General features: G+C 40.8%; 2 protein-coding genes across 4 annotated transcripts; one reads left to right on the forward strand and one right to left on the reverse strand.

Moving 5' to 3' along the window:
* The first annotated feature begins 4,130 nt into the window (after positions 1-4,130).
* On the forward strand, positions 4,131-235,712 carry MCPH1 (microcephalin 1). Of its 2 annotated transcripts, XM_084623433.1 has the most exons (15): positions 4,131-4,319; positions 9,005-9,096; positions 16,089-16,207; positions 20,878-20,962; positions 21,487-21,601; positions 22,032-22,172; positions 27,404-27,490; positions 36,320-37,654; positions 46,517-46,626; positions 63,403-63,440; positions 66,970-67,132; positions 96,660-96,737; positions 102,019-102,291; positions 230,605-230,842; positions 235,240-235,712. In XM_084623433.1, the coding sequence occupies exons 1-15, from the start codon at positions 4,301-4,303 to the stop codon at positions 235,293-235,295; spliced, it is 2,949 nt and encodes a 982-aa protein (XP_084479559.1). In that variant the 5' UTR covers positions 4,131-4,300; the 3' UTR covers positions 235,296-235,712. The 2 variants fall into 2 exon arrangements, with proteins under 2 accessions (XP_084479559.1, XP_084479560.1); XM_084623434.1 differs by lacking the exon at positions 102,019-102,291 and having other exon boundaries at positions 4,135-4,319.
* ANGPT2 (angiopoietin 2) lies at positions 109,856-181,681 on the reverse strand. 2 transcript variants are annotated; one of them, XM_084623436.1, is made up of 9 exons: positions 181,042-181,681; positions 159,435-159,590; positions 149,744-149,865; positions 142,362-142,594; positions 139,319-139,446; positions 125,328-125,429; positions 124,594-124,760; positions 112,062-112,192; positions 109,856-110,450 (listed from the first exon to the last, which is right to left on the reverse strand). In XM_084623436.1, the coding sequence occupies exons 1-9, from the start codon at positions 181,327-181,329 to the stop codon at positions 110,290-110,292; spliced, it is 1,488 nt and encodes a 495-aa protein (XP_084479562.1). In that variant the 5' UTR covers positions 181,330-181,681; the 3' UTR covers positions 109,856-110,289. The 2 variants fall into 2 exon arrangements, with proteins under 2 accessions (XP_084479562.1, XP_084479561.1); XM_084623435.1 differs by having other exon boundaries at positions 139,319-139,449.
* Positions 235,713-269,487: the final 33,775 nt, after the last annotated feature.

The following is a 269,487-nucleotide window of genomic DNA, read 5'->3' on the forward strand; positions in this document are numbered from 1 at the left end:
GGCTGGGTGGTTCTGCTGCCTCCTACACAAACCCCTCCCCCCCCATACAAGTACTGAAGTGCAATCTCTTTATCTTGAAAGTGTAACTTAAAAATTACATTTTTTTTTGTGGTCACATAGCTGCACTCAAAAACAAAACAGTGTAAAACTTTAGCGCCCACAAGTCCACTCAGTCCTACTCCTTATTCTGCCAATCGCTAACACAAGCAAGTTTGTTTACATTGTTTACATTGACAGGAGATAATGCTACCTGCTTCTTATTTACAATGTCACCTGAAAGTGAGAACAGGCATTCATATGGCACTTTTGTAGCCGGCATTGCAAGGTATTTACATACCAGATATGCTAAACATTCATATTCCCTTTCCATGCTTTGGCCACCATTCCAGAGGACATGCTTCCATGCTGATGATGTTCGTTAAAAAAATAATGCGTCAATTAAGTTTGTGACTGTACTCCTTGGGGGGAGAATTGTATGTTTCCTGTTCTGTTTTACCTTCATGCTGCATATATTTCATATTATAGCAGTCTTGGATGATGACCTAGCACATGTTCGCTTTAAGAACACTTTCACAGCAGATCTGACAAAACACAAAGAAGGTTCACATGTGAGATTTCTAAAAATAGCTACAGCATTCGACCCAAGGTTTAAGAATCTGAAGTTCCTTCCAAATTCTGAGAGGGACGAGGTGTGGAGCATGCTTTTAGAAGTCTTAAAAGAGCAACGCTTTGATGAGGAAACTACAGAACCCAAACCACCAAAAAAGAAAATCAACCTTTTGCTGATGGCATCAGACTCAGGGCTTGTCTACAGTGGCAATTTACATTGCTGCAACTTTCTTGCTCAGGGGTGTGAAAAACACCCCCCACCCCCGCAGCGCAGCAAGTTTCAGCGCAGTAAAGCACCAGTGTAAACAGTGCACCAGCGCTGGGAGCCATGTGCTGAGCACACTGTTAGTTTATATAAGTTATATAATCAGTGTATACAAAGTATACACTGAGGGCTGAGAGAGCTCTCTCCTAGCACTGTGCCGTGACTACACAAGCCATGTTAAAGTGCTTTAGCTTAGCCAGTGTAGACTAGCCCACAGATGATGAAAATGAACACGTGTCAGTCCACACTGCTTTGGATTGTTATCAAGTAGAACCCATCATCAGCATGGAAGCATGTCCTCTGGAATGGTGGTTGAAGCATGAAGGGACATATGAATCTTTAGCGCATCTGGCATGTAAATATATTGCAACGGTAGCTACAACAGTGCCATCCAAATGCCTGCTCTCACATTCAGAGGACATTGTAAACAAGAAACAGGCAGCATTATTTCCAGCAAATTGTAACCAACCTTGTTTGTCTGAGTGATTGGCTGACCAAGAAGTAGGACTGAGTGGACTTGTAGACTCTAAAGTTTTCCATTGTTTTATTTTTAATGCAGGTTTTTTTGTACATAATTCTACATTTTGTAAGATCAATTTTCATGATAAAGAGATTGCACTACAGTACTTGTATGAGGTCAATTGAAGAATACAATTATTTTGTTTACAGTGCAAATATTTGTAATAAAAATAAATGTGAAGTGAGCACTGTACACTTTGCACGCCATGTTGTAATTTAAATTAATGTATTTGAAAAGGTAGTAAACATTCAAAAATATTTAAAATAAATGGTATTCTATTGTCGTTTAACAGTGCAATTAATCATGCGATTAATCACAAATTTTTTTAATTGCTTGACAGCCCTAGTTTTGGGGGGTTTTTTTTTTTTTTTTTTTTTTTTTTACATTGTAGAATGGGATCATCTTTTTTTCTCACCTGAATGATAACGTAGTAAATATTTAATAGAGTTCATTGCTTATATTCTCTTGGGTTTTGGAATTGTACTTTGTATACACTGATTATATAACTTGCATATATCAAAATTAATTCACCACTCATTTCTTGGTGGCTCTAATAAATTGTATATTTTAGAGAGGCCCAAAATGGAGGCACCTTGGTATGACACAGGAATCATCCAAATTTTGGTATTGCAAAAGTCAATGGCAAAATTCTCAATAATTTCAGGTTTCAGAGTAGCAGCTGAGTTAGTCTGTATCCGCAAAAAGAAAAAGAGGACTTGTGGCACATTAGAGACTAACAAATTTATTTGAGCATAAGCTTTCGTGAGCTACAGCTCACTTCATCGGATGCATTCAGTGGAAAATCTTATGCTCAAATTTGTTAGTCTCTAAGGTGCCACAAGTCCTCCTTTTCTTTTTTCAATAATTTCAGTGACAGCAGAACTGGGCCCAAATTCTCTGAATAAGGTCTAGACTTGACCTTAGGACTTGAGCTTTGATCAAATATTCTTAACAAAATGCAAAATCATGGAGTTCAAGTAGTTTTCTTTTTGTAATGTTACCTACTTGAAAATGAACCATTTCTTCCAAAATTATGGCCTAGGTACACATTTTATCTAACCACTCCCATATTGCTATGAAAATAACCTGTTTGTTGAGTGAAGGTAGCTTTGCATCAAAAAACATGCAAGACTAACATTTTTATGTGAAACAGCTATTTAACCGAAACCTGCACTTATTGCCCTACCTAGTTGGATGGTAGAATTTCGCAAAATTTCATTTTGCAGGTTTTCACCTCTGCCTGTCACAAAAAGTCCAGAGTGATGATGTTGTTGGATGGAGGGATAGATATCACTAGATCAAATGTCAAAAAATTTCATGATAAAGTTTGTGAATGTGTGTGTGTCCCCCCCCATAACACTGGCCTCAGTGGGGAATGTGTGTGTGTATTCATAACACTGCATGCAGTAGGGAATATGTGTGCGTTTGTGTGTTAGTCCCCACAACACTGCACGCAGGGGGCGAATGTGTGTTCTCATAATATTGCACTCAGTAGGGAATAAGAAAAGGAGTACTTGTGGCACCTTAGAGACTAACCGATTTATTTGAGCATGAGCTTTCGTGAGCTACAGCTCACTTCATCGGATGCATACCGTGGAAACTGCAGCAGACTTTATATACACACAGAGAATATGAAACAATACCTCCTCCCAGCCCACTGTCCTGCTGGTAATAGCTTATCGAAAGTGATCATCAGGTTGGGCCATTTCCAGCACAAATCCAGGTTTTCTCACATCCCTCCCACCCCCATACACACACAAACTCACTCTCCTGCTGGTAATAGCTCATCCAAACTGACCACTCTCCAAGTTTAAATCCAAGTTAAACCAGAACATCTGGGGGGGGGGTAGGAAAAAACAAGGGGAAATAGGTGTAAAGAGTGTAAAGTGTAAAGAGTTGTCACTTTGGATGGGCTATCACCAGCAGGAGAGTGAATTTGTGTGGGGGGGTGGAGGGTGAGAAAACCTGGATTTGTGCTGGAAATGGCCCACCTGATGATCACTTTAGATAAGCTATTACCAGCTGGACAGTGGGGTGGGAGGAGGTATTGGTTCATATTCTCTGTGTATATATAATGTCTTCTGCAGTTTCCACAACATGCATCCGATGAAGTGAGCTGTAGCTCAGGAAAGCTCATGCTGAAATAAATGGGTTAGTCTCTAAGGTGCCACAAGTACTCCTTTTCTTTTTGCGAAGACAGACGAACACGGCTGCTACTCTGAAACCTGTCAGTAGGGAATGCATGTGTGTGGCCCGAGATAGGTGGGGTGCTGAGAAACGTGCCGGGGGCGGCAGTGGTGAGGCCAGCTCCGCGCACGGGGGCAGGCAGGGCTCCCGGGGGCAGAGACGGCCGCCAACCCTGCGTGGAGGGGGGTTTGGGCCAGCGGCTTGGGCCAGCTCTGCAGGGGGAAGGGGGGCCGCTATCACCCTATCACAGCGCTGCATTCACTGGGGAATGCCTGCGCGCGTCCCCAAAACGGGACACTCCGTGGGGAACGTGTGTGTGTGTGTCCGTCCCCGTGTCCCCGTCACGCTGCGTACTCCGCGCTGTGTGTGTGTTTCCCCAGCACGCCGCACGCGGTGATGGCTCTGGGAGACGATCGTGCAAGGGCCGTTTTCAGTATTTTGCATCACCCCCTGGGGCGACACAGCTACAAACGCAGCACTGACCACGCCCTCCCCCCAGGTCATCACGCGGCTCTGAACAACCCGCCGCCCTTTTCCGCCAGCCGCAAGAGCAGGTCTCTCTGGGGCCGGGGCCGGGGGGCCGGGAGGGGCGAGGCGAGCGCAGTGCGCAGGCGCTGTCGGCTGGGCCGGGGCGGAAGCGGTTTGAACTGCGGCGGGAGCCGGCCGAGCTGATCCGGTCGTCGCGTAGCACAGAGCGCGACCGGCCCTGAGCGGGCAACATGGAGCCTGTCCTGGAAGGTACCGAGCCGCCCCTCGGGGCCCGTCCGCCAGCGTGTGCGGGGAGGTAGCAGCTGCTCCACGAGGGGGTGTAGCTGGAGGAGGAGGAGGAGGGGGGGGGAGAGTCAGCAGCTCCAGGAGGAGGAAGAGGAGGGAGGTAGCTGGAGGGGGGGGGGGAGTCAGCAGCTCCAGGAGGAGGAAGAGGAGGGAGGTAGCTGGAGGGGGGGGGGGAGTCAGCAGCTCCAGGAGGAGGAGGAGGAGGGGGGTAGCTGGAGGGGGGGGGAGTCAGCAGCTCCAGGAGGAGGGGGGGTAGCTGGATGGGGGGGAGTCAGCAGCTCCAGGAGGAGGAAGAGGAGGAGGAGGGGGGGTAGCTGGAGGGGGTGGGGGAGTCAGCAGCTCCAGGAGGAGGGGGGGGTAGCTGGAGGGGGTGGGGGAGTCAGCAGCTCCAGGAGGAGGGGGGGGTAGCTGGAGGGGGTGGGGGAGTCAGCAGCTCCAGGAGGAGGGGGGGGGTAGCTGGAGGGGGTGGGGGAGTCAGCAGCTCCAGGAGGGGGGGGGGTAGCTGGAGGGGGTGGGGGAGTCAGCAGCTCCAGGAGGAGGGGGGGGGTAGCTGGAGGGGGTGGGGGAGTCAGCAGCTCCAGGAGGAGGGGGGGGTAGCTGGAGGGGGTGGGGGAGTCAGCAGCTCCAGGAGGAGGGGGGGGGTAGCTGGAGGGGGTGGGGGAGTCAGCAGCTCCAGGAGGAGGAGGGGGGGTAGCTGGAGGGGGTGGGGGAGTCAGCAGCTCCAGGAGGAGGGGGGGGGGTAGCTGGAGGGGGTGGGGGAGTCAGCAGCTCCAGGAGGAGGGGGGGGGGTAGCTGGAGGGGGTGGGGGAGTCAGCAGCTCCAGGAGGAGGGGGGGGGTAGCTGGAGGGGGTGGGGGAGTCAGCAGCTCCAGGAGGAGGAGGGGGGGTAGCTGGAGGGGGTGGGGGAGTCAGCAGCTCCGGGGGGGGTAGCTGGAGGGGGTAGGGGAGTCAGCAGCTCCGGGGGGGGGTAGCTGGAGGGGGTGGGGGAGTCAGCAGCTCCAGGAGGAGGGGGGTGGGGGAGTCAGCAGCTCCAGGAGGAGGGGGGGGTAGCTGGAGGGGGTGGGGGAGTCAGCAGCTCCAGGAGGAGGGGGGGGTAGCTGGAGGGGGTGGGGGAGTCAGCAGCTCCAGGGGGGGCGGGGGGGGGAAGAGGTTATTGGTTCCCTTTATATTCCCCATTTTCTGTCCGTATTTTCAGGGCTTGTTGTTTAGCTTTTTGGTCTCTGTCATCAACAGAAGTTGGTCCATTAAAATATTACCTCACCCACCTTGTCTTAGCTAGGACTTTACTTGGATTTAGGTAACTTAAGAACACACCTTTTCTCCTAGTGAAGATGCATCCTCTGTGGCACTCATTTGAATTGTTTCTTTCGTCCTACCAGTTTCCCTGTCATTTTCAGTTTCTTCTTGTCCTGGCCAACAAGACAGCTGGGCCTTGTTAACATCTGAAAATCTTGTAACCATTCTCTATCAGCAGTGTAGCTGTGATTGCCTGAAGCAGTAGTGTAGATGGGATGGGGGTGTTTTTACCATCAGATTATGAAAACCTGTTAGGGTTGCTAATTTTCTAATCACACAAAACCGAATACCCTAGCCCCGCCCCTTCCCTGAGGCCACACACCCTGTTCACTCCATTCTGTCTCTATCGCCCTCACTCACTTTCACTGGGCTGGGGAAGGGTGTTGTGCCTCGGAAGTGACCAGTTAGTCCGGCTCCTAGCTGGAGGCACGGTAGGTGGCTCTGCAAGTGGCTCTCACCGACAGGCACTGCCCCCACAGCTCCCATTGGCCGTGGTTCCTGGCCAATGGGAGTGCGGAGCCAGTGTTTGGGGCAGGGTCAGTGTGTGGAGACCTTTGGGGCCCCCCGCCTAGGAGCTAGACCTGCTGGCTGCTTCTGGGGTGCAACGCAGAGCAAGGACGGGTAGAGACTAGCCACAGCACCGCTGACTAGACTTTTAACAGCCCCCTCGACAGTGCTGACTGGAGCCGCCAGGGTCCCTTTTCGACTGGGTGTTCCAGTCGTAAACTGGACACCTGGTCACCCTAAAAGCTGCTGTACCGTTTTCATGATTTGGAGAAAATCCCTGAGTTGTGCTACATTAACACACCATTGCAGGTACTGGTGCAACTGTACTGTTGTTGGAAAATTGATACATTTTGATACAGTAAGTTCAGGGTGGGAGTTGTTACTCCTGCAACTGCTCTCTGAGCTGTGTTTGTGGTGACTGGAAGGCACTTCTGGCCTGGTGTAGGTAGGGGAAGGGAAACTGCTACAGTGCTGTGAGCACCACATCCCATGTAAGAGTCCCTTAGGCCTTATTTACATGAGCAAAAATAAAAACTCAATTTCAGGAGCTGCCTGCAATGGTGAAGCTACACTGTTAGTAGCGGTAAAACAATAAGCACTAGTATAAAAACACTAGAACATTGTCTAACAATGAACATTGTCTACTGAGTAAGTCTTCATTAAATAGTAATAAAAATTCTAAAACCCTGTCTATACTAGCAGCGGCACCACTTCTAAATACATGTGCTAAATTTGCTTGTATAGACATGCTCAGAGATAGTGCCATGACAGTAGAAGCTGAAGTACGCCTGGAAGCATAAGGAATAAAAGTATATGGGATTTGTTGTCACCTCCCTAAAATAGAACGTTCACTAGCCAGTTGGGGGCCAATTAGCCTGAGTTTCCAATCCTGACAGCATCTGGCCCATAATGGATGCCACATGTGACAAACATGTCCTTGCTGGATGCCACTGTTGTGGCAGATGATGCAACCACTTCCTTTTCTTCAGTATTAGCAAGTGGCTGGTTATATTTCAGAATAATTCTTGAGTTTAGTTTGGAACAATTTAGATAAAACGTGTTGCTTATCATTATGCTCAACTTGTGGAGCAAGCCTGAGAAAAGGAGGCCAAGGAGAAACTCTTGATGTTATACCAATAAAATAAAAACCAGCAGGATCTTCTTAAAGGGGAAAAGGCAAAATGCCACATTTATTGTGAATACAGAAAGAATCATAGTAAGCAGTTAGTTATAGCTATAACATTCCATTCAATTTCATATTTATTCACACATACACACACAGGTTCTGCAAGGTTGTTATCATAGTTACCAGCCTTAGAGTTGCTCATGCCAAGCCCCTGGCCAGGTGGCCTGGACATGAGGAGGGAGCAGGGCCTTGTCAGATGCTCATCTGATGCTCCTGGAAGTTGGTTTGCAGAATCAGACCCCAAAGTTCTCACTTTTTAGAGTCTCTTTTTATAGGAATTTCTTCCTGTGCCAGTCTATGGGAATTGCTTCATCATGCTGTTGCTGAATCAATCAGCAGATGGAACATTCCTGACGTCTCCGTGCTGCCAGATGTTATCTTGTTCTTTGGTTCTCCTATTCTTGAGGCTGTTGGGTGGATTCCAGTCTGCCCTCCGGGGGTCCTCTGATTATTTCCACTTGACGCCTTCTTCAGCCGATGGACACTGGATTCTTAGGCTGGCACTTCCCTGATCGTTCATTTATTATCCACACCAAGCATCCATCCACATACATCCTCTATCTCTATTTTAATCACAATTGATAACAAAGCGAGATGAATACAACAAAAGGGTAGGGAGTCTCTGGGTGCTGTTTCTGTTGTTACAGAGTATTGCTTTGAGTCTCTCTCTGTGTGAGTAGTTGTTGTTACAAAGAATTGCTTTGAGAACAGACTGTCTTAGAATGTACTAACACAATTAGCAGCTTGCAAGTTTCACACATAGAGGGAGAGAAACAGTACCAAAAACCAAGAGACCTCTTAATTAGTAATACCCTGGAATTTAAACTATGGGGAATCAAACTCATTTGTGATTTTAATACAGAACTACTTTAATATGATCCAACATTGACACCTTAATTTTTTGGAGACTAAGGATGGTCCCTTGGTAAGGGTGCTAGTCTGGGACCTGGATTCAATTCGCTACTGCTCTGCAGACTACACGTGTAACATTGGGCAAGTCTCTCAAGTTCTCTGTGCCTCACCTTCCCATCAATAAAATGGATGTAATAGTATTTTCCTACCTCATAGGGATGCTGTGAGGATAAATACATTTTAAAAAAAAAAAGAGACTGAGGTGCTCAGATACCATGTTATTGGGGGACCGTATATAAATACCTAAGAACATAAGTTTAAAAAAGAGAGAGGTTGTCAGGAAATAAATGCTGGATACCGTCCTGTTTTAAGCCGCATATTTAATATCCATTTGAACTTTGTGATTGTCTTTTTGGCAAGTCAGATAAAAGTATCTGGGTCATTTGGAAGGCCAGATTTAGTTGTACTTTCATGCTCTTACCAGGCTGAACTGGCCAACCATGGCAGTATATTCACCAATTTGTCAGTTTCAGTTTTACTAAAATTCTAGCAGCCCTTCTAAACAAGTCTTTTTAAAAAAACAAAACAAAAAAAAACCCCTTCTGTTGCTGATGCATGGTGTTAAGTTTATTAAGCACATGTAATTGCTGGTGATAAGCTTACACACACTGACACTTCTTGCAGAGTAAGTTACTACTCAGTACAAGTAAGGGTGGCAGAATCTGGTCTTAAAAGAGACTTGAACAAGTTTTTTTTTCAATATACAAACAGACAAAAGCACATGCTAATACACAGCTTTTGTTCCCCAGGTGTTTCAGCATATGTAGAAGTATGGTCATCCAACAGAACGGAGAATTATTCAAAAACATTTGCACAACAACTTCTGGATATGGGAGCAAAAGTAAGGAAATTATTTTCTTTCTTGCAAAGTTCCCTCTCAGACTGTTGCTTTCATATTCTACTTGTCTGTCTCCTTGTATGTATGGGTTAATCTAGGAGGGATGTTGTAAGAGTTGATACTGCTACCATCACTCAAATTCAGAATGTGAATGGCAGATGGGAAATGTGTTAAACCCTATTATATAGTAGTATACCAAAAAACACTTTGTTGTGAAGCAGTTAGACTTGCTAAACACCACATACTTGACACAAACCCACAAAAGCAAGGAAAAGAAAAGCTAAGCTGCTTAGCAGGACATATCCAGTACTCTCACCCACTTTGTCATTGCTACAATTATCATAAATCCCAAACCATGCACCACAATCGTACCTTTCACCTTGTTAAATCACTATCCTGCCAACATCCCTACTAGTGTGGCTCTGCTCTGAAGAGTGACTGTAAAAATAGTATTGGGGGATTCTGTGTATGTGTTTCAGTGGTGAATATCTCTAATGTGCTTGGTTTTCAAGTGTAAAAATGTTTAACTCCATTTTGAGCTATGCTGAGCTTGAGCTGGAGGCTAGACATCCATGAGGATGTGTCAGAGGGACAGGCTGAGATTTTAGTTTGAATGGAAAGAGACAGGCCTGGATTAGAAAGGGAAATCTACTGTTTACTCATGTTAGCCTAGCAAAGCCCAGATGTGTGGGTTCCGCATCAAAGAGAGTGCGCTCAGTACTATCTTTCATGTGAATCAGACAAATGGTTTATTAAATTACAATTAGACACCTGTGCAAGTCTATTAAAGGGGTTGGCATATGTGTCATTGACAGCATGGGCTATGGAATCTCTGTTAACTGGTGATGATGTGAAAGAAGGAAATATCCCAGCTTGACTCTAAGCTGATGGAACCTTACCTATGACTTCTCTGTTTCAGTCGGCCTACAAAAGGGAGTTCAGGAAAGCTGGCAGTTTCTCAGAGACAACATTAAAGGCACAATAGCAATCTGTCATGATGTGTATTGAGCTGTGACACTAAGGGCAAGTCTACACTGCAAAATTAAGTCGACTTAAGTTATGTTGATGTACAGCCATCACAGTAATTAAATTGCATTTTCATGTCCCCACTACTTTTGTTGGTGGTGCTCATCCTCACTAGGAGCACTTCCACCGATTTAACTGACACTGTGGGGCACTGTGGAGCATTGGGGCTGACAGCCGGAACAGTCAATGCAGTGTCTATACTAACTCTGCGTTGACCTGACTATGTTGACCTAACTCAGTAGTGTAGACCAGACCTGAAGAAGAGCTTTGCGAAACCTTGTCTGTCTCACCAACAAAAGTTGGTCCAATAAAAGATATTACCTCATTTTGTTGACTCAGACAGTTTTCCAATTTGTCAGGGTTGGTTTGAATTCTAATTTTGTCCTCCAAAGCGCTGGCAGCCCCTCCCAGCTTGATGTCATCTGCATGGTGTTGTTCAGGTCATTAAAGAAAATAGTACAGGACCTAGGATAGACCACTGTTGTATTAATTTATATGGAATAAATGGGCCCAAAGAAGTTAACATCACCCTGAAACTGTCCAATGTTGAACAGTTTTTAAAAAAGTTCAGGGTTTAGTATACAGAGACTTCAGCCTGTTTAGCACCACGAGAAACACACTTTTTTAACTTTAGTTTAAAAAAAAAAAACAGAAAAAGGAAAAACAGTTCAAGAATTTGAAATATAAAGTGTTAAGGCTTTCATTTTACCCATATCCAGTGTTCCCTTTCGTTTAGCTATAGAGAATTTTTAAAATGCTGTCAAACAAGTTTTTCCTTTATAGGTGCCATTAAAGATTATAACTGTCCTTTTTGTGCAAAGGAGCAAAAGTTGGTTGAGGTGGCCTGAAACTGTTGTTGCTGTTGCAGCTTGATTCCGTTTTTTAGAAGACAAAACGACAAACGAAGGCAGAGGAAAGAACAGCAAAAATAGCAAATGCAGCTTGTGCCTCCGAAATTGGCTTTCACTTGCAATCTTGCTGCTGGAAAAACACAGACACCACGGTGGTCTTATTAGCTCAGAGGCCTGGCAAACTTTTACCAGAATTAAGCTCTTTAGGGCACTGCATTTAACTTAGGCTGATGGTCTGTAATTGTCCGTGTCCTGTTCGTACCTCTCTCTAACCATAGGTTTTATGTTTGTCCTTCTCCAATCCTCTGAGACGTCACCCATAGTACATGGGTTTTTGAAGATAATAGCTAGTCGTTCTCAGATTGCTTCACCTAGTTCCTTAAATGTCCTCGAGTGAATTCCATCATGCTGATTTGAATACATCTGGTGATATGTTTATAATATAGAGACTATACCAGTATAGCTACATCGCCATAGCTATTCTGGAATTACTGTATATGTAGATGCAGTCTACACCAAAGGAAGAATTATTTTCCATTAGTAGAGGGACACTACCTTCCCGAATGATGGTAGTTACATCGACAGAAGCATTCTTCTGTTCACATGACTGCATTTACGCTGGGAGTTAGGCTGGCATAACTATATCAGTCAGGGGTGTAGATTTTTCACACTCATGGTCAATATAGTTACGTTGGTCTGCACTTAAAAGTCAGGTCAGGCCTAACTTGTCTAAATATTCTTTATCCTGTTCTTTCCTTATTCTGACTTGTGTTCCTTCCCCCTTGCTAATATTAATTGTGTTTTAAATATCTGGTCACAATTCACCGATTTAGTGAAGACTGAAGCAAAATAGGATTAAACACATCAGTCTTCTTGATGTCCATACATTATTAGCTCTCCTTCCGTACTAAGCACTCACCTTTGTCTTTTTCTTGCTCCCGATGTATGTATGAAACCTCTTCTTATTTCCATTTGTATCCCCTTCTAGGAGTAACTCATTTTGTGTCTTAAGCTTTCTGATTTTGTCCTGACATGCTTGTGCTATCCTTTTTTCATTTGTCCTTAGCAATTTGTCCATATTTTCACTTTATGTAGGATTCCTTTTTGATTTTCAGATCTTTAAAGAGTTCCTGATGAAACCATATTGGGCTTGTTGTTCTTCCTAACTTTCCTTCACATCTTGATAGTTTGCTGTTGTGCCTTTAATGTTGTCTCTCTGAGAAACTGCCACCTGTCCTGAGATTTTCCCTTACATTTTCTTCCCACCAAATCTTGCCTACCACTTCTATGAGTTTTAGTCTGCCTTTTTGAAGCCACCCCTGAGACCAATCAGTCAGAGCACATTGTGCCCCACTTTTTGCATCCCTCATAGAATCATAGAATATCAGGGTTGGAAGGGACCTCAGGAGGTCATCTAGTCCAACCACCTGCTTAAAGCAGGACCAATCCCCAACTAAATCATCCCAGCTAGGGCTTTGTCAAGCCTGACCTTAAAAACTTCAAAGGACGGAGATTCCACCACCTCCCAACGTAACGTATTCCAGTGTTTCACCACCCTCTAGTGAAAAAGTTTTTCCTAATATCCAACCTAAACCTCCCCCACTGCAACTTGAGACCATTACTCCTTGTTCTGTCATCTGCTACCACTGAGGACAGTCTAGATCCATCCTCTTCGGAGCCCCCTTTCAGGTAGTTGAAAGCAGCTATCAAATCCCCCCTCATTCTTCTCTTCTGCAGACTAAATAATCCCAGTTCCCTCAGCCTCTCCTCATAAGTCATGTGTTCCAGTCCCCTAATCATTTTTGTTGCCCTCCGCTGGACTCTTTCCAATTTTTCCACATCCTCCTTGTAGTGTGGGGCCCAAAACTGGACACAGTACTCCAGATGAGGCCTCACCAGTGTCGAATATAGGGGAACGATCACATCCCTCGATCTGCTGTCAATGCCCCTACTTATACATCCCAAAATGCCATTGGCCTTCTTGGCAACAATGGCACACTGCTGACTCATATCCAGCTTTTCATCCACTGTCACCCCTACGTCCTTTTCTGCAGAACTGCTGCCTAGCCATTCGGTCCCTAGTCTGTAGCAGTGCAGTGGATTCTTCTGTCCTAAGTGCAGGACTCTGTACTTGTCCTTGTTGAACCTCATCAGATTTCTTTTGGCCCAATCCTCCAATTTGTCTAGGTCCCTCTGTGTGCTATCCCTACCCTCCAGCGTATCTACCTCTCCTCCCAGTTTACGTCATCTGCAAACTTGCTGAGGGTGCAATCCACACCATCCTCCAGATCATTAATGAAGATCTTTAATAAAACCGGCCCGAGGACCGACCCTTGGGGCACTCCACTTGATACCGGCTGCCAACTAGACATGGAGCCATTGATCACTACCCGCTGAGCCCGACAATCTAGCCAGGTTTCTATCCACCTTATCGTCCATTCATCCAGCCCATACTTCTTTAACTTGCTGGCAAGAATACTGTGGGAGACCGTGTCAAAAGCTTTGCTAAAGTCAAGGAACAACACATCTACTGCTTTCCCCTCATCCACAGAGCCAGTTATCTCGTCATAGAAGGCAGTTAGATTAGTCAGGCATGACTTGCCCTTGGTGAATCCATGCTGACTCTTCCTGATCATGTTCCTCTAAGTGCTTCAGAATTGATTCCTCGAGGACCTGCTCCATGATTTTTCCAGGGAGTGAGGTGAGGCTGCCTGGCCTGTAGTTCCCCGGATCCTCCTCCTTCACTTTTTTAAAGATGGGCACTATGTTAGCCTTTTTCCAGTCGTCCTGGACTTCGCCCGATCTCCATGAGTTTTCAAAGATAATGGCCAATGGGTCTGCAATCACATCCGCCAACTCCTTTAGCACTCTCGGATGCAACGCATCCGGCCCCATGGACTTGTGCTCGTCCACCTTCTCTGTTGCATCAAAGATAACTACTTGTCTTAACTTTCAAGGCCCTTCTTGACCTATGCCCACCTTACTTATCTTTCTTTTACTATGAAGATATTGGCACCACCTCTGTTTGACCCATGATGCCAGCCTCTCTTGCCCACTTGTTAAATTTTCAAACAAGCACCTTCATGCTTTCTACTATGCTGTCTCTCATGGTTGGGAGGAGTCCCAAAGTTACCTCCTTCAAATTCTTCTTTGCCATGATGCCTGTGAAAAAGTTGACAATGATTAGAGACCATTGGAGTGCTCAGACCACTTCCTATCATGCAGATCAATGTCTCATTGTGCGGAGTACAAAGAAACCATCTGTATGTCTGTATCCATCAGTTGTCTCTAGTCTTATACTTAGATTGTAAGCTTTCGGGAGCAGGGACCATCTTTGTTCTGTTTGTACCATGCCTAGCACCGTGGGGATGTCGTCCATTATGAGTGCTCCTAGGTCTGTGGTAATATAATAATTTGTCACAAAAAAGCAAATATGACTCTCAATGAACTCGAAGTAGATCTGTTGAATAAAGTGGTGTTGTTTCATGTGGAACAGGCTATAATTACACTGAGGTCTTGAAAATTCTGAGCTGCTGATTTTCAAGGTTCTCTGACAGTGGACGACAGCACAAGTAGCAAAATGCAGTTTGAAATTCTTCTGAACCCTTCTTTTTGATCCATCTATTAATGATACTTTTGATATCGCTCACTCTGACAGCCAGGAGTAAATTTGCACATCAGATTTCTTAGTCATTTGTGGAGGTAACTTATATATAAAAAAATTTTTTAAACACCTGTATTCTTCATCATTTGCAAAACACATTCTTAACTTTTAGCAAAGTCTTTAATTGCGTTTTAGGATGAGTGTCCCTGGTGCACGGTGAAGTTGGTTGACAGATGCTCAATCTCTACACATCCCAAGAAGCTCTTTCAGTTTCAAGTCCAACACTATAATTTGTGCATAGGTCAGTTCAGCTTTCCCAATATGAGTTGTCTTTTGACAGACTGGTATCCGTTTGAACCCCACCAAAAGATTTCAAGATGCTAGTAATCTTCCAGCATCCTTTATTAGCGTGATTAATTGTGGTGCCACACATATGGATGGAACCTTAAACAGAGTATCTGCCTCAGAGAATTAAGATGATAGGAACTATAAAAGATCAAAGAGGATGAGGTGAGGAGATCGTGCAACCTCTTGAGTAATGCATGTGCTTCGAGGGCTACATGGATATTTTTGGTTTGGTTAAGATAATATTTTACAAGCCTGTCAAAAGCAAATTTTAAATAACTTAGATGAAGGAAGGGTGGAACATTAGAATTCTGTTCAAATTGTTTCACCAGTCACCATCTTTCTAAACACTGGGCTTGTATTCACTACAAAATTTTACCATGTTTATATGTTTATGAAGGTTTAGTTAGGTGAAACTATGATCATGATTTAGTGGTCAGTGTAATACAGTTCCTCAGGGCTTAATTGTGATTAGTCAATATGATGATGAAAGTGACTTGTGCTGTTACACACTGACCACATAGTTGTTCTCAGTATCTTGTCAGCTAACTTGATTCTTCCCAGCTGTGATTAGTTTTGTAGTGTAGACCAGCCACTGTGAGGGCCATTTCAAAAGTACAAATAAAGTATATATGGATGAAAATCAGTTAGAGAGAGGTAACATTAGAACCCTTCAGCCTTGTGCATACTTATTATCATTTTGGATGATGCTGACTAGTTTCTGGGTCTACCTCTTGTGATACCTGATGCACGAAGTCATATTTAGGGCTTCTTAAATGAGGCAACCTTTCCAAGGCATTTGGAGGGTTGAAAATAAAGGTACAGCAGGCAGCTAAAAAGTGGTGGCCTAGAACAAACCTCTGTTTGAAATCATGAGTCCATTTTATCCTACCTTACATGGTGGAATTCTTGCTTTGAGGTGTTAAAAGCTCTTCTTTAGTAAAGTACTGGTTTGACTAACGAATTAGCTTGTTTTTGGGTGTTTCTTGCTGAGAAAGGAAAGATCAAAACAATCTTTGACAATACACACTTTAAAATTTGTACAGTAACTTTTATGAAGTCCCTGGATTACTACTTGCAATAAAAGTGGACTATTTTATGTAATTTCATGAGGATTTGCTGATCAGTGAACTGAAATTACTAATACTTCTCTTTGTATAATCCTGTAGGTTTCAAAAACTTTTAACAAGCAAGTGACTCATGTAGTCTTCAAAGAAGGACATTTGGCTACGTGGCGAAAGGCACAGAAGACTGGAGTAAAACTAGTTTCTGTACTCTGGGTGGAAAAGTGAGTAGTACTGGATATTAAAAATGTGACTTTTTCTAAGGGGAAGAGGGAATCTAAACAAGCACTATGTTTTTAAGAACTGCAAGAAAGTACAATATATGTTTTTTATATATTTAAAATAACCTTCACAACTATGGCTAACTGGCCATTTTGAGAGGTCATACTGTAGTGATGTACATTTGGTATTTCTATTTTAAGGCATGTTGGTTCCCTAAAGAGGATGAGCGTGGTTCTATTTTGAAAAGAGAAATGACTGTAAACCTGATTTTACAATATATTCTCTAATAGTCATACAACCCTCTCTTCTCAGAGACCTGTGCCAAAACTACTTTGGACAGATGGGCAACGGAGGTAATGCAGAATAAATGCACAGTAGAGTTTCTCCTTTTTCCTAGGAAACAGCTTCTAGTATGCTACCCCTTGCCCCCTCAAACAATCAGAGTAAACTGCCCAGCTTCTACAAATCAGCTCCATATAGAATGTGCCCGCATAGGAGAAAGAATGAGGGCCATATTTAATCTGGTTCCTATGAGATCTGGCAGGGATAGATTGGTTCTGTGTTTGGAAGTTTCTCAGCAGCCACTTGAAAAAGTTCAAATTTGATGTTGACCCAGACAGCCATATCATAGGGAGGTTTTCTGTCATCCACAAGCCTCTGAGTGTCATAGACAATTTTGTCCAGCACAGAAGAAAATTATTTTATTTATGAATGCCAGCACTTAAATACAGAGCTTTGCCATTCCAGTTAGTCACAGCATCTTGAGGTTTTTGTCAAAATCCTTCTGGTGCATGTGATTACTTTCTAAACACACAATTCAAATATTTTCTCAAAAAATGTAATCCAGGGGCTATTGCTGTGGATGCAGTGTCTTAGGGTTGTTTACGTTATCCGCTGGATCTACGGGCAGCGATCAATCCAGCTGGGGGTCGATTGGCCGCCAAATGCTCTCCCGTTGACTCCGGTACTCCAGCAGGGCGAGCGGCACAGGCGAAGTCGACGGGAGAGTGTCAGCTGTCGACTTACCGCGGTAAGTAGATCTAAGTACATCAACTTCAGTTACGTTATTCACGTAGCTGAAGTTGCGTAACTTAAATCGATTTTGTGTTAGACCTAGTCAGAGGATCTTCTACATATGTTTCCACCTTTTGCTCTCTTCGAATAATCCAGAGAATGACGTGGGAGCAGAGCAACCATGGGGGTTCCAATGTTAAGAGCGTAAGTTCTGTTTTATATAGGTTCTTAAACTACACTCATCACTGTGGTATCTGAGCATCTTCCAGTTGTCCATTAAGCAATGTGATAAACCTCTGTCACATATTTATCCTTTCACCTCCCTAGGGGGAGGAGAGTATACAATGGAGTGTTTTGTTCTGGATTTTTTAAATAAATATTACTAAGGCTGCAGGTTCGTCACGGGTTCCGTGACTTTCTGGGACTTCCATGACTTTTGCAGTGGCCATTGCAGCTGGCCTGGGGGCTGCCTGAGCAGCTTGGGTGGACCCCAGGCCAGCCGCACTGGCTACTGCTGGGGCAGTCTTGGGCCACCTCAGTCCCCCGTCTCCTTGCATCAGCAGCAGGAGGTTGGGTGTAAGAGGGGGCTCAGGGCTGGGCATTGGAGAGTGGGAGGAGGTGAGGGCTCTGGGCAGCGCTTACCTTGGGCTCCCCGGAAGTGGCAACATTCCTAGGTGGAGGTGCGGGCAGGTGGCTCTGCACGCTGCCTCTGCCTGCAGGCACCGCCCCCGCAGCTCCCATTGGCCGTGGTTCACGGTGAACCAATGAACAGTCAACCATGAACCAATTTATTTGAGCATAAGCTTTCGTGAGCTACAGCTCACTTCATTGGATGCGATGAAGTGAGCTGTAGCTCATGAAAGCTTATGCTCAAATAAATTGGTTAGTCTGTAAGGTGCCACAAGTCCTTCTTTTCTTTTTGTGAATACAGACTAACACGGCTGTTACTCTGAAACCTGTTCATGACCTGTCCATGACTCTTACTAAAAATACCCGTGACTAAAACGTAGCCTCATAGATTACACATGCTGCTATTAGTTTGTTAGACAAGGCAGATCAAATAAATGAGCCTGATACTTGCAGAAGGTGGTGAGGTTTGTCATAGTCCTTATTTCCTGTGAGGGGTTCATTCGCAGACTTTAACCAACCCCCAATGAAGCTCCGTCCCCTCAGCCAGAGGGGAGCACTAAGTATTCCATACTTTTGGAACTCATGCATCTGAGTAAACCCCTTGTGGTTGCTCTGCTCAAACAGGGCTTTATATTATAAAGACCAGTCCATGGCCTAGAATAAAATACCATGTCATCTATAGCCAGGAAAATGGAATTAAGCTACCTGGTTGTTGAGAGGAAACAGCTAAAGAGCGAAGAGGCTATGGTGATTGATCACATTCCTGTCATTCAAAAGGAAAACAGCCAATTGTCTATTTAGTTAGGTGAATAAAGTTCAAACACTGATGCAGAATATATCTCCCAGGTCAATTGGAATTCCATAAATACTGGAAACCTAAGTGCTGAGTATGGGAAAAACTCAATTATTTCTCAACCCTGACAGCAAGAGTTTCCTGAGAATAGCATCCCTACAGGTGCCTCAGACAATGTATAGAATACCTCCATGAGAACCTAATTTGGTATTAGAGGCTTTTTACAAAACCACAGTTTGAGCTCCAACCTCATGTGTCTCTAGGGCTCGTGTTGCATCAGTCTGAATTTTATTTGAAAAGCTTTTTGGGGCAAGGGTAATCTCTATTTGTATCTGAGCTCAATATAATGCCACCACTTTACTTACAAGTCTATTAGAGAAATACTGTTAAAATAATGTTAAATTTGCAAGGCTAAGCACTGAAAAGTCAGAAAATGCCAAAAAGTAAAGAGAACTCAAAAGCAGAAGAGCAGAAATTATTCTTTGTGGAATATGTAGATCTGAAAGGTGTTTTTGTTTCATGTGTTAAGCAGAAAAACACTTATTTTTGCTTTAGAAATCCAGGTCTTGTCTATCTGTAAACATTATCTCACCAGTTTTTATGGAATATTTCATCAGAGATGCTATGCAATTCAACCTGATTGGTACTGATTTCTGCTTAGATTATTGAAAGTTGTGGGTGTGTTTAACACACACGTTCATCTTAGATCCCAAATTAAGTTTGGAGGAAAGGTGTTCAGATGTTACAGGGAACTGAAATTTCTAAATTCAATGTGTCTCTTTAAAAACTATACTGATGTAGCATTAAGGCTCCAGATTTCTACACGGAATGCTAGGAAATGCAAATCAATGTTCTCAGAAATGTGTAACTCGTTCACATTGCATATATTAAAAGGTGCTTTTATTAACAGTTTAACTGATCTTATGCAAATTGGACAAATGTTTTCATTTTCTGACTTCTGTTTAAATTTTCTCTGCCTCAGTGCTGTTAATATAACTTTTTTTCACATTTAAGATAGTCTAGTTATGTTCCATTGGTGGTAGCATCTGGGATTTAATAATAGCCAGTTGTTTAAAGCTCATTGATTATCATGTTTTTTGAAATCGCTTTTGCTTGATCTTTCAGAAAACCCCAGTAAATTCAGATTAATTTACTAAAATCTAACTATTTGAAACTGCACGTTTTGCATAAAACAGATCTGTGGCCTTGAAGAAATTTGTTCGTATATTTTCTACTCCAAAACTTAGAATTACTCAAATCATGCTGTATTGTAGTTCTGAAAATGTGTACTTTATAAATGTAAGATCACTAGGTGTCACTAGAATCACATATTTGAATTACTCTATCAGAAATTCCTAGTGCAGTGTTAATGATTCATAATTTTTTTTCCATAGTCAATTCTATTATTTATTGAGAGATTGTAGAGTAATGAAACTCTTACTGTTTCTGGTCAAAATTTCTTTTTTTAGCTTTTTGTTTTATGTAGTGTATTCTATATTAGTACCCAAAATGGTGTCCCAACTTCCCTCAAATTATTCAAAACTACAGATGGATAGGACCCCAGCTAACAAAGATTTTAGTCCTAATATTCTCAGATCAAACTACCAGCAGGAAAAATGGAAGAAACCTAGCTGACTGGCTTGAGGCAGCATGTTTGCCAAAGTCAGCTGGATGAGTAACAATGGACCTTGTCAGGGGCTTGTTCCTTCACAGAATTTCTTGTGTGGAGTGAGGAAACTGGGAGAAGACTGGTTGAGGAATGATTAAAAGTGAAAGTTAAGATGGGATAGGGCCTCTTTCTCATCTGCCTGATGGCAAACCCTTCCTTTTCAAACTATTGCTTACCCATGAGATTTTTGTGGACCCTGATTTGAGAGAATAGACTCTCGGGAAGGAAATTAAGTCCTTAATTTATAGGCACTTCAAAAGAAGTTCACTGCCTGATCAAAGGAGACCTTTAGTTCCCAGATGCAGGTCAAGGCCACTGGCATGATGGAGAGCTAAGTCATGCCAGATGGACTTTGTAAGGAGCTCTCTGCCTGCTGGGCAAACTAAGGAGTCAGAGAAACAGTTTTTGGGTTTTCCACTTCCCCTCAGGTATTCTTTCTTGGTCTGTTCTTTGTTAATTTAGATATTTGTTGTGGCTAATCGGTATGGCCTTTTTACCATTTTTAAATTAAATTCTATTTCTAAACAAAGTAAATGTATTAACTACTTATTTATTATATTGTACAGATGCAGAGAAGCTGGTGCCCATGTTGATGAATCATTATTTCCTGCAATATATACTAATGAAGGGTTACCCCTTCTAATTAAAAAAGTGAGTGTGTAATTTTAAAATGCCACCCAAGTACAAGGCCACCCGACTCCCTGAGTCTGAGCTTGGACAGCTAGCATGAGCAGCTGCCTATGCTGTAACATACATGCACTGCTATTTCTAGCATTCTAACTGAAGCAGAGATAGTTTGCCTGCCTGCCTGCGCTGGGACTCTTATCTCCCAGATGCAGTGTAGACATATGCTTAGGCACTTTAGAAAATGTTAATCCAAGTCTAAAATATTCCATATTTTCAAATGCTTATTAAAATGTCCACAGTGGTTTTGTCTAATTTCTTATTGGTCATTCTGATAACTCGGAAATCATTTTTTCCTTAATCCATACTGAAACTCTCATTGAAATTTCCCCCTAAATTTTATAGTCTATCCATGGCTGGCTAAATGGGATTTACTCGGAGTCATAAATGATGTAGAATGATCATATAATACATATAGTATTACATGATAAAATTGAGAAATGTTAAGTACAAGTTAATTATGAGAGATTTATGCTGTGTTAATCTTGTAGCACAAATGCATGCAGCCCAAAGACTTCATTGAAAAAACACCAGAAAATGATAAAAGACTACAAAAAAAATTGGACCTGATGGCTAAAGAACTAGATATACAAAAAACAGCAACCGGTGAGTTAATACATAGTTCTGGTTAGATGGTAAAAATTAAACTCTGCGCCAAAAAGAAATGTCAAAATATCTTTGTTTTAAGTTTCAAGAGAACACATAAGATATAGCTTATTTTTCTTTTATCACTTTATAATTGAAGTTAACATAGTTATTTATAATATGAATTCTCATTAAGAAAAGCTACTATATGTATTTGCATGCTTTGATATTAAAGAATAATTTACTTTTTAGTAATTTAAAAAGTAGTATTGGACTTTTTTTTAAGGAGTTGTTTGGAATTCAGCATTATTAAACTTATGGTACTGACAGCATTATAGAAATGCAGTTTTTAAGTAACTTTGAATTAAAAAATACAACTTAGTACTTTTAAAATTTATGCTCTGTTCAAATAATGAAGCCTCATATTTGCAAATTACAATTACTTTTTTAGAAACCGATATACCTGTTTTATTATTTGAGGATGATGGTTCACTTGCATATAGCCCAACAAATAAGATTAAAGATCAATGCAGTGCAATGGAAAAGAGAATAAAGGACATGAAGGAAAAAAGGGAAAATCTCTCCCCTACCGGTAAGGAGTTAAGCCTTATGAATTAATTAAAAAGCATAAATGGTTGCATCTTTCTCGCTGAATTATGTTGATGCTACCCCTGGACACATTCCAGGACTGTGTAATTTTCTTTTGATTTGATAAATGATGTTGCTGTGAAACATCTGCTTATCCTGGCTTAAACTGAAAATGCATGATTAGAAATATATAAATATTTAAACCAAATAGAGGACTCTTGGTCCGACAACCAGTAGTCATGCGATTTTTATGTTGAAATCATTGAAGTCAAGCAGGGTTAAGTCATTGCTTGGATAAGGGATTTCCAAGGAACCCATAGGTGCTAGTAATCCATTAGAATGAGGGCTCTGCCCTCTGAGTGTTGAACTATTGACATAGCATAGTGTTGGGAGATGCTGTCTTTCAGAGAATATGTAAAACCAAATTCTTGACTGCTTGTAGTCTTTAAAGAACCTTTGACACCTCTTGCAAAAGTGGGGGTGCTGGTGAAATAATATCTTAATTACCTTCCTCCTGCAGTTAAAATTGTTTACAATATTTCTTGTAATCTAAACTGTTGATTATTGCTTTGTGCTCCATTTCAACCCAGAATTAGTAGTTCAGTGGTAGATGAAGTCATCCTAGTTTCTAGAGTAGCTTAAGTGTTTTTTTTTTTTCCCCAAAAACTTTGGGTACTTCAAGATGATGATCATAAAGTAGAATTGAAGATGAGATGATATACCCCCTCCCCTCCTCCACCCCTCCACAAATGAACCTCATTGTTTTTTACCCCTTACCCAGTGAAATCTGAAGTGAGCAACTGGTGGAACCCACAAATATCAGGATCGTTGCTCTCTGGAATTCCTTGCACCCTCTTTTGCCAGAGATAAAAATTGCATGGGCAGCATAGGTAACTCTGGATGGCAGCATGGATCTAAGCATGGTGGAGAGTAGTGGTACAATGCTCACAGTCCTATGGCCAGGTCTGCACTAAAAGGTTACGTCGACTCAGTTACGTCGCTACACCTAACCCCCAGTGTAGACAGCGCTAGGTCAATGGAAGAATTCTTTTATCGACTTAACAATCACCTCTCAGGGCTGGGGTGAGGGGTGGAGTCCTTACGGTGATGGGAGAATCCCTCCCATTGCTGTAGTGAGTGTCTACACTGAAGCGCTACAGTGGTATAGTGGAAGTGCTGTCACTGTGCTAGTGTAGGGGTTTAAATATAGACATAGACTAATACTCCAGTTTCATAAAATATCCCATGGTCAACCTCCTGGACTCTTCCTGTTTTGGGGGTTGAAAACAGGTAGAAAATTGAGCTTTTTCCTTTGCACTCTGTCTTCAGAGTGTGTCGTTTAGGATCCGCAGATGTGTTAGTACGAATACCTGTCTACAGTTCACCAACAGAACTTTGTTGCTCCACCTGTTTAAAGAATTGTATTCTGCACTCCTATTGCTACATGTTCCCTGGTCTAGTCCCCTTCTAGACAGTCACCAGTCTGTTGTAAGTGGACCCAAATGCTGGGTCCCATGTGTTTTTAAGCCACCTGGGTCTGGGCTGAGTCTAATCTGTTTCTAGTTTTGGACTCCAAGGTACACTCCTAGGGTGAGATCTTTTTGTCTGAGCCCATCCTTGGGACTCCACAGTCCAGCTACCCAAAACACTGGAACCAGTGTCTCAAACCGCGTGAGCTCCTATTTGCTTGCACACCCTCCTGCAGAGTTTGTCTTAAGGCTTAACTGTTAGCCACAGCTTTCAGGGTCATTGTGGCAGAAAGGCAAGGAACATAGGCTTAGCAATGAAAGTTTTTTAACCACAGTCACTTTACTCTGAAAAAGCACTAGGGTTACAGATCTTTGCAAAATGACAGAATACCTGAGATGCACAACTCCTCCTGCCCAGTCTAATCTCAACCCGTCTGAGAGTGTGAGGTCTTGTCAGCATTTCAGGCTAGGTAGAGTCCCTCCTGCCTGACCGTTACTTTTGGCATGTGGCGATGAATGATCTATTTCAAAGAGAAACTCTTCTTAAATAGTCTTTACCACTTTGCCTTGTTCTCTCTCTGGGCTCCTGTGTAGAGAATCAGTTGTTCCATGGAGAACTGGTAGTTGAAAGACAACCGTTCAATGGCCCTAAATTTTTTATTTTTTTGTTTGGCTTGGGGGCTTCTCAGATTGTTCTCCAATGTGGTGTCTCACACCTTTATGGGCAGCCGATTGGAATATCTCATAATAGCCTGGCCTTGGACCAGGTTAGTCATGTGTTCAGCAAGTAATACCAAATGGATGTCCTAATACAACATGGAGCTTTTTGAAAACCTGACCTATGAGGAAAGGTTAAAAAACAAAAACTGGGCATATTTAGTCTTGAGAAAAGAAGACTGAGGGGGGACCTGCTAAGTTAAGTGCTTCTATAAAGAGGATGGTGAACAAATGTTCTTCATGTCCACTGAAAGTAGGACAGGATGTAATAGACTTAATCTTCAGCACTAGAGGTTTAGGCTAAATAAGAAAAACTTTCTAACTATAAGGGCAGTTAAGCACTGGAATAGGCTTCCAGGGGAGGTTGTGGAATCCCGATCATTGGAGGTTTTTAAAAACAGATTAGACAAACATCTATCAGGCATGGATGGGCTGGATGAATGCACTATAAGGTGGGTAGAAAGTTGGCTAGACTGTCGGGCTCAACGGGTAGTGATCAATGGCTCCATGTCTAGTTGGCAGCCGGTGTCACGTGGAGTGCCCCAGGGGTCGGTCCTGGGGCCGGTTTTGTTCAATATCTTCATAAATGATCTGGAGGATGGTGTGGATTGCACTCTCAGCAAATTTGTGGATGATACTAAACTGGGAGGAGTGGTAGATACGTTGGAGGGCAGGGATAGGATACAGAGGGACCTAGACAAATTGGAGGATTGGGCCAAAAGAAATCTGATGAGGTTCAATAAGGATAACTGCAGGGTCCTGCACTTAGGACGGAAGAACCCAATGCACAGCTACAGACTAGGGACCGAATGGCTAGGCAGCAGTTCTGCGGAAAAGGACCTAGGGGTGACAGTGGACGAGAAGCTGGATATGAGTCAGCAGTGTGCCCTTGTTGCCAAGAAGGCCAATGGCATTTTGGGATGTATAAGTAGGGGCATAGCGAGCAGATTGAGGGACGTGATCGTCCCCCTCTATTCGACATTGGTGAGGCCTCATCTGGAGTACTGTGTCCAGTTTTGGGCCCCACACTACAAGAAGGATGTGGATAAATTGGAGAGAGTCCAGCGAAGGGCAACAAAAATGATTAGGGGTCTGGAACACATGAGTTATGAGGAGAGGCTGAGGGCACTGGGATTGTTTAGTCTGCAGAAGAGAAGAATGAGGGGGGATTTGATAGCTGCTTTCAACTACCTGAGAGGTAGTTCCAGAGAGGATGGTTCTAGACTATTCTCAGTGGTAGCTGATGACAGAACAAGGAGTAATGGTCTCAAGTTGCAGTGGGGGAGGTTTAGGTTGGATATTAGGAAAAACTTTTTCACTAGGAGGGTGGTGAAACACTGGAATGCGTTGCCTAGGGAGGTGGTGGAATCTCCTTCCTTAGAAGTTTTTAAGGTCAGGCTTGACAAAGCCCTGGCTGGGATGATTTAATTGGGGATGGGTCCTGCTTTTGAGCAGGGGGTTGGACTAGATGACCTCCTGAGATCCCTTCCAACTCTGATATTCTATGATTCTATGGTCCTGCCACAGTGCAGGGGCTGGACTTTAACTTCTCAAGGTCCCTTTCAGCCCTACGTTTCTATAATACTTCATAATAACCAGCCACATACCACTCTGTCACACTCCAGTCATGAGCAGCAACTTGGTAAATTTAACATTTTTGTTCCTGCTACTAAAAACATTCCCACTAACCACAGAAATACTGGAAATTCTTAAAGATTCTTCCCACTCCCTAGTGCTATTATTTTAATATTCCCTAATATGTCTATTTAAATACTATCTGACATTTCATACTATAACTGAAATCCGTGATTGTCAGATAACATAAACTGCAGTGGTTCTGTTGATATGCATAGTAGAATTATGCAAATAACGCTTTGTGAGAGTGAAATCTTATTTAATCACATTTCTTGACTCAAATGTTTTTTTAGATTTAAAAATATATATTTCATACCAGAAACATGCTATTTTGCAGTATCTGTTTTTGTTTTGAAGTATGTTTTATGGGAATAAATTTGTTTAAAACAAATTGAATATTAAAATATTGGTTTTTGTAATAGTATAGTCCTGGTTTTGAACAAAATTCCACAAAAATGGACCTTTTTGAAAATTCAAACTAAACCAGCTTTTTCCTTTTTTTTAAAATTTTTATTCATATACTTAATGTCAGGTCACTGTAAAAGGGAGAGCTCATGATAGATAAAAATCATATGCAATCTAAATGTTACTAATTTACTATACAAAGTAGCATTGGGTGGTCTGATTTGAAATAACTGATTTAAATATTTTTTTTAAGAAACAGGTTTAAATTGGCTTGTGGCTATATTAAGCTGTGCAAATTTGTGCTATTTGTAATATTAAAATTTACAATGAACTGAAGTATAAACACTGTATTTGCAAATGGCACAACTGGTATTTGAATTTACAGAACTATCTGCAGAATTCAAAACAATGAAGATTAAGGCCTCGATCCAGCAAACATTTAAGCACATCCATAACTTTACTCACATAAATAGTCCTACTGATTTCAATGGGATCATTCAAGTGCTTGAAATTTTAGTAGGTGCACGAGTGTTTGCGGCGTTAAGGGCTAAAGTTGTATTTTCCCTTAGTGGCATAATTTCTCTTTTCACTTCAAATTAAATTCCCTTCACTGTTAACAATACAAAGCTATTTAGACTTTCAGTACTTTAACAAAGCACTTGGGAACTTGTTTATACCCACAGGCCAAAATGTTCAGAAATAGGAGCCTAAAGTTAGGCTTCTAAACCCATACTTAGACACCTAAAGATATTTAGAGAGGGACTGAGATAGCCGGGTCGAAGCATTTTAGCTTTCTTGACTTATGGAAGTTCAATATATCAGAAAATGGTATTGGTTGCAAATATATCACAGGCCTGTTTGCTTATAATTTTGTATGTGCGTGTTTTGCCTCACAGTAAGGATGTTAATGATGTCTTGGATTTGTCTCTTAGCATAGATGAGCATTTTAAATTTGAAACTTTCCTAGGGGAAAAAAAGTGTAATAAAGTATTCATAAATTATATTTTAGCTTCACAAATGTCTACACTTAATTCAACACAACCTGGATATGGAGAGTCTCTTGGTGTCACCAGTTCTGCAAGTGCATTGCTGCCAGGTAAATAATGTAATTTTAAGTTCTGTGAAATATATTTTTTTAAAATTTTAAATGTACTAAGTAAAAAAAATTATTCTAGATAATTTGTATTATAGTGTAGTGTGACATACTCAGGTTTTGACTTCAATGAGACAACCTTTCTTATATAGCACTTTTTATTAGCATATCTCAGTGTTTCACAATCCTTAATGTGTTGTGAGGATAAATATCCCTGCGAGATTTGGGAAAACATGCTTATATTTGAATACAAGTGGTAAAAGTAAGCAAAAAGTTCTCCCCTTGATTTGAAAAGCATGTAAAGTGTAAGAACTGTAAGGAAAGAGCATGAGGAACAACATGAGGTAAATACCCATCCTTGTTCTTGTGGCTTACTGTCTTGGTTCGCTATTGGTTATCTTTTCTTTTAGTAGTGCTATATAAACTTTTGTGTGTGTAGTTCAGACAGTCTGATGCTGGAAGCAAAAGGAGAACTTGAAGACAAGGCCGTTGTGGAGAAACTAAATGAATCCTTTGCATCAGTCTTCACTCAGAGAATGTGCAGAAGATTCCCACTGCTGAGACATTCTTTTTAGGTGACAAATGTGTGGAACTGTTCCAGATTTAGGTGTCTTAATTTTTTACAAGCTGATAAATTAAACAGTAATAAATCACTAAGCCCAAGGGTTCTGAAGAAACTCAAATATGAAATTGCAGAACTAGTAACTGTGGTATGTAACCTATCACTTAAATCAGCCTCTGTACCAGATGACTGGAGGATACCTAATGTAATGCTGATTTAAAAAAAAAAAAAAAAAAAAAGATTCTAGAGGCGAGCCTTTCAATTAGGGCTGTCAAACTGTTAAAAAAATTGTGATTAATCACAAGATTAAAAAAATAATCACAATTAATTGCGGTTTTAATCACACTGTTAAATGGTATTCTATTGTTTTTAAATATTTTTGGATTTTTTTTTACATTTTCAAATATTGATTTCAATCAAAATACAGAATACAAAGTGTACAGTGCAAATATTTGCAATGTAAAAAAGAAACAAGAAATAGTATTTTTCAGTTCACCTCATACAATACTCTAGTGCAGTCTCTTTACATAAAAGTGCAACTTACAAATGTAGATTTCTTTTTTGTATTACATAACTGCACTCAAAAACAAAACAATGTATAACTTTAGAGCCTACAAGTCCACTCAGTCCTACTTCTTGGTCAGCCAACCGTTAAGACAAACAATTTTGGTTACGTTTACGGGAGATAATGCTGCCTGCTTCTTATTTACAATGTCACCTGAAAGTGAGAGCAGGGGTTCACATAACACTATTGTAGCTGGTGTTGCAAAGTATTTACGTGCCAGATATGCTAAACATTCATATGCGCCTTCGTGCTTCGGCCACCATTCCAGAGGACATGCTTCCATGCTGATGACTGGTTCTGCTCAATAACTGTCCAACATAGTATTGACTGACGCACATTCATTTTCATCATCTGAGTCTGACGCCACCAACAGGTGGTTCATTTTCTTTTTTGGTGGTTCAGGTTCTGTAGTTTCCAAATCAGAGTGTTGCTCTTTTAAGACTTCTGACATGTTCCATGCCTCATCCTTCTCACGTTTTGAAAGGCACTTCAGAGTCTTAAATGCTGGATTGAGTGCTATAGCTATCTTTAGAAATCTCATATTGGTACCTTCTTTGTGTTTTGTCAAATCTGCAGTGAAAATGTTCTTAAATCGAATAACATATGCTTAGTTGTCATCCGAGACTGCCATACCACAAAATATATGGCAGAATGCAAGTGAAACCATGGAGCAGGAGACATAAAATTCTCCCTCAAGGAGTTCTGTCACAAATTTAATTAACACGTTATTTTTTTAACGAGTGTCATCAGCATGTAGGCATATCTTCTGGAATGGTGGCTGAAGCATGAAGGCGCATATGAATGTTTAGCATATCTGGCACATAAATACCTTGCAACGCAGGGTACAAAAATGCCATGTAAACTTCTGTTCTCGCTTTCAGGTGACATTGTAAATAAGAAGCAGGCAACAGTATCTCTTGTAAATGTAAACAAACTTGTTTGTCTTAGCAATTGGCTGAACATGAAGTAGGACTGAGTGGACTTGCAGGTTCTAAAGTTTGACATTGTGGTGTTTTTGAGTGCAGTTATGTAACAAACAAAAAAATCTACATTTGTAACTTGCACTCATGTAAAGAGATTGCATTATAGTACTTGTATGAGGTGAATGGAAAAATACTAGTTTTGTTTTTTACAGTGCAAATATTTGTAATAAAATATAATCTGAGCACTGTAGACTTTGTGATCTGTGTTGTAATTGAAATCAATATATTTGAAAAAGTAGAAAAACATCAAATTTTTTATTATAAACAATAATAAAAAGCAATTTAAATGTAAGTGTGATTAAAACTGTGATTAATCATGATTAATTTTTTACTCGAGTTTGTTTTGAGTTAATCGCTTGAGTCAACTGTGATGAATGGACAGCCCTATGGGCAATTATAGGCCAGTAAACATAACTTCATTACCATGCAAACTGGTTGAAACTATATAGTAAATAACAGAATTACCAGACACAGATGAACATGGTGTGTAGGGAAAAAGTCAATAGGGCTTTCTAAAAGGAAATCATGCCTTACCAATCTATTAGAATTCTTTGAGGTATTCACCAAGCATGTGGACAAGGGTGATTCAGTTGATATTGTGTACTTGGACTTTTTCTGAAAGCCTTTAACAAGGTCCCTCACCAAAGGCTCTTAAGCAAAGTAAGTACTGCTGGGATAAGAGGGAAGGTCCTCTCATGGATCAGTAACTGGTTAAAAGACAGAAAACAAAGAGTAGGAATAAAGGGTCAGTTTTTTCAGAATTGAGAAAGGTAAATAAAGTGTGTGACTGGTTTCCCCCTAGGATGCCACTTGAAACTAGGATACCACTAAGCCCCCCTGACCTAACAGCCTAGGTTCCCTTTACACTGTACTGCTGTGCCCAGCCTGCCAAGCCCTCTCTCAGCCTGTAATTTTACCAGCACACATGCAGGTAGGGACACACCCAGCTGCAGTTACACAGAGATGCTGTGATCAGCTGTGCGTGGGGAAGCTTCAGCTAAGGAACTTTCCAGATACTCAGATACACCTCATTCCCCCTTTCCCCCCCGGGTGTAAACCCAAAATTTTACCTTCTTACGCTGCACAGAGGACTGTGCAGAGTAAGCTCATGAAATTCACCCCCTCCCTCAATGTGGAGAGGAAATATCCAACAGCTTTCTGCCCTGATTTATGATTTCCCCACACACACTGGTTTTAGACAAAGCAAAATCAAGTTTATTAACTACAAAAGATAGATTTTAAGTGATTATAAGGGATAGCAATATTAAAACAGATTACCTAGCTAATAAACACAAACTAAGCTTAATATACTTCATAGATCAGATATGAATAGCAAATTCTCACTCTAAATGAAGATACCAGCCTGTTTCAGATTCTAAAGGGGCAAGCTGCACTAACTTACAGCTTGGAATCTCCAGATGTTTCATTCACAGGTTAAAAATCCCTTCAGCCTGCGTCCAGCACTTCCCTCAGTTCAGTCTTTCTGTTCCTTAGGTGTTTTCAAGAGTCTTCTGGGTTGGGGAGTCAGTAAAGAACCCCCATGATGTCACTCCCCTTCCTTATATAGCTTTTGCATATCACAGGAACCCTTTGTTTCAAAGCTTGGTTCCCACATCTGTCAGTTGAAAAACACTGGTATCCCAAGATGGAGTCCAGCACCAGGTGACTGGGCACATGGCCCTGTAGTGTTACAGTAGCCATAACTTGGAGTCTGTTTGTAGCGTCCCCAGGTTCAGGAAGATAAGCTTCTTCTAAGGCCTGTTGTTTTCCTAATGGCTCATTAACCTGAATGGGCCCTTCTTAACCAGCCATCTAGACTGAGAGTCTTTTGTCTAGTGGGCGTTACCCAGGTGTAGATATATTTGTAACACAGATACATAGTCAATATTTCTAACTTCAGATACAAAAATGACACGTGCATACAAATAGGATAATCATTCAGTAAATGATAACCTTTCCAGTGATATCTCTGTCATGGAGTCACTGGGCAATGCTCTGGAACTACTCCATACGAAGCCAGTCAGGACTCTGGGGAAGCCGCCTCTCTCTGAGCAGACTGTCTCCAGGGCAAGAAGCTTACACAACTTTGGCCTTCCTGGGACTGACCTTGGAGCATTTAGCATCCTCTCTTTACACAGTGTGTTTCCTGCAGTGAGTCCGCACCAGTGGGGCTCCTGGGGAAGCCAGAGGGCCCTGCACCCCAATTCCGCAGTCAGACATGACTCTTAGCCAGCCAGAAGGTTTATGAGAAGACAGGTGTACATGGTCTAAAACAGAGCTTGTAGGTACAGAGAACAGGACCCCTCAGTCAGGTCCATCTCGTGGGGTAGGGAGGCCATTTCCCCATCTGGGCCTCCCTCCATTTTCCCAGCCAGCTCCAAACTGAAACTCTCCAGCCCCTCCCCCAGCCTTTGTCTCTTTTCCGGGCCAGGAGGCCACCTGATCTTTGTTCTCCAATACCTTCAGTGGCACCTTGCAGAGGAGGGGGCCAGGCCATCAGTGGCCAGGAGACAGGGCATCAGCCATTCTCTGTGCAGACAGCATCACACTGGCTCTGCAACAATCACCCAGGTTATCCCATCACCTAGATACTTAAGAACTGCATAGGGGAAACTGAGGCACTCACACAGCATTCAGAGAAAACATTAAGAACATTCCCACTTCGTCACAACCTCACATGACCTATCTTGCATAAAATACATCATAATTATGCCAGTATCATATCATATATCTATATCTATATATATAAAATAATGTATCTCTGAGGAATATGGGGTTCAGTGTCACAAAACAATCTGTAGTAGGACTAGTGCTATTCAACATAGTCACAAATGATCTGGAAAAGTGGATGAATCGTGAGGTGACAACGTTTGCAGATAACAGTATTACTCAAGATAGTTAAATAGAGGACTGTGGGAAGGTACAAAGAGCTCTCGCTATACTAGGTCACTGGGCAACAAAATGGGAGATCAAATTCAATGTTGATAACTGGAAAGTAATGCACGTTTGAAAAAATAATCCCAAGTACACAGACAAAATGATGGGATTTGAATGAGCTGTTACCACTCAAGAAGGAAATCTTGGAGTTATCATGGATAGTTCTTGGAAAACATCTGCTCAGTGTGCAGTGGCAGTCAGAAGAGCTAACAATGTTAGGAACAATTAGGAAAGGGAGAGAAAATAAGAAAATCATAATGTCACTCTGTAAATCCATGGTATGCCCACACCTTGAATATTATGTGCAGTTCTGGTCACCCCATCTCAAAAATATATGTAATAATTTGAAAAAGTACAGAGAAGAGCAACAAAAATGATTACGGGTCTCGAACAGCTTTTATAGGAGAGATTAAAAAGACTGGGATGGTTCAATTTAGAAAAAGACGACTATGGGGGGATATGATAGAGGTCTATGAAATCATGAATAGTGCGGAGAAAGTGAATAAGGAACTGATATTTACTAAACACAAAAAACAAGTGTTATTTACTCAGTAACACAATAACCAGGGTTCAGCCAGTGAAATTAATAGGCATCAGGTTTAAAACAAACATAAGGAAGTAATTCTTTACACAATGCACAACCTGTGGAGCTTGTTGCCAAGGAATGTTGTGAAGGGTATAATTCGGTTCAAAAAGGAAATAGATAAGTTCAAGAAGGATAGGTCCATCAATGGCTATTAGCCAGATGGTGAGGGACACAAGCCCATGCTCTGGGCGTCTCCAACCCTCCAACTGCCAGAAGCTGGAACTGTGACAGGGGACCATTCAATAATTGTCCTGTTCATTCCCTCTGAAACATCTGGCACTGGCCACTGTTGGAAGACAGGATACTGGGCTAAATGAACAATTGATCTGACCAGTGTGGCCATTCTTATGTTCTTACAAAACTTCCACACATACTGTAATGAACATATGGAATATTTTACTGAAGGCCATATAAACCAAAGTATGCAGCAATCTATTGCAGTAATAAAATGACAATATGTTTTTACATTTTCTTGCTCATGTTTTATGGTTACAGGTTAATCAGCGGCAGTATCGTAATCAGGGCTGCTGCTTAAGAAGCTAGATGCTTGCTTTGTATGATGTGCAGTATAGGGGATGACTTGCTGAGAGCTGCTCAGCTTTCTTTCATGCTCATCTGCCTATTAATCTTGTTGCTGGCACATGTAACTATGGCCTCATGCTTATTTTTTGTATTTGATGCAGCTTCTATGTTGGAGGCAAGAGCAAAGAACTAGATTTAGGTTGTAGCAATTGATCAAAGTAGAAAGTAAGATCTGCATAGCCATAAGAATTGTCATAATGGTAGATAGTTCAGTTGCCTGTCTAGTGTCTTACTCCTGACACTAGGCTGTACCATATGCTTCTTGCAGATGTTGTGCCTGTCACTAATGTACCATGTGGGTATTCTATAATTAATAAGAAAGCAGAGGGTTATAGGTATGTAAGAGTGGATCTGCTCCTGCGAATACAGCATGTGTTGGATTATTGTCATGATATGTCCTTCTGTGGCTTTGCTTTCAGTTATAAACATAGCAGTGTCTGGAGAGCAGTATTGATATTCCCATAAAAGAAGAAGCTGCCCTCTCTCTTTCCCCCGTAGCCTATGATCACCATCTTTTTGTCTGTACTGTAGGTTCCTTCAGGAATCTGTTGCAACACTAAAGCCACAACCAGCACACTTTTGACAAAGTGTGGCAAAGAAAAAGGAGAGATTAATTATAGTGTAGAAAGACTGCCATAATCCCCTGAAAAATTCAGATTTCTATTTAGTTACATAACTGCAATAATAATTTCATCAGTACCTCCTTTAGAAAATGTTTAAAATTCAAATGCTTTAGTAGAATGAGCTGCAGTATGTAGATTTTTAGTTTGGTAGTGGTTAAAGTGATAATACAAATAATTTCCTCATTGTTTAAGGAAGAAGCTTCAGATGCTGTTTTAACTCAAATTAACTTAATGTGGTGGGTTGGCCCCGCCCCCCCCCTTCTGGGATGCCACCTCATGTACTGGGATTTCACTGAGCCTCTTCTGCTCAACCAGCCTGGGTTTGCTCTTCCTGATTTGCTGAATTAGGTTCTCTGGCCTCTTGCAGTGTGTGTGTGTGTGTGTGTGTGTGTGTGTGCGCGCACACACACACATGTAGGGTCACACCCTGCTGCAGACACAGACTGAAATCAGCTGTGCGTGAGAGGGCTCCCCCAGCACTCACGTGCACACACCTTTTGGGAGATAAACGGTCTTGCACCGTAAAAAAAAAAAATCTGCACAGCGCAAGCTCATGAAAATCCGCCCTCTTTCTCGCTGTGAAGAGAGATGTGCATGACTTCTTCCCCATTCCGGTTAGAAATTACATAATCTGGGTTTAATAATAAACAAAATAAGTTTAACTACAAAAGGTAGATTTTAAGTGGTTAAAGTGATAGCAAACAGAACAAAGCAGATTACCGTAGTAAATAAACAAAAGCCACAAACTGAGTTTAACACACTAGATAGGTGAGATACAAATTAGCAAATTCTCACCCTGAGTGATAAACAGGCTAGCAGATTCTTAAAGCACAAGTTGCCTTGGCTTTCCCAGGTTTCCATACACCGGCTAAAGATCTTGGCCTGGGACCATCATTTCTCACAGCTCAGTCTTTGTTCTTCAGGTGTTTTCAGGTGTGGTATTTTTGGGAGAGTCAGGACCCCCATGTTGTCATTTGTCCCTCTTTTATACCTTCCCCCCCACTTGCTGGAAAGCTTTTTTGCTGTGACCTGGGTCAAACAGTTCTCCTTGTGTAGAGCTATCTCTGAGGGGTTTCTGTTGCACACAGTTGCTGGAGTAATCCTTTTGCTTGTGTGCATTTAAAGCCACTAACATTGTTTGGCCTCATTCAGTGTAGCACATTTGAAATATAGAGACATGGTCAATATTCCCAGCTTCAGATACAAAAATGATACATGCATACAAATTGGATAAACATATTCGGTAAATTATAACCTTTCTAATATCTTACAAGACCCATCTTGCATAAAGTATATCTTAATTATACCATATACATATCAATAACATATTTCTATGAAGAATATGGAAGTGTAACGTCACACTTAATTTTAGACATGAACTGAAGTCCTCTCTTTTATCTAGTATGTGCCCTTTTGTTAATGTCGGTTAAGCACAAATATGGATTTCACTTTCAGTTGCTGTCTTAGGTGTCTGATATGTCATGTGAAGTTTCAGCTCTCGTCTCCTCCAACTCAGTTAATCAGGATAATAGCCATATCATACTTAAATCAAGACAGCTAATAGACTTGTGCAATACCTATAAAACTTACTGTAATTCTTGTAGGAGAGCATTTCATTATAAACATAACTATTGCAATAAATGAGTATGTGTTTCAAAAAATGTAAGTATTGATATAGGGGCCTCAGGTTTCTCAGAGCTGTTCTAGAATAATCAAAACTCTTCTAGTCTGTATCTGAGCATTGGTTTGCTAGAGTTCTGAAAAGGTTCTTTAAAATTATCACATTCTTCCACCAAACACTTTATAAAGTGAATATTGTAAGAGGAAAAGTACAGAAATGCATTTTTTCAATATTTAAGTGAAAATCTTAGCTGTGTGAATGTTAAGTGGCTAAATCTTTGGACAATTATTTTAGTAACTTCCCACATACTTCACTAACTTTTCTACTGTTCCATTTTGTTAGTGTTTATACTGCTGTTGTTAATGTCTTGCAGAAGAACACATCAGTGATTCTTTAAACTTGAGTTTTGATGACATTTGGGGAAACTGTAAATACAAAAATCAGAAACCAGCATCAGCTGAAAGTGATATTTACGTTTCAACACCTGCATCAGAGCATTCTCTGTTTTCAAGCAGTGACCAAGGGAATTTAACTCCAAAATCATCTAACAGAAAACATTTAAGCAAAAAACTAATTTTGCAACGCCCTCTTGAAGATAAACTGTTTGCTAAAAGGAGAAAATCTAAAGTCTCCCCTGACCTAAATCAGTGTGGTGAAGATACTCTGACTTCTGCATCGGTTTCAACCAAAAGTTCTTTTCTCCAGGAAAAAGACTTGAGTCACATCACTCTTTCCCAAAAAATTGTCCAATTGGAAGCTGCTGCAGTTACCACAGATAATCAGTCTGATTCATTAGTGAGCAATGAAGATTCTATTAATATGCATTTGGGTGACATAAATATTCCTGTTGACACAAGGGATTGTAGTCTCCGATACAAAATAAGGGGAAAACCAAAAAGAGAAAAATATAATATGAAATTGACCACATTGGCGTTATGTAAGAGAGGGTCTGAAAATGAGTTTCTTCTAGCGATGACCACACGTAACAAGTCATCAGACATAGAGGAAGCTTCATATGAAGACTTTTTTTCACCTTCTAATTTGAAGAAAAGTGAAATGCACGTAAGACACTTTCCTTTGCAAGTTCAGCAGAATTCGCCAAGTGCTCCTGAAGTGAGTTGCAAAAGAGACTTTTTAAGCCACAAACAGGATAGATTGTTTGAAGGGTCAGATAAACAGTGCATTGCTCTTTCCAATAAAAGGAAAAGAACTGTTGAGACAAGTGGTGTTTCAACAGAGAGTGACTGCAAGCTAACTGAATGTTCAGAAAGTACAGTAAATGTGACCTTAAACTGCATGTCAGGTGGAGTAAACACTGAGACTGCAGAAGCCCTGGGTTCTAGCCCTCTGAATCAACTGCATCAAAATGTTCAGAAAATAACCTGCAGAACTAGCGTGAATAGCTGCCCTCAAGCTACTGGTAAGTTGCTCTATTCAAGTGAAAATTCAAAGATGCAGCATGATGATGCATTAAAAATGCTTGTGCAACTAAATTCTGAAATGGACTACCATGTTGAGGGAAAACAATGGCTTTCAGAAACTGGACTACCAGAAGAAAATACTGTATTGATGACATCAGATTCTTTAAAAAGTGACAAAATGGGTGCAGTGAAGCCAAAAGAACACCCACTTACTTTTCCAGACTCTGCAAATACAGAAAAGTCAACAGGAGAAAAGAAGGAAATCCTGCTCAAAAAATGCAGTCCAAGTATGTGAACTTCTTTTTCCTGGTATTTGGCACACTATAAAAACCCTGTGCCATTTTTCTTGTGTATCCTAAGAAACAGTATTATCACGGTTAATTATACTGTGATTTTACAAATTGTCCATATTGTATAGTACTTAATTTGGAGTGTATATACCTTTTAATCCACCAGTGGAAAAACTCCCTTTAAATAAAATTGTGGTAAAAATCAGCAGGGGGAGATGCCCGTAAAAATATAAGTTGAAAACTTGCATTCCAGTAACTCATGCCATCGGTGTGGATGGAAGTGCATGAGTGAGTCCAAGAGATATGGATGGATGGATTCAACTTAGAATTTGTTTTTCAGTATGTTGCAAGCTTAATTTTTAAGTCATCAGATTTTTTTATTATTGGATAATCATTTAAGCTGGTTTAAAAATTACTAGAATCATTCTGGTATTAGAATATACTAGTATGATACAATACCATAGGAATTTCCCTGCAAAAAATTACTGCCTGTTGTGGGTACACTATTTTTAAAATTTGATATTTTTGACTTTTGAATATGGGGAAAACTTTTTCATATAAGGTTAATTTCATTTTGTAAATTTAGTTAGACATTTGTAAAAGAGTGCTAGAATGTCTAAATTTTATTATTAAAAACTTCATGCAAAGTTTTAGTGCATAGCAAACATAGCTGATTATGAATCATGGAATAAAAGCCCAAGTTGACAGAGAACCTTAAATATAGCTGTATGTATGGTATCTCTACACCTCAGGCTACTGGTTTGGCTTAATTAATAAAATAAGTACCAATATTTTTAGGTCTGAAGTACCCCACAATTGTATAGCTTAAAAAAAATAGCTTTTGTCGCAAGTTTAAACCTAAATGATTATGGAGATCTATTTTTTGTGCCAGGTACCCAAGCTTAGAAAATGGTCATCAAATTAATACCTTTCCTTTGTTCTTTTTACAAGATAAGCATAAGGACATCAAAGGTGCTTCTTCCAATTGTGTGGTTTTAAAGTTAGATATCTACATCAATTGCTTTGATTAACTTATAAATTCTAGCTCCAGATACAAAAATGAGCATGTCTTTGGGGGCACTCTGCTTTAATTCCCAAAGAAGAACTTTCAAACTTTGGCAAACTTGAAAATACAATCAATTTACTGAGCCTTCTGCTGCTGTTTGAAAATCTGTTTTTTGGTTAAGAACTTTCATTACTCAAGTTCTGCTTGATCTAATGATGTTATCTGACATTTACAATTGTTACTGTTTTCTTTGGTGGTGCTTCTGATGTCACATGTTCAGCCTTGTGACTTCACTGCAGGATCAAATAGAGCCTGAGTTTGGGGAGCCCTTGTTTAAAATCATTTGAAAGGGAAGGAGCAATAATAAAAAGAATAAGATTTGAATTTGTTTAAATATAAAGTTATGTGAAACACAAGTCCCACTTAAACTTTTAGAGTAGTTAATGTGGTGAATTTTCAGACTGAATCAGCGTGGTTATTAAATATTGATGTCTTGTAAATAAAGCCTTCATTTTTATTTTGGATTGATTGTGAATTCCCTTCTAACGCAAGAGAATTTATTTGTTACTGTTTGTTGAAATAGTAAAAAATTTGTTTTTGTTCCTATGTTCCAGGTAATTGTTTGAAAGTGTTACATGCAAATGTTAATTAGAGCTAGCAGAGAGGAAACTGCTGTGTTTTTTAAAATGCTGAAAAAAATCTCTGATAAAATAAATCTTTGACCTTTCTCCTGAAACATGTAGACAAAAAGTAATCCAATATCCATGATGACAGAACTGATCTCCTTTCTGCATAAAAGATTTGTCCCTTGAAAAAAATTTTTTTTGCTCTGGATACACTTATGCTAGAGTTTGAAACTTGGAGGAAAAAAAGATTTGAAATATTTCTCTTTCCTTTGGTTATTGGCAAAATTCCCATTGACCTCAATGAGAGAATACTTATTTGCAATGGATCCTCAATTCTGCCTTTGCCGGAGCATGTTGTTTTCCACCATCAAGACTTGTGTGAGCAGTTGATAAAATTTTTATGTGCAAACCATTTGTGAGTGCACAGGCAAGTGAAATCTGGGGTCTGACAATTCAAGTCCCCTGATCTGACTTTGCAAACTGTGCACAATTTCCTAAGCAGTTCACTTTTATAAGGCGCTGTTCCCACTGTTGTCTGTGTCTCTTCCTGAGCTGTGCAGGAATAAGAAAAGCTACGGTTAACATCTTACAGTGCTTTGTGATCAGTGACATTTGCACTGAACACAAGGGAGAGAATCGGTGGTTTCCTCATCTGTGAATAAGAGTTAATGGAGATGCAGCAGTGTACACTATTTTCAGTGACCATTAATATACCATGAGATAAGGGAAGCCTAATGGATTTGCTAATTATCGAATTATGTAAAACTTACTTAATTAAACTATACATTTTATAGTAATACAATTTCCATCAGTCTGGTTGTGATTTATTTTTTGATAGGGATAGTGATTAGATAATTTGGTGTTGTACTGTGGTCTAGAATGATCTATTTAATTCCTATAGCTACTTACCTAAAAACCCCAGCAATAAATGATAGGTGAGGCAAGGAATGGAACATTAATAGATTTTAAGAAAGATTAAACATTCTTCAATTGTTCAGATGACACTTGAACATAGGATTCTTTCATATTCTTTTTAGTCTTTCTGAATTAAAACTTGGGACTTGAGTGATTTTTTTTTTTAAGATGCTTTATAGTGAATATAGAAACAGTACATTCTCTTACGTGGCAAAAACTGTAATTTGCTCTGGTCCCCTATAGTCTTGTGGATGGAGCACAAGGCTGAAGAATCAGGAGTCCTGAAATCTCTTCATCGCTGCTATTTGCTTGTGGTGACAATGGGCAACTTTAGCCCCATTTTTTTGGATGGGAGCTCTGGGGGCAGGTGAGGGGGGTGTGATGGGAGCTCTGGGGGCGGGTGAGGGGACTGTCTTGAAGTTAACAGGAGTTTTGCCACAGATTTCAGTTGGGCCAGGCTTTCATCCTGGGTGTTCAGCACTGCTGATATTTGAGACATACAAATTTGAAAATGCTAGCCTTAATTTCTTTACTTCATTTTTCCACCTCTGTAAAGACACAGACACTTTAAGGCTGGGAGTGCGTGTGTGTGGTTATTACAGCTTGTCACGGGGCGTCAGGTTGAGGCAGACAATTTAAGAGTAGCTATGGCTCAAATGGCAAGAGTAACTAGGGTGTTCTCTGTCTTTAGGGCAGCTTGGCCTAGTGGCCAGAGTCCATAAGGCCACCATTGCTCCCAGGGCAGTGTGGCTTAGTGCCCAGAGTCCTTGGAGCTGCCCTTGGGCAGTCATGTCCACCCTACACGTGCCTGCACCCAGCGGTAAATGTGGGGCAGGATAGGGGGCTCCCGGCTCACCCTACCCCACCAGATCCCGACCCAGGACCTTATGAAACCCAGTCAGGCTTGTTTCCCATTTCAATCTTCGTATTCCCTGGGCTGCCTCCTACCCTTGATTCCGGCTCCATCAGGTCCTTTGGAGGTAGTGACCTCCTGTCGCTCTGTTCCTCTCTAGCTGAGGGGAGTTCCGGCTCAGATGCTGTGTCTTCAGCCTTGGCAGTCTGGAGCTCCAGCAGTTCTCTGGCAGGAGCCTGTAGCATACGTCCACACTTGTCCTCAGTCAGTCCAGCCTGGGCAGGGCTGCTACCTTTTATATCCTGCTTCCAGCTAGAGCATGCCCAGGAGGGGCAAGGGGCATGGCCTCTTCAGCCCACAATGTGTTGTCAATCCCAGGTGGGGCAGTGCAAGGTAGAGATACCCCATCCCACAGCTACATATTATATTTCTTAAGGTTTTTAATCTTCTACTTTTAAATAAATATTTTATATAGGCCTGTCAAGCAATTAAAAAATTAATCGCTATTAATCTCTCAAAAAAATTAATCACGCGATTAAACAATTATAGAATACCATTTATTTCAATATTTTTGATGTTTTCTACATTTTCAAATCTATTGATTTCAATTACAACACAGAATACAAAATGTACACTGCTCACTTTATATTCTTATTACAAATATTTTCACAGTAAAAAACAAAAGAAATAGTATTTTTCAGTTCATCTAATACACATATTGTAGTGCAATCTCTTTATCATGAAAGTTGAATTTACATATGTAGAATTATGTACAAAAAAGCCTGTATTCAAAAATAAAACAATGTAAAACTTTAGAGCCTACAAGTCCACTCAGTCCTACTTCAGCTAATTGCTCAGACAAATGTTTGGTTACAATTTGCAGGAGATAATGTTGCCCGCTTTTTGTTTACAGTGTCACCTGAAAGTGAGAACAGGAGATTGCATGGCACTGTTGTAGCCGGTATCACAAGATATTTACATGCCAGGTGCGCTAATGATTCATATGTTCCTTCATGCTTTGGCTACCATTCCAGAGGACATGCGTCCATGTTGATGATGAGTTTTGCTTGGTAACGATCCAAAGTAGAACAGACCGACATATGTTCATTTTCATCATCTGAGTCAGATGCCACCAGCAGGTTGATTTTTCTTTTTTCTTTTTTTTTTTTTGGTGGTTTGGGTTCTGTAGTTTCCTCATCGTAGTGTTACTCTTTTAAGACTTCTGAAAGCATGCTCCACACCCCATCCCTCTCAGATTTTGGAAGGCACTTCAGATTCTTAAACCTTGGCTTGAGTGCTGTAGCTATTTTTAGAAATCTCACATTGGTACCTTCTTTGTATTTTGTCAAATCTGCTGTGAAAATGTTCTTAAAATGAACAATATGTACTGGGTCATCATCCGAGACGGCTATAACAGGAAATATATGGTAGCGTGCGGGTAAAACCGAACAGGAGACATACAATTCTCCCCTCAAGGAGTTCAGTCAAAAATTTTATTGCACTATTTTTTTTAACGAGCATTGTCGGCATGGATGCATATCCCCTGGAATGGTGGCCGAAGCATGAAGGGGCGTACGAATGTTTAGCATATCTGGCACGTAAATACCTTGCAACGCCGGCTACAAAAGTGCCATGCAAATGCCTGTTCTCATTCTCAAGTGATGTAAATAAAAAGCAGGCAGCAGTATCTCCTGTAAATGTAAACAAGCTTGTTTGTCTTCGCGAGTGGCTGAACAAGAAGTAGGACTGAGTGGACTTTTGTAGGCTCTAAAGTTTTACATTGTTTTGTTTTTGAGTGCAGTTATGTAACAAAATTTACATTTGTAAGTTACACTTTCACAATAAAGAGATTTCACTACAGTACTTATATGAGGTGAATTGAAAAATACTGTTTCTTCTGTATCATTTTACAGTCCAAATATTTTTAATAAAAAATTAATAAGTGAGAACTGTACACTGTGTTCTGTGTTGTAGTAGGTTTCAGAGTAGCAAACATGTTAGTCTGTATTTGCAAAAAGAAAAGGAGTACTAGTGGCACCTTAGAGACTAATAAATTGGTTAGTCTCTAAGGTGCCACTAGTACTCCTTTTCTTTTTGTGTTGTAATAGAAATCCATACATTTGAAAATGTGGAAAAACATCCACAAATATTTAATAAATTTCAATCGGTATTCTATTGTTTCACAGGGCGATTAATCGCGATTAATTTTTTAAATGGTGATTAATTTTTTTGAGTTAATCGTGTGAGTTAAGTGCAACTAATCAACAGCACTAGTTTTATAGTTTTCTATACATAGAATCATGAATATCAGGGTTGGAAGGGACCTCAGGAGGTCATCTAGTCCAACCCCTTGCTTATCCCAGCCAGGGCTTTGTCAAGCCTGATCTTAAAAATATCTAAGGAAGGAGATTCCACCACCTCCCTAGATAACGCATTCCAGTATTTCACCACCCTCCTAGTGAAAAAGTTTTTCCTAATATCCACCCTAAACCTCCCCCACTGCAACTTGAGACCATTACTCCTTGTTCTGTCATCAGCTACCACTGAGAACGGTCTAGATCCATCCTCTTTGGAACCCCCTTTCAGCTAGTTGAAAGCAGCTATCAAATCCCCCCTCATTCTTCTCTTCTGCAGACTAAACAATCCCAGTTCCCTCAGCCTCTCCTCATAAGTCATGTGTTTCAGTTCCCTAATCATTTTTGTTGCCCTCTGCTGGACTCTTTCCAATTTTTCCACATCCTTCTTGTAGTGTGGGGCCCAAAACTGGACACAATACTCCAGATGAGGCCTCACCAATGTCAAATACAGGGGAACGATCACGTCTCTCAATCTGCTGGAAATGCCTCTACTTATGCCATTGGCCTTGTTGGCAACAAGGGCACACTGTTGACTCATATCCAGCTTCTCGTCCACTGTAACCCCAAGGTCCTTTTCTGCAGAACTGCTGCCTAGCCATTCGGTCCCTAGTCTGTAGCGGTGTATGGGATTCTTCCGTCCTAAGTGCAGGATTCTGCACTTGTCCTTGTTGAACCTCATCAGATTTCTTTTGGCCCAATCCTCTTATTTGTCTAGGGCCCTCTGTATCCTATCCCTACCCTCCAGTGTATCTACCTCTCCTCCCAGTGGAGTGTCATCTGCAAACTTGCTGAGGGTGCAATCCACACCATCCTCCAGATCATTAATGAAGATACTGAACAAAACCGGCCCGAGGACCGACTTTTGGGGCACTCCACTTGATACCGGCTGCCAACTAGATATGGAGCCATTGATCACTACCCGTTGAGCCCGACAATCTAGCCAGGTTTCTATGCACCTTATCGTCCATTCATCCAGCCCATACTTCTATAACTTGCTGGCAAGAATACTGTGGGAAACCGTGTCAAAAGCTTTGCTAAAGTCAAGGAACAACACGTCCACTGCTTTCCCCTCATCCACAGAGCCAGTTATCTCGTCATAGAAGGCAGGTAGATTAGTCAGGCATGACTTTCCCTTGGTGAATCCATGCTGACTCTTCCTGATCACATTCCTCTCCTCTAAGTGCTTCAGAATTGATTCCTTGAGGACCTGCTCCATGATTTTTCCAGGGACTGAGGTGAGGCTGACTGGCCTGTAGTTCCCCGGATCCTCCTCCTTCCCTTTTTTAAAGATGGGCACTACATTAGCCTTTTTCCAGTCGTCCGGGACTTCCCCTGATCGCCATGAGTTTTCAAAGATAATGGCCAATGGCTTTGCAATCATATCCGCCAACTCCTTTAGCACTCTCAGATGCAGCGCATCCGGCCCCATGGACTTGTGCTCGTCCAGCTTTTCTAAATAGTCCCGAACTACTTCTTTCTTCACAGAGGGCTGGTCACCTCCTCCCCATGCTCTGCTGTCCAGTGCAGCAGCCTGGGAGCTGACCTTGTTCCTTGCCTGAATCCTGGTCTATGATTGGGGCCCATAGGCACAAATGTAATTCAAATAAAATATATATATAATAAACCAATAATGCTAAAGCTATGTAATGCTACTCTGCATTTAAAAGGACACTTAAATTTTAATTCCAGCACTGCAGAGTAATATTTACATAATAAAATTTCTCACTAATTCATGAAGGCATATACCTTAATATTACATTTCAGGTAAAATCCTTTCATATGGAAAAGCTAAAATTGGGATTTAATTTAAATTAATCAGCTTTTTTCTGTTCTATGAGAACCAGAATGTGACACTCTAAAACCAAGTGAAACTTACTCATAACTTAGATGATAAAATTAAAATAGTAAGGCACAGACATTAAATAGAAGAAATGGTAGAACACTTAACTAGATTAAAACTGAAAAAATTTAAACACTAATAATGGATAAATGACACTTTTTTTGTTCTTAAATTACTTGCCATATTTTTGTCCTTTTAAGAAGTCATTTTTTAAAATGCTTGATAGAGAATTTGAAAGTTTTAGATTTTACTAATGAAGATTTTTAAAAAAAAAATCATTTGTACGATTCATTTTGCTTGGTCAAGTTTTAAATGCAGTTATATTCATGAATATTGATTTAGTACACTTTTGTATTTTATCCCCTAAAACAAATAGAAAATCAGCTTATTTTGGGGGAGTTGAATTTCGAATACCTGGGGCACTAAACTTTCTTTAACAAGACATTTAACATTTTGAAATGAAAAATTGTGCAATGGTTTAGACTAGACTCTAGAAAATTAAATTGGCAATAATGACCTAGTTAAATCTTCAGTAATTAAACCTGCATTTATGAAAAGATTGATCAAAGAGTAAATATCTTAATCAGGCAAATTATCTTCTCAAAAGTGGTTTTGACAGCCCTGGAGACTGAAAGTTATTAAATCACAGAACAGATACAGCACAGGCAATGACAGTGCATGGTTCCTTTTGGCAGCCTCCCTATCAATGTGCTGTCTTCTTCTGGAGGGCCATATTTAGAGTAGTAGCTAGGCTCCATGCCCATTTAGTCCTCTTCCTGATGACAAGGTGCCAATTGCGTTTGTGGGTATGATTTGAAAATAGGTCTGAGACCGCCAATTTATTTTAAGTAGGCTAATGTACATTGACATATAAGGCAAAATTCAAACATCTGTGCTTTATAATCCCCAAATTTAGGTTTTGTGTGGATACAAAGAAATTCTGAATACTTTTCTAAATAAAAATGCCTTTGTGTGTTTTGAAAATCCAGATACTGTATCATTGTACCACTGTGCATGAGACTAGAAATTGAGAGGCTAAACCAGAGACATAGGAGGGTAAATGCACTGTCATAGTTCGAGTGAAATAGAAAAGTAAACACGACAAATGTTAATATGCAAATTATATTTTGAAAAGATTTCAATCATATTTGGTGGTACTTGGGTGAAAAGCTTTCCAAAACCTTTTTTTAGAATTTTTTTTTACCAGATTGCACCTTGCTTTCCCTGCTAGGTTCTAAACTTGTAATGCACTTGGTTTTTAGGTATTGAAAATAAAACTTCAGTATGTGAGGCTACAGATGGCTCTTGTGAAGTTTTTAATGAAAAGAGTAAGCCCAGTGGGGAATCAAAGAAAACTGGGAGAATCAAAAAGGTCAGTCTTCGTAGACACAATGGCAAGACCATTTTTTATATGTAATATATAATTTTAACATCTTTAAAAGATAACTGTCCTCAGTATGCAATGCAAAATGATCTATTGAATTTTGTCATTTTTTTGTTTATATTTTGGGTGAATATTGAATAGGAAGGCCTAGACGGCCTACTCTAGTGAGGCTTGACTATGTATGAACTACATCATATGATTGTCAGTGTATTAGAATATGACTTGGAAACATGCCTTAAGTTTTTCTTTATTAGAGAACTACTAATTGTGATATTTTTAGCAGTTGTATTGTGAAGCATCCATTTAAACAAAGTGGGTTTCACTTCTATGTGATGTATAGTACTAAACAATTTATGGTTCAAGCAGGACTTGAATGTAAAACTTGGAAGATGAAGCATCGCTATAGAACTACTGTCACTTAATCCTTCTAGTTTTTCACTTTTTAAAAACCTTGTTCTTGGTAAATGTAAAATTGATTAGCAGCAAATATAACTGGTAAAAGTAAATTAACACACTATGTACCAAATGGAAGAATGAAGATAAAGATGGCTGAAGTTTCTTGCAGACAAAATCACCCAGAGAGAATGCAGAGAGATGAAGTATAAATCAGCTAAAGTAGGATAGAAAGCTAGCTCATGTGTTTCAATGAATGTCTGTCTAAAGAATTTCAGAGATCTGCTGATCAAAAGATCTGTTTTCCTTCTACATTGAAATATTAAGTAGGTGCAATTATTAGAGAGCTTCCAAATTAAATGCCACTCTTGGTAGCAACTTGCTGGACTAGATAGACCAATGGTTGCTTTGGGTTGAAATTATGACTTTATTTCCTGCCTTTATGCTACTTGATTCTTTTAACTGTTCACATACAGATTCTCTTTAAAAAGAAAGAACAGACTTGCTGAAATCGCAGCTGTTGCTATATTTTAAGATTTCTGGTCCACTATTTTGAAGAATTTAGTCAGAACCATCTCATGATTTGCCACAAAAATATGACACTGTATTGCACCCCCAGAAAATATCACCATTCAATCTTTGTTAGGACTACTTACAATAGCAGTGATTGAGATTTTGTATCAGATTTGTTGTTACTGATTCATTCATCTTTAGTCTGTGTAAATTATTTACTACCACAAGTGTATACAATAGTTCCAATTTTATCTCATTGCTCTTATCTATTTTGGGAACCTTGTTTATCTTAACTTTTTTTTTGCTTGCTTAGTATTAAGCATATTACATAATGCAATATACAAGCAGTATAGCAGAATCCATCTCATCACAATACAAATTCAAAGGCTCTTTCAAAAGTTCATAAATTGCTATTGCTTCCAGTCTAATTGAACCCAAGAGTGGTTCTGCAGAATTCCAGTTGTATAAGGCTGTGTTTGATCTTGCTATTGTAGTTACAGGTACTCATTTTGAAATGTGATCTGCTCAAGTTATTATTTAACCTGTAAAAAACAGTCTGGGAAACAATATAATCTATAGTTAATTTTTCTTCAAAAGTTTTGTTTAGAATCAGGACTCCCATAAGAAGTATTTTGAATGATAATTGATTTTAATACATTCTCACAAGTGAAAAGGTTGTCATTATATTAACTGGGATTGAAGAATTGTGTCTCCAGCCCTCGCTCCTTCTCCATTAGTGTTGAACATCAATGATGCCTGTACTGTCTAGGTGAGATGTAGATCTCTGCAAAGTGCAGTATCTGTTGCTCCTTCCCACCCAGAACTCGAGAAGCCTGGGAGCTTCACCTATGAAAGCACCTGATGGAGAAGGCTATGAGGCCCCTCTCTGATCCGGGTCAGGGAGACCTCCCTATACATCAGCCTCAACTGACCAACAGCGCCCACCAAGTATGTGCCAACATCTAAGCCCCAAGACTCTTCTAGAGCTCCCCATGAGACTAGAGGGCACTCTCATGGGCATAAGGACAGATCCTCTTTGAGGACTGTCCATAAGAAACATGCTTCCCCCCGCACCCCCAAGCCACTTCAGGTCGGGTGGGACGTTACATTTTGACCTTAAAGAACTGGCTCCAGTGAAGACTCCCAGATTAGAAGGTAAAGCACGTAAAAAGAAAGATCAATCAGTCACCTTGGTACGAAAGCAAGAGGATAGGCGTTGGCTCATTCAGTCTGAGTGCTGGTCTGGACCCATCATCAGTAGAGCTTTGATCATCTAAAGACGGTCCAGCTGCCACAGGTGCACCAGGTTCTTCAGACTTGACTGCTGCACTCCCTATACTCCTGGAGAAATTCTATGCCAATAAATCTTAAAATTCTGCACACAATATTTCAAAGTTCTGCATATTTTATTTGTCAAAATAACAATATAATCATGCCTCCCCCATGCAGATCCTGGCAGCAGTCTTCCCTTGCCGCTTCAGAGAAGCAACCATGGTACCGGGATCGGTGAGCGGAGCAGACTCTGACACTGGGGGAGAGCAGCAGGTGTCCACTGCAAAGAAGGCAGTCCCAGCCTCTTCCCCAATGGTACAATTGTTGCCAGATGAGGCAGTTGCAGGGCCTGGGCGGGCTAGCTCACCCGATGACTTCAAGGAGCACCAAGCAATGCTGTGAAGGATGGCCTTGAATTTGGGCTTGGAGGTGGAAGAAATGGTGGAGCAATTGGACAACCTATTCAATGTGTTTACGTCATCAACCCCCTCACAGGTCGCATATCCTGTGCACAAAGGGGTTCTAAAGACAGCCAAGGCCTCTGGCAAACCCCATCCTCTATCCCCCCAACTTCCAAGTGGGCCTAAAAGAAATATTTTGTGCCTGCTAAAGGGTTTGAATATTTGTATACCTACCTGCCCCTGAGATCGCTGGTTCTGTGGCCAATGAAAGGAGCAGGCGAGTTCCACTCCCAAAAATAAAGATGGCAAGAGGTTGGACCTTTTCAGAAGGAAAGTTTATTCGATGGTCAGCCTTCAATTTAGTGTGTCTAACCATCAAGCCCCACTGGGCAGATACAACTTTAATTTTGTTGGACTCCCTAAACAAGTTTAAAGACTCCCTGCCTGAGGACCTGGGCCAGAGGTTTGCCACCATTTTGGAGGAGGATACCACTGTGGCGAGGAGCTCCCTCCGGATGGCCTGGGATGCAGCCAATTTGGCAGCATTTCAAAAATGGGTCTTTGGCCCCCTTTCATTTCTGAATTAAGAAATAGCAGGAGTAGAACCCTTTTCCCCTCATGTCCCGAGGGACCTCCTCCGCTTCCAGCCATAGGTGGTTTTCCACTTCTTGAATGAGGAGTTGCTCGTGGGAAGTGTCCCTGAAGAGGACACTGGGAAAGGAGGGAAGGCCGAAAATTACAGGGTGTTGCCCAGAGATGATATGTCAAGCACCCAGCAGTTTGAGGTTACTCGCAACCAAGCAGACCGGAAGGTGGCTGAGGAATCACTAGGGTGCTGGATTCTGAGGCATGCTTGGGCGTCATCCTTGAGCGCACCCTCAAAACTAGTGCTCTGATCCCCTTGGTCTTTTGAGGAGCTCAGCTGGACAGGTGAACGGGAAGTAGGGGGCAACGGTGACAGCTGAATGCCATGACTTCATCTCTTTTCTTAGAGGAGCCCTGCCGGGGAGGCCAAGGCCTAGAAGATGGGGGTGGCCTGAACTGTCTCCTCGCTGATTGCAGTGTATGCAAACCTAGTGAGTGGAGGGTAGCTTGAGTGTCCTTGAGTCCATGCAGCCTCGCAGCCATTTGCTCCAAGAAGAGCCCACTCCCATCAAAGGGAAGATCCTGGATGGAGGACTGCATTTCCTGGGACAGACCCGAAGATTGAAGCCAGGAACTCAGCCCCATCACCCTTTGTGGCCCTGTCGCTGATTGTGGTTTCCAGTGCCTTGGACCTTGGCTGGGGGGCCCACCAGAGCAATCTCAGCACTCAAGGCTGTTGGTCCCAAGACAATCGTTTGGCCTTCCAGGCTTTTCTGCCTTACCTGAAGGGCAAGGTGGTGCAGGTCCTGATGGACAAGGCCAGAATGTTTTACATTAGCAGGTAAGGCAGAGTCCGGTCGTCAGCTCTTCGTCAAGAAGCTCTCTGTCTGAGATTTCTGTGTGCAGCATGCCATTCATCTCATGGCTGCACACTTCCCCGGAGCCAGGAAAATGGTGGCAGATTGCCACAGCACGACCTTCTCATTTCGCCACGAGTGATCTCTCCAACCAGAGGTGGTCAGCGTGATCTTCCGAAGGTGGGGGACTCCCTGGATGGACTTGTTCACTTCTTGGCAGAACAGAAAGTGCTACATATTCTTCTTGATTTGGGGGATTGATGGGGCTCCCTATCAGACGCCTTTTTGCTCCCATAGTTGTGGGCTCTAATGTACGCCTTCCCAAGGGTGCCATTAATCCATAAGTTCCTTGTGAAGGTCAAACAGGACAAGGCGAAGGTTGTCCTAATAACCCCGGTTTGGCCTCATCAACGCTGGTTCGGCCATGCTGCTGGACCTCTCTGTGGCCACCCCACTGCGACTGCCACTCTGGATGGATCTACTGTTTCGGAACCACAGCACTCCTTTGCACCCGAACTTGGCAGTGCTGCACCTGATGGCTTGGCTGCTGCATGGCTAAACGAACAAGAGTAGCCCCAATCCCATATCCTGTAGGGCTGGGTGGGGCCCTGGACTCTGTGGGGCCGGCTTAGCCAGCAGTCCCAATCCCAGACCCCCACCGGGCTGGGCAGCCTGGACCCCGCTGTGCAGGGCAGCCAGCAACCCAGTCCCCACCGTGCAGCCCGGCGGTCTTTAGCACACAGTTGGGCCGTAGCTGTGTGTTAATTGGGCCATGGGTTGAGAACCGCGGGACTAGATGATCTCAGTGGATCCTTCTGGCCTTATCTGTGAATCTATAAATTTCAGAAATACTATAGGTATAGTATATAGCAGGGGCTCTCAACCTTTTTCTTTTTGAGTCCACCCCCCCACTCTCCAACATGCTATAAAAACTCCCCGGCCCACCTGTGCCACAGTAACTGGTTTTCTGCATATAAAAGCCAAGGCCAGCGTTAAAGGGTAGCAAGCAGGGCAGTTGCTTGGGGCTGTGTGTGCCAGAGGCGCCCCTGCTAAACTACATTGCTCAGGCTTTGGCTGCAGCCCTGGGTGGTGGGCCTCCGGGCCCTGGACTTCAGCCCCGTGCGGTGGGCTTTCAGCTTTCTGCCTGGGCCCCAGGGAGTTTAATGCTGGCCCTGCTTGATGGCCTCCCTCAAACCTGCTTGTGGCCCCCTACGGGGCCCCGGAGCCCTGGTTGAGAATCACTGGTAAATAGAGTATCCCATTCCCAGCAAATTTCCTGTATACAATCGTCTTACCACTGTTTACCACTTTCAGATATTAATACACTTGTTTGCTTTTTTACCATCTATCCCAGGGTGTCTTACACCTTCTACAGAGGGGGCAAATTCCTTACTTTGTCTCCTGGACCATAAATATAAACTTACAGGCTACATTAGTATCCTTAATTTACAGTAGAACTCACACTGATAATCAATCAGTGGAGGCTTGCACAAAGGTAAAATATAGCTTCTATGGCAAACAACTGAAAGTTTAGTTACTGTTGTTGGGTACCTAATTGTTATTTTGAGGTTGTCATTATCATGCCAGAAAACCAAAGCAATTCAGTGGGCTGCAGCTGCCTTGTTGATGAGTCAGTATAAAACTGAATCTGTTCCCCTTTTGGCATGAAAATCACCAAGAGGAAAAGCCACTGCTGATGAGATCCTCCCATTTGGGATATTTAACTTTTGGAAAATGACTTTTGCAAGCTAACTGATATCTGGCATAATTCTGTATGTCGGAAACAGTCTAGTTTACGGAACTGCATTTTAAATTATATCCATACAGCTCTTGAAGATCGTTGTAAATCTCTCTGAACAACAGATTTCCTTTTTCCATTTCATTAGCAATTGACATAATTTTTTGTATTTGTATCTTTTATTAAGTGAATTAGTTTGTATGTTTATGTCTTTATACATTTAAATTAACCACTTCTTTATGGATGCATACTGTAGGTTGAAGAGAATCTGTTAAGATTTATTTTACCTCTTTTGTATATTAGACTTATTTAAATAGTTGTGCCTTTCTTCATTACAGAAAACATAAAACGTGCTTGAAGCTGCAGATTCATTAGCTTTGAAATCAGTGGCAGTTTTGCCTCAGTGCAAACTGCAACATTTGACTGATAGCTTTTTAACACAAGGTGTGCTGCCATTGTTGGGGATGGGTGAAGAAATATTAATATTCATGGAGGTGCAAATGCCAACAAAGACAGACACTGACCTTTAAAGCTGAAACTGTTGACACGCACAAACTGTGGCTTTAAGTAACTTCATTGGCACTTATGTCAGCTTTTAAATTTTATTTTTTATATTTAAAAAGCAAATTCCTATAGTGGTGGTGGTGTATTAACTGAAAACCAACAAACTATCAAGTTAAACAACAAGCCAGTTGGGGAGGCAAGCAGATTCATCTGTCAAGGGACCAGGAAACTAAACCTCCTACATTTACAATTAGAGTAATGGATGCAGGTGGTTTTTTTCTGTATGTGTCCAGTCATAGTTGTGCTAACTTTTTAATTGAAATTGTTGCTGTAGGAGATAAAACTTCTGTGACAGGTTTGGTCACAGAGACCCCCTTGGGACTGTCACCTGACGTGCTGGAATAGCCTCTGAGCTCATTTTCCCTGCCTGCTTGGGACTCCAGAACCCTGCCCTGTTGAGCCAGACACGCTATCTCCAGCACCCAGACACCCAGTTCCCAATGGGATCCAAACCCCAAATAAATCCATTTTACTCTGTATAAAGCTTATACAGGGTAAACTCATAAATTGTCCGCCCTCTATAAACTTGTTAGAGAGAGATGCACAGCTGTTTGCTCCCCCAGGTATTAATCACTTATTCTGGGTTAATTAATAAACAAAAGTAATTTTATTAAGTATAAAAAGTAGGATTTAAGTGGTTTCACGTAATAACAGACAGAACAAAGTAAGTCACCAAGGAAAATAAAGCAAAAACACGCAAGTCTAAGCCTAATACATTAAGAAACTGAATACAGGTAAATCTCGCCCTCAGAGATGTTCCAATAAGCTTCTTTCACAGACTAGACTCCTTCCTAGTCTGGACCCAATCCTTTCCCTGGTACAGTCCTTGTTAGTTCCAGCTCAATGGTAACTAGGGGATTTCTCATGACTGCAGCCCCCTTTGTTCTGTTCCACCCCCTTTTATAGCTTTGGCACAAGGGGGGAATCTTTAGTCTCCCTGGGTCCTCACCCCTCCTTCTAAATGGAAAAGCACCAGGTTTAAGATGGATTCCAGCATCAGGTGACATGTTCACATGTCCTGTGAGACTCCAGCTCCCATTCTTCCAAGGCTGGCCCACACTACCCAGGAAGGTTTGCAAGTAAACAGAGGTCATTTACAGGTCATTGATTCTGAAGCACCCTTCATGACTTCCACTTAATGGATTTACATCAGTAATACAAGTTTATATCTTATTTTCTTAACTTCAGACATAGATATAATACATGCAAGCAAATAGGATAAACACACTCAGTAGATCATAAGCTTTGTAATGATACCTTACAAGAGACCTTTTGCATAAAGCATATTCCAGTTAAATTATATTCACACTCATAAGCATATTTCCATAAAACATTATGGATTGCAATGTCACAACTGCTCCGAATTAACTTTGAAAAAACTTTTTTCACATTGCTCAATGTTTTAATAAAAAGTAAAGTGTGCAAGATCTGCCTCCAGATCATTTGGAGAGATGAGCATACATTAGTCAGTATTTGGTATTTTTACAGGATTAAAATTAGATTCAGAGCAGTTTTAAAAATGTTTGACCTCTACTGTGTCTCTTTTCCAAACTTTCTCTTTTTTTTATTTCATCCTCTTTTTCTCCTTTTTTCCAATAGTAGTCCATGGTGTATATTTTTCCAAATTGTCATCTTTATGTGTTTCTTGTTTTCTACTCTCTCCCTTCGCCTGTTATCTTTGGCATTCTCTGTTGTCTTCTTTCTTCTGCCTCTAAAATCTCCCTCTCCTGAACTTTTCTGACTTAAACAATTTAATCTCTCCCTGTCTAACTCTTCTTACATAAGAACAGCCATACTAGGTCAGACCAAAGGTCCATCTAGCCCAGTATACTGGGGGGACGGCGGGGGTGTTGAAGGTGGGATATTGGGATTCCTGCCAGAATGCTGACTCTAGGGTCTGCAGGGGGTTTCCTCTTTCTTGTTCATCTCATGTCTTTAATTTGAAGCCATTCTCCCTGCCTTTGTAAAAGTATCTGGCTGTTGGAAAGGAGAGAAGATTTTCTCCTTCCCACTCCAAATTTCCCTGGCTTTTATGAGGGTGTGGAGCCTCTGTCGCTACTCGAGTCTCCTGGGTACTGTGATGGGAATTTTATGGTGCTGGTCTACCTTTCCATCTTTCTAGGAGGGAGGGATGCTACTCTGCTCTCACCCTTCTTTGTTTGTGGGTTGGCTGTCTAAGGGAATAACTCCAGTGCCTGTATTTGCTGTTAATCATAGCCAGGCAATTGTGTATTCTGAAACTGCAGAACTTGCCATGGAATTCTCCCCTTGCTGTAGAATTGTGCTCCGGGATTTGTTTTCATTTTAAAAGAACAGTTGTTTTTAGTCGTCGTTGTTGCAAAGGGAACACGGAAAATCTGAGCAGACTGTAAACTATTGCAGTGATGCCACCCACAGTGTGAAGACAGTCTGAAATAATAGCTCTTTGGCACTCCCTCAATCACAGGGAGGCCCCTTGGACTTTGCTGTTCTGTGGCCATGGAATTTCATTCTTCCAAGGTGCAACAGAATCAATATTTTTGCAGTGAAATTTGCCATTTTGTTGCAGCCAACACCTGACATTTAGTTTTGTCTCCCTGTCTTGTCAGCACCTGTCTGTCACTTCCACTGATCTCTAGTGTCCCATGAGGAGTTAATTAAATTACAGTGCATATACCTTTAACTGCTGCATGGAGCTAGGAAGAAGAGCCAAGAATCTAAGTCTGGTATTCAGTTTGCAGGCAGGGGACAGAAAACCCAGAAATGTAGGCTGGCAAGCTGGGCAATTTTAGAGGTCCAGCAAGTAGAGCAGGGTTGTTTGGAGAGTATAGCAACAACAATTCCTTAACTTTAAAAACCACTGTGAATAACTGATGAATGTTGTCAGTGGGTGTTATCAATTGTGAGACAGTCATGCATTTATGTGTGGGAAGGTGAGGGATTGGGAATGAAAGGTGTTTCATGGTGATGCAATAAATGCCCTGGATTTTGATGTCCTTGTGCTCTGAAATATGGGACCCTGATCATAGTTTTCCTAAGCTACACAGAGTGAAATTGACCTGATTCTTGCCCGTTTCATTGCAATCCACATGGTTCTGTGTTATGGACCTGGTTATTGAAGTACCTGATTTCTAAAATGCAACAGTGAACACTGAAAGTATGTCCCTTAGTTCTGAGCCACTGGCAGAGGCCTGGGAGCTGGTAAGGCAAGCACATGACCTAGAAGAGATGGAGTAGGGCATCCCTAAACAAATGGAATATTGTTCTTTCACTCTGTTTTGCTTTTAACTGGACTTGACAAATCCAAACTAGTTATCTAGTGTGTGATCACCACTAGGAATGATTCCCCGGCCAAACCCTTGGCAGGATGAATATCTGAGTAACCTGTTTGAGCACCAAATATGGAAAGTTCAGTTTTTACCTGGCTTTCTCATCTGGTTGAGTAGATGAAAAGCACTTGTGGTCCTATTTCCTTTGTCACTGAAATAATTTCACTCTCTGTTATGGTTTTCTCCAGGTTTAGTGGTACAGCCAGTAGGGGAATATTTGGACAAAGTAGTGCATATTAAATAGGTGGCATATGTTGCTTGGACAAATTCTACTTGGCCTGTGAGGATGAGACACCTAACTTCCTCAGACCTTACGTCCAGAACTTAGCCAGGAACAAATGTAAAATATTATTGTTCCAAGTAAATTTTTATCATGGATGCATTTTGTTTAGCAGTAAGAGAACAAATTTGGAGGTTGGGTGTGTCTCTTTGCAGAATAGGTCAGTTAACATACAGGAAATATCACATTGTTTTTAAGTATTGGCAGGATTTATAAATGCTGTTTCCTTTGAGAGGTATTGAAATACATGTTTTATATTTCATGTGACTTGGAAAAAATATGCTTGTTGGCAGACTCTAAAATGAAATATTTAATGCAACTGTATTTATGAGAAAGACTTAAAGAAAAAGCAGAAATCATGTAAAGGTCCTATAGGTGTCTAATTTATAACACAGCATGCCTTCCAGACTTTGTGTCATTTGGGAAAAATGTGTTCTGTTTTAGAATACAAATGTGAAGGTCTTTAGGAATCACAGATGAATGATAAATAAAAAGGGTCGGTTTGCCTACTGCCACCTTTTCCAGTGTTTTATTAACAATAATTCTGGTATAAAAGTGCATTAGAAACTCAGTGATGCTCCCCAGATGGTTTTTTTTACCATTTAGAAAAGAAACTGCTAATTCAGAACATGTTTTATGATAAAAGCACAATGTAAAATAAACCAGACACAAATAGTGTAGATAGTGTATATAAAGGGGGAAAAGGGAGTAAAAGCAATTAATTTAAAAAATGTAGAACTAAAAATTAAAACACATAGTTTGGCTCAGTTTTCTACTGGCCAGCCATATTAAAACACATTGATTGTCCTATTGAAGCAATAGGACACATCTGCTTAATAGATGACACCTAGCTTACAGAAATGTGCACTTCTGAATGAAGAGGGAATAACTGTTCATTGGGAGTGAAATTCACCCCAGTTCGTAGTTTGCATATGGACTTCTGGGTGAATTTGGTGTTTCTTAAGCCTCATGGTAGACATTTTAAAAGAGAAGCTACTGACGGAGCATTCACACAGGCTAGTCGCTGTATCCATTTTGCGTGCTCCAGAGGCTCTCTGATGGCCCCACAAGGCTGTCTTTAAAGGGAGTGGTGTCAGGACAGGCTGAAGGATCCACAGTTGTGTGGACCCAGCAGTTTTTACACCCTGAGAATGTGCTCTGTAGGCTGCAGCCAATATCTCAGTTTATAGGCTTGAGAAGCAGCTGCATGAGGGCTGTACTAGAACTCTGTGTATTGACCTTCAGTTAAGCAGCTTTTGTGGTAGATTTGAGGTAACATATCTTTGAATGCAAGTTCAGCAAAGTTGGGAACCTGACTGTTAATACTAGTATATTCCAAAGTATTGAGTTCGTGCTGAGGCAACCCACAGTAATATAAGTACATAGGATGAGATTTGCCACCCAGGCGGAGGGAATTGGATGGGAAACTGTAGTCTTTTAAAGCCATCTTTGTGGTCTCCCAGACCATGGCTTCTGGGGGCTGGAGAGGCCTCAGTGTAACTTAGTCCCTAAGTTACAGCAGCCTCTCTGAAAAAAGAAAAGGAGTACTTGTGGCACCTTAGAGACTAACCAATTTATTAGAGCATAAGCTTTCGTGAGCTACAGCTCACTTCCTCAGATGCATATCGTGGAAACTGCAGCAGGCTTTATATATACACAGAGAATATGAAACAATACCTATTCCCACCCCACTGTCCTGCTGGTAATAGCTTATCTAAAGTGATCATCAGGTGGGCCATTTCCAGCACAAATCCAGGTTTTCTCACCCTCCACCCCCCCTGTGCTATGTGCCACAGTGCTGCCTGGGATCTCTGCAGTGTGGCATGCTGGGGCCTTACCCTCCATAAGCCTCTGTTACCCTAACCCCTGCCCCAATACACCCACTATGGCTACCTTTTGCAGTCCCTGTGCTGGGGCAATCCTTTCATAGCTAGATATGGGGCTTTTTGGGACTTCTTTACATGGCTCTAGCCCTTGCCCTGGGTGTAGAGTGGCCACAGTGGATCTGACTCCTAGTGTTTTACAGATATATAATCTAACTATTGATTGCACCAGTATTTTTGCTATCCACCATATTCTCCTAATGCCTTCCGTGACATTGCCCACAGGAAATATGCCCCATGCTGGTAGTAAACAGGACCATATCACCTGGATCCAGGTTGATATGGACTTTATTGGAGGGATGTATTTGAGTGCCTAATATGAAAATGAAAAGTCCAGAAGCTGGATTTATTTTTTTAGGAAATTGTATTAAGCTGATGAAGTTTCCAAGAGCTATTGACACTAACAGCTTATGTGAATTTGGCAAAAATAAAATGGAAAATCTTTTGGCTAAAAAAAAATGAAATTTAATTATCTTAGATATGTACATTAAAAATCTTCTTTCCAGTCATTAGGATAGCAATAAGTACAGACATAATCAGCAGGTGCTACCATTAGCAAGTTAAGTGTTTGGTAAGATGCATTGTACGTTTCTAGTTAAGGTGCAGCAGGACTGAGTTAATAGCTTTTCACATTGGCTAATCTTCAGCTATCACTCATATTTATCACCACCATTTCAGCACACCACCTCACTCTTTACACTGTTTTTTTTTTGTTTACTTTGTTATTCCTCTATGCTTGACTGTTTAATTTCTTTTGTATTCTATAATTGTTTACTTTTGAACTATTATATGCCTGTGTAATTTACAGCAGTGTTTCCTAAATCTCAGGTATAATAAATATAAATCTTTTCAAAAATATTTTTCATAACTGTGGCTAGCGCTTGTCTGTTTTCAACACAAATATTTTTTTTGGTCCTGTTTCTGTATATGTGTAGAATCATAGAAGCATAAAGTCAGATGCAAGGGTCAATCTAGTCTAATCTCTTTCCAAGTTGCAGGTTTTGTTGAATCTAAACCATCCAAGATGGATGGCTATTCAGCCTCTTTTTGAAAACCTGCAATGAAAGAGCTTCCATGACTTCCCTAGGCAGTGTGTTTCATTGTCTTACTTTTCTTACAGTTAGAATTTTTTTTATGTACTCTAAATCTCCTATGTTGTAGTTTGAACCCATTGCCTCTTGTTCTGTGCTCTGTGGCAAGAGAACAACTTTTCTTTATCTTTTTAATGGCAGCCTCTCGAGTATTTGAAGACCACTATCATGTCCTCCCTTAATCTCCTCTTTCCAAAGTAAACATACCTAGTTCCTTCAACCTTTGCTCATTTGGCTTGCATTCCATCCCTTTTATCAATTTTGTTGCTTGCCTCTGGATCTTTTCTAGTTTCTCTAAATTGGTGACCGAAATTGGACACAGTACTTTAGCTGAAGCCTAACCAGCATCATGTAGAGCGACACTATCCCCTCCCGTGACTTGTATGCTATGCCTCTGTTAATGCAACGCAAAATTGCATTTTTTTTTAAATTTTGTTTTGCATCAGCATCGTATTGTTGACTCATGCTGAGGTTGTGATCCTCTACAACTCCCAGATCCTTCTCAGCAGTTATCCCCCATTCTGTATTTGTGCATTTGGTTTTTCTTCCCTAAGTGTAACACCTTACATTTGTCTTTGTTGAATTTCATTTTGTCATCTGTAGCCCAGTTCTCCAATTTATCAAGATCCCTCTGAATTTTAGCTCTATCCTCCAAAGTGTTTGCAGCGCCTCCCTCTCCAGTTTTGTCTCATCTGCAGATTTGATCAGTATGCTCTCTATTCCTACATCCAGATAATTAATAAAAATGTTAAATAACACCAGATCCAGAACTGATCCCTGTGGAACCCCACTTGAGACCTCCTTCCAAATTGCCATCATTTACTCCTAAGGGCATTCTGTGCCAAAAAATTAAAAATTCTGCAAGTTTTATTTGTCAATAAATAAATGCAGAGGCTCCAGCATGGCAGTGGGGAGCACAGGCCACTGGCTGTAGGAAGGTGGGAGATTACCCTGCGGCAACCCCACCCTGGGGACACAGACTCAGTGTGAGGCTGCACCCGACCCTGACACAGCACAAGGCCTAGGCCTGTCCCAGAAACACCCTGAGGCCCTGCCCCTCTACACCAGGTGTGGGGCAGGCAGACTCAACCAGGCAGGATCCAAGTGTGGAAGGGGCTCAGTGTGGTGGGATCCAAGTGCAGGGCGAGAGGATTCTGTGTGGGACAGTTTGGGTGTAGGCAGTTCAGTGGGGGGGATCTGGATGCACAGAGGCTCGTTGCGGGGGTTCCATGTGCAGGGGCAATGGGACTCTGCAGGGGCTTGCAGGTGAAAGTGGTTCGGGCTTCCGCGGAGGGGTCTGGGTGCTGGGGGAGTGGGGCTTGTTGGAATGGTGGTCTGGGTGCATCTATTTGGGGGTCTGGCTGGGGGTCTGCATGTGGGGGCACAGGGTGGTGTAGGGGGCTGGGGCTCATCAGGGTGGGGGTTTGAGTGCAGGGAGCTCAGTGGGGGGTGGTCTGGGTACAGGGGTTGGGGTCTGAAGGCAGGAAGTCTGAGTGAAGGGGGGCTCCAGATGCAGGGTTGAGGTTCAGTGGGGTGAGGTTCAGGTATGGAGGGCTAGGAGAGTTCTGTGTGTATGGGGTGAGCCCATCTGGGTATGGGAGGTCCAGATGCACGGGGCTCGGGTGGATGCGGGAGCAGCTCCCCGCACAGTGACCCCTCTCCCCACAGCTGAGGAGCGATGGGGGCAGGAAGCAGGGGAGATGCTGAGCTTCCTGCAGCTGGAGGAGGTTTCTGGAGGTGGGTCTGATACAGCCCCAGCCACTCTTTGCAGGGGAAGAGGAAGTCCCATCCTCTCCTGCCTCCAGCTGAGCCAATCCCAGCTCAGGGTAGGAGCCACCTCTCTGCCAGCTGCCTGAAATGGTGTAACTGCGCTGCTAGGGTGTGGTGCGTGACTGCTCTTGCAACTTCCCTTTGCATCCCTGTCAGTGGTGCAGAATTCCCCCAGGAGTAATCGTTCCATGAACAGTGACTCTTTGTTTGAGGTTGTGTAACAAATTATGTGGCCATTCAATGGTAGTTCCATCAAGCCCATGTTTCTCCAGCTTGTTTATCAGAATGTCATGTAGGACTGTATCAAAAGCATTGCTGAAGTCCAAATATATTATGTCCACCACATTCCTCCTATCTACCAAAACAATTACATTGTCAAAGAAGGAAATCAAGCTGGTTTGGCGTGATTTGTTCTTGGTAAATCCATGCTGGCTGCTAGTGATCGCCCCTTCAGTTATTGGCAAATTGAATGTACCGATATATACATTTCTAAAAATTCTATTTCTGTGTTAGTGTATTTATTTCTCAAAAGCTGAACTGTGGTTAGTCTCTCTTCTTTGGAATTTCCTTTAAGTTTTTATTGTCTATTTCAAACTCTGAAAACTGTCTTTTAATGGCTTTTCTGTGTCCTTGTCGCATTTCTTTTAAAAATAATATATTTAATTAACGCAGGATAGGAACAAAGCATTTAAGCAAAAGGAAAAATGTGAATGTATTTACAACATTGATAGTTATAACTCACTGTATAATCTGAAGCCAAATTGTTTATTTAAAGCCCATTCACATCAAAGAATGAAAATGCATTCTTGCTGCAAAGTAAAAGCCATTAGTCTAGTAAAATAATTCCAAGGAACTCTCCTCTTCTTATAGTGGATGAATTACTTAACTATACAATGGAGAACTATTCTGCACTGGTAGGGGAATTTATACTGTGGGTCTGTTCTTTCTCTAATTGTGATTCATTAATAAGTAAGATGCAGCGAGGCTTTCAGTCACCTCTTGAGCCTGTGCTACAAGCCTTAAGCTGATTTACAGTATCTTAAGCATTCTCAACTATGTACATGATTCAAAGGAAAGTAGTTGTGGGGAGGGGTCAGCAAACTTGGGGTTGTGGAATGGCATGGGGAAATATTAGAGGAGACACTGTTGGTCTCCTGTGGATCAATAGATTTGCAGGAAAAATTCTAGAACACAGATTTATTTAAAACAATATGAATCAGACAAATATTTTCAAACAGACCTTACAAACTGTTTTGTTACTGTGGGTAGTATATGTAATATAGTACTAAGCAGATCTGCTTGCCTTCAGTTTTTGGAAAACTTATTTTAGGTATATCTGTTTCTTGGGTAGACAGGTTGATGCTATATGCTTCAGAAAGATGAATAAGTACTTTGCCACAATTTTCTATGTTAAATAAAAGCATAGACTTGCTAAGAGAATGAATATATTCTGTATCTTGGTAATATACCTAATTTTCTTCTAATGATTGGTTACCAGCTTGAAGGTATAACTCAAAGTATGGTAGCTGTACAATGGCATTGGACTGAAGTTTTTATAAACCAATTTGAAGTATTAATCATTATCACCAGCTGAAACTAGTATTACAGAACCATCTTGTTTGCACCGTCTCTTGCCCAGGCACCACATTGGTGGTTTTACTCTTGTATCTTAACAAATGGTTGTCACAAGGGGGTTCCAAGGATCTGTCCCTCCTTTTATAATAGATTCTACGTTTTCCCCCAAGAAATAATTTTTTGTCCATATAAGTGATTGTTAACATATTTGGATGGGCCCATTGGAGCATTTGTTTATGCTTCAGAGAAGGGCAGATGGCAGAAAGTTTTTGTGCAGTTTTTAGCGGTTGCCTTCCCTGATGCCGAAGTGCATCACTTGTGATATGCCTGAACATCACTGTCCTTGGAATCATGTGACATGTAATCTGTTCAGAGCTCTTATTTCCAGCAACATGCAGCAGGCCTGCGAACTAGTGTCTTAATCCTGATTTACTTTGTGTCTTTAGTGGAATCTCTTACAACTTAGTTTCTGTGGGAAAAAGTTTTTTTCATATTTTTGACTGTTTTCTTGTTCTTCCTTTTCAAAATCTCTAGCCAACAAGAACATTAGTCATGACAAGCATGTCCTCTGAGTAAGTACTAGATATTTTTGTGATTTTCTATTCTGTGTAAATTTTGAACTTGTTTTCAGCCTTGGCTTTCACATACTGTATTAAATTTATTTGTAGGTTATCCATGAAATATATTTCCTTCTGTTGACTGGCATGCATATGCTTAAATATATGGTGTTAATCTGTAGACTAGAGCATGGGTTCTCAACCTGGGATACGCGTACTCTTGGGGTACGCAGAGGTCTTCCAAGGGGTACATCAGCTCATCTGTATATTTGCCTAGTTTTACAGCAGGCAACAAAAAAAGTACTAGCGAGGCCAGTACAAACTAAAGTGTCACACAGACAGTGGCTTGTTTATGCTGTTCTATATAATATACTATACACTCAAATGTAAGTACAGTATTTATATTCCAGTTGATATATATTAGAATTATATGGTAAAAATGAGAAAATAAGCAATTTTTCAGTAGTGTGTTGTGACGCTTTTGTATTTTTAGGTGTGATTTTGTAAGCAAGTAATTTTTAAGTGAGGTGAAACTTGGGGTACAATAGGCAAATCAGACTCCTGAACGGGGTACAATACTCTGGAAAGGTTGCGAGCCACTGAACTAGAGCACATGTTATACTTGTGCTACTCAGCACTTAACGGTAATAAAACTACAGTGAAAACTTCAATTTGAAATAAATTGGGAGTTTTGGGAAGGAAATGGAGGATTATACAGTAAATAGCATGGACTATTTACCTGTGTCTTTGGTTTTGTCATTATATATTTGAATTGTTTTTGTAAAGAACATCATAACTGCCTGAAACATCAATTTAAATGTTTTATTTTACATAAATAGCTGCTAAAGTAGTATTTCTTTTAGGGTTTTTTAGACACTTGGTTACAAAGGTTGGATATTAGGAAAAACTTTTTCACTAGGAGGGTGGTGAAACACTGGAATACGTTACCTAGGGAGGTGGTAGAATCTCCTTCCTTAGAGGTTTTTAAGGTCAGGCTTGACAGAGCTCTGGCTGGGATGATTTAGTTGGGGATTGGTCCTGCTTTAAGCAGGGGGTTGGACTAGATGACCTCCTGAGGTCCCTTCCAACCCTGATATTCTATGATAAAGCATTAAAAGCCAGATGCCACTGCATATTTGTGGAAGAGTTAGTATTTTTCTGGCATACTCTTTTTATTCTCCTTAAACTCCTACAAAATAAAGATCATCCGACAAAAACAAAGTCCTATATCTTATGCTAAATTCCTTTAGGAAAAAAAAAAGAGTTATTTGTACCACCCGCATGTCTGTTTCAGGTTTGAAAACATTTGATAATCCATGATGGTTATATAAAGATGAATACTTTAAAAATGCACTTTTCTAAAGCATTTCTTTAAAGATAGCTTCTAACCGTGTTTCTGTCAATTTTTCCACTTTCATTATAAAATAATAGTTCAGGAAGCAGAAAAACTTAAAATATATTTTTAGTTTTATCTTCTTAATGCTTCATGAAACTCGACACATAACACCCATCCATTTTAGATCATCAGTGCACTTCACAAGCCTTATATTTAATTGCACAACGTGACATCCCCTATAAGGTTGGTAAATATGATCACCGTGTTACAGATGAGACAGATGAAGCACAGGGAGGTTGTGATTTGTCCAAAAACACAGAAAAAGTCTTGGCAGAGCTGGAAAAATAACGCAGGTCTCGTGGCCATATTGCAAAACCATCCTTTCTCACATTAAATGTAATCTTCTTGCACGGATCCTCCTTTTATATATATTACTAAATCTGCTTAATATTTGAGTATTATTGCGCTCACTTAGTTTATGTTATGGTATGTTATATGGCTAATGGTAACCAACTTTGTCCCTCAAAAGTCTGCTTTCTACTTTGAGCTGACTGCATTCAGAGTATAGAGAGCACATTATAGGTTGTGTTCCCCAGTATATGGGTGGGGCAGACTACCTCTGGAAAGAGAAGGAAATGCATCCCTCTAGAGAGAGAGAGAGAAACCATTGGCCAAGAGCCTGTTCTGTCTGAGTAGGAGCCAGGGCTACAGAAATGGGTCAGTGGAATTTAAGTAAATATAGGGTGTGAGATGAGTGGTGTCTTGACATTGTTTTCCTCTTATAAGAGCATAGCATCACCCGCTGGCCGGCAGCAATACCTAGCCATATTGTGCTTCATGGAATTGCAAACCCATAAATCTGCATGTAGTAGGTTTGTAGTTTATTGAAATGCGAATTGGCTAGTTTCTATTTAAACTATGATCTTAGAGCTATTTCAGTTCAGATTCATATTGTAAGACCTTTCCTCTCATTCCAGAGCATATCTCATATAGCTACCAAAAAGAGCCAAGATAAACTGCGTGTGTAAAACCTACTCCCTGAGCATATAGTCCAGGTAGGGTCAGCATCCCTGTGGGTTCAAAGTTGCCATGCCCATCAAACACAATATCTGTCTAAAACACTCTTTGCAGGATAAAGGAAGCATAAATATATCCAGTGACAAATAAGACTAAGATGATCACAAATGAGGGGCTAAACTTAGGCTCCTAAGTATATATTCAGGCAGTTAAATAAGTTAAAAACAGTTCTGCGCTTGGCATCTCCTTCAGTGGGAAGTCAATTTGCTAAGCTATTTGTTTTCTTTAAATCTCATTTTAAAAGCTTTTGCTGTCTCTCTGAAGAATCCTTTTAGGATCTTCTTAGAGTTCTGTGCACTCTTTGTTTTAGCCAGTTTATTTTGGGAGCTTTTTTTACTGAGTTACTTTCTGCAGAGAGAAATGTGGATGGAATGAAAAAAATGCCCCACAAGCTATAAGAGATGTCCTGAACATGCTTTCAAGATGGCATTGATTGACTCATGAGCTCTGCCTATTTTTCCTGAGAAGATCAGTATTGCACTAGATGGGTAAATCTGCTCCAGGCTGTTTCTTAATTACTTGATCTTGAGTAGAGGTGTTTCTGAGCTTCCTCTCAAGCTCCCAGAAGTCAGGTGTGTGGGCAGAAAAGACATTGGAATCAAGCTTTTTGTTACAGCACTGCAGCAGTAAATAGTTCTCATACATCATCTTTCCTCAAGGGATACCAAGATCTCAGTGGTCACATGATGATGTATTTGTGTACTTCAATGTTCATATCATAGATAATATACTTAGAACTCTAGTTACAGGTGGACATTCAGTATTTTACATGGGAATTGTATCTGGTGGCAACAATTTGTAGTACTAGTGAGCTTCATGCTCTGGTGATTGAACCAACATACAGTAATTTTTCTGATGGTTTTGAGGTGTCTACACAGTAGGGACAAAACTTTAAAATTAGGTATTTGAGTTTGAGACACCTAGTTTAATATTTAGGCTAAATGTTGCCTGATGTTTGGAGGTGGTTGACAACTGGAATTTCCCAGTGAAATCTGTTAAGCAAAAGTTTTGTCTGAATTTTTACATTACTTTTTATACAGTAACTATTAAGGTGTATACATAAAACATTTAATATTGAGTTCTATTGATTGTGGATTCCCCGCCCCCCCCCCCCCTTCTGTGTTTTGGCAGGAAGCAGTGTGCAATAATTCAGGTGGTGAATAAACTGGGAGGCTTTTTGTTTTCGGATGATGTATGTGAAACGACTACTCATGTGGTTACAGGGAGTCCTCGTCGCACCTTGAATGTAATGCTGGGAATTGCCCGGGGCTGCTGGATTGTGTGTTACGAATGGGTAAGAGAGAGATCTGAATTTCACAATAAAGTAAATCAAGTTTGTTTGTTCAGCATTAGCTAAGATATAACATCCCTATAAAAAACTTGCCATAAGCAATAGCATCTTCATTATTCTTTTGCATTAAATAGAATACTGTTCTGAAACATGTACAGTCAAACCTCGCAATAATACGATAACGCGAATTCGGATATAACACAATCATAAGTTGGCTCCCCTTTAAGGCCGTAATACTGTTCGCGTTTTGCTGGAATACTTTTTTTATGACATTTATAAATAAACTGTGTTCTTCCATTATGGATATTCCAGTTTGCAAACACAAGTCATTTTCTGCCCAAGAGGAATTGTATGCCTTGGATCAACTAAAGAAGGGCAAACAATAAACTCAGCTTGCTAGAGATCTAGGAATTAGCAAGTCCACTCTGCGAGGGTGGAAAAAAGAAGAAAAGCTCCGTAGCCTACCCTGCATTCTTGAAGAGGAAACTGGTTTACAGCGTAAAAAGGTCAAGTTTGCTAGTGACGAAAGCCTAGATTCAGCCTTGTACCAATGGTTTGTCCAGGCTCACTCAGAAGGAGTTCCCATTTCTGGCTCTATTCTGAAAGCTCAAGCAGAGAAATTTTGATCGCCTTATCAATGGAAATGAATCCAAATTTAAGGTGAGTAACGGCTGGCTGGACAGATTCAAGAAAAGGCACACTATAAGCCAAGTTCTTGTTTCTGGGGAAATCCGCTCAGCTGTTAAAGAGGCTGCTGATTCCTACCCAACTGAGCTTAAAAAGTTGCTGGAGGAAGGTTGCTACACAGCCGATCAAGTTTACAACTGTGACAAGACTGGTTTATGCTTTAAGATGTTACTCGATCGCACCCTCGCAACCAGGACTAATAGTCACAAATGAGAAGGCTTTAAGCAGAGGAAGGACCGAGTCACTCTCTTGTTTTGCGTCAACAAGTCTGGCAGCCACAAAGTCAGACCTCTGATGATCGGAAAAGCTGGGTCTCCCAGATTTTTCATCATGTTAATATGAAGGCCCTTCCCTTTGAATACACCAACAGCAAGAATACATGGATAAATAGCTCCATATTTCAAGACTGGTTCCATAAAACTTTCGTGCCAGCAGTTTGGGCTCATTTGCAAAAACTCAAGCAGGAGCCAAAAAGCTCTCCTTCTGCTGGATAATTGCCCTGCCCACCCCCCAGCGGAAAATCTTGTAAGTCGTGACGGCAAGATTAAAGTCTCTTATCTCCCGAAGAACACTACATCAGAAATCCAGCCACTGGACCAAGGCATCATATCAGTATTTAAGCAAAACTATCGTTGCACAATGATCAAGCGGATGGTAGCAGATAACTCCTCCATTGACACGTCACTGGCATCACACAACTTGAAAGAAGTCTGTCACCTTGGCGGGAAAGCCAGAGTTGCTATCTCTGCACGTTGGATTGAACGATGCTGGATAAAGGGTCTTGGTCCAGCTTTTCTGTCATCTACACACAATGATGGTAATGATGACGAGCCTGAATTTACAAGGTTCATTGAAGACGACATTTAGCCGAAGAAGCACTCGGAGAATATGAGCACAGTCGTCATGATATCCTCAACTCGTTTTCAGAAGATGACATCTGCCCCATATATGAACACATCTCAGATGGCAAAATTGTTGCAAATGTCAGTGGGAAGAATGAAGCTGCACCACCAGAGCCTGAAACCAGTGGCGCTAATGATGACTACGATGACCATGATGGCACCTCAACTTCCCCACCAAAAGTGTCAGAGGCAGTAAAGCACCTAGAAGCTAGTTTGAGGTCGCTGGAAATTCAAGACTTGGACAGCGTCACAATCCTCCAACTCAGAAGCATTCTTGACTTTGCTAGAAGCCAACGGTCCACGGCAAATAAGCAGACCGCACTAGATAGCTTTTTTAAGAAGTGATGAAATTTAAAATTATGGACTCATGCAAGCAGATTGACTTTGCACTCTGTGCAATGATTAGTTTAGTAGATTTCACAGGTTTCTTTCATGTACATGTAATTAAATTACTACTTTTGTGTTTAAAACACGCTAGGATAACCGTTGTTTTTTTTACAAGACTTTAAATGACGGGCTTGAAATGGTAAATTTTTGTGACCCTGCTATGAAGCGACCCCACATTTATCGTGATCGAATTTTTTGTACCCCAATTATTGCATTATAGCAGGGTTTCACTGTAGCTCTATTTTTGCAAATATTGAATACACAAGGATTATCATAAGGTTTTTTTTAGTATTTCTAAAGTGTTATTGAAACATCTGTTAAGGGAATCTATTTTTAGATAAAACAGTTTCTTCCTTTTTATGATCTACAAAAAGGAAGACGAAGATTGGAAAATGTGCTTTATGAAAACCTTGTATACAAACAACTATGTAGTCTAAGGGTGTGCATAATGATTGCTTTGAATATGCGCTCTTGGTCAATTTCTTGTATTCTTATATATATTTAAAATGTAATAGTTTTTATTGTTTCAAGTATATCAATCATGTTGTTGCCTTATAACCAAGAACAGAGGACCAATGTCATAGGGCCAGATTTCTAAAGGTAATTAGGCACCTAAAGCAGCAGATATGTACCCAGGCACCTTTGAAAATCCCACTAAGTTCCTAACTTCCATGAAATCAATGGGAGTTAGGTGCGTAGGTGTTTGAAAATCCTACTAGGCCAGTGGCTCTCAACGTTTCCAGACTACTGTACCCCATTCAGGAATCTGATTTGTCTTGCATACCCCAAGTTTCACCTCGCTTGAAAACTACTTGCTTACAAAATCAGACCTAAAAATACAGAAGTGTCTCAGCACTCTTACTAAAAAATTACTTACTTTCTCATTTTTACCATATAATTCTAAAATAAATCAATTGGAATATAAATATTGTACACCTCTACCCCGATATAACGCGTTCCTCGGGAGCCAAAAAAATCTTACTGTCTTATAGGTGAGACTGGGTTATATCTGGGTAGGGAGAGGAACCACTCTCTGCCCTGGCTCACCTCCACTCCACCTCTACCTCCTCCCCTGAGCACGCCACCACCACTCCGCTTCTCTCCCCCTCCCTCCCTCCCTCCTTCCATCCATCCCTCCCTCCCTCCCAGGCTTGCTGCGCCAATCAGCTGATTGGCATGGCAAGCCTGAGAGGGAGAAGAAGCCAAGCTGTGGCTCTCTCATGGGAGGAGGTGGAGGTGGAACGGAGGCAAGCTGGGGGGAGGCGGGCAGCAAGTAAGGGGTTGGGGTGCAGAGGAACTGCTTGGGGTAACCTGAATTCGGATATAATGAGGTAAAGCAGCCCTGCTCCCCGGAGCGCTGCTTTACCATGTTATATCCAAATTTGCGTTATATTGGACCGCATTATATCGGGGTAGAGGTGTACCTACATTTAGTGTATAGTATATAGAGCGATATAAACAAGTCCATTGTCTGTTTGAAATTTTAATTTGTTCTGACTTTACTAGTGCTTTTTATGTAGCCTATTGTAAAACTAGGCAAATATCTATATGAGTTGATGTACCCCGTGGAAGACTTCTGTGTACCCCCCGGGTACGTGTACCCCGGGTTGAGAACCACTGCACTAGGCAACTAGCTGATATTTTAAGTGCCTAATACTTTAAAAAATCTGGCCCATAATCATAGGTGCTGGAACTTGGGGTGCTGCCACATGACTGATTTGAAGTTGTTTCCATTACCTACTGGGTTTACAGTTTTGGTTCTGCGGGGTGTAAGCATCACCCACTATAAAAAATTGTTCCAGCACCCCTACCCATAGTCTTGTATAATTTAATACATAAAGATATCTTAACAGTATATCTCTATAGGGTGCAGTTTTCATGAAAGGATGCAATGAACATGAAAATTATATATTTCCATCTGAAAATTGCTTCAAATAACTAAGATTATAAACAAATCTTAGTGATTTTTCCTGTTCTTTGTGTAGTTGACAATATTTACGTAGAATCAATTTCTCTGTTTTGTCGAATGTCAGTTGCACATCTCATGTAATATTCTATGTCGAGCTCCAACAGAGCATTAACTAGGAACAAAGCCAAAAGTATTGCTTGATTAGGAATAATCCACGTAGGATCATATTAAGCTCAACACTTTTACCCTTTGGGCCAACTTTATCCATACTATAATGCCAGTGAAGTGAATGGAATAGATTAGGGATTAATTTGTTCATTTAAGTATTATTGGACCAAATCTTTAAGCTGTCTTCACTCACTTTTTTTTTTACTGAGTTGATGTGTGGGCAACACGCTCACTGAAGTAAGTAGGAGTTGTGGATGAGTAGGATATAGGCAAGTGCGATAGATGCTATGGAGTCATGGAATATATATGCAAAGACTATTGTATTAAGTTTGTTATATGTATCTTTGTGGGCTTGCTTGTGATTGTATTCCTGACTAATGGGTCAGATAACAGATGCTTCCTGCAGGAACTAATCTCCAATACTTAAACAATGCAGGTAACAAGTCTTTTTGAAGTTTTGCCCCTTTGGGAAAATAGCACACAGATGGGTTTGACGCTTAGTTCAAAGGCTTTGGCAGACAAAGGACTTGAAAATAGATCTGGAGAGAGCGTCATGGACACAATCTGAAAACTGACATGCATAAAACTCAGTGCAGCAGAAATAGACCTTGACGGAGGATCTGAATTATTTTAGAACCTGCTAGTGTCTGCAGGTGGTAGGTGAGTGACCACCGTGTAAGCTAGCCTGTGTATGAGCTGTTTGTTGTTTTTAAGATACATTTACTCTAATATTTTTGTTCTGAATAAATAGTACTTTGTTTCTGAAAGCTGCCAGGACACTGGTTAACTCTGCCATTGCCCTAGAGAGAATAATGAACAGAGTTCAACAGAGCTCAACTGAGTTCACATCTGCTGAGGTGAACACAATGAATTGCAGGAGTCTGCAGCCTGAGACTGTGGTCTGAAGTGAGAGAATCATGGGATTCTATCCTGAGAAAGGTGTCAGGCCTTCAGCTGCCCCCTAGCTTGGGTGGCTTCCAGGAAGCCACAAGAGGGTCAGAGGTACAGGTAACTCAGGAATTTAAACTGCAAGGATAACAGGCATTAGTTTAATATTAATCACTAATTTATTTAATATTTAGATTCCTTTAACTGTGAATATTATAATATCATTTTGCTTTAACTGTCATCCAATCACTAAAAAAAAGATTTTGGAGTCTGCAGAACTGCAGACGTTAAGTGCCAGTGGTCACTAGGAACTCTCCATATCAAAGGGTTCATAAACACTGTTTTCTAATGGATCTGAATAAAGTATTCCATCTGTCACTAAGACCCTGAAATGAATTATTTCAAAAAAGGAAAAGCCTAATTAAGGGCACCTGTTATCTGACAGGTCCTTTTTGTCTCATTTCTAATTTTGTCATCAACATCAATTTACCATTATTTCACCCAAATTATTCATGACTCAACACCCTTATCAGAGGAGAGGAGATAGTTGAAGCCATACATATTTATATGAAAGTTCATCTGTCTTCCATGACCACAAGGAATACTGTAGAAAATTAGTTAGAGGAAATTCAGTAATGCAGAACATAGTCTGTCTTTTCCAATAATGCTAAAATAATGAATCCATAAAATGCTTTAACTTAAATCTTAATATTACTACTCTCAGTGGTAGAACATTTCAGATTGGACACTGGAAATAATTTATCATTTAGTTTTAGTATATAGAGTTGCTTTAAAAAGAGAATTAATTATAGAGACTTAGTAGTGATATTTAGGTTGCCTAATACTTTGCATTAAAAGGTTCTTTTGACCTTTTTGAGAAGCTTTAACATCTCCATTGTTTGCCACAGGCCTTTGAAAATCAGCAATGGAATTGAGGTTCGGCAAAGGAAGTGCCTTTTCTTTGGGAATTCCATACAAAAAATCTAGGTTAAAAAAACATTATTTAGGTTTCAAAATCAAACACACAAATGTTGGGGAATGCCAGATTTACAGTTGGCGAAGCAACCTTAATTCAATCCCCTTGTGCACATGTATTGAGATACATTCTTTGATTACATGAGGGCATACTATTTTTCCCCTACAGGTGGATTTTTTTTTTTGGTATGTAATTTAGAGAATAGATGCAGCATGGTACATTTTCCATATTATCCCACCAAAGTGCTTCAACCAGGTTTTGGAGGTTCAATTGATAGTCTAGACTCACTAACTTACTTAATCATTGATTACTAGTAAAAATGCCAATGATACTGATGCTTTGTGTGATATGGATTGTTCCCCAATAGGAACTGAAACCACAAACTTACTTTACATAGATCAGTGTTGTTTTGTTTCAAATTCTAGAATATAATTATAGAATATAATTCTCTTTGCCAGAAGCTGAGAATGGGGATGGATCACTTGATGATTATCTGTTCTGTTCATTCCCTCTCGAGCACCTGGCATTGGCCACTGTCGGAAGACAGGATACTGGGCTAGATGGACCTTTGGTCTGACCCAGTATGGTCATTCTTAAATTCTTAGGTTCAGTAAATGACTTCTGGTCATTTAAGTATGTTCCATAACGACAGATGCTTAGACAACATCATCATTTCCTCATACATCACTCTGAACGCAAGACATGTCATTAATCAGCATGACCATGTGGGCTTTTGTGTGTTACTGTTTAACAATGCTATAATACAACATGACAGTAATAAAGGAGTAAATATTAAGTAATAAATGAAGCTGTACAAACTAATGAATGGCATAACTAGTGCTTAAGCAGTGAATTTTTTTCTGGGGCAAAACTCTTTTGACATGAAAAACATGCACTAAAATCCCTTCCATGCTAGGTTGGGAAGATTTCAGGAACAAGAAGTACTGAAGTGCCAAAGGTTTTATGCAACAGATGGATTATATTTGCTGTAATCATAATCAAAGAAATTATCTCAGGCCAGATACTCAGATACAGGAAACACACTTGAAATAAGTGTTGCTTTAACATACTTTGTAAGTTAAATCTTCTACTATACTTGAAAATATTATGAACTTTTCTCTTTTAGTATAATTTAAACACTTCAAATATATTCTGTAATTCTGCAACTTTCTTTAGCTTCTTATACATAAAAACATAAATTATTGTACAACGAATTTTACGTTATTGCTCGCAGGTCAAAAGAAACTAGTTAACTCAAAGATGCTAATATATTTAATTGTCCCTTTTCATTTTGTACTGTCAAAGTTACTTGGACTAATGTCCCTACGTCAGTTGTCTTTACAGAAAATATTTGGAAGTAGCTTATTTTGTTGTATTTTCTGAGTGCTGTTTTGAAAACTTATTGGATGAAATCCTGGTTCTGTTAAAGTTAGTGGCAAAACTCCCATTGACTTAGTAGAGACAGGATCTTGCCCACTGTGTTTATGAAAACTCTGAATGTTTCAGTGACAGAGAAGTTATTTACCTCTGTGACCTGTTCATGGACTCTGTATCTAGTTTCCTACTTTAACAGAAAATTAGATACTGTGACTTTGCACTCCAGTCCAAAACCATGATAGACAGATGAGCTATAATCCATTTTATATTCAGATGAACAAAATTAGTGTCTAAACTAAATTGTGTAACTACTGTAAGGATTGATTTAGGGTTTAACTGTAAAATTGGATTTCATTTTGAAAACCAATTACCCAAACCTAACTAATCTTTTAGATTTATCTATTAATCTAGTTGATTGGTTGGTGTTTACTCTTGGTCAAAATATCTTTGTGGTTACAGCATTGACATGCTGCACACGTTGTAGTTCATGGTACATCTGTTCCTGCTGTTCCTATCTGTAGAGGAACCAATTCTCATTTAATATATCTGAAATGTCTAAGGAAGTGCTGTGTGAAATACTACAATTTTCTCAGCTCAGCTGAATTTGAATTGCCAAACATTTTTCAAGCGATATATCTCAGACTAATGATGTCAAATGAAGCTGTAAATCTAAAGCTAACTGATATCTTAATGTTTATGTTTTAAGTGATATTAAATAAGAATGGCTTCCTTATTAGATGTTATCCTTTGTTCTACTTTGAGACATTACAATCTCTTGTCTGAAAAAAATTACAGCATATGTTGAGGCTAAATACAATACTGCATTATTACATATTTGGCATGATTTTTAAAAGAATAGACCATGCAAATTATACGACACAGTAATGACTTCTTTATTTTGGCATTTAACACATTAACTTTGGGTGCTACAGATCATAATTGCTAACTGTACTAAAAAAACAGTGTTGCAGTATCCAACGTCCAAATATTTTTTTTAAAGGTAAACATTATTTCTTTGGATTTCTGTAATAACAGACAAGTGTTCTAGGCTCCCTTCCCACTTACCAACAAGAATAAAATATAATTAAATAGCAGTTTATCCTCTCCAACATGCAGAAAAATTGACTTGCCCAACAATATACAATTTTCCTCTTGCATTGCAGGTCTCATCCCACCCTCTGTAGCAATCCGTGCAAACAGTTGTGGCATGTTCCGAAAGTCAGCAGCTCCTTCAGACTGAGAACTGCACATATTATACTTGATGATTAAGAGCCTGCAAAAGTTCATTTAAAAAACACAAAAGCTATTTTTAGTAACAGAAAATGGGCAAAAGAGCTCCTAAAACTGCCTTACTATAAAAAGTATTGCTGCTCTTTGAGTGGTAGTTTGTATTGTGTTCCACGGAGGGTTTTTGCAGAGAATTTGAAAATCATGTCCATTGGTCCGCTCATGCGCCTGACTCTCTTCCGAGGCAATAAAGCACAGGGCAGACTGACCACATCTCCAGTTACTTCTAACCGCTGCATGGTCCAGGTTGGAGCCTTCTGTGTCCTCATCTGACACAGTTCTAAAAAGCATAGTTGTAAATAGTTTTTGCAGTTTTAACTGTAGTTTTACTAGTTTTATTGCTTTCCTAGTTTTACTAGTTAGTAGTTTTAATGTCACTTTCAAGTAGACTTCAGGGATTTTCGTCCCCTCGCCTAGCCCTCGTGTCAGTACTGGACTATGCCCAGAACTTCAGGCTCAACATTTGCTGCTCCTGCCCCTATACCAATGCTGTCTCTACTGCCTGGGAGAAGCTCACATCACGGCCAGGTGCAGTATTTCCCAGCCATGCCTGAGAAGGCCAGGCACTTTGTCTCCAGAAGTATCTTATGGAAGTGGCCATGAAACTGCATTCAGTCTCAGGACAGGGAACCCTCCATGTATATTGGACTGATTCAGCGAGGAGTGTGCCTCCCCCTACTGCATCTGATTCTGGTGTTGGTAGAACCAACCCCACTGACCCCATGGTGGGGCCTAGTCAGGAGATTAGGAAGAACTCTCATAAGCATGATACTTAGTCTTCCTCAAAGTCCAGCAAAATGAATGTTCCCTCCACCAGCATGACCCAAGGGGATGGAACACATTCCAAGTCCAACAGGCACAAGAAGATCCGTAAACAATGGGATCCAGCACTTTCAGGGGATTAACCATTAACATTATTGGCTAAATACAATTTCCTGAATTACACTGTCACAATGGGATCATGTCTGCTTCTAGGCCCATGTCGAAGAAGGGAAACTCATAGTGAGAATTACCCTCCAGTCTGCAGTAGATGCAGCTGATACCTTTTCCAGACCCATGGCTACAACTATTATGGTGTGGAGGGCATCTTGGCTTCAAGTTTATAGTTTTCCTAGGGAGGATTAGAACACCATCAAGTACCTCCCCTTTGATGAATCCCATCTCTTCAACCAGAAGACAGCTGAATCGTTACATACCCTGAAAGACTGCAGGGCTACTCTTGGTTCATTCCTGCCCCGAAATGAAAGTTTCACCACCTGTTGTCCATCCACTGGTACAGGTCTCCCTAATTTTACCAACAGAGACCTTACAAACCCCCTTGCAAACATCAAAAGGTGCAGAGGTCTCGCTTCCTGACCCTCCCTTCACAGGCCTTCGTGTCTCAAACCTAACCCCAAGAGGTATTTTTGATGCAGTTCAAGAGCCACCAACCACTGAGCCTAACACCTTATGACCTTCCCACTCCCTTTGGGGGTTGTTTAGCATTCTTTTTCCATGCTTGGAGTGCAAAAACAAAGGAAAAATGGGTGTGAATGTCCTCTCTCATGGCTATACCATTGAATTTGTAATGCTACATCCTCAAAAATAAATAAATAAATCACTCTCCGTCCCCCTTCAGGGACCACTCTTGGGCAAGAATACTGTCATGAAAGGTGAACACTTTATTACAATGAGGAGCAATAGAATGCATTCCTCTAGAATATCAAGGAACTGAGTTCTACTCAATTTACTTCCTCAGACCCAAGTAAAAGGGAGATTGGAGAGCAATCCTCGATCTCTGCCACCTCGGTCACTTAATCTGCAAATTCAGGTTTCACATAGTCATCCTTGCAGAGATAACTCTAGCCTTAGAAAAAGGCATGTGGTTCATGGCTCTCGATATGAAGGATGCTTACTTCCATGTTGATATTCACCCCGCTGATAGATGTTTTCTCAGGTTTATGGTGGGTGCTAACCATTTCCAATACAGGGTACTTTCCTTCAGGATAGCTACCACTGCCAGTGTCTTCATCAAAGTATTTTCAGTAGTAGCAGCTCGTGTCGGATGTTAGTCTCCTTGTTTTCCTACCCTTGATGAGTCGCTCCTAACTGCCAGGTCCCATCAGGAAGCTCACGTGTCAATCTCTCTGTTACTTAGCCTCCTTTCTTCACTGGGAGTCAGCTTCAACATCGAGAATCATGAACAACCCCTATGTACCAGCCAGGCCTTGCTTGTCTCTTCTGGGCCACATGGCTTCGTGCACTTAGGTGACCCCCTTCCCGAGGCTTCACCTCCGCTGCCTTCAGACATGGCTTCGTTCCATGTACTTTTCGAATTGTCATCTGTGATAGACCCAGGCCAGTTGGGTACAACAAAGTAGTAGAAGGCAGATATACTGGCCACTGGATTAGCAGTTTTCTGTTCTCTGACTGACCAGAGCAGGGGCTGCTCCAAGCTAATGAGACCACCTGACTCCAATTAACCTGCAAAGAGTCAGGTGAGGCCATTAAGGTAATGTGAACACCTAATTAAGTCCCTTCTGTTACTATAAAAGGGCTCACTCCAGTCAGGCTGAAGAGAGCCAGGGAGCCAGAGGAGAGGAAGTGCGGCTAAAGGGCTGGTTAATGAAGACACCCTTAAGCCATCAGTAAGGGAGCCCTAAGGTAAGGGTGAAGAAGAGAGAAGCGGAAGAGCTGTGGGGAAGTGGCCCAGGGAAATGTAGCAACTCTGGCAGTGAAAGGTTGGCTGCCAACAGCTGCTACCATTAGGGTGCCTGGGCCAGAACCTAGGGTAGAGGGAGGGCCTGGGTTCCCCCAACCTGCCACCTCAGACACATCTCCTGGGAGGGGAAGACAGGCCTCTGTCAGGACAGTGGGCTAAACTGTTCTGAAATAAGCCCCTAGGGACAACAGACTGTGGGAGTTCTCTCACCAACTTCCTTGCTGGCTTATGATGAAAAGGGTTCAGTAGACTGTAACCTTGGCCCTAGAGAGAGAAGGGCTACATGGAGGGTCGCAGTGAGCCATTGAGGCTAGCATAAACCGCCTAGAAGCACGGGAGCCACGGGGACAAGTTCAGAGCTCTGCCACAGCTGGTGTAAGGTGTGGGATAGACATTGTTCAGAGCGTGGCGGAACAAAGAGGTTTTTTTATTTTAAAAAAAAAAGTGCACTGGGGTTTTGCGGTTTTGTTTGTACCACAATGGAGGAGGTGGTGAGAGCGCTGGTGCAAGCCACAGCGGCCCAGCAGGAGGTAACCTGGGCTCAGGCAATGGCGCCACAGGAGTCCATGAGGTTACAGTAGGAAACCAAACAATTATTCAGTGGACCAGGTGAAGATCCTCACCATCCAGGCCCGGGGGTCCAATGGGACGCAAACCCTGAGGGCCACTGGTTGTCTGCCAAAGATGGTGGCAGACGATGATGTAGAGGCATATCTCCTTTCATTTGAAAGTACTGCTCAGTGTGAGGCGTGGATCCAGGAGCAGTGGGCTAGAATTCTCACCCCTTTTTTATGTGGAGAGGCCCAGAAGGCCTACTTTGATCTGCCCTCTGAGGATGCTGCTGACTATTCCCGACTGAGGGCAGAGATCCTAGCATGATCAGGGTAACGGCAGCGGTACAGGCCCAGAGGTTCCAGGAGTGGAAATACGGGGAGAACAAACCTCCGAGGTCCCAACTATTAGACCTCCTACACCTCGCTCGGAAGTGGTTACAGCCCGAGGCATACAGCCCAGAGGAGAGTTTAGAGACTTTGGTCATGGACCATTACATGCGGGGACTGCTGCCAAATCTCCGCAAATGGGTATGCCAGAACAATCTGTCCACCTACGACGAAACGATCACATTGGTGGAAAGACGGATGACAGCTAGGGACTTAACCCAACTACCCAAGGAAGGCCCCTCACGAATCAAACACTCGACCCTGACTGTGGAGGGTCGGGCGGCCAAACCCCTGGAAGTCCTAGGTGGAAGAAGAGGGAGGCCGAAAACCAGTCGGAAACCCTGAAGGAAGGGGAAGGCCTGAGTGGGGGGGGACCCTGGGACTAAATCCCCTAACCCACTTGATAGGGTGTGACTAGAAGCAATTATTGGTGTTACGGGTGCGCGGAGTTGGGGCACATAGCTGCCCAGTGCCCCAGTGTTGTAGAACCAATGCAGCGTAACCTGGGGGATGTAACAGACCCATGCAGCCTACTCAATCTTGTATGGGTCGCAGTCACCCCACATAAATATACAAGGCAGGTAAAGTTGAATGGAGTAGAAACCATGGCACTCGTAGACTCGGGGAGTGCTATCACCCTAATTTTGGGTAAATTAGTGAAGTGCAGACAGTTAATGGAGGCTAAGCGTACGGGGGTAACCTGTGTCCATGGGACTGTTAGTTATTACCCCATCATACCAGTGAAAATTGAAATTCAGGGAAATGTCACCAGAGTGAAAGCAGGTGTAGTCCCAAACCTCCCGTACCCCATGCTCATAGGTAGAGATTTCCCCGGGTTTGGAAACTTGCTCCCACCAGAAGGATTGGAGAGAGGGGAGCTCCCCGAGGAGACTTCCATGGCAGAAGGTCACCTCCCATTTTTCGCGGAAATGTCTCAGGAACTATTCCCTGTCCCAGGGAAAGGCAGGTGTTGGATCATATTAAAGAAGTTCTGTATTAAAATCACAAATGAGTTTGATTCCCCAGAGTTTAAATTCCAGGGTATTACTAATTAAGAGGTCTCTTGGTTTTTGGTACTGTTTCTCTCCCTCTATGTGTGAAACTTGCAAGCTGCTAATTGTGTTAGTACATTCGAAGACAGAGTCTGTTCTCAAAGCAATTCACAGAGAGAGAGACTCAAAGCAATACTCTAACAACAGAAACAGCACCCAGAGACTCCCCGCCCTTTTGTTGTATTAACAATTGTGATTAAAATAGAGATAGAGGATGTATGTGGATGGATGCTTGGTGTGGATAATAACTGAATGATCAGGGAGGTGCCAGCCTAAGAATCCAGTGTCCATCGGCTGAAGAAGGCGTCAAGTGGAAATAACCAGAGGACCCCCCGGAGGGCAGACTGGAATCCACCCAACAGCCTCAAGAATGGGAGAACCAAAGAACAAGATAACATCTTGGAGCCGTCAGGAATGTGCTATCTGCTGATTGATTCAGCAACAGCATGATGAAGCAATTCCCATAGACTGGCATAGGAAGAAATTCCTATAAAAATAGACTCTAAAAAGTGAGAACTTTGGGATCTGATTCTGCAAACCAACTTCCAGGAGCATCAGATAAGCATCTGACAAGGCCCTGCTCCCTCCTCATGTCCAGGCCACCTGGCCAGTGGCTTGGCATGAGCAACTCTAAGGCTGGTAACTATGATAACAACCTTGCAGAACCTGTGTGTGTGGGTGTGTATGTGTGTGTGTGTGTGTTTGTATGAATGAATGTGAGAATAAATATGAGATTGAATGGAATGTTATAGCTATAACTAACTGGTTACTATGATTCTTTCTGTATTCACAATAAATGTGGTATTTTGCCTTTTTCCCTTTAATAAGATCCTGCGGGTTTTTATTTTATTGGTACAACACAGGAAGACCAAAAGAGAAAGAAGGGTGGCTAAGGCTTTGGGTATCCAAATCCTGATGCAAGGACAGAGAGCTGCCTGTGTAGGCAGACGTACACAACCAACTGAAGGGAAGGGCCCCGAGACGGAGGAGGGGTCAGAGACCAGTTCCAACCCCAATCTCACAGAGCTGGCTGAGAGGGCAGGGACAGATCCCTCAGAGTTCGGGCTGATAAGCCCTGGGAGAGAGACTTTTGGATGGGACCAGGTGGAAGACTCAAGGTACGAGAACACCTGGAAGGAGGTGGCTGAGATAGATGGGGTACCTATAGAGGGAAAGGCCCGGCGGCCAGGGCCTTATTTTGTGGTCAAGAGGAATCTCCTATACCGGGTCATGCAAATGCGAGAGCAAGAGATACACCAGCTCCTAGTACCCCGGAAACACCAGAAGGCAATATTAAGCCTCACTCACAGTCACCTTTTTGGAGGGCACCTGGGAGTGGAGAAAACCCAGGTGCGAATCTTACGCAGGTTCTTTTGGCCGGGGGTACATGAAGATGTCCAGCGGTACTGTGCCTCCTGCCCTGAATGTCAACTGCACAGCCCTCGCACACATCTAAAAGCTCCTTTGGTACTCCTGCTGATCATCAAAGTTCCGTTCAAGTGGATTACTTTGGATCTTGTGGGGCCGCTAGAGAAAACGACCCGAGGCCACCAGTATGTGCTTGTCATCCTTGACTATGCAACCAGGTACTCAGAAGCTGTCCCCTTACAAAACACAGCCTCCAAGAGCATTGCCAAAGAATTAGTGTCAATCTTCGCCTGGGTAGGGCTACCACAAGAAATCCTCACAGATCAGGGAACAGCATTCATGTCCAAGGACCTTTGTTCCCTGCTCCATGTCCAGACCCTGTGGACCTCGGTTTACCATCCACAAACCGATGGTCTGGTGGAAAGATTTAACCGGACCCTCAAGGCCATGATAAGAAAGGTGGTAAGCAAGGATGGGAAAGATTGGGACAATCTACTACCGTACCTCATGTTTGCCATCTGTGAGGTCCCACAAGTTTCTACTGGATGTTCCCCCTTTGAGCTGCTGTATGGACACAGCCCCTGAGGCATCCCGGACATAGCCAAGGAAATTTGGGAGGAGAAGAACGTAATAGAGTATGTGCTACGGATGAGGGACCAGATAGCCTGGGTCACTCCCATAGTGAGGGAGCACCTAGGGAAGGCCCAGAGAACCTACTACAACCGTCAAGCCAAGGTTCGTCAGTTTCAACCCAGTGACCGATAATGGTACTGGTACCCACCGCCAAAAGTAAGCTGATGCCCCAGTGGCAAGGGCCCTATGAAATAGTCGAACCCGTAGGGGAAGTAAATTACAAGGTGCGACAACCGGGACTTTGAAAACTACAGCAGATATACCACGTCAACCTTCTGAAACACTGGCATGCCCGAGAGGCGTGCACAGTGGTGCGAGAAGACCTGCACCCAGGGAACAAAAACCTTGAACAAGTGAGGGTGTCTCCTGATCGGAAGACAGCCCAGAAGAAAGAGGTAACTGAGATGATCGCCCAATATCAAGATGTATTCTCAACAAAGCCGGGTCGCACAACTGGGAGATATCACCACATCGTCATGAACCCTGGGGCCAGAGTAACTATGAGGCCCTACTGAATGCCACCAGCCAAAAGGAAGGAAATAAAAGCGGAAGTCAGGAAAATGCTGGAGATGGGGATCATTGAAGAATCCCACAGTCAGTGGTCCAGCCCAGTAGTGTTGGTGCCCAAACCTGATGATACCACGAGGTTCTGCAACAATTTCCGTCAACTAAATGAGAGATCCCAGTTTGATGCCTACCCTATACCCCGCATAAACGAACTAGTGGACCGTCAGCGGAATGCCCGGTACTTGAGAACCCTAGATTTGACATAGGGGTACTGGCAGATTCCCCTAGCTGAAGATGCAAAGGAAAAGACAGCGTTTTCTACACCAGAGGGTCTTTTCCAATATACGGTTCTCCCTTTTGAACTACATGGGGGCCCTGCTACCTTTCAGCGCTTCATGAACAAGTTATTACGCCCCCATGCCAGTTATGCTGCGGCCTACTTGGATGACATGGTGATTCATACCCCAGACTGGGAAACCCACTTGAAGAAAGTGGGGGCGGTCCTTGATACCTTCAGGTGAGAAGGCCTTATAGCGAACCCTGTTACGTGTGCTGTGGGGTTCACAAGAGGCCAAATATCTTGGCTATGTGGTAGGAAAAGGTCTGGTAAAACCCCAACTGAATAAGCTAGAGACCATCCAGAATTGGCCACAGCCGACTCATAAGAAGCAGGTCTGAGCATTCCTAGGGTGGTGGGGTATTACTGGCGTTTCATCCCCCATTTTGCCACAAGGGCAAGTCCATAGCAGACTTAGTGAAGGCCCATAGTCCTGATCCAGTCAGGTGATCCGACGCAGCAGAGCGAGCATTCGTGGACCTATGGACTGCCCTCTGCAGTAATCCCGTATTGATAGCCCCGGATTTCACCAAGGAATTCATCCTACAGACAGATGCATTTGAGGTGGGGCTAGGGGCCGTCCTGGGGTGCAGATTTGTCCTTGTGACCGACCATGCCCCTTTTCAATGGATGCAACGGAACAAGGAAAAGAGCACAAGGGTAAGCAGGTGGTTCTTATCCCTCCAACCTTTCCAGTTCGGCATACAGCAGAGCAGGGAGTCGCCATGGCAATGCCGATGGCTTATCACGCTTACACTGTCTGGTGTCCCAAGCTGCCCAACCCCTTGGTGTTGAGCAGGGGGGAGGGATACGTGATAGACCGAGGCCAGTTGGGTACAACAAAGTAGTAGAAGGCAGATATACTGGCCACTGGATTAGTAGTTTTCTGTTCTCTGACTGACCAGAGCAGGGGCTGCTCCAAGCTAATGAGACCACCTGACTCCAATTAACCTGCAAAGAGTCAGGTGAGGCCATTAAGGTAATGTGAACACCTAATTAAGTCCCTTCTGATACTATAAAAGGGCTCACTCCAGTCAGGCTGAAGAGAGCCAGGGAGCCAGAAGAGAGGAAGTGCGGCTAAAGGGCTGGTTAATGAAGACACCCTTAAGCCATCAGTAAGGGAGCCCTAAGGTAAGGGTGAAGAAGAGAGAAGCAGGAGAGCTGTGGGGAAGTGGCCCAGGGAAATGTAGCAACTCTGGCAGTGAAAGGTTGGCTGCCAACAGCTGCTACCATTAGGGTGCCTGGGCCGGAACCTGGGGTGGAGGGAGGGCATGGGTTCCCCCCAACCTGCCACCTCAGACACATCTCCTGGGAGGGGAAGACAGGTCTCTGTCAGGACAGTGGGCTAAACTGTTCTGAAATAAGCTCCCACGGACAACAGAGATCGTGGGAGTTCTCTCACCAACCTCCTTGCTGGCTTATGGTGAAAAGGGTTCAGTAGACTGTAACCCTGGCCCTAGAGAGAAGGGCTACATGGAGGGTCGCAGTGAGCCACTGAGGCTAGCATAAACCGTCTAGAAGTATGGGAGCCATGGGGACAAGGTTGGAGCTCTGCCACACATCCTATGGACAGCATGCTGACAGTTCTAGCCAGGGTACAATACTCCTATGGTTCACAGACCCATATTATGTACTTGTGGAAGTCCTCTTTCTTTCCTCATGCCCCGACAAAACGGGTATAATAGACACATCCATGTTAGGCTGGGTTGACCACACAATGCAAGGAAGTGGATGCTTTGGGAATCCAGGATGAATGTCAATATGCTAGAATATCTAGCAGCAAGAAAGACATGAGTCCTTTCTTCTCTTCTTTGGCTCCCATCATGTCTTGATCATGTCGGACAACACTAACACTGTATTCTATGTCAACAAACAAGGGGGAAGGAGATCTGCCACTCTATGTGCAGAGGCAGTCAATCTCTGGAACTGGTTTATCAGCCATCGGATCATTCTCTCTGCAGTCTATTTTCTGAGGGCACAAAATGTAATCGTGGACTTGCTCAGGACATGCTTTGCAATAGACCATGAGTGGGAACTTCATGATACAGTGCTACACGACAGCTTCATGTGATTGGGGAGCCCAACCAAGGACCTGTTCGCCTCTCAGGTGAACAGCAAGTGGCCACATACTGTTCCAGGGAGCCCTCGACTACCACTCTCAGGGTGATGCTCTCCTCTTCTGGGCAGGCCAATTCAGCTACGTCTTTCCCTCACTACCACCACTCCTTCAAATGCTTCACAAGATCTAATAAGACGGGTCATTCTGATCACCCCTTCTGGCCCAGATAATTCTGGTTCCCCAGTCTCCTGTGCATATCCTCCTGCCCACTGATTTCCATCCTGAGCTTTGTCAGTCTTCTGACCCAGTATAATGGCAGGATCAAGCATCCCAATACACATAAGCTCCACCTCAGGGTGTGGTATTTGGATGGGCATCTGCGCTAGAACAGATATGCTCCTCAGCTGTGCAAGATGTTGTCTCTGACGGTAGGAAGGGTTCCACTAGACAGTGTTACTGGGCTAAGTGGAAACATTTTTTATCTTGGACATAACACAAGGGGGTTTTACCAGAAGCAGCAGCAATTCCTCTCATTCTGGACTATATTCTATCCTTCCAGTCATCGGACCTCACCCTCTGCACTTTGAAAGTTCACCTGGTAGTGATCTGTGCTTTCCATCCTTCTGTGGAAGGTCACTCTCCCTTTATTCCTGCTAACTTCTAGATTTTGGAAAGGCTTCCTCTGCACTTCCCACCCCTCCAAACAATTGCACCTTGATGGGACCTGAATCTGGTACACTCGGTATTAAAAAAGCTCCCATTTGAACCACTGGCACTTTTTTTCATATTCCTCCTTTTGATGAAAGTTGCCTTCCTGGTTGCTGTCACTTGAGTGAGATACGTCGGTGAACTCAGAGTTATGATGGAAGACCTGCCGTCTACAGTATTCCATAAGGATAGGGTCTACATCTAAAATTTTACCAAAGGTAGTTTCCCAGTTTCACATTAAGCAATCCATTCACCCACCTGTTTTCTTCCCGAAACTGCACACATCTGCAGAAGAAGTTGACTCCATTCCCTCAACATCCGACAGGTTTTTGCCTTCTACCTGCAGAGGACAAAACTATTCAGAAAATCCCTTAGACTGTTCCTTCCAGTAACAAATAGACTTAGGGTACAGGCCATCTCCACCCAGAGAATTTCCAAATGGATTTCTGGCTGTATTAAACTCTGCTACCATCTGTCGAGCCTACCTCCCCCCTATAGGGGTATGGACTCACTCCACTAGAGTTCAAGCTATGACCATTGCATCCTTTAGGACATATGTGGAGCATATCTCATAGACATATGTAGAGCAGCCACATGGAGTTCTGTATGTACCGTCTCCACACACTACACCTTGGAGCAGGACTCTGTGGTGGATGCTTCTGCAAGACCCTTTTGTCCTCTCACCCTCCTTTTGACTTCGGTACTGCTTGTCGTGAAGTTAGTGAAATAACTCGAAGTCATAACTCAGTGGAATACAATAGGGACCATCACTAGAAGAAGAGTAGGTTGCTTACCTGTAAATGGAGGTTCTTCAAGATGTGTGGTCCCTATCTGTATTCCACTTCCATGATTCTTTCCCCTCTGCTTTGGATCTGTCAGATTCATGGTGGAGAAGGAACTGGAGATGTAGTTGGTCTGCTCTGCCCTTCAACGCCTTGGACAGAAGCACAAGGCTGGTCAGGGCATATGCGCAGACCAACGGATGCTGCTTTCTAATTTTTCGACTCTGTGCATGGTGCGCATGCATAAACCCTCAGTGGAATAACCATAGGGGCCACACATCTCGAAGAACATCCATTTACAGGTAAGTAACTTCAGTGACATTCCTCAGGGTACAAGATGGACTTTTGAACAGCAGTGTCCCCTTAATTTTCCAGACCAGGGTGTCTCTTACACTGTTAGGCTAGTAAAAAGCAGCCTCTCCAGGCTCTGATCACACTGCCATGTCAAGGCACACGAAGGAAAGTTACTTGAATGCTTTCCTAGCCACTCATAAACTAACGCAGGGCAACACCCGCATATCCCTCAGTCCCAGCCTTGCTCCCCAGAATTGTGCATCTTACACTGCTCAAGACCTCTTGGATCAGAGTAAGCTCATTAATTAGTTTGTCATTTTATCAATGGAAATGATCATGCAACAGCCTTTGTTTACTTGAGTAGAGATTCCCCCAGATACTTCAGTCAAAACGCACTGGTTTAGATAAAATATTAAAACAAGTTTATTAACTAGAGAGAGAGATTTTAAGTGATTATAAGTGATAAAAGCATAAAAGTCAGAATTGGTTACAAAAGAAAGAAAATATAGAATCACAATCTAATTCCTAAATTTAGAAAGCTAACCAAGACTTGAAGCAAGCAACTTGCTCACTCCATCAGATGCTACAGGTAGTTCACAGTTCATTTTTCTTAGTTCACAGGCTGGGTCTCCTTACAGCCTGGGAGGACTACTCCAGTTCAAAGGTTTTTCTTTGTTTTTTCTAAAGGATCTTTCTCTGTGGGTGCAGGGCAGAGGAGAAGAAGCCATTGTCTCTTATTTTATACCTTCCTTGTTGAGGAGCACATCCTTCCCCCTGCCCCCACTGGGGTGTAGATAAAGCAATCTCTTGTGTACGTGAGATTCAAAGTGTCTCTCAGGTGAATTGTAAATTTCTGGCTCATACCTTCTGTATACGTGACATTTGCGATACATGCAAGGCCTTTGTTTACAGTCCTCTGTTATTTCTGTAGAGGTGGTCTGTGGGCGTTCTCCAGACTCACAACTTGTTTCAGTAACAAACCTAAAGCAAAATTGAGTAACTATGTGTACAATGATGGTGTACACATGTTAACAGAACAACAATGTTCAGTAGATCATGAGTTTTCAAATGATACCTCACAAGGCATGCTTTGTACAAAATGTATCAGAACCATACAAAAGTGGTGAACATGAGGTACAGGGTGCCACAACCTCCTCTTTAGAAACATAGGCGTTGCCATACTCGATCAGACCCATAGTCCATCTAGTCTAATACCCTGTCGGGCAGTAGCCAGTACCATTTTGAAGAATCAACATATCAGATGTGAGATCTGTTATGGCATCTTTCAGTGTAGTGTGTTTTATAGTTTATAGTATGGTTAATATCTTGGATTAGGTAGAACCTCTTTTTTACAGGATCCCAGAAATTTTGTAAATTTAAATCTAAAATATATAAAACTATCCACAGGAATAACTTCATGCACCAATAAAATTCAACTTGTTCTGGGATGAATTTTGGGAGTACTTTAACTGTGCATAGAAATGATAACAGAAAGAAATGGACCCCATTTGCCTGAAATGGCAGGAAGACTATGTAGGCATTTGCCAGAATGAGAATTGGGCTGGGACACAGGGATTTACCTTCTACATTCAGACGGCCCTTTTTTGTACATATATACTTTTCCATTCAGGTTTTATTCTTATTGCTATGGAAACTGCCGAAAGCACTTAAAATTAATTGAATTAAATAATGCATGAACTATACTGTAATCCTTGTGGATGGGTGCCCATTTGGTCCACATTCAAGCCTTGCTAAATGGGAAGTACTGGAGGGATATTGTGGAACTTAAACGTTCTGAAAAGAGAGTGAGATGATTGAATTGTGGCAAGAGTGCATTAATTTATAAATAAATTATGCAAACAGCTTGTCAGCCATTCAATACTAGAGTGGGGACATTCATGACTCAGGACGAGGTAATAGGATGGAGCACGGTGGTCCTTCCTTTCAACAGAATGTGTATCTGTGCTTCAGAATTCTCAGACACCTACAATACAAAGGCTAATATGAAAAATTGCAGGGGTTGGGGCTAGAACCCTGGTAGGAATTTCATTATTCTCTCCCTATCATGTAGATGGGATGGGCTTCCTCTCCAAGACATTGTTCCTGAACACTATTAGTAAGGCTTCTCAACCGTATGTCTTATTAGCCACAGGTAAATAGGCTTAACGGTAAACTGTTTTCAAGAACTGATTATAATTTGTCTAGTGTTTCCTGATTTTTTTCTAAAGTCCTATGAAACTGATGTAATCCAGAAAATATAACATTTTCAAGAATCTGTAAAAATGAGTAAGTTTCTAGAGATGTGGCAAAGTATACTGCCCATTTATTTACCATATTAGGAGTAGACTATTTCTGCGACAGGTAGCAGAAGTGTCTCTGTTGAAACATGGACTGTCTCTGCAGGGAAAATGTCACTGAGCGATGTTAAAATACAATATTTTTTTAATTCCTTATCTAATCATTTTGTAATGGCCCTACTAGGAACAGAAAACTGAAGTAACTGCTGAAAGTGTCACAGCTGCTCTGAAACTCTACCTCTGAAATGCTGAATGGCCAAGATCCTTGAATATAAATGATGTTGTTTTGGTCTATTTTATGCAGCTAGCCATTACGCTGTACCATTATTAGCCTTTTTTTTTAGTGCTACAGTAAATACAATTCCCAAAGGATGATAGGGGAGGGAATTAATGAAATGGAGCCTTTCCTCTTTGCATATACACCTTGTGTAGTATGGGTTATGTATCATAGTTTTAAATTACAAGATCATATTATGTTTCCCCCACATGACCTCAATCTCATTTTACTCTGTAGGCTGAATTGTGAATGAAGCAGTTTTGTATAGGAAAGAAGCCTAACCTTATTTGTGTAGTAAATGAAGTAAGTCCTCAGGACACCTGCCTTATACAATGCAAGAGTCAGATGGTGTGTGAAGCCGGAAGCTTGCATTTGACAATGCGGATAAAAATAAACGTTAAGCAGCTGCTTCATGCACTGAGCACCATCCATTTTGCACGCTGAATGAGTTCGGGGCCTGCAGGGAAAAGTAGTATGTCGTTGTGCCACTTAAGACTGTATCATAGTGCGCCAGCATCTGGAAGAGAGTTAAGGTTGCAGGGAAACTCTTTATTTTATGAGTCTCAGTGTTTCACTTTGCAAACTTTGGTCTTCTAATTTGTTTTTATATGGGGTGATATATAATTTATGATCTTTCTAAACTCAAGATATGGACAGAGCATTGACACATTTTACCCATGTAAATAGGATTTCAGTGTTTTTTAGGGTATGTATAAATTAAGGGAATAAGATATGTTGTCATTACATAGTGCACGTTGGTTAAACCCTATTAATATAATTAGTTGCATATGACATTTGCGTAAATTTCAATATGATATAGAATTGTAATAATTTATTGGGAAAAATCTTTAAATTTACAATTTTGCATTATTAAACTGAAGAGCTAGATTTTTATTTTGGAGAAGTATATTGTCCTTAGGACTGTTTCCTAATACTACCTAATGAGGAACTGAATTGATTTGTTCACGCTTAAAGCGTTAGAGAAATATTTACTATAATAATGATAGGGACCTCACCAGAGCACTCAGAAGGGTGTTCATTAGAATAAAAATAAATATAATAAAAACGTAAAAATACAAAACCTCTTAAAATATTAACACAAAAACAAATGAAAAGTGTCTAATTTTTTAATGGGAAAGACTGAAAAGGAAGGTAATATATTATAGGGTCAGTTGTCATTCTAGATTCACACTTTGTAAGAAGCACTTTAAAAACTTCCTTCCAAGTGAGGAGGTATGAAATCAGATAGTTTCAAGGTGGGGAGGAGTTGTGCGTGTTTAATATTGTAGTGTCAATCACAACATGGTGTGCTCCTGACTTCAAGCACAGCAATGGGATCCTTAAAAAAATGGTAGCCTGTGGGCACAGAAACCCACTACATGGCCCCATCAGTGTTATTTTCAGGTAATATCCCACATTATGCATCAATTTCAGTCTCTTAATGATCCTTTTTCAGTTACTTGTCTTGTGTCATAACCGTTATTCAGTAGCATTTAAATCATTAATGCAGACTTGCAGTTCTCTCTCAGGGCTAGATCCACAGATCCTCAGTGTGGGTTGTCTTCTGTCTGTAACTGTAGGAGGCAGAATCAAAGCTGATTGGACAGCTGACAAGGGACAAGCCCCCACCTTCTGAAGACCCCCTGAGTTTTGTTCTGTCTCCACTGGCAGGCAGTGGAATCCAGCACCAACTGAGAGAGAACGGTGGGGAAAAAAGCCTGAAGAGGTGCTTTGTCTCTAGCCAGAATTATGACATCTTGCACTCCTGCACCCCCCACGACTGCTCAGGTAATAAGAGGTTGGCCAAGAATGGTCCAAATAGGAGACCAAGGCTGTGTTCCTCCTGCTTTTTATCTCTGCCAGAGCGTGCAGAAGGAGAGGCTTGTGCATTGTGCACTACAGCCGGTTGGTCAGACAGGTTTCACTTTGGCCACCTTAGCCAGACTTAGGAGGCTGATTCCCCAGGAGTCTTGACAACCAGGCCACAAATGTCTCAGGGGATGATGGGAAAAATTGAGAGCCTTTCAGGTGGTTGCATGAAAAGGCAGCAGCCCTGCATGGGGAAACCATAGGTGAGACTGGCTGAATCCATCACAGGCGGAGCAAGGAGTGGTTGGTGAGACGATTTTGGGTGTGCATCTTCCTGCAGTGCAGGTTTCGTTACTCCTCACCCCTTCCTTCCCTTTTCAAGCAATTAAATCTCTTTCCCCATGGGAAGTCAGGAATTCTGCACAGAGGGGAGAAGGGACTCTCCCCCCAAGAAGAAATTACTTCTTGGGCTAGAGAGCCCCTGGATTTAGCACAAAAAGCTCCTTTACCTCAGATACCCAGGCAGCAGCTACAGTGTCCCATCACAGGCATTCTATTCTCTCTCCAAAGGGCAAAGATAAAGAGGTACCTATTAGCAGAAGAGGTTCACAGGACTCCTCATCTGACCCAGGTTCCAAATCCCCACCTCCCTTAAGGAGAAAATTTTTTAAAAAGGGCAAACAAGGTTCAAGAAATTACCTCAGAAACTGAGAAAACTGGCCTGTCCTCCAGTTGACAGCAGTTCTTCTGACTTATCCCCAGAGGATGCCAGAGCTAAAGGCTCTTCACACAGGGTTTTCATACTCAGAAAGAAAAATCATAATAAAAGGAGTAGAATTTGTTGTCTGGTCCTTCATCATCATTTAATTCATTTTCATCCTTATCTTCATGGGTATCAACAAGGAAAAAAAAGGCTAGGAAATCTGTTGAATCTAAATCGAAGGGAAGAAAAAAGAAGTCAAGGAGAAAGTCGGGACGTTCTTCACAGGAGTGTGGTGAACTCTGTCTCAGAATCTGAATCGCAGGATGAAGCGAATCGATAGGATTTTTTTCCAGCTGAATGATTTGAGAAAGATTTATTAGATACTTAGGTATTCTATCCGATGAGCCTGCTAGAAAAAATTCTAAGGAGGAAGAAGAGAGGATTGATACAGAAATTACAAAAAAGTATATTCCAACAGGTTAAGCTGAACCACACATTCCCCCTTCATGTCTTTTTGGAAAGAGGAATTAAGGCTGAATGGGAAACCTTGGCAAAAGTCTGACATTGTCCAGGTGTGAGAGAAAATTCTACAACATGCACCATAGCAAAGCAGATTTTGTCTTTTCCCGAAGTGGATGGGGCAGTTTCATCATTAGTCAAAGAGACTGCTATCCAAATGGAAAGGGACTTTTTCCTTAAAGAATCCAATGCCTGCAGAGTTGAAATATCACTGCATCATACATTTTGAGGCTGTTTCTTTCTCTCCGAGGGCTTCTGCTGTGGCAACATGTTGGGCAAGAACAGTATTGGCCTGGACAGACAATTTGGTAGTCAGACTGTCAAAAGGCCAAGCAATCATTGTGATTAGGTTCAGAGTTAAAGAAAATCTCAGTGGCTTCAGCATTCATAGCTGATGCAACCAGAGATGCTTTGAGGTTTTCAGCACTAAGCATGGTCTCCAATGAGGTGACCAGACAGCACCTCTGTTTACATTCCTGGAAGGGCTATATAGAGGCAAAAATCACATTAGTGGTTTATTTGATTTTTTTTAAATATTCAAGAGCTTGGTTATTTGGGGAGCCATTAGACAAAAGTTCCTCAGATAAATCAAAGATCTTGCAGAACCTTCCTAAGTCCAAATCCCAGTCTAAAGATTTTTACAGGTCTAAATATCCTTTTTGTGGCTTCTCTAAGTATAGAAGTCAACACAACGACAAAAGCAAACATAACGAGTCTAAGCCCGGAAAGGAGAGAGACTAGTCTTTCCACAATGCAAATTCCAACTCTAGGAACAATGTTGTACTATGGTCAGGAGAATTCTGACAAGCAACACCTATGGGAGAGACTATTAAAGTTCAAGGACCCAGTGGCCTCTCTCCACATCAGACAGGTGGATCCCGGATGTGGTTTAACAATGGTACAGCACAGAATTTTAAAAGATTATGAATTGTCATTTTCCCTTTCACTAGTATCATCAAATCTGCAAAAGAGGTAAGATATGCTAAAGGCCATAGATCATCTTTTGTGAATCGGTGCAGTATAGTTCCTGAGATGGAGATGTTCTCTGGTCACTACTCAATCTCTTGTTCTGGTACCCAGGAGATCGGAGGAGGACAAAGCTGTGTTGGACTTAAAACACCAGAACAAGTTCATAAGGATCATGTTCATGAAGTCCATATCAGTGGCGATCTGCCAGGGGATTACTTTGTTAATTGATTTGAAGAAAGCCTATATTCACCAGGCACACAGGAGATTTCAGCAGTTTGCCCATAGGACTGATCATTTTGCAGTGCAAAATGCTCTATTTTAGACTGTCATCTATACCTATGAGTGTTCTCAAAAATTCTCATTGTTCTGGTGGCTTTTTCTTAGGCAGAAGGGGATACGGGTATACCCTTTCCTATTCTAGGCAGGTCCCCGTCCAAGGAGGGGGTCTACTTGAGTGACTCAGTTAATGATCCAAACATTGGCAGCAAACCATTGATAACTACTCTGAGTGGTCTGTGAGGCTGAGGAAAGGTCTCTTCCAATCCTACGTTTCTATGAATCTATACTCAGCACCATGTAACGAAAGTCTCTCATGTTCTGGAATTTTTACAAGATGGTTTTGATATCAGGTTGCAGCTCCTGTAAGTTAAGTTTTTGAGTGCTTGCTCATGTTGATTCCAATGAGGTGTGTGCGTGCTGTGTGAACAGTAGCCGGAAGGCTTTTCCCCTAGCAGTACCTGTCGGGTTGGATCAGGTGTCCCCTAGAGTTGCGCCTCCATGGCATCTATATAGGGCCCCGCCACCACTTCAGTTCCTTCTTACTGCCTATGATGGATAGCTGGAATGCTCGTTTGCTCTTGCTTCGGCAAGCCTTCTTCCTAGTAGTCTTCAGACTGTCTTTCTGTAAATAGTTTGATCAGTTAGTTAATAGTTGTAGTTAGTCATTATATAGTTGGATTCCAGTAGGGAATTGTTCTGGGGGTATCTCCTGCTTCCCTACCCCCTCCCCATTCCTTAGTGCCGGGGCATGTATTGGTCCCGGGGGTTTAAACCCTGCGCAGCTTGTAACAAGCCTATGACCAGGAGTGACCCCCACACTTCTTGTTTGAAGTGCCGGGGGAATCGCATCAGAAGGACCATTGCAAAATCTGTAGGGGGTTTTGCCCCAGGACTCAAAAAGAAAGAGACCAACGGTTGAAGATCCTTCTGATGGAGGCTGCCCTCTGCCCCCACTCGGAGCCGAGTTCAGCCAAATTGATACCTAATTCCTCAGCGTTGGTGCGCAGTGCTCCGACATTGACAAAGGAAACTTCGTCCCTGAGAAAAGACTCTGATACAGACGCACGGCACTGTTCCCCAGTCCCTGGGGCCCTGCAAGAAGAGGAAGCTGGACAGAGGGCGCTCATCCACACCGAGGCCGGGATGGAAGGACTGTGGTGCAATGAGACCCATTTTGGGCCAAGTAAGTGTGGCACCACCTAGCCCGGCACTGCTGACTCCTGCACTGACAAGGGGTCAGTCGAGTCCAGCTCCTCAGGACTCCCCTCCTTGGGAGAGTCGTGGAGAGGCTTTGGAGCTGCCCTTCACACCGGAGACCTTTGAGGCGGCGAGAGAGCTCATCGCCTTCATGGCACTACCTTCCCCGTCCAGGCGAGACAGCCTAGATCTCCATCTTGGAATTTGAACGTTGTACTCAGTGCCATAATGCAGGTGTCCTTTTTACTTGATTATCAAAACGACTCTTCTGACTGCTATCACTTCTTCAGCAAGAAAGATGTTAGAGTTGGGAGCTTTATCCATCCTGCTGCATCTTTTACAAAGATAAGGTGGTTGAGAATGGATCCCACCTTTATTCCAAAAGTGAATTTGATTTTTCATTAAGCACAAGGGATCTCATTGTCTTCTTTTTGTCCACATCCTTCTCACCCAAAGGAGAAACTATGGCATTTGTTGAATGTAAGATAAGCCTTAAAGTTTAATGTGAAAAGGACTGAACATAAGAAAAACAGACTGACTGGTCTTATTTCATCCAAGAAAAAGAGGTGCTAAGGCATCTAAATCATCAATCTGAGTAGATATGCTGATGCATTGCTGAGGCATGTAGAGCAAAAGGATTCAATTCTCCAATGGGCATCAGAGTTCACTGTTCATCTATTTAAAGTACAAGTGGTGGTGGCATCGTGGGTGAGAAAGGACAGGCTGGTTGCAATGAAATCTGTAAAACTGCAGCTTGGTCCTCCCTGTGTATATTTACCTTGTTTTACAAGATAGATATTCAGTTTTCAGGTGACGCAGCCTTTGTCATGTGGCTTCTGCACACTGGTGATTCCTTAGGGTAAGGAAATCCTTTCTTTCAGTGACATTATTTTGTTCTCTCCCTAGGAATTTTGTCACTGCTGAAAAAATCCCACGCAGAGATCTGTGGACCTAGCCCTGAGAGACAATGGGAGAAATTGTGGTTGCTTACCTGAAAATTTTCCCTTTTTGAAGGAATAGGCCCACAGATCTGTTCCTCCCTAAAAAGGGAGATCTGTTTGAAGTTCTTTGCAGTAGTTAAACTTTTCTTCGAGTATTATTTTTGCAAGGTGCTGATGCAGGATGAGATTCATTTTTTGTTTCACAATCCAGAGAGGCTAGCTTTGGAAGCATCTCAAAACTGAGGGGGTCTCCAGAAGATAAGGGCTAGTCTCTTATCAGCCATCCAATCAGCTTTTATTCTAAACCTACAGACAGGTGATTATCCACACTGAAGTTATGTGGACGTATTCCTTTGAAGAAAAGAGACTACAAGTAAGCAACCACAAATTCTTATTTTTAAACCTCTTATTAATCTGCAGGAAAACATTTGATTTAGGTTTAAAAAAAAGTGTAACCAACTATTCTAATTTCATTGTTAATTTTTAGTTATGTTTTCAAAGTGGCTGCTGTTTTATTGCCTCTTGAAAAGTACAATGTAATTTTAAGTGTCTACTTACTACTTAACTTTATTTTAGGTACTGTGGTCTTTGGAATGTGGACATTGGATTTCAGAGGAACCATACGAACTGTCAGCCAATTTCCCTGCAGCTCCTGTAAGTTAAATGTTCCTCTGTTTGTGAACTTACATTCATTTCTCCGTTAAATGAACAGTTATAGAAGTTGGGGGTAATAATGGTGACTGGCTCTCGTGAATAAGTGTCTTTATTAGAAAAAATATAGATACACATATTCACTCTCTCTCCCCACTCTTGTCCAATCTTCCTTCCGGAACAGTATGCAAAACCTGTGGTACATGTAAACATTTAGAAAGAGATTCACTTGTTGAATAACTTCTGAGTAAATAAGGGCAGGTCTACATGTAAAAAGCTGCAGTGGCGCAGCTTTAGTGAAGACGTTACTTTGCTGACAGGAGAGCTTCTCCCATCAGCATAGTTAATCTACCTCTGGGAGAGGCAGTAGCTATGTCGACAGGAGAAACTCTCCTGTTGACATAACACTATCTTCAGTGGCGGTTAGGACGCTATAACTGCCTCGCTCAGGAGTGAGGATTTTTCACACAGCTGAGCAATGTTATACTGTTACACTAATGTAAGTTTGTAGTCTAGACCTGGGATAAGTTTCATGTTTAAATATGCACGTTCTTGAGTTTTGTAGTATCATGTCTTATTTCTTGCTGTGCTCGTGTCTCAGTTGGAGACTATCATAAGATGGGAAAAGGCAACAGGCCACATCTTTAATACTTCTGTTCCAGATGCTGCTTACATTACTGTTTTTTCCACTGAATGGATTTCAGGAACTTAAAGTCGCTATGGGCTTCACAACCCAGTAAGTGAGTAATACAGAGCAGTTCTTCTTAAATGCTAGCTTCTCAGCAATGACTTGAGCATTTGTGCAGAAAGTTTTATTACCTGTATATACTGGGCTATCTCCAGGTATACCCCCACTTCATGTTGTCTGAAGTTATTAAGCAGTAAATTCGTTTTGGGCTTTAATACAAGCAGGATTGTACCAACCTGATGGTTGATCGCATCACAAAAGGGTTTACAATTTGTCTTAGCTGTGTAAGAGAGATTTTCTTCAGCTACTTGTTTCATATAGTGTTTCAAACATTTTGATGAGAGAACATATAACTGATGATTGAACTTTCCTAACTACAATTTTTTGAACTTGGGATTTTTAAATCCATTTTACATTCGTAATCGTTTTACCCAAACATTTCCAAGATAAGGGTTTCTCTTTGGTTTTAAATAACATGCTATTATAGTGTAGATAAAATACAACAGTTATTCTAAAATGACTGTGTGACTGTGAAAAGAAACTAGTGATGCATTTATAGATTTGTTTAATGTAAGAGTCCTTTCAGAGAGAGGTAGAGGGATGTTTTGTGGGGCAGCAAATAACTAGCATGTTGTTTTCTATCCTGGTAGGTGTGCTGCTTCTGTTGTGTCAATCATTGTTCATAGAGTATGTTGAAGAGAGAAGCGGGAGAAAGCCAGATGATTTTAGCTTAAGGCTGTAGGGTTTTCTGTTTCTTTTAAACCCTTTTTCATGTTAATAACTTGGCATGTTATCAGTAGTTTTGCACAACATTCTGTAAAACCCCTTGAGAGTGATTTCTGCCTTTTGTTAACTTCCTCACTTCTGTCTAATATCTGCTTATCACCTTCATTCCTTCAGTAAAAATGGGAAGGCTTGGGGAACATTGAAAAGGCAGGTTGAGGCACATCAGGGCTGTGCAGAGAGTTAGTTTTGTTTTTGTCTGTGTTGTACTTTATCTGTGAATAAGTGAATCTATCATCTTTTCAAACATTCCCATCTCAAGGTGTTTTAATTTTTCTTGTTGTAATTAGTTGCGCTCAAAAGGGTTCCCTCCCTTTTCTTATTATATCTCATAAGAAGCATTTAGGAATGGAGAAATATAGAATGCTTATGCTTTTGAAGGTTGTTGGGGAAGGAGGCAGGAAAAGGCACTCTTACTACTTTGTAGTCGCTTCTTGCAGTCACTGCAGGCTGTGGTAAAAGTCACTGAATGGTTGACATTGCCTCATCCGACACCTGTATAGTCTTTTTAGATAGCGTTTGTGTGATGTTATTGATATAATCTGTAACTGTATAGATCATTGTTGCAACCACTGTTATATATTTGCAGCAAATATTGTATAAAGGTTATCATGTAAGGGGTCTATGGAGAGGTTATGGTTTGCTGGTTATGATTATGCTGTCTATATGTGTGTATCATTTTTGTAGTTGAAGTTATGAATATTGGCTCTATACTGTCTGTATTTCAAACTTATGCTATGCTTCTGACCCCAGACAAGTTGGTGTCAGCTCTGCCTAGCCTGCTTGATGGCACATTAAGACCATCAACTATACAATTGACCCATTGAGAGAAGGCAGATAGGCCTTGTGACTCAGCAAAGTATGCAGGGACTTGCCCATGTGACTCCAGACTCCATTTTGCTGTAATTTTCCACAGTAAGAACAAAGAGGTGTTTTTACACCTGGAAAAGACTATAAAAGGCTTATGCCTCATCTTCATCTTGTCTTCAGACCTGCTTCTTACCTCTGGAGGGGTTTTGCTACAAACTGAAGCTCTAAACAAAGGAATGAATGACCCATCCCAGCTGTGGATGTACTCCAGAGACTTGATTCGAACCTGGAGTTTATTCCATCACTGCTACAAGCCTGAACCAAGAACTTTGCCATTACTGTATGTAATTGATTCCATTTAACCAATTCTTGCGCTCATCTACATCTTTTTCCTTTTATGAATAAACCTTTAGATTTTAGATTCTAAAGGATTGGCAACAGCGTGATTTGTGGGTAAGATCTATTTGTACCTTGACCTGGGTCTGGGGCTTGGTCCTTTTGGGATCGAGAGAACCTTTTTTCTTTTACTGGGGTATTGGTTTTCATAACCATTTGTCCCCATAACAAGTGGCACTGGTGGTGATACCGGGAAACTAAGGGAATTGTGTCTAAGGGAATTGCTTGTGTGACTTGTGGTTAGCCAGTGGGGTAAAACCAAAGTCTTCTCTGTTTGGCTGATTTGGTTTGCCTTGGTGTGCACAGAAACCCCAGCCTTGGGCTGTAACTGCCCTACTTTAAGCAATTTGTCCTGAATTGGCACTCTCAGTTGGATCCTGCCAGAACCAGCATTGTTACAGTTTGCACCTTAAATAAGCCATGAAATCTTATTTAGTTAGAAAGGCATCTAAAATTGATTAATTGAATTCTAAACACAGGGCTGGCCTTACCATGAGGCAAACTGAGGCGGCCGCCTCAGGTGTCAGACTGTGGAGGGGAGCACCACTAGGACCCAGAGTATAGAAAATTGTGTCTGCTGCTGGTGCATATGTATTCTCTGCTCTAGATGCACAGAGATGGTGGACTGCTGTGCTGGAGGAAGGAGGGCACAAGAGACATAACAGGCAGGCAGGAGAAAAGGTGAGAGGGAATAACAGAAAGCAGCAGGAGCTGCAGGGAGACAGAGGAGGAGGATCCTCTTATGTACCTCTCTAGCACCCCCTGGACTGATTAACACCAGCTTCTATGGGAACTTCCTGTTTCCTGCTGCTTCCCTGAACCCACTTGAGGACAACAGGCAGTCAACTGAAGTAGCAGGAGCCAGTTAGCAGCGTCTTAAGGACCTATCTTCCCTCACTCAGGCCCTGCTACCAGCCTGCTTATTTGTCTCCTTCCACTGAGTGTTGAGAGCCACTATAGTTGGCACGGAACAGCAGTCATGAGTGAAAGAAGAAAACACCCTTCTGGGGCAGCATTCAGAAAAAGAAAGAAAGCAAAGGAATCTTTTCCATCTAAGCAGGAAGGATCTCTCCTGAGATACATAGACACAAATGTTCACAGTGAGCCTTCCGGCCCCAGTGAGGATGAGAGTGGTGAGGAGATGCCTGATCTTCCAGTTAGTCAGAGTGCAGGTGACCTGGCAGCTACTGCAGGATCCATATCTCCATCTCAAATGGATGTAACCGTGCACATTCCTGAAGAAAAGTGTAGATCAGAGAAGAGTGTGGTGGCGGCGCAAGAAACGGCTGCTGCTGAGTTTAGTTCTTAAGTCTCGATGATCCAGGACTGTGGACACACTTGAGCAGTAGCCTGAGGGACTTCCTTCTAATGCATGGGCCACAGCAAGTGAAAAACTTCATGTTCTCTAAAGACAATGAAAATAGAAGTTTCCATCCAACACATTACTGGCGTGAAATCCCCAATGGTGACAAAGTGGAGAGTCCATGGCCTATGTACTCAAAAACACAGAATGCTGCATACCGTTTTCGTTGCAAACTCTTCCAGTCTAATGTTCCAGCCACATTGGGTTCTACAGGAACAAAGGACTGGAAAAATCTGGCTAGAAATCTTGCATGCCATGAGAAGGCAGCAAATCACCAGAGAGCATTCCATAGGTGGAAAGAGCTTGAGATGAGACTAAGGTTAAAGACCACCATAGATGATCAGCATCAAGAGAAGATTGCATCAGAGTCTCTTTACTGGCAAAATGTTCTGAAAAGGCTCATTGTGCTCATTGTGAGCGTGCTTGTTACCCAAAACCTAGCACTGCATGGCACTTCATGCCAAACAATGGAAACTTCCTTAAAATTGTGGAGATGATGGCTGAGCTTGATGCTGTACTCCAGGAGCATCTAAGAGGAGTCACCACCCAAGAAATGTACACACACCACTACCTTGGAAAAAGAATTCAAAATGAGATCATACAGTTACTGGCAACAAAAGTCAAACAGAAGATTTGTGGCAGATCTGACGTCAGCAAGATATTACTCTGTTATTCTGGACTGCACATCTGACATCAGCCATATGGAACAAATGACTTGAATGGTGCGTTCTGTAACAACAACTGAACCTAGCGAAAATGTCCCTTCAATGGTGACTGTCAGAGAGCATTTTCTAGAATTCATTGACTTTGATGACAGCGAACAGCAGAGAGGCTAGCAGAGGGAGTTTGCCTGGGATCTGCCTGAGAGGAGGTACGCTAAGGGCTGCATTAAGGAGGCTGTGTTGGTGAGTGTCTGAGTGTCTGTTGTGGGGACAGTTTGACCATGTGCTTGACTGGTTGTTTGAAAAGTGTGAATTGGGAGTGCTTTGTTCCAGGTGAGCCTTGAGTGGGCCTGACTGTTATAAAAAGCAAACCAGCTGAGCAGCGAACAGCAGAGAGGTTAACAGAGGGAGTTTGCCTGGGAGTTCGCCTGGGGAGAGCCCACTGAGGCTTACATCTTGCCGGCTTCTCTGAGTAGTTACTACAATTCCTGAGGAAGCTCGTAGAAGGAAAATAATATGGATGGGGAGTGTTCAGCTGTTGTGACCTGCACTGGATGTGCCATGTTTGTCTTTCTTCCACAGGACAGAAGCGACTTTCTCTGTACAAAGTGCAAGCTGGTCTCCATATTGGAAGAGAAGGTTCAAGGTCTGGAGCAACAGGTATCGACCCTGCGTTGCATAAAAGAAACTGAAGATTTCCTGGACAGACGTCAGGATGTGCTTCTACGGAGACAACGTTCTGAAGGTTCAGAGCAGGCTGCACTGCGGGGACAGGAGGATGGTGAAGAAATTTGGCATCATGTGACCTCCAGAAGAAGAAAGGGGAGCATCCATATACTAGCAACGCAGATACAGGTAAGTAACCGTTGTCATGTTCTCTCCACAGGTACTAATGCAGAGAGTGGACTAGATGATACATCTGAGGGAAGGGAACAGAAAGAGACTCTGCTGATTGGAAGGCATGAGATGCACTGTCCTAGGGTTGGGGGTTCCACAACCACTGCTCCCAAGAGAAGGAGGCGGGTGGTGGTGGTCGGGGACTCTCTCCTCAGGGGGACTGAGTCATCTATCTGCTGCCCCGACCGGGAAGACCGAGAAGCCTGCTGCTTGCCAGGAGCTAGGATTCACGATGTGACTGAGAGACTGCCGAGACTCATCAAGCCCTGGGATCACTACCCCTTCCTGCTTCTCCACGTGGACACCAATGATACTGCCAAGAATGACCTTGAGTGGATCACTGCAGACTATGTGGCTCTGGGAAGAAGGATAAAGGAGTTTGAGGCACAAGTGGTGGTCTCGTTCATCCTCCCCGTGGAAGGAAAAGGCCTGGGTAGAGACTGTCGAATCGTGGAAGTCAACGAATGGCTACACAGCTGGTGTCGGAGGGAAGGTTTTGGATTCTTTGACCATGGGATGGTGTTCCAAGAAGGAGGAGTGCTAGGCAGAGACGGGCTCCACCTAACGAAGAGAGGGAAGAGTATCTTTCCAAGAAGGCTGGCTAACCTAGTGAGCAGAGCTTTAATCTAGGTTCACCGGGGGAAGGAGACCAAAGCCCTGAGTTAAGTGAGGAAGTGGGATACGGGGAGGAAGCATGAGCAGGAGCGCGCGAGAGAGGAGAGCTCCTGCCTCATAATGAGAAAGAGGGACTATCAGTAAGTTATCTCAAGTGCCTATACACAAATGCAAGAAGCCTGGGAAACAAGCAGGGAGAACTGGAAGTCCTGGCACAGTCAAGGAATTATGACGTGATTGGAATAACAGAGACTTGGTGGGATAACTCACATGACTGGAGAACTGTCATGGATGGATATAAACTGTTCAGGAAGGACAGGCAGGGCAGAAAAGGTGGGGGAGTTGCATTGTATGTAAGGGAGCAGTATGACTGCTCAGAGCTCAAGTATGAAACTGCAGAAAAACCTGAGAGTCTCTGGATTAAGTTTAGAAGTGTGAGCAACAAGGGTGATGTTGTGGTGGGAGTCTGCTATAGACCACCGGACCAGGGGGGATGAGGTGGACGAGGCTTTCTTCCGGCAACTCACAGAAGTTACTAGATCGCAGGCCCTGGTTCTCATGGGAGACTTCAATCACCTTGATATCTCCTGGGAGAGCACAGACAATCCAGGAAGTTTTTGGAAAATGTAGGGGACAATTTCCTGGTGCAAGTGCTGGAGGAACCAACTCGGGGCAGAGCTCTTCTTGACCTGCTGCTCACAAACCGGGAAGAATTAGCAGGGGAAGCAAAAGTGGATGGGAACCTGGGAGGCAGTGACCATGAGATGGTCGAGTTCAGGATCCTGACACAGGGAAGAAAGGAGAGGAGCAGAATACAGACCCTGGACTTCAGAAAACCAGACTTTGACTCCCTCAGGGAACTGATGGGCAGGATCCCCATAGAGAATAACATGAGGGGGAAAGGAGTCCAGGAGAGCTAGCTGTATTTTAAAGAATCCTTATTGAGGTTACAGGGACAAACCATCCCGATGTGTAGAAAGAATAGTAAATATGGCAGGTGACCAGCTTGGCTTAACAGTGAAATTCTTGCTGATCTTAAACACAAAAAAGAAGCTTACAAGAAGTGGAAGACTGGACAGATGACCAGGGAAGAATATAAAAATATTGCTCGGGCATGCAGGAGTGAAATCAGGAAGGCCAAATCACACCTGGAGTTGCAGCTAGCATAAGATGTTAAGAGTAACAAAAAGGGTTTCTTCAGGTATGTTAGCAACAAGAAGAAAGTCAGGGAAGGTGTAGGCCCCTTACTAAATGAGGGAGGCAACCTAGTGATAGAGGATGTGGAAAAAGCGAATGTACTCAATGCTTTTTTTGCCTCTGTCTTCACGAACAAGGTCAGCTCCCAGACTACTGCACTGGGCAGCACAGCTTGGGGAGGAGGTGACCAGCCCTTCTGTGGAGAAAGAAGTGGTTCGGGACTATTTAGAAAAGCTGGACGAGCACAAGTCCATGGGGCCGGATGCGCTGCATTCGAGAGTGCTAAAGGAGTTGGTGGAGTTGCTAAAGGATTGTATCACAGAATCACAGGGTTGGAAGGGACCTCAGGAGATCATCTAGTCCAACCCCCTGCTCAAAGCAGGACCAATCCCCATTTTTTGCCCCTGATCAACTTAACAGCCCCCTCAAGGATTGAACTCACAACCTGGGTTTAGCAGGCCAATGAGCTATCCCCCATGTGATTGCAGAGCCATTGGCCATTATCTTTGAAAACTCATGGCGATCGGGGGAAGTCCCGGACAACTGGAAAAAGGCTAATGTAGTGCCCAGCTTTAAAAAAGGGAAGGAGGAGGATCCGGGGAACTACAGGCCACTCAGCCTCACCTCAGTCCCTGGAAAAATCATGGAGCAGGTCCTCAAGGAATCAATTCTGAAGCACTTAGAGGAGAGGAAAGTGATCAGGAACAGTCAGCATGGATTCACCAAAGGCAAGTCATGCCTGACTAATCTAAATCTCTTCTATGACGAGATAACCGGCTCTGTCGATGAGGGGAAATCGGTGGACGTGTTGTTCCTTGACTTTATCAAAGCTTTTGACACGGTCTCCGACAGTATTCTTGTCAGCAAGTTAAAGAAGTATGGGCGGGATGAATGGACTATAAGGTGGATAGAAAGTTGGCTAGATTGTCGGGCTCAAGGTAAAGTGATCAATGTCTCCATGTCTAGTTGGCAGCCAGTATCAAGTGGAGTGCCCCAAGGGTTGGTCCTGGGGCCGGTTTTGTTCAATATCTTCATAAATGATCTGGAGGATGGTGTGGATTGCACCCTCAGCAAGTTTGCAGATGACACTAAACTGGGAGGAGAGGTAAATAGGCTGGAGGGTAGGGATAGGATACAGAGGGCCCTAGACAAATTAGAGGATTGGGCCAAAAGAAATCTGATGAGGTTCAACAAGGACAAGTGCAGAGTCCTGCACTTAGGACGGAAGAATCCCATGCACTGTTACAGACTAGGGACTGAATGGCTCGGCAGCAGTTCTGCGGAAAAGGACCTAGGGGTTACAGTGGACAAGAATCTGGATATGAGTCAACAGTGTGCCCTTGTTGCCAAGAAGGCCAATGGCATTTTGGGATGTATAAATAGAGGCATTGCCAGCAGATCGAGGGACGCGATCGTTCCCCTCTATTTGACATTGGTGAGGCCTCATCTGGAGTACTGTGTCCCGTTTTGGGCCCCACACTACAAGAAGGATGTGGAAAAATTGGAAAGAGTCCAGTGGAGGGCAACAAAAATGATTAGGGGACTGGAACACATGATTTATGAGGAGAGGCTGAGGGAACTGGGATTGTTTAGTCTGAAGAAGAGAAGAATGAGGGGGGATTTGATAGCTGCTTTCAACTACCTGAAAGGGGGTTCCAAAGAGGATGGCTCTAGACTGTTCTCAGTGGTAGCAGATGACAGAACAAGGAGTAATGGTCTCAAGTTGAAGTTGGGGAGGTTTAGGTTGGATATTAGGAAAAACTTTTTCACTAGGAGAGTGGTGAAACACTGGAATGCGTTACCTAGGGAGGTGATGGAATCTCCTTCCTTTGAAGTTTTTAAGGTCAGGCTTAACAAAGCCCTGGCTGGGATGATTTAGTTGGGGATTGGTCCTGCTTTGAGCAGGTGGTTGGACTAGATGACCTCCTGAGGTCCCTTCCAACCCTGATATTCTATGATTCTACAGGAGCTGGTATGACAAATGTGCTTCTTAAAAAGCTGGAAGATACGGGAATTGCGATAGCTGACATGAGAGGTCAGAGCTACGATAATGGTGCCAACATGAGAGGAAAGAACAGAGGAGTGCAGATGTGGATCTGAGAGTTAAACCCTCGAGCTTTTTTTGTCCGATGCAGTTCTCATTCATTGAATTTGGTGGTCAGGGATGCAGCATCAGCTTCTACTGAGGCTGCTGAATTTTTTAATGTAATTCAAAGCATCTATATATTTTTCTCTGCATCAACTCATCAATGGTAAGTTTTGAAGCAACATGTGGAAACATCCTCTCTGACACTGAAACCACTGAGTGCCACACGATGGGAAAGTCAAGTGGAGGTGATAAAACACGAATTTGGAAAGATAGATGATGCCATAGTTGCCATTATGGAGGATAACGCTATGACAGGAACTGTTCATGGGATAACAGTGGCAGAGGGAAATGAAATCACTAGAAACATACATAACTTGAAATTTCTGTTTGGCTTAGTGTTGTGGCATGACATACTGTTTGAAATAACTGTTGTAAGCAAGAGACTCCAAGGTGTTGACCTTGATATATCTGGAGCAATGGAACAACCTGACAAAACAAAGTCATACTACAGTCTTACCGGTCAGATGAGGGATTTCAAAACGTTCTGAAGAGTGCACAGAAGTTGGCACAGGAACTTCACACGGAAGCTATTTTCCCACCCATTCAAGAATACAAGAGTCACCGAAGAAGACGACATTTTGATTATGAGGCACGGGATAATCCCATAAGAGACCCCAAACAACAATTCAAAGTTGAATTCTTTAACCAGGTGCTGGATTATGTAATACAGCCAGTTGAAGAACTTTTCATGCAACTCAAGGAACATGCAGTATATTTGGGCTGTTGTATGATATTCCAAAACTCCTCGCTATACCTGACGAAGACCTACACCAGAATGCAGGGCACTAGAGACAGTGTTGACACATGATGACATGCACGATATTGATATGAGTGATTTAGGTGATGAACTGAAAGCCCTTTCAAGATACATTTCAGCAGGATCAACTCCAAAGGCTGTTCTGGAATATCTGTGCACAAATAAGATGACCACCCTCTTTCCAAATGCTTTTGTTGCTGTGCGCATACTTCTAACACTTCCTGTAACAGTTGCCGGTGGAGAACGCAGTTTCTCCAAGCTGAAGTTGTTAAAAACATATCTACGCTCCACGATGACACAGGAGAGGCTGGTCGGCCTTGCAACAATCTCAATAGAGCATGAGCTGGCCCAGACTGTGGACCTTCAGCAGGAAGCAGTTCAAATCTTTGCAACCAAAAAGGCATGGAAAGCACCACTTTGATTATTCAAACAGATAAAAATGCCAGTGTTTACTATGCAGACAAGAAAAGTTACATTTGCTGTTCAGGCATTTGAAAGTTAAGTGTTACTTAAAATTTTTGAACAAGGCATTTTAAGTTTAGTTCTCCTTTATTGGGGTACTTTAGCAGAGCAGTACCATGAGAGGAGTAGAACAGGAAGAGGCAGAATTGAGACTTTCAAAGTTTTGTCCCAAGCGAGGGAGCATGGGGGTGTCATTTGAGCTCCCTGCCTCAAGTGCCAAAATATTGGGAGTTGGCCCTGTCTAAACATTAAGGTTTGATTTTAAAAAAACTACAGAGTTTTCAAATAAAATTAGAGATGGTAATTACAGAATGATGATTTTAAGACTTTGGTTGGGGTAATGATCAAGGTTAATACCCTGGTAATGATTGAGAGTATTGGAAAATCAAACTAGACCAGCAATGTCTGCTTGTTAGATGTGCTGAAAATTTTGAGCAACTCAACAGATAATTTTTAACAATATTATGAAACAAGAATTCATATTTTACAGATCTGACTCAAGCAACTCAATTCCTAATAGGAAAAAATAATTAAACCTTAAATCAGCATTAGTTTCATCATCTGATATTGTCCCTGTACTTTCCTTAGACAAACTGAAGATTATAGTTGAGGACAAGGAAGCATGGTTTTTATTTAATGACTGACCAGTCATTCATACTGTACCCATTGTTGTGCTGTCTGATACCAAGAGGTTCCTTAATGAGCACTTTTAAAGAATGGATTGTTGCTGTGGGTAATGACCTAAATCTTTCAGAAGTTGAGGATATCTTTTGTATTTCTTCATATGGATAAAAGTATGCGTATTTTGGTGATCTATTGAATTAAAAATGGGGAATAAAGTATCATTCCATTGTGAGACAGCTGTTTTATGGAAGTGATTTACAAAGTAATCTTTTGACTTAGAATGTTTGAAGAAGAATGTTATAAGCTTGATAGAAGTAATATTACATTTTTAAATAACGGTCTTAAGTATTTTACATAATAGGCAAAATATAATTGTTAGGGCAACTCAATTAACTTTTAATTCATGGGGTTCATATAAAACACTATGAAGTATTATTTTTATAAGTCTCATAATGTATATTTTGCCTCTATTCTCCTTGACTAATTCTGATACATTACTTGCTACCAGTACAGCAGTCTGTTTTTGCCACTGAAAGCAACTTGGGTAACTTTTTGAGAACAGTTGATTTACAACAATATGGTTATTCTTAACTCATTTCCCAACATCAGTCACAATTACTGATGTAATGTGCATATATAAAAGATAAAAATACTTTAACATGTTTTGTTATCTGAGCCTCAGAAAAATCTAGAAAAATTTTCTGTACCGGAAACATGCTTTTTTGTTTCACTTTTGGAACTCAAAGTTTAATAGCGGTCAATGAAAAATTTCTAAAATTGTCGTGTTGGGGCTGATATTTTTTTGGCGTGACTTCTATAAAACATTGAAAGGGTTTAGAAGAGAAGTGTCTTCTGAACCTTAATTTTAGCATTTCTGTCAATACTCTATAATACATTCTTTTTCAGCATATTGTTACAATAAACATTGGGAAAAATCACCAAATAAAGCCATTTATTCACTTAAAGATCTACATTGAGGCCTAGATTATCACCACACTCAGAATTGTCTGAGTCTCATGCAGCTATTTCCCACACAGAAAAACTGTCTGACCATAGGATATTTTTAGGTTTCTCTTCTTTCTCTTTCTAAAATGTAATAACATTTATCTTAAGAAATAACATGACCTTTTTTCCATAAAAGAGCAGATTGGTTTTAAAGAAGTTATTAAAGTTAGCTTATTTTTCACAAAGGGTCTAAACAAACATCACCAGGTGATATTTAATTGCATGGGGAACAGCAGTTGTCTGATGTTTAAGTGAGGCAACAGCATTATGTAATACTTAATTCTCAGTTGTTATACATTAAACAACTAGAAAGGGGAAAAAGTGCAATCTTCATAGAAAATGTAATAAAACACACGATAGTATACTATAATTGGCAGGATTGTTTGTACTTTAAAATATCAATGGCAATAAGTACAACATCTGATAGTTTAAAAAAACCTTTAAAATAGTGATCAATTATACACAGTATTTTCCAAGAATAAATGCAAAGCACTTAAATGGAGATGCTATTTCTCCTAAGAGTGTTAAATAAACTAATGTGGACTGCAAGAAAAGCCCCAAATAAGTCTAAACGTTATTTAGAAACCTTTGCAAAGGAATGTATCCTTTAATTATGACAATGAGCTAATTACAAGGCACTATATAGTTTTATGTACATAAACTACAAACAAGGTATGGGATAGAAAAATAGTTCTAGATTTAGATTGCAAGTTAGGAGAGTTTTATATTAATGTTTTATTAAAGTTCAGTGATGAGCACAAAGGCGCATTTCTAAAACTAAGTTTTTAGATATTTTTCACAGTTCCAGTTATTTACTAACACACAGAACATAAACGATCAAGAAAACAAAGTCCTTAAATTGTCTGACAGTTTCTTGGACAGCCTTTAAACTCAGTCTTTCTGCCAAAATCATTGTTACACAGATTATTTCATGTTTTAGACTTTGCTGTGTCTAGTTGAGTAATGTGAGCTTGAACTGATGAAGACTATCACAATTCAAGAATTGGAACAAATTGATCCCTTCGGAATACTAGTGCATGTTTTCTGGGCTGGAAAATGACACATTGTAGCTGTGAGTTTAAATGTTTGGCAAATGTAGTCTTTGAAGACTATACAATACACAATTCATATACAATGCAAAGGGCATTTAGAAATCTGCTGGTCGGATCATCATAGTTGTGGCTTTGAGAGAGTAGCCTGATCCTTTCCAGTAATACCACTTAATACCATTAAATTTGTTGGTGTTCTGCCGCAATGGATAGTACATTCCATTCAAGTTGGAGGGACCACATGCATCAAACCACCAGCCTGTAAGAACAGAAAACAAACAAAGATCTGAAATAATGAAATTATCAGTGTAGTTTTCAAAATTGTATATACAAATACCTTACAGCGTCCTGGTCCTGAAACTAGAAAAAATATAGGAATATTAAAATACCTAGTTTTCAATTGTGTGCCTTCAGGTCTCTCCTCCTTGCTAACTTTAACCATGATGAAATGTATATAGCAGAGTAACATACTTGAGGAATAGGCACTACAAAATTTGGCTGTAAGAGTTGTAGCATTTTATGGGATGTGGTTGTAAGTTAAGGGAGAGGGCTTCAATCAACTCCTCAAAAGCTTAACTTACGACATATTTCAGAGGTTGATGGTGACAGATCTAAGGGCAGCTTGAAGACGATAATCATGATATTGTATCTTTCTCTTTTTCCTTCTGCCTTCTCTCAAGACTATATAATTTTCCACTTTTAAATCCTACATTTCTACTTAAATGAAAATTGCTTCCCTTGCAGTGAATTCAGCTTGCTTCAGTGCTTAAAGTCTGTAAAGATGTGCATTATTTCTAAGCCCCTCAGTACTGAAACTCTGTATAAAGGAATGATGAGAAAAAAGTAGTTGAACTTATTCAGTTTCACATCTTTTTCTTCAAATTTCGCTTGTTGTCCTGAGTTGTTAGTAAGGAATAGGGAAACTTTATTTTTATTAATAAAAACAATATTTTTACACTTTTATTATACTGATGGTAATATGAGTGTTATGTTTTCCAAGGCAATAATCCAGTTCTCCCTTTGGATAAATTTAAACTGCCTTCAGACTTGCAATCTATACAGTCAGAAAGCAGATCACTGCTTTGTAAATTGAGTGTGACTCTCTTTATCTCTTAAGCAACATTTAAATTACAGAAAGTGTGACTGGATTGCAGAATTATAGAGGAAGTTAAACCTGCTTTCAGATACAAGAAACAATCTAAAATGTAATGTCAATAAACCTGTGAACAAAATTGTTCCAGAATTTATCCACCTACATAATAATTTTGGTATGCTTTGAGTAAATGTATTCTCACTTCAAATTATATTTAAATATGGAAAAAAGTAATGTTTTATATTACTGAAATGTATTCTTTCATGACAACTACATTCTAATTGTCATGCTTTTAAAGAGCCTATAAAATGCTTAGTTCCCACAGGAACACTAGAGATTTCTTGTGCCTAATTAAACAATTAAAAACTATTTTGTTGATTTAAAAGATGATTTCTGATTTGTTTTGGGGGCATTTTGACCATTGGGCTACTTTCCCATGCTATTTGGAAGCGCACTGTGCTGTCTTCCACTCATACCAGTTTCACAATACCATGCCTTGTTGCACCAGTTGTGAGAGAATGATGGCCTATTTTCCCGCCCCTCCCCCCTCCCCCCCCCCCCCCCCCGATTTTAACTCCTCTCATTTTTACTTTAGCTGAGCTGTCTGAAACGGTAAAATAGTAAATTTGAACTCACTGAACTAGCATTTCCAATCGTGAGTTTTGGACTTTGTCACTAGTCAGGATTTAATACGTCAAAATTACCATCTATTTACCTCATGGACTGTTTTACTGCCAATAAAAATAGGAAGATTGAGAAACAGAAAACCATTCCTACCTCCTGTTAGCATTTGTGAACATTTGCAAATACATTTGTCATTGTCTGCATCCTTTGTGCTAAAATCATTTCCTGGTTGGCTGATGCTACTTATTTTGCCCGCCGTCCCAGTAAGTCCTTTAAGGTGGATCCTGTAGAAGTGCAGAACGGAAAAACAAATGTTAGATTGAAGCTAATGGTAGTTGATCTACACAGTAATGAGGAAATTTTTTGTAATAAATATCCTGTTTAAACAGTTTGGTTCTCCTCTTGTTAATGTACGGCTATAAACTTTGTTTGAAGGGTATTGTGTTGGTATGAACAATAACACTGTCAGCATAATATTATACTGAAGAGATAAAATCACCTCTGCTTTTATAGATGTTTGTTCCACCTGTGTGAAATTAACGGAGATTATATGGAGGTATATATTGATAATCCTTGAGAAATATACTCTATGTAATAACTACTAATACTATAGTAACTTGTAATATTAAAGTGCATTGAATGCAAGCAATACTATTAATGGATTTTTAAATCCTTTACCTAATTTTCTCCCTGCCTTATTCTTACACTGTTTACTCCTGGGGGAATACTGCCCCTGCACAGAATTCATGTCCCCTGCAGATTTCTTTGCTTCCCACAGAAAAATGACTTTCTGACAGGAACATAAAAGGACGCTGCAAGAGCAATCATGCACCACTCCCTAGCAGCACAGGTACAACGTTTTAGGCACCCAGAGCAGCTGGCAGAGAGGTAAATCACCATGGGGCTAGGGATACCCCAGCCAGATACTCCTACCCTGAGCTGGGAACAGCTGCTAGTCCTGACTGGGCTGGAGGCAGGAGAGAATGGGACTTCCTCTTCCCCTGCAAGGAGTGGCCAGGGCTGTGTCAGACCCACCCTCAGAAACCAGGAAGCTCAACATCCTCTCCTGCTTCCTGCCCCCATCACTCCTATGGGTGTGGGGGGTCACTGTGTGGGGAGCTGCTTCCTCCATCCACGCAACCCCCATGCATCCAGACCTCCCATACCCAGACATCCCTGCCAAGCCTCACCTGGTACATCCAGAACCTCCTAGCCCTCCATACCGAAACCCCACCCTGCTAAACCTCAACCCCTGCATCTGGAGCCTCCCTGCACCCAGACCCCCTGCTTCCAGACCCTCACATCTGTACCCAGACCACCCTTACTGAGCTCCCTGCACTCAAACCCCCACCCTGAAGCCCTACCCCCTGCACCACCCTGAGCTCCCACATCCAGACCCCCATGCCACTGACTGCCAACTAGCTGCACCCACCCTACCACGCCCCACTCCCCCAGCATGGAGACACCCCCCACCCCTGCTGAGACCCCCAAACCCAGACCCCTCAGCTGGGCCCCAACAACCTTCACCTGGAAGCCCCTGCAGAGTCCCATTACCCTGTACCTGGAAACTGCCCCAAGAGCCTCTGTGCATCCAGATCCCCACTAGAGCTCCCACTGAGCTGCCTGCACCCAGATTGTCTCACACAGAATCCACTCACTCCATACCTGGATCCCCCACACTGAGCCCTTCCATACGTGGATTCTGCCTGGTTGAGCCTATCTGCCCTGCACCTGGTGCAGAGAGGCATGGCCCCAGGGTGTTTCTCGGGAAGGCACAGGCCTTGTGCTGTGTCAGGGTTGGGTGCAGCCTCACCACTGAGTCCGTGTCCTCGGGGTGGGGAGGCAGTAGGGTGATCTCCCACCTTCGTACAGCCAGTGGCCTGTGCTCCCTGCTGCCATGCTGGAGCCTCTGCATTTATTTATTGACAAATAAAACTTGCAGAATTTTAAAATATTGTGTGCAGAATTTTTAATTTTTTGGTGCAGAACGTCCTCAGGAATAACTGGTATTAATATGCTGTGGCAGTCTAATATGAAAACTGTGTATCAGTGATGGGTAAAATTTAATTGATAATAAGGATGATTTTCTCTGTCCTTTCCTTCCCACTTTCCAAAGAGACTCTTCCTTTGCAAATCTTTTAAGAATAAAAAAAAGTCAAATCAATTCATGGGCAACAGTGATGATTTTAATTTTCAAATATTGCAGCAAAGATACAGGCTATATAGCACTTCATAGTCATATGACAATTCTAACTTTCAAGTGAGGCTGCTACTATATTGTTTTTAGAAACTGAAAGATTTATATCCTTTGCATATCAAGTAGTATAGAGCAGTGGTTCTCAAAGCCGGTCTGTCGCTTGTTCAGGGGCTTGTTTACCTGCCGCATCCGCAGGTTCGGCCGATCGTGGCTCCCACTGGCCGCGGTTCGCTGCTCCAGGCCAATGGGGGCTGTGGGAAGGGTGGCCGGCATCCGATGAAGTGAGCTGTAGCTCAGGAAAGCTTATACTCAAATAAATTTGTTAGTCTCTAAGGTGCCACAAGTACCCCTTTTCTTTCTACATAATTATTGTAATAATCTTTGTGCAAAATGTGTCTTATTGAGGTATCATTTAAAATCTAAGAACACACTGATCGTCAATATTCTTGTGTTATATATGAAACATGTATTAAGAGTTATGAATATAAACTGAAATTGATTACAATGTGTTTACCAGCAAGTCTGGGGAGTGGGTAAACCAGTTTCTCAAATACACAGGATAAACTGGCTCCTCTAGCCAGGTGTCAAAGTTGATTGCCAATCATCTGTCAAGTGACTATTGTTTGGCAATGAAGGAGGGGCAGGAACAGATCAGTCTGAATTTTAGCAAACAACAACATGGAAATGTTTTCGTCATGAGACTCCATGTCTCCGTCCACACAGCTGGAATGAACTTTATTTAGGGGTAATCCTCAGGAAAATGCATTTCAACAGGTGACTGGACTATAAAAGCGAGGCGCAAAAAGCACCCCAAACTATATCAGTCTCTCATCTAAGAAGACCAAGGAACTAGCCCTTTGATTTCTGAGGCATACCTGACCTGAGAATTTAGTCAGTAATGTTGCTGGGAAACTGGTAAGGATTTTATCTTGAACCAAGTCTAGCTAGTTATGTTTAACTACTAAAAAGCTTTTTATCTTTATTTCTCTTTTAACCATTTGACTCAAATACCTTATACTTGTACTCACTTAAACTCACTTTGTTGTTAAACTTGTTTTATTTTTTAATAAAACTAATCCAATTTTGTGTTTAAATTGAACAGTTGAAGTAACAAACTGTTGCATATTGACCCCTTACAGAGGCAATAGACCTCTAATATCTGAACTGTACAGTAGAGGGCTGGAAAGTGAAGAACACACTTTTTTGGGAAAATTCAGGGCTACGAGTGTGTTGGGGTCACCCTGCAGGTAGTAACCAAGGCTACAAAAGCCAGAATGTGACTAGAGTGTTGTTGACAGGCAGCTGATGTCACTGCTGCTGGGCCAGGTCTGTAGCTATACACAGACACTCAATGTGTGAGCTGCACGCTGTTAGGTTTAGAGTTGCCAGACGTCTGATTTTCGACTGGAACGCCCGGTCAAAAAGGAACCCTGGTGGCTCCAGTCAGCACTGCTGACCGGGCTGTTAAAGTTGGTGGTGTCGCCGGGCTAAGGCACGGTCCCTGCAATTCATAGAAGCAGCCAGCATGTGCCTGCGGCCCCTAGATGCAGGGGCAGCCAGGGAGGCTCTGCTCACTGCCCCACTCCAAGTGCCATCTTTGCAGCTCCCATTGACCAAGGGGAACTGCGGGGGTGGCACCTGGGGACAGGGCAGCATACTGAGCTGCCTGGCTGCGCCTCTGCCTAGGAGACGGAGGGGGACATGCTGGCCGCTTCCAGGAGCCACCTGAGACGTAAGCGCTGACTGGAGCCTGCACCTCAACCCCCAGCCCTCCTGCACCCAAATTTCCTCCCAGAGCCTGCAACCCACACCCCGTCCTACACCCCTGCCCCAGCCCTGAGCACCCTCCTGCACTTCAAACCCTTTGGCTCCAGCCTGGAACCCCCTCCCAAGCCCCTCATTTCCTGGCCGCACCCCAGGTTCCGCACCCCCCAGCCGGAGCCCTCACCCCCTTCTGCACCCCAACCCTCTGCCACAACCCACTGAAAGTGAGTGAGGGTGGGGGAGAGCGAGTGACGAAGGGAGGGGGTATGGAGTGAGCAGGGACAGGGCCACTGAGAAAGAGTGATGCAGGGGGTAGGGCAAGGGTGTTAGGTTTTCTGCAATCAGAAAGTTGGCAACCCTGGTTAGGCTGTTTGTGAGAAGCCCAGTTTGGGAGCTGCAACAGTAGAGCATTATGAGGCACCGAGGTTACAGGCGGTGACATAACCTCTCACTGGCCTGGATTGCACCCTGAAATGTGACAATGGCCTTATTTCCAAAAGTACCCAGCAACCAGCATCTCCCAGAGTAGACTATGTGAAATTAGAAACCTAAGTATAAATTATTGGCCAATGATGATAATTTGGATAGAAAGTGAGAGAGAGATTGTAAGTACAAAGGTCTCAAAGCACTTAATAGGCATTAAGTTAAGGTTAAGATTCACAGTCTCCTTTTCAGATAGATAGCTGTAGTTCTCCCAGTTATATAGATGGAGAAACTGAGACAATAAGTTGCCATGTCCAAAGTCACCCAGCAAATCTGTCAGAGGTGGGAATAGAACTAGATCTCATGACTTAGTCTTGTCTTGTTCTGACCATATATGTTCCTGTGTTAAGTGGATCAGTATATCATTTTGTTTCCTGGAACAGCTTACATTGTTTCTTTGAAGCATTTAAAAAACCTACTGATGTAAAAGGAAATCATTGTTATACCATGAACATTACAGTGTGCTGAATATTTTCCAGATAATTTTAAAATGTATATCCTTTATATAATGTTAAATAAAATATACTTTAAACCACTGCATTTTATGGCATGTCAAATACTTGCTTGCATTTCAAGAGAAAATATCTATTTGCAGACAGCCATCTTAGTTTGCAGTAATTATTTTTTAATAATGTAAATGGACAAGGGTAATGACCCATTTTGCAAAGGTTGCCCTTATAAGTATTATAGTGCCTTAATTTAAAAATAAAATCTCTGCTATAGAGTCTAAATGTTTCCAGATGAGAAAATATTTGGTTTGGATTTGAAACAACCACATACTATTTAGGCATTAAGATCTAACTTTTGTTGGGGGAATGGGGGCAAGTTACTGATAGTTCAAGTGGCCCTGCACATTCCCACTGATGGGGTACCTAGCTGCCTTTGGTAGAACCTCCTACTAACAGTGTCACCTACAGCACCCTCACCCCCTCATGGATGGATGGATATGAACTTCAGTCTGTTTGTGAGCCAAAGCCTTTTTCTTCTTAAGGTAGTGGTAGCTTGTTAGTATATTTAATGTTTTCTGTCGTTTTGGGTTATAGTGGAATTGAAGCAGAGGACGTGACCACATGTGGAGGCTCAGCTGCCAGGGAGAAGGACACCCAGCTTCCAGATGTTTGATTTGCTGAACCTTTAGTCCCAGAGTCTGCAAGGACAGGGAGACTCACTTGAAGGTCCTTCTCCAGGAAGCTCTCAAGGCTAGACTCTCTGGATCTGATCAGTCCTCAGATCCAAGGTCTCAGAGGCCAGTCATGGCTCCTGTGAGTTCCAGTGACTGAAGGGTTCCAAGAAACTGAAACCCCTGTTGGGGCTGGATTCAATTCCTGTGGCTTCCTCAGTAAAGCTCCTGAGGCTACACATGTCCAAACCTGGGCTGCGTGGTCAGATCCGACTACCCTAGTTCCGGAAGAGAGGTCAAGCGACAGTTCGATCATCCTCACCAATACCATACCTCATGGCTTGCAACTTTCTGATCCTGATGGATCCCTCTCATCTGTAAGACCAAGGTCAATTCCTACTTCCACTTCTGGATCCAGGAAGATGGTTTCAATCAGTGTGTCAGAACTGGGGCCATCAGCACCTTCAATTCTGAGTGGTGTAGCACTGAAAAAAGCTACATCGGATCAAAGTAGCCACTGTTGGCTGTGCCACTTCCCATGCATCAGAATGATCTATTCTGTCCAACTCTGACAAGATTGATATGGTTCCAGAGCAGAGATCTGTTTCACCTCCAATTTCAGTAGCAATGGAGATGGATTTGTGTCTAATGTTGGATCTGATGTTGTCCAAGTCTTTGGACTTGCTGTCAGTTCCTGCTTTGGTTCCAGTGTCAGTTCCAGCTACATCCATGGTTCTGGAAAGGTCTGTCACCGTGCAGCCCAAGTTCACTTTTTGGCTCCAGTTCATGCTTCAGATCAGAGGGTGAAATGCAAGATTTCTAAAAGGAGGCATGCTTCCCTGGTTCTAAGATCCATCATCATCTTTATCTATTGTTAAGAAGAAGAGGCCAGAAAGTGGCATGCTTCCTCTTTCTGAGACCCGTACAGGGTCTCCACAAAGAGCTGGATACTCAGACCTTCCTCTGGATTCATTGTCATCTCTGGTGCATTTTCTCTCTGATCCAGACCTGGATCAGTACCAGGGGGAAGATAGAGCAGCGGTTCTCATACTGTGGGTTTGGACCCCAAAGTGGATTGCAAGCCTGTTTTAATGGGGTCACCAGGGATGGCGTTAGACTTGCCAGGATGGAAGCTGAAACCTGAGCCCCACTGCCCAGGGTCAAAGCCGAAGCCCAAGGGCTTCAGCCCTGGGTGGTGGGGCTCAGGTTACAGTCTCCCCCGCCTGGGGCTGAAGCCCTTGGGCTTTGGCTTTGACCCCCAACCCGAGGTGGTGAGGTTTGGGCTTTGGATGGACTCAGGAGGGCTCTGGCTTCAGTCCCCCCTTCTGGGGTCGTGTAGTAATTTTTGTTAGAAGGAGGTTGCGGAGCAATGAAGTTTGAGAATCCCTGAGACAGAGGAATGCAAAGACCTATAGCTTGCTTTGTATCACCCTTTGATCTATCTCCTGTAGACATGTTCTTGAATCCTAGTTGCTGGGGAGACTGGCGGTCCTGGGACTGATGGCTTTATTAAGGGCCACCTCAGGAATTCGTCAGTTATCCTCCATGTGGATGGAGAGGTAAAGTTTTGTCTACAAAGTATCCAACAGTTCAGAGATCTTCTGATCCAACTTCTCTGGGGCTGTTGACATTTCAGACATGATGCCCGAAATGCTTTCTGAGGAAGAATGTGTGGGGATAGCTGCCCTCTTTGAGCAGGAACATATGAAAACAGACTGTGAACCTGATTTATCACCAGATGAACATGTGGGAGTGGCTTCAGCCTCCTTTTCTTTCGAAAACACTTTGCCCTTCCATGATTTGGTGTACTGTATGGCATCCACTTTGAATCTGCCTGCAGTGCCTGTGGAGGAGACTTCTCCCATGCTGTTTGATATCCTTGGTGCTACTTTTAGGAGTAGACTATCTCTACCCATTTTGGATGGTTTGCTACAGATGGCTAAATATGTGTGGTCTGCTACTGCCTCTTGTCAACCTGCCTCCAAAAAGGTTGACAAGTTGTGTCAGATACCATCTGAGGGGTTTTCCTGTTTTCATACAAATCCTATACCTAATTCACTGTGGTGGCTGCTGCCAGTAACAGGGCAGCATCTGGACAATCACACTCCACCCCGTCTGATAAGGAGAGGGGAAAAGATTGATTCATAAGGGGAGGAAAGGCGAATTATTAGGTAGTCATGGCCCACTACAGTTCCATTTATGGGAAAAGATGACATTGTTTTAACAAGACTTACATGACACTTCGGACCCTGCTGCCAGAACATTATCATTTGCTCTATCAGGAGGCAAGCTTGGCTTTGTTCCTCCTCTCTAGCTCTGGACATTTGGCTTATGTTGAAGGAGCTCCCTTTTCAAGGAGGGGGGAGAGCCTTTTTAGTGAAAAGCAGACAAATTACTAGAAAAATTAAAGGACAAGAGATTGACAGCCCACTCTCTGGATTTAATTTTCTCTGCTTGGAAAAGGCCCTCTATTTTATTTCTAGTACCAAAGGCAGTCCTATCTCAGTCTTCATTATTTTATTTTTTGTCAAGTCAAAGACTTCAACAATACCAGCAACCTGTAGCCTTCCAGAATCAATGTAGAAAGAGGCCTTTCAAACCAAGGTCTAAATCTAAAAAGCCCACTTCCTTGTCATCATCTTCATTGTGGAACAATCAGCTTCAGTTTTGATGAGAAAATTAAGAATCAAGGAACACCCAATCAGTTTCGGTCTAGCTTCTTCTTTCAAAACAGACTAGCCCACTTTATCAATGCATGGAGGCAAATTACATCAGACCAATGGGTTTTAGAGATTGTAGAAAGGGCTATGCCATACCTTTTGAGACTCACCCTTCCCCCCAGTTTCTTCTACCTTTAAATCTTCAGGGACCCTTCCAATGAGGCTATTCTTCTTGCAGAAGTTGAAAAATTGCTTCTGATAGGAGTAGTAGAGGCGGTCATGCAAATACCAGAGGGATTTGGGTTTTTTATTCCTGTTACTTTCTGATGCAGAAGAAAGATGACAGAATTTGTTTAATACTAGACTGAATAGTCTTGAACAAGTACATCTGGAGGGTTTGGTTCTGTTTGTTGCTCTATAGCAGTGGTTCCCAAACTTGTTCTGCCGCTTGTTCAGGGAAAGCCCCTGCTGGGATTGGACGGTTTGTTTACCAGCCATGTCCGCAGGTTTGGCCGATCGTGGCTCCCATTGTCCACGGTTCTCTGCTCCAGGCCAGTGGGAGCCGCTGGAAGCAGCGCGGGCTGAGGGACATACTCACCGCCGCTTCCAGCAGCCCTCATTGGCCTGCAGCAGCAAACCGCGGTCAGTGAGAGCCGCGATTGGCTGAACCGGCGGACACAGCAGGTAAACAAACCGGCCTGGCACACCAGGAGCTTTCCCTGCCCAAGCAGCAGAACAAGTTTGGGAACCACTGCTTTATAGCATCCCGTACTTACATTACTCCATTTGCACATCTAGGAATGAAACCTATGTAGTACTGGATGTCTCGGCTCTACAGACCAGTTTGGGACAGCCTTTATAGGTTGATCACCATGCCTCAGAACATCATAGTTTTCCTAGAATGGTGGTCAGTCAGAGAGAATGTGCTCAGAGGTGTACAGTTCTTTCCCCCAAGGCCATCCTTCAGGGTAATTTCAGATGCATCAAACAAGGTGTGGGGGGGACTCACGTGAATCATTTATGACAGTTCAAGGGCATGTGCAAGAGAGAGCACTGCACTGCACATCAATGTGTTGGAAGTGACAGCTGTTCATCTGGCCCTCAGACTTCCTCTCTCACCTACAAGGGAGGATTGTGACAGACAATGTATGGCTGATGTATTACAACAGCAAGCAAGAGAATGCTTACTCCACTCTCCTGTGTGCAGAGGCTTTAAGCCCATGGGATTGGTGTATCCATCACAACATTTTTACTGTGGCCCTATATCTGGCAGGGGGAAACAATGTAGTTGCAGATCATCTAATCAAAGACAGCTTTCATATGCACAAATGGTACCTAACAGATCAGTCAATTATCATATTCTCCAGCTGGAATTGACCAGATGTGAAGCTGTTTGCAACATGGTCCAACAAAAAGCGTGATCTCTTCTGTTCCAGAGTGGATAGGGACTATCTTGGTAAGATGCTTTCCTGCTTGCACTGGGGGGAAAGGGCTTGATGTATGCCTTCCCCCTGCTCCCCCCTCCAGTGATTCAGAAGGTGGTTAGATACACCAGGACAGGGTAAAGATAATTATCATTGCCCTGGCTTGGCTATGTCAACAGTGGTTTATTGATCTCCTTCAATTCTCTGGTGGAGTCTTAATGTGTCTGACACTGTCTCCAGACCTGCTGTTTCAGCAGGAGGGCAGGAATCTTGCACACAGATCCATAATTTCTTCACCTGTCGGCATTGGCAATTGGACTTTGACTCTGTCTGCTCTTGAGCAGTGATGTTCTTTGTTTTTGCAGGACATGCTAAGTAACTCTAGAAAACAGTCTAGTAGAAGCCGTTATTCTTAAAGTAGACCCAGGTTTCAGGCATGGATGAGGGAAAATCTGATTCCCTTATGTCTGCTTCTGTTCCTTGTGTTCTGAATTCTTAATGTACTTCAAATCTCAGGAATTATCTAACTCATTGTTAAAAGTTCATTTGGCAGCCATCTGACGTTAGTTGATGTTAGATTGATTTTTTTTTTTCATAGTTCAGTTAGCCATGCTGGTGAAGTAGCCCTTTCAACCCTTGGCTCTGTGTTCTTTCTATTGTTTATTTATCAAAATGGCTTTCATTATTGCCATCATGTTGGCTTGGGGAGGGAGTGAACTGAATGTTCTTATGGCTTATACACCTTTTACTTCTCTTCATAAGGACAAAGGTAGTTTTCAGACTTGATCTCCAGTTCTTACCTAAAGTGGTGGTTGATTTTTTTTTTCACATCGGACAGTTAATTTGCCACCCCCCTCCCCCACCATACTCTAATAAGGAGAAATTGGTCCTGCTACACTCTTTGGAAGCCAGAAGGTCCCTTGCTTGTTGTTTAGATAAGAGTAAAATTTCCATATATCTTCTAGATTGTTAGTGTCTTATGCTAAAAACTACATAGATTATACAATTTCTTCTTCTCTCGATGGATAAAATGTATTGATGAAAGTTACACACTAGCAAAAGTTCCTATATTTGCTTCAATTCAACCACATTCCACTAGCTACTTCCTTTGTTTGTCTTAAGCAAGTGCCAGCTGCTGAAATTTGCAGAGCTGGAACCTGGACTTCAGTGCACACTATTACGAAGCATTATCCTTTGGATTTCGCCTATATGGCAGATGTTGGATTTGATAAAGTGGTGCTTCAGTCTCTATTCAGTTAGGACTTTGTTCCTGCCTCCAAGTTAGTTTTCACCACTGCTTCTCAATATGCAGAGCCACTCAAAGAAGAAATGAAGGTTACTTGCTCATAATTGGAGTTCTTTGAGAGGGCTCTGCATATTCACACTTCCCACCACCTTCCCCTCTCTGTCAGAGTCCTTGTTTGTTCTGTGTCTCTGGCTTTGCGGTGGATGCAACTAAGGTGGTGAGAGTGCTCCGCCTCCTACATAGCCTCGCCCACAGAACATCAGTGACCCTGAGGGAAATGGTGGGAGCATGAGAGCTCTAGCTGACGCTGCTAGAGGAGGTTCTACCACAAAGCACCACAAGGTGGCACAGTACACTGTAATTGTGACTATGCAGAGCCATCTAGAATAACTCCAATTACAGGTAAGAAACTTTCAGTTTTGGACTGCTTTGTATATGGGAGTTGAGGTGAAGTCAAAGTATATTTCAATTTACCTTTGGTAATCTCTTGATAGCGAAAGTTTTCTATTCTAATTTTATTTTCCTTGATGAAAACAATGAGCTCGTTGATTAATGGTTTCTGAGCTCCTTGGATACAGTTTAGTTTTTGGGTGCAAAATTGTATTTTATAAAGGTTTTCATTTAGAAATATATGAATTTGGGTATCATGAAATGTATCAAATTGACCTTTCTTGTAGTCTCCTAACTCGTCTACTGGACAAAGCGTGGACAGCAGTACTATAAGCCTCCTCATGCTATTCTGTCCAGTGGTTCTCAAAGAACGGTAAACCTCCTCATGCTACTCCCTCTCATGGGTCTCAACTCTTTTCTAGATAGTTCGCCTAAAGCAATGTTTCCCAAAGTGAAAGGCTCCTTATCGCATTACCAATCCCCTTTGTCATCCAGCCCCCAGGACCTTATTTATCCATAGGAATCATGGTTTCAGTGACTCCTTTCTTTCTTTTTTTAAAGTAGTTCCTGACCTTAGTCTGGTAACTTCTTTTGCCCTAAAGACAAGACCATTTAATTCCATTCAAGAATAGAATTTTAAAGATCCCCCTGAAGACTTCCTTTTTTATCATATGGGTAAGTGTAACTGTGGACAGAATATATACAGGCTAAAGTTACGAGAACACTCTGCTAGGTATAAAGTTTTATTAAAATAAGAGGAACAATGAAACTAGAAATTAAACCCTTGCCATTTGGATAAACCGAGGACCCACCATTCAGCTTGAGTAACTCAACTGGGAGCTGCATTGATTCTCAAAAATAAGAGAACAAATCAACCCTACTATGGCAGACTGTGGGTCTGCTTTGCAGCTGCTACTGCAACCTTGTGGTTGCAGTGTGCATGTCTATGGGTGTAGATTGTGGGGACTGTCACTAGATGTAATTCCTGATTTGCCTACTTCTGCCTCTTCATCTCCTGAATAGAACAAATGCACGCAGGAGGCCACCCCTTCACGGCCCCCTGAGAGCTATGTGCCAACATCCAATTCTGGGCTTGTTGGGTTCTCCCCCTACACACGCGATATCAGGTATATTGTGTGTTGGGCAGCCTATAAGGGGAAGGAGGGACCTGAAGGTATTATTTACCTACTGTATACTGGTGAAAGGTATATACTGTTCTATATTTTAAAAATCTACTAAGATTATGTAGGCTATAGGTGAAAATTAGTAGCAGACATATTTTAAATGCATTCAGAGCAACTGCTTTGTAATTAATATAAAAAGAAAGTTATGTAGCTGAACAATTTACAGGAATTAATAACTGGCTGACTGTTTTTTCAATTCAGTGCTTTGTTTGCTTACCTGTACTTTAGTTCTTCACTTGCTAGATAGAAATGTTCATACAATGAATATGCCTCATTTCCTTCCCAGTCTTTCAGGTGTATTTTAAGAACATAGCGTTTCTGATTAGTCAGTTGAGAAACTAACTCATTTCCCAGCCAGTACTCCCCAGCAGGATCACCAAATCCCTGTAATCCAAGTTGTATATTTAAATAACTTTAATTTGTTTTTCTTTGATTTTGAAATAATCAGTTCATCAATTTTTAAATGTAATTGCTTTGTCAACACAAAAAGTGTACTACAAATATGAGGATCCTAGGTCTTTGGTATTTCAAATTTTGGATTTCAGCGGGGACCAATTTAGGAACTTTAAACAAAATGTATCACTATTAGACTTATTAGATTGGGGGAATATTTGCCAATAGAAACACAAATATAAATAACTTAATGAAAATTAAAGATGTGGACGCAACATGAAATAGCTGACTTAGGGGAAAAAATGCTATATTTCTTTGTAAAAACAAACATCACACTTGCAAGTCTCTGCTTAGGCAAACAGTTTATATTACTCTGACATTTCCCAAATGAAAGCACAATTTTTCATTTAAGAACTAAAATGCAACTTTAGAACCTGTTTAGGCAATACAACTTTAAGTGACTGATTAATATTCTTTTATGATTGTCTGTGTAGATTTCAGAGATTATCAGAAAAATAATAAATTAGATTTAAAGCTTCAAAAGAGTGTGGCTCTTACCATCTTGTACTCTTTCCATGTCCGGTGAAAGTCCACACTGCCATCTTTACGCTGCTGAATAACTGTCCACCCCCCTCCACTGCTTTCCATATCACAGTATGTCTGTCAATAAGAAGAGTGTGTAATTGCATAAATGCAGGTACTCACATGTCAATTGACACATATTGCATATATATTTTATATAGCACAGTATACAGTAAAACTACGGTTGTCTTTTGTTTGCCTAGCAGAGCATGCCAGGTTTGCTAACACCTATGAAGCTGAGCTGTTTTGAATAGCTTGTATTCTAATTAAAATTGTAATTAATGATATTGAAATGATATTGAATGTTTCTGAAATACTGTACTTACTGTATATTGGTTTTATGTTGTTGTAGTTTGGTGCATCAGAATTAAATCCTTCCCTGATGTGCCTTAGCTATAGTTACTGCTGTAAGTGTACAGTAGGCAGAGCCAGTTAAGATAATACTGCCAAATCTGCAGCTGCATGGGGCCTCAGAATATGGAATCCTCATTGGGAATGTCTACACTACAAAAAAAAAAAAAAAAAAAAGACCGACAGCAGCAAGTCTCAGAGCCTGGCTTGGTGTCACAGGGCTTGCACTACAGGGCTAAAAATAGCAAAAAAAAAGACTTCAACTCTTTAATTTACCCCACATGGCTGGACACCAGCTGAAGTCATTGGGGGCCTGCGTAGGTGCAGGGGACTGTCAAAATACCATTTTTACAAGAAATATGTACTAGTGTGCTAACAGTGGGAGAAAACTCCATGATCTTATCTAATTCTCTTTTGAACCCAGTTCTAGTTTTGGCCTTCATAACATCCCATGGCAACAAGTTCCACAAGTTGACTTTGCATTGCACCTAATTTATACAAATATATGTTTACATGGATTATTTTAAAATGTCAATATTTACTAAATATTAAACAGTTTGTTGTGCAAGATACTGTAAGTACATATATTTCCTATTCTAAGTGTATGCAAGTACTTTTTAATGGCCACCACTGTGCACATGCTCATTTTATGACTTTGCTTTTTTACATCATTTATTGCACTTACATGTAAGTAAGAATTTCTATTTGGAAGTCTTGTTTGCTTCAATTTATAAACCGGCTTGTAAGGAATTGCTCTTGTGCAAAAATTGTTTAAGCAACTCTCAAACAAAATATTTGTTTTATTTTTATGGTTTCTCAGAAAAAAAATATATTTTAGTTAAAAGGACACATTGATTTTAAAACAATTTAGATTTTTAAAATGCCTTGCACAATGCAGAACATATAATTAATTCCATCAGTTTCTGCAATAATGGGATGAAAGACTGACTTCAAAAGCTGCGGCTAAACTAGTGGTTTAATAATATTGCTCTAAGCTAAGTTGTATATTAAAAACATAAAACAAAGTTAAGCCAGTATTTGTGACTTTTCTCAAAAGTTATCACAAAGCCTTGAGAATCTCTCAAGATGTCCACTTGAGCTAACCTTCACTTTAATATTGTTTTTAGATATAAGTATTATTTCAACATAGGGATTGTTAACAATGTCTGAGTATAAATACAACAACATTTGCAGTCATACACTAGAAATTTGGATGGGTCTGCACCATGCTCTTAACTAGTCAAGAGTGTGTTAATTTTTTCATTTGTTACATAAGAATGAGCTATGTGATAGAGTAATTTGTCTGAGTGGTATTCCTGTCTCTGCCACTGACCTGCTGGGTGACTCGCCTCCTGTGTGCCTCAATTTCTCCGTCTGTAAAATGGAGATAATACTCCCTTCTTTTTGTAAAGCATTTTGCCATTGGCTAATGAAAAGTGCTATATCAGAGCTAATTGTTACTATCATATGTACAATATTATATGTAATATTACAGTACATTATATTATTTCCTAAAGCTTAGTAAACTTACTGTGACTTGGTCATTAAAGTATTACATGTAAAGAACTGCCTGTTACAGTTTAAGGGTCTCTGTGAACTACCTTTTAGTGTTCTGTCCTTTCCTGTTTCTTGTTATAAAAAATCCTTGGAGCAGCTTTACCAGTGTGAAAACACTGATAGAAACTAATTCATGTAACATACATTCTGGTTTAAAGAAGTGATAAAAATTAGATCACTTCAGTTTTAGAAATATTAGGCCATATTTAATTTGGTGGAGTTAGATTCACATTTGCCAGTGGCAATTTTGGTCCATTAACTACAGTAGTGTTTTGTTTTTCAGACCTTTTAATCTAATTTACCTTATAATATATAAGACTGAGGCTTCATACTTTCTTGGATATACCATTTATACTACTGTAGCTTAAACATGGAATAATTGTTCTATGTTAGTTTTAATGTGAACATAAATTGATGCTCAATATGAACTGTGTGTTGTAGGCTTAATTGCAACTCTTTAAATGTGAACGATGTATATATTAAATTAGACCCAAGCTTCCTAGTTCTGTGGGAAGGTGAACTGTGTTTCCACTGGATAAAGTAGCCACACGTCATGAAAAATGCCTGCAGCCAATCCTCTTTGGGCTGAGATTTCATCAGCTAAGCAGTGTTAGGTCTAGTTAATACTTAGATGGGAACCCTCTAAGGAAAATCTGAGCTAGAGGAAGTGGTTTGGTGAGTCAATTTGTAATCTTACAAAGAGATGCTAGAAAGACATTCTGCCGGAGACACAAAACGGAGGTTTGGACTACTTACGATCGATCATTAAAGATCCCTTTTCTTATTCTGCCTGTATTAAAATTACACTGGTTGGTTAAAAAGAAAAAAAAAAAGTGGTGGTGTGTGACATGTGACTCAAGGACATTCAGCCACTAGTTTACGTTTTGCATAATGTAAGCTAATGGCTAGTTCATTGAGAACCTTTCCTTTAATTTTGCAGAATGTAAATGAAGTCCTAAAGACAACTAATATAAAGTATTAAAGGGACAGTGTCAACTTCAAATGTAGTTTGCAGTGTTATTGTAGCCATGTTGATCCCAGGATATTAGAGAGGCAAGATGGGTGAGGTAATATCTTTTATTGGACCAACCTCTGTTGGTGAAAGAGACTAGACAAGCTTCTGAGCTACACAGAACTCTTCTTCAGGTCTGGGAAATGTATTCAGAGTGTCACAGCTAAATACAGGGTGGGACAGACTGTTTAGCATAAGAATTGACACATTGTAAGAGATCATTCAAGATCAAGTGGCTGGTTAAGACTTCTGCAGTCAGCGGACAAAAAAAGTGGGAGTTAATGGATTAGATTGCTATAATAAAACCACAAATCCAGTGATTTCTAATCCATGATTTTTAGTGTCTAGCAAAGCTATGAATTTAAGCTCCAGGCTTGTATTTTGAAAATGTTGTGCAGGTTTTCTTTGAGGATTCAGAGGTCAGATATGGAGTGATTGCATTATGAAAAGTGTTCAACCACAGGTGATATGGTGTTTTTGTCTTTTATTGTTTTTCTGTTCAAGTTCATTTGAGAGCGTAGTGATTGTCTCATTTCACCCACATAGTTGTAATTGGGGCCTTCAGTGCACTGGATGAGGTACACCACATGTTATGATAGGCATGTGTAGAACCCATGGGTCTTGAAAGACATGTTGTGTGGCGGGTATTGGTCATCTTAGCAGGGGAGATATGTCTGCAGGTTTTGCACCTGTTCTGGCAGGATCTGGCACTGCTTTGAGTTATTGTGTTCTGATCTGGGGGAGCTTACTTCTGATGATGATCTTGGTGAGGTTGGGAGGTGTTTTAAAAGCCAGAAGAGGGGGTTCAGGAAAGATTTATTTAGGATGTGGTCCCCATCCAGTATGTATTGTAATTGTTTGTTTGATTTCCCCCTATGATCATCTACCTCCCAATGCTGAAATCTATATGGGCTAGCACTAAGGTTCCAGCCTGTTTCATTTGGTATTATTAAAGACTGTATTCCCTGCTACCTATGCAGTGAAGGTCTGAATCTTTACAATATGCTTCCAACTCTGAAGGGTTAAAAATATCTGGATTTTTTAAACACTTGTTTGATTAGGTTTAAATATGTTTTTATTAATGTTAAGATAAGCTATCTCTTAGTCCTTATGCCAGACATTTCATCAAAAGAATTGAAGCATTTCTATTGAACCCAACTTAGTCGGCAAGGAAACATTATCACCAATGTTTTGTTGATTTAATCTCTACCCTCTTTCTTCCATTTAACTCCGGGTGTCATATGGTCTAACATCAAATAAAGTTGTTCATTCCCACTTAAAGCAATGGATCGATCATCATACCCATAAGTCAAAACAGTATACTTCAATGGAATATATTTTTATGTACTGCCCTCAGACTGGATTTAGGGGGAAAAAACCTGTAGACCACTGAATATCATCTACCACCTGATAACAAGAATTTTCCTTCATAGTTATGCTCCGACTCCTCCCCCCGCCCCCCCAAGAGACCTCTTATATATTCTCCCTCCTAAAGTTATCATTAACTGTTACAAGGTACACTTACATCCCCCAAAATCATGTCTACGCATGACCTTTAAGCTCTCTCCCTATTTCACATTGTCCTCTAGCTCAATTTCTATGTCCTCCTATCAAAGCTGTGAATTATTTTTTTTAATCCTTTGTATTGAGTTCCTGAAATCCTGGTTAATTGAAGTCAATGGCAAAACGTCCATTAACGTCAGTGGAGCCATGATTTCATCCTTGAGTTCTCTTGCAGCCTTTGTATGTGGCAATAATGTGAAGGTCATCTTGGGATGACAAGTATGTCCCCTTAAGTATATGGGCACAGCAAGTGTGTATGACTATGCCTAATTATAAAGTAATCAGGGAAATGTGTACTGGTTCATTGTACCACTTTCCAAGGAGGAAGCTCTAAGAGTGTTAATATGAAATACAGGAAAGAGGTTTTATCAATTGATCTTAGGATGTAGGATATCCAAAGTAGAGAAGATACTAGTGATAGGTTGTACTTGGGGTGTGTGTTTAAGTTAGGATAGTCTTATGTCATGCTATTGAAACTTGTTGGGAAGGCTAAAGAGAGGAAGAAAATGAGTTGGACTAGGGACAAATTTGTGGCTATTAAATTGAAGGCAGCAACCTTACTATTTAACATTATTGGTAAATAAGGTTACATTCAGTTGAGCAGTTCTATTATACCCTATACCTGTTGTTTTTGATTCACTTCTATTTTATAGTTAATGATTTGGTACAGCATGCATATAAGATGTAGTAAAGACTAGGATTATTTATTTTGAAAAGGAAAAGTTGGAGCATTAAAAATGATGAAAGGTATGGTAAAAATGGATCAAATTTAAAATCAGTAAAAGTTGATTTATGTAATCAGTAATGCCTAGGTAAAATTCATTACCATGAGAGGCAATCGAGACAAATACCATGGCTGGATTTTAAAACGGGTGTAAATAAGTTTATTAAGCAGCTACCCAAGTTAAGATGTTGATATGGCAGAGTCATCAAGGCTTATTCATCAAACTGCATTAATCATTGAAGGGGTGAGGAAGAATTTGTACCTGTATGTAAAGCATTGTATAATTTACCTGGTACATTTATAAAGAATTTGTTCACCTTCCTCTGAACCATCAAGTATAGCCAATGACAGAGGCAGGATATTAATTTAGATGGACCTAATTTTACAATTTCCTTATCGCCTGAGAGCTTGGGCTAAACTTCAGTTCCACTGGAGTTTGTTTTCAAGTTATAAATTCCTTAAAATAGGATAAACAAATAGTTCTAATAAGCTTACAATGTTCTCAAACCGTGGGATTTTACATCACATAAAATAGAATAATTTACTTAAATTCTGCAGATGTCTTCCCTAAAATATTTATATGCTCTAGCAAATATTCATCTACCCCCAGAGCAGTAAGAGTGTATGCTTCTTTTTTAGATTTTACAATCTTAGGGCTAAAGACTGAGTTTTCACTTTTCTTTGGAAAGTACCTTGCACGCTGTAGTGGCTACAGAAGTACAAAAAATAAAATCCTCAAAACTAATAGGAATGAACACATGAAGTGGTTCCGGGGATTGGGGGGGGGGGGTTAGTCTTATTTAATAGATTTTCTTAGCAGTACTGATTTTATAAATATAATCTTAAAACAAAGGCAGGATGAATATTTCCACATCAAAGATTTCTGAATCAGTTGGGTTTTTAATGTGTATTATGTTCTTTTGAAAGGTGCCACTTTTATAGCCATGGAGTTCAAAGTCAATTTTATTGGCAGAAAAGGTATTGCAAGGTAATGTGAATGTGCCAGTGTACCTCACCTACTATTCTGAAGATAGCAGTTTTAAGGCGTGAGAAGGTAGATATCTACCTGAGATTTCCGTGTATGGACTCTGAAATCCATTTTGCATGTTGTTACTTTACAGACCTTTCCACAGGGAGATGGACTGGAGCAGAATCACACGCAGAGTACTAAATGGCCTTCAAACAGTGAAACTTTTTTTACTTACAATCTTGATTGGCAACCTAGGCCCCCAACCTGTAAACACTCATGTACTCAACTTTACTCATGTGAGTAAACCCCTTTGACTTCAAGATCAGTGCCCTCGAGGTGAAATTTAATATCCTGTTACTAACTACCTGACTGATGCAGGCTCCTATCTATATCTGCTAAATGTAATATATATTTAAATTACTATCTTTAAAATAAATATTTCAATAATTTTGTGTTTTAAAGATCAGTCCTTCAGGTTGGAGAATAACAAAGTAGAAAAATAAAGATGAAGAGTAAAGAGAAGGAAAGGTTAAGTTAAAGAAACTAAATTGAGGGAAATAAGATACTTTAGAAGGAGTTATTAAAATTTTTAGAGATTACAGACAAAGATAGCTTGATTTAAAAAAAAAAAAATTAAAAAAATCTTAAAAGCCTAAGGAAAGAGATGGGCTATGTGAGTAAGGGGAAGACACAGGGGCAACTGCTTAGTTTAAAATAAACACAGTAGATTTACTGTGTGAAAGTTTGCTTCCAAGGACACGGATTTCTTTTCATTTAGTAATTTATGTGAAAATTGAAAAATGAGAGATGGCTAATTGGTGGTGTATATAATTGGATCAAAATTCCTTTAAAAGGATTACATTAAAATGAAAACGTATCAGTATATAGGACTTTCTTTAGCACGCTTTACTCAGGTACAACTCCCCTGGACTTTAAAACCTCAAAGATATGAATGCCAGAGTTACGGACTTACCAGTCAACCAGACACCCTCTGGAACTGGAAATAGCGGAGGCCAAAAAAAAAAGAGGCAAATGCTTAACTGCCTTGGGGCTTTTGGCGCAGGGAGGTTAGGGCTGCAGTTGCAGGGTGAAGGGGGGGATCGGTGGTCGGGTGTGTCAGGGCTTCTGATTCTCAGGGGCACAGGGCTTCAGCTCCACAGCTCCTTTCCCAGCTTCAGCCCTGTGGGGGCCACTGGGGCTTCAGCTATGCGGGAAGCACCGGTTTCAGCCCAGTGCTTCCCCCATAGCTAAAGCACCTGTGCTCTGGTGCTCCCCCTTCCCCCCCCCGCTGAAACTGGGGAACCGTGAAGCCACCCCAAGCCCTGGCGCCCACCCTCCCCCCCCTGCGGGGCAGAACCAGGAATGGAGATGCAAGGCTGAAGCCCTAAGTCCCGGCGCCTCTTGTAAGGCTGAAACTGGGCGCAGAGCCATGAGGCTGAAGCCCAGAGCCCTAGTGCCCCCCAGTCTAAAGCCCTGGTGATCCTGAGGGTCAGATGCCCTAACACCTACCGCCCCACACTCATGGCTGAAGCCTCAAACCCTCTCCCCCACCCCTCCGGGGGGCTGAAGTCCGTAAAGTCTTGTTCAGAGTTACCTCCATTTCCGAGGCGTCCGTAACTCTGAGGTTCTACTGTAATGTTGGTTGGAATCAGAAAAAACAGATATCAGGTTTAGACACGCAGCAGGCGTCTTCAGACAGATGCCACACACAAATAAAGATATTAACCTCTCAGATTACAGCAAACTGGGCATGGGTGCGCATGCACGTGTGTACCTATTTGATGTATTTTGTGAACAAACTGCTTGATGGCTCAAGGACCTAGCAGCTGTGGCACTATATGGAAACAAAACTTGATTAGTTATTTGTATTATGGTGACATTAGTGGACTGAGGATCAGGGCCATATTGTATGAGGTGCTGTATGAAGGTCCTTGTCCCAAAGAGCCTAACTTCATGCATTGTGAGAAGTCAATGGGACTACTCAATGTGTAAAGTTGAGCATGTGTGTAAATCTTTTTAAGGATCCAGCCCTAAAAATTGATACTATTGGATGATATGCAATTTGAGTTAAACTCTGTACCTTGCCTAACAGGTTATGATGAAATGATAAACTAAACAGCAACCATTTAAGTGTTTCCTACATGTACAAAACACTAACATACGTCAAATACTGAACAAAGTTTCCCATTCAGGGAAAAGGAGAGATTCTGGATATACTTGCCACAGCACCAAAATAAGACAACAAGGACTATTTAAATTCATAAATTGTAAGTGACGTGACTTTTCAAATCATATAATGTTGCCACTCTCACAACTTCATTGCACAATATTAGATTGTTTTCAGATACATTGATGCATGCAATTAGTTGAGAATCTCAGGTTTCCTTTTCTTAAAAAAAAAAAAAAAAAAAAAAGGTTTCCAGTCTTCATGGCTGTGGGGAAAAACTTGAAAATGTGACTTCTAAAGGTTCAAACACCAGAAGGCAAATGCAAGGATACCATTTTTTTTAGTCTCATGATTTTTAAACCAATGTTATTGTTTTGGGGGACTTGACTCTCAATTTTTGGATGTTTGGCAACATTGAGTATAAAATGGAGTAACTTAAAACTTCAACAGGTCCCAGGAGTTTTATGCCAATGAAGAATGAGAACATTTTCAAAATCTCAAAAAAAAATTCCTGTCAGGAAAACCATTTCCCACCTCGCTTTATACTACATTTATTTAATTCTGTGTTATGATGAAATCTACTGATAATGCAGTAACATAGGTTTACACAGAAATTGTTTATAAGCAATGGGAGGTCAGAAGGTAGTATAAGAGGAACAGATGAAAACATAAACAGTAGTGCAGCACTTTGGCAAATAAAAAGAAGTCATTCTGTTTCCTGGTCTGTATGGCAATCCACATCATAAACAGTAGAAAATTGTGTTACCATGTTGATTATCTAGAATATATATATATACACACACCACTTCTCTTGACACTTCATTTTATGCATTGTCAATACAAAACTGACTCTGACTGAAAATGTAGGGGTAGTGTAAAATAAAATTTAATTTGATACCCTAAAAATAACAAAAATGTATTTTCTGTTCCCTTAATGTCTTCTTTTTTCCCCATCTGCAGTACACAAGGTGAATTTATTTTTCATTTTTAACATAGCTAATTACCCCATTCTCAGAATCTTCAGAGTATTTTAGGTCTTTCTGTTTAGACATTTATTGCAAAACTAAATATTCAAATATGAGCCCTACAAATATTTTACAGTCAGGTATATTTTGCATTCTAAAGAGTTTGATTGTAATTAATCAGAAGGATGATATATTTTGACTATTTTTACACACAATTTCAGAAGTTTGTTTTTTTTAAAGAAATAGGTGAATCATGCTATGAATACTTATACTGGAAACAATACAAAAGTTACTTAAAATGTTTTTGAATTTAAGCCATGTTATTAAACTCTCTAATAGACATAAATCAGTTTTCTCTTGTACTGTTAACAGGCACATTAACTTCTGTTTTTACAAGCTACATAGTCATGATCCCATATATTATATTTGAAGGTGGAGTCAAGACCAAAGGCCAAAAAGTGGGACCACAACAGCTGTTCATAGAGCCTCCATAATTTTACTGTAAAGTTTGACTGCTGTAGTCCAGTGCTTACATATTCAGTGGTTTGCATCTCTTCTAACATTTGGAGTTGTGAATGCAAACTTCCATTGCTTTTAGGTATCTCAAACACGCCAACCTACCCCTCATTTCATTACAGTAGTGGAATCTTATGTTACATAATTTTCCTTGTAAGATAGATATATCAATTCACATATTAGTGTCTCCAAACATCCCCTTTTTTAATCTTTCATTTTGTACAATTTTCTGATAATCTTTTTGTAAGTTCCATATGTGCCACAGAAAAAAGCTATGAGAACTCATTAGATATTTTTTCTCTTTGTAAATATATGGCAGCAAGATTAAATCCTAAAGCACTCATTGTGCTGTTGCAACAAGTCTGAAAATTTAAACTTGTGCTGTCAGTCAAATGCTTTCAAATTGTCAGTTTGTCCACCAGTTGACTATGATGGTTTTCTTCCAAGACACTATTAAATTGTGGGTGTATAAAAATCAGATGAGGCTATAAAATATGTAAAGCTGCCAAGTTCCATCCAGAGGCTGAGGGAGATTTAAGAAGGAGTGTTGAAGTAATTAGTGCAATCGTTTAACACACAGCCATTACCATTGTCTAAATATTTGCCAAAAATGGACTTAAGAGCACACCACACTAACTCCTAACATTGCCTTGGAAACTCAAAACACAAAAATATGCATTAATCCAGCCTCACTCCTGTGGATGCTCATTGAATTTTTGTTTTGTTTTGTAGGTTTTCTTTGGCTCTGCATCCAGGCATTGTCTGTCTTCCTAATTCTGTTGTCCTTATAAGAACATAAGAATGGCCCTACTGGGTCAGACCAAAGGTCCATCTAGCCCAGTATCCTGTCTTCTGACAGTGGCCTTAACTGACTCTGGTACCTCTCTCAAGTGTCCAACGTTTCACACAGTTGCATTTTGCTCAGGTTTTGTAGGCTTTTTCCACCATACTGCTACATCTCTAGACCTGCTTGCACTGGTGGTTCTTGCCAGAACTGTATGCAAGCTGCAGAGCCCACATAGCTTCTTCTCTGCCAGTCCTGCCAGCTATCCTCAGAGCCATCGTAGAACTCCTCCCTTAGGCCTTGTCTACATGGCGAAGTTACACTGATTTAAAATTGATTTTGGAAACTGATTTAAATTAAGGTGGTGCAAAACCCCAGATTCCTAAACTATTTAAAATAAACTGAAATAAACCTGGTTTAAACCAAAATAAATGTATCCATACAGGGGTTTGCACCAATTTAACTAACAGTATGTCTACACTACAAAAAGGTGTGTTCTTAACTTGCATGAGCTAATTTGGCAACTCAACTTTTAACTCTGGTTAGCATCTCAAATTTAAGGGGTGTTGCAATGTCTTCACTGCTATTTTAACCCAAATTAGCTCACGAGTTAGCTAATCTGAATTAAGAAAACATCTCTTTGTAGTGTAGACATAGCCTCAGTTTAAAGTCATATCTTTTAGTTAAACCAGTGCAATTTTCTTATGTAGATAAGGCCTCACTGACTGCATAGCTGGGCTGGCTGAGCCCCAGTGAGTGTGTTCACCCATGTTGGGCAGCTTCTGCCTGCCTACAGCATTCTGCCACCACTTAAATTTACTCTCCCACATGCAGTTTCTTAGAGTAAGGTAGACTGCCAAAATGGCTTAACTGCTAGGCCTTTCTCCATATGAGAGGGCTGGGCTGGAGGGAACTGTGGTCTGTGTAAAGGGACAAAGACTGCAAGGCCTGCCTTTCCTCCTTTCCCATGCCCCACCTCACCCTCAACCACTGATGAGCATCAATGGTTTATTGGGCTTTCCTTTATTGGCAAAGGATTTATGGTCCTAAGATTGTGCTGGAGAATCCTGTTGGTGAACTGGCAGGTGCTGCTAAACTGAGGAGGTATTTACAGCAAGAATGCTCCAGTTGCTTACAGTGTTCCCTCTCATTTTTCCCACCCATGTGCGGAATGAATTTTATGTGCACCAATATCTTCATATAAAAATTCATGTGGGGGTGGGGCCGAGGGGTTTGGAGAGTGGGAGGGGACTCAAGGCTGGGACAGAGAAGTGGAGTGCAGGGGTGTGAGGGCTCTAGCTGGGGGTGTGGGCTCTGGGGTGGGGCCAGGAATGAAGGGCTCAGGGCTTGGGCAGAGGGTTGGGTGCAGGGGGTGAGGGCTCCAGCTGGGAGTGCAGGCTCTGGGGTGGGGTTTGGAGTGCAGGAGGGTGCTCTGGGGCTATGGGGGGTGGAGAGAGGACTCCCCTCAGCGCTGTCTCCCCTCAGCAGCACCTGGGCTTGTGGTCCCTTCTGACCTTAATATCTATGAGCCTATGAGGTCTGGGCCGGGGGAGCGCTACCCCGGCCGCACCTGGGTCTGGGCTGCTTCAGCTACTGCTGGGTCTGGGCTGCTCCAGAGTTGGGCTGTGGCAGGTCCAGGCTGCAGGCTGAGATGGGCCCAGGGGAGGGGCGCCTCTCCTGTGGCAGGTTGGGGGCTGGGTTAGGTGGGGGCCGGAGGCGGGGCACCCCAGCTGCAGCAGGTCCCTGGGCGGGTTCCTTGAGTGACTGCATGGTGGCCGCACAGCTTACAGGGAACTTAAGTTGCTTATACTGTCCTGCTGTCCTTGTTCAGTCAGGGTACATTTGAAGAGGCAGCTAGCCCGGTAATGTGTTAAATACAGCAGTGTGCTGATACATACAGTGATTTTAACTGTTGCAGCACAGTTAGTGGAAGTAAAACATCAGGACAGTAGAACCTCAAAGATACGAACACCAGAGTTCACTCCAGTGTCTACCAGACACCCTGTGAAACCAGAAGTTCTCAATCAGGCCTCAGCACGCATGCATGCGTACGCACACACACACCCACACACACTACTGCCTCGGGGCTTCAGCCACTGGGGGGTTGGGGCTGCAGCTGCAGGCGGGTGGGAGTCAGAGCTCTGGGCGGATGTGGGGGCTCAGGACTTCTGACCCTTGGGAGCACCGGTGCTCACGGCTTTAAACTGGGCGGAGCGCTGGGGCTCGTGGCTTCAGCCCTGTGGATCTGTTCCCAGTTTCAGCGGGGGAGGGGGAGCGCATCCGGGATCAGGGCTTGAGCCCTGTGGCTCCACTCCCAGTTTCAGCCCCACGGTGCATTCCGGGGCTCAGGGCTTTAGCTATGAGGGGAATCATAGAATATCAGGGTTGAAAGGGACCTCAGGAGGTCATCTCGTCCAACCCCCTGCTCAAAGCAGGACCAGTCCCCAATTAAATCATCCCAGCCAGGGCTTTGTCAAGCCCCAGCACTCCCCCCGTAACTAAAAGACCCGATATCCAGTGCCCCCACTACCCAGCTGAAGCCGGGAATGGAGCTGTGGGTCTAAAGCCCAGAGCCCTGGTGCTCCCAGGGGGCAGAAGCCCTGAGCCCCCAGTGGGAGCCCTGGTGGACCCCTAGGGTCAGAAGCCCTAACTGCGCCCTGTGCCCTGACCTCCCCCCAATCCCTGAGGCTGCAGCCCCAACTTCCCCTTGGTCCACCCTGGCTGAAGTCCGTAATGTCTTGTTCAGAGTTATGGACCATTTTGGAGTTATGGACAACCTCCATTCCCAAGGCGTCCATAACTCTGAGGTTCTACTGTAGTTTGTCTACACTAGCATTCCTTTGTTACCTCCTGTGTAGTCTCACCCATGTTATCAAGGGTACTTTTTTGGGGGGTTTTGTGTTTTGTTTCCAGAGAATAAAGGTTAGTGTAGACCAGGCCTTTTACTTTTTCCCAGGCAGTTATGCTGTGGCATGTGAGCTGTTGCACATATGCAGAGCTGTTGTGTTGTGTATGTAACAGAGATATGTTGAGGCAGAACCTTACGGTATCAGTAGCATTAGTTTAGTTCTGTACTGTTCATGTGGAAATGAGGGGTGAAATCCTGGCCCCGCTGAAGTCAATGGTAAAACTCCAATTGACTTCAGTGGGCCCAAGATTTCACTTGAAGTGCTTTTTTTCCCCCCACAGAGTTCAAACCAAGTAATTCAGCTGAAATAATTTCCACATGGACGAGTGATAAGCTGCCATTAGCAAACATGAAGAAAATATTAGTTTAAAAGACTGGTTACCCAATTTGGATTTAAAATATCTTATTTGCTAGATAAATTAGAGTTGCAGACTTTGGGGAACACGCTACCTTTTTTTCTTCTGCACTATTAGGAACTGTTAAGGTGTAGATTCCACTGGTTGTAAGTCCTGATTTGAAAGCTTCAGCACAGTCTTTGAAACGGATTTGTTCTTCTTTAGCCACAAAGTTGTTCTTGGCTGCTAAAAATGAAATAAAGACATTGAAGGGATATAAAAATAGATAAATAGCTCTGAGCTCAGGTTCTTTTCCGAGAGAAAGTTACCATGATGTAATAGTAATTAATGATGTAATGAAGTAACAGTATATTGACTTTGCAGTCCTGAAGTAGGTTTCTTGCCCTGCCCCTGCTGGTGGAAAGCACCAGAGGAAATTAGCTTAACGTGCTAGTGATATTTTGCTTCTTAATATTCAGATACAAACATACCTGCTTGACAAGTATCAATTCCTTTATACCTATTTGCATGCTTGAATAGAATAACATAGGCATATTTTTTCCTTCAGTTGCGCAGTTTCAACTCATTAGAGAATTTGATGCTATCTGTATTACAAACTGATTACTAACATGTACAAAGATATCTGTACAACTATATGCCTTTGTGATAATCTGATAAGTGAGCAAATGTCTTCAGATGAGCAAGATGTCTGAATCATAAACGAGCTTTTTCTTAAACTGAAATCAGTTAATACAGTAGCTTTTGATGGGGGCAAATGGAGCTGGTCTACACCAGAAACCATGTTCTTTTTGATGAATTAGAGTTCAAAAACATAGCCTCTTAGCCAGTACAGCAGTATGTCCTTTGCTTGCAGAGATGGGTCTCTCCATAGTATACACATATCTGGGGTTATCCGTAACTGTCGGTCAGAAGTTTCAGCTAGTGTGCAACGTACAGTCTCTGCACTCAGCATGAATGCTTCTGTGTGTTCAAGGGTGAAGCTGAGGGCATTCTCAGTGAGGGTTCCTCACTTCTGGAATTTGTTGATGTTAAAAAAAAAAATTACATCTGTGCCTATGCCTGGCCATGTTTTAAAGTGCAATCTAAAATGTATCTTCTTGTTTGTTGATAGAGGGTTTGGAATTTCCTGGCATTTAGTCGACTAGCTGATATCTATATTTGACCGTTTTGCAGTAGATACTGTGTTGGGGCAGTAGAATATATGTTCCCTATTTTTGATTCAAAGAGAGGAATGTGCCCACACACTACAATGATAAAAACCCTGTAAATGTGTGTAAATAATACTTGCATAATTTTTTATTATTTTCAGCTTGTTTATCAATTTACCTGCTTACATAGTTAGTTTACCTCAAATATAAAAAGAACACATTCAACTTTATAATTGCTTTTCCACACTCTATTGTTTGTAAGCTAGTTTAGAAGCTTTCCCTGTTGATTTTTTCTTGTTGGCAATCATTATTTTTTCCGCTCCAGGTTTAATGGTTCTGTAGCCAACATGAGTTTGACTTGTTTACTTATTTGTTCAGTAGCATAACAGATAACATCAGCAGGAATGTGCACAGCTTCAGGAATGATATTCAGTGAGATACTATCAGGTGCTATAGGGCTAAAGTTTGAGGGTTGTTTTCTTTTAAAAAATTGACAATCCTAGATATGTCTTCAAGATTTTTCAAAAAACAATGTTTTCTTATTTAAAAACTAATTGCTTGCATTTGCAATCAGACTTTGAAGCATTGTGCCTAGTCTTGAGAAATGCAAAGAGAAATTACTACAAATCAGCTAAACTAGACTGTTTTCATTACTTTCTATATTGCATTCATCTTAGATAGAGAAACAGAGTAAAATTTTAAAAATAAGTTAGATTTTTAAACTTTTACTTTCAATAATAAAAGATATTGGTAATTAAGGAAAAAATCTAAACATAATTTGACTGTCCTTTTTAATTGCTGTGGCAGAGCCAGCATTTAAATTTATATGTTCCTTGGTTTTTTGGTGGAGTCTACAAAGTTGGTGCCAATGTTTGTTTATTAAAGAAAATACTCTTAAACAGTTTTAATTTTAATTTAACAATAAATATTTAGAATACACTGGAAATTCTTTTTGAGCTGCAACTTTTCAGATAGGTAAAAGTGTAGGCCCAAACTATTTATGGTAGCTAAAATTTGGGTTCTGTGGAGATTGTTGAATTGAGAATACTGAAGTGATCCACACTTTCAATTGTACGGAAAACATTTGTTTTAAATTGTGCGTGTGGGGCGGGTAATTTCAGACATTATAAATTTAGAGGCTATGCATGCTGCACTGTATTCCCAGCCCCTGTCAACCTAAAGAACAAAGATTCTATAGTCTTACTTGGAAATAATTTGCATATAGCAATAAACTTCAGTATCTGGTCAATGCACCCTTTCCCAAGTACTGGTAAGGTAGGATGTGGAGTGCACAGATCTTGCCAGCTATGGTTAGCATAGGTGGGTGAAGCTGGGGAATATCAAGTGCTGAGGTGAGTGGGGTATGTGGGGAGGGGTTGGGAAGTCTGGGTGGAGTTGTCAGGACTGTAGATGTATGATGTCTGTGGGCTTGGGGTCTTGCTTGAGGGAGCCTTGGCCTAATATTGAGCCCCTCTTCTTCAGCTGCCTATCCTGGCTGTTCCTTCCTTGCTCAAACCTGGAGAACTGAAAGGAGGAGACCGAGAGGTTGCTGGTGCCAACAAAGCTTGTGCCCACAGTGATCCTCAGGAAGAGAAACTACAACCCCTGGTGGCAGCCCAGCTGGATGTGCAAGGATCCAGCTTGGATGAGGGTTGTTTGACAAAGCTGCCAGATGTTTGTGCCATGTTGAGACTGTGTGCCACTTGGCATCCCTGTTGGGTTTGACTACTGGGAAACGAATATATGGGGTATTTGTTTTGTTTTTTGGCCGGGGGGGGGGGAAGGGGTTGTGACTAATGGGCTTACCTCTTCAGGATATTAAATTGTATAGCGAGTCAAACGATTAACTGATGCAGGATTTTAAGACAATACAATACATAAAGGCATTTTTGAGATTCTAAGGTGGGGAGAAGATAGAACAACATGTAAGGATACATAAAGTTAGTGAGTGCTACTCAGCTGATATAGTAGTGTTTATACTTCACTTACAGTTTGGTGTAGCTATCATAGTAAGCAAGTTGTGAACAGTCTCCATCAGATCATGTTGCTGTTTTTGCAGAACTGAATTGTTTACCGTAGCCGTGACTAACTGTTTCTCTAGTTCTTCTATTATAGAATTTTGTCTGGATACTAGTACTTGAAGTTGATCTTTTTCATCCTTGATTGACTGAAGCTGAAATGTGTGCTTGTCTTCCATATCAAGGACTTTTTTTTCTAGAAAGCTAATAAAAAAAATATAATTAGGGTAAATTCAGCATTTCTGTGTTTTTAGCTGAAGACTATTAAGCCTGTTATAGAAGTTATTTTCCATTTTAACATATTTTTACTCTGACTTTTTTTCTAAGTGGATTCTGCAGAGAATGTTATACATGCAGTGTCATGCAGAACACTGTGAACTGTATTTAGTTTGACATCTGCTTTGTTTGATGCATTACATAACTATAATCTGTCCTAGTAGTCAAATAAATGAACAACCTATAGTTTTTTCGTTGTTGTTTTCGGACACTCTATAGTATGCTCCATATTGCCAGTTCATACACCATAACAACTCTTGTGTGTTCCACAATACTTCAGTAGTATGAAGGGAAAGATATTTTTCTTTCTGGACTTGAAAGAAAAACAATCTCTCTTGAGGGTAGTAGGAGAATCAGACATGAAACTGATTTAAACCTAGAGTAACTATTCTTATGGTTATTCAAGTGTCTCGAATAATACTACTTTTCTCTTCAGTAATTTAAGGAAAAGCTAGCCTCGGAGACCTTTATCATTAGAATAAGTGACCCATTTAAAAATCAAATCTATTCAACTTTCTATTTTCTCTCCAGTTTTTAAATAAATACTTCTTTGGCCTCAACAAATATAAATTGGTTCTGACTGTTATGTTTGGGAAAGCTATGAATATACAGTTACCTAAAGTGTGCTTGCTACTTTTTCCAGAATTGGAGAGGTAGATGGTTAAAAGGATGTAACTCGTTCTGATGCTGGTCAAATCTTTAGTAGTGTTTGTTTAAAACATAAGAGTTTTGAGTTTGGTGGGTTTTGTTTTATTTTGTTTTTTTAAGCGATAAACTGAATGCTGGAAAATTAAGAAATAATACTTCCAATATTCAGATCATTCTTACATGTTTCAGTAATGATGTGGTGATCTCAGGTCTGGTAACTGTAGTCAAAAACTATAGTGACATTTTAAAATTTAATATTTACTTTATTCCCATTGGATAAATATTCTTGTTTGTAGAAAGCTGGTAGATAAAGTCTTCAGAAAGTATACACAAATATAACAGGGCAGTAAACACAAATATCAAACCATGTCTGTCCAACTTTCTTTCTGATTGAAAAATATGATTTTGACGTAGACTAAAGTATTCTTGTCAGCAAGTTAAGGAAGTATGGGCTGGATGAATGCACTACAAGGTGGGTAGAAAGCTGACTAGATTGTCGGGCTCAACGGGTAGTGATCAATGGCTCCATATCTAGTTGGCAGCCGGTATCAAGTGGAGTACCCCAAGGGTCGGTCCTGGGGCCGGTTTTGTTCAATATCTTCATAAATGATCTGGAGGATGGTGTGGATTGCACACTCAGCAAATTTACGGATGATACTAAACTGGGAGGAGTGGTAGATACGCTGGAGGGGAGGGATAGGATACAGAAAGACCTAGACAAATTGGAGGATTGGGCCAAAAGAAATCTGATGAGGTTCAATAAGGATAAGTGCAGGGTCCTGCACTTAGGACGGAAGAACCCAATGCACAGCTACAGACTAGGGACCGAATGGCTAGGCAGCAGTTCTGCGGAAAAGGACCTAGGGGTGACAGTGGACGAGAAGCTGGATATGAGTCAGCAGTGTGCCCTTGTTGCCAAGAAGGCCAATGGCATTTTGGGATGTATAAGTAGGGGCATAGCGAGCAGATCGAGGGACGTGATCGTTCCCCTCTATTCGACATTGGTGAGGCCTCATCTGGAGTACTGTGTCCAGTTTTGGGCCCCACACTTCAAGAAGGATGTGGATAAATTGGAGAGAGTCCAGCGAAGGGCAACAAAAATGATTAGGGGACTGGAACACATGAGTTATGAGGAGAGGCTGAGGGAGCTGGGATTGTTTAGCCTGCAGAAGAGAAGAATGAGGGGGGATTTGATAGCTGCTTTCAACTACCTGAAAGGGGGTTCCAAAGAGGATGGCTCTAGGCTGTTCTCAATGGTAGCAGATGACAGAATGAGGAGTAATGGTCTCAAGTTGCAGTGGGGGAGGTTTAGATTGGATATTAGGAAAAACTTTTTCACTAAGAGGGTGGTGAAACACTGGAATGCGTTACCTAGGGAGGTGGTAGAATCTCCTTCCTTAGAGGTTTTTAAGGTCAGGCTTGACAAAGCCCTGGCTGGGATGATTTAACTGGGAATTGGTCCTGCTTTGAGCAGGGGGTTGGACTAGATGACCTCCTGAGGTCCCTTCCAACCCTGATATTCTATGATTCTATGATTCTGCTATTGCTGCTTTTAGATTCATGTCCAAATTGTTTACTATTTGAAACAAAAAGAAACTTCTGAGGCTTAACAGTTATGCTTCATTCATATTAGAAACTAGTTTTGTCCCCCTTGTAACATCCTTCAGAGATGATTAATATGACAATGTGGTGAATGAAGGTGGTTAAGCAAAAGCTATTGCACCTTTGCTGGCCAACGATTGGATATGGAAGAGGGCAGGGATAATGGCTAGCTTTCAGCAAATTGAATGGTTGGGAGCCTGGGGCCTGAACAGGATCATCTCCTCCACAATATAATGGATTAGAAATGGCAGCAGTAATCTTTGGCAGTGATCTGGCTGTGCACCTGGATAGCCCTGTGCAAACGGACAACAACACAACTTTACTTTTAGCTGAGATGAGACAAGGTTTGATTGGGTTAGGCTGGATAGTAAGTAGCTGCAAGCCCCATTCCAGAGCCTGGCAGCTGCGACACAACGTCATCCAAGATCGCCTGATCAGAACCATCCTGCCACCCGTAGGGAAGGTTGCCGTGAACTACACCATCCCCGGAACCAACAACCAACTGTAACCGGACATCATCATCACAAATGAGAACCGGAAAATGATCATCGTGGTGGATGTCACAGTGTCCTTCGAGAACAGGACCGCAGCCTTCCACAACGCTTGAGCTCGAAAGGTAGAGAAATACACCCCTCTGGCCGAAACCTTGAGCGCTAAGAGTTACCAGGTTCAGACACATGCTGATCATCAGAGCCTTGGGTACATGGGTCCCCAGTAGCCAGCGAGTGTTGAGAGAATGCGGAATCAGTCAACGCTATACTCGGCTGATGTGGCAACTCATGGTGTCTGACACCATCAGATGGTTGAGGGACATCTACATAAAACACATCACTGGACATCAGCAATACCAGGAGGGATGAGCTGGAGTTCCGATGAGAAATGCAGTCGGTAAAATATCTGAAATACTTCCCTGATAGACTGTACTTTCTAAATGGACAACCTACCCTAAATTCTCAATTATTGAGGGACAATCTTCACTCATCGATATATTTGCTTTCCACAACCAACTCTCTGTACAACTTCTCGCGAGTGATGTACCTGAATACTTGGATGTTAATATCTAAACTGTATTCTTAAATTTATTCATCTAAATTTGGGTTATTGCTGATTATGCACTATATGTATCTTATGACTTTTAAAACAAACTTTGTATTTGTGGATAAACTAAGCAATATATCCAGATTTACAGACACTCTTTTCTCAACCGATGTATTATATCATTTTTTAACACTAGCTCTAATAAATTTTTTTAAATCTGTCCTCTAATCCTGTGTCTAGCTCTGGTGGGCCTAGAGAAGAATTTATATCTTGGTTGCAGTTAGCAGGTTCAGAAAGTTTGTCAAGAAGTGTTCAATTCTGAGAAGTAATTTTGACTCTACCTGGAAAACGCTTCACTGCCAACTGTTCTATAAAACTCAGGCCTGACAAACTCACTACTACTAATGCACCACTTTCATGGTACTGATTCATAAACGGTGTTTTGTAGGGTATCAAATGAAAGCTGGTGACATACTGGTCACTAATATCTGTGTAAAATATATGTACTGACACTATATGAAGAATTATGTATACATTCTGAAAATGTTTTAAAGTCTGTATCACAGCAGAGTTAGCATGCAGGTTTTCTGCCAGACCCATATTCGCCTATCCCTGTCTCTCATGTAAATTAAGCATAGTAAACAAAACACAATGGGAGCTGTGTTTGCATTCCATGTTAACAGAGACTTGTGAGGTCAACAGGAAAGGAGTAGACAGGAAAACAAGCAGTGGGGGGGGCGCGGGAAAGAGAGAAAAGAGTTTTATCTGGTGGTGCACTGCGAAAGGATATACTTCAAAGGTTTACTGGACTATCACTGGTGGACAAGTAAGACATTTTGTTATGAGTCACTGAGGGAGAAAATGGAAAGGTGCTTTTTACATCCATGAATGGCCAATCCCAGCCACGTGGGTTGGTGACGCTGGGAAAGATTGCTTTAGGTGACAAATTACTTTAGACAGGGATTTTAGCCTGTTAAAGTTAAGTTTAGATGCTAATAACCATGTTATACTTTTGGTTTGTGTGTAACTATTTTGTTTCCAATACTCTTACTCACTACTCATTTGAATCTTTGAATTCCTGTGCTCTAATAAAATTATTCTCATTTTTATTATAAATATATTTCAGTGCTGTGGTATTAAGCAGAGTGTGAATCCTCAGTAGACTCAAACAAGCTGAAGTATGCCGTTCCCTTTGGGGACAGCAAACCTGATCATTTCTGTGAGTGTCCAGTGACAAGAATACTGCAGGGGATGATTTTAGAGGGGTTCAGATGCTGGGGTATATCTTTTGTTACCCACAAGGCAAAATAAGGCTAGCAGAGCCCTGAGGAGATTATTTTGGTGGGTAACAGACTTGTGTTGTCAGGGAGCTGATGAGCAGTTAAGCACAAGCAAGTCTCTCTCATACTGAGGCAGGGAGGGTGAGTAACAAGGTAACTCTGTCTTGGGCACCCCAAGGAAGTGTCACTGTGACTTAGGCACTTAGGAGCCTTTTGGTATGTCTACACTTAAACTGCTACAGCAGCACTAGTGCTGTCTATATCAGGGTTTAGTTCAGAATTTTTCATACCCCTGAGAGATACAGCTATGCTGCTATAAATTCCCAATGTAGACCATCCCAATGTCTCACTGCAAGTCAGTAGGACTTAGGCTGCTAAATGCCTAGTCATTTTTGATGATCGGACTTAGGAGTTTAAGTCACTTAGGGTAAACTTTTCAAAAGTGCCTAACTCAACAAGAACAATCTCTTTTCACATAAAGATATCACCTGTGACTTCCCAGGACTGTTTAACCAAGATGTGGTTTCCTGTACAACATAGATTAAAATCTTTTAAACCTAGACATCTTTACTTAGCTGTGCCCTTTATATTTAGGCTGGCTGGCGGAGAGAAGGTGCAGCCAAGCTTGTGTGTCCTGGCCCTGCAGTGAGCTCAGAACTGATGCTGGCCAGCTGGGGCTTTCGGACCCTGCTGGACCAATGGGCTCTGCAGACCATGCAGAAAACAAGGCTCGTAAGATGGCTCTCTGCCTGTCTTCTTATATGTATTGGATTGAATAAAGCTATGGCTTTTTTATCCAAACAAGTGTGCCAGTCCGTTTATTAGTTGGCTACTGTGTCTCCAAAGTAAGATACCATTCTAACAAAGGATCTATGTATTCATTATGAGAACTGTCATGACATGACAGTTGTTTGGTTTCCTCTTTAAATGCAACATTTCTCTTGCAAAACAATGGCATTAAAATGCATTGCTGAGCCCATTTCAGCTCCTTTCTAAATAACATTCAGAGAGGCAGAGGGAGAGGTATGACAGAAAGTGAGCAGGCAATAGATTGGGCATGTGTGGCAATGTTTTTATATGCAGTATTATCAGTCCTAGGATATTAGAGAGACCAGGTGGGTGAGGTAATATCTTTTATTGGACCAACTTCTGTTGGTAAGAGAGGCAAGGTTTTGAGCTACACAGAGCTCTTCCTGAGGTCTGGGAAAGATACTCAGTGTCGTAGCTAAATAGAAGGTCAAACATAGTTTAGCATAAATAGTGAGCATGTATTCTAAGGGACCATTGGAGATGAAGTGGCCAGTTACACCACTCTAATCATAAGACAAAGAGTGGGTTACAGATTGTTGTAAGACCATGATTTTTAGTAACTAGCAAAGTTATGAACATAAGCTCTCTGGCTCGTTATTTGAAGGTGTTGTGCGGGTTTCCTTTGAGGATGAGGACTGAAAGGTCAGATACAGAGTGATTGCTTTGTGAAAAATGTTCACCAGTAGATGATATGGTGCTTTTGTCTTTGATCATTTTCCTGTGAGTTCATTCGAGAGCTTAGTGATGATCTGGTTTTACCCATAGTTGTTGGGGCATTTAGTGCACTGGATGAGGTATGCCGCATATAATAGGCATGCGTACGATCCCTGGATTGTGAAAGGCTGTGTTGTGGGGGTATTGATCATTGTAGCAGTAGAGGAATAGCTGCAGGTTTTGCATTTGTTGTTCTGGCAGGGTCAGGTGCCACTTTCAGTTGGCGTGTCCTGGTCTGTTTTTATATTAGTCCTGGTAGTGCTTTTATTTGAGTCCTAAAGAAGATGTCTGAGCTTCTGCACATTTATGGCTTCATTGTACACAATGGTATTTCCTTTATTGGTCATGGGGAAAACCAAACCATCAAACTAAAAATGTTGAATTTAAGAACAATTTTGTAGTGCACAGAATGGAAATCACTACTGAAACAAATCAGTTATCCAACATTAATCCTTAACATTGCATAATAGAATGTGTAGCTAATATTAATAGTTGTGTACAAAGACAATGCAGAAGTGAGGGTTTGTATTTACAATAATACATTTACACTTTGAGGAGCCAGAATTCATGAACAAAGCTAATCATTTATAAAATTAGTGGGTTCTAAAAATTTCAGTTTTTACATAATTTTTCTTTTGAGAATGTTTTAGTAGATGTTTTTTAAAAATTACTATTTCAGTAGAAAAGTGGTAGAATAGTTAGGTTGAGACTTAATTTAGGCAATAATACCACCAATGACAATTTGTATAAATTGGAGAATACAGAGGTTCCAGTGGGGTTTTTTTGCTCTGCTCCTCTCATTCCAGCTTTATTATTTTATGCTTACCAAAATAAAGGATTTCCCCTTAGTATTTCTTAATTGAGTAAAGGTTCTGTAAGTTGGGCACAGCCACTGAGGTATCATTTTGGAAGAGAAATGTTTTCATGCAGGAAAAAAAATATTAAAAGGACAATTTAGTACGTTGGATAGGAAGAGCTATCTTACCTGTTTTTTTCTTGCAACTTAGTTATTTCATTGGTTTGATCTGAAATCTGCCTTTCTAATTTGTTGGTTGAAAGAGAATGTTCCAGAAGCTGAAGTTCAAGTCTCGTTGTCTGATTTAATACCTAAATAAAATAAATAAATAAATCAACTTTGAAAACCCAGACTAAGTTTTTTTGGCTAGTTATAATTTAATCCTATTCTAGAGTCACTAGTTATCACATGTAGAAAATAAAATAAAAATATGTAGTTTGTCATATAATCTGAAAGATGTACGTATGCATGCATACGTATACTGATTTGGGCATGAATACATTAATTAGGAGTATAATGGAAAATGCTCAGAATTACTGTAGTTTTTTGTTCGACCACTAAACAAATGCATCATAATTTATATTTCCACTTATCTTTATCCTGAGGAATGTTTCAGTGGTGGTTTTCTAAGCCACATTTGTGATTGTGTTTCAAAATTACTTTGTCCATTAGCTTTCTAATGAGGTAGCTGAGAATCAGTATTTGAAATGTATTTACTCTTGGGGGGATTCTGCATGACTGCGTGCCCTCAGAAAATGCCCCTCTCTCGCCTCTTCCCCCCCCCCTCGCAGATTTCCTGTGTTTCCCTGAAGAAAGCAGCTTGCATGGGGGGAGAGCGGGAGGCGACCCTGGTCACAGTTCGGGGGGGATTGCTCCCCTCCAAACAGAAGCGAGGCATGAGGGGGGGCACAGGGGTTACATGCCACTGCCACTCCTCATTCTGCAAACGCAGAGCTGCCCCGATGAAGGAGTCTGTGTCTGTGCTCCACTGGCTCTGCAGCTGAACACCACCTCTTGGGTCCTAGTGCCGATCGTGCTCCCCTTCTGTGTGCTGGGAACCTTCCTATTTTCTATTCTGTGCAACAGTGAGTGCCTGTGGCAGAAGTGGGGAAATGAGAGAAGCGAGGTGGGGGGAAGAGACAGTGGGGAAGGAAGGGGAGGTGGAATAGGGAAGGGGGGAGGGAAATATGGGAGTGAGATGGAGAAGAAAAGGGGATATGGGGAACTGCGGGGGGAAGCGGGAGCCAGGCATGCCGCATCCCCTCGGCAGCAACTGGGGCTCCCCCGTTAAACAGGCCCATCAAACCCTCACCGTGACAAACCCTACCCCCTACTCCTGGACCCCTCTGACGAGCCCCACCCCCCAACCAGCTGCACTTGGACCCCCACCACTCAGACCCCACACCCAGTCCCCCCCGCAGAGTCCCAACCACCTTCACCTAGATCCCCTGCAGAATTTTTAGGTGCAGATTTTTAATTTTTTTGGCGCAGAATTCCCTCGGGAATATTTATTGTATTTGCTCTTTAAGAATAATTTCCGATGTAAGATTCTTCCCATTCTGATGTGAATATATAAAGCATTTTCTTTTAATATGACTGAGTGAAATCCTGGCCATGCTGAAGTCGTTGGGAATATTGCCTTTGACTTCAATGGGACCAGAAAGTCACGGGTGTCTAGAAGTGAAAAACATAATTTGGATTGAACTGTTTACCATGTGACCAAATTTTTAAGAGACTCATTCCATGGTTTCAGTTTTAGTAAATTATTTCCTTATCTAAGTTCCTTTTTATTCAGTAATACATCTACTACTGAAAAAAACAATAGTATTGTGATGTGGCGTGGAAGATTGGTTTTGCTTTGTTACGTTACATTCTTGTGTGTTCTCTAGACAATGTCAGTTTTCTGTTTTAGAATAGCTTTTTTTAGTTCATCAGAATTTGGCTTTAGTTGACAGGAAGAATTGATTACTCACATCCTTCATGTTAAACAGTCATTCAGGACATGATTTCACACTTAAGTGTAATTGAGAATTATTGCCAAAGAATGAGTGTCCTTGAGAGAGCAATTGTTTGGTTAATCTCCATCTGTTATTAATTAAGCTTTTAACCTACTCAACAGTAATTTCAGAGAGAGAGAAAGAAAGTTGTAGTGACAGTCTTTTTCCTAGCTGGGTAATTTCTGTGAAGACTTTACTGTGAGTGAATACAAATATTTTCTCAGCAAGTGAAAAAACATGGGGATCCTTGAAAAATGGTGGTTCTTAGTGATAAAGCCATAAAGATGTATTTAACTTGTTTCTGAATGGAGCCATCAGTTTACCATACAGACTCAAACAAATATATATTGTAGGTGACAAATTACCTCTTCCAAGTAACCAGATAATATCTATAAATAGCAGTATGTGCTGTGAATATTTCTTAGTTAATATTTGTACAGTACTTTGAACATATGAAGCATAACATAAATGCTAAATACTTTATTTCTGTAGAAGATATTTACATATCTGAATTTGCTTACCGTGTTAAAAGAAGTTACAAAATACACAATGCCATTTTACTTCAATCCAGTATTTATCCTTATATATCTTAGCTCTGGTCTACACTATAGGATTAGGTCGATTTTATAATGAATGCGTCTACACAAGCAACCCTGTTCCGTCAACCTAAAGGGCTCTTAAAATCGACTTCTGTATTTCTCCCTGGCGAGGGGAGTAGCACTAAAATCGACCTTGCTGGGTCGAATTTGGGGTAGTGCGGATGCAAATCAACGTTATTGGGCTCCGGGAGCTATCCCAGAGTGCTCTAATGTGACCCCTCTGGACAGCACTTTCAGCTCTGATGCACTAGCCCAGGTACACAGGAAAAGCCCTGGGAACTTTTGAATTTCATTTCCTGTTTGGTTTCAGAGTAGCAGCCGTGTTAGTCTGTATTCGCAAAAAGAGAAGGAGTACTAAGTGAGCTCTAGCTCATGAAAGCTTATGCTCAAATAAATTGGTTAGTCTCTAAGGTGCCACAAATACTTATTTCCTGTTTGGTGGGTGTGGCAAGCTCAGCAGCACAGGTGAACATGCAGTCCCCCTATAATCGCAAATGAGCTCCAGCATGGAGCGAACAGGAGACACTGGATCTGATGCTGTATGGGGAGAAGAATCTGTGTAGGCTGAATTCCGATCAAAAAGAAGAAATGCTAATATATATGCCAAAATGGCACAGGGCGTGATGGACAGAGGTTACAACAGGGACACAGCAGTGCTGCATGAAAGTCAAGAAGCTCAGGCAAGCCTACCAAAAGACAAAGGAGACAAATAGTCACTCTGGGTCAGAGCCCCATACATGCCAATTCTATGATCAGCTGCATGGCATTCTGGGGGGGGGGACCCTACCACTACCCCACCACTGTCCGTGGACACCTGCAAGGGGGGAGTCTCACACAACCGGGAGAAGGATTTTGTGGATGAAGAAGAGAAGGAGGAGTAGTAGGAGGAGAATGTACAGCAGGCAAGTGGTGAATCCGTTCTCCCCAGCAGCCAGGACCTTTTCATCACCCTGAAGCCAATACCCTCCCCAAGGCGGGCTCCCCGACCCTGAAGGCGGAGAAGGCAACTCTGGTGAGTGTACATTTGTAACTACAGTACAGGGTTTAAAAGCAATTGTGTTTAATGTTTGATTTGCCCTGAAGAATTGGGATGCATTCACAGCCAGTACAACAACTGGAAAATTCTGTTAACGTGTCTGGGGATGGAGCGGGAATCCTCCAGGGACATCTCCAGGAAGCTCTCCTGGAGGTACTCTGAAAGCCTTTGCTGAAGGTTTCTGGGGAGGGCTGCCTTATTTCATCCTCCATGGTAGGACACTTTACCACGCCAAGCCAGTAGCAAGTAGTCTGGAATCATTGCAGCACAAAGTGTGGCAGCGAATGGTCCTGGGTTTTGGTGGCATTCAAGCAAGATTCAGTCTTTATCTTTCTGTGTTAGCCTCAGGAGAGTGATATCATTCATGGTCACCTGGTTGAAATAGGGAAATTTTTGTAAGGGAACAGTAAAAGGAGTCCAGGAGAGCTGGCTGTATTTCAAGGAATCCCTGTGGAGGTTACAGGGACAAACCATCCCGATGTGTCGAAAGAATAGTAAATATGGCAGGCGACCAGCTTGGCTTAACAGTGAAATCCTAGCGGATCTTAAACATAAAAAAGATGCTTACAAGAAGTGGAAGGTTGGACATATGACCAGGGAAGAGTATAAAAATATTGCTCGGGCATGTAGGAATGAAATCAGGTGGGCCAAATTGCACCTGGAGCTGCAGCTAGCGAGAGATGTCAAGAGTAACAAGAACGGTTTCTTCAGGTATGTTGGCAACAAGAAGAAAGCCAAGGAAAGTGTGGGCCCCTTACTGAATGAGGGAGGCAACCTAGTGACAGAGGATGTGGAAAAAGCTAATGTACTCAATGCTTTTTTTGCCTCTGTCTTCACGAACAAGGTCAGCTCCCAGACTGCTGCGCTGGGCATCACAACATGGGGAATAGATGGCCAGCCCTCTGTGGAGAAAGAGGTGGTTAGGGACTATTTAGAAAAGCTGGACGTGCACAAGTCCATGGGGCCGGACGAGTTGCATCCGAGAGTGCTGAAGGAATTGGCGGCTGTGATTGCAGAGCCATTGGCCATTATCTTTGAAAACTCGTGGCGAACGGGGAAAGTCCCAGATGACTGGAAAAGGGCTAATGTAGTGCCAATCTTTAAAAAAGGGAAGAAGGAGGATCCTGGGAACTACAGGCCAGTCAGCCTCACCTCAGTCCCCGGAAAAATCATGGAGCAGGTCTTCAAAGAATCAATCCTGAAGCACTTACATGAGAGGAAAGTGATCAGGAACAGTCAGCATGGATTCACCAAGGGAAGGTCATGCCTGACTAATCTAATCGCCTTCTATGATGAGATTACTGGTTCTGTGGATGAAGGGAAAGCAGTGGATGTATTGTTTCTTGACTTTAGCAAAGCTTTTGACACGGTCTCCCACAGTATTCTTATCAGCAAGTTAAAGTAGTATGGGCTGGATGAATGCACTATAAGGTGGGTAGAAAGTTGGCTAGATTGTCAGGCTCAACGGGTAGTGATCAATGGCTCCATGTCTAGTTGGCAGCCGGTGTCAAGTGGAGTGCCCCAAAGGTCGGTCCTGGGGCCGGTTTTATTCAATATCTTCATAAATGATCTGGAGGATGGTGTGGATTGCACTCTCAGCAAATTCGCGGATGATACTAAACTGGGAGGAGTGGTAGAAACGCTGGAGGGCAGGGATAGGATACAGAGGGACCTAGACAAATTGGAGGATTGGGCCAAAAGAAATCTGATGAGGTTCAACAAGGATAAGTGCAGGGTCCTGCACTTAGGACGGAAGAACCCAATGCACAGCTACAGACTAGGGACCGAATGGCTAGGCAGCAGTTCTGCGGAAAAGGACCAAGGGGTGACAGTGGACGAGAAGCTGGATATGAGTCAGCAGTGTGCCCTTGTTGCCAAGAAGGCCAATGGCATTTTGGGATGTATAAGTAGGGGCATAGCAAGCAGATCGAGGGATGTGATTGTCCCCCTCTATTCGACATTGGTGAGGCCTCATCTGGAGTACTGTGTCCAGTTTTGGGCCCCACACTACAAGAAGGATGTGGAAAAATTGGAGAGAGTCCAGCGAAGGGCAACAAAAATGATTAGGGGTCTGGAACACATGAGTTATGAGGAGAGGCTGAGGGCACTGGGATTGTTTAGTCTGCAGAAGAGAAGAATGAGGAGGGATTTGATAGCTGCTTTCAACTACCTGAGAGGTGGTTCCAGAGAGGATGGTTCTAGACTATTCTCAGTGGTGGAAGAGGACAGGACAAGGAGTAATGGTCTCAAGTTGCAGTGGGGGAGGTTTAGGTTGGATATTAGGAAAAACTTTTTCACTAGGAGGGTGGTGAAACACTGGAATGCGTTACCTAGGGAGGTGGTGGAATCTCCTTCCTTAGAAGTTTTTAAGGTCAGGCTTAACAAAGCCCTGGCTGGGATGATTTAATTGGGGATTGGTCCTGCTTTGAGCAGGGGGTTGGACTAGATGACCTCCTGAGGTCCCTTCCAACCCTGATATTCTATGATTCTATGACCTTGTTCATGCTGGGCTGTTTGCACTTGGCTAAAAGGGATCATCCCATAGCCATGCGGCAGGGGGAGAGGTGAAGGGATCATCCCAAATATCCACGCAGAAGGGTGGGGGCAGGTGTGTGCTGCACATCCTGAAAACCACAGCCCCTCCTTTTAAATGGCAAACCCAACCAGCATTGTTTGCTATGGGAAAGGAGGACGCTGCAGTTTGAAAACATTCCCACATGTTACGAAGGCGTTGGAAGCCAAACCCGTGTACCCTTTGGCTTACCATGGCTGCCTGGAAATTGAATTCTGTTGCCCAGCCGTGTGTGATGTGTCACCATACCGGCAGGTGCTCAATATAAAAGGCAAAATGAGACCTTGTACCTAAAGCACATGTGCTATCTGCTGTGAATTGCTTGATTCACTGTGAAAGACTCTCCCTTTTATTCTCAGAAATGTATCATCTTAAATTTTACTCTCCCTTTTTATCCGCCTGCAGCTGCAAATGTTTCTATGCTCCTACTATCATCTCCGTCCCTGAGGTTATCACAGATCAGAAGGCGAAAAATATGCACTTGCAATTACATGTTTTCCAAGCTCATACAGTCCTCCCGCACTGATAGGGTACAGCTGAACGCATGGAGGCATTCAGTGGCAGAGTCCAGGAAAGCAGTAAGTGAGCATGATGAGAAGAGGCAGGATGCAATGCTGAGGCTAATGGGGGAGCAAACGGATATGCTTAGGCATCTGGTGGAGCTGCAGGAAAGCCAAGAAGCGCACAGACCGCCACTGCATCCACTGTACAACTGCCTGCCCTCCTCCCCAAGTTCCATATCCTCCTCACCCAGACACCCAAGAACGCGGGCGAATGGGGGAGGAGGGAAAGCGGGGAGGCTCCGGGCACCCAGCCACTCCACTCCAGAGGATGGCCCAAGCAACAGAAGGCTGTCATTCAAACAGTTTTGATTTGTAATGTGGCTACAATAAGCAATGTGTTCTTGTCCTTCCCTCCTCCCCCTCCCCACCCGGGCTACCTTATCAGTTATCTCCCTTTTTTTTAATTAATAAAGAAAGAATGCAAGGTTTCAAAACAATAGTGACTTTATTTCCATTGCCAGCTGTGATCGAAGGGGGGAGGGTGGTGGCTTACATGAAATTAAAATCAACAAAGGGGGTGGGTTTGCATCAAGGAGAAACACACATACAATTGTCAAACCGAAGCCTGGCCAGTCATGAAACTGGTTTTCAAAGCCTCTTTGATGCGCAGTGCGCCTACCTGTGTTCTTCTAATCACCCTGGTGTCTGGCTGTTCAAAATTGGCAGCCAGGCGATTTGCCTCAATCTCCCCCTTACTCTCACAGATATTATGGAGCACACAGCGAGCAGTAATAACAATGGGAATATTGGTTGCACTGAGGTCTAACCTAGTCAGCAAACAGCACCAGAGAGCTTTTAAACGTCCAAAGGCACATTTTACCATCATTCTGCACTTGCTCAGCCTATAGTTGAACTTCTCCTTACTACTGTCCAGCCTGCCTGTGTATGGCTTCATGAGCCATAGGAACAAGGGGTAGGCTGGGTCTCCAAGGATAACTATTGGCATTTCAACATCCCCAATGATAATTTTCTGGTCTGGGAAGTAAGTCTCTTCTTGCAGCTGCTCAAACAGCACGGAGTTCCTAAAGATGCGAGTGTCATGCACCTTTCCCAGCCATCCCACGTTGATGTCAGTGAAAAAGTCCCTTGTGATCCACTAGTGCTTGCAGCACCATTGAGAAGTACCCCTTGTAGTTTATGTACTGGTTGACAAAGTGATCCGTTGTCAAGATAGGGATATGCGTTCCGTCTATTGCCCCACCTCAGTTAGGGAAACCCATCCACTATGACCTGCACATTTCCCAGAGTCACTAACCTTGATAGCAGAACGTCAGTGATTGCATTGGCTACTTGAATCACAGCAGTCCCTACAGTAGATTTGCCCACTCCAAATTGATTCCCGACAGACCAGTAGCAGTCAGGTGTTGCAAGCTTCTACAGTGCTATCACCACTCGCTTCTCAACTGTCAGGGCAGCTCTCATCTTGGTATTCCTGTGCTTCAGGGCCAGGGAAAGCAATTCACAGAGTTCCAGGAAAGTGGTCTTACGCATGCGAAAGTTTCACAGCCACTGGGAATCATCCCATACCCGCAAGATTATGTGGTCCCACCAGTCTGTGCCTGTTTGCCAGGCCCAGAATCGGCATTCCACTGTATCAACCAGCCTTACTGCAGCCATGATGTCTCAATTGCCATGTCCTGTGCTTTCAGGAATGTCTGTGTCCATGACCTCCTCACATGTCCTCATGCTGCCGTCTCTTAGCCAGGTTCCGCACATACTGCAGTATAGTGCACGAGGTGTTTACAATGCTCAGAACAGCAGTGGTGAGCTGAGCGGGCTCCATGCTTGCCGTGCTATGGCGTCTACACGTGTAACCCAGGAAAAAAGGTGCCAAATGATTGTCTGCCATTGCTTTCATGGAGGGAGGGGAGACTGACGACATGTACCCAACACCACCCGCGACAATGTTTTTGCCCCATCAGGCATTGGGAGCTTAACCCAGTATTCCAGTGGGCAGAGGAGACTGCGGGAACTGAGGGATAGCTTCCCACAGTGCAATACTCCGTGAGTCAATGCTAGCCGTGGTAGTGAGGACGCACTCTGACGACTTAATGTGCTTAGTGGGGACATACACAATCGACTGTTTAAAATCGCTTTCTAAAGATCGACTTCTATAAAATTGACCTAATTTCATAGTGTAGACATACCCTTACTCTGCAATTTAGAACTGTTTGTTTGCTGAGGCATTTAGAAAAAATCAGTTTTTGATGATTTGTTTGCTAGCAGACTTTTCAATTAGAGCAATAATTAATGATACACCTTTAAATTCATTCATTTTGAAAACTGTGTGTCACTTATTGTGTGGTAATAATTGTTAAATTGTTTTTTTTGTTTGTTTTTTTAACTACAGCAATAAGATAAAAGAAGGTATGTGGTTATTCAGTAGTGACCATACTTGTGGATGCAATTGTCTTGAGCCTTAAACCAGTGCTGGAACTCTGTAAAGTTTTTCCACTTTTAGTATGGGAACTTCTCAGTTTCTTTTAAAGACCCACACTTGAATTGGGACTTCACACTGAAGTCAACTAGAAAAAAAATTGCCCTTTACTTTTTCTAGTAGCTTCCTCTAATTCCTCAGCCTTTCTTCCATGAATTTAATCTTCTTGTGGTTCATCCCACAGTGAAATCATAAAAATGTACTTATGACATTAGTGTCTTATGGTGGAAATGACTCTGATTATCCTAGATTCATTATGATATCATAACAGTGTTCACAAGGAGAGAATAAGCTATCATGGAGGACACTTATTGATTAGGAAAAAATAAAATAAAGAGCAGAAATAAGAATCATTTTTATTTTTACAGTACTCTGAAGCCTAGAAAGTCATTTAGCAGATCAGAAGCATAGTCCCTGTCCCAAAGAAAATAAAACTCCAGGTTAGCTGTGACTTGACAAATTGGACGTGAATAATCAGGAAGGGGAAGTAGTATGGGTTACAGCAGATCATATGATTATTCAATTTAGGCTGGGGCAGATCTTGGAGGTTTTAAATGTATTATTTATTAAAGAAATATGCAACTAACATTTTAAAATTTCCCTGTTATGACAATCCCTTGTATGGGTTGCTCCAAAGACCACTAAAGTCAATGAAAATCTGAAATGTATTACTTACTTGAGCTTCAACATCTGTCAACTTGCGGGTCTGTTCAGCTGTTTGATTCAGTAGGTTTGTGCCTATTTCAATCATTACTGCAGTCTGATTCTGCACTGCATTTTGCTGGATCTCTACCATTTCTTTCTTCATATTGTCTTGGATATAATTCTCAAGCTACAAGAGGAAAAGAAAGATAATTGCTTTCTTTACATTTTTGTTTAAGAATACAGTCAACATGCAGATTAGCTCCACCAGAAGGAGCAACAGCAGGAGTGCGTGCCGAGTTAAAGATCTTGTGGCCACCAGAGTTAATCACTATTACGTAGAACTATTCTGGGCAGGTGTAGAAATAGAATCATAGAATATCAGGATTGGAAGAGACCTCAAGAGGTCATCTAGTCCAACCCCTGCTCAAAGCAGGACAAATCCCCAGTTTTTGCCCCAGATCCCTAAATGGCCCCCTCAAGGATTGAACTCACAACCCTGCGTTTAGCAGGCCAATGCTCAAACCACTAAGCTATCCTTCCCCCCTCAAATGCTCAGAACAGCAGCGGTGAGCTGCTATATTACAACTATATTTGTCACCCTAAGGAATCAATGAGATTCCTTTTATAATCCAACACATTTTGAAAGGTTCATTCTTTAGTCTGAAGCTGCCAGGCTGTGCCTATATCTTGTTTTATTCAAAACCATTCACAAAACCAAATCCATAGAGTCTGAGATGAAGGATCAAAATGGACTCTTTAAAATCATTTTATGGATTTCAGTACTATGGGAGTTTTTTTTAAAAAAAGGTATTCTTTCAAAATCTCAGGATTTTAGAGCTTATATGAGTAAAATAAATAAAAACTTTCTGTTTGAGGATCTGAGAGGTTTTGGTCTCTATGATGAAACCTGTTAAAGAAAGAAAAGGAAGCTGGCATCTCCGAATTACATTTCAGAATTTCTGAAGGTCTACAGGCTTATAAAGCATCGAGGCCTTTCAGAAGAATTAGGAATAAAAGAAAGAAACCCCTGTTTGCTGAAGGGCCAGGTGTTTTCCCAGTGCTTTGGAATTAGAATAGAGCATCTCTCTCAAAACCCAACATCTTTATGGGGTTAAATATAGCGCACAAACCCCCTTTTCTCTTTTTACTGCTGCTTGAAGAGAAAAAGTCTCTAACCATAGTCAATACATGAGACTTTAGTGAGTTTTAACTTGATGGGAATTCTGCATCTTCGTTATTACATTAAGATTTTTGGGGGGGAAATGTTCAAACTCCAGCTGCAAAATTTTTTAAATTATCTGTTTTTTTATATTTGTTTTAATTCAGAAACTGATTTACCTGTAAATTCCCAGAAAATCTGTGTACTCGAAAGTGCTGTAATTTTGGAGAGAATACACAGTATTTGTCCTGCATAGTAAAGTGGTTACATTCCTGTTTTTAAATGCAAAATTCAATTCAGCCTTAAAAAGAAGCACAGCTCACAGAACCACATAATAAACAGACTTCAAAGGTTCTGTTTTGAAGGATCGGGGAAAGGAGGTAGATTTCTGATAGAATTTGAAAGAAGGCACAATATGACAATATTCTAACTGCACCATGCAGTGATATTCTCCAAGGTTTTTTTGTCATGGAAGTTGGTACTGGATGAAATTTTTGTGTAAAAACCATATGTTTAATACATGTTAATGACACCTAATTAAAGAAAGTAACCCTGAGTGAATTCACAGAAAAGTAACCCTTTTAACACAGGTTTTGATCCCAAAGCTTTTAGAAGGAGTTAAAAAAAATACTTTAAAAATTAGTTTATTTCATAGTATAACGATGATAAAACATTTTTAGACACACATATAAAGCATGTGTCTGTTAATAGAAAATTATCTTTCAGCTGTTGGTTTGAGTATATTATTAATCACTTGCAGAAAGAATTGACTTGCCAGTTCTTAGTTAAATGAAGAATCTTTGTGATCCATATTGTTTAGTTTGTGTTCATCTTACAGAACAACTTTGCTAATACACTAACAAATGATTTGTGCTTTTCTGGAGACATTTTATTTTGTACTTTATCCATTTAAAATTATAAATGAGATTTTGGTTTTGTCGTCTTGAATGTTAAATGGTTTATCTAAACAAACTAAACATTCGTGTTCTTGGCAGCAATAATTCTTTTATTAATACACACATTAAAATCCCTACTTTGCCAAATGTCAACCCGCATGAATGGCACGAATAAGCATATAGTACATGATGCAGATCTCAGTCTCAAAGATCCCTGGGTGGAGTGAACAATCAAACATTTTAATCAAAGTGGGCTCATCCTGCTAACAGCCACATTTATGCCCCAGACAATGACAGATATGTGCCATGAACCATGAGTCCCTAACCCACCCTTGTAACCCAACTAATGAAGCCTTGCCATAGTAAAAGGACTTGACGATGAAATTAACTAAAAACTAAAACAAAAGGGAAACAGATTAGCTCATTTATTGTGGGTGGATGTAAAGTATCATCAGAATATAATTAGTGAATTTAAATTAAACTCATTTTTATTAATATAACATTAATTATGAGTATTAATCTAATTTATAACACAGTTAACAACATCTGTATTTTAACATCTAATTTTAAGATGTTAGCATCTCTAAGGAGGGAGTGAAAATAATAGTAGGTGGAAATAAGTTATTCTGGTAACTATGATTAAAGCATGATGCTAACAAATTGGTTGAAGTAACTGATATCTGCTATTGAAATGAGCATGATCTTTTATTTAGTTTTCAGTCCAGAAAACATAAATCTAATACAAATTACCTCTCAGCAGGATGAGATGGGAGGAGAGAAGAGAACTCACAGCAATTACTAGTAACTGCTTGCTTATTCCCTTATAGCATTCTGATACTACTGTGCATGCAGTGTGATTATAATCTCGGACTACACTGAGGATTTCAGGGAAATCTCTCACAGATACTTTAGCACTGGCACAACTCCTCTGGTACTAGCAACAATGGTAAAAATGCCTCCAGCTGAACTACACTAGTGCCTCTACCATTGTTAACCTTGTGGGATCTGCATTTCTATTTGTGAAATGGTACACAATTTCCGTGAAATCCTCAATATAGACTTTGTCTACGCTACCACTTTTGTCCGTCAGAGGTGTGAAAAAAGTTTCACCGACAAAAGTGCTGGTGTGGAGAGGCTCTCCTGCCGACATAGCTAATGCTGCTGATTGGGGTGGTTTAATTATGCTGGCAGGAGAGCTGTCTCCTGCCAGCAAAGAGTGGCTACCGGTGAGACCTTACAGCAGTACAGCTGTAGCGGTATAGCTCTACTGCTGTAAGGTCCGTAGTGTAGACATAGCCTTAGCCATCAATAGAATATAAGGCTATCTGAGGTTGGGTCATCAGCACTAAAACAACCATTCAGGCTCCCGAAGAGATCTCCCAGGTTCTGCAATAAAGGAGATGCAGTTAAGAAGAGAAAGCTGTAGCAAGTAGGTCACTGAGAGATTTCAGCTCTCTGGGAAAGTGCACACCCAACAGACAGAGGAAAATGGACAATCCATTGCTAAAGAGAGGAGAAATGTACTGTACCCACCCTCCTAAGAGAAAAATAGAGCAGAAGAATTCATTAAGCTTGGTACTTTGATTAGATGGCAGAGGAGGAAAGCCTGAACTGCCCACTCACTTGTGAAGAAGTATCTGAGGAGTAAACTCAGAGAAGAGAGATGTGAGGGGGAAAAAAACAAGAAAAGGCTCCTAAGCCGCTTACCTCAGTTTGTTGGAGGGATCTAGAGAGGAGAATTTTTTGAGCATAGCAGAGGTTTTCTGAGAAACTAGAAACAGTTTCATTCCCATAAGGTGACAATTGGACACCTAACAGAATGGATTTAGGAATAGTCTGTAGTACAGTAGGTTTGCCAGGATAGCTATACCGGCAAACTCTCTTAATATAGCTTATCCTGGATCCCCAAATGAAATAAACTATACCATCAAAAACACTTTTTGGGTAGTATAACTGCATCTAGTATAGGGCCTCTGCCATTAAAGAAATAGTTTTTTTTTTTGTTTTTTGTTTTTAAACCCTCCTCTAACTACTATACCAGCAAAAATTTTAAGTGTAGACTTGGCTTAACACTTAGCGGTACATTGTGAGGGTAGCAGTAAGAGGAGGTGTCCTCACAAAGTCATCCTATCTCTGTGGTCAAGAGACCTGCAATGTCAGTTGATCATTTTCTTATAGTTTGTTTAAAGCCCTGCTCTCTCCCCTCTTGTTCTTTTCTCTGACAAACACTGAGAAATATGGTGAGACATGAAAGTAGGAGACATAGCAAACCTCCATATTTTCAGCAGAGGAGGCAAGAGTTTGAGAAGGCCATTTCTGACCCTCTTTTTATGTTAATCCTGTTTTTCAGCATTCCTATTAATCCCTTCCCCCAGAAATAGCTATAGTGGTTGTCTTTGCATATAGTGCTACAGTAGCGCAGCTATCGCATGTTAGTGAAGACACTATTCTGCCAACAGGAGAGTGTCTCCCCTTGGCATAGTTAATCCACCTTCCCAAAGAACTCTCCCATCAACATAGTGCTGTCTACATAGAGGGTTAGATAGGTATAACTGTTGCTCAGGGGTTTGGATTTTTCATACCCGTGAGTGACGTAGCTATACCAATATAGATCTGTAGTGTAGGCTTGGTCGTAGTTGTCCTCAGACTTTGATTATGTTCAGCAGTGTGCTCTGCAAATTATGTATTTTAAACTTTTGTAAAATACTAAACATTATTTGGCATTATGGAACACGAGTGAGTTAATATTCAAACTTACAAAGAGCTCTTCTTCAGGTCTGCGAAACATACTCAGAGTGTCACAGCTAAATACAAACAGTTGAACATATTTCAAGGGACCATTCATGGTAAAGTGGCCCATTAACAGCTCTCTAGTCATAGATGGGGAAGAGGGGGGAAAAGCTGGGGGTGAATTAAGTGGGTTATAGACTGTTGTAAGAAGACCTAAAGGTATAGAATCTAGCAAAGTTATGAATTAAAGCTCAAGGCTTGTCTTTTGAGGGTGTTGTGCAGGTTTCCTTTGAGAACGAGGATTGAGAGGTCAGATATAGAATGATTGCTTTGTGAAAAGTGTTCACCCACAGGTATATTTGTTTTTGTCATTTATTGTTTTTCTGTGTGAGTTCATTCAAGAGCTTAGTGATTGTCTGGTTTCATCCACATAGTTGTTGTTGGGGCATTTAGTGCACTGGATGAGGTACAGCACATGTTGTGATAGGCATGTGTAGGACGCATGGACTGTAAAAGGTGTGTTGTGGGGAGTGTTGATCATAGTAGCAGTGGAAATATGTGTACAGGATTTGCATATTTTATGGTAGGGTCAGTACTGCTTTGAGTTCGTGTGTCCTGATCTGTGGGGAGCATACTTCTGATGAGGAGGTTGGTGTGTGTGAAGGCCAGAAGATGGTGTTCAGGAACAATTTCTTTCAGGATGTGTTCCCCATGTGTATGGATATCCCAATGTGGGCTGGTAGGTGACAACTAGAGGTGTGTGCTCAGAGGGGGCTTTATTTTTGTATTGAAGCAGGTTCTTCTAGGGTATTTGGGATGGCCTGTTTCATAATGCAATCTGTTTCTCTGCAGTGTCCTTATTTCATGAAAGTGGTGGTAAGTGTGTTAAGGAATATATCTTGGACTTCCTGTCGTACCTGAGTTCCTGGCTGTAGATAACAGATTTCTTGGTGTTTGGCATGGTCAGTGGATCTGTGAAGATAGATCCATGGGTTTCTTGTATATAGTTGTCTCTAGGGTTCCATTGTTGAAGCTGATTGTGGTGCCCAAGAAGTGGATGTTAGTATGGGCGTGTTCTACAGAGAGTTTGATGGATGGGTGGTAGGGTTATTGAAGTTGTGGTGTAAATCCTGTGAGGGAGTTTAGGTTATCCCTCAAGAGGATGAAATATCATCAATGTAGCTCAAGTATATCATTGGTTTCATGCTGCATTCAACCAGAAATTCTTCTTCAAGGTGGCCCATGAAGAGGTTGGCATACTGGGTAACCATCCTACTATTCATGGCTGTCCTCATACTTTGTCCAAAGTGTTTTGTTCTTGAATGTAAAATTGTTATGTGTGAGGATGAAATGGATGAGTTTGACCATTTGATTGAGGTAGATATCTCAGGGTTTGAGATATCTGGTAAATATTTGAGGCAGACAGCGATGCCATCATTGAGTGATGTTGGTGTATAGGTAGGTGACATCCATGGAGGTAAGGTTGGTGTCTCTTTCACCAACAGAAGTTGGTCAAGTAAAAGATATTCCCTCAACCACCTTGTCTCAATAATGTCCTGAGACCAACATGGCTACAACAACACTGCATACATTATGGAACATAGCAATTATTTCGTGCAATTAATCTCCTAAATTGATTTAGAAAAAATCTGAGGTGAAAAAACTAAAATAAAACAAGGTCTGCATGATATTTAGTTAGGAAAATATGTATAATTGCTTTGTTTCTCTATACTGCATTCACTACGTTGTCTAAGTTTCCTGTTTCTAATTCTCTAGATTTTATTGGACAAAATGAGAGAGATTGAAAGAGTCACTGTAGTCACTTACAAAAAATAAACTATACCTCTAGCACAATTAGGGCCTTGGTCTCACTTTCTTGCCTGTTTCAGAGTGTCTGCTGTATGGCCCCATTCAGTTTCTCACTGGCTGACTGAGTCACATGAGGTAGCATCTGTCCCACAACCTGGAGCACCTTTTAAAGCACTTCCCCCAAATGTACAGATGTGGCAGTGGGAATTAGTTCAGGTGGCCCTGGTGGAACTCCTGGGAGTGCTAACCCACAGATGCATTCTTGCTCAGGCTGGAGATCATAGTGTATATAGACTTAAAATACAAGTCTCTGAAATCTATGTCATTTAAATGACTATGTTTTTTTAATTTAAAGCTAAGAGATTAAATATTACATTTTATGTTTTTATTCAAAATTAAAAGCTACACTAAGTGTTGCTTAAGGTGAAGTTGTTTTCCTGTATGTCAATGAACATGTATAACAGTAAAATATATTTCAGGCTTTATACGAAGGAAAAAGTATAGTTTGGTTAAACATACGAGCATACAAGTCTTCTATCATTCTTACGGGTACAGAAACATTAATATTTTTTCCAGAAATATCAAATTTGAGAAATCTTAAGCCAGTCTTTGACAGTGGGGTTCCTGAACTCAGATTTAGCTATCATGTATACTGTAATATAGAAAGAATGAAAAAAGATATTAATTGTTCTCACCATACTCTGCATTAATTTGCTCACATTTGTCTCTGCATGGCTGTAACTTCTCAGTAATATGAAGGCTAAACACTGTTAAGATTTCTATTTTGCAAACGTTCTAGTTTTCTTTATCTCCATATTTGTTTTCACTTTTTGACAATGTTAGCTATTAACTAAAATGGAAGCATAAATTGAAAATATTGCTAGCACTTTCATGTTCCATTTATATTACTGGACCTAAGGAAACAAATTTTAAAGTATTATCTTCATGTTTAAAAAGAAAAAAGCTAGCTTCATTTGCCTATTTGTGATCATGTTCTCTTTGTATAAAAATTCCCAATTAAAAGTATGTAACATGAGGTTTTTGTTGCAACAGTATTAGAAAAATAAAATAAATCTTATTCCATTTTACTAAAAGCCAAAACGGAATCAGGAATTTAGTGTTCTGCAACTTGAAGAAAAATGAATAGACTATAAAATAAGCACATGATTTCAGGCTGGAAGAAAGTCAGTTTAAAATTGTTTGCAGTGTTGTCAATTTAAAACTGGTTTATTGCTGTTGATGCTTAGGGCAGGAAGTCCCTTTAGACTTCTGTTTCACAAGGGAAAAATAATCCTCTTGAGAATGCATGTGGAAATGCTTGAGAAGCCTGCAGTGTTAGTTCTTTACATGCCCTACTGAGTGTATTTGTGCCAGACCAGGCCTCCTGCTAAGCTTTTGTCTCATCTCTCTTTTCTGTTGTCCCCCCACCATCCCCCCCAAAAACAAAGTGAAAGTAAAAGTAAAAACATAAATGAATAATATCTGGACATCCATTGGGATATATTGGAAAATGTTCACAATACAATTTTAGAATAAAATGCTAAAGGTTTAAGTGATAGTGTTTAGAATAGTAAATAAGCACATTAAAAACAAATTATATGCCTGATGTCCCCTTCAGGGAAATAAACTGTTAAGATAAAGATGAAAATCAAATCTCCATTAATGACATGAAACCTAATGAATATAAATATCTCCATTGTCTTCACAAGCATATATAAAACATGACAATGTCAAGAGAAATAGTCTCATCTGAAAGCACAGTGGTTTATGTGGAGCTTCTCAATACTAAAAGATTTTGTAGCATTATATGAATATTTTCCCTTACGTATTTTGAGCTAACTGCAAATATTGTGACCCAAATGACTATTGTGAAAAAGCACAAGAGTACATAGTAGGTAGAGAGGGATTTTCAGATCTCAAGATATCCAAAAGCTCTTCACAATTCCAAATATTGTAATTTGTAATCTCACATATGCAAATCATATTTTTTCCTAAATAGTTTGCCATTTAAAAGAGAGTGAAGGTATTTAATATCCTTGAAGATATTTAATATTGGGGTGGATGTATATTTTAGACTATCTGGACTATAAATGAAAATGACTCACATCTATTTTAATTTCTGTGCTTGAGGTTTCTTTAAATATTCTCGGCAAATAAATGCATGCTAGAAAACATTGTAATAGTTTTAATCACTTTCTGTATGAAACCCAATGTGTAAATATATCAGTAAAAAGCAAAAAAACCCAACCTATTATATAATCAGAAATAGATTAAATTACCTGAGCTTTTATTCTAAAACACTGTTTTTCAGGATCAAAGCTAAGTGGTATTTGCTCTTAGAAGGCAGGGAAGGAATTCATAAAGTTCCCATTAGTCTAAAAATAAAGGACAAATAAATAAATAAATGTCTGAGTCATTAATGGCATTTTGCCGAAGTTTAGTAGCAATGAAGCCAGGAAGACAGTGAGTCAGTGGTGCTCCTGCTATTCACTAGACTGTGTATAAAAAGTCTTGTGTGAACATAATGAATGGGTTCATCCAAACCACTTTAAGCTATTTAGAGTTAGGACTCCTCGTTTACAAAGAATATAAGTAACCTTGCCACACGTTACTTAATTTTTTATTCAAGATTCGTGTCAGGCCAGACTTTCATTATAACCAATTAAATATTCTCACTTTTTTGGAGAGGATGTGGGATATCTAAAGCCTTTGCATTGTCAGTATTAGTAATATTTGTACAGCACCAATAATGAGCGGGGACCTTTTGCAAACGGGTATAAAGACGTGTTCCTGCCCTGAAGAAAATACAGTCTGAATAAACTGTCAGTACTCGGGAAGTGAAGTAATCCTTAGCTACTTGCTTAGTCTGTTTTCAGCAGGACAGTGAACGGGATAGAACAAATAGACTATAAGTGACTTGCTTCATTAGTAGTACTTATCACCAGGGATGCTCTGGGATCTGTATGCATACAGGTATTGTCCAACAAATGTACTAACACCATGAAGTTTTTAGGAAGTTAGTGGAGCTACTTGGGATTAAGCTCTCTCATTACCTTTTTATTGTACTTTAGTTCCCAGATCCACTGAAGTCTGTCATAAATTTCTCCTTTGAGAAGATACCCTGTTTTACAAATGTCTTATGACATGGGCTGACCTATAATAACTGAATTATTTTAGGAGGTAAAAAGTAAAAACTTCCTTTCAAAATTTGCTCGTAGTGGAAATGCTAGGCATTCACAATTGCTCTAATATTTTATAGTAGTGCTTTTCAGGGAAGCAGTAATCTTACTTTGCACCCGCACCAGAAGAAAGAATGATTTGGAGTTCAGAGATCAAACTAGTTAGGAAACTGGAGAACACAATTAGTCCCTCGTTGGTTATAAAATTTGGGTGCGTCTCATTTCAAGAGTGTTCTCAGTGGACCTTTTAGCGTCAACCTGTTAGGTGCAGAATTATTGGCATTTTCCAGACTTACAGAGAGGGAGCACTGAAAACATTCACAATATTTCTTAAACCCTGGAACACTTTTGACTCCAAGTCAGTAACATTTTGTAAAATAAACCTCCTCTTTCTGAAGAAACTTCATGTGAAAAATCAGCCACTTCTTTTTTTAGGATGAAGACAGGCATGGTTTTGAACATGTAGTATTTTGAACCAGTGCATGCATTGTTGTTTGCTGATGTTCACTTTTAGTGGATTACATTTTATTGCTAACAATATGTGTTGTAATGTTCCTCCCAGTGTCACTTTTTTTTTAAAGTTATTATTTGCAGAGATTTTTCTTTACAGACTGTAGTAACTCTCTCTAGGTTGTTTCCCTTATTGATGTTTTTGAGTGGGTCCTGGGAGCCTCCTGTTAAAATTTCACCACCAAACAGAAGGAAAGGTGAAAAGGATTTCCCTGCCCCTTATGGCGTTAACCTCTCTGGATAGCACTAAAACAAACTTGTCAGAGATGACATCCCTGAGGCTCCTAACAGTACTTCTGAAGAGAAAATGTTTGACCTTTAAGTGGACCAGATTGCACTCAATGGCAGGTCTTTCAGAAAAAATTTAGCTGGGAAGGACCTTATAAGACCACCCTGCTACAAAGTACACAAGCTGAATACTTTGCAACTTAATACATTCGTTTGCCAAATGGTATTTTTTACTCCTTTTCTTTTATTGTTCCCTCTGCACAGTTAGAGCTTTCAAAGTATTCCAACCTGAAGAACAGCTAGGATGCTATTCTGCCTAAGAACTAAGAAATACAAATATGTGGTGGAAGATTGAAGTCCTCCTGTAGGTGACATGTAATATCTCTTAAACAAAACACGACACTGCAAATGCTAATGATGGGAGTAGTGCTTAGTTCTGTGTTTAACATTGACACTCGAGGAAAATTATTTATAAATGTTACCTTAATTAAAATGACTTCCCACCTCAATAGGCTTGTGCTTTGGGGTTAGTTCTCCTCATTTGTTTTGTTAAAAAGGCACCCACACTGCCTGGCTCACTGATGGTCAGAAAACTGGGCAGTCATGTTATAGTGTTGCCTCTTGTGTACAACTCCAGCCAGGACTCCTGAAAGCCAGGAGCCAGATCTTCCACTACTCTGTAAATGAAGCTGCCTCCTCCACACTTCCCAGAACCAAGAGCAGCCACTGTCTGGATAAAGCGGAACCCATTGCCACTGGCATCAAGCCAAGGGAAGCTCCTACCACATCTACTGAGAAATGAAGAGGGATGGAGAGATAAGAAAGTTTAAGTAGTAGGGACTGAGAAGAAATGAGTCTGGGTTGGGAGTCCTGAATAACAGGGGAAGTGGGGAAGGAGAAGGCTGGGCTGGGGAAGCTGGGCCCAGAATGAGTTAGAGGAGGAAATAAAGGGGTCCAAGCGCTAGAAAAAAACTGGACATGAACTGGTCATGTAAGTGGCTGCATGTGGAAGGAGGCCAAAGAGTCTTCAGGAGTAATGAATTGCAGGGAAAAGGGCTGAGAACTGATTTTAAAAACGGGTGGAAGGAAGGGGTTATTTTTGTATTTGCTTGAGGCTAAAGAGAATTGATTGCAAAGTTGGTGGGGAAATTCATTTGGAAAAATTATTGTAAGTGAAAGGAGGATGGAGAATTAATTTTATATGAAAGGAAATGGATTGGATGGGGAACTGAGAAAGAGAGCTCTCTCATGTGCTAGAGGAAGGGAGGAAGGTGGGGTAGTCTGTGTGATTGTGATTGGCTGGATGAAAAAGGAAGTGTTTCATGAGATGGCCTCACTATTAACAGGTTTCAGAGTAACAGCCGTGTTAGTGTGTATTCGCAAAAAGAAAAGGAGTACTTGTGGCACCTTAGAGACTAACTAATTTATTTGAGCATCCGATGAAGTGAGCTGTAGCTCACGAAAACTTATGCTCAAATAAATTGGTTAGTCTCTAAGGTGCCACAAGTACTCCTTTTCTTTTCACTATTAACAGTTGCTCTACAATATGACAGTGCTTGGGACTCACTGCTCTAATGTACTATTCTGTTGTCTTCCTGGGATATTTTTTTTAAAAAGCTTCAAAAGAAAAATGCAACAATCTAGTAACAAGACCCTTGCTGGAGCACAGTCCCCTTGTTTGGCAAACAGTATTTTTACATCTTTTGCTGTTTAATGGTCTCATAATCCTTGTATGTGCAATGGTTAGTACTTTCAAATGCGGCCATATTGTTTATATTGTGTTGTGGCTGACATGCCCTTCTAAGTATCTCTTTATTAACCTTAGATGTTGCCCTTTTGGAATTTGTACCATGTTTCATTATGTGTAAAGAATCTTTCAAAAAGCTTGGTTGTTAAAGGCTCCAGAGAGAGTCATGATGATATCCTTTTATTTAGTATTTATTTGTATCTGATTATAAAATAAAAGTTGAGGTGACAGGATAGAGGCTGAGGAGGTGTGTGAAACAGAAGTGCAAACGCAGGGATAGATACTATGGGCCAAAGTCAGCCCTCATGCAAGCAAGCTCTATTGAAGTCAACTGTGTCACTTTCATTCCGATATATGTGTCTCAAGTTTGGGTATATTGTAATTGACTGTTCATCTAAAACTCTGTGACCTTTTGCTTTATCCAGCTGTGAAAATTGGGTCTAAGGAGGGGAGCCTGGTGTTTACTGAGTTTGACTTGCTCTGTTTTTGGAAAGCCTTATAGATGTATTTAATTAGCTTACATTTCTGAAGGGATCAAGCAGAGACAAACAAGGGAATTGTTTCTTTAAACCCATGAAGCTGCACTGGGGGAGTTTTCTTGCACATTAAATTGAGACTGATTGCACAGGTTACCCCCTGTTACAATGTAGGGAAATGTAAAAATGTACTGCACAGCTAGGCCAATGTATCTCAGTCTTGATCTGTGCCATTCTTGGCATTCTAGCACTGACTTCTTCCAGGACAGATATTGCCAATTGTGCCACATTCTGTGTTGGTTTGTATTTTAAAAAAGCAAGAAATAGAGGATTACTGTTACTTGCCTGATTAGTGCCACTTAAGAGGATGCTTTATACTGTATTTGGTTACAAAACTGAACAAATTTGAACTAAGTGTCCAGAAGCTGACCAGTCCTTGTTGTGACTGAAATGAAGTGGGAGAAAAAATAGTTGTTTACCAAACAATTGATCTCAATTAACAAAATGTTGCTGTTGAAAGTAAAAATCTATGGGAAATATGTTCCATTATTCTTTAGCCTGAGCCCAATATATCAGTAAACTCTCTCAAGCAACTGATTCCTGATGGATTATACAGATGTCACTAACCTGGATGGTTCTTGTAATGGAAGATAAAACTCTGGAAATATTTAAGTGATGGCTTTCACATCTCTGTTTTGGACTGATGTGTTTATCTTTTGAGCACGGGATTTGAAGGTACTAATCCTCATTATAAAAAGCAACACTTTTTCCTATTCCAAATAATTGAAATTTTCTTCTCCTAAAAGTTCTAGCATATAGTCCTAAAAAGCCAAAGAAATTTACAAATTACAGAATATACATATAAATTTTTTTATTCTGGTATTATCTTAACTCGTATTCCATTTGCTAGAAACAATCCCATTCTATTTAACTAGAATTGGAAAATGAAGAGAATTGAGACATCATGTTTTATATGCTAACTTTGGGGTCAAATTTAATTATCCAGGTCATGAAAGTTTCATTTTTTGTTTTTTTTTTTTTGTTTTTTTAGTATACTTGTCAGTTTTCATTATCACAATGAGTGCGCTAACATAAGATTTTTCAGAGTCTAAAAATATAAATAATAAATAGATATGCCTGTTCAAGAATTCCTGTTGCACTAGACACAGCTGTTGCAATGTGTTCTACAGGCTTTCCTCTCTAGAAAATTTAAGATGAATAAGGCTGCCTTTGCTGTTCCGCGGGACATTGTAAAATTTCAGTTGTTGTATAAAGTCAACGATATATAGTTGAGGTGATATGAGTGAAGGGTACTCTATAATCTCTAATTCTGTTCAGTACTCAAGCTGCACATGATACGAAACCTACAACTGTAAGGTATGATTTTCACTAGAGTATCAGATGGTGTCATAGGATATTGCACATTGCTTGGTTTCAGCAGGAATCTCTGAAGTCCATTGGTCTGGAAAGAAGTGGGCCAACTGCTGATTCACCAGCACCTTTTAGATGTTCTTCAAATGTCACCCATCCAGGGAAGGGATATCTCATTTCCAGGCCTCTTGTAAAGGAGAGAGCAAGTAAGAGAAAGTCAAGGTCGTTGGGGAAGAGGAAGATGACTGAGGATAGGGAGTCTTTGTTATAGCCCCAGTAGGGCTGGAAGTCCTTGGGATAAGCTAACAAACATTTTGAGGCTTTTTGGAGGGAGCAGTGTAGAGACAGAGCGCCTGTAGCTTCATAGACTTCCCAAATTAATACATAATAATTCCTTAGTAGTATACTAGAATCAACATTCTATAAATTATATGGGGGGAGGGGAGGAGTCTATTCACCATCAGAGAACTCTAGACTAATTCCTGTCCATGCTAGTTGCTGGATGCATTTTGACTCAAATCTTTCAGTATCCTAATTTGAGGTTTAGCCATGCTATACAGGCTGATGAAGACAAAAAGCATTTGCAGTAATATGTTTATGGTGTGATGCAGTGAAAATGCAGAAAGCAAGCTGTTAAAGAAGGGAGTTAATGCCATATGACATGCTTTCTTGGGCAACTTGAATTCTGACACTGAGTGTGTTTGCAGAACCATTTAGGTGTGGAATCTCTTGATACAAAATTTGGATCTGGATTTTGTAATCTGAAGTGTTCTTGAACATTGTGTGGTTTATTTGGAGTGTAAGGCACTTGAGATGCACCAAACAGAGCATTCCATCCTGTCTTAAAGAGCAAACGTGTATTTTCCCTTGTACTCTGGAGATACCTTCAGAGAGTGGGATAAGTCTGTTAAAAAGAAAGCCAAGTTGATCAATAATTTTTCCAGTTGACAAGCAATTTTGTAGGAAGGGACATTAGCTTAAATCATTCTACTGTAAAATTTAACGGTATAGGTTCCATACTGCTAAAGCAGATATTTGTAGGGATTAAAACAGACTTTTAAAAAGCAAAATTTCATTTGACATGATTACACTTTGTAGATTTTTTGTGACATTTTCTGTCAAATTCTCTGGTGCTGCTTTTATTCACTTTTTATTTCTGGTATTAATTAATTATCATGAGGGAATTATAGGTGTCATCTGATGCATTTGTATTGCAAAGTCACTCAGGAATCCCTAGTCACCAGGCATCCTTGTTAGGCATCTAACACAAGCGTAGGAAAGATGAAGGTAATACTCCATTCCCCATTTTGTCGGTCTTCTTGCCTCTCCCTCAAACCAATGGTTTTGGAATTGTTCTGCTGCTCTTGCATGCCAGGCCAGGGTGAAGCAGCAATGCCAACCACAATAATTTAATTAGCAATGCTGACAAATTAGCACCTCCTGTGAGGGGTTCTCTCTCTTTCCCTCAATTCCCCCTCCCCCCCTCCTTCCCCCCAGCCAGAAGGGACTGATCTGACTGCTTTGGTGCTGATTCAGATTCTATTTGAGTGAGCTGATGGGGCTATATGGCTTGTTATTCTGATGATCCCTTCTCTAGCAGTTAAGTTATTCACCAATGTTGCAGACCTTGACACTAATCCAGAGACTGTATTTTCTAAATCACGTTATCTCCTTGTATATGTCCAATTCTATAATGTGACTATGATGCAGAAAGTAGCATTTCATTGCACCCTGTACTGGCTTTCAGCCAAAGCTATTAAAAAATAAAGCAATAAATGTGGCATGAGGCTGTTGTATAAAAAGTGTGGTAAAACTTGTCAAATAAAATGCATGTATTCTGCGCTCTTCACTGAACAGACTTGATTTACTATGAGAAGTGGTTGTGAATCAAATAAGGAAAAATGCAGTGAACTTTTCAAAACCCCAAATACTGTAATACTAAATAATATATAATATGTATAGCTCTTGAGAGTATTAATGTTTAGAATTGTGAATGGACCCTGTTGTCTGTCTTATACAGAGCTCAATGCTGACAAAATACTTGTTTATAGTTGGGGCAAAGGAGTTTTCAGTGAGAGTAGTAATCACATCAGTGCTGCTGATTGTTTTGCTTGGTACGTTTTATAAAGAACTAGATACTGATGCACCTGTTGCATAGTTGCATACATATTTTTAAAAAACAAATGCAAAAGGAGGACCAGTGGTAAGATAATTGTACCCATAAAAAAGAAACCCAGTTTTTAAAGGTAACTGTCTCTGCATGTAAGGCTATGGGAACTTTATGGAGATTATGCTCTCAGACTCCAAGGGCAGGCTCTGGCTGGAATGTGTGAAATGGGGATGCAAGCAGGCATCTTAGTCGGACTTTAGTCCTGGAAACTGTCTGCTCAGTCATCTCCAGGTTTGGCTGCTACATGTACAAGAAGAAGAGCAGTTTAAAGGGGAAAATGTCAGTCGGGAATGAATTGGGAAAGCCCCCAACTGCTGCTCCAACTATCCATATGCCTAAATTGCGATCCTAGTTGATGCCCAACATGAGCCAGATGGTAAATCCTCAGTCTCATTTTTGTATTGTAGAATTGCACAAGAAACATTCTGCTACTGTTTGGCTGGTTTCATCTTGCCATAGAGTTTCATATTGAAAATTGGAATTTTGCAATTTAGAATAATGACATTAGCCTTTCCTTTAAGCTTGTGCGGGAATGCAATTTCAAAACATTTTTCTGGGATTTATCTACATGACTTACATTAATAAATTGAATAGTTGCTTGGAAAATTTGCCCCAAAACATAACACTGATACTGTCTCAAAGTGGGGAAAAAAAGGTATTTTCTTTTTGTGTCCTGCCAGTACTCTTCTGCTTAACAAATATGTAACTGGTAGATGGAAACATGTAAGTGAAAACAGATGTGTTATGTAGGAAAGGAATGTAGTTCTTAGATTTGAGAGTTAGAATCATCTGTTGGATACTGCAAAATATAAAACATTAACTGACTTTTTAATAACATGTATTTTTGTCCCTATGCATTGCATAAAAGTTTGGTTTATGGAATATTTAATATATTTCCTTTTATATTCACGGCGCTGAAAAAGGTTTCATAATAATTTAATTAAGTAGTGATGCAGTAGTTGTGTAGGCAAATGAGCATTTGCTGGTAGTATTCTCATGTAGTCTAAGATTTTCTAACTTCTTTTGATTGAGAAGAAACATTGGTCAATTGAGGTAATTTCAAAGTGTCAGAGGATTTTTAATCTCAAACTGAACAGAGAAAGGAAAATGAATTTGTTTAATATTACCGAAAAGAGTGAAACTCTACCAATACACCTGCACCCCATAATAATCCACTTTAAGGTCAGTAGTGGATACGAACCAAGTTCTGCTGTTGGATTAGACCTGGATTGTCCTGGTGCAGACTACTACCAGCTGGTCTGTCTTGTCCCAGTCAGCAGATACCCAATTTATTTTGTACAGTTTAAGTTCAGTACTCCATGGTCAATATGTTGTCTTTAACTGTTGCTAATAACATAGCCTAGGACTGCGCAGCAAATTTGTTAAATAGGGTCACTCTTTACAGAGAGCCATCCCTCTTGTTTTAAAGTTGCTAGGTACAAAGATGTGAATACAATGATCTTAGCATCTGTTCTCAAGCTGATATACATGGAGCTTTGGCTGTGAAATTGCCATTATTCAAATGAGTGATATCTGCTGCTAATTTTAATAGGATTTGGTTTATTCATAAACCTTAGGGACAGGAGTTGTATACCTTGCAGCAGCAATGTTTCAAGATCTGCTATTGCTGCATAACAAAAATTCACAATAGGAATAGTAACTACTGCATAAGCCTGGAAAATTAAAATGTTAGTGGTGTATCTTAATTGTCCCCTCCTCCTTCCCCTGAACTGGTTTAAAGTTGAAATGTACGCAGGGTTATTTGGCACTCCCCCACCCCCATTTCAAAACAAATAGGATAAACAAATACCATGTTACAATAGGTAAACTGATCCTTTGGGATGGGGGATGTCCAGAAGGATTGCTCCCTTTGGGTATGTCTATACAGCAAACAAAATCCTGTGGCTGGCCCTTGCCAGCCAATTCTGGCTCCCAGTGTCAGGCTGTGGGGCTGTTTCATTGCTCTGGGACCCTACAGGGTCCTAGAGCCGAGGCTGCATAGAGCCGAGGCTGCAGCCTGAGCCCAGAAGTCTACACAGTAATGAAACAGCCTTGCAGCCTGAACCCTGTGAATCCAAGTCAGCTGGCACAGGCCAGTCGCTGGTTTTTCTTTGCTGTGTAGACATACCATTAATGTGCAGGATTGCACAATTGCGTTAGGTGCATTATGGCTTTTTTGCCTTCCACTGTAGCAGCTATTGCTAGATGCTTGATGGTATCTGATGGCTTATTCCCAGTTTCCTTCAAATTTAATGATCAACATCAGTTATCAGAAAGGTATCTCTGTTTATAAATCACTAAAAATGGTCGCAGTATAGATTTAGGTACTGTATTTACAGTGATAACATCCGTTATTAGCATGGTTCTCAGCAACGAATATGGTACCATGAAATAAGATACAATGCGTGGCAATTATAGGCCAAATTCTCCTCTTATTTACACAAAAGCAAAAACAGTCCTGTGCAACTAATTGTCTTCCCATTGTGTTTGTCTGTTAACCAGATACAGTGTACGTTTCTCAGGCTGTTCCATTCATATAGTCCAGTGTTCATTCAGAAACATAACATTTCCTTTGGTTGATAGATTAAAGGGGGAAATGTGAAATTGTTTTGGGATGTGCAATACACTTGGAACAAAGCCTGTAAAGTTAATTTACGTTAGAAGCTTGTGAGACAATTTTAGATCATTTTAATTTCACTTCAAAATAAAAAGATGCCACGTCTCAACTGTGCTTTCCTGAATAAATAATTTTTTAGAAGAACAAAAGACATAATACTTCTCAAGTTCAATGTAATCACTAAAGAAGAAATTGCAGTGAATGTTACAATTTTCTGTCAGTGTTCTAGTAAATTTGATACAATTTAAATTATGAGTTGATTAAAGAGTTTTCATTAATAATCTGAAATATTAATGAAGTAGCATGTAGTATGGTATGTGATAGAATGAAAAAACAGCAAGTAGGGTAGATTAAGCACTTTAAGGCTTTCTATTTGCTTTTCACATCCCCTTAGACCAGGTGTGACTAACAAAGTGAGTCTCAACAGAAGTTGACTTTCTGAGGTGCTCTTTGCAGATATAACAGAAAACAAAGAACCAGGTGTTAAAGCAATGAAAAGGTAAACAGTAAGTCATTCTACAGGATGTTTAGCTGCTAAAACAGTTCAAAATCAGCTCTGTGCTACTATGGAAACATTTGCAGAACTCAAAGAAATACTTCAATTTATTTGAGTCCTCTTTGGGGAAAAAAACCCCTTACCTTTTGAATTCTCAGTGTTGGATTTGCTTATCTATTCTTTTTTAAAAGGATTTCCCAGAGATTGACAGGAAAAAGAGTATTTTGACTAAGAGTGGTGGAATTATCCTACAGGTTTTTGCTTTACCTGATGTCTGTTAATTAAGCAAATGCAACATTGTAATAACTGGCATTTAGCACAGAATTCTTCTGTTTGCCTTTAATATTTATTTTATGAAATGGCTTATCAACTGAATAGATTAGACCGGTTTACTTTGTATATTTTCATCTTACATTGCACATCTGTTAGTGTTGGTCTTTAACACTGCAATGGGAAATATTGCTAAATAAATATGAATGTACATGTGTGGAGGGAAATATTTTTTTCTTATGAAATGGGAAGTTAAAGCAAAAGAGTAGTTAATGGCTAGATATTTAAGCTGTAATTTGCAAACTGAGATGCCTAAAATATTAAACACCTTAAACCCCTAAAAGAAGGCTTGTTGTTTAGGGGCCTGCATAGAATCATCCAAGTTTCCAGATTATAGACAGAGTCCAAGGCCTACTTTTACATATGAAAGTACACATTGCTTTATATCTTGAAAATAGGGCTGTTGTGTTTTACACATGCAAATACACTTAGCTGGTTTCAGAGGATACATCATACTGTGTATCTGTGTACCTGCTGGGAGGAAGTAAATCCTAATGAGAAAATAATATTTTATAATGATGATTCATTACAAATGTTAAAATAAAGAATAAAGTTTATATTTAAGAAAGTCACTAACATACTGGACTAGTAATGAGCTACTTGCTACTTTTGTTTACAATTCAGAACCATTTTTATGCTGTCATTGAAGCATATGAAGAGGAGTATTTGCAGCATTATATTTTGGTGATTATGTTAAAGCATCATAATACTTTTTGCTTAGAATATAGGCATAATAGTGTGAAACAGATTCAGGATTAGAGCTATACTGTGCAACTAAACTATTCTTCCTGTACTAAGATTAAAATGATACAGCTGCTGGTGTAACTCAAGCTTAAGTCAAAATTTAACATACTGTTTAATGTTTTGGAAATGTCTGAATTAGTTTCTGTAAAAATGTAACTTGTTTGTGTGGAATTGAATGTAATTGTATCCTCTGTTAACATGAACTTTTATCAGTGAATTATTTAATTGCCTTTCCATTATTCATGTAGAAATATATAAATATTGCCTTGTTTGGGGTATGTGTGTACATGTGCATCTGTGTGTGTGCACACTTATGTATTCCCTCAATTTATAACAGGTTGTTTTGTAGGAATTTTGAGGACAGACATACTTTCTGTACTAATGGAAACAATGTTTTGTTTCTGATTTTTCCTTTGTAAACTCTGTAGTTGAGTGGAAGAATTACAGGATTCAAAGGACTTCAGTTAGTGGAGCTTTCTTGAAATTGTCATTTCCCTAGGTTAATTTCACTACAAATCAGTCCCTGGAGATAATCAAAGAAGCATTTGTAGATTGCTAATCTTGAGTCTCATACTTAAATCTCTGTACAATGTGCTGAAAATGACTCCATGTAAATAAACTGTAGGCACTTTTAAATAGAGATAAGCTAGCCACTGTGAGTTGTTTGTAAATAACTAGCTGATCAAGTTTTTCCTATTACTGTTTCATGTTTCAGAGTAGCAGCCGTGTTAGTCTGTATTTGCAAAAAGAAAAGGAGGACTTGTGGCACATTAGGTGCTCAGATAAATTTGTTAGTCTCTAAGGTGCCACAAGTATTCCTTTTCTTTTTACTGTTTCATGTGTGACTTTTCACATGTATGCCCGAAGCCAGCATATATAACTGCTAGTAACTGTTGTCATTAAATTTGAGTTGCTTACAAGCTAAACAGCATACGTGTTCTGCAGAATAATGCAGCTCTCGCTCCCCTTCTACTTATTATATAATGATCCCGGACTTCAAAATGAGCTTTTGATTGAACCTCTTAATTCACAAATGTAGCCTAGGAAAGAAAGTTTGGTGACAATTTTGTGAAATTAGAGATTTACAGAAGTAGAAAAAGCAGCATTAGTAAAAGTATAGAAACATATTACTGTAAGTCATACCCTGTGTTTAGAATAGAAATGATATTGTCTTACCTTCATTAGCCACTGAGTGTTGTTTTCCATGAGGTTTTCAAGTAGTTGCAGTCTTTGTACTGAATCATCATAATCTAGTGGTGCATCCCTCTGCACTGCATTAGACACATAAGAGCTAGAAGAAGAGCGGCAGTTGTCCATCTCAGGCAATAGAAAGGTATAGCTGCATGACCCATGCTGAACCTGATACTGCTTCTTGCCGATAGTCTCCATGCTTTTACGAAAGGAGCTATACCCTGAAGCTAAAACAAGATTACAGCTCAAAATAAAGTAAACAGCCAGCCACATTTTAATTGCTATGATAACCCAGCAAATCTAAAATACTGAAGTATTTTATTTTCAGTATGCTTAACAAGAGTCCAGATTATCAAGTTGACCTGCCCTGAAATTCAGTGCTTTACTGTCATGTGTAAAGTACTCTGAATGAGGGCTTTTTTTTTTTTTTTTTACTTTCCCGTTGCAAACTTGGTAAAAAAAAAAAAAAAGTGCTGTCTTCTCTCCGGCTGTGCCCTAAACTGTCAGATGCAATAGAGAAACAGTCCTGTCTCAGCTGCAAGTTCTGTGTTAGTTTTAAAACTAAGCTTTAATGTTTTCTTCTGCTGGTCTTTTGGCAAGATTTTACAGCTTCGGTATCTGAATCAATCACTTTCCTTTCCTTATATGATAAGTTGATAAGAGTAGCCAGACATGTGTAGCTAAACTGCTCCTCCCTCCTGGCTTATCCGTTATCTTCCTGTAGGGGGGGTCACTTGCAAGGCAGCACAAAGATCAGAGCACACTGCTGAATGCTGTATGGTATGCTGCACTAAATCTCTTGAAAAACTGATCAATTACAGGACCCCTGTGAATTTCTTAAGCACAACTCTAATTACGAATTTCCTAGACATCAGTTCTTATAGCCTCCAAGTATGTTTTCAGTGTGAGCTTGTAAATTTTTTCTTGTGATCATTTTAAAATATGCACACAAAAGTTCCTTTGTTTGTTTGGTCCTCTTAAAGAAAAATTCTTTTGAACTAGGAGTACTTGTGGCACCTTAAAGACTAATCAATTTATTTGAGCATAAGCTTTCGTGAGTTACAGCTCACTTCATGGGATGCATGTGAGTTGTAACTCACGAAAGCTTATGCTCAAATAAATTGGTTAGTCTCTAAGGTGCCACAAGTACTCCTTTTCTTTTTGCGAATACAGACTAACACGGCTGTTACTCTGAAACCGTTCTTTTGAACTGTTTCTCGGCCCAGCATTGCTTGGCTTATGTTTAATAGTTTGTATAAATAAGGAGGAAGACACTTTTCTAATCAGACAAAGGTAGGCTTCAGCTTATCCTTTCAGAAAGAAATCATGCTCTTTTTTAAGAATTGAACCTTCAACTGAACATATTGTCCATAAATACATTCTACTGTAATTAGAATAGAATGATCTTTTATATGAATCATGTAAAAAGTGAATAGGAAAGCTTGAAAACCGTTTTTTAAATGTTAGTCATGTTATTAACTGGCTATTTTAAATTATGTTCATTTTAAAAATATTCATCAATTAAAAGTCTCGCAGCTGGGCAAAAGGGGAAAATGTTTCAAACAGAGTGGCAGCAGGAATTCCTCAATAAATGCAGGACTGGCTCTAGGCACCAGCAAAGCAAGCACGTGCTTGGGGTGGCACATTTCCAGGGGCGGCGCTCCGGCCACCGTTTTTTTTCGGGGCAGTTGTGCTCTCAGAGCTGCGCCCCTTAGATGAGGCAAGGAAGGGGAAGCCCCAGCCCCGGGATGCTGACCTGCCAGGGCCCAGCCGCTACCTGAGGAGGATCGGGCGAGTCCTGCCGGGGAGCCAGGGCTGTGCTACCTCATCTGCGAGCTGGCTGCTGCGCTGCCTTGTGCCACCCCTTATATCAGGGCTTCTCTGCACAGCCGGGCAGGGGAGGGAGTAAAGCCCCTGCAGGCGCTGGGAGAAGGTGACATCACTGCCTCCGCTTCCAGCACCGCCTGCGAGCCCCAGCCCCACCTGAGCTTGAGGTGGCAAATTTTTTGTTTGGGGCGGCAATAAACCTAGAGCCGGCTCTGAATAAATGACATGGGAGTATAGGATTTGCTATATTAATCATACTGGCCTAATATCATGCCTCTGGTTGTGGTCAATAGCGGTGGTGGAAGATGAAGAAAAATACATCATGGAGCAATATTTAATAGTGCAGGGCTGTACATGGGGAGGACAGGGATTACTCTGTGTCCTGCAATGATCAGCTAACTTCAGAAAGCATGAGACTACTAAACAGCTAAGAAAGACCAGGAAAGAGTTTGCTTCCAATAAAATCTTGGGAAAATAAATTGTCTGCTGTAGAAAATATGCTCTGGAAACCATCATGCTGGGGAACTGATTCTTGAGGAGAAATTGACCTATAATTCCTTGGATCTGGACACACAAACTGGACTTCTCTTATTAAATATTGCTTTTAATTTTAAGTGAATGTTGTGCTAAAGAAGGTTCCAAAATAATATGCACTGGAGACCAAAGTCCCCTATTTATCCATAGGACAAGCACTATATCATAAGAAGCGTCATTACAGGTTTCCCTATATATCTTTCTCTGCTAAAACACGTTAACACTGTTTTACTTTCTATGATGTGGAAACTGTATAAAGGCTGTGAAAGCCAGTTGTAGGAATTAGGATCTCTACTTTGTTGCTCATTGGATGGTTGAGATGTCTTACTCCACCTTATGTTTTCATGACTGCCTTATCTAAAGACAACCCAAAAAGTTTACTTCTGGAGAACTCCAAAGGGGACAAAATGTGCTTGATTTACATTTATCTGCATGAGATATAAAACAAATATGTCAGATTTGCTTTCTGGGGAGTATTTGTTTGCCAACGACCATGCTTTGGATCTCAGTACATTGAGGTGTTTGTCTGAGGCTTAAGACATGGTGAGGATATTTCCTGTAAAATAAATGTAATAGTGAAACATTTGTTTTTGGCAAACAGAGAGAATACATAGCCTGGTGTTGCTCTACCAAAACTAATAAATGTGACAGATACCCTGAAAGCTTGTTGATGTAGCCACAAAACTTTTTTGAAGAGAAAAGTTTCTACTTTTCAGTCTATTGGTTTCTTTGAACAAAAATATCCTTCTGTTTGTATAACTGTTTCTTTCTCAAGGAATGAGACTACTTGTGGCAACCTTCAGGGAGTCTGCACAATCACATTTGTTCTCTTAAATTTTTTTTTAATTTTTTTGATGTCTAACCAGACAAAATTAGATTTATCGGGTCATTCGCATTATTAAAGTTGAGTTAAGTTGGATGCAGATCTTCCTTTACATTTTTAAGGGATTTTTGCTTCACATTTTTACTTAGATGCTGTCAGACTGGCTTCTCCCCTGGAAGTATATCCAAAGCACTTACGAACCTTGATAACTTAGTTTAAAAATACTGAAGAGGAAAATATCTTGCATGAGGTTCTGCCTCTGTTTCATGCTCCAGTGCTGAAAGTTTCCTTTTTCTTAGTGAGGAATACTTGGAAGATTTGTCTTACTTTTCTTACACTTTTTGGTGAGACCTGTGTGTGTTTTCATTCTTCAGTTTGACAGTGAAGTGGAGGATAACATTTACCAGTGTGATCTGTTAAGGGTTTTCTTCTCAATTGTTAGAGCTGTGCTACCACCTTTATCTCAAGGAGACCAGGAGTTTGAGAAGTTGTCAGACAAGGAAGGGCCAAGAACCCTTTCCTGAGAGGATTTATAAAGTAGCTCTTGATCTGGAAAAACTCTTATGAGATGGCAGCTCTGATTTACTAAGGATGATGCATTCATCCCTCCACAACTGGACGACTAAGTCACGGAGAACATATTTGCACTTCAGTTCATCTGGGTTTTTGAGGAGGGATCAAAGGGACTGGATGTGATCCAGCAGCCTCTCAATGCCAACTGGCAAGAGGGTTACAAGAATATTCTGATTCTGGTTCACCAAAGAATGTCATATGAGGTCTTAAACAACTGAAAGCCAGCATCACACTGGTCATTAATATTGTTATGAAATGTACATACTGTGACAAAGCTCCAAGCCTGTATTGGTGGGTCCCGCACTTCCAGGCAGATTCAGTGGCCTCAGAAGCTCACTAACACCCTCAATATGACATCCCTTTCCCAGCATAGCAGCAAAGGTCACAGCTTATTGAGCTACTTTCATCACAGGCCAGTATGGAAGGTAGAATACCCACAGCCTCTGTTGCTCCTTAGAGCTCAGTAGGCTGAGTTTGGCCTCCTGCCTGGACCAAGTCTGCTTGCCCTCTCAAGGGGATCTCTGTAGAGCATGGGGGAAGGGGGGGAACCCAGACCCACCCTCCACTCTGGGTTCCAGCCCAGGGACCCTAATGGTAGCAGCTGTTCACAGTTTTTCCCTTCACCAATGATGCTGCTTCAATTCCCTGGGCCACTTCCCCGTGGTCCCCTTTTCCCAAGCTTAGCACTTACCTCAGGATTCAGCAATGCTCCACTCCACTGGGCTTCTCAAGAGAGAGCTGGAAAGGAGAGCTTTAAAGCAGTATGAGTAGGACCTTAATTGGTTCCAGCTGTCTCCATTAGCTTAAGGGCCTTAACTGACCTGTTGCCAGTTAATTGAGGTCAGGTGCCAGCATTCACCTAACGACCTTAACTGGTTAAATTGGCATCAGGTGTCTTGATTGGCCTGGAGTAGCTTTGTTTGGCTATCTAGGGAACCTGTTCATTCTGAGGCTGATGTACCAGCCTTCCACTACTCTCTTATATCCTTGTGGTCTGAGTCCGTCACAGTACAGATACTATCTGTATATTGTTCAAATATTCAAAAATATTGCTCGGGCATGTAGGAATGTTATCAGGAGGGCCAAATCGCACCTGGAGCTGCAGCTAGCCAGAGATGTCAAGAGTAACAAGAAGGGTTTCTTCAGGTATGTTGGCAACAAGAAGAAAGCCAAGGAATGTGTGGGCCCCTTACTGAATGAGGGAGGCAACCTAGTGACAGAGGATGTGGAAAAAGCTAATGTACTCAACGCTTTTTTTGCCTCTGTTTTCACTAACAAGGTCAGCTCCCAGACTGCTGCGCTGGGCATCACAAAATGCGGAAGAGATGGCCAGCCCTCTGTGGAGATAGAGGCGGTTAGGGACTATTTAGAAAAGCTGGACGTGCACAAGTCCATGGGGCCGGACGAGTTGCATCCGAGAGTGCTGAAGGAATTGGCGGCTGTGATTGCAGAGCCACTGGCCATTATCTTTGAAAACTCGTGGCGAACCGGGGAAGTCCCGGATGACTGGAAAAAGGCTAATGTAGTGCCAATCTTTAAAAAAGGGAAGAAGGAAGATCCTGGGAACTACAGGCCAGTCAGCCTCACCTCAGTCCCTGGAAAAATCATGGAGCAGGTCCTCAAAGAATCAATCCTGAAGCACTTGCATGAGAGGAAAGTGATCAGGAACAGCCAGCATGGATTCACCAAGGGAAGGTCATGCCTGACTAATCTAATCGCCTTTTATGATGAGATTACTGGTTCTGTGGATGAAGGGAAAGCAGTGGATGTATTGTTTCTTGACTTTAGCAAAGCTTTTGACACGGTCTCCCATAGTATTCTTCTCAGCAAGTTAAGGAAGTATGGGCTGGATGAATGCACTATAAGGTGGGTAGAAAGCTGGCTAAATTGTCGGGCTCAACGGGTAGTGATCAATGGCTCCATGTCTAGTTGGCAGCCGGTATCAAGTGGAGTGCCCCAAGGGTCGGTCCTGGGGCCGGTTTTATTCAATATCTTCATAAATGATCTGGAGGATGGTGTGGATTGCACTCTCAGCAAATTTGCGGATGATACTAAACTGGGAGGAGTGGTAGATACGCTGGAGGGGAGGGATAGGATACAGAAGGACCTAGACCAATTGGAAGATTGGGCCAAAAGGAATCTGATGAGGTTCAATAAGGATAAGTGCAGGGTCCTGCACTTAGGACGGAAGAACCCAATGCACAGCTACAGACTAGGGACCGAATGGCTAGGCAGCAGTTCTGCAGAAAAGGACCTAGGGGTGACAGTGGACGAGAAGCTGGATATGAGTCAGCAGTGTGCCCTTGTTGCCAAGAAGGCCAACGGCATTTTGGGATGTATAAGTAGGGGCATAGCGAGCAGATCGAGGGACGTGATCGTTCCCCTCTATTCGACATTGGTGAGGCCTCATCTGGAGTACTGTGTCCAGTTTTGGGCCTCACACTTCAAGAAGGATGTGGATAAATTGGAGAGAGTCCAGCGAAGGGCAACAAAAATGATTAGGGGACTGGAACACATGAGTTATGAGGAGAGGCTGAGGGAGCTGGGATTGTTTAGCCTGCAGAAGAGAAGAATGAGGGGGGATTTGATAGCTGCTTTCAACTACCTGAAAGGGGGTTCCAAAGAGGATGGCTCTAGACTGTTCTCAATGGTAGCAGATGACAGAACGAGGAGTAATGGTCTCAAGTTGCAGTGGGGGAGGTTTAGATTGGATATTAGGAAAAACTTTTTCACTAAGAGGGTGGTGAAACACTGGAATGCGTTACCTAGGGAGGTGGTAGAATCTCCTTCCTTAGAGGTTTTTAAGGTCAGGCTTGACAAAGCCCTGGCTGGGATGATTTAACTGGGAATTGGTCCTGCTTCGAGCAGGGGGTTGGACTAGATGACCTTCTGGGGTCCCTTCCAACCCTGATATTCTATGATTCTATGATTCTATCTAGGAGTTATGTATATATGTTGAAAATGAAGTTTTAAATTCTGTATTATGGCAGAGATAACAGAGCTTTTCTGTTAGACAAAAAATGTTTATTCACCCCTCTCTCTGTCAGCATATAAATTAAGTATTACAAAGTCAGCAGATAGGTGTAGAGTCAACAGGGAACAGCACAGAGGAAAAACAAGCAACGGGGTTGTACTGTCTCAGTACAGACTGAACTTGTTGGATGCAAGTATAAAGTAAAGAAGACACTGATCCTGCACCTTAGAAAGTAAACAGGCAGTGCATTTACATTCATGAAAATGGGATCACAACCAGCCTTGGTTGAAGATGCTGCAAAAGGCGTTGGTGAGATAAACATCTTTAGACATGAGATTAGCCTGTTAGTCTCTAGAAAATGTACTATGAGTTTGTTTTAAATGGTAACACAATATCTTGAATCATGAATCTTTTGGTAATAAACTTATCCTTGTTTTCACTATAAATATATCTCAGAGTTGTGATATTAGGAAAGATGCTGCTGAGCCTGAGTTAAATCATACAAGCTGGTATGTATACTGTTCCCTTGGGGACAGCAGACCTGGTATTTCTGTGAGTGTTCAGGGGATAAAGGGCTAGACACAAGAGGGGAATGCTTCAAATGAGCTCAAGGACTGGGGTTACACCTATTCTTAACTTTCAAGGCAAAGTTAGGGCTGGCACAGTCCAGTTGAGAGTGGTTGGATGGCTAACAGGCTGGTGATATTAGGGTGCTGACAGTTAAACACAAGCAAATCTCTCTCTGTCACTGAAGTCAAGGAAGTAACAAGATGAATCATAGTCATGGGTATCCTGAGAACCATCACACTGGAGCCCTGGCTTTTGAGGGTTGAACCTGCTTCTGTGTTGGGACTGCAGGAGTCTGAGAGGCTGTTTGAGTGTAGAGGGTCAAAAGCAAGATTGGAGTAGAAGACCCTTGATATATCTTGGACCTCCACAGGAAAGAACTCTAGTGGTTTGAATGTTGGAAAGATCAACCAATTTAGCATTTCTGTTGAATGTGTGGCTCCTAATTGCTGCAGTGGCATTCAGGAGTAGTGTGGAGAGTACAGAAATCTTTCTCCAGGAATGCTGGCTGGAACTCATGTGGAAGCAGTGGGCAAGTCAATAGCTTCCGAGCACAGCAGCCTCTTCTGAGATCTGTGGCTGGGTGCACTGCTGTGACTAACCTTCTGTTTGTGGAGGATTAGTTTAGTGCTCCTGCACAAGGAGAGACTGCTCTTCTTTCCTGTCTGATACATGCTGTCCGGTGGTGAAGTAGATTGAATGTCCCCCTCAGATACATCAGTGAGGACTTTGCTGTCTCGACATCTGTCTCAACTTACTCTCTACTTTGCTGCAAGCTTCTTAGCCTTTCCCACCATGTTTAGGAAGCTGAAAGTGAGGCACCTTGCCAACAAAATGAGCATAACCTCTCTTTAACCCTATGTTGGAAAAAGTTGCTGCATTTGGCGCGTCTTTTTGAACATTGGTTGCTCCTGTCATCCATTTGGGAGCAGCTTTCCCAGCAGAGGAGGGAAAGTTGTGCCTCGAAAGTAATTCCCTCCTTCAAAGCCAAACTAGCCATAGCTCAAGGGAATGGAAATAGGAAGAAGCTGAATTTGGAAAATTAAGTGTGAAATGTTAGGAAAGTTTAAATAAATTTTTGTCCTCAAAAGTTCCGGTGAGGAGGAGAAATTCTGAATGCTGCGTTGTTACTGTATCTCTGAGGAGTTAGAACATGTCTGGCTTCTCGCTTGGAGGGCAGGGCTTATTCCACAACTGCTGAATGACAGGCTGATCTGCATCCTATCAACAGTGAGTGGGAACATCGTATTGTAAGACATATTAAAGTAGGAGGATTCTGAATAACTTGGCACAGGGTTTTTTATATTTCAGTACAAAATTCAATAAAAAGTTTATTATATTTCATATTAGTTGTAGTTGCCTTTCAATACTTTTGTTATGTTACTCATTTTGGTCATCTCCTTTTGGTGGTGCTTTATAGATGGAGGGGCCTGTTTGAATGTATAGTACAATGTATTATTCAAACTGAAATTGTGATGCTTAGTCTGCAGTTTCCTGATTGCCTTTTAGTTAAGTGAATAGAGTGTTTGACATAAAATAGCAAATACTGCCCAGTATATTTAAAGTAAAAATTAGATATTTCCCCCTTTAAAAAAAAAAGCCATTCACTTTAGAGAACTCACCTTATAAAAAGGAGTGAAATGTATATTTTGCCATAATTAAGCATTTAAACCTTTTTGCCAGATGTGCTTCAGGCAATTTCCTTTCTTGGGAAACAGTAATTCCCTTACTCAACCAGTTCTGTTTTTATTTCTTACAGTATATGAGTATGCTGCATTAAAAGCAAGACCACTAATATTATCTTTCCAGTTATCATTTTACATACAGCTGCACAGCTTCTGTTTGTCAGGCAAGTAGAGAGGCACTTCTCTGAGATCTTTGATACTAAAGGAAGCATAAAAGTTTGTGAAGTAATATAAGAAAATGTTGACTCGGTCTTAGTCTCTATTTGTAGATTTTTTTCCTCCATCTCATTTTAAGGTTGTTAATTTTGTAGGAGAGTGAATTGTCATTTTAATGCTTTTTTTATTCACATTTTTTGCAGTGAGACTAAATCTGAGGGATAGAATAAGAAGCCAGGCTATGATAATGAGGCACAAGTGCTATTTGATTCACTATTATAGTAATATTTAACACTCCTGAATAATTTAAAGAATTGTTGTAATATGAGAGAATTAAACTTCAAAATAAAGTACTAGATGCAAATAAGAGATCTGAAATCTTGTCATAAATTTTAAAATCATAAAAACCTTTTTGTAGATTGCTGGTACCCGAATTTTTGCCATTTTGATACTTTTCTGCTCATCTTTGATTCTTGGGTCCTTTTAATATTATTAGTCTATAATAATTTCATTTGATGACTCCAAAATATTTTCTTTCCTTCATTTTTTGGAATGTTTCTCAGAAACAAATGAAAACAAGGACAAGATTAATAAAATCACAAAATTATAAACAGTAAAAGGGTTTTGAATACTAACTACTAATCATGCTATCTAGTCTGCAATCTTATTTTTTTTCCCCCAGGAGAAAGGAATGACAAATATTTTGTTGCAATGAGCTGAAATTAATGAACGTATTTTCTTCGTGACCCATAGTTAAATCAAGCCAACTCTAAATCCTTTCTGAAGTAAGCAGTAACTTCCTATCAGTTTATCTTATACCATGCCCATCACCTTATTATCCAAGCTTATCAATGTAGGATGTACTTGTATGTGTATTTCCTATGAAATTTGCTAAACTTATTGTGCAAAACAATGAGCTTATTTGAAAAAGCCAAGACATTCTGAATAACTTTAAGTTTACTGCAACCTGTCTGTTTTAAGCATATAAATAAGAAGTATTTTTTTTCAAATAAGTTTATTCTGGAAAATTATTTAGAAATGTATATTGTGCCAGTCTCAAATTGGTCGTATTGTATTGATGTAATGCCATGGAGAATTAGTTACAAAAGAGAGTAACAAAATCACTCTTTGTTCTTGACTCATCTGAGTGACTCACATGTCCTCAGTACCTGACATCTATTTGTTGCCACATTTTACTCTACCTCTTCAGACAGAATCTTACCGAGTTTTTCGAAGACCTTCTTCCTTCATAAAATCATAGTGCTGGAGGGGACCTTGAGAGGTCATCAATTCCAGCCCTCTGCAGTGAGGCAGGACCAAGTAAATCTAGACCGTCCCTGAAAGTGTTTGTGCAATTGGTTCTTAAAAACCTCCAATTATGGGGATTCCACAACCTCCTCTGAAAGCCTATTCCAGAATGTAACTAACCTTTATAGTAGAAAGGATTTTTCTAACATCTAACCCAAAATCTCCCTTACTGCAGATTAAGCTCTTTACTGCTTGCCCAACTGTGATGGTTCTCAGGGACCTAGGACTGAGAGTCACCTTATACCAATGCCTCCAGCATGTGAGAGACTTGTTTGTGTTTAACTGGGTGTCAGACCGCTGACACCACTAGCCTGTTAGCCTTCCAAGCACTCTCTTCTGGGTACTGTCAGCCCTAACTTTGCCATGCAAGTTAACAATAGGTGCACCCCAATCCCTGAGTCCCTTTGAAGCATTCCTCTGCTTCAAAGTATCTTCTCCACTGAACACTCACAGAAATACCACGTCTGCTATCCCCCAGGGAATAGTATACACACCAACCTGTGTGATGTCACTGAAACCATGTACAAATAAGTGGTAATAGGTAGCCAAGCCTATGAAAGATTTGCCTTGCTTTTTAGTTTTGCGGGAAAGGCCAGTTAACAATAGATTTGTACTCTCAAGGGATCAGGAGAAATTTGGCCACCACCTACCTACCTAAAAAAGACCTTTTGGCTCCTTCTAGTTTACATTTTGACACTTTTCCAGTGAGACCCGCATCTTTGAGTCTTGTCAGCACTGTTCCCAAGTGGTTTTTATGATCTGACCAAGAATTGCTAAATATTGCAATGTCGTCAATATAAGCCTGTGCAAAGTCTTGTAACTTTTTAACACTTGATTAAAGATCCTTTGAAAGGTGGCTCCTGCATTAATCAAAAGGTAACAGATTCAACTCATAAAATCCCAAATCAGTAATGAACGTGGATTATTTTTCTGTACTGTCTAAAAGGATTTTCTAGTATCCCTTCATGAGGTTTAAAGTAATTAGATATTTCCCCTAGCCTAAAGTATCTAACATGCCATCAGTTCTGAGCATCGGATATGCATCAGGTACTGTGACAGTATTAAGTTTTCTGTAATCAACACACAACCTTATATTCCTATCCTTCTTAGGAACCATAACAACTGGTGAGACCCAAGGCCTGTCTGACTCTTTAACTATCTCCATTCCAGCATTCTTTGTATTTCCTTATTAAATTTATTCACATCTTTCCCAAAGTGTGGCACCCAGAATTGGACACAGTACTCGAGCTGCAGTCTCAACAGTGCTGAGTAGAGTGGGACAGTTACCTCTCATGTCTTAAATACAACATTCCTATTAATATACCCCAGAATGATATTAGCCTTTTGTGCAACTGTATCACATTAACTCATTTGTGTGATACACTACAGCCCCCAGATCCTTTTCAGCATGACTGTCACTTAGCTAATTATTCCTTATTTTGTAGCTGTACATTTAATTTTTCCTTCTCAAGAATAGTACTTTTCACTTGTATTTATTAAATTTCATATTGTTTTTAAACCAATTCTCTAATTTGTCAGTTCTAATCCTGTCTTCCAAAGTGCTTGCCACCCCTCCCAGCATGGTGTCATCTGCAAATTTTACAAGCATACTCTCCAGTCAAGTTGAAATAACATTAAATAGCATAAACAACTCATTAATGAAAATACTGAATAGTACCAGACCCAGGACTGACCCCTGGAGACCTCACTAGATATGCCCTCCAAATTTGACAGCAAACCATTGATAACTTTGAGTACGGCCTTTCATTCAGCTGTGCATCCATTTTATAGTAATTTCATCTAGACTACATTTCCCTAAATTGACTATTAGAATGTCATGTGGGATCTTGTCATGTGGGATGTGTCAAGTGGAGTGACCCAGGGGTCGGTCCTGGAGCCGGTTTTGTTCAATATCTTCATAAATGATCTGGAGGATGGTGTGGATTGCACTCTCAGCAAATTTGCGGATGATACTAAACTGGGAGAAGTGGTAGATACGCTGGAGGGCAGGGATAGGATACAGAGGGACCTAGACAAATTGGAGGATTGGGCCAAAAGAAATCTGATGAGGTTCAATAAGGATAAGTGCAGGGTCCTGCACTTAGGACGGAGGAACCCAATGCACAGCTACAGACTAGGGACCGAATGGCTAGGCAGCAGTTCTGCGGAAAAGGACCTAGGGGTGACAGTGGACAAGAAGCTGGATATGAGTCAGCAGTGTGCCCTTGTTGCCAAGAAGGCCAATGGCATTTTGGGATGTATAAGTAGGGGCATAGCGAGCAGATCGAGGTACGTGATCGTCCCCCTCTATTTGACATTGATGAGGCCTCATCTGGAGTACTGTGTCCAGTTTTGGGCCCCACACTACAAGAATGATGTGGAAAAATTGGAGAGAGTCCAGCGAAGGGCAACAAAAATGATTAGGGGTCTGGAACACATGACTTATGAGGAGAGGCTGAGGGCACTGGGATTGTTTAGTCTGCAGAAGAGAAGAATGAGGGGGGATTTGATAGCTGCTTTCAACTACCTGAGAGGTGGTTCCAGAGAGGATGGTTCTAGACTATTCTCAGTGGTAGAAGAGGACAGGACAAGGAGTAATGGTCTCAAGTTGCAGTGGGGGAGGTTTAGGTTGGATATTAGGAAAAACTTTTTCACTAGGAGGGTGGTGAAACACTGGAATGCGTTACCTAGGGAGGTGGTAGAATCTCCTTCCTTAGAAGTTTTTAAGGTCAGGCTTGACAAAGCCCTGGCTGGGATGATTTAATTGGGGATTGGTCCTGCTTTGAGCAGGGGGTTGGACTTAGATGACCTCCTGAGGTCCCTTCCAGCCCTGATATTCTATGATTCTATGATCTTCAAATTCCTTACTAATATCAAAATATATCGGGTCTACTGCTCTCCTCTCTTCCCCCATCCACCAGGCCAATAATACTGTCAAAGAAGGAAACTGGATTGTTTTGGCATGGTTTTTTCTTGATAGATCCATGCTGGCTAATCCTTATAACCCTGGTATCATCTAGGTGCTTAAAAATTTATTGTGTAATAATTTGTTCCAGTATTTTTCCAGGTATTGAACTTAGGCTGACTGGTCTATAATACCACAGGTCCTCTTTGTTCCCTTTTTTAAAGATAGGTACTATACTTACCCTTCTCTAGTCCCCTGGGACCTCGCCCATCCTCCTTGAGTTCTCGAAGATAATTGCTAATGGTTCCAAGATTGCTTCAGCTAGTTCCTTAGGTTCCCTAGACTGAAGCAGAATGGGCGTTAAACACCTCAGCTTCTTGATGTCATCAGTTATTAGCTCTCCTTCCCCGCTAAGTAGAGGGCCTCCACTTTCTTTCATCTTTTTCTTGCTTCTAATGTATTTAAAGAATCTCCTCTTATTGCCTTTTATGTCCTTTGCTAGGTGTAACTCATTTTGTGTCTCAGCCTTTCTAATTTTGTACCTACATGCTTGTGATATTCTTTTGTACTCCTCCATTGCAAGTCATCCATGTTATCAGAGGAGTGCTTTTTGATTTTCAGGTCATTAAATTCTTCCTGATGGATATTAGACACTTCCCTCCTTCCTTCTTTGCATTGGGATAGTTTGCAATTGTGCCTTTAATATTGTCTCCTTGAGAAACTGTTAATCCTCCTGAATTCCTTTATACCTTAGATTTTCTTCCCATGGGACCTCATCTACCAGTTCTCTCTAATGTCCTCCTAACTTTGTTCTCTGCATCTAAAACTGGAGCCTCTCACCTGCTTTCTTCTCTTAATCTCTTCAAATGCATTGTGACCCCATTCCTTCCTGAATTAACCTTTGACTGGTTGCTTCCTCTCTACATAGAATATGCTCTGATCTCCCCCATCCTCAAAGAAAAATGTCCCTTGATTCCCAGTTGCCTCTCCTGTGGGATTTTGTCTTTTTTATTTTATTTTTTATTTTTGGCGGGGGAATCAAGCGTAAAATTAGTTGAATATGAAAGAGTCCTGAATCCTGTTGGAAAATAGGAAAACAGCTATGCTCAAAGAAGAAAGTTTATTATGCTTAATAACTTGTTTAAAGCAATGCCTTTTAAAAAATGTTTTAGGCATTAGACAGTAATCCAGCCTTCCAAACACCCTTAGCCCTTCTGATTTAAGCCTCTCCTCTGCTCCACAGCCATTCATATGTTAGTGATAGACTCTCTGATCTAATAATGGTATACTTATTAATAGCATGTCTTACTTCCCAAGAACATGTTATTTCAACTTAAGATTCAGAACTCAAAGAAAAATTTATGTCAAAGAGAGAATGAAAAGGAAGTGAGAAATTGTGCAAGAGGAATAAACAAAGGTTTCAGGGAGAGGACATTTATGGCACCAGTAAGGTACCGAGTTCCTGACATCTGTTTCCCTCAAGAAAAAAGTACAGTACATGTGTTAACCTTTTTTTAAGAGTGCAAGCAGAATATTTGCAGAGAGAGGTTTTCATGTCTTCATACTTGTTGCGGTATATTTGGCTACACATTTGTAATGAGCAGAGCTACTGTAAACTAGACTTGTCTTCACTAAAGATGATTCTTTGTCTTCCTCTCTACTAAAGAACATGGTCAGGTGACTCATAAACAAAAAAACCAAAAACCTGAGCTCTTGCATGTGCCCTTCTAGCTCGAAAGCAGCAGCTAATGATTACCATCCTCATTATTATTGGCTTACAAACAAGGAAATAAACAAATATGTTACAAAGACTTCCAAATAAGGTTAGGGCCAAAATGTAAGATTTTATGCTTATTTTTTTAAAGGTAAGAGTGTTAGGAATGAGAGGCTTTCCCAGTTCTAATGTAAATAGAAACATTGACTTTTTTTTTCAGTATTTCTCTTAAGATTGGCTGTGAGCATTTCCCTGGGGTATGGTGAACTGAAACAAAATAACAGCAATGTGTTAGTAACTAGGAGGAGAGGAGGTGAGACATTGTGTTAAGGCTAAGGAATCCCTTGCCTGGGGAGAAGAAACGGTAATAGTGGTATTTCTTCTCCATTATTATGTCCTAGTGATTTATCTGTTCCTATAATACAAGTACAAGAAGGCACCTGATGACAATAAAATGGAGCACATTATAAATAGTTAAAGGGAAATCCTTTTTTTATGCAACACAAATTTTCGATGGTCAAAACCACGTTTTTCCATGATCCTTTCGGATCTCATATCTAAGCAGCATCAGGTGAAGTGCTGGATGAAGTGATAGTGATTTTGGAAGCTGGCACAATTTTCTCTGAAACAGTATTGAAGCAATGCCTCAGCGAATTTGTACACACCAGCATGGCTGGAGTTGAGATGTCATGTTTCAGATGAGGTACAAAATTGAAATTTTACTATTTCTGGTATTAAAGCTACCATGGCAATTTAATTTAAGAAATTATATTCTGGAGATAGAAAAAACTATATAAATGCAGCAGTTAAACACACAAATCAGGAAATGAAAAGTTAAAGTTGAATACACACCCCAACTCTGCTCCATACATACATTGGCAATTCTGTCTTTAGTTATGATAACATGCTACTTCTCGGTTAATACTGTATGGTCTTTTTCTATAATGTGAGAAACACATTATGTAGCTAATAACCTGTGATTGTGTAATTATATGGTACTGCAGTGCAAACAGGACAGAGACGTAGTTGTGTATTCCATCGTAACTTTTGTCAGTTCCTGAGTTGCATGTGCCATAACTGTGCATCCTTAATATTGCATTAATGTAGGGTTTTGTATCTAATTTTTGGTCACTTTCAGTTTTGTCCTTAATCCACATGAGAAAAAGAAGAAAAGTTCTCTGTCTTTTATAACTAGCAGACACTGTCCTGCAAAGTGACCTGTTAATTGATGTTAATCAGCATTTCTAGAAAACTACATGTCCGTCAATCATACTGCCAGTCACTGACTACAGATGAGCACCTTGCCTACCTGTGCGTAGACAGAGTAAAGATGCATTGTTTTGTTCACTGAAGTGGCTTCCTTTGAATATATCCCATTAAATTGAATTGGAGGCTCTTGGAAACTGCTTTTACAACATTCATATTAGAGTTATAATATCTTTTCCAGTAATTTCCAAAAAGAACCAAAGAGAGATTTAAGAAAAGAGAACAAAAAAATGTTCTCCAACCTATATATCAAAAACTCTCAGAACACTAGGTGGTGCTTTTTAAAACGATATAAGTAGTAGTATCAGAGTCTGCTTTACAGTCTGTTCTTTATTCATCTTGCTGAACAAATTATCTGCTAGAAAGATAATCATCCATCTATAATAGATTGTGTACAGCTAATAGCTGACCAAATCTTTTAGCAGCATCATGATCCATAAAATGGTATCTTTTCTTCTCAACATGAATCACCAGTTTATCAGGCTATAAACCAATCAATCTGCTCATTTGCTTTTTAATTGTATAAATCTGCATCTATCAGTGAAAAGTAGATCTTGAAACATTACTATTGTATTCTACTACAAATTAAATGCAATCTTTTTTTAAATGGAATCCAAAAACACTTTTCATATCTGCCTTGACAGGAGAAAAATCACTAGTTAGCTTAGCCACAGCCAAATCTTGCTTCATATGAACATTAGAAGTAGAAATCTTATCTAATGCATCTATCTTAAGTTCCATTCCTGATTTTACTTATAAAAAAAACTTATGTAATTATATATTCTCACATGATTTTGAGTCAGTTCCTTCCGTTAAAGGAGGCAATCAGAGAACTGTCAAATATCTATTTTAAAATATTCTCCCAAGGATTCACCTTTAAAATCAAGTGATACATTATCATTAGTTACTGCATTAACCATATCCTGTAGGATGTTGACTTAATGGTCAGTGACTGGCATTGTTCCTCAACATTAGTAACTTTAGATCTAATTCATCAAATTCCTGATCAGCTGACTGTTTTACTAGTTTATATCCTTTTCCAAATTCCCCACTCAAATATCATTTTTTCTTTTTCCATGATTATACTGCTAACAAAATTTCAATATTACTCTTATTAATCTCAGTAAATCGTTTAAACTGTTAAGGTGACATGGTGTCTGGAGGGAAAAAAGCCTGAAGCAGCGTGCTTAGAAAAATTTCCATGTCAAGCAATTTAAGTTTCATTTCCTGGAACAAGGCCCTAGGGTTTGGCCCACTAGTCCTTACAAATGTCTGTTTGCTGAATCCATTTTAAAGTAAAATGCTTTCTGTAGTCATGTGGATGAGGTAAAAGCCTTTTAGAAACCAGTTTTCTAGACTAGATGTAGTTCTGTTTATCTATTTTGTCTTCATCATCAAACATGTCATGCATTCTGGCACAATACCACTTTCTAGACTGGAAGGTCAGAATGGTCTGGAATTGGGGCTAGAGAAAATATTCTGATTACATGTATGCAGACAGCTAAGAATTCAAAGTAGATTCCCTAGAAAGAAAATGTGGTTGTCCTCGTTTTCGGCTGAGGTTCATTGTCTCAAATAAATTTAAATGAAATACTTTTGATGGTATGGTCTAATAACATTTCTTTGTGTTCTACTTCTGCTTTTTTTGGACTGTTGTGCTAGGTTTTCTCATTTTATTCTCTTGTTTTTAACCTTTCTGACTCTGATTCTCACTTGGTCTATGAGTTGGTTAGAATTCAAAGGTGAGCAAGACCGATAATTGAGATGGAAGGTATTGATCTATGAGGAACGATGAAAGAGACTTCTTGCTGCTAAATGATTATTTAAGTGGAGATATATCTGAATGTAGGTATTCAAAGGGCATAAACATCATAAGGGAACAGAGTCTTAGCTGAAATTTTCACCCTTCTTCAGGCCCCTTTGTTCCATGTAAAAAGACTATAGCGGCATAAAGGGGGTCTTAAATCTCTGTTAGTGGCTGTAGAAGTATTCCCCCAGTGCAGGTAGACAGCCAAGGAGTCCATTGTAAGCCCTTGTATTAGAGGGTGGGGCAGGTGTGAGGCCACATTAAGCAGCAATAGAGAAATTACAAGCAGCACTGTGATACAAGGTCTCTCCTGCCATAATTTAGAAAGGCCTCAAGGCTATCTAAATTATGTTGGGGACCTCTCCAGCCCCCAGAGTAGCCCAGGATCATAAGGGTGCAAAGATGGCTGAAAGCTACCTTGGCTCCCCCACACCCTGAGGAGCAAGATCTATGCTGTGCCCCTTAGAGTTGTGGCACAGAAGCCCCTCCCTTGCGTAGAACAAGGGGAACTAGCTCGGAATCATGGCCTAAATTTTATTTTTTTTAATTTCATGCCAAGTATCAAGAAATAGCTCTTAGTACTGAGACCTATTAGACCTGGGGGTCGGAACACCTCAGGGGGTTGCGAGGTTATTACATGGGGGGTCGTGAGCTGTCAGCAACCACCCCAAACCCCACTTTGCCTCCAGCATTTATAATGGTGTTAAATAAGTGTGTTTAATTTATAAGCGGGGGGGGGGGAAGGTCACACTCAGAGTCTTGCTAAGTGAAAGGGGTTACCAGTAGAATAGTTTGAGAAACACTGTATTAGACTGTGGAATGGCCTCTCATGAGAAGTGGTAGAATCCCTATTGCTTGTATAATTTAAAACTGCATGGACAAAACAGTAGAAAATGTACTGTAAGGAAAAATCCTGAATTGGCAGGAGTATGCACTAGATGATCTAATAGGCAGTTTTCATCTCTGATTAAATCCCACCACTTGCCTTTAGAAAAATATTTATCTTGGACCTTCATGTGAAAAGCACTTAAAGCAAAGATTTCTATACCCATAACATATAAATATAATTAATATATTTAGATAAATCATGCATTTTCTCACAGCCGTGAAATTAGAACCTTCACAAGTACATGAAAGTGTTAATGACTGCAAACTGCTAAACACAATATCTGAGATTATATTACAACATTAGCAACAATTTGCCTCTCAACATCAGACATCCCAACATCATTGAATTACATACCAATAGTGGAGTGACTGTATTATATTCAGACAGATTCCATCGGTGTTATATGTTCAGTAACATTCTAAGAGCTACAATATCACCTTGTTACTTTTGGTAACAGGATAAAGACTATTCTTCTACAATTTGGCCTGTTTTGCTAATCAAACACTCACAACCAGGCAAGTTATTCTAATTTATTAACACCTCAATTACTACTTTTGTCTTTAAATAAGAATTTTTTTAAAAAATGTAACTCTTTAACAATATTAAAAAAATACAAAATGCACCTCATAATAAGTAATACATATATAATAACCCTTCTTAATGGTAATTTATGTAAAATCAGAATGGAACTTATATCCCCATTTAATTTATCAGTTTAAGGGTGGTTATTTTCTCACTGGCCAGATAAATCCATTATTTGAAAGCATTTTTTCCTCAGAGATTACTTTTTATATTCATATATTTTATGACCTGCGCTGGCCAGAGTCTCCTGGAATATGATGGGGAAATACACTCCTTTCTAAATCTGCTGGGCCAGTATCTCTTCATTGCCAGAGCATCATAATAAGATCTAGCTCTTATAAAGTGCTTTTCGTGAACTGACAAATAGCTTGGATCATGAAAACTTTACTCTCCATAGCATACTACTACACCATTGTGATGCCATATAGAGGGCCTATGTCTTTTCTTGAGGCATCCAGCATTGGCCAAAGTCAGAAAGACTGACTCCTGAACTAGATGGAATGGTCTGTTCTTCATTATAACAATTCTCATGTCCCCTGTCTCCACTGCTAACAAGCAGAAGATGGCCCAGGGCACCTGTATGTTGTTATTAATATGAACAAGGGGAGTATATACAATTTTAAAAAAACAAGACAAAAGTAAATTTGAAAAATAGTCCTTGAGCGGAATCTGCAACCAGTTGCAGTTTGCATAATGATTGATGAAATTTTAAATGTCTCAACTTCTTACCCAATTTTAACTGCACTAATTTAACTATTAAAAAGAAACCAACAATAACACGTTTCTACAAGAGGTGTCACCATGGGCTAAAAGGCTGACCTTTCACACCTGGCAGCTTGGATTCAAACATGGACCAGGCTTCAAAGAAACTAATCTTCATGCAGTTTGACAAAATTCCAGTCAGTGTCAGTTCTTTCTTACAAGAAAAAGGCATCTATTTCTGGAAAATAAGAGGGCAACTAACTTATTCAACTTGGAGGAGGGACAAAGCTAAGAGATGAATAGCAAACTGGAGGAAAGTGAAGCAGGGAGAGAGAACTGGGAAAGAAGTAGGAGAAAAATGAGAGAATGCAGGGGGAAGAATGCCAGGGTGAAAAAGAATAGGAATAGGGAACAAAAAAGGAGGTGGTCATCTGATCTTTTTTTATTATTATTATTTTCTTTCACTGAAAGAAAAGGCAAGATAGTGAAGAGAGGATAAAATGGGAGAGAAGCAAATGAATGTCAAATCCTAATTCAGTCTCTAATGTTTCTTACAAGATTCAAATCTCATCTAATCTTTTCTGCTTGTAAACAGTGCCTTTAAGTGAAACATGTGAATTCATATAGCATATCTAGAATAGTCAGCCCTACAATTAAACACACTGAGGGTAAAAAATTCAAAAGTGTCTAAGTCCTATTTTCAAAAGTGATATAGGGTCAGGTTTTTAAAGTAAGGTATTTAGGCACGTACTGGGATTTTAAAAAGCACCTAACCTGCTTGGGCACCAGGGTCCCATTGCAATTAAGCATTTGAGCTGCTTCAGTGCTTTTTGAAAATCCTACTAGGCACCAGTCTACCTCTTTAGATGCCCAAATATCTTTGAAAATCTGGTCTTTAAGCACTAACAGGACTTTCAATGTGAGTTAAGCTCCTGAGTACCTCAATCTCAAACAAGTCTTGTAGCACTGGGGAAATGCCAGAAGACTGGAAGAAAGCTAATGGTGTGTCAATTTTTAAAAAGGCTTTATGGGGTGACCTGTGTAATTATAAGCCTGTCAGTCTGATAAAGGCAAGATAAAGGAGCAGCTGATATGGGACTTAATGAATAAGAAAGAAGAGTAATATAATTAAATCAACATGGGTTTATGGAAAATAGATCCTGTCAAACTAACTTGATGTATGCAGTGTCGTTGTAGCCATGTCGGTCTGAGGTTGTTAGAGAAACAAGGTGGGTGAGGTAATAGGTTTTATTGGACCAACTTCTGTTTGTGAGAGAGACAAGCTTTCGAGCTTACGCATAGCTGTGACACTCTATATACATTTCCCAGACCTGAAGAAGAGATCTATATAACCTCGAAAGTTTCTCTCTCTCTCTCCAACAGAAGTTGATCCAATAAAAGGTATTACTTCACCAACCTTGTCTCTCTAAACTAACTTGCTATATTTTCTTATGAAATTACATGTTTGGCTGATAAAGGTAATAGTATTGACATAAAGAAAAGGAGTACATGTGGCACCTTAGAGACTAACACATTTATTTGAGCATAAGCTTTCATGAGCTACAGCCCACTTCATCAGATGCATTTAGTGGAAAATACATTTGACTTGGTACCCCAGGACATTCTGATTAAAAAAAAAACAAAAAACCTAGAATGATACAAATTAACATGACATACATTAAATGGAGTAAAAACTGGCTAACTGATAGATCTCAAACGGTAAATGGGGGATCATCATCAAGTAGGTCTGTTTCCAGTCAAGTCCCACAGGGATCGGTTCTTGATCCTATGCTGTGTAACATTTTTATCCATGATCTGGAAGAAAACATAAAATCATTACTGAAGTTTTCAGGTGACAAAAATTGGGGGAATGGTAAATAATGAAGAGGACAGGTCTTAGATTCAGAGTGATTTGGGCACAAGCAAACAATATGTATTTTAATACAGTTAAATGTATACATCTAGGAACAAAGAATGTATTTTATGCTTACACGGTGGGGGACCCTATTCTGAGAAGCAGTGACTCTGAAAAAGATTTGGCGGTCATGATGGGTAATCAGTTGAACATGAGTTCCCAGTGTTATGCTGTGGCCGAAAGAGCTAATGCAATACAGGGATGCATAAACCGGGGAATCTTGACACAGGATTAGAGAGGTTATTTTACTTCTGTATTTGGCATATGTGCAACCACTGCTGGAATTCTGTGTCCAGTTCTGGTGCTCACAATTGAAGAAGGATGTTGATAAATTGGAGAGGGTTCAGAGAGGAGTCACAAGAATGCTTAGAGGATTAGAAAGCATGCCTTATAGTGGTAGACTCAAGGAGCTCAGTCTAGTTAGTTTAACAAAGAGAAGGTTAAGGGGTGGCTTGACTACAGTCTATAAGTAGCTACATGGGGAACAAATATTCAGTCTAGGAGAGAAAGGTATAACAATCCAGTGGCTGGAAGTTGAAACAAGACAAATTCTGTCTGGAAATAGGGAATAATTTTTTGACAGTAAGGGTAATTAACCATTAAACAATGTACCATGGGTCACTGTGGATTCTCCATCACTGACCATTTTTAGGTCAAGATTGGATGTTTATTTAAAAAAAAAATCTGCTCTAGGAATTATATTGAGGAAGTTTTATGGCCTGTGCTATACAGGAGGTCAGAGTGACCTTGGGATCTATGAATTTGAGTCAGTTTTGAAAATTGGACATATGTTCCTAAATCAGTGGGTGCTTTTGAAAATTTTGCATACAGTTATAACAATGTTCCCAGTTCTTTTATGGTGCAAAATGACATTTTACTATACTCACAAAGTATATTTCCCACTGCAAACCTGATGACGACAAAACCAGCAAAAAACTTTTTTTCAAATTTTCAGATTTGCTGATGTGGAAACAAACAAGGTTCTATGGTTTTGTTGTAAACCACTTGGCAAACAACTGGGTCTACTTCACCAGCTAGGATGGAGACATGACATGTCTGTTAGACCAGTTACAAAACAGAAACATTCATCATCAAGTTAAATTCTACACAATAGATACTTGCCCAGTAGAGGGCAGAGGTAAAAAGCCAGAAATGATGAGTGGAACCGAACAAATATGTGCAACAGCACCCTAATGTCTAGATTTTATACTCATGACTATTCCTTGTTGAATCTAAAACACTAGTTAAATCTGCTCTAAAGCAGGGCTAAATTAAACTCCAGATGTAACCCAAGTTTTCAGTGTAATTGCAGTATTGCAGGGGTAGTATTTTCTTAGGATTTAACTGTTGAACATGTTAGCCAAATTACTCTTGATGACAGAAGTTTGTTTTCCTTAGATGTTAGATAAACATCTTATCTTTTTCAATTTTTTTCTGGGGCAAAGATATTTACTGTAGCTAATGAAAAGCAAGTGCCTCTTGCTAAAAGCTGCATCCAATTGTGTTGAGCTATGGAGTTCAGCATCCTCCAAAACTTCAGATATATTTAGAGTCCTGCTAGCAGGAGTATAGAACAGTGCGATCCCACAATTATGTACACTGCAACTGTCCCACAAGTTTCCTGTTTAAATGGGATCGTTTGGGTGAACACCACAGGGTAGCTGAAACATACTATGGTGGCCACAGCAAGAAATGTCATGGCATGTGACCCAGTGCAAATGCAGCTGTTTTTGAGCCTTTCAACTCACGGTCACCCATCCAACAGAAACCCTGGAAAACTTACAGCTCTTCTTCATTTACTGCCTGTTTGAGTAACTGTTAAGTTACCATTAAGTCCAAAGCCTGAGACAGAGATGACAGGGCCATATGTCAGCCATTTTCTTAGTCTGTCTGTTGGGACAGAGACTGAGCTATAGGATACCACGCTGGCAAATCCTGCAAGCCACATATTGTCTTTCCATGCATCATTCCACAGCTTATGCTGATGTCTGTTTTATGTTGGTGCATGGAATAGTCCATATTCCAATTCCCACAGACAAGAAAAAGATTCTTCAAATAGCCATCATGAACAATGCAAAAGTATACTATTACTATTTTTTATTAAATAAAGATACATGGTTGAAAGCTGGCACTAACTTTAAAGTTTATTACCAATTAAGACATGAGAACTTGAAGCCAAGTCATTAAAACAATATATCCGGCTTCCACACTAGGAAAGTTGGCTCAAGGTTGAAAAAGAAAGAGGTATTATAGTTTTTGTCTTTTAAATGTTAGTTTGCAAAGGTATCCAGAAATCAAGGGCCACTTTCACCATACAGATACTTCTAAATCTTCTTAAGATGGATATAATTTACCCAGACAGCAAACCAATCCGGACAAATCACAATTTTTGAAACCTCAGACTTTATGTATGCTTTGTGTTATTCCTCAGAAAGTTTAGTTTGCTGAGGACACCCAAGCTCCTGTATGATTTCCTTCTTTGTTGCATTGGATTTGTGTATGAGTAAGTGCGTGATGATGTCCTCTGGTGCTGGCTTACAGATAACATATGTGATCTCTCACTACTAGTTGCTAAGGGGGACTCATTGAGCTAGATTAGGGAGGTTGGTGACAAAGGTCCAGGGTTCTAATTCCACTCTGTGTGTTTTGTGTAATTCATATAGTGATTGTTTGCTGCACATGCATTTGTTACAGCTCCCAGCATCCTCCTTGCTGTCCGTCTTTTTCGTAATGGACTCCTATTGCCTCAGCAAACCTTGGCCCTCCCTTTCCCACAGACAACCCCTCATCCCAAAGTGTTCCTTTCCTTGCAGGAGCTGCCTTTCTGGTAAGCTTTCACATTTTGAATGTTGTGGCATCCTCAGCATATCCTGTAAGGAAAAGTTAAAGTGAAGTTGTAGTCCCCATACATTATAATGCTCCCTGGTAGGCACACACTAATCTCTGAGATTTCTTTATTTAGCAGTTTAATTTAGGATAATTTTTTTAAAGATTTTTCCCTTTCAGTCCTTTGATTCTGATTCTATGAACACAAGACTTAAAATCAGAGGGTCAGATTTCTATTTTCAGTTATACCACTGGAGTTATTCTAGATTTACAAGTGTTACTGACACCAGATTTTAGACCAATATCACTGCTGTCAATTTTTTTCCCCCCCAAAAAAATTTTTAGTTACACATCATCATGTTGGTGATAGCTTTTGAAATGTTCTGACCCGCTCTAGTGATAACACATTGTACACTTACATTTATCTCTCCAGACTGAAATTGGAACCTTACACTTCCACAGGGCTTGGGGAAGTTAAGATTTTCATGTAAAAATACAAGTAAAATTTTATGTTGGTCTTTGTCCTCCCTAATGAAGGAGATAGTTGAAGTTATGTGCCTTTGGCTTTTTGCCAACTTTGTAATGATGACACTGATGGTATTTTGAGTTCCCTCATGCTTGAACTTGGCTCTGATGCTATGCTTTGCTCTAGGCTTGCCATCACACACACTGTCTGCAGACAGTCACCTGTATTTTGTGATAATTCCTGGTAACTAGTTAATGTCTAGCTTTATAGAATCCTTTCACCTGGGGTGAATGGATGAGACTTCATTCTTCATTAATATCTGGTAAATCATCCTGAAAGTGTATCTGAAAGATATCTGCTTCTTACCATCCATTAAACAGCAGTACTGAATACTGATATATCTAGGCATGACCAGCATGATGAGCCAGAACCTCTGTGCCAGTTAGTACATCACAGGATGGGATAAGAAATAGACATTTTCTCCACTGGTAATTAGCTGCAAAGATAGTGTCTGTCACTTCACATCTAAATACCCTTTTACCCTTTACAGTATAACTGGCTGTTTACTCTCTGAGCATGCTCAGTGGTTTATAAGTAGTGACTATATTCCATATATGGGTCATGGTAAAGCATGAATTCTTGCTCCATCTTACTGGGATGTTGAAGGCTAAATTTTTCATGAGAGCAATCTAGGGTAGAAAACCTCTTGGTTCCTGTATACTTTGTGGAAGTTAAACCTTTGGAGCCCCACAGCAGCTGTAGAAATCTGTAAAATCACAGAAATCCTACTTTGTCTCATTTGATCCCTGCATTTGTTATAATAGAAGGGCATTGTTTATGTATATTTTATTTCATAATAGTAAATTTGGCTTTTATGCAGCATTTATCTATCTTTCATTAAATGTTAGTTGTCCACAATATGGTCCATACATTTAAACTGCAGAAATGCAGGGGCTTTCTATTACAGTAAAATTAGTGCTATCAAGCAACTTTGTTATAAAGGAGAAGAAATGTGTGAAATATGTGATCTTATCACTATAACATGTCAAAGGCAGTCTTCATGGTTCTTTTAATACCCGTGGTTACAAATATTTAACAGTAGTTTTAGATGGAACAGCTGAAGAATCAACAATATGGTGAAGCTTTGTGGGGGGACTATTTATAGCTATCTTAAATCTCAGAAGGGAAAAATCCTAATTCCACAGTTTTAGTGAAGACAGCTGTTGAGGAGCCTTTGTTGGCTTTTGTTTATCAAGAACGTAGTACACTATATCCAGGCTATAAAAATTAGTTATAAATCTACTGCACTTATAACACTGACACATAGTGGTTCCAAAAAAAGTGAATCCATGTATTTTTATTTAAAGGTGTCTTGTTTTTCTTTGTTATATAATTCCTGATTCATTTTCCACTTTCTTTTTAAAATAACATCAAAGGGCTATGTGGTTCAGTGTAGACATACCTACGCTGATGGGAGAAGTTCTTTCATTGGCATATATAATCCACTTCCCTGACAGGCAGCAGCTAGGTCAATGGAAGAATACACAGGGACCCCTGACCAACGTAGTTAACCGAGCTAATTTTCTAGTGTAGGTGAGGCCTTGGTTATATTCTTGCAGCACCACAACATGTAGACTACACAGGTCTATGCTAGGGGTTTCCAGAGCAGGATCAGGGTCTATCTTCATTAAAGATTACATACTTTGGTCCAGTTTCTGTCCTCAGTTATTCCTGTGCACGAGTCCCCTTGACTTCAGTGGGGCATCATAGGGTACACACTAGCAGACCACAATGCAGGTCCTTTTTTAGAGCTGCTTCAAGACTGTGACTGAGATGAGGTCTTTCCTTGCTGTTCTGTTCTGCTCTTCCAGCGTAGACTTAGAGCCCAGTTCAAAGAAGATACCATGCACTATGATCTGCTAGTGTGGACACCTGTAAGTCGCATTGAAATTCGGGGACTCTGTATGGGTGCATGTTGCTGATTCCAGGATCAGGATCTGTTTTTTAAAATAAAATAGATGCTCTTTTGTCCAAATTCTGCCCTGAGAAGGTCCATTTCCTCTGATGTTAAGCAAATGCTGTGAATAGCACCTTGGATTCCTGACTCCCAAACCCCTTCTCCAACCTCTGGAAAACACTCCCTCCCTCGTTTGAAAATGTTTTCATAAGATAGCTGCAAACCAGAGCTCCAGTTTGAATGTATTTGTTTTGGATTTTATTTGACTTATTGTATATATAAAAGTTTCTATTCTTGTCCATAACACATTTGATTTATTATGTGATGAGGAGATTCTGTTGTAGACCTTGCAAGCTTTTCCAAAGACAAGAACTTGTTCAATTATCCAGTTCTTATGATGATTTATGTGCTCTATACTGAAGCTATTTATCATCAGAACTATTTACCAGAGCATCTAAATTAGCAACGTTTGACAATATTATTTTTAATATTTATATTTAAAAAGCTCCCAGAGTCTCTAAGCAAGTGCCAGGCTCCATTGTTCTAGTTTATATACAAACATATTGTCATCATTATATATTTGTATTACTCTATCACTAGGTTGCGCTAGTCATCTTAGCATATGCGCAATGTGCCTCAGGTTGATTGTGACCAGGACTCTATTGTGCTGGGCACTGTACAAACACAGAACAAAGAGACCGTCTGTGTCCCAAGGAGCTTACAAGGTAATGAAGACAAAAACATAATTCCACTTTATTTCTAATAGAGTGCATCTAACCTAAATGTCTCGGTATCTTCTTGCCTGAAGAACCCATTCTTGCCCTCTTCCCTTGTCCTACTGACACAAATGCAATCAGAGGAAACACTCAAACTGGATCCCACTCAGTTTAAAAAGAGAGTGGATTGGCAGTACAACATTTTCTATGAGGGACCATTAACTGTGGACCTAGTTCCTTCCTCCCCACTGATCAGAAATACACAGTTATATTGACTTTCAGTGCTTCATCCTGCAAGGCATGTCTGTTCTCTCAGGCTATTCCAGAGGGAGAAGTTTAGTGGGAATTATGTTTGCCTGGGAGGGGAACTTTGTGGGCACTCTGAAAGAGATGTTGTTATTGTTTTGTTGTGGGGTTAGCTACTAAGTTAGTTTCTTTTGTTTTTGTAACTTATTTTGGGGCATCTAGGCCGTAGGGTAAATGGCCCTTTTTATTTTTATGTTAGAAAACTCAAAAGGAAGAAGCATTAAGAAATCACCATAGAGATTGAAAATTGAAATGGTGCTGAACTTTTATACTGCAACCCCAAAACAAGCAGTTTCTTTACCAACCTAAAATTTGGGATAGCTGTACCAAAAGGTTTTCTTGATTAACTTGGATAAGTTTTATGTGATGGGGTTGGGATTTCTGGTTTAGAATCAGGTTAAACTCTCCCACTTCTTGCTGAGTGTTAGTCTTTGAGATTCTGGGTCTACTCTAACATGAAATTCAAGAGATGAAAACCCATGTGGATAAAAAACCCACAAAAGTTTGCACAAAACCATGTCAGCTGATGGTCACATAACTCAACTGAAAAGCAACTAAACATTGTTGATAATACAGATCATTTATGTATATATTTATTTTACAAGGGTGACAGTGTATGATGAAATACTGTTCATGCACTTCAAAAAAGCAAAATTGTGTTTGTATCTGCATAGCTTTTATAGCTGAGTTAGTTCTAGCTGGTGAGAATCATAAAATAACAAAACTGTATACTACTGATAGGTAGTTTTGTTTGTTTGCTACTCGGTTCTATTGAATTTTCATCAGACAGTAATTAGTAAATAAATGTGACATTGTTATAGTTTCCTGCAGCTGTATCAACATGTGCTGTGATTCTGACTGATCTCTCTATGTAGATTGGACTGGGTCAGTTGTCCGTCAGTACTTGGATAGGAGACCTTTGAGCAACACCTTCGGAGTCCACAGAGGTGGTACTAGTGGTGTAGAAGTTCTTCTCTCTTGGTCAGTATTAAATCAGTATCCCAGCAAATTGCTAGGGGAGGTGCCATTATTTGAGGCATGATATCATAGTCAATTTGCTACCACTTTCTTAACAGTTTGAGACTGAGGAGAAGTGAGATCATTTATGGCAAGTTTTGGATTCTTCATGACAGAACAGACTATCACATGTTTCAAGGTATGACAAATGTCCCCCTAAGAGAGGTAGTGTTGGCTATTTCTCTCAGCATTCTCTATTGGCCTTGACCAGCCAACAGTGGCATACCACAGTGGTACAGAGCTCTTTGAAAGTATCTAATACTTCCACCTACAGAACTGAACACAATTCTGACAAGGTTGGTAGTGATTCTATCTACATTTGACTGACAAATTATCCCAGATTTTTCAGAAAAATAGGAGCAATGTCTCTCACGATGGTATATAAAATGCACAAACAAACACCTTTAACTTAGGCATTCCATTTTGGATAAGTAAATTATATGATGTTATTTTTTTAAGCTTCTGTATAATTTAATTTTTGACCTTAGTTTTAGTACAGGTAAATCAGCTATTTAAAAGAGCAACCAATGTAGGTTACTAACACATTTCCAGTTTTATCACTGAGGTAGATTCTAAAACAAGGATGTTTGCACATTTTTCCTCAGCTTTGTTTTCAGGTGGTTTCTAAACAGAAGCTAGTTGACAGAAGTGACTATCATTCTGTGCAATGTATTGATTCTAGGAAAGAAAATGAAAGAAATGTTGCTCGGACAAAGGGCTTCGTCCTGTGCTTATTATAACTAAGTGATACCAATGACATTAAGGAAAGAAACTAATGCATAGGGCTTGTATTGTACTTAACCAGACCATTATGCTGTAGTCATGTATTTGCAGCTCTGCGATTTAACTCTACTTGGGAGGTTGCCTTTCTCATAATAGCTCTAAATCAAGCAGAAAGAGCTTTTTTATTTGGATTCTTGATGTTTATGTAGACTGTTAATATGGAAGAAAGGGTAAGAACAATAAAAAGATACTTATTACTTTGATCAACTAGAACATGTTGAGACAAAAACAGTGATCACTTCTAATTAGGATGGGAATTATAATTTTCAAATTATATTTAATTGTGTTAAATGGTTTAATTGGGTGAGAGAGATAAAATTACCTACACAGAACAGTATGATATTTTAAAATACAATGCCATTTTCCCAGAAATACCTTTGATCCATTTCACACAGAAAGCATTCTGTTTTGAATGCCATTAGAATTTTAGTAAGAGAATTGTTAATCACTTTCCATTTTTATACTAATAGGACCTCATCAAAAGATATTACCTGTGTTTGATTTAGGACTAGCATATGCCAAAATGAAATCAAGCTCTTTAAAGCCAACTTAAAGTGAATGAAAGAATTAGCCAGTAAAGATGATCTTTCAAACATTTGCTCTGTGATGAATGATGCTTGTTTTTCTCCACTCTTTAATTAGAATGTTTCTGCATTTGCCAAAAAAAATGTTGGAATGCAGACAAAAACTGAAAATATAGGAACAGGACTTGATGTAAGAGCATATTTGTAAAGGAAACACAACTTGTTTGGTATTTTATTGAAACAGGAAGTTCAGAACCCCAGTACATACAAGCACAACAAATTCTCAGGTGCTAGTTGAGTCATCTGTTGTTGGAAGTAGTCTCATAGTAGGTTTCCCCTTGATTTGCTTTGAATCTTCAGTTAAAAAGGGGAAGGAAATTACGTACAGATTCAATTTTAGATTATGTATAAAATTCTCTTGTCTGCTAGCAAGCCTGATTAAACAACTCAATAAAACAGGTGTCTGTCTATGTCATCCTGATATACATATGTTTGTGAGTATATCATGTTGGCACAATAGCATTGTTTATGAATGAATATGTTCAGCTTTTAATGGATGTAAGTGATCTGTTACATTCTACCTTTAAAAGTAATATTTAAAAGGCAGTTAATACAAATTTTCTGTTTTTTTCTCCCTTTATTCACTCTACCTGAATTATAATATACAGCTGTTCTTAATTTATATACCAATCAGGCATAATTTTCAGATCTTGCATGGTAGTAATAGACAAAATAGCCACTTTCATTTAATTTGGGGCATATTTATTTTTAATATAAAATTATTTGGTCTACAATAGCAGACCTTAGTGGAAGATTTTACTTTTCCCCTTCCCTCAAAGTTCCATATAACACTGGTATTCTGTGAGTAAGAAGGGCTTTGAGCTCCCTTTAAATCCCATCAATACAACTACTTTGCTTAGCCACAGAGGTATATGCAGAGTGATCTCTCCTTCCCTCAACCCACAGGCTGAGTATGCTGCCTCTGCGGCACAAAAGTGAGCATGGGTGTTGGACAGTGGACAGCAGTGACCAAAGGGCCACCACTTCGTTCAGTAGTTGAGTTTTAAAAAGAACTTCCTTTTATGCTTCTGGAACTGTTATTTCAGCACTAATTAGTTACAAAAGGAAATGCCTCTTTTCAGTCCTCTAACCAGCCTGGGCATTTGAATATAGATCCTCTCAGCCTACATATGAAGACAGAACAGCTACGTCTTGTAATGATGTAATTCCCCAACATATATAGAATTCACAATGTCTTCACAGTCGTCCAACAACTCTGAAATGCCACCAACACTATCATATAAGGACTACTCAATTCTCCATATTTAGCCATGTCATATCAGCTTCCCTTTTAAAAAAAAAAAAAAAGCTTTGCAGCTTTATTTCAAATGCAAAGCAACTTTTCCAATATACAGAAAAATCTTAAATTACATTTACAGTAAATAGAATATCTTGATCTGTGCCTTCTCCGTGTCCTTATATGTTAGAGTCATGCACAATGATAGTCTTATCTACAAGCCAAGCCTTTTTTTTACCTGCAGCAAATCCTGCAAGGGTGAACATAGACATCATGTAACTTAAATGAACATTGCTCCACTTTTTGTTTAAAACTATAGGGAAACTCTTAGTTAAGCAGAAAATAAGTAATATCAATAGTACTGTCTCAGAATGCACAATATGCTCCAATATCTTTTAAAGGTGAATGAAAACACTTAAAAAAAATTAAAAATGTTTGAGATCCCAAAACAGAAGTTATGTTATATTCTAAAATGACAGTATATTTGCAAAGAAAACATTTTGAAAATTTTCCTTCTTTTACTCCAAATACCTGCCAAGACCACTTCAAACTTCTGTTTTCCCTTCAGCATCTGATGTGATCACTGAAAGTTAAAGTAGTGTGAAGAGTGCAGTTCCTTTGCTTTGCTTCAGGTTTCTGTAAGGTCACCAGCTCTTTATCAGAAAGCACAGGAGTGTGAAGTAATCTTGGCAAACAAAAATGATTTCTGTTAGCTGCTAACTGTGTACCAAACCACAAGATGGGGGGTGGCAGTTTCTGAAATTAGAAACATTGAAAATGAGTGCTTTGAGAAGAAAATCATTGGCCATAGACCATATCCTTTCTTTTTGGTTTTGTGTTTTGGGGTGGATTTTTTGGGATGTGGTTTTGTTTTGTTAAAACAAATCTTTTAAAGGGACACTGTCAACTTGAAATCTACGAAGTTTAAAAATGGGGTAAAAGTAGTTTCAGGTACTACAATTTGGCCCTAAGCCTCCCTACCTATGTCTGTGGCATTAGAACTACTCTTGTCTATTTTTCCAGGATTTTCTCTCCTTCTTTGCTGAATGAAAGGCCCACCCAAAGTGTGCTCAAAGCACACAGTAAGCAAACTGGAAAATACTACTTCTGTAATTTTTCATTTATAATCACTCTAAGGGTTATAACAGTAGTAGATAGATAAACTTCAAACAGAAGAGCATTTTTAAATGCCTCTGAAGGAAGAGCTGCTGCAGCAGCTATCATGGAATCCCTACCTTTTCGAAGTGACTGTTATTTAACATATTAGTTAAAAAGCATACAACTAAATGTTTTTAAAACAGAACCATGTTTTACTATGGCAGGGTGTGTGCTTGAAGCTGCAACCACTACTATGTCAAGGGCAGGACTGATTGACTCCACACAGTCCTTGTGTGCTGTATCTCCCGTGAGATTCTCTCCCTTAATCAGTCACAATAGTTTAAGTGGACACACCAGGAGAGCTGGCGTTACCCACAAATAAAATGTTCTGCCATGAAGTGATGGTCATAAAAACCCTGGACCAGAAATATTCATAGTAGTAGGGCCATAAGGAGCTCCTGGAAGGCAGGTAACTTATTGTGTCCTATATTTGCTATGTTACATTGTTGTAGTAAGGATGCATTCCACAGAGGTCACATACAGTTGAATGATATATCAGCTAATATACTTCAACAATTTTGCACTGTTAGTTTCAGAATGGCTTTAAAGACTTTGCACATCTGTGCCAATTTTAGCTGGCCCCTCTGTTGGTAGTTGGGCAAGGTACACACTATTTTCAAAGTGGTTTCATTTTAGTGCACGTGAAAAGAGTTTCATAATTAAAAGTTTTTTTCTTTATAAACTATTTTACAGAATTGGTGCATGATAATGACATTTTTAGTGTTAATATGAGATCTCTGAGCTTTGCATTACAAAATTATATGTACTGGTACCAATTACTGTTGTTTCATCATAAGATAATGTATTGTGATATTAAAGTGCATCATTTCTTGGACAGAGGTGTTTTTACAATGTTAAAAAAATATTGAGGGACTATTTTAAGCTGTCGTACTTGAATGGGTACATGTTGTTCTCTTTTAATATAACTGAAAAGAACAAAGCTAAACTTTAAGTAATTTTGTTGGTGCCTAATTTATTTTTTTAAAAGCAACGTCCTTTCTATTCGTTTCACTGAAGCATATCAAAAAAGATTGAGAAAAGTCAAGCATAAGAAATGTGAAGAAAAAAGAACCTACTGTGTTCAAGCTTTTACATATTTTATGAAGCTGTTGAAAACTAAGGCATAAAAGCCAGATTTATGAGCTTTTTTAAAGTTATTTGTAGATTCCCAAGACAATTGTGTTCCCATCACTTACTGTAGCCTTTAAAACTCAAATGACGCTTAAAAAAATTCAAGTTTGGCACACATTGCGGTACTGTTGGGCGTTCTTAATGGCATTCAGCTTCAATTAAGGCGGGGGAGAGAATGTACTCTTGTCTTTGCTAAATAATTATGGTTTGTTTTAGATGGAATAGAAGGACTAGAATATGTATATTTTTAGGATAATAAAACTAGGAGTTACTCTCAATGTAACATTACTTTTATGATGGGCTAATACAACTGTTTGGGGAGAGACTCTTTAGGGAGCATCTGTGTAACCCGTCGCATTTGCCAGGCTTTTGCTTTCAACAAGCTCACTGATTTTGTTATTACTGGAATAGGAAACCTTTTTCTTTATCAAAGTATTATTCATCTACACTTTGCCAGGTATAGCAAATCTGATGACAGCACTGGATTTATCATTTACTCCTAAAGGCTGATGGAAGCATTCCCCCTGCCTCAGTCACCAAAACAAATGTCATTCTTGGAGCTTTCTGCAAAATATCCTGTCATTTAAAATAATAATAATAATGTAGGGCTTCCCAAAGCAACAAATTAAATAAGAAACCTAAGATAATTCACATGATGCCATAATTTTAATATATTTCTTCTATGCAAACATTGCTCCCTTGCCTAGTAACTTGATCTGTACAATAAATTCCAGGATTGTCACACTGTGTGTCAGCCTGAAGCCTAGAGCATCTGTTGAGTCAGTGTGAAACAGTTGAAAACAGCTGTAAGAAATGTTGATGTCTCTTTTTTTGTTCAAAATATCACCAGGTGGAATCATAGGGTTTCATGGTCTGTTTCTGGCCAGGTTTTAAGTTTTCAGTCAATTAGACTTGATGAATTACACCCATGCAATGTATAGCTACAGTAGTAAGGCATGTATCTGTTCCATGCAGAGTCCTAGACCATTGTGCTATCAAAAGTATCACTCACACCCTTACTGTACAGCTAATTTGCATGCAACAGTTTGACTTGTATGAGGGAGACTGTACACATGGTGGATTATTTGGCCCATTTGCCACAGTTCTTCTAAACCATCTACACAACAACACAGTCACCATGGACAATAACCCTAGACACACTCCATGGCAGCACATACCTCTCATTCGATGCCTGCACAAATCTTCCAGGCCTGTCCCTCTGTCTGTCTATCATTCTGAAGTCTAGAATGTCTGAGTCATTATGAAGTGATGGAAACAGCTACACACTTAGCTCAGAGCTCTGTTTGCTCAGAATGTCACCTGGTGCAGTCATCCCTGGGCCCTGTGAGGACCAGATGGAATGTCGGCTTTCAAAGGTTCCGTGGCTATTGGAATGTGATAGCTGATCAGGGAAGGTGGGAGTAACAAAATGGTGGGGTAACAATGTGGAGTAACAAAATGGTGGTTGTGCTTCCAGCCAGGGGGCAGTTCTGTGCGTTATCTTAGGGGAACATGTACAAACATCAACATGGCTCACTACAGCACAGCCCATGGAAACAATAGTCCAAAAATACCTACAGGCATGGCCTTACTTCCACTCTATAGATTTTCTGGTCAATAATACCCACTGCTTTGTGTTGGGTTCGTACGTTCACCTCTGTAGTGTTTTGTGAGTGTTTCCTGATACAGTGTTTGGTGAAAGGGTATACAAGCATGCTGATGTGAAGACCTGCCAAGACTACTGAAATAATCTGATTCCAAGCCGTGCAGAACTGGGTACGAGTGAAAACAGTTCCCATACGTCTAGTACCACTCTAAGCTCTGACCCCACACAATGCCAAGCAAGAAAGCTACCCTGACTGGCCCCAGAGGGTATGTCTACACTGCAGTTAGATGCCTGCGATTGGCCTGTGCCAGATGACTCGGACCAAGAGGCTGTTTAATGATTTGGGCTGGAGCCTGAATCAGCTGGCGCAGGCCAGCCGCAGGTGCCCAATTGCAGGGTAGACCTATCCAGAGAGCTAAAACAAGGAGAACCCTAAGGAAAAATGAATCAGATACTGAATACAAATGGTGGATTACCTGGCCTAACTGCCATGCCCCTGAGACAGCACAGACTTTCATCTACTAGTTCAGTGGTTTTCAAACTTTTTTTCTGGGGACCCACTTGAAGAAAATTGTTGATGCCCGTGACCCAACGGAGCTGGGGTTGAGGAGTTTGGGGTGTGGGAGGGGCTCAGGGTTGGGGTGAGGGCTGTGGGGTAGGGCCAGGAATGAGGGGTTCAGGGTGTGGGAGGGGCTCTGGGCTGGGGCAGGGGGTTGGGGTGCAGGAGGGAGTCAGGGCTCTGGGGTGGGGCCGGGGATGAAGGGTTTGGGATGCATGAGGGGTTTGGGTTGGGGGGCTCAGGGCTGGGGCAGGGGGTTGGGGTGTGGACTTACCTCTGGTGGCTCCTGGTCAGCAGTGCAGCTGGGGTGCAGAGGCAGGCTTTCCGCCTGTCCTGGGACCGCGAACCGCGCTGCGCCTGAAGCGGCCAACAGCAGGTCCTGAGGCGCACAAGCAACACCACCCCCACAGCCAATGGGAGTGCGGAGCTGGTGCCTGGGGCAGGGGCAGCACATGGAACCCCGTGGCCTCCCTGCCTAAAAGCCGGACCCGCTCCTGGCTGCTTGCGGAGCGCAGCATGATGTTGGAACAGGTAGGCCCTAGCCTGCCTTAGCTGGACAGCACCGCCGATGGGACTTTTAACATCCCAGTTGGAGGTGCTGACCAGAGCGACCCAATGCCTGACATGCCACAACCCAGTACTGAGTTGCAACCCAAACTTTGAAAAATGCTGTACTAGTTGATATGTAACATTTAGCTGCATTGTATACAGGTTCTTCTTAATAAGTTATGGCTCTATGTTAGCCTGTGGTGCACCTCTCTTAAAGGGCTGCCTCTTGTCATACTGTAGTCAGCTTGTTAAGTACTCTACATTTCAGTGTCCTGTGTTAAGGCAGATATGTTTATGGTGTTCCTCAGTTTTGCTTTGGGTCAATACACGTTTGTATCTCTTGGCAATGTCCTTCTTATGTTTTTCTCTAACCAGATTTTGCCACTTACATTCAGTAGTACCTTACTACTCAAGCTGTTCTATTAAAATCAATGGGACTGCTCATGGAGTATGGGAAAACTCAGTAAGGGTATAACAACTGACATTGTATGAGCTAAGAAGGTAGATCGTATGTGAAAGCCACATGGCAAAAATGGAAAATGATCACAAAAAGAAGGATGGATATATCCAACAAAGTAGTGTTCCCTATTGCTGTCATACAGGAGATAGACTGTGTGAGAACAATAAGGTTGTTATGCACAAAGGTTAATTAACTAAATTTAATTAAGTCAGCCATATTTCTTATGGGTCAATCCCAGATTGGCTTTCCTTTCTGTACCTGCATCTTTAGAGGCTATGGCTGGCTAAACATTCTCTCACATCTGTCAGAGTTAACCTCATACTCACTGCCATGTGACAGTGTTTGTAAGGATATGTGTGGTAGTAGTGAGCCTTTGGTAAAAGCATGCTCATTTTTGTATTATATGCCTTTTTCAGTTGTCCATAATGTTCTTAAACAAGTTCTTTGGAAACTAAAATGTGCAACACTTTCTTATTTCAACAGTTTGTTTATTTTTGGTTCAGCTACTTTTGTCCTACAGCTTGTTGTGATCTAGGTTGCAGGTGGGGAAAGAGGGGGTGAAAGAATTTTATTCTCAACTACTTTTGAGGAAACAGAATCTAGACACTTGAAGTAGTCCTTATTGAAACTTAAAATGTATTAAACTCTGGAGAAAATCTCTTAGTTCATTTGTAAATTATTGTCAATTGTGTGAGTCAATCACACACAGATGAATTTATTTTGTGTTTTTTCTGACCTAGTTGAATGGATGCAAGCAAGCAAGGATGCTCTCATTTAAAGCCATCCATCTTTCTTTTCCTTTTTTGTGGGTAGTTAAGACCTCATTTGTTAATGTAAGTTTGCATATTTAAGTCCCCACGCCTACACAGGTTTCAGAGTAGCAGCCGTGTTAGTCTGTATCGGCAAAAAGAACAGGAGTACTTGTGGCACCATAGAGACTAACAAATTTATTAGAGCACAAGCTTTTGTGGGCTACAGCCCTTCATCGGATGCATAGAATGGAACATACAGTAAGAAGAAATAGATATACATACATATAAGTTGGAAGTTGCCATACAAACTGTGAGAGGCAAATGTGGTTGTATCTTAGAACTTGGCTGTAGACAATGGAGCATGTGGTGTGTCCTGGATGGAAGCTGGAGGCATGTAGGTAAGTATAGTGGTTAGTAGGTTTCTGGTATAGGGTGGTGTTTATGTGACCATCGCTTATTAGTACAGTAGTGTCCAGGAAATGGACCACTTGTGTGGATTGGTCTAGGCTGAGGTTAATGGTGCTCCAATCCCTCAGACAGAGACAAACACCTACTACAATACTCGCCTGCTGAAGTGAAAAAACAGATTGACAGACCCAGAAGAGTACTCAGAAGTCACCTACTACAGTACAGGCCCAACAAAGAAAATAACAGAACGCCACTAGCTGTCACCTTCAGCCCCCAACTAAAACCTCTCCAGCACATCAACAACCTAGCCTGAAAAATGATCCCTCACTCTCACAGATCTTGGGAGACAGACCAGTCCTTGCTTACAGACGGCACCCCAACCTGAAGCAAATACTCTCCAGGAACCACACACCACATAACAAAAACACTAACCCAGAAACCTATCCTTGCAACAAAGCCTGATGCCAACTCTGTCCACATATTTATTCAAGTGACACCATCATAGAACTTAATCACATTAGCCACCCCATCAGCGGCTTGTTTACCTGCACATCTACCAATGTGATATATGCTGTCATGTGCCAGCAATGCCCCTCCGCCATGTACATTGGCCAAACCGGACAGTCTCTATGCAAAAGAATAAATGGACACAAATCTGACATCAGGAATCATAACATTAAAAACCCGGTAGAAGAACGCTTCAACCTCTCTGGCCACTCAATGAAAGATTTAAGGGTGGCAATTTTGCAACAGAAAAGCTTCAAAAACAGACTCCAATGAGAAACTGCTGAGCTTGAATTAATATGCAAACTAGATACCATTAAGTTGGATTTGAATAGAGACTGGGAGTGGCTGGGTCATTACACATATTGAATCTATTTCCCTAAAGTTAAGTATCCTCACACCTTCTTGTCAACTGTCTAAATGGGCCATCTTGATTATCACTACAAAAGTTTTTTTCTCCTGCTGATAATAACTCATCTTAACTAATTAGCCTCTCACAGTTTGTATGGCAACTTCCAACTTATCTGTATGTATATATATTTCTTCTTACTATATGTTCCATTCTATGCATCCGATGAAGTGGGCTGTAGCCCACGAAAGCTTATGCTCTAATAAATTTGTTAATCTCTAAGGTGCCACAAGTACTCCTGTTCTTTTCATGCCTACACAGACTTTCACGTGAGTAGTTCCACTAAGGTCAACAGCATTTCTCACCTGTGTAAAGTTAAGCATACGTTCAAGTGATTGCAGGATCGAAGCCTTCATTTCAAGGGATTTTCTTAAATTTTCCATAAAAATTCATTTGTGCTGAGACCAAACATGGAAACTTTCAGTTTAGAAAGAGATTTTTTTGGGGAAGTTATGTGCAAGTAAAATGGAATTATAATGAAACTTACTATATCTTGCAACCGTAAAGTTTCTGATGTGATGTATGTGCACTTGAAATACAAACCTTAGTTTTAAGTCCTATTGATCTACACTAGGGAAAAACATGTGTTCAATAAGCCTAATTTCTTTTCTTTTTTAAAATATATAGCTGTCATATATTTATGTTACACAGTATTTTATAAATTGTTCTGGTTCAGTGGGAAAAAAGCAAATCTAAACTAAAAGTAAGTAATTTTGTTCTGTTTTTTTCTGCAAAAATTTGCTCTGGAGGAAGAAGTGATCCAAACATCTTCAAGTATGATTTTGAATATCTGCCAAACAGTAGATATGTTTGCCAAACATTTTTGTATAGTATTCCCAATACGACTATGTCTTTTAGAGAATATATTGTTGAAGTAAGCCTTACTTATCAGTCTATGAGATTTGAGAGAAGTAAGGCTTGTCTGTCAACACATAGTATAAAGAAACTTTATTAGTAAAATTGTCTTCATTCTAGTTTTCTTTCACCCTTCACTTTCTTTTTTGCCAGAAAACACTTCTGTAGAAAACTACTGAGGAAAAAAGAGAAGTATTTTGGAGGAATTTCCACAGTCTTTGCTGTGTATCAATTGTCTTTATAACACATTTCTCTTGATGTTGTCAACAGGAGAAATTGACGGGCAATTTTTCTGCCTCAGATTTTCAAACAGATGCTCAAACTTTTTCAGACCCCCAAACCCATTAATGCACATACATGGATTTGCCCACAAACAGTCTCCACTTGTGAATGCATGTTGGGATGTTGACATTCCTTTATCAGTCATACAAAAAGGGTGTTAGCATTTCTGTCATTTGAAATCGTGTGCTTCTGCAGTTTGACAAAATGGGAGCCCGTACTTTGGCTGGACAGTATTGATAGTTTATAGAAAAACATCAGTTCCAGTTAATATACTAGAATGTGGATATGATATTTTCAATAATTTGCACTAAACACTACAGATTGAGTTTTCTTCACAGAATGATAAATACCTGCCCTAGTAACGAAATTCCTTGATGCTGATAAAGGAAAGGTTGAGACTATTGTACCTATTAGAGCAGACAAGCTAACCCAGGTAATTTTTGCTGAGCATACTGTTATGGCTCTGATCATGCCTGCACTCATGTGCAACCCCATTAACTTCAATAGAATTCTTCACAGGCAAAGAACAATGTCTGCATAGAACAGCTGGTAAGTTTAGGGAAAATCCAGTTCTTAACCAGATCGTATTAGTTATGAAGCACCTAATTTTAAAAATCCACTATTTAGTGCAGCATTCCAACATAGTTTTAAACTAAATATTTACTGAATAACATTTTCAAGTTTAAAACTGCTTATAATGTTAAATGACTAATAGCAAATTTCTAAAATAAATAAAGGACAAAAAAGATCAAACCAGCTTTTTAAGCACTATAACAAGTTTGCACTTTACTTTGTTACTATCTAAACAATGACACTGTTTGGTTTGATCGTTTTCTTCCTTTTATACTGACACTTAGAAAGATGAAAACCTAGGGCATTTCTCCTTGGACCTACCCAAAGGAGACTACTTGGACCTAGTGTATAGTTATGCAGGCTTCCTTGATCCCTATAGGATCCTGCAGATTCTTTAAGACCCTCACTGCAGGATAACTGTACTTCTAAGCTGTCTTCACTGCATTATACTATTCTTTATCAGAAGCAGGCTGATACTCTATTTCACTTTCATGTGTGTGTAATCTTCATCTTCAAATGTGCCTGGGGTTCCACATATGTGTTTTCCTTTCAATTTTTTAGAAAGTGACAGACTACCTGAAAATGTAGGACAATGTAAGTGTAATGTTTCCTATATATGCAATAAATTAGGCCCATATTCTTCCCTAGATGTTTCTGAAGAACTAGTGTCAGCAAATACAAATACTAATGGCTCAATCCTCAGAGATACTGAGCACCCTTAACGATATTGAATCCCACTGAAACTGTAAACTCAGACCTTAAGATTTCACCAGCAATATTACCCAACTCCATTAAACTCCATTTTTAGAACTATCTTTCTTACTAAATTTGTAGCTTAATGGAGCATATTATTTTTTGTGCCTGATTTACCACTCTGTTACACCATAGTTTTATGCTGCTGTAAATCCATTGACTTCAGTGCCATTATACCAGCCTAAAACTGGTATAACAGAGTAGGGAATCAAACCTTTCCCCCTTTAGTGGTCAGAGCCTGTTCTGGTTAAAGGAAATGGTCAATTACCCATTGACTTCACAAGCAACAAGATTTGGTCCTCAAAGTGTGCCAAAAAAATATGCATCTCCTGTGAATGACAAGCATTATGGACAAAACTCTGCCATCATAATTTTGAAAATGTTCACTCTACCTCTCAATTATATAGCTATAAATCTGTATTAATGGTGGATTTTATTTGATGTTATACTTCAGAAGCTTGGTAAGTGGACTCAGCCTTCGTGACAGTAGCCTAAATTCAAGGTTTCCTTTAGCTGAAGTAATTTAGGGCAATATTTTTCCCTTAATCTTTGTGCAGAATTGCATGCTTACTACCATGTTTCAGGCAGGAGAGTACTTCAAATACAACACTGTTTTTCTTATAGGATGTGCATTAACACTTGTGTAGTTCATAGGAAGGGAGCAGTTTCACTGATGAATAATTTTCCAGTTACATAAAAAAAAAGTAGGAACATTAGGCATGTCCTTATACTTTTATTACCTGAATTTGAAAGGCCACTCTGGAGTATATTGTGGGGAAACCACATGCATAATTCGCAAAGACAAAAGGACTAATAACCAAAACAAATCATGTTTTTTAAAATATATTTTCTTTAACCTAAATTTGTTTTATACCGAGTGCATTTTTAGTTAAACTCTGATACCTACTGTACTGTACCTTAAAAAGACTTAGAATAACTTAGATATTTCATGTAACTTTCGAAAGAATGCTAATGAACTGTGTGTGTCAGGTATATGGCCATTTGCTACTAACCTCCCCTCCTGTGCCAGCCATCCCTTTTCTCACACTTGACCTTATTCTCCCAAAATCAAAAAGGAGGCTGAGGGCAGATAGAAAAAGATAGAGATGCAGGTTACTATATACATTTTGTGGGGTCTTATTCCAACCTCACATTGGTGCAAATCAGAAGTAATTCCACTGAGGTAAATATTTGCATCAGTGTCAGCAAGATCGGAATCAGCCCTATGACTTTTCTTTTGCAATCCTCACTCATCTCCTCCTCAACCTGATCATTTACCTTCTTTTACTCTGGTATGACTTGGGCTCCAATCTTACAAATACAGTAGAACCACAGAGTTACAAACACCAGAGTTATGAACTGACTGGTCAACCACACACCTCACTTGGAACCAGAAGGATGCATTTTTCTTCTGCATAGTAAAGTTTCAAAACTGTATTAAGTCAATGTTCAGTTGTAAACTTTTGAAAGAACGACCATAACATTTTGTTTAGAGTTACAAACATTCCAGAGTTAAGAACAACCTCTATTCCCGAGGTGTCTGTAACTCTGAGGTTCAGCTGTAGGTGGATCTGGCCTTCTCTTGAGTCTGAAGGATCAAGGTCTTGGATTGGAAGTACTTTTGTCCAGGGACCTGTTTTTATACATTCTCATAAAGTTCCAGGCACAACTGTAGCACTCGTTACTAAAATGATAGTGTTTATGGAGATGTCTAGTTCAGAAAGAGGAAGTTAAATGTAACGGCTGAAGCAAAAATCCCAATCCTGCATACGTGCAGTATATTTAAATACATCATATGTTACCTATTTGTTGCTATTGTTAATATTCTTTGTAACATACAACCCACAATCTGAAGACTTAAAAATGTAAGACATGAAAAATGGAGGAAAGTTGATCAGTTGTTATTGTAATGAAGAAATGCTGCATTACTACATCATAAATTCTCAATACCTTTAATTTTCAGTCAGTGTAATGATGATCTTTTTCAAATCCTCAATTCAAAGGGGATTATAAATTGTTAATTTCTCTTATTTATGATTTATAACAGTGCCAAACAATGTAAGGGGGGTGCTATTGCCGGTTCATCTGTCTGATGAAAGAACTAAGCTAAATATCTAAATCCTGAATAACTACTATAGTGTCAGTGGGACTCTCTTCTCAGAGCCACCTGATAGGAATATACAGTAATTAGACAGGAGAATTAGCATCAATGTTTGATATCATAGCAGGTGCTGGTCGTGCCTATTATAGGTACAGTTATGAAATAGTTTCCATAATAACTGTTTGCACAAATGCTATTGGTGGAAATACTCACTTCTTTGGGCTGAATTTTTCTCACATTTGGTCTCTGATTAGGATTGAAATGAGGAAGATTTTGCTCAAACTTTAAAAAAAAAAAAAAAAAAAAAAAGTCAAAGGGTGTGCAGCAGTCCTGGAGTGCTGCAAACTCTTTGATGTTACAAAGTTGGGTAATTCAATTTGAAGAGGTGGATTGTGCCATTCAATCTCTAGTCCAAGTTGGGGGTGGTCAAATGGCTTCCAGAGCGTGCAATATGTTTTCTCTTCTAAGACTGGCTACCTCCACTCCTCTATGCGTAGGCTGGCTTTGAAAGCAATTCTAGCCCTGCAGAGCCCTTGTGCTGTCTGAATACAGGATTTTCAATTATTTCTAGCCTCTGGATGAGTTTCTCTCCTTGTTGTACACCTGAGCAGGATCCAAGCACAATTTGGCTGGAAAGCTGTACTTAAAAATAAAAGTGTCAGGAAAAGCAAAATGTAAGGTCCAAACAGAAACTTAATTTTGGTCATATTGCACAATGTACAATATGCTGTTCCTTTTATTCCAGTCAATATGTAGATTAATACATTATTCTGAGATTTTCAAAAGAGGCTAAAGGTAGGAGCTATCTCAAAGGGATTTCAGCATTTTAACTCCTTTGAAAATCCCAACCTTAGCGTTTATAACACAAATATATATATCAAACTACATGGATTGTGCAACACAGCTTGACCTAATGTTTCTGTTGGAATCATAACATTTACATTCCAGACTCTTTGTGATTAGCTGTGCAAATTTATAACATTCATGCAATTTTTGCCTTTAATATTAATTTAACCCAAGTGTATTTCCAGTAGTCGGACTAACTGTACAAATAACACAATTTTTCATTATGAGTCACCTGAACAATAAATGCATTCAGAGAAAATGTTTGAAGAAGTGGGAATACAACGGGCCTTTTAAAATCATGTCCTGTAAAATGTGTGAAACAGAAGGATTACAATCAAGTTAAATTGTATGTCTTCCATCTAAGAAACTCATGTCCTGTTGGGTTTTTAACATAAACAGATCTTGTCAATCCTAATCAGTTTAATCTTGGAAGCCCTAGAGCGCCAGACTAAAAAAAGCAGCATGGCAAGTCAAGCACAAAGGTCCCTTGGAATCAAGTCTGATTGTTAATTTTAGATAAACTAACACTAAATTAATGTCTCCTGGTGATTATTTTTTCTCCTTTCAGATATAGTTGATTTGTCTATATAAGCAACTCAGGAGATTAGTAGATGTTCTCAATTCTCTCTAACGGAAGAAGAAGGCTATTTGAGCCACCAAAGATAGGATCATGTTTATCATGAGGCTCTGTTTCTGTGTTGTTTTCATTAGAGTATAGTGTATAATTTGTTGAACTTCTTACCTGAATGCTTTTTAGCTAAAGCATTTTTATGTTTGCTTGGTGAATACACATTTTGAAATAACTGGTAATTCATGAAAGTGAGTAAGTGCAATCACAGGAATACCAGAATCCTGCCTTTTATTTGCACATCAGAGATTACAAAGTATATTACGGTCTTGAGCGTGTACTCATTGAAGTCAGTTGGGAAAGCTCTCTTTGACCTTATTGATGCATATGTTGTTTGAACACTGTAAGAATAAATAGCTACAACACATTTTTGACCATATTTTAGCCTTTTGGCCTGCCTTAACTCTGTCAGCTTCTGGCTTCTCTAAAATGTCCTGCAAGCTAGCTTATAGAAAACTAACAGTTTGTAGTTTCAGCAGAGCAGCCAAGGATTTCATGAGCATAAAAAGTTTTACCTTCATTTAGGACTGACTCCTCTGAAGAATGACATCGATGGAGATTGTGCAACTGCTGTCTGTGGTATCTCAGCATGGGCTTTGTTTTTCCTTGTTTGTCTGGCACTGATCACCAACACTAAGAAACTCCCTCTTATAAAGATAATAAACATGCTTTGTAATTTTATCTGAGGATCTGAAAGCTCTTTACAAACATTAATTAATCTTCACAACCCCTTGTAAATTGGATGAGCATTTTCATCCCGACTCCATAGATTTGTAAACTAAAGCACAAAGATCTTAAGTGCCCAAAGTGACACAGTGAGTCAGTGTCAAAGTCAGGAGTCCACTGTTCAGATCATTTCCCTATTTTTCACATTCGTGAAAAACTACCAGCATCGAAAAATATCTCAGCCACTCTTGTGCCCAAACTTTTATTTTTGCCTTCATCTCTTCTTGTATTGGCAACTGTAGCTCTTGTTGTTTATTACCTAAGAGCCAGTTCACCAAGCTTCAACAAAGAAAACAGGGACAAAAAATATCAGATAGGTTTGGCAGATCCAGTTATCAGTTTGTGCATTTATTGTATATGTTGTTAAACCTGAACTAGACTGAGGAGGCGCTGCTGGCATGAGGAAGATATTTCAATGAACTAGTCAACAAGGACATCTGCTCCCTCACTGATCAAGTGGTATTGTAGCACAGTGTCCTCCTAGAACCTATACTTACCCTGGAAACCTAAATAGCAGCTGTTGTTGTGGTTTGTTTGTTTTTTTTAAATGCCATCTTCTTCCTGTGGCTGGCCATGAGACTTTACCTAATCCTGGCAGACAAAGACTTAGATGTGATGTTCCATGTATTTGTGACCTCCAGATTTGATTGCTGTATTGAACTTTACCGGGAAGTGAAATCAGACACTGAAAAGACTTTAACTGGTGCAACACACATCTGTCATCTTTATGAACATCATTTTGAACCCCTGCCCGAATGCTCAAGTCATTATGTACTGCAACTAATTGGCTTATAAAAAACCCTTTTATTATAATGGTTTGATTATTTCAGCTCTAGATAGTTTAGGGGTAATGGTTAGTCTTTAGTACTTGCAGTAGCAACCTGACCAGAATAGTTCTGAACTTCATACTTGAGCTAAAGGAAATGTTTTTTCATTCCACAGTACTCTATCTGCCCTTTCTAGAGCAGTGTTTCTCAACCAGGGGTCCAGGGCCCACTGGGGGGCCTCAAGCAAGTTGCAGGAGGTCCTCCAAGCATGGCCAGTGTTAGACTCACTAAGGCACAGGGTAGGAAGCTGAAGCCACACCGCATGGGGCTGAAGCCTGGGGACCTGAGCCCCATCACCCAGGGCTGAAGCCGAAGCCTGAGCAACTTAGCTTTGCAGGGGCTCCTGTGGCATACAGCCCCATGCAGTTGCCCTGTTTTCTACCCCCTAATGCCAGCCCTGGCTTTTATATGCAGAAGACCTGTTGTTGTGGCACAGGTGGGCCATGGAGTTTTTCTAGCACGTTGGGGGGCCTCAGAAGGAAAAAGGTTGAGAACCCCTGTTCCAGAGTATACCAAACCTACCAGGAGAAGAAATTGCTAGACACTCCTCATGTATATCAATCAGCCCTTTTCTTGTTTAATTGTAAGTACACAACCACATTAATAGTGTTAAGGACTTCACAGATTTGTAAAGGACTTTCCTTTTCTCTTTCTATGTTATGCATGGAAAAAGTCTTCTAAAGAGGGAAAGAGTTTGCATGCAAGAGGTACAGTGTGTAATAGTCCCATTATATACACACATATGTTGTTAATCTTAAATCTGGATTTGGTTGTTTTAAGTAATCTTCTGTCCATTCATTCTCTGTATTCTTGGCCCAGTTTGATCCTAGACTGAACAGACTTCTCTGATATTCTTTACCATAATTCCAGCATTTCTTCTGCTTAATCCTCAACACGGGGGGAATCACAAAGGGGTCTTTATCCTTACCATGGCATATTTTCCCTGGTTCCATGTTCTGGTTGCCTAGGGTTTTTTTCACTTCATTATACCTACCAAACCTTCTAAGCAAATATAGACAGTGGACCTGCAGGGAAAATACTGTTTTCGTTTTTTCCCCGGGTTCAGGACTACATTTCTTTTCCTTGAAATATGTTAGGCTCTTTCAGCTCTGCAGCTGGATCCAGCTTCTTCCAACAATACAAGTCTATGATGTTTTGAATGTGGCCCTTACACTTAGTCATCTGCATTTTCTCAACCAAATTGCATGTGTGTTATTGTGACTAAGGATGCTGAGCACCAACTTCCATCGAGATCCATTAACATACCGTATCTTACTTTCCTAAAGCCCAGTTTACACTGGAGTTTTTAGCAGTAGTGTAACTACACAAATATAGTTGCCACCGGTAAACCTGGGTGTAAGCTGCACCAGCACAAGCCGTGTTTACAGTAGCATAGTGCATCTCAATACCAGGGGTGAAATCCTGGTCCCTTTTGAAGTCAATGGGAATTTTGCCATTGATTTCAGTGGAGCCAGGGTTTGAGGCGTTTACACATATGCATTGCTACATCAGTGCTAAAGCCCCTACTGCAGACAAGGCCTATTTTTAAAGGTTTCCCTTAATGCCTCTTAAAACTGGCTCAAAGTAAAATATAGGATTAAGTTTATTATGTGTTGGTCTTAATGGTCAAAGCCTTCCAATGGCTTGGACCTGAGCGGTCTCAAAAGACTTCATGACCAAGATTTACTGTGAACAATGATCTGTCTATAATCAGACCGATGATCTGTCTATAACCAGAAGAAGCAGGAGATAGAGGTTTTTCAGCATCTTGCCCACCAAAGTGGAATTACTTACTACAAGACCTAAAAGCGCCCACCATTCTCACCGCATTCAGAGAGAAACACAAAACCCGTCTCATCTACTTAGCTTTTTTATTAAAAATTACTATGCAAATACTATTAAACAAATTCCTTCAACCTGTGCTGCAGAAAGGGGGGGAGAGAACCAAAGGTAGAGCTTATCTTTACACTGCCTGCTGCATTTATACACTTGTAAGGTATTCAAGTACCATGTTAGATTGAGCATTGAATAAATACCTGGCAAGATTATGGAAATCAAATAAATGGCACATAGATATTTTGGCTTTTGTATCAAGCCAAAAAAAGTCATAAATAAAAAAATAAATATATAGTGATTGTTAGCTAATCATGGTATGACTTACCCAAGAGTTTACCTGGGAATGTAAAGAGTTGTTTTCATATCCTATAATTCTTTTCCTAAATGCAAAGACTAGCTTTACTTGCTGCTTATAAATGAAATTGAAACATGTTAGTTCTTAATTTCCTTGTTTCCTTAAAAACAGATCTGCAGACTTCAACGCCACCTGTCATCAGGAAAATATCAGCAGGACCTCTTTTCAAGTCAGCCTGTAATGTTTATATCTCTTGCCAGTCAACCGCCATGTGACAAGCTAAGTGAACTTGTTCAGCTGTGTGGAGGAAAAATATGTAAAACCCTACGTCAGGCCAAAATCTATATTGGAGAATATTTGGGAAAGAAGCAACCTGAAATAAAATATTTATCAGAAAAATGGATACTAGGTAAGAGATTTAATTTCAGCCCAATATAATATTATAAAATGTGCTTTCAAATGTGCTAAGGGGTTTTCTACACAGCGTGGTAATATGCCATATGGGGGATGTGATTTCAAAAGCACATTAATGTGTGTACATTAATCGGTTCTTGTAAACTTGCTGGTGTGTACTAAAAGATCCCTAGTGCGCTTTAGTGTAATGCACTTGGTCTGTGTAAACCCTGCTGCTGCTCACTAAAGTTTCTGTTGGGCCTTAATGTAGTGCTGTGCACTATGTTCCAGAGCGCTAGGGAATCTTTAGTATGTACCAGCGGGGTTTACACAGACCAATTAATGCACAAGTGAATTTTAGAAATTGCATCCTCATACTGAGCGTTGCTGCTCCATTTAAACAATGGACGGAAGTATGGACGGAAGATTACCAGAGAGAGAGTGTGGAGAGAAGAGAATGGAACAGACTATGCTACAGTTGCTACCCTTTAGGAAGTCCTGACTTCATGCTGTCAGGGACTTTCTGGTAAAATTAGGGCTGGGCTGTGTTGATCTTCGGACCCACCTTTAGGGATTGGACCTAGCATAGTGTTATCCAAATTACTTCAAATTGTGCCCTCCATATTTCATGGGAGTCGTTTCATTTAAATGTGATACTTGTCTAATTAAAGTAGGTTATGAGAGAACACTTAGGAAGCACTCTCTTGAAAATGTCTGGTGAAAAATTTGTCTTTCAAGATTATAAAAATACGTGGGGAATATGCTCAGCTAGTGCAAATTGTCAGAGCTTTGTTGACTTCAATACGCTTTGACATTTTGCACCAGCTGAGGATCTGCCTTGTAGTATATAATATGTAATTTAGTATGCATGTCTGAAATGTTCTTTGCTATGACTATCACTCTGGTTGAAAAAAATTTCTTGCTAAAATCTGTGGGTCCTGTGGTTTTTCCTAAGACACCACAGAAATTAGTTTTAAGCTTGAAGTTCTTGCAATAAATTGAGTGTACATTTGCAATATCCCCACAAAAGAAAACTTTTGGTGATCTACTTGGGATTCACAGTCCTAAGAGTATTTATCTTTTAGATTAGCTCCATGTCTTCTCCTCCTAAAAAGAATCTTTTTGCATAATACAACATAGGAAAATAAGATATTTGTGTTTTGAATAACAGTCTTCTTAATAAGATAGCTTTACTTTCTGCTTTGCAGCAGATACTAAAGCTTTCAGATACTAGTTGTTAAATAAATCAGTCTGATCATAATGTTGCAAAGTCTGAGTAAAAACACTGCTGAAGGTTGAAGCAGAAAGAAAACCTGGGTTGTAAGGGAGAAAACACTTGTCTAAACAAAAGTATATTTCATACTTTATAAAAGATAAAATTATTGAAGAGTTGAAAGACAAGTGAGTTTTTAGTTAGATTGATCTGCAATGTGAGAGCCACTCTCTAAAGTCATAACAGAATTAAATAACAGGTGTGCCAAAAAAAGGAAAGAGAAGACGAGACAGCATAGTATGGTATGTAAGAACTCCAGAGAACCAGAAATAGGGCATGAGGAGAAGACTGGAACTGTGATGTAGTAAATTAAACAATACATTTGGACATATTAGTATTTCAAGCATAAATTCCAGATGGACATAAATAATAATCCCAACTGACACTCTAACATCCGTTTAGCAATGTATGCATAACCAATAATTTATGTTGTTTGTGTTGTTTTTGAGTTGGTCCATAATTTTAGTCCAGGGATCCACTTTTTCTCCTGTGCCTTTTTCAAATAGTACAGCATGGCTACTATATTAAATTCTGGTGGGGAAATTAATACAATAATCTTTGCCCAAACATTATAGCCTCATCATGATTTTCTTATAATTGCATTCTTCTATTTTAAACATCTGACTTCTGTTGTTGTTTTTAATTGTTTCACCTTCCAGACAATTTTTAATAAAAGATCAATATTGGCACAAGAGCCTCAAAATATAGACACCAAGGGCTCTGGAGGTGAGATGTTTCCTCTACCTGACTGCCAGAAACGGTCATTAACGTCAAAATATGCACAAGTACTTGAACCATTAGGTACATGATCCATTGGCACCATGGAAGGATGGTGAGCCAGGCCATCAGTCTTCAAACATCAGCATCTGGAAAGAGTGCAGTGGACTAACACCTCTAACTTGGTGAATCTACGCCTATAAGAGGGGTGCTTTGGCACATCAGTGCTTTTGCAGCTTTAGCTCATCTCTAAAAATATTTTATATACATATAATTCTGAATTATATGTATATTTTCCATGGTGCACTGTGTAGCCTCTCCTGCCAGATTCTTAAGGTCCAAAATTGAGGATCCCAATTCCCCCATAGAACCTAGGGGGACAGTGAAACCATGCTCAAAGCAGAAACACTCTCAGGCCAGTTGTCTGTTTTTATTGTAAATTCCTTGAGGTGTGGACAGCAGCAGCCCACACTGTCAGCATGTAAAAAATAAACGATCTAGGAAATATTTTTAGTTCATTTAACTGATCTCCTTCCCAATGCAGAAAGAAAATCAAGCTGTTAAAAGAATGCTTGGTAATTACTGTGTATGAAACAGTTAATTTACAGCTCTCAATAGGAAAGGGTACGACTACTCAGGGATAAAATATCCATGGCACAGCCACGGCTGGTCTGGGTCAGCAGCTTTGGGCTCGTGGGGCATGGGCTGTGGGGCTAAAAATTGCTGTGTGGATGTTGGGACTCAGGCTGGAGCCTGAGCTCTAAGACCCTCCATCCTCACAGGGTCCCAGAGCTTGGGCTCCAGCACAAGCCCAAATGTCCACACTGCAATTTTTCAGCCCTGAAGCCTGAGCCCAGTGAGCCCAAATCAACTGACCTGGGCCAGCTGTGGGCTTTTTATCGCTGTACAGACATACGCTAAGTGTCGTGCTCTGTATGTTAAGCTGTGAGAGTGTTCTATGTAATGCCTTGTGCTTGCCTTTCATTAGTTGCATATTGTCCCTTTGTATCCTGCTGTGAGAGCTGTGTGGGTGGAGCTCTGTGAAAACCAGTCTCAGCTGGAATTAGCTGCCACTTGAAACATTCCCCTTCATCTTGCTAGGGGTATTGAATTAACCTGTTATAATTAGGCGTGGAAGGATTAGATTTTTGTCAGTAAATGTTGGTAAACATAGATTTCACTGTACACGCACAAACCAAATTAAAAATACTGATAGGCAAAGTAAAAAACTGCTGCTTGCGAACTTAATGTTTGATTTAAGGCTATTTCCTTTATATGTTTTGACACAGTGTTTTTTAAACAGCTATAAAACTTTAACTTTTTGAATCTCAAAATCTACTGTCATTAGATAATTGTTTGATCCCCCATAATCTCCCACAACTATAAAAAATTAAATAAAAAAATAGAATAAAGTTTAAAACCCAAAACTATGGCAACTGTAAAAATTCAAATAGATTAAAATAAAAAAATGCTTAAAATGAACATTGATATAGTCTCCAATTTATTTTTAAAAAATTGAATTCTGCCATGCCTAGTTGTAATGAAGTAATTACTCTCCTAGTTCACCTCTTTGTAGTGCTTTAGAGTTGTGCCTGAACCAGATCTCTGAATCCAAACACTACTGAAGTTTGCAGGAGGGGCTGTCAACATCCAAATTAGACTCTCAATTTTGCAAAAAAAGCCATATCTTTATAATGGGCTGACCCAAAATCCCATATCAATCAATCCAATCCTGAATCAATTCCAATAGATGCAAGTTTTCTAGGTATACACATAGGTTTGTAGATCCACACCTAGAATAGTTAAAGTGTGCACGCAGGTCAGTGTACCTATACATTGTGAGTGTACATACATACCCAAGAAAAGTGGAGGCTGAGTACAGACCTGTATGAAAATGTGTCCCTTCCAATCTAATATTGAAAGTATGTGGGATATCAGATTTGTACAAATACAAATCCAGTCAAATGGCTAGATTCATATATTACTCAGGGATTTATCCAGTGTTGATGCTCTTATTCTTATCAGAATGTAGCCCTAGTTTATGTAACCTAGTTAGTTTCTGGTTATATACGTTCTGCTTTCCATACCCAATGCCAGCTGTTCGCTACTGAATAAATTAGTCCTACAGTCAATCACATATTTGATACCTGAGAGAGAGAGCATTTTTTTAAAAAAGCAGATTGGAGGTATGTGCAGTGTCCATACTATACCACTAGCATATATCTTTATGGTCCTTCTCATTCCCTATGTTCTCAGCTCCTCAAAGGTACTTTATACCAAAATTTCAGTCTGCTGAGTTTATTTTGTTAGTAGAGTATATTGTGTTATACAAAGCATATATTTCCTTTTTAATAAGAAGCTATTTGTTATGCATTCATCCTAATATGCTAGTATATAACATATTTCTTTTTGATTTCCTGTAGATTCAGTCACTCAGCACAGGATATGTCCTCTGGAAAACTACATGTTCCAGCAGTGAGCGAACTCAAGAGCCTCCTTATGGTTGTGAGGAAATTAGTAAAGGTGTCCAGTTTTCAATTAAGTAAGAAGCTGAACAAACAGTGAATACAAGATTTTATGAAGAGACAGTAATGGGTTTTTAAATACAGCCAAAAGTTTGGTATAGTGTGGTGAGTCTCATCTAAATGTCTGTCTAATGAAATCCTATGATTAGCCTTTTGTAATAAGGTATTTGCCCAATAAAAATCCTTTTGCTTTGTATTTATTTGTATACTGTGCAAGTCTTTGGGCCTAATTCTGGTCTCATGTACAAGGATTATACACTGGAGGCAACATATTCAAAAGCACCTAAGTGACTTCGGCTCCCAGGACCCCTTTTCGACTTAAGAGCCTGTCACTTAGGTGCTTATGGAAAGATTATCCTGGTGTAATAATTCCAAACACAAATCAGTCTGAAGACAACTTTTAAGTGGGCACAGGGTTATGTCTAATTTTTTTTAAACTTAGTATGTAATATATATTTAGATATAATTATACAACCTCATATTTATGGGATGACATATGAGCACCAGTAAAAGTAACGGATAATCAAATAATTTCACTGCAGCATATTACACATGCCTTTCAACCCCAGTCCTCCCCTCAGAGAATTGTTAAACTAAGACAATGGAAATTCTGCACTAAAAATAAAAAGTTCCGAGCAAAAATCAACAAGATACATACTTCATAAACATCATCATTTCATCGCACTGCTCTAGTTCCCACTTGTAGTTGTGCACTGAAGCTGAGATTTTCAAAGCTACACAAGGATTTGGATGCCCAATTTTCATTGAAATTGATGGTGATCCAAATTGCCTAGATTGCTTTGAAAATCTCAGCATCGTTATCTAGAGTGGAAGGTTTTGAGGCCAAGAACTTTGTTTTTATACCTGCCCTGTAAACATGTAACACACACAATGATAAAAACTCAGGGATGTAAATTAGCCACCCCCCCTGAGTGGCATAACTCATGCTGACTTAAGTGCCAGTGTGGACATAAGAATGGCCATACTGGGTCAGACCAATGGTCCATATAGCCCAGTATCCTGTCTTCCAACTATGACCAATACCCATACCAGGCTTCAGAGGAAATGAACAGAACAGGTCATCATCATCATCAAGACCCAATGGCCTGTGATGGGCTACTAGATGGGGTGAGATCTGAGTTACCCAGGAAAGAATTTTCTGTAGTATCTGGTTGGTGAATCTTGCCCATATGCTCAGGGTTTAGCTCATCGCCATATTTGGGGTTGGGAAGGAATTTTCCTCCAGGGCAGATTGGAAGAGGCCCTGGAGGTTTTTCACCTTCCTCTGTAGCATGGGGCACAGGTCACTTGCTGGAGGATTCTCTGCTCCTTGAAGTCTTTAAACTATGATTTGAGGACTTCAATAGCACAGATATAGATGTGAGGGTTTTTTTTTGTAGGAGTGGTGGGTGAAATTCTGTGGCCTGCGTTGTGCAGGAGGTCAGACTAGATGATCATAATGGTCCCTACTGACCTAAATATCTATGAATCTATGAAAAGTGATCCAAGTGCTGCTGCACATAGAGTGGGTTTTTTCAGAGAAGCAGCCACAATGACTCCAAGATCTCTTTCTTGAGTGGTAACAGCTAATTTAGACCCCATCATTTTATATGTCTATTTGGGATTATGCTTTCCAATGTGCATTACTTTGCATTTATCATCATTGGCCATGGTGCATTATGTATAATCATTTGCTGAATTCATGTTATTAAATATAGATTCTTATGTTAACAACAACATTGACATTGGATGAGAGGAAATCAGCTAAAACGGTCTCCACTAGTCTTCAAATACTGTAAGTCTTCTATATTGGCATTAAAACTGAGAAGCATTATCTTTTTAGACTGAAATGTGAATAAAAGCAACAATAAGACTGCCATTAAGGGAGGATATTAAGACTCTCAGAAGCTACAAGACACACATTAACAAGAAAAAGTTACACACTAGTTTCTCTTTGCATGTCCACAAGCCCTTAAGTCAGTCAGTGCTACTGTGCAGCATTGTTCACTATAGCAAATTGCATATTAAGATTGTTGCTGAAATCAAAGAGAAAAGAAATGTCCCTGACCCCAGATCACAGTGTCATCCCTGCATGAGAGCTTTAACTGAAATTTGACTCCTGTGCTGTTCAATAACTGCTCTCCATGACGGTTCAGAGGTCAACGTCAATTGAACATACGCATGTATTTAAGTGCTGAATTGGGCCCCAAACAATTAGCTGGCAGATAGTGGCTCACCCCTCGCACCCTGCATCATTCTAAAAGGGCTCCTTCCAAAACAAAATAGGGCCTAAAACATCCTCTTTACAGCCACAGTGGCTAATAATACAAGATTGACTGAAGAGTGTTTGATGGCAAGAGTGGAAACTAATGGTAGGTGGGTGGATTGGGCATTGATTTCCTTGCAAGCAGTTTTAGATTATAAATGCCTTTGGGCACTATAAAGAGTGGATAACAAGCCTGTAAATGGCTACGTTGTTGCTAATATAGGAGCCATCTGTTGTGGATTTATTAAAGCACAGATTTGTTTAGCTACTTTTATGTTTTTATTTTCCTGATCCATCCAGAGGGCCACATTTTGGAGGTTATTACTTTTTAAATAAAAATGCTTGTAAAATGTGTTGTGTAGCTTAGTTTTCTATTTATGGTTCCAGTATAAGAAACTCCTGTGTCTTAATGAAACAGTACCCAGGATAACTGCATCATCTGGAAAGGTACTATCAACAGATTCTGAGCCAGAAAGCTGCTATTAACTCTAAAGCTTGTTTCTCTGTGAAGGCACTCAAGATCTTAGTTGCAAAAGAATTTTTAATTAATGTTTCTGAATAAGAAGAGTGGCAGTCAGTGAAGTTTGGTTTGTATAATTTCCAAACCATGATCGGAGGTGTCGCAGAAACACTACGTCAGCTGAATAAGCTAGAATCCTGTGGTCAAGAAAGGTTAACAACTCAGAAATAGAAAGAAGTCTGGCTGAAAACTGGAGAATATGGAAGTTTGACTGTCTGCAGTAACTGGAGTCTGGTTTGATCAATGAAAGGATGAATAACAGGTTAACAAATTGCAAGCTGCGTACCTACGTGTGTTAAGCAGTGATTTTTTTCTCTTAGTATTATTCTCCATCTTTAGGTCTTCTTATGGTGAGAGTAACTGGGTGGTTATTCTGGAACATTCTCTGCATAGTACAAACATTCAACCTTATGGTATTTTAAAGCTTTAGGTGGCAACTAGCAGCTGGTACTTTAAACTTGTTAGCTATGCTTTCTGTATAGAGCTCTTACTGGGAATTGGCAAAACAGATCATAGTTCTATGGTTGGCCTAGATATGAGACAGTGCTCTGGCCTCTAACTGGAAGCTTAAACTCTTGCTCAAGGCTGAGGAGTTGATGGGGTAGCACGAGGGTGTAACTAACGTGGTGCCAAAGGTTTGTTTGAAGCTTCTGAGGTGGCTTTCCTTTGCAGAGAGGCATTATCTGGTGGTTTGCAGCGTGTTCCTGGAAAGCCAATGCCCCAAAGCACTACCTGATAATCGTTGTGCAGAGGCCTGTTCTCTAAATTATCCAAAGTAACAAAAGTCCAACTCTCCCTGTTACATAAAATTGCTTTTAAAAGTCAGCAAAAATTAAAGACAGACTGAATTAGTCCAAACAAAGGTCTCACTCAGGACTGTGTCAAGATTGTGAGTGGTAAACAAAGGAGAATGGAATGGGAAATTATTGGACCAAAGTTGGAGTGTCAGAAATTAGGCCTAATTGGTGGACAAAATAATGAGAGGTTGGCCTATTCTATCCATCAGCCCTTTTTGCCATCCTTTAAAAAATAAACTTTGGGGAGGGAGGACCAAAACACCTGGGATAGGTGGACTGAAAGGAGCAAGTTTCACCATCATGGTTACCACCCCCACAAGTCTCCTGTGTAACTGATTTATGTGTTCTCAATTAATAGTTTAAAGATAAGGAATAGAACCAAACTGAACTCTTTATGGTTTGATCCTGCAGGGTTGGGCCTGATGTCTGCTATAACCCCATTGTGACTTGCAAACAGGCAAAACTCCTGAATCTGGAACTTTGAATCTCTCCACTAAATAACCAGCTTCTGAGGCAGGTGAGACTTCTATAGATGCTACCTTTTAAGTGGTGGCAATCAAAACTTCATCATCTGATATAAAGTGAAATCGTTAAAGAAATATAGTTACTTTACCATGACCAGTGGAAATTAAATTTTGTCTCGTGGATAAACTTAAAACAGCAGCGTTTCAATCTCAGAATTGTGAACTTCAATACATACTGGGTACAATGTGTAGAAAAAGAGACAATAATAAACTTACTCCATGCTGATGCACACTGAGAAATTGTCTACTGATTCCAAAGATGACATCATGTCCAAATTATAAAGCAGGATGTTTACATCTAAATATCAAAAGATCACAGACTGAAACACAGGGTAAACAAGGAAGAATTAGCCTTGACAAAGGTGGGAGAACTTCCTTTACATAAGGATGTCGCACAGACCCTGCTTACAGAGAAAGAGGACTTGTCGGCAAAAGGGCAGGTTCATTTACATGGGTGCATGTGTATACACATAATCTTTTGTTTAAATCAAAAGGAATTATAACCAGTATATCCTATTCTATCAGGCCACCGCCCTCTCTACATTCAAATTGCTCCAAAACCCCACTTTTTCCATAATGCCCACAAAATTCCATGATCCTCTGTCACTCAGTCCTATAATTCTGGATCCATCGTTGACTCGTCCCTCTCTTTTGAATCTTACCTCCAGATCATGTCTAAATCTTGCCACTCCCTGCACAGTATCTGTAAGATCTAATCTTTCCTCTCTGCCAAAACACTTGTCCAAATCCTCCCTGCTCATTGGCCCCTTATCTACTGTAATCTCACTGGCCTTGGTACCTGAACTTGCTCCCCACTCAAGTCCAGCTGAAATGCTTCTGCTTAAGATTATTTTCTTGGCTCATTGCTCTGACTTGCTATGAGCTCACCCTTTAAGTCCCTCTTACTGGCTCCCTTTCTTCCAATTTATCAGAGAGAAATTTCTTGTCCTTACCTACAAAGCTGTCCACAGTTTAGTCTCGCCCTATCCACCTGGCCAGTTTCTCTATCACAGGTCACCTCCCAGCTTCACTCTGCAAAGATGCCAGCCTTGATCACCTGATTTTCTGCTTCTCTGACAAGCACTTTTGCACTTTCTCACACACTACCTCTTGTGCCTAAGAACAGCTCCCTAATCCTTAGAGCCACCACCTCCTTCAAAGTCCCTCCTTAAAAATCACTTCTTCCTTAATGCAAACAGTAAACTGCAACCTGATAATGGCTAGGCAGGTGGAGAGCTGTGATCAGTGCTACTGACTGGCTAAGAATTGTGCACATTCTGTTATATCTGTTGTCTTGTCTACCCCACTCTCACCCCCATGGCTTGTTTGTATTCTCTGACTGTTATGTCTTGTCTTTTAGATTGTAAGCTCTTCAGGGCATTATTTGTTTTTACAATACCTTCTGTGACAGGATCCAACTTGGTTGTTGTCTTTAGCCACAACTGCAATACAAACGTTGAAAAATAATAGACATTTACTATATATTTTCTAATATAAACTGTTAAATTACCTCCTCTTAACTAGCACTTCTTGTGTCATCTAGATTAGAATGTAAACTCTTCGGCAAGACTGTCTTTGTTTGTACTTTGGACAGTTCTATGCCTGTTTTCAGAACGTAATAAATAATGCTGTAAGACTGTATCCTATCCCAATGAGGCTTTGTGTAGTCTCATGATATATACACCTAGAGATTTCACTTTATATCAGATGATGATGTTGTGATTGCCACCACTTAAAAGGTAGCATCTACAGGAGTCTCACCTGTTAGGATATAGATATTCAGGCCTGTCTGTAAAGGCCTATACTCTAAGAATGTAGGTATATGTTTATTATTTAGCTAGTAATAGAGGTATACAAGAAAGAATCTGTGTAAGGGCCTTCTCTCACTGTGACAGTCTGAGGCCCTGTTCTTAGGCCAATGCCTTTGGCTAAGCAGCAGAGGCAGCCATAAGCTGGGAATTGAACGGTCACATCCTCACATGCCAAACTAGTCAATATGGGGCTGTTAGGAAGGTGATCCAATCTATCACCTCCAGAGAAAGAGAAGAGCCTAGAAGATGTAAAAGGAAATTTAGGTTGATAGTTTTCTGTCTGGTAAGAACTCACTTATCAATAGACACAGCTGGGACACTCCTTATGTCTTTATAGATGTAGTTGTTGTTTGCACCTTCGGACTTCAGGTATTGTTGCTCTCTGTTCATGCGAGAAGGACCAGGGAAGTGGTAGAGTGAAGGAATAAGCTCTCTAACATCACCTATCCCAGACGCTGACTCACTGGAGAGATCTAAAGTTCCAGGTTTCGGGAGTTTTGCCTTTTGTTAAAAGATCATGTCACAATGGGGATGTAGCAGACATCTGGCCCCTCTGCTTAACCTTTAATTGAATTTTCTCCGTTTTTTATCTTGCATAAGTCTGGTTGTATTGAAGGGAACTTTTCAAATGTTGACTGCCATTTGGGCTAAGTACTGCAAGATCTTTTGGGGGTGTGGGTCAGAAGGAAAGCCACCCTTCAGATTTTGATGGCTTAGAGTGGAGACATAGATAGCCTTCTGGTTTAGTCACTCAAAGTCAGGGGCACAGAAAGCTCAATTAGGAGAAGTGTTGTGGAGTGGTCACTTGAGTCCTGGGATAAACCTAAAGACAAAGAAGAACAGAGTGGATTTGATTTAAATCACTAGTTAGGAAGACTCTATTTAATTATGGATTTTACATAAAAGTGCATTCTTGTTGGTTGTTATACCCTTAATACATATTCTTCACAACTCAGAGATAGATGTAGGTTTCATTTTTAGAAGGTACACACTATACATTTTTAAAAAAATATTTATTTTGAAAACTTTTCAGATTACTTTTACAGCTATATCAGAAAATGAATGATTGTTTGGTTATTTCATTTACCAAAGGCAATTGAAGCAGATATTTATGAAGTCATGGGTAGGTGAACTATCTCCAGTTCAACAGGTTAATCATTAATATTTGGAGGATTTTCTTTCCATGCTGTATTAGGAGGAGATCATCATCAGACAGACATTTAAATTGTTTTATTTAACTAAAACAACAATGTTACGTATTCTGGATTTTTTTCTTCAACAGCAAACATATAATATTTTAACAAAACAAGCATATTAATTTTTGAATTTAGTTAAACATTCACATTTTTTAAAATCAGGTTTGTTTTTGTTAAAATTGTTTTTAACTAAAATATTTAAATGAAATTTTTTTAAAAAAACAGAAACAAAAATTTAATCAACTATGTCAGCCAGCTCAACATGATCAACTTAAAATATTGGCTTCTGCAGCTAACTCAGTCGTCTCCACCTTCATTTTCCTGTTTGTTCATAATCTGGAAATGAAAAACAAGCTTTCCTGCTTTTTCAGGTCCCAAACGATTTCTCAATTTGGAATGAATTAGTCCAAAGGAAGAAAATATTCTTTCTACACCAGCAGAAGAAGCTACTGCTGTTAAAAGTGAGATTATCACTTCAACAGTCTCTGAATCCAAGTGCTTAAGTGACTTCCAGCAGTTCACTAGTGTGACTTTCTTTAAAACATCATCAGCAAACATATATTTCTTGAATGGTTCTTATTTCCAAACTGGGTCTCTTTTACGGCCTGCTGCCATTATAGGTTTTCCCTTCTAGTGAGAGAATAAGGGATTGACTCTATGTACACAAATTTGCAGAGGGACAATAGGGGTGAGGTCTGTTATTTCTAAACCTCTATATATTTATTTATTTATTTTAAAACATTTTTTCTGTTAACAAGCATGGAGACACAAATCCACAGTTTGGGAACTTCAAAACTAAGCATCTCTGATGGTATCTTCTAGATTAAGCACTGAGTCCCAGTGGGTAGATAGAAAGATTAACCTAAATAATCTATACAGAAACCTCTGGAACCCCATAAGATTGGATCCATGAACTATTGCAACTCATTTACAAAACTTTTCTTAAACATTACATTAATATATTGTCTCATACTATAGAATTAGAATTTATAATCCCTATTCCATTATGAGATATCTTTGAGCTATAAAGTGTCTTAATTAAAACTATCTTTAGATAGATTTTTTCCCTCAAAAAGCATTTTATCAAAAAAATCCAATTTTTTTTATTTTTTTTTTAAATCATTGGTTTTTAATCCACCCTAAAGAGGAATGATGTGCATGGGGGACTGAAAGTGAATTGACCTGTAACACTCTGGATGCTAAATGAAGATAGAGGGAGGGATAGCTCAGTGGTTTGAGCATTGGCCTGCTAAACCCTGGGTTGTGAGTTCAATCCTTGAAGGGGCCATTTGAGATCTTGGGCAAAAAAAATTGGGGATTGTGCCTGCTTTGAGCAGGGGGTTGGACTTAGATGATCTCCTGAGGTCCCTTCCAACCCTGATATTCTATGATTCTATGTCTCTGTCCCTATACTGAGTAAACTGAACCAAAGTCCAAAATCCTGTATCTTAACCTTTAGATCAAGAAAATTCAGGGGCATCAGTTAAAACAGACAATTCTAGGAGCAACATAGCACTTTTATTAATGACGGGGCAAATTCAGACCTGCTCTGAATTTAGCCCATGTGTTACTGCATAGGAAAACCAAGACATTTGAGACCATTACAATAAACTGTAACTTACATGTACTTGACTTTTGTGAAGAGGTTTCAAAGTGTTGATTCTTATGCCACTTTTAATGGACTCTTGAAGAAATCTGATATACCCCATTGATGGTTGAATCTCCCAGAATAACTTTTAAAATTCACACCCACTTGAAATTCTCCTGACTAGAAATATGATTTTTGGACACTTTCTCCATCATATTTCAGTAAAACACAAAGAGAGCCATTTCAGAAGTTTGGAGACAGAGTACTTCCTCTTTAAAGAACAGAATTTATATTTTTCCAGACATTGCCCAGGCAACACAGTCTTGAATAAAAAAAATTGTCACTAAAAGCAGAGTTCTCTAGTCTGGGAATCAATGCTGTTATTTTGTTCCCAGCTAAGTTCTGTTTCTTGCTTAATAAAAAGAGGAATGTCTTTAATGACTGTAATGATGCTGAACATTTTGATGTCTCGCGTAAAAGAGATAAGATGCAAATAATGGAGTCTAGACTTTTAGAAAAGGGGCGAGGGGAGGGGGATTCTATTTTCCATGGGGTTTTTTTTTTTCATTTCCACATCTGGGTATCTCTTGAAGATAGTTATTCAGTTGAATCTACATGTCCATAATTAAGGAAGATACTGAAGGATTTTGGGGTGCAAATTTGAATCCAGAAAGACCTCAGACTCTTGAAGATTTCAGTGGTAACACTCTGACACAGTTTAACTGACAGCTAGAATCATAGTACCTTATTTATAATAAAAAAAATGAAAAATGTAGAACTATTCATACAAATGCGAAACATCACCATTCAATTATGTTACATTGTCAATTTCCACACCCTCTTCCTTATGTTTGTTCATTGTCTATTTAAGTGGTCTCTCTGGACTCTAAGGATTTTGTGATCTGGAGGTTGTCTTTATATCCATCTCTAAAGTGCTTGGCACTCTACTTATGCTATACAAATAATGTTAAATCAGACACTTGTACATATGTAAAATTGTTATCACGAGTTAAACTTTTACATGTATAACTTAATATACATTGTTTGGATTGTGGCAGACTTAACTTGCTATTAGAAGCTTAAGTTTGCATCTCCTGACTTCTGTGTGCGCAAATTTGCAACCTTATAGTGTTAATATATATTTTGCAGCGAGATGGTTAGAGCATATGACTGACAGGTGCTCTGTGTCCTATTCCTGATTGTGCCTCTGATAGTCTGTGTCACTTTGGGAAAGTCATATATGTTCTCTGTACCTTAGTTTATCCATCCATACAATGAAAGAAATATTACTTCACACAGGCATTGCAAAGTTATTAAAATTAAAGTGCTTGTAAAGCATTTTGAGATCTTTGGCTGAAAAGCATTACCAAAGTGCCCTGACTTTACTGTTACATTAACACATGTCTTTCCTGTAACTGCAGCATGGTGGGGTGTTTCTTTTGGGATTCTTTGTCATTAAAGGTGTATTTATGATTAAGTTTATAAATATATTATGGCTGTCGATTAATTGCAGTTAACTCACATGATTAACTCAAAAAAAGTAATCACGATTTTAAAAATGTATCGCAATTAATCGCACTGTTAAACAGAATACCAATTGAAATTTATTAAATATTTAGATGTTTTTTAAAATTTTCATATGTATTGATTTCAATTACAACATAGTGTACAAAGTAGACAGTGCTCACTTTATACTGTTATTTTTTATTACAAATATTTGCACTGTAAAAATGGCAAACCAAAGAAATACTATTTTTCAGTTCACCTCATACAAGTACTATAGGGCAATTTACAAATGTTGATTTTTTTTTTGTTACATAACTGCACTCAAAAACAAAACTATGTAAAATTTGAGAGCCTACAAGTCCACTCAGTCCTACTTCTTTAGCCAATTGCTAAGACAAACAAGTTTGTTTGCATTTACAGGAGATAATGCTGTCCACTTCTTATTTACAGTGTCACCTGAAAGTGAGAATAAGTGTCCGCCTGGCACTTTGGCAGCCGACGCTACAAGGTCTTTATGTGCCAGATATGCTAAACATTTGTATGCCCCTTCATGCTTTGGCCACCATTCCAGAGGACATACTTACATGCTGATGACACTCATTAAAAAAATAATGCAAGAATTAAATTTGTGTCTGAATTCCTTGGGGGAGAACTGTATGTCTCCTACTCCGTTTTACTCACATTCTACCATATATTTCATATTATAGCAGTCTCGGATGGTGACCCAGCACATGTTGTTCGTTTTACGAATGCTTTCCCTGCAGATATGACAAAATGCAAAGAAGGTACCAGCATGAGATTTCTAAAGATAGCTACATCACTCAACCCAAGGTTTAAGAAACTGAAGTGCTTTCCAAAATCTGAGAGGGATGAAGTGTGGAGCATGCTTTCAGAAGTCTTAAAAGACCAACACTCCAATGCGGAAACTACAGAACTCGAACCATCAAAAAGGAAAATCAACCTTCTGGCGGTGGCATTTGTCTCAGTCTATTCTATGCATCAGTCTACTCTTCTTTGGATGGTTATCGAGCAAAACCTGTTATCAGCATGGACACATGTCCTCTGGAATGGTGGTTGAAGCATGAAGGGACATATGAATCTTTAGTTAATCTGGCACATAAATATCTTGTGATGCCGGCTACAACAGTGCCATGTGAACACCTGTTCTCACTTTCAGGTGATATTGTAAACAAGAAGTGGGCAGCATTATCTCCTGCAAATGTAAACAAACTTGTTTGTCTGAGCGATTGGCTGAACAAGAAGTAGGACTGAGTTGACTTGTAGGCTCTAAAGTTTTACATTGTTTTATTTTTGAATACAGTTTTTTTTTACACAATTCTACATTTGTAAGTTCACTTTTCATGATAAAGAGATTGCACTACAGTACTTGTATTGTGTGAATTGAAAAATACTATTTTTTTACAGTGCAAACATTTGTAAATGTTGTATTTGAAATCAATATATTTGAAAATGTAGAAAATATTCAAAAGTATTTAAATAAATGGTATTCTATTATTGTGTAACAGTGCGATTAATCATGTGATTAATTTTTTTAATCTCTTGACAGCTCTAAAATACATAAAAAAGAAAGTATTTATAACAATTTGTGTGGATAGTTGAGGGTTTAAATAGGAAGCTGGTGAACTGATCAGATCTGTTTTAAGATTGGTTGTCTAAAGCTAGACACCTAAATCTATAATTAAGCACCTAAACCAGGTAATCAGTATATTCACACTTGCACCCTCCGAGGCACCTACATAAATTATGGATTTAGATGATTCATTTTAAGCATCTAAGCTTGAATACTTTTGGCTAACGTTTCAGAATTCAAGGTACTGAAAATAATTAATGTGGGAATTACTTGTGAAATGGCAGAAAGAAGGGGCTGGTTAGGCATAAAAATTTCAGAAGTGCTTAAGTGACTTAGCAGCCTAAGTACCACATTCAAAAGTGATTTAGGCAGCTAGGAACCCAAATTCCATTGACTTTCAATGAGCAGGGCCCTACTAAATTCACATCCGTGAAAAATACATCATGGACCATGAAATCTGGTGTCCTCCGTGAAATCTGGTCTTTTGTGTACTTTTACCCTCTACTATACAGATTTAATGGGGGGAAACCAGTGTTTCTCAAACTGGGGGTCCTGATCTGAAAAGCTTTTGGGAGGGTCGCAAGATTTTTGTGGGGGTGGTCACTTCGACCTCAGGAGAAGGGGCAGGAACAGTAGAAGGAAGCCTTCAAATCCCACCTCTGGGCAAGGCGGCCAGGGCCTGACTAAACCATCATCAGATTCCAAGCAAGCCTTTTAAAGGGGTGCTCGAGGACGGTGCTCAGGTGTCTAGTCTAGATCCTTCCCTGTTTTTTCTGAATAGTCTGTCCCACTTCTACTGTGCTTGATCCCAAATAACTTCAGACCACTGGGTCCTCCACATGGTGGAAGTGGGATATTCTCTCCAGTTCTGCTCTTACCCTCCCTACCACTCCCTTCCCCGTCCCTGTTCAGGGACCCCTCTCAGGAGCAATTCCTTATCCAGGAGCTGCAGATGCTCCTCGCCATGGGAGCGGTCAAGACTGAATCCCCACTCTGTCACTCTGAGTGCAGAAGGTAGGGGCCTGCAAGGATTCTAAAAACTAATACGTGCCACTTCAGGCTTGTATTAAACTCCCAAGGTTACAGCTTTTCTCTGACCTTGGCTTGGTAAACGCTGCCAAATGCAAAAATAACAAAACAACAAAAAACACAAAAACAAAACAAAAAACCCACCCTTGGACCCAGGAAGGAACACTTGGGAATTCCTCCCTGTGGAGTACCCTCAAGCCCTTACACACATACACACTCACACTCACACAGAGAGAGAGAGAGAGAGAAAGAAAACAAAGGAAATTAGCTGTTGCCACCAGCTAATCAAACAGAATATGCACAAACCTCTTAGGACACCAAAAATCCAATCCTGTTTTTAAAAAAAGGTTAATTTTATTAAAAAGAATAAATTACATCTGAAACTTAGGCTTTTGCTAGATTTTAAAAGAGCAATTCCAAAAATTAAGCACCCAAACTAGCTTTCTTGGGGGTTCAGCTTAAAGGTTACAAGCAAACAAAAGCATCAGGGGTTAGAACAGGGGAGATCCACAAGCCAAAATAAAAAAATAAACCTGATTGTGTCTAATGAAACATTCCCTATCCAAATAATTTCTTCTTGAAGAAGACAGACCAAGGAGTAATGGTCTCAAGTTGCAGTGGGGGAGGTTTAGGTTGGATAGGAAAAACTTTTTCACTAGAAGGGTGGTGAAACACTGGAATGGGTTATCTAGGGAGGTGGTGGAATCTCCTTCCTCAGAGGTTTTTAAGGTCAGGCTTGACAAAGCCCTGGCTGGGATGATTTAGTTGAGGATTGGTCCTGCTTTGAGCAGGGGGTTGGACTAGATGACCTCCTGAGGTACCTTCCAACTCTGATATTCTATGATTCTATGAATTTTTATACCTGGTTCAAGCCTTACACAGCATTGCTGCTCCGTGTCTCCTTCTCCGGAGAACAACAGACACAGGGTAAGTTTCTTTCCCAATTTTAAAAGTTCTAGCCTTCCCATTGGGTGTTTTGGTCAGGTGCCCACTCCTTTTCTTTTACCTATGGGCTTATTAACACTTTACAGGTAAAGCAAGCAGAGAACAGACACCAAGAGGGACTGGTGGCTGGCTAGGTGTTTATAAAAGGGAGCTCCCCCACACTCTTCATTTGTCACAGGAGTGGTGGAGGGAGTTACTCAGGAGCTAAGGGGCAAGGGATTCTAATCCCGATACTTCCTAATCCCCAAGGCCAAGGAGGGTCTCGGACCCTTTCTAGATCTGCATGGACTCAACAAATTCATGGTAAAGTTGAAGTTCCACATAGTCTCCCTGGGCGCCATTATCCCCTCCCTGGATCCAGGAGACTGGTATGCCGCACTCAAGATGAAGGACACATACTTCCATATAGTGATCCGTCCTGCACATCGGCACTTCCTATGCTTCGTGGTCAACCACAAGCATTACCAATTCACTGTCCTACCATTCGGCTTCTCAACCACCCCCCCAAGTGTTCACCAAGTGCATGTTGGTCGTGGCTGCTTTCTTCAATCGACAGCAGGTGCAAGTATACCCCTACCTCGACGACTTGTTGCTCAGGGGCTGCACCAGGGGGCAGGTGGAGTCCCAAATCCATTTGTCAGGTACACGTTCGAACAACTGAGTCTCCTCCTCAACTTGGGGAAGTCAACCTTGGAAGCAACCCAAAGAATAGAACTCACTGGGGCAGTGTTACACTCGGTCCAGGCGGGAGCTCTTCTGCCAGAGACCCGATTCTGAGCCATCACGGACATAATTCAAAGCCTCCAGCAATTCCCAACTATAACAGCAAGGGAGTGCCTAAGTTTCCTCGGCCACATGGCTGTTTGCGGTTCAGACCTTAGCAGGCATGGCTCACTACAGCCTACCGCCCGGGGCACAACAGCTTGAATTCAGTAGTCACGGTGCCAGGGCAGGTCCTCACATCCCTCCACTGGTGGCTCAATCCTCAAGCAGTGTGCGAAGGAGTCCCATTCCACAACCCCCAATCTTCCTTGTCCCTGGTTATGGACGCATCAGCTCTGGGATGGGAGACCTCCAAACACAGGGCCTGTGGTCGCAGAATGAGCTCTCCCTACATATCAACATCAAGGAGCTGAGGGCGGTGCGCCTAGCCTGCCAGCAGGCCTGACTGCAAGGCGAGTGCGGAGCAGCTCTAACGGACAGCACCACGGCCATGTTTTACATCAACAAGCAGGGTGGAGCCTATTCCTCTCTCCTGTGCCAGGAGGCCCTCCGGCTGTGGGAGTTCTGCATAGCCCACTCCATTCAGCTAGAAGCATCCTTTCTACAAGGAGTTCAGAACATGCTGGCGGAACACCTCAGCAGGTCCTTCTGCACACACAAGTGGTCCATCCGGCTGGATGATATACACTCCATTTTGCAAAGGTGGGGGTTTCCCCAGGTCAACCTGTTTACCACCCCACGCAACAAGAAGTGCCCAATGTTCTGCTCTTTCCAGGCTCACTCACGGATGCATTCCTGCTACCCTGGAAAGGTCACCTGCTCTACGCCTTTCCCCAGTTCCCTCTCGTGCACCAGGTCCTGCTCAAGGTCCACAGGGAGGGGACAAAGGTATACTGATAGCTCCAGCATGGCCTCGACAACACCAGTACACTTAGCTACTGGCACCGTCGATGGATGCACCAGTCACATTACCTCTCCCCCCTGACTTACTCACTCAGGGCCACAGTTGCCTCCATCACTCCGGCCTGTGGTCCCTCCACCTCTCGGCTTGGAAGCTTTGTAGCTGAACCCCATGGAACTTCTGTGCTCAGAACAAGTAAGGGACGTCCTCCTTGGGAGCAGGAAACCCTCCACTAGAGCCAAGTATCTGGCAAAGTGAAAGAGATTCTTGTGCTGGTCTGACCAGCATCGTATACCTCCCCCCTCCAGGCACCTGTACCTCTCATCTTGGATTACCTCCTACACCTGAAACAGCAAGGCCTGGCAGCGTCTTCCATAAGGGTACACCTCGCTGCTATCTCGGCCTTCCACCAGGAGCGTCTGGTTGATCCATCTTCCCCAACCCTATGGTTGATCGCTTCCTCAAAGGTCTGGACTGCCTACATCCCCAGATCAGGCAGCCTGTCCCTGCGCAGGACCTTAACCTGGTCCTCTCCAGGCCCATGGGGCTCCCATTCGAACCACTGGCACCTTGCTTCCTCCTGTATCTGTCATGGAAGGTAGCTTTCCTGGTCACCATTACTTCTGTGAAGAGGGTGTCTGAGCTAAAGGCCCACAGCTCAGGCTGCACCCAGCCTTTCTCCCCAAGGTGGTGTTGCACTTCCTCACCAGACAGGACATTTTCCTGCCTGTCTTTTACCCTAAGCCTCATGGCAGTAACCGGGAGCAGAGGCTGCACTCCCTCGATGTTCGGCGAGCACTAACTTTCTACATCGAGTGCACTAAGCCATTCAGAAAATTGAACCAGTTGTTCATAGAGGTGGCAGACTGGATGAAAGGGCTCCCAGTCTCATCTCAAAGAATATCTTCCTGGATCATGTTGTGCATCCGCATGTGCTATGAACTGGCCAAAGTACCAGCCCCAGCTCTTATAGCACACTCTACTAGGGCCCAGGCCTCGTCAGCAGCGTTCTTGGCCCAGGTCCCGATCCAAGAAATCTGCAGGGCAGCAACTTGGTCCTTGGTGCATACCTTCACCTCTCACTATGCCATCATCCGTCATGCCAGAGATGACGCGGCTTTCAGCAGAGCGGTGCTGCAATCAGCATTTCCTTAACTCCGACCCCACCACCTAGGTAAGGCTTGAAAGTCACCTAATTGGAATCAGTATGAGCAATCACTCGAAGAAGAAAAAACGGTTACTCACCTCTCATAACTGTTGTTCTTCGAGATGTGCTGATCATATCCATTCCAAACCCACTTGCCTTCCCCTCTGTAGGAGTAACCAGCATGAAAGAACTGAGGAGGTGCCAGGTCAGCAGGGTCATATATTGAGCGCCATGAAGATGCCACTTCAGGGGGCTCCACAGCTGACCTGATGGGTGCTGCTAGGGGAAAAACTGTCTGATGACTGAGCACGCGGCACGCACACACCTAATTGGAATAGATATGAGCAACACATCTCGAAGAACAACAGTTACGAGAGGTGAGTAACCATTTTTTTCAGGTAGTGCCTGAACATCACTTCCTCTGTAACTGGAAATTGGTGAAGTAGAACTCTGTTCCACTGTGGCTCTGGTTCTGAGGAAATCTGGGTAGTAGATTGCTGAATATGATATATTGTCATAGACTTTAGATAATCTTTCTACTGAGCATCAGGACCAAAATCTATCGAAATCTGCAAGTAAATTTTCCCATTTAAATTCAATGCTTTTCTGTGGTCAGATCGAGGAAAACATTAATATCTACTTATTTGCACATGAGTTGCCACCTTTTCCATTTAATGATGTCAGCTAAGTGAAGCTAATTTTTGCATCCAAAAGAAAGCTGTTGAAATTCCATTTAAACTGGCTTTCCTCTCTCCACTAATTTTTTTTCCACCTCGTGTCTCCCTCCCATTGGCTAGATAAAGGAGAATTTCCTCCCACAATAGATGGCCTGTGGTGTGTCATCCCTTCCCAGTACCACTCACCTTGTGGGCTGTCTCCTCATAAAAGAGGAGGAGTCTATAATTGCAAAAATGTTCAACACAAACTCCATGTCCAACCATTCCAACTTTTTGCTGGGAGAGTTATACTACTTAATTTTCAGTGACTGGCACTAAAGTTTTACTTTACTATTTTTAAGAGGTAGAGTTGATTTTTAGGATGTATGGGGTTAGGTAAAATGGTCCTCTACATAGTAGACAGCTGCACCCACAAAGGGTGGTTTGCTTGCAGCTGGTCCCTGTGAATCACTCAAATCTGACTAGTGGCTCCTAGTAGCTGTATGTTCACTGCAGCACCACATCCTGAGACTTTGCTTTGACTTGCATACTAAACCTAGTGAGGGTAGCTAATGGTAAAAGCAACCAGTGAAAGGGCATGTCTGGCCTTCTGACTGCAGAAGTCTCCTACAGCGAATCTGACCAAAAAAACAACTTGCAAAGTATTATAATAGCAGAAACAGTGCTGGAGCAAACCAGTAGATAGCTTAGAGGAGTGTTGCAGATGGACTATGATACACTGGTCAACACAACCAAGGAGCGAACACTTGGTGAATACTAGCCCACAGAAACTGAATGAAGAATGGAAAGAGAAACAAAAGCATGTCAGTTCAGTCATCACCGTACAAACAAGGGAAATTCATCACTCAGAAACTGAGGTGGGATGAAAAGTCTGAGATCAGAACGAACACAGCAACATGCAGAAACAAACAACTGGATAAGTGAACAGTGTAAAGATGAACAAAGCCATGGACTTGGTACAAGACAAAGTGGTGGAAAGACTTCATTTGGCCCCATCATTCTCCTGAACTAATGGACAGGAATCAGAAGAGTTGATCTCATGAATATATGGGGAAAAGTGAAGTATATACTGTACCAGTACACTGGGAGAATACCTCTCCTTTGAAAAATACCTAATGTTGTCTCAGATGGTGCTAGGAGCAGTATATACGTTGCTGATAATGAGGCGATAAATGGCTGCACTAGTGTCAATATGGAAGCCCTCTGGGTAAGTCAGTCTGTTAGAACACAGGACTATCTAACTCTCTCTAAACCTGTTTTAGTTTTTTTAGAAGGTTGTGAAGTTGTTGGGAGAAATGCAGAGATATTAAGGCCTCCTGATATAGTTCAAGCACTGTGTCGAAATCATGCTTAATAAAAATAGAGGATGTGGAACCAGACATAAATGAACCAAATGAATGTGTATTAGGTCTAACTGGTGGACAAATAACAAGAAATTGGGCTATCCATCCATCACTCCCTTTTTGGGTCCTTAAAGAAAGAGACTTGGGGCAGGTGGGGAGATTGAAGAACAGACCAAGGCTCCTGGAGTGAGCTTCGCCATCATGGCTGCCAACCCTGCCATCCCCTGGGACTCTTCTTCATTCTAATCCTGAGGGATGTCCTGATCAGACTGTGCCAAAGAGAGGGATCCAGATGACATTGCCACCCCACCCACTCCAGCTGAATCCCACTGAAGATAAAATGGGATCAGACTTTAACAGCAGCAGTTCCAGCCTATCTCAACTAACTTATTTTCTTTCCCCCAAAAGGACAGTTATTACCATCTAAAAGACTGTCAAACAAGGGGTTTTTTTACTTCTAAAAACTCTCTCCAGGGAAAGGAAACAAGGGATATTGTTAAAATGAAAGCCTTACTTAATACTTAATTTCATATCCTTTAACTGTTTTTCCTTCTTTTTTTTCTTAATAAAAGGTTTAAATGATTTTAATGATGTGTTTGTCACGGTACTAAGCAAGGTCTCTGTACAACCAAACTCTTGACCTTTGTTGAACACTGTTTAACGTTGGACAGTGACTGGGTTATGTTTACCCTTTGACCCACTTATTAATCTAAATTAATACAACAATACTAATAGAAGGATGTTGTGGTAAAGTGTTGGATTATGAAAGGAGAATCAGGTTGTATTTTTTGTATATTATATCTCCACAGTGGGGAGTAACTGAAGGCACACATTTGTCATAATATGACGTAGGTGACTTTTTAGCAACAGAACTGATTTTGCACTGTAATGCAATCACAGTGATGGACAAGTTTACTTAGTACGCTCACAGGCATTTATTATTAACAGTGTTACAATATTATGCGTGTTATAATGGAGGAGACATATGCACGAAGATTATCAGAACAAAATAATATTGCTATATGAGACTCTTCTACTTATAAACTATATTTTGTCTTCTTTCTGTGTGAATACAACCTTTCACTTAATGCTGAGGTGACAGTTTATTTTGTCTGTTGATTATTTACATCACTGTTGTCAACTGTGTACTAGATAAGTCATTGTCTGTAGTGTACTTTGCAACACTGAATAACTGGAGTTGTTGGAGTTAAGAGATGCCAATTACTTGACTGTGGCAAAATTATCACAAACTTTACATGAAAAAAACCTTTTTAAATTGAGTATCAGTAGCCAATGTGATCTGTGCTGTATAAAAACATAAGAAGATGAGCACCTTTATTCAATCTGTGGTCCCAATCCTGCTAGGCATCTAACTGTGGAATTTATATTCCAAGAGTTGTAGGATTGGACCCTAATTTAAACAAATAAAACAAGATATACATATAATACACATGGTCATGCTGCAAGCACAAATCAACAGTGATATCTAGAAAAGATTACCAATTAAAGGGCCTCCTGGAAAAAGTTCAAAAGAAAGATTTAAACAGAGAGCGGATTTGATGTATGAAAACAAGAAGAGACTGTAATTTTGTTTTTAATAATTTTGGGGGGCTATTATACTATAGTTCTGCAACTTTACAATAAAATAGTTTGTTATTCAGTCACAATTGTTTAGGTAATTTCAGCTGGAATAACTCAGTTTATGGTAACTCAGCAATAGTGTCAGTTTACCCGATATGAAGATTTTCTGTAGCAGTTGGTATAAAAAATCCTGAAGCAAAGAGTCCCCATCAATCAAACTGTCTAATTTGCAGTTATTATGAAAAACTGAAACCACCTGGGCCCTGATCCTTCAAGGAGCTGATCAGCCTCAACTCCTAGTGAAATCAACAGGAGATCAGGATGATCAGCACCTCAGAGAGTGGGGCCCTCCAGCAGTATGGAAAAAAAATGATACTCCTTTCCAAATGTAAAGTGTATGTTTGCTCTGCTGAACACCATGTACTGTATTTATCTTGTTTCTAGAGTTCTTTTTATTAGTTATCACTAATATTTCAAACGGCTGTTCCCCCTTCCCCACCCCCACCCCCCAAAAAAAACAACCTAAACCAAAACTTATTAGTTTAACTTGGATAAAAGTATATGTAGATTTTTGAATAAAATTTCTGGGCTTTACCCTTTTAACCCAAAGAATATATATAAATAGATGATAATGTCTGGGATTTCCACAGCCTAAGAGCTGCTATAAATAGTTCTAAACATTTTCCCACTTCATGCTTTTCAAAAGAACATTCTTTACTTCCTTTCTTGGAGAACCCCTGGGAATAATGCTAGATCACAACTCAGAAAATATGTATATTAGAAGAGTTTAAGAAAACAGAGCTAACAAACTTGCTAACAGCAGCTCTCAAATTAATTTCACACAGGAGAAAGGGTTAAATATATTCTGTTGCAAGTTCATGTTCATAATTCACACCAAAATGTCCCAGCTAATCATTTGTTGCATGTGTCCATTCACTTCGTCTGTAACTATCTTTTTTTTTTTTCATTTTACTAAGGAATTAATTTTTTTCTGGCCTCACAAGCGATAGTGGAATTTATTTGTATTTACTTGATATATATGCATGCATTTGACATTCTGTAGATATAACACTAAAGCAAAACACATCCCTTCATATTTTTTTAAATATAAACTGGATAGCCTTCTAGAGACATCTGTTTGACTTCAACGTTGAAGTCAAACTGTTCAGACTAGACGTAAAGTTTCTATCTAAAATCTCTGTTCTCTAAGTTTTTCCCATGACAGCAGAATCCCTAGCTGCAGGCTAGGCTAAGTGCTTTGTGAAACTGCCTACATCTCTAGAGAAAGGTGCCAACTGCCTGAATTGCAGCACCCCCTGCAGGAGTTGAGCCATGTAGCAAAGAACGCTTTGAGTGTAAAAGAAAATAGTCACAGCTGCCCTTCTGAAGCGTGACAGGGCAATGTAAGGACAGAAAGGTATAAAAGAATTGCTCTGTGACTATTCATAATAATGAAAGCCAGGGCCTTAATATAGCATTGGTCTCACAAAAAGAAAAAATGAAAGAAAATAGACATTCACATCTTGTGCAAATTAATATAGTTGTAAAAGGGCTTGTAAATCTGAAGCCCAGGAGGAATTAATTCTAAAGAAAAACCGTATAATTGGTGTATGGTAAATGTGACAAATATAGCTCCCTGCCACTCTGCCCCTCATCCTTTTAGAATATCCTCTTATCTGATCCTTAAACTCCTATAGTCCTTTTAATTAGACAGGCGCCAAGTATCTGTGCCAGTCTTGACTTGCAGTTATTTGAAGCAACTACAGTTGGTGACCTGAAAAGACTGAGATTTACTGTTACAGGGGACAGTAAGAAATTATTTGTCTAGGAAAGTAAATCACACATCCTCTCGTAATGGACGGTCCCTTGCAACATTCAACTGTACAGAATAGCTTCCAGCTGAAAAATGTGGCAAGCAGAGCGTGATAGAGCAGTTCAATTTCAGTGACCCTGAATGGCTCAAAAAGTATACATATGAAAGCAAAAACTCCCAAACGCTTTTAAACTATTACAAAATATATAGCTGTTTACTGGAAGTGTTTCATGCATGGCTTAAATGTATACAAAGATCTAGATAAACATTAATGAAAGACCAGATTCAAAACACACATTTTAAAATGGGGTCTAAAAACTGGCAGCAATATGGAGTTCCTAATGTTAGATGACAGTAACTTCTGTAAACAAGAATTATGAAAAGAGAAAATCCTAACTGCACAGGACCTCCAGTAAAACAAGACAACCTCTGCTTTGTGAGGTGCAAAAAGTATGATCAAAGAGATTAACCAGTCAAAAATATATACTGGATGCACCCCTGTGTGAAATGCCTTGCAAGTCATGGGTAAGTCAAAAACGGATGCCTCATGAATCCAGGTTTGCTTTGTTTTGTTCGATGAGTTTTTAAAAAATGTATTGTACTAAGTCATACTTGGAGTCTGAAAGTTACTTATGTCATCCAATTTCTCAAGGAATGGCCCGATTATCTTTATATTTTTCATACCTCAAGAACCACAGTTCTTTTTCAGATCCCTAGTTAATTCATAATATGGTGTGTGAACACTACACTAACTTAAATAGTGAAGAGGTTTAAGGTCTACATGTTCCAAAGTGGCTCTATTTTGAGTATTTCTGACTTTGGGTACCCATGTTTAGAAACCTTAGGGACTCATTTTTCAGAGCTGCTCCAAATGTGATTGATTTGGATTGTGAAGATGGAAAATTCTTAATAACAAAAAAGATTTTACTCTGTATGTGAGCAGAGAAAGCTCTTATTCACTAGACTGGTGACCTCTCAGGACACTGCTCTAGACTTTGCACATGCTGTGGTGAGAGGAAAACTTTCTTAGACTCCACTGCAGCCAGAACACAGGGACATAAAAACTCTATTACAGCTGGTTGGCCACAGAATAGGGCAACTGCACCCTAGTTCCCTTCCAAAATACTTCATCTGTCACTGGTTACCTATACACTAAGGTGCTGTGAGGACAGTATAAAGAGAAGAACATCTAAGAACCCCAGTATCGATGGACAATGGCAAATGATGATCATGATGTCTTACTAGCTCACTGGGCGAGTAACCCAAAGGCTGAACATTATTCTCACTCAGTATTCTGCAACAACATTGAGTCTATTGGTCTACACCGGCAAACCAATATTATAGGTTTGCCATTTTGATGGTAGCAAGGTAACCCAGAAACAGAATTGGTGACGTAATCAAGACAATGCTTTGATCATCACTCCCTCTAACTTCCAAGCCTACCCTGGAAACAGAATATACCAGCCAATGTGTTGTACCAGCAACCACCTGGGATAGTGTTATGTTTTTCCCGCAAACTCTGTAGAGTCAAATAAAAACGACAGTAGAACCTCAGAGTTACACACTGACCAGTCAACCACAGACCTGGCACTGGAAGTACACAATCAGGCAAAGACCAAAAAAAAGCGAATCATAGAATATCAGGGTTGCAAGGGGACCGCAGGAGGTCATCTAGTCCAATCCACTGTACAGTACAGTATTGTATTAAGCATAACCAACAAAACAATACAGGGAAAGCAGCATTTTTCTTCTGCATAGTAAAGTTTCAAAGCTGTATTGTTAATGTTCAATTGTAGACTTTTGAAAGAAAAAATATATTTTGTTCCATTATGAACATTTCAGAGTTATGAATAACCTCCATTCCCCAGGTGTTCATAACTCTGAGGTTCTACTGTATGATTCTCTGAAGGCCTTCATCCCAGTCGTCTGCCTTTCCCCAAATCTTCTGATTTTTCAGTTACAATCTTTTACCATCAAACTTTGTTTTTGACATTCACAGTATTATAGATCAGTGGTTCCCAAACTTGTTCTGCTGCTTGTGCAGGGAAAGCCCTGGCCGGGCCGGGCCAGGCCGGTTTGTTTACCAGCCGCGTCCGCAGGTTCAGCCGATCGCAGCTCCCACTGGCCACGGTTCGCTGCTCCAGACCAATGGGGCCTGTGGGAAGTGGCACAGGCCAAGGGACGTACTGGCTGCCGCTTCCAGCTGCTCCCATTGGCCTGGAGCTGCGAACCGCGGTCAGTGGGAGCTGCGAACCACGGTCAGTGGGAGCTGCGATTGGCCGAACCTGCGGACGCGGCAGGTAAACAAACCGGCCCGGCCGGGGCTTTCCCTGCACAAGCAGCAGAACAAGTTTGGGAACCACTGATCTATAGCCATCCCTTTTCCAGGAAGTGGCAATCTCATTCTCTTCTCCCACCCATGCCATATTTGTCTATGTAGCCCTCATCACTGTAGTATCTGAGTGCCTCACAATCTTTAATATATTTATCTCCAGAAAGCTACGATAATACCACATGTAGTAAGGACATTTGAACCCCCGAGCCAAACTGATCATTTCAAAAAAGGAGTAAGATGCTAAGATGGCTTAGTCCCAGGAGAAGCTTTGTTGCTGTACCCTAGATAAACTATAGTGGGCAGCTGGACTGAACAGGAAGTTCCGCAAACAAGGAGTTACAGTGATCAAGTTGAATTATTAAAAATCAGCAATTAAAAGATCCAGGCCAGCTGTAGAGAAGAAAAAAGGCAGAGTTTGGCAGTGTCCCTAAGAAGGTAAATGGAATGTTTAGAGACAGAAATTTATATCTGAATCCAAATAGGAAACTAAAATCAACAAAGTGGAGCAAGGAAAATAATTTTGGTTTATGACAAACAACAGAAAAACAGCTAGAAAAATAATTTCCTCAAATACAAGGAGACTCAATATATCTTAGTGTGACTGGTGTCACTGATCTTACTTCATAAAACAGTGAGGATTAAAGAGAGTTATGGGCCACTCATGGTATATTTTTTTAAATGTCTGTTTTAACTTGAAAGTGCATGTTTCTATCTGCATCTCACTCTCCTCCATCCTTCAGTCATCTAGGAACAGCAGACGCACCCCCACCAACTGCCTAAGAAATTCTTGATTTCAACCAGCATAGATGGCCCAGGATAGCAGCCACCTGTGCCTCTTCCAAAGAAAACTGCCAGCCTGGGAAGAAGCACCTCCAGTAGCCTCTATGTTAGGGCTGAAAGGAAAAAAGGTGAAGAAATCTAGGGAGAGCAACGGATGGGTCACTTGTCATGAAACTGGCATATTCAGTGCCGAGTTTCCCTCTCCCCTCTTGCAGAACCATCTGTCTATCTGCCTATACCTGGAGTGGAGTGGAGAAAGGTAATTCCTTTTTGCAGAGGATTTTGATATTTTGTAATCTGGTTTCATTCTGATTAGGAATGAAAACCAAAAATTTAGATATTCTCCATGAAAGGAAAGAGCCCTGGCTCCAGAGCAGTCTGCATAGTGGGCTGCCCTAGAACTGCAGAGTCTGGAAGTAAGGGCTACCCAGTAGCACTCCACTGGGGCTCCTGAAGTGCTTGGCAGGTGAGCTGGTAGGATACCAGGCAGGTTTCCATCAGAACTGTGGTGAAATTGAACCCATCTCTGAGAATAGTTCAGATTTCACCAAACTGGCGAATTCCAACAAAACAGTGTTTTATCTGAGTTTTTCTGACCAGCTCTACAACCACTTCTAATCTCTCTTCCTTGATGCTGCTGTCAAAAGGGAAGCAATCACTGGACATTAGTAAATTTCACCTACTCCTCTCTTCCACAACCCCCCAGCCCCCGCAAAGCAGAGGACTGAGTACCCCACACCTAAGAGGGGAGAGATGGGATGTTCCTGATCCTACAGAAACATGCTGACTCACTGAAAACCAAAAAAGTGTTGTTAAAGAATTCCTATTTACACTAAAAACTGGCTATAAGAACAAACCCCAGAACAATTTAGTGGTCCATTTAGCTCAGTATACTGCTGCTAGCAGTGATCAATTCCATATACTTCAGAGAAAAGCATAAAACTCCATTATATACAAAATTGGGCAAACCAAGATCAAGTGTAAACTTCCGGATTCAGCTATAGGCACAGTAATTTTATCCTAAATAATGTAATTGCAGAGGCTATTTAACAATTTCCTGTGGGAACAGGAATTGCAGGTTAGTTTTCAGAACTTATCAATTACACAGGCTAAAGTAGAGCTCTTCCAAAGAAGATTTTCCATAAACTCAAAGATCAAAATAAATTAATAGGATACTATTTGACTGACTAGTGGGTCAGACAGCCTCTGTTTGAATATAGAGTATGCCTTCTCCTAGATCAGATATCTACTGGGGCTAAGGAGTCTGGTCTATCCCTACAATGGACTGCTATTTGTTTGGTCCCTACCCTTTGACCTGTTCAGTTGGGGTGATCCTATAGCACAGCTCTCCAGGTCACTGGAACTCACAAACCTTCCCACCACATCAAGATACAACCCCCAGGGAAGGCTGACTTGACTATAGGAAGGGGAGTGTACCAGGGGAGAGGAGAAGGAGTAGAAACAGACTGGAAGGGGAAGGAGAGAAACTGTAACTAGGAAGTGTGGGGTTCGAGGGACTGGGACTTGCTGGACAAGTAGATTGCAACTGGGAGCTGGACAGGGAGAATGGGACTGGAAGGAAGTGAAGGAAAGGGGGGGGAGGAGCCAGATGATTGCCGGGGGGGAGCAAAAAGATTGGACAGGGAGCTGGAGGAAAAGTGAGACTGATTGGACAAGAAGACTGGGTCTGAATGTCAGTGAAGGGGAAACATGGGTTGGGGTGGAAAACTGGAGGCCAAGGGGAAGAAACAGATTGGACAAGGAGCCAGGATGGAGGACTGGGGAAAAGAGATTGAGTCACAGCAGGGAAACTAGGACTGGGCTGAGAAGCCTGAGGAATGCAGTATTGAACTGGGAAAGAAGAGACAGGGCTGGGCCAGGAATAGGTTAGAGCAGTAGTCTCCAACCTTTTTACGCCCAAGATCACTTTTTGAATTTAAGGGCAACCCAGGATGTACCCTTCCCCGAGGCCCCACCCCTTCCCCAAAGACCCGCCCCGCTCACTCCATTGCTCGCTCTCCCACACCCTCACTCACTTTCTCTGGGCTGGGGCCCAGGAGTTCATAGTGTGGGAGAAGGCTCTGGGCTGAACATGGGGCAGAGGGTTGGGGTGCAGGAGGGAGTGATAGGTGCAAGCTCTGGGAGGGTGTTTGGATGTAGGAGGGAGTTCCGGGCGGGGGCAGAGTGTTGGGGTGCAGGAGGGGGTTTGGAGTGCTGGTTCTGCAAGGGGGCTCAGGGCTGGGGGTTGGGGTGCGGCCTCCCACTGGGCAGTACTTAGCATGGGTGGCTCCCAGTCAGTGGCGCAGCAAGGCTAAGGCAGGGTCCCTGCTTACCCCAGCCCCACGTTGCTCCCGGAAGGAGATAACGTGCTTCTGTGGCCCCTGGAAGGGGCAGGCAGGGGCATGTGGCTCTGCATGCTACCCATCTCTGCGAGCACCGCCCCCAAAGCTCCCATTGGCCACAGTTCCCTGTTCTGGCCAAAGGGAGCTGTGGGGGTGGTGCTTGCAGGCAGGAGCAGCGCACGGAGACCCCTGCCCCTTCCATGGGTCCGCAGGGGCGTGCTGGCCACTTCCAGGAGCAGCGTGGGGCTGCGGCAGGCAGGGAGCCTGCCTTAGTGGCTGCTCTGCTACACCGCCGGAAATCACGAGAGATGGTGTCATAAATATAAAGGGAAGGGTTACCACCTTTCTGTATACAGTGCAATAAAATCCCTCCTGGCCAGAGGCAACATCCTGTTACCTGTAAAGGGTTAAGAAGCTCAGCTAACCTGGCTGGCACCTGACCCAAAGGACCAATAAGGGAACAAGATACTTTCAAATCTTGGGGTTGGGGGAGGGAGAGAAGGCTTTTGTTTGTGCTCTTTGTTTACGTGTTTGTTTTCTCTTGGGACTGAGAAAGGCCAGACAGAAATCCATTTTCTCCAACCCATCCTAATCCAAGTCTCCAATATTGCAACCAGTATAGGTAAGCCAAGCAAGGCGGATTAGTTTATCTTTTGTTTTATGTGAATTTTCCCTGCGTTAAGAGGGAGGTTTATTCCTGTTTTCTGTATCTTTAAGGTTTTGCCCAGAGGGGGATCCTCTGTGTTTTGAATCTGAATACCCTGTAAAGTATTTTCAATCCTGATTTTACAGAGGTGATTCTTTTACCTTTTCTTTAATTAAAATTCTTCTTTTAAGAAGCTGATTGCTTTTTCATTGTTCTTAAGATCCAAGGGTTTGGGTCTGTGTTCACCTGTACAAATTGGTGAGGATTCTTATCAAGCCTTCCCTAGGAAAGGGGGTGTAGGGCTTGGGGGGATATTTTGGGGGAAGACATCTCCAAGTGGTCTCTTTTCCTGTTCTTTGTTTAAAACGCTTGGTGGTGGCAGCATAGGGTTCAAGGACAAGGCAAAGTTGTACCTTGGGGAGGTGTTTAACCTAAACTGGTAAGAATAAGCTTAGGGAGTCTTTCATGTGGGTCCCCACATCTGTACCCTAGAGTTCAGAGTGGGGAAGGAACCTTGACAGATGGGTTGGTGACCACTGGGTTAGAGGGACAGAATAGAAAGGCTTAATCTTGGGGGTGGGTGGGGAGGGAAATTGGGAAGAAGAGTCCTACTACAGCACATTGCCCTCCAGAGCCCAGAACAGAATCCAAGATTCCTGAACCTTGCCATACCTCTGTGGTCTGAAAATATTTGTGAAAATCATTGGCAAATGTCTCTCAATCCCCTGTAGCGCTGGTCCACATAGAGGATGACAACCTACTATTGCATTCAGTTATTCCATTAGCTCAAGTGGCAGGGGTCTTTGGGGCAGAGCTAAAGGATGAACCCACATGAGTATCAATATGCCACATGATGCAATTTCTATTATTTCAGTTTGCTTTTTTTAAACACTTAGGATATTACACACAAGAAAAGCCTATGTTAAAACAACATTAAGGTTGCAAAGTCAAAAGCTCAAAAGTTAGCAAATGCCAGAATTAAGACTGCCCACAACCTTAATTCGGTCACCCTGTGTGTATGCATTATAATACAGTCTTTATAAACATGATCACATACTATTTTTGACACAGGACTCCTGCCTCATTCAGTGCATAGGCCTATTTGGTCCCTATGTTCTCGATGGATTCCTTGAAGGGCCAAAAAAGAAGAGAGGGACCAACTAAATCTGGGAGATAACAAATGAAAAAAATACAGTGTGCAGGTTAAAGATTCAAAATCAGTATTCCATAGAGGGCCACCGAGCAGAAAACACCAGTGACCACCACTCCTTGAAGGAATTGAGCGAACTAGTGGATACTTCCCAGAGGAACTCTGCCTGGAGATGTGAACAAACTACTGACTGGAAATGAGGCACATGGTCACAGAGCACCCCCACACACACATCAAGCTCAGTCCGGTCCCTTTCTGTGATTAACAGAAAAATTAAATCTTAACTCAAATTAGCCACCAAGGCATTAAAGTCCATGATGTAAATATTAGTTCTTCAGGGAGAGCCACGGCCAATGTGGTCCAATCTAGGCCCCTGACTAGGCCAGGTTATTTGGGTTAGGGTAGGTATAGCTTTCCTTCCCTGTCCTGGCTTCACCTTTTACTGGCTCCAAAAAGCAGACAGCCCTTTTTATCGGTCTTGCTGGGAACTGACATGTTAAGAGTAACAAGAAGGGTTTCTTCAGGTATGTTAGCAACAAGAAGAAAGTCAAGAGAAGTGTGGGCCCCTTACTGAATGAGGGAGGCAACCTAGTGAAGGAGGATGTGGAAAAAGCTAATGTACTCAATGCTTTTTTTGCCTCTGTCTTCACGAACAAGGTCAGCTTCCAGACTACTGCACTGGGCAGCACAGCATGGGGAGGAGGTGACCAGCCCTCTGTGGAGAAAGAAGTGGTTTGGGACTATTTAGAAAAGCTAGACGAGCACAAGTCAATGGGGCCAGATGCACTGAATCCGAGAGCGCTAAAGGAGTTGGCGGATGTGATTGCAGACCCATTGGCCATTATCTTTGAAAACTCATGGCAATCAGGGGAAGTCCCGGACGATTGGAAAAAGGCTAATGTTGTGCCCATCTTTTAAAAAGGGAAGGAGGAGGATCCTGGGAACTACAGGCCAGTCAGCCTCACCTCAGTCCCCGGAAAAATCATGGAGCAGGTCCTCAAGGAATCAATTCTGAAGCACTTAGAGGAGAGGAAAGTGATCAGGAACAGTCAGCATGGATTCACCAAGGGAAAGTCATGCCTGACTAATCTAATTGCCTTCTATGACAAGATAACTGGCTCTGTGTATGAGGGGAAAGCCGTGGACATGTTGTTCCTTGACTTTAGCAAAGCTTTTGACACGGTCTCCCACAGTATTCTTGCCAGCAAGTTAAAGAAGTATGGGCTGGATGAATGGACTATAAGGTGGATAGAAAGTTGGCTAGATTGTCAGGCTCAACAGGTAGTGATCAATGGCTCCATGTCTAGTTGGCAGCCGGTATCAAGTGGAGTGCCCCTAGGGTCAGTCCTCGGGCCGGTTTTGTTCAGTATCTTCATTAATGATCTGGAGGATGGTGTGGATTGCACCCTCAGCAAGTTTGCAGATGACACTAAATGGGGAGGAGTGGTAGATACGCTGGAGGGTAGGGATAGGATACAGAGGGCCCTAGACAAATTAGAGGATTGGGCCAAAAGAAATCTGATGAGGTTCAACAAGGACAAGTACAGAGTCCTGCACTTAGGACGGAAGAATCCCATGCACTGCTACAGACTAGGGACCGAATGGCTAGGCAGCAGTTCTGCAGAAAAGGACCTAGGGGTTACAGTAGACGAAAAGCTGGATATGAGTCAACAGTGTGCCCTTGTTGCCAAGAAGGCCAATGGCATTTTGGGATGTATAAGTAGGGGCATTGACAGCAGAGAGGGGAACGATCACGTCCCTCTCTATTTGACATTGGTGAGGCCTCATCTGGAGTACTGTGTCCAGTTTTGGGCCCCACACTACAAGAAGGATGTGGAAAAATTGGAAAGAGTCCAGCAGAGGGCAACAAAAATGATTAGGGGACTGGAACACGACTTACTAGGAGAGGCTGAAGGAACTGGGATTGTTTAGTCTGTGGAAGAGAAGAATGAGGTGGGATAGCTGCTTTCAACTACCTGAAAGGGAGTTCCAAAGAGGATGGAGCTAGACTGTTCTCAGTGGTAGCAGATGACAGAACGAGGAGCAATGGTCTCAAGTTGCAGTGGGGGAGGTTTAGGTTGGATATTAGGAAAAACTTTTTCACTAGGGGGGTGGTGAAACACTGGAATGCATTACCTAGGGAGGTGGTGGAATCTCCTTCCTTAGAAGTTTTTAAGGTCAGGCTTGACAAAGCCCTGGCTGGGATGATTTAGTTGGGGATTGGTCCTACTTTGAGCAGGGGATTGGACAAGATGACCTCCTGAGGTCCCTTCCAACCCTGATATTCTATGATTCTATGAATGGCCTCAGCCTGCTACCAGCCCTTATAAGTGCTGAAAGGCCAACTCTTGCTGGTTCTGCCTGGAGTTCATCATCATCTCTAGGCAACCCTGTAGATCTAAACTTGCTGCTCTTCCCTACCAACTGGGCACCTTCTTAGTGCAGGGAGTGCCAAGGTGGTGGGGCCTTTGGCCAGGTGTAGCAAATGCCTAGTACATCCTGCCACAGTGCTCAGCTTGATACCATAGGGTCTGATACGGGGAAGTGCTGAGCTGTGGAAGCTGTGCTTCAAATGTAAAAAATGCTAAGTAATCTGAAAAATCAAATGCTAGTCATTTCTAATTAGGCACTGAATTACTGAATACTTTTGACCTTGTTCTCTCTGTATTTCAATTTCTTATTTGTAAAATGGGGATAATACTACCACCCACTCATCTTCACAAAAGGGGTAGTAAAGCATTCTGACACTAAAGTGATGCACACCATAGAAGAGCCATGAGAAAATTTATAATTTTGTCTTCAGAACAGGGTTTGAATACTGTGCACTAAATAAGGTATGGAGAGACACATTGAACAATGAGGAGAAAACACAATATTTAAAAGCTGCCAGGTAGAAGTCCTATAAAAAAATACCATATGATCATATAACTAGAGACTTTATCACAATCATATGCACAGGGGGCCAAATTTAAGTTGCAAAGTCAAGTTTGCTTTAGAATTCCATCTTTCCAGGTGCAAAAATAATTAATCTCCAGCCCGAGCAGAGCATAAGATATCAGACCACAAGATCATAATGTTCTAATTACCACCTTGCCTTTTTCCCCTCCGTTCGAGTTCTGACATGATCTTATTGGCTTCTGTCTCAAACTTATATCTAAACATGAATGGAATACCAGTTTTGAAATGGTATAAAAAGTATGAATTTCCATCTCTAGAAAGTCAAAAGATGTTGGTTGCAAAATCACATCGAAACTGAAGTGAAAAAACAAAATGGTAATCAGAATAACATGATTTTATGGACTGTTATGTGACTTGTTGATAGTAGGACACCTTTGGTAGAGCAAATTATTTCCAAACAGGATGCTTTTCCAAATAGTGGTCCTAGACCAGTGAACAGAAACAAAATACTGTGATCTTATGAGAAGTAACTTGAAATACTATGTCATCTGTGCAATATGACCATGTTAATGTTGCTGTGAACTTTGACTTTCCAAACTTGTGAGTTTAAATGTTCATACTTAAGTTGGTATTCACATAGTATTTTATATTTATGTGTTTGATTTTTTTTGTGACATTATCTGGTTTCATGCATTCTAATTAATATTTACTGGTTGTGGGTGGATTAAATTTGCCAATACCATCATATAATTAACGCTATGAGGAATAGTTTTCATATTTTAAGCTGTTGCCTCTAGTGCTTTACATTTCAGCGTTCCTTCTGGAGGAAAAGGGTGGAGTTAGGTAAAATGCCATTGTATGGTATGAATTGTTTAGTTTGATTTGTGGGGTGGGGGAATTTATAGGTGGAAGCTCTAGACAGAGAAATGAATACACACACATCTGTGAACCAAACAAACCTCGTTTGCAAGGCTGGAAGGCCTAACCGAAATTCCTCTCACCAACAACCAAACTACATGAACTTTAGACACACCAGGTTGCTATCTCATCTTAAAAAAACCACAATTTGTCAAACATGCTGTTTCATTTAAACTGAAATGCTTTGCAGAGATATTTTGGTTTCAACAAAATTTTCAGCATGAAAGGGGAGGAGAGAGGGAGTGTATGGCTTTAGCCTGGTAGACACACACAAACTTCCTGAATTGAAAAACTCAATCAAAAAATAAATTTTGATATAATTTCATTTTCACAAAAGCATTCAAAAGATTTGGGTTTCATTCCAGATTTCAAAAGCTGTCATGAAACAGAATTGTGTTCTGGTCAGCTCTAATACATAGCACCTGAGGGCTTGTCCACATAGAGAAATTTACCAACAAAATTTCAGGCTGAACAGTTACACTATGGCAAAACGATAAACAACTGAAAACAGGGTCTTAGAATGGGATGCGTCAGGCACCTTGCTAATAGGTGGCCCTAGCAGCCCTTTCCATAAAAATGAGCAGCCCAGGTAAAATAAGAAAATAACTTTTTTGATAGGTATAAACAATCCACTGACAGGGCTTAGTAAGAAACTTCCTCTGTGGGCCGCTTATTATATAAGCGTCCCCTACATGGTGTCTTGCACCTTTCTCTGAAGCAGGTGGCCACGGTTAAAGATAGCATATTGTTATTATTTATTTGTGTTACAGTAATGCTTTGGACCCCATGGTGCTCAACACTGTACAAACATGGGTCAGACAGATGGTCCCTGTCTCAAGGAGCCTGCAGTTTACTGTCCAGTATAGCAACTCCTAGGCAACACTCACAGAGAAGGACCGCCCGCACACACTGATGTTGGTGACACAGTTTTCTTGCTACACTGGCATCCCAGCAGCTATAAACTGGGGGAACCCTCACTAAGCCTGCTCCCCTGGTGACAGGGGTTGGGGGTGGTGGGCACCCAGGATGGGGGCGTATCTGTGTGGATGGGGGCAGGCGTCCAGAATAGGGGTTAAGGGTGGGAGGAGCCCAGGATGGGGCTGTGAGGCAGCGGGTGAC

The sequence above is a fragment of the Lepidochelys olivacea genome (assembly GCF_965140295.1).
Source record: "Lepidochelys olivacea isolate rLepOli2 genome assembly, chromosome: 3".
In the NCBI taxonomy this organism is placed as follows: domain Eukaryota; kingdom Metazoa; phylum Chordata; order Testudines; family Cheloniidae; genus Lepidochelys; species Lepidochelys olivacea.

Coding starts and splice junctions, on each gene's coding strand:
- MCPH1 (XM_084623433.1), top strand. Junction 22,173..27,403: donor GGAAAATCTCTCCCCTACCG/GTAAGGAGTTAA, acceptor ATTATATTTTAG/CTTCACAAATGTCTACACTT. Junction 67,133..96,659: donor GGATTGTGTGTTACGAATGG/GTAAGAGAGAGA, acceptor ACTTTATTTTAG/GTACTGTGGTCTTTGGAATG.
- ANGPT2 (XM_084623435.1), bottom strand. CDS start 181,329: ATGTGGCTGGCTGTTTACTTTATTTTGAGCTGTAATCTTGTTTTAGCT. Junction 125,430..139,318: donor ATAGTGCAGAAGAAAAAAAG/GTAGCGTGTTCC, acceptor TCTTATTGACAG/ACATACTGTGATATGGAAAG. Junction 112,193..124,593: donor AGTGAAGAACTAAAGTACAG/GTAAGCAAACAA, acceptor GCACTTCTACAG/GATCCACCTTAAAGGACTTA.